The sequence below is a fragment of the Condylostylus longicornis genome, unplaced genomic scaffold (assembly GCF_029603195.1).
Source record: "Condylostylus longicornis isolate FDR11 unplaced genomic scaffold, ASM2960319v2 ptg000014l, whole genome shotgun sequence".
NCBI classification, from domain to species: Eukaryota; Metazoa; Arthropoda; class Insecta; order Diptera; family Dolichopodidae; genus Condylostylus; species Condylostylus longicornis.
Window position 1 is genome coordinate 2,186,016 of NW_026577983.1, and position 288,358 is coordinate 2,474,373.

Here is a 288,358-nt window from a genome sequence, read left to right on the forward strand (position 1 = left end):
TTTGAATTTCGGATGTTCAGAATTCCGAAAGGCAAAGAAATTCTCTCAAGGAATTGACTCAATCTCATTTTATTTTTCTTTTTCAATGAATCAAAGTTATATTTTTTTATACTATTGTTTATTTACTTATATTCTTCTTTAACTTTATGTATATATAATATAATTATATAGTAGTAAGTTTATTATATAATAAAAAATTTATACAACTAATTTATTTTTTAAATTAAATGTCTTATATTGCCTACTATTATTTTAATACTAAAATCACTTATACAATATTAATTATTATTAAATTAAATAATATATTTATATATTATAGATATATATATATATATAATAATATATAAAGGTAGATAGGTAAATAATATTTTATATATGTATGTTTAGTGTATATATATATCTTTAAATTTATTCATTACAAAAACAACCATCTTTTGAATTTTGTTCTATCCAATCTAAATAGTTTGTTACTCTTGTATAAACACCAGGATAATGAGGTCGAGCGCAACCATTGCCCCAAGAAACAATACCAATTTGTTCATAACGTTTATCAGATCTTTGAGCTACCATCGGTCCACCGGAATCACCCTATTTTTATTATGCACCAAATTTAAAAAAAAAGATATTAAAAATAATTTTGAAAATTAAATAGCTGTAAAATGAAAAAAAAAATACTCTTTAAAATAAAATTTAATGCTACCTGACAAGAATCTCTTTGACCAACACCAGGATAACCTGCACACATCATATTATCTGTAATCATTTTTTGTGTGTAATTTGTTTCTTTTGCACAAATATCATTTGCTAAAACTGGAACTTCAACTTCTTGTAGAATACATGACGGTTTGCCGTCTTCTTTAAGTGTTCCCCAACCGGTTACAACACCTTTTGTACCAACATAACGATTTTCTGGTAAGAAAATGAAAGAATTTTTTTTTTGTTTCATAATAATATTTTTAATTTTCATTTCTATGTTCAAAAATAATCTTAAAAATGATAATTGAAAAAGTATTATGTAGTTAAAAAATATAAAAAAAAATATAAATAATAAACAGTTACTTGTTTTTGCAGGTAAACAGATCGGCCGGATAAAATCAGTAATTGGAACACGATCATTTAATCTTAATAACGCAATATCATTATCAAAGTTCGTAAAGCTGAATTTTTGTGAAATTGCTCTTAATACGAAACGTGTTTCTGGCCGTACAGTATCGTTACAACGATTATGTTCACCAAATGTCACCTTTATCATAAACCACATAAATCTGTATTTGAAGAAAAATAAATATTGTTAATTGAATAAAATTGTTAAGAATTAATAATATTATTAAATTAAAAAATGTGAATTTTATGCGCCATGTGACTAATAATGCATTTGTAATGTCTTTATATTTTATTGCACATATATGAGATAATCGTCTTATTAACCATTCATTAATAAGGTCTGATAATAGCATCATTAGTGAATAATTAAATCTGAATTTGAAAGAATAAATCTGAAATCTGAATCTTAACTTGTTATAACTTTATTTGACTACTTTTTGTGGGGGTTTTTTTGAAAAGTAAAGTCAACAAAATAAGCCAACAAAAATTTGAGGGCAGAAATACAAAGTTCGGAACGAGATTATTCCACTCCATGTGCAATAATCTCGTTCCGAAAGTGTATTGCATGTGCACGTGTTCATAGTGGACATTTAAATAATGTAATTTTCCGTTTGGAATTGTAATGAGCTATATTTTCAATAAAAAGAACGAAAAATTAAAAAATCTAATTCTTTGCATATTTAATTTTAAAACAACATCTAGGGCTTAGAAAGACTCTAAGTAATAGTTAAAACAAAAATTAATCTGAAGTTAGGCATTGTTTCGCTATAACACAACAAGCCGTTTTCCAAAGACTCAAGAACGTAATCTTAAGTTTATTCGGTTTTACTCACACTTTTGTTTATATAGAATTATTAAAGGGTTATTTAATTTGTTCAACGAATCGGCGAGTAATTTTCAAAGCAAATTTGAAAAATTTTTTGTTTAATATTTGTATTCTCTTTCGATATTTTCTCAAAGTTTCATACTCCATTCGTAATTGCTCTAGATTTTTATAATTTATACTGAATATTCTTTACTATTCACCATTTCTCTAGCATGTGTGTGATTAATAATTACATTTGAATTATATGAATAAATCTATGTATACTATTTTTTTAAATGAATAAGTTGCGATAAAATTCGGAGCGCAATTCACTTCCTAATTATTGTAGAAAGTAAAAATGATGAGAGATAATAATGTTAATTTTATGCGAATATGCGCATATACATATGTATGTATATACATATGGGCAATGGGTTTTCTGTAGCATGTAATCTTTATTTTACTACTATCAATTTAAAGCAAATGTTAAATTTTAAAATTTTAAATTATCCATAAAAATGTACAATTTATATAGAAATTTTTAAAGTTTCTGGATGTTATGGATAACGTTTATGTCTATATTTTTGCATACATAAAAAATGTATAAATACCAAAGTAGTATCTACATAGACATGTATATGCAATTATTATTAAGAACAGAATGTTATCTATAAAATTTTTGGTAATAAAATCTGCAAAAAATAAACTGGAAAAAATGCGAATATCGAAATGGAAATTAAATATTTTATAAAAAACAAAATATTTAAATTACTACCGTTATGTATGTATATGTATATTATAATGTACATAAACAAATATCTTTCACTTTTTATCTTTTATGAGTTTTTCTATGACAATGATGTAACCATATGACTATTAAAGTGAAACGAAAATAAAAATGGGAATAGTAAAATTTAATGTCAAATTTGAGTACAAGTACAAATATGACACAAACACAATACAATTTTAGAAATTTTCTCCTCTATTCTCTTTTATTTCTTCTCTCTTTCATAATTAGGAAAAAGAGATACAATTAAATAAAAGCTCAGATATTATTTTGTTTTCGTCATTGGAACTGCTTACTAATATTTTTACTAATGATCACGTACCTGGATTAAAGAAACTATATGTTAACAGAGCATTGGCAAGAATCTCCAAACATTTTAAAACTGTATACAATGGTCAAAAGCATTTTCAGACTTTCCGCAAAAAAAATATCGATACTCGTACGATATATTGAATTTGTAAATATCATATTTACTCGACATATTACTTGTACCAAAAAATTATCGATTTATCGATATTTTTTATAATTACACCTCTTAAATTATATATACACTTTCCATAGCCAATGGACGTTGTGAATTATATTCTTTAATACGGTACAACGAAATGCGAAATCATAGAACATCAAATTATTAAACTTTTGTCATCATGAGGAATTTAATAGTTTTAAAAACAAAAGTTTTCAATAAAATAGCTAATTTGTGTATAAAAGAAATTGAAAATTTGATTGATAATTTTTTTTATACATAGCCATTTTTAATTTTAGCAAATAATTTTTTATTCATTCTATTTTCTTTATAAAAATTTGTGCATAGAAGGAAAAATGATTAGTAATTTGAAAAATTGTGTTATTACGAACAAATATACGTACATGGTTCTTAGAGATAAGTTAGAAAAAGTTTGAGTGTGGTTCGAAATTGAGCAATATAAGTGGTGAGAAATTGATATTGGAAATTTTGACAAATAAAGCATCGATATATCAGAATTTTATATATTAAGCAGATATTCTTAAAATCGATCGATATTTTATCGATATTTCGATATAGTTGTCCCAAATTTAGTTCTACATATTTCTAAAATTAAGCATATTGTATAAACTCTCTGTTTAAGTAGCATATATGTACATGTACATGTACCTTTGTATAAATTACCTAATACATGATATACAGAAGAGTAGAAAAACCATCATATGTTGTACATGTCATACAATCACACGTAATATGTGCTAAATTAACTGAAAATAAAAATCTCGTGACATTTTCATAATGTTTTTATATTTATGCTTTGATAACATTTTCTAGTACGTCTAGGTACTTCTGTTTCAGTTCATTTTAGACGAAATAAAAATAATTTTATACATTAGATATTTAATAAATACTTGTAATAAAAATTAGAAAATTCATAATCCACACATACATTTACATTGGTTTATCATGTTTTGGTGTAATTTTTTTGTTTTTAAACTAAGCCACTAAATCTCAAAAGAAAGTTAATAATATATTTATGGATTACAAAAATTAGAAAGAAATCGCAATTCAGTCATCTGATAAAATTATGAAGATTTAAATTTAGTAATTTTTTTTTTCTTTTTTATATGAGCATATATTTCAAGTAAACTTGTAAATATTTTATAATGTTAATAATTAGATTTGATAACTATCATTCAGAACGTAATTATATGTTGATAGTAAAAAATTATTGACTACTTTATATGCATACAGTGTGGAAAATATAGTAGAACAGGCAAAATAAAAAATATAATAGCAACCAATTTGTATATAATAACTATAATATTAAATTTGCATATATTTTACGTATATGTAGATAATTTAAAACCAAGTAAAATTTTTTTAGTAATTTTTGCAATAATGTTATTGTAGACACCCGATAATTTTACAAAAGAGTTATTAAATAGAGTAGATTAAATGGCATTTTTTTTTTATTTTCTTATTACAATTTTATGTTTTTAACAATGAACATTAACTATGAGCCTCATTTGCATACACATAAAAACTAAAATAAGTAAATTAGTTTTTGTATACATATACACATTACTGCAGATGCTTCGAAGGTTTTGATTTGAACAGCTAAATTCCCAAAATTCACGCTTTTAAAAGGAATTGTGATTTCCCCTGTCGTATTTTCATTATCTTTCCACTGCAATTGTGCTACTCTAATATTATTTCAAATAAGATTTCCACAAATAGAGTAAAATAAAAAATAATTTTGAAATTCTTTAAATTATTCGAATCATTTAATGTAGTCCTTTAATAATTATTGTTAAATTTAACAAAAATGGTTCATTTATATTTTAAAAGTGACAATAAAATTATGTTAAATACTCATTAGCTACAATATAGAGTTGAATTTGGGGAAAAAGGTAAATTTTTATATAAATGAAATAATTTTTTGGAATGTCTTAATTTTCAAACAATTTCACATTCTGTCAAATACAAAAATTTTTTTTTTTTGTTTAAGTAGGTTTTTCGTAAGAAGCTCAGATTTTTTCATATGAAGTTTTTATTTTGTAGCCATAATTTTGTTACACATAAAAGATTTATGTTATTTAAGCAAATGTTGGTCTAAACCCAAAATCTAAGGTCATAAGTAAAATATCCTTAGAATTAATTTTGTCCTTATTCAACTTTTATTACCAATATTCCTCTTATACTTTCTTAATTAAATTTCTCATATATTTTCGAAAAATCGAATCACTTTTTAAATTTTTCAATTAATCTGTGCATATTTGAATTTTAAAATCTTTTTTGTTAAAGAATCTTGTTTGCTTGAACATTTAAAATACGGCCTCCATATATTAAGGTGAAGTTTATTGCACTTTTATTGTATTATTGGTTTTTTAAAAATTTAAAAAATAAAATTTCAAAGAATGCATTTAAAAGTTAAAAGTTTTATTAGAGTTCAACATACTTATTTTAAAATAAATATTTATTTTTTTTTTGCCATTTTTAAAAATATGAGAATAACGAAAAACAATAAAAATAATGGAAAAAAAAATATTGTATTTTCCGACTTTAGCAATTCGACTTTTGTAGAAACCAAAACCAAAATTTCTTTAAAAGACAAAACGAGTGTAACATTTTATATAAAGTGCCAGTAAAGTAAAAAGCAAATTATTTCAGATTTCTTAACAAATTTTAAGAACTAATTGGGATGACAATTTTATTACTCATATATGGAATATATGTAATTCCTATCTATAATAAGACATTAACAATTTTTATTGATTTATAGGAATTAAAAGAGTAAGAAAAAAAAACACAAAATAACAATTTTTCTTGTTTTTTTCTCTTTATTTTATATGCGAAATTTTTAAAGAAAATAAATGAGTCGAGCCGATCCCTAACTGGTTCTTCTATATCGAAAAATTTAAGAATTTTTACAGTCTTTTCACATTTATTTTTAATCGTTTTTAGGTCATTGATTTTGAATTTTTAATTAAGTTTACACTTTGGTTTCCTTTTTTGTTGATTCTCGTCACCCAAAAAAAAAAGCGAAAAAAAAGAAGAAGACACTAATTTTAAAGAAATATAAATAAAAACGTGTGTATGTAAGTATGTATTTGGATAACAAGCAAATTTAAATTATGACAAATTATTTAATAAAAATACTGTATCAAAAAATAATCACATTTACTATGTATCGGTTTTATTGGTTTCCGTCCCAAATTATGAACAAACAGCCAAAATACATCCATAATTGAAATCTTCAATAATTACATTAGTAGTTTAATATTCTTTTGTTTATAGCTTACTAAAATTAATAACTTGTAACTTGATAAATGATTGAACAAAATCTGACAATCCTTCTTATGTACAGCGATCCCCTTTTTCTTTTAAAACGCTGTTTCATATTCCAAATCATTATAAATTAAAAGAAAAGAATTAAAAACTTTAAAACTTATTTAAAAAGCAAATATTAATTCTTGTCTCATTTTATAAAATATTACGACTTATTTGGCAGAAGAAATTAATCAGAGGAATTATAATACTAGTGTCAACTTTATAATTGAGCTTGCTTATAAAAATTCCACTAGGGGCAAAACTTTACATAATTCAAGATTGTAGTTCATCAAGATTGTAGTTTTACTGATCCAATTAAGAATCATGTTTTAATGTAGTATTAATATTTAACAAATATTAAATAGAATTTTATTTAAATATAGATCCATGCAGACTCTTTTTATACGAAATTCACAAGCTCAAAAACAAGATTTGATATTTCATGAGTTATGACATTACATTACGTTTACGCTTGAATCGTGAATTTTTATTTCTAAATTTATTAGAATGTTTTAGTCGAGAATCCCAAGAAAACAAAATGAAGATTACCAACACCTGATTTAGTTAAGAAGGTTATGTACATGAAAATTGCTACAAGATCCCGATCTATACATTATCAGGAATCTAGTTCATACTAGTTAGTAAAAGATTCGATTAATTTGTTTCGAAGGTCAGTACTTATAAAGTTGTTGCAGTGAGGATAGAAGCCAATATTAAAACCAAGCTTACAGTCGGTCAAAGAGCACCACAGAGAATAAAACTGAATGTAGCTAAATTGAAAGATATTTCAACAAAAAGCATAATTACTGCTGAAACAAGTCAAAAGCTGAGTAAAATCAATTTAGAAACAAACGACAGAAACGATGGGCGAAAACGAAAATAGTTTTAAATCAAGTTGCTAAAGCCGAATTCAATAACCAACAACACATTTCAAATAATAATTAGATGACTGATGAAATAATAGAACTAATAAATGAAAGACGGAGATATATAAATATATATGTATATTCGGTAAAATACAAACAGTGAAATAGAACTTCCAAAACAAAATTAGGTTCATCTAATTCAGTAAAAAAAAGTCAAGATTGTATTCAATATATGTAAATGAAAAAAAAACAAGTCTGGGAAGAAAAAATATTTTTCCAGATAGTAGTCGATCGATTTTGATTGAGTTAACAACACCTCATCTATCAGGTTATTCAATCACGAGAGGAGAAATTGAACTAACTATCAAATTAGCCAAAGAAAGCAATAAAACAGGTCCTGGTGAAGTCCCAGCAGAAATAATTAAATTGATAAATGATGAAAATTTTGCAAATATTAGTAAAATTATTCAATCAAAAATATGACACTGGAGGGATTGATTAAAATCGACCATTATTACTTTACCAAAGAAAACTAATATGGACTAATCAACTTGATGAGTCATGCATTAAAAATATTCCTGAAAATAATCCAATAAAGAATATATAAAAAGTGTGAAACTGGTTCTGATTGAAAAATGTAAAGATGTGCAAAAGGATGTTTCTATTTGTTTCATAGATTACGAAAAACCTTTCGATCGAGTCCAAAACGATAAACTAATAGACATTTTACAAATTTTGAACATTGGCCACAAAAAAAATAAACTGTATATAAAAATTATACTGGAAACAAACAGCTGAAGCAAAAATTGAAACGAAAACAACAAGAAAAATTGAGGTGTTAGGCAAGGCTGTATTCTTTCATCTTTACTTTTGAATGTCTACTCAGAGAACATATTCAATAAACCAGCCATTGGTATAGTAGAGAGTATTAAAGTTATAGTATCAATATTAATAATATCAGAAACGAAATGTTACCACTTTAATAGCAGGCAGTATCAAAGAGTTACAATTTTTGTTAAACAAAGTTAACCACCACAGTAAATAATTAACATTAATAAAACTGAATACATGGTTGTAAGCGTAATTTTGTGTTGGCTGTTATTAGTCTATTATTCCTTAATATAATTTAAATTACTCATTAAATAACGTTAATGAGTACAGAGCGCCAACTTTCGCTAACAGCAACATAACTTTACCCTACTTTCTATTGTTTCAAATTTCAATGGAATTAAATTGAAGAATTGTAAGAATTTGACATCTTACCTATGAGTATTTAATCAATAAGTATTAAATCATCCTTTTGCTTTGATTGATAGGTCAGTTTTGTTACCACAATAAATAATTTTTGTACTTTTATTATAATTTAAGACTGATAAAACAAATTTTTTCATTACTAATTGAAAATTTTAAGTTTAAGATTTAAAAAAAAAATTTTAAGTTGTCATAATTTTTGACGCATAATAATTTGAAATATGCAATATGAACTCAAATACCTATTGATTTTTACATAATAAATAATGCAAATGTTTATGATATATGGAGAAATTTTTTTGTAACGTTATTGTACATATAAAATGCGACATAAGTGCGATGAATATAAAACTATTTATTTTAACAAATGCTTACAAATTAACGTCAATAATAGATAAAATAACATTTGAAATGTATAACAGATATACTTAAAAAGATAAATATTTAAATTAATTTCAGTAAAACTGATCATATTCTAATTTATATTCGGAAATGTTATCAATTGGTATTCGATTTGCTGTTCATATGCCATAATTTCGTGTACGCAACTCATTTTGTTTTTATTATTATTATACTATACTACTGATTCATAAAACCTACGTGTATTCATGTATACATGTGCACTTATGAACTCGATTTAAAACAAAAACAAAAATTTTTTTTTCTTTTTTGTTTTTAAACTAAAATAAACTCAATTTAAAATTCTGTAAGCATGCATGTACAATGTGTCTGTACATAATAAATAAGCTACTGAGATATGGTTAAAAAAAAATGAACTTTTTGTCATAATTTCTTACCATTAATCATTGAAGGAAAAGAAAAAACTGTTAAAACAATTACATTTTTGTACAATTGAATACAATTGAAAAATATTCCAATATATTTTAGTGAAATTGAGTTATTTTAAATGCTTTATTTTGTATTTGATAATTATTGTTGCTTTCAAATTAAATGCATGAATTAAAGAAAGAAACATAATCTACAAGTTGTAATCTTAATATTTAATTAAACTTGTAATAAAAATTAATTTGAATTTTAATACGATCATGTAAAAACCATAAAACATGCACATTTGTTTTTTCTGTTATTTTACATGAACATTACATACTTAATAAATATGTGTAAATTCGTTTCATTTCGTTAATATTATTATTAATTTAAAACTTTCATTTAATTAAATCAGGATTTTTTTTCTGTAATTTCACTTTTATTTAATTTGAATTTTGTGAATTTTTTTCGTATAAAATATAACAGAAAATTTATAATTAAAATTACAAATTAAATTGTCAAAATATTATAGAAAAACACAGAAAACAAAAAATATTTTGATAGCGTAACCACAATTAGTTTAATTAATAAATCTACATATTATTCATTATTTATACATATTTATATATACATATATTTGTTAAGTCTGTTTTAATTTTCTTCTCAATCAATTTCCATTCGTATTAACACGTTTTTAATCCCGAAAAGTTGACTTTATTTATTTACCACACAAATTTCTGTTTTTTAAGCTATTCACACTTTCGCTATCAAAAGCATTATTTTTTGTGAAAATTTGCTTTTTTTTTTTGTTGTTGAATTTGCATTGCAAAAAAATAATTGTATAACATCTTCTTACTTGCTTACTGTTCAAAATTGTATGTACACTGAATCTATAGTGATAATTTCTTAATTAAAAAAATAAGAAAAAAGCAAAAGAATATGAATTTTAAACAAAAATGAAAGTAAAAAATTTAAAATTAAATTAAAAATCATATGGCAATTATAATAGCATATAGCTCACAGTTCATGTGCTCTGAATCATTTACAATGCGGATCGGATGTGAGAATTTAGTAAATTTAATTTACATTTCATTTTTTTTTTCATATATTTTGGTATTTCTTATTTTTTTTTTTTTGTTGTTTTTCAAAAGTGATCATCAGATTCAAAAAAAAAAAAAAATAATTGCATCGAATAAGCTATGGAGAGAAATTTTAAATTTCTTAAAACAAAGGGATTTTATGAAAAATTTTTTAATGAAAATTTTTTGTACATTATTAAAATAAGGGCTTTCTACTCGTATACATTCTTTAAAATTCACTTTTTAAATGCTTTTTCGTGATAAAATGTGATCTATTTTTATGCTTGCTTTTTTTCTTCTTTTAATTAATTGTTAACTGGTATATATAAGAAAAAAAAGTTTATAAAGTATAAATCATTACTGCCATTATTCCATCATTGGTATACGCGAAATGCAATATCGTGATGATAGTTGAATTAAATGTTTAAAAGTTTTTCTTTTTCAAGATAACAGTTTACATTTTTAAGTTCAAGCGATTTTTAATTTCATTATTAATGTATATGTATATATGTGCATATGTTTCTTTTGAAGTATTTTTTTTTAATATTGTTGTTGCTACTGAAATATAGAAGAGAAAATTAATTACAATCTACTTATTCTATTTAATTTCAGTACATTTATGTATGTAAATTTTAATTTTAATAAACGAAAAATATATTGAAAAACTTGTTATAATTTATAAAAAAAAAAGTAGAAAAATAAATTATAGTTTCGAACAACTATTTAACCGTTATATGCAAGATGGTCTAAGAGCATTTATTGATTTTTAGTAATAATTCAAGTTTCTCTTATTATTAATAAGTTATTTTTCAATACTTTACTAGAATCTATAACAATTCAAATTTTTAAAGTTTTAAAACAATCGGTGGCATTGAAGTCTTTTGTTTAATGGAAGCACTATATGATTTTTTATTTGAAGAACACAGCATTTTAAATAAAATAACAAGAATTTAAATAAAAATAACAAGCAATTATGCAAGTTGTATTTTTAGACATAATTTTGTATTATAGGTGTATTTAAAATAATTGTATTATGGGAGAACATTTTGCTTCTATTAAGAATAGAGGTGATTTTTGAACTAACCCCACTGCATCTCGTTGTCAATTTGGTGGCGAAGGCAACCGTTGTAAGGTTTGAGAAGAATGGGATAGGAGTGCTCGGAGGAGGAGATCGGGAACGTCTCACTGCCAGACTCCGCCCCTCGCGCTTCTCTGGGATGATATAGTTAGAAGATATAGTTTCGAGAAAAACTTCACCTCATTGCTGAGCGATAGAAGGAACTGAAAATTTTGCGGACTACCCGGTCGGGTCCCATACCATCGTGTAGTACACAGATGGATCAAAGATCTGTGAGAGGAAGGGGGCGGCGTTTTTGGGCCGAGAACTAAATTTTTCGAACCCATGGGGACGTATCCCGGCGTCTTTCAGGCGCAGGTGCATGCCATTGACATATGTGTGCAGTCCAACCTTGAGAGACTGTACCGCGGACAACAAATATTGATCATGTCGGATAGTCAGGCCGCTATCAGAGCACTGAGCTCTTTCTCAGTATTCTCTGCGGTAGCACGGGGCTGTCTTGAGAAGTTCAAGAAATTGGGTAGGTGCAACCGAGTCACACTGTGTTGGGTGCCTGGACATGTGAGCGTAGAAGGAAACGTGGCGGCGAACGCGTTGACGTAAAGGGGGCAAGCACACCTCTTCTTGTGCCAGAGCCGGAGAATTAAGGAAAGAAATGGAGATGCGGCGTTCGGAGCGCTGGGGGTGTCTTCCAGGACTTCGACAGGCTAAGGAGCTTCTGGGAAATTACGACCAGAAACGGTTTAGGAGAATAATGGGGCTCGGCGGGAATCGGGTGAGATTTCTTACGGGATCTTGACGGGCATAGTCCCTTTAGGGCTAACCTTAGAAGGCTTGGCCTTAAAACCGAAGATGTTTGCAGGTTTTGGGCAAGACAAGGAGTTCTCGGCGCACCTTTTGAGGGAATGCGGGGCCCTCGCCCGCACGAGAGGAGAGGTTTTGCGAACTACGTGCTCACACCGGCGGAGCTGCGGTCTACCGGCCCTTCAAAGTTGCTCGAATTCATCAGGAGGGTGAATCGCAAGGGGGTGCATTGTTACCTCTTCTTTACAATCTACATTAAGAATATAGCAGTTGATTATGTTGTGAATAAAAATAATAACTAAAGACGTTTTTAAAAAAAATAATTCACATCTTATGTCTGAAAATGGTTTTTGAGTTAAAGAATTTATATTCTTATATAGAAACTGTTTAAAATGAAAAATTACACAGTGCGGTTACATTTTGTACACAATTACAGATACACAGATAATTAGAAGATGGGCTAAAGAAAAAAAGAGTTAGTGAGTTTCTTTGGAATTCAATAATTCAACTGTACTTTCGAACTATTAATAAACTTTCAAAAAATTACAGTTTCGCGATTTGGCATATTTAAACCTTTTTTAATTATATAAAACATGTCAACTTTTTACCTCAACACAACAGCTATAGGTTATACAAACTGACTTAAAAACTTAAAAAAATTAACAGACGACTGGAGAAATTATTGTTAATAGGCATTTTTTTTTAAATTTTTTGACAAATTTACGAATAATAAATATACGAGTATTTACAATGTAATTTATCTAAATTTATCTTAGTTTTAATATATCATGCTATAATTTGCCAAATGTGCATTTCGTACTTTTTACTTGCTCCAACTGAAGTATATAAAGCAAATTGTATTGAATATAATGTTTATTTGATCTCATATATCATATTGATACATTTAAAAGTAATATTCAAAATATCTTTGTGAAAATATACCGACAGATAAAAAAAAGAATTACCACCAATTATATTAATTACTTATAGTAAAAATATTAATACAGTTATGCAATCTAAGAAAGAAAGTTGGAAAATAAAAATTTGCATACAAAATTAATAAATCATATCGCAAATTAAAACCACCCAGATTATGAGGTAACAAAATTCATGTATAAGATTTCATTAAAATGTCAAATCTAAATACCTACACCAAAACTCATATATATATATATATATATATATATATATATATATATACATATATATAGGATATAAGGAAATAAACAGAAATAAAAAGTGATACAAAATACAAAAGAAAGTGCTTTCATTTTTAATTTTCTGGCTAAAAATTATTTTTGAATTTTTTATCTATTACCATATACGTACACCATTTTTACATAAATACATATTTTATATACTCAAAACAATGACAAAGATTTAAAATGATAAAATACACAATAAACACAATAAGAAAAACAGTAAATAAATATAAAACATTCATTTTGTGCGCCTCTAAATAATTCCACTATTTTCCTTATTTTGAATAAATTACAATTGTTCGTATACTTTTAAAGATATTTGGTATGTTGTACTTCCATATATGTATGTAAGCATGAATATAATGCACAATTATTTCAATTAATTTATTATTTTACATATATTGAAAAAAAAACGCATTTACCCTTTAACACAATGTGCCGCTGTAAGTACATATCGATCGTTAATTAATGTACCACCGCAATAAAATCTATTGAAATAACTTAGACGTGCCATCCATGGAAATTCATTGACACCAGCATCTTGTCCACCCACGATACGTGTCTCATCATTACGTTCTCCACACCCTGTAAAATTTTTAATAATATCAATAGTAATATAAAATAATATATGTATGTATATAAACGTTTGTATGAATGTTATGTGCAAACAATATTATTCATTTACGAAGTAAAATTGAATAGTAAAAAGGAAAATTTTTTTGGACATAAAACAGTTATTAAAAAAATTTGTATGCGATTTTTTCATGTAGTGAATTTTTTGAAGCAAAAAATTTAAATATTACGTGTTTGTATTAAGCATGTTGTAAAATAATATTTTGCGTGCAATTCGCAAAGTAAAATGGCAGTCCTAAATTCGCCTGTCTAGAGCAGAGTTATCCTAATTTACAAATTTATCAGGGGAACAAATTAAAGGTAAAAATTTAATTTAGTTTTAGATGACAGTCCTGCGTCCATATAAATCAAATATATTGCACCTGACGCACGAATGAGTTTTCACTCGAACTATATAATGCATCAACGAAGTATACTGTCTCGATCAACGCGCAAATGACATACGAGTACAATATTGTTTGAAAAACTTCTTTTGAGAGAAATGTACTTAGCACATTTCTCTTTTCAGCAGACCAATCGCGCTTACAATAGCTTTCCTTTTGCAACAATATGCTGAATTCAAACATAAAAATTTCAAATATTAAATAAACTAAAAGTAAAAAAGTTCTGGAATAATTAATGATTAAAACAAAAGTAAAGCAATTGCAACTGATAGAAAAGAAATTCTTACATACAAGAAATTTTTAAAACTCCAAAATAGTTCTACATTTTATTTTACAATTTGTATTGTATTTTAATGTAGCTTTTAGAATAATTTTCATAATTCTAGAATGATTTACATAATATGCGGTTTGCTCGCTCTTCTCTTTCCTGCAATTATTTCTTTTCTGCTTTTTTCGACCCAGTTAAACTACATAATATATTTACGAAACTTCAAAGATTTTTTATATTACAAATGAGAATCAAAATTTCAGTTTAATAAACTTTTGAGTCAAACGATACAATTCAGAAGCATATTTTAATTGAAATTTTCAATTTTTGATATTTTCATGACTCAAATTCGAAAATTAAATAATTGATTTTACCTACATACTTAGAGGTATTTTACATCTACTACTAACATATATGCGAACAAATACTTTTAAATTTATTTAAAATAAGTTTTATGCACTCAATTTATCTTAAAGAATTCCGGAGCCTTTAATACTTTTATTACAAACAAGAATAGGCAGAGTTGACCGTGTCAACTTTGTGATACCCGAACGAACGAATAATTTTAAGTGCTGTGTGTGCTTGCCACAGTGTTCCATACATAATTCTGATTAATTCATTAATGCAAAGTTTCAGCATTGCGATTTCAATAGTTTCCATAATACACGATTAAATATCTTTCGAAGTTGTATGGCAGTTACCATCGACAAGTCAAGAAATTTCAAGCAGTTTTATCAAATATAAAAGCCCTAACAAGATATATTTTGCTTGTTGAAAATTTCAATACTCTAAGTTCTATAATTTCTAATATCTAGCCAAATAAGGTTAGAAGTTGTATGGCAACTATCAGAAGCACTGTTGATATCTTAACAATTTTTACCAAAAATTATGTACCGTATCTTCAAAACTTTCCCAGTTATAACCTAGTGGCCTTAGAAGTTGTATGGCAGCTCTCAAAAGGAGTCGAAGGATTTCAACGATTTTTATCACATATAATATCCCTAGTCATTTATTTCGTTTTGTGAAATTTTGACATTATAGTTTCTGCGATATAGACGATTCTGCGATTCGGGTAGGGCGGTTACTCGAATTACTGCCTCGATCACATTCAATTCAAATAGAGTTCTGAAATTTACTACTATAAATCATTTGTGAAAATTTGGTGAGCTTAGCTCAATTAGTTTTTGAGTTATAGTTGGGACGGACCGACGTACAGATGAACAGACATGTTTAAATCGACTCAGAATTCGACGCTGATCAAAATATTATTTCATAGCGTTACAAACGGTAAGGCAGATTTACTATACCCTTCGAGCACACGTTCGTACGGGTATAAGAATATATCCACGCTAAAAGTAGAAATTCCTGAACAATAATAAAACCAACATATTGCATTTTAATTAAAAATCAATTTTATTTACTCATACAATTTATTAATAAAAAAAATTAATCGATTTACAAAATCTATATTGCATGTAACTTTATTTTAATCACATACATAAATATTTATGCCTTCCACTGCATATAAAGAAGGAAAAATAAATAAGAGAGAACATTATTGAGGAAATAACAAATACACATTTTAACTGGGTAATAACTGTTTACTGTTATATTCCAATAGGAAAATAAAAGCAAAAGAAAATTACAAATTTTATGATTTTCTCTTCTAACATACGTAAGTAATTGTGCAAGAAATTTTTGTCACAATTTCCAAGTTCAAAAGGGACGAGTTTTCAATGGTACCTGCAATGAATAAAACAAGGAAAAATTTTCAACTCACGTTCATGTTAGTGTTACGAATGAAATAAAAAACGAAAATCACCGCACATAAAAATTTTTGTGTCTCTTTTTATTTTATTTTTTTTTTTTATTTTTTTTTTTTATTTATTTGTTTTTTGTTTGTTTCCGTTGTTATTTTATTTATGATTAAAAGTAATTCTTAGAGACTTCAGTTAAATATTATAAATGGGTATTATGATTTTCATTTTACTTTTATGTTATGTTTATGTACGTAGTTTGCGCCAAAATGCATTCGAAGTAATGCCATTTCAGTCCGAACATATGAAATTATTTTTGAAGCTATGTACTTACATATAAATTAAATGTACTTATATATATGTACTTACATTTAAAAAGGCTCTATTACTACGTATATAATTTTGGGCAAAATTTCATATATATATCAATAGTTTCTAATATACGTGCTATATATCTGAGATATGATCAAATAAATTTTGAAGGTATTTTTAGAACGAATTTCTCATTATAATTAGTACGAGTCCTTTTTAAAAATTTGACGAAATTAGCTCAATTAATTGCTGAGTTAGCATTAGAACGGAGCAACTGGCAGGTAGTCAAATACATCGACTTAGTTAAATCGTCTCAGTATTCAGTGCAGAGATCGAGTCTCAGACCATTATTTCCGAACGTTATAAAAAAATTAAAAAGTTAAATAATCATTGTGCATCAAAAAATTTTAATCAGTTCGCAAATCAATTCTAAAACCTTCCAAAAATACGAATATTTACAGCAATATTACACTTTAAATTTTAAAAATAATATTATTATTTTTTAGATTATTATAGTTAGGAATTTTGTGAATTGTTGTTAATAATTTTAGTTTACAATTGGATTAAGAAATGAAATAATTTTCAAAAAATTTGTTTTCATTTTAAATTCGTGTTATATACTTATAGTAATCAGGAATACTTTCGATTCTCCTTTATGACGGAATTAAACGATAGATGTTAAAATTTAAATAATTTTTATTCTCGAGTTGAATGAAACATTTATACACAATTCCAATTTATTTTTTTTTATTCTTATTCTCGTTTTGAATAAATTTATTTTGCAAAATAAAAAATTGATTTACATTTTTGCCTTTTTTTCTCTTGAAATAAAACGAAGTTTATTGAAAAGACATTTTTCAGTTTTTTTTTTTTATAATATTGTTTTACTTTAGTAGCCTTTTAAAGAATCCATAACAACATGGTCAATGAATCCATATTTGGATGATAGTGAAATGTTATCGGTCAAAATATAAGACAAAATAAATAAAAACGTTTTATAATAATGTAGTGAGGAATGTTGACTAGACCGAACCAATAGCGTATGGAAATTAAATGATTAAATATCTTGAAATGGGAAACTAGACCAATTTATTACTGGAATACCAAATGACTGTATATTATATTGGTACATTTGTACGTATGTATGTACAAAATAAAATATAAATATTTATTTAATTATTATTACTTTATAATTTTATAGTTTATATACTTAAATGCTTTACATTTTACCTGTATAAATTTTTTTTTTATTTATTTTAATGCTATAATGTTATAATTTTAGAGCAGTTCATTGATATTACGATATTTAAATATATTCACAGTTAATTGACATAATCAGAACGAAATATATCGTTATACTTATATACATACGTATACATGCGCACATACATACATATATGTATGTATATAAATATTCACTAGCATATTCTTGGAGAAAGATACTTAATTAAATATTTTGTTGGAATACAAAATATTGTTTGAAGTGATTGACTAGATGCAAATAAAATGTTGAAATTCTTAGAAAGTATTTTGAAAACTATATACATACATAGTAAATAACTATAAATAAGTATGCAAGCATACAATATTTATATATGCAAAAGGAACAATTAGGGTCCTATATTTAGGTTGAATTGCAAAATAAATTAAAATGAGCTGACATTTTTTTTTCTTTTTAGTGACTATCCCACACGAAAAATGGAGAAGAATGCCGGCAATGATTTTGTTTCATCCACTGCTGAAATTTTACTTTTTGGGCTTGTTGCTGATCTGTAATATATTTCGACATAATATAAAGAGACCCAATCAAAAAAATTTTTTTTTCAAGATGACGAATTCGAATTTGGGATCCTTTTTTATATGTACTTGATATTTACATTTTTTGTGCATTAGGTACAGGGTGTTTCAGTAATGTGTACAATATTATTTATCATTATTTAAAGAATTAAAATCTCAATAGTTTCGGAAATGCAAGGATTTAAAGAGAGTTTTTACTTGCTGTTATCATTTTGTTTAGGAAAGACATAAAATTCGAGCAAAGGTTTTTTTTGAAAGTGCTTACTAAGATCTTTAACATAAAGCATGACTTAATTTTCCACTACATCTAGTTTTGAAGTGGCAAGCATTCAAAACTTTTTCTGTTTTCTTAATACTTTTCATTCCAGAAACTAAAAGGAATATGAATTAAAGTCATGCCTGATCTTAAAGTCCTCAATGAGCACTTTCAAAAAACTTTGTTCGAAGTTCATACTCTTTGTAGACCGGATAATAATATCAAATATTGATATTGTGAAAACAATTTACAAATGGAATTGAAATTACCATAATTACAGCTTTTCATATGTAGTTATATACATATATTAAAAGTAGAAAATTCTTGAAATATGTTGTTGTATTTGTTAAATACGTTACACATTTTAAATAAATTTCAAATATTTTTAAAAAAATATGTACATTTCATAAGAGAGGCATTATATTTCGTGTTGCACTAAATAACTCGAAGAATTCAATTTATAGTACGTGAGTAAATTGTCAATGAATAATTGTTGTAATTTTCAACAAAATTCAGCACAAATATTTAAAAGTATAGCATTTTGTTTACTTTAATGTATAAATATTTTTTTTTCAATGTACATATAATTACTTATTAAAATTATTATATATAAACTTACTGCAGGTACAAGGACTTGCTGGTGTATCATGTCTTGGTGGTGTATTACTACGATTACGATTAAAGACACCAAAAATTTTTCCAGGTTTATTTATACTATTATTTTCTAATTCTTTATTTTGTGTATAGGCACGATATTTTCCCGGTACAATAGTTTTTGGATTAGCAAAACAATATTGACTAAGAAATCCAAATAGAATAAAAAAAATTATATGTAAATAAATATTCATTTTAGTGTGATAATGTTAAACACCGTTTTACAAAAAAAAATTAAATATCTTAAATCACAAATGAATCCGAAAATTGAGGATAAACCCAAATATTCATAAAATTCAAATAAAATTTCAATATTCGCAGTCTAAATATTTATTTTAAATATTAAATGTATAAATATTGTTAATTTTTTTTTTTACTTTTTTTTTTTTGTTTGTTGGATATTATTTTTTTTCTTTGAAAAATTTCTATTTATTTTCACAAATAATCAAACACTAAAATAACTCTTATTGTAAATATGAGCATAAAAATTTTTCTAAATTATTTTTACCATGTTCACATTTTTTATATGAAAAATTTAGAAAAATCGCAATTTAATTTTTTAAAATTTTAATTCAGCAATAAATTTAAAATTGGAATTTTTTATTAAATATAACAGAAAAGAAATTAAAAATCTTTTTACTTCACAAACTTTTTTCTTAAATTTTCATTTACTCTTTACTACCATTATTCAATTATATTATGGTTTTCCCGCACACGTACAAGTTCAAGGTAAAACGTTGTTATCAGTTAAAGCGCGGCTAATAACTAAAAGGAAATACGGTAATTTTTCTTTTTTTTTCTATGTAAGCCTTTCTGAATAAATTTTTTTTTTGCTTCAAGATAGAGACTTAAGAAATCGAAGATAAAATCCGTATAAATTTTCAAAACAAAATAAAAAATAATATTATTTATTTTCTGTTTTTTTTTTTAACCACAAGCCGACAACTTTACCATTAGATATCTCAAAGGAAACTGAATGGACTTGATCTTGAGCTGAAATTTTTAAAAATAAATTCAAATTATTAAAAACAAAAAACAAAAAAAAAGAAGAAAATACAAAACAGAAAATCTTAAAAACTAATTTTAAACATATTTGCTTTTATCGTTATACTGTTATACATTTCTCTATACATATGTACATAATAAATAGAAGTATACGAGTACATATATGGACGGAATAACGAATGGAATTGAAATATAATAAATTTTCATCATTTTAAAATAAAAAATTTTTGTACGAATGATTTGTGCGATACGCTTTTTAATTTTTCACCATTTTATCATTCATTTTACTGTTGAATTCACCAAATTACATAAAATTCACTATTATGCAGTCGGTATACTAAGTATAACATATATTATGGTTTCGTTATCGTTCAATATTAGATATAATACAAAGTATAACAAAATATAACAGCGTTGCTAAAAAATCTCATAATACGAGTAGGCATAACAAACATTTGGATTTTGTCAATGAATATTAGTAAAATTATTAATACATTGTTATGTTATTTAGACCAGAATCACATATGGTATAATTAAAAAAATCTAATTAAAAATATATTTGTCAAATTTCTTACATTAAAAAATATTTATTATAAACTGTCAATACATTAATTTTAATTACTTCTAGATATTTTATAAAATTGGGGTAAAAATTGGACGTACTATTTGCGAAAAAAGCTTTTATAATTGTCATTTGAAGAGAGAATTCTGTTGTTCCTTAGTCATGTTGAAAATAAGCACCCAAACTTTAAAGTTGATTCAATTTAAATGTTGGTAAATTTTAAAAACTTTTTTACAAATATGTTCGATTTATTGAATATTGATACAAGCAACAAGCGGGACCACGAAAAAAGTATGTATGAAAAATGCAACTAATGGATGTAAATTAATTTTTTTGTAAGTATTCAGTTTTCGTGTTCCTCTGTAGTTTTCTACTGTTATATAAATTATTTTACTAATCTGTATAACAATTTCTTTTATATATGATTAAGCTTTTGTATTTGTAAATTTTTATACAACACACATATTTATTATGTTATATTTGAAAATTTTGCTGAATTTATTTCGGGAAATTGTTTCGTAGAAAAATATTGATATACATACGAGTATAAAAATTAAGAAAAAGACTTAAAAGAGAAACCGTGTATAATAGTTAAAATTTAGCATTTTTCTTCGTTTTTTTTTTTTTGCATTTCGCATTCAAACAAAAGAAAGGTGTGTTGGAAAAGTAAAAAAGCAAAAATCGAAAAGAAAGAGAAATATCTTGTTTATTTTTGTTCTTATATCTAAATAAAAGAGAAAAACAAAAATAAAAAATGGTTCTATGCAAGAAAAAGGAATGCAATATTTAAATTACCACAATATATTCTTTATGAAAATAAAAATATAATTCAATTTACTTAAATTATGAATCTAATATTTAGAATATTCTTTTCTACATATAGTTTTGAACAGTTTTGTAAGCATGCAAGGTGTGGTAAAATAACACAGGAACATTTGTTTGTAGATATGTAGAGATCTAAGTATGCATACCATAATGTACATATTATGTACATGATACTCGTATAAAAATTTTATAATCGCTAGATGTATATTTGTAAATTTAAATATACAAATTTTAAAAAACACAATGTATGTAATTTCAAAATTATAAAATTAGTGCGATTGTGGAAATATGATTTATATCTAGCTATATTTTTATTAAAATTATTTACATGTAAATAAAAACTTATGGTGAATTTTTAAATTAATTTCTGCCATTAAATATTGCAAATTGAGAAATTCACGGAACCAAAATTCTTATTCTATATATAGAGACATTTCCCTATTTTCCGATTTATAGCCTTAAATGTAAAATAAATATGATATAGTTCCGATTAAGTTAACCTAAAAATATTCAACTTATTTATTTTATAGAAAAAAATGTACTTACACTAAAAGTTACAGCTCCTTAAATTAGTTGCACTTTAAAGAAGTTAAACATGTTTCACTTTCATAGAACTATGAGTTCTTAGAGAATTAAGATGGCTATGCAAAAAATTTAAATACATAATTTAGAATTTTTCTTTTACCGAGGTGCCTCTTTAACAGATTGAAATGTTAAGTTGTCTTAAATGTTAAGGAAGTTGTATTTAAATATTCTTGTAAATAAACCATTTTCCTTTCAGAGCTTTTTCTTTTGATCCTTCAATTCCATAATTGCTAAGTTTAAGATTCGCTATGCATATTTTGATTTAGTTTCATAAAATTTTTTTAAATACATATTTATGTAGTATATAATTGAAATTTCATTACAAACGTCATTTCAAATATTTAATAAATATAAAATCTCAAAGCTATCTATGACTAGGTCCATTTTGAATTTCTTATTAAAAGCAAATAAATACATTATAAAAAGAAGTATTGTTAGTTCAAAGTTAGCTTCAGAAATTTGCTTTATTTCAGAATTGTGCACAATTCTCGGGTATGTATAAAATTTAGAATAATTCAGGATTTTGCTAAAATTTATACATACCCGAGAAATGCTTAATTTGTGCGCATAACAATCAATATATTACTTAAAAAGGCCGACAGTGCTATCAAGTTTTCTTCTCTGAAAATGCTTTTAGGAATGACTTATAATTTTTTTATGGCAAAGCACTGAAAATTATTTAGCGCCGAAATTTTTCATTGCTTAAAGAAACATTCAAATTTTATTATATTGAATTTTTATAAAATAATATTTTCCATTTTCATTATTAATTTTTTATGATTTTAAATAATACTGGAAAATTATTCTTTTTCAAAATGCATTATTTAAAGTAAATAAACAGAAAGTAAGTAAGTTAAAACCTGATCAAATAAATAAAAACATGTTAATGTATAACAGTAGAATTTTTACTTAAATTACCACTTAGGTATGTACATACACATTTTCATAAGAAGCGGTAAAAACATAAAATTCCAATATAAGGAGAAAATAAATAACAAAAAAAAAAAAAACAAATTAAATAAGAAAACCAGATGTTATTCCCAACAGGTGTGATTGTCGTGATGCAAAAGAATTTTAAGAATTGCATTTCTTTTAATATAATGTCTATGTACGTATATGCATAATAATCCACTAGTATATATATATGTATATTTATGTGCATAATGAAGTTCAATATATGGGATAAGTCTTATATAAGTATTTAAGAACACATAACTGAATATACGCTTATACACAATTAGTGAAGGTAAATACTTCAAATCATATAATAATGATACTAGGAATGGATGATGATTATCATAATGAAGATGTTGAAGTAGAATAAATCGAAATAAATGCTATACATAACTCTATATACCTAGATATTTTCTACTTATAAGTGCTATATATGTATACACTATATTTCTTATAGGTTGAAGTAACTACATGTATATTTAAATGTCCTATATATGATAATCAAAATAATCATTACATTATATATATATATAAGAACTTGAAATATATAGAAAAAATAAAAGCATAAAAGGAATGAAAAATTTTATTTTGAAAATTTTCTTTATGCTACTCAACATTTATCAAAACCATAATAACTTGGTACTCACTTGATGAAATTGTATGCACTTTACGGCCCGATTTTGTATACATATTTATTTTGTAAATACTTTTTGTATATACGTTATACACTTTTTTTTCTCTCACTTTAATAATGACAAGTTGGGTTATTCTTATATGAATGACTTGTCAATTTCAGCGAATTACATATTAAAAGATGACATAACAATAAAATCTAAAAATGGGTGATTTACTTTGGAAATGTTAAATAAAATAAAAAAGAATAACACAAAGAAACTCTTTTGTAACTGAGATTGGAAAAAAAATTCTTTAGTATTTTTTTTTATAATGGGCGGTTTGCATCACAAAAATTCATTACAGTGTTTTCAATGACCATTTAAAAAGAGTGAAAGTTCATTTTAAGTGTAATTTAATTTGTTATATGTAGAAAATATTAATTTTATTAATGTACATGTTTGTGTATAGTAAGTTTTCACTTTGTCAAGTATAAAATGTTCAATAACTATTATTTTATAAATTTTCTAATATCAAGAATTATGATGACATTCTAAAATCACAGATTAGAAAAGAAGTCTCAATTAAAAATTTCAGTAATATTTGGAATAGTGTGCTTGGATATGCAAAAATTAAAAAGTTAATCAAAAGAAAGAATTGAACTTCATAAGTTCAATAACTCATATAGTTTAAATGTGTATGTTTTTATATTGTTAAAAATGTTAAGACAAATTGTATATAAAATAAATTTTTAAGGTCTCTGACATAATTTCAAAATCTCAATTTTAAAATTAGTATTATAACATAGTTTTTTTTAGTATTATAACATAGCTATATATGTACAAATTGAGAATTTCAAGATTAACCAGCATAATTTACAATTTATTAGCATATTAATTATTTTACTGTTATTGAAATATGTTTTAACTTTTATAATATAATTATAGAATTATGTGTAGCAAAAATGATAAGAAAATTAATTAGAAAAATAAAATATTGCACGCCAACACTCAATTTATTTTGCCGAAAAGCATATAGTACACATATGCACGCATAACAATTCAAATTGTCAAAATAGTAATTGTATATAACAACACTAATAGAAATTTGCTTGCCATTGATCTTCATTGGAAAAGTGTTATTTCCTGACAAAAAATGTTTGCTTACCAACAATATTCATTTGAAAATTACATATGCAATGTAAAGGAGCAAGTAAATTTATACAGACAATCGGAATATTTGTGAGAACTAAAGAGTATTGCGATTGCATAACGCAATTGTTATGACAGCACATTTCTTTAAAAAAGTTTTGTTTTATTTCTTTTCTTACATATAGAAAATAAAATAGAGAAAAACTTTTTTGCATACTATCAGTTTGCTAGTCATTAAAATTTCATACAATACTACGAGTATTTGCCACATTTTTGTGATATTGGCTATTTATTTGCAATATTACTAATTCGGCAGGAAAGCTTTAATGACTGAATATTTTATAGCTTGGAGAATAGTTTGCACTATTTGCATAGCCTAAAAATACTCCCTTTTCAATACAAAAGAATTAAATAGCCTATATCAAGTTGCAGTTAATGTCGGGAATTCAATTTTATAACCGGTAACATAAAATATATTACTGAAATCTGTGAGATTTGAATTAGATTATTAGAATTAATAGAAATTAAATTAGAACTTATTTTGCCACATTTTATTACTAAACTTTTTGAAATTCATATGAAAAGAACTTGAAATGTCGAAACAGATTCTTTTACATTTTAATTATTTTAATTGGAAAACCCCACATAATACATATTTAAAAATTTTCTTCTTTTTATTTATAATTTTTGTTTGTTTTTTTTTTTCTTTCTTTTTTTGCTTCCTCTCTTTAACTCTAATATTGAGATTAATCTCTTTAATCACCTAACTTTTTTATTATTGTTTATGTTAGATTTTTGTGCTAATTAGACTAAAAATGTTGTTTTCTAGCTGGACGCATTTAATGTTGAATTCATAACCAATTATACACATAAGTATTATAATTATTATTTCATAGATGGTGCATAAGTGGATTATAAAATATGGATGTTTAGAAGAAAATTATATTTTCTTTTTGTTTATTGCAAATTAACTAAACCACATGATAAACACACGTTCTCTATCTTTTAATATTTTTAAATTTTACAATACATATATGTACAGACATATTGTATGTTTGCAAAAATGTATAATAATAATTACATATTTACATGTTTGCTTAATACAGTCATGTTTCTCAATATGTTTGCTCAATAACTATCCCCAAAAATTCTTAGAAAGTTGCAGTAAGATATTTGTTCAGTAAAATTTTTTAAGCAATTTATTGTGAGTTTTGTATTTATTGTTGTTGGTTTTATAGCCATTTTTTCAGTTTCACTTTTTCACAATTTTTTCTAAGATTAAGAGGTTTAACAAATAAATTTCCATATTTGTACTCGTATTATGGACAATATTTTGTGTTTTCGTTATAACTACAATTTTAGTTGATTATAAATAGGTTTTACTGTATAAAATGTTTTATGAGCGTTGTTTTGGTTTAAATTAGGTGGAAAACAACAAATAAGAACACTATTTGGAGTAGTAAATATGCAAATATTTGCTGATTTATGCCCACATATACCACACACTCTCATTAAATTCATTGTAATTTTACGTATAAAACTATACAAGCACATTTGGTCTAAATTTTTTTCTGAATATCAAATGTAGTTTATGCTTTACTTATAGCAGAATTGCAGAATTTTATTTTTAATAATATGGTATATTTGTTAATTATTATATATTTACAAATTTTTTAATCTAATGTGCTATTTAGAAAAACTGCGTTAAACTGTTGGATTTGATAAAAGTGAGGCCCGTATAGCAAATTATGAACTCGTTATGTTAATTAGTATTTCGAAAATCGTTAGTTGTTAAAATAGTTTTTGTAAGGATATATGGAAATAATTACTTACAGTTAAAATTTTTATCAGCTCTCAGACGTGGGGATTTAAATGAAAAATTATTCAGAGTTTATTTTATCTCCGAAAGAACTAAAATAAACTGTATGGGATAAAATATCTTTCTAAGTTTTGGATAGAGAACTTGTTTAACGTTAACACTGTATACATATTGGTATAAAATTTTTGCAAAACATTTTCATATCGAATATTGTGAAGCAGTATAAAAATAAAGTTCCATAGAAATTTTGTTATCACCAAATGTTCCTCAATTATTCTTTTCTATTATTTCCACTAAGTTGTTTTACTTAATAAAACAATAATTAAAAAAATATAAAAATTAAAAAGAAATGCCATACAGAGAAAAATATATACGAACAAAAAAGAAACAATTAAATAATAAATTTTTTCAGTTTGTAACACTGTTCCTTATTAAAAATATTTTAGTTAAAATTGCATTACTTTTCTTTCATTTTTATTTTTCAAAAACATTGCAGTATAATGTAAAACCAATCATACAAAAAATGCAGAATTATGCTTTAATGTTCTGCTAGCAGAACGGAATCAGAATAGAAAATTTAAAGTAAAGTAGAAACAAGAATATGATGTGAAAGAATTGAATATCGCCCACACGACACGAATTCTATAATCTTAATTTAATAACAGTAAATAAAAGAAAAAAAGTTAATAAATAAATTATAAGGTTTAACAAAGTGTAACACTCACGCAAAAATAAAAAAGTTTCGCCATTTTTATATTCCAATAATTCTTATTAAATTAGAAACAAAATTAAATTAAATTTAATAATTTAAATGAACAAAGAATTTTTGAAATAAAAATAATTAAGTTATTAAGTTAACAATAAAAATTTTTAATTTTACAAATAATTCTTTTATATTTTGCTCCTTATTACTCAAATATCTAAGATTAATATCCATGCCAACAAAATTTTAACATTTAAAATAAAAATCAGTAGCAGGGATAGAAAAGAAAATATAAAGAAACCTTAAGCTGGATTTAAAAGAACATCGAGAAGTGGAAAAAATTAAAAAAAAAATTTTACAAAAAAATAAATTTTCATTACTCTTATTACACCAGCATAATTTGAACGGAAATAATCGTAGAAATAGAAAATTTATTTTCACCAACAAAAATCATTTACCTGAAAGTATGCAATTTTAATGGATAATAAAACTACTAATTTTTTTTTAATTAGTTACGTTATATCATTAGCTAGTAGCAATTTTTATATATGAGTAGAGTATCTTGATCCGAAACATATGCAATTTTAATATTCTAAAATTTTTATTTAATCAACTCAAGAAAAATATTGTTCTCCCATAAATATGCTATTGTCTTGATTATTATTGTTAATACAACATTGTTCAATATTATACGAGTAACAAAAAAAAGTAGAAATTATTATAATTATGCCAAGCGGGCGATCACGAGCACCAATCGTATTATTAATTGGCTTAATTATGGTTCCAAAAAATTAATTATTTTCAAGAATATGTTAGCAATATGCGAATATGGAAACGATAAAAAAAATAATTTGGTAGCTGCAATATAATAGAACATTATTGGTATTCTTTATATTCATAAACTACATTTTCATTTCCTAAATTTCTCACCAATATAGAAAATTATGTTATTGTTATATTATTATGAATTCGGGTAAGAAATGGAAGAAAAATATACATAGGCCCTGTACGTATTTTAATAATTTATTTAATAAAACTGTTATTGAAATAAAAAACTCTAAAACTTTACATATTACACGCTCTAGACCTTAGTCACTCAGTCATATAGCTTTATTTAAAATTGAAAATTTAAAATAACATTAAAATTCTCTTACACCCTTTAGTATTTACAAATACTAGTTTACTAATTACTAATATCTAGTGTTAGAGTCAATTTCCTTAACCCTCAAAAATGTCATGTTATAGTAGATCGAGTTATGGAAGTTCAACTTTATATACTTATATTATACAATATGTAAAATGCTGTGAAAAATGCAATTTAGAACAATCCTAAAACAAATCCATAGCAAAAAATTTTTTTTTAATTTTTAATACATAGCCCCAAATAATTTAAATTCGTTGTAAATACGTATATGCTTGTATGTGTTTTTAGTTTCAATAGCAAATCAATTTCATAAATTACTGGCTAAGTAGTGTTTTTAATACTTTTTTTAAAAAAAAATAATTTTGATTTTATTTTCCAACTTCTATTTTATTTTTTGTATATAATTGAAATTATGTACAAAGACATGTGCTATCTAAGTTTGCTTTTATCCATGGAACAAATTTACTAACGCGAGTATAAACACCTGGATATCCTTCACGCCCGCAGCCGACACCCCACGATACTATTCCAACAATATGGTATTTAAGACCACTTGATAAAAGTAAAGGACCACCACTGTCACCTTGACATGAATCCATATTTGGTTTTCCTGCACATACCATACTTGAAGTAATTCTAGTACTTTTATATTTTTGATTACGACATTCTGTAATTGTCATTATTGGCACTTTAACATGACTTACAAGACCTGGAAGCTCACCACCTTCAGATGTTCTACCCCAACCAACGACCGTTCCAATTCTTCCTAAAACAATTATTTAAAAATTCAATTTTGAAATCAAGTTATAGAGAACTTCATATATGGATTTATGAAAAATATAATATTACCAGCGGGATCATAATTATAACGTGGTAAACAAATAGGTAAAATATTTCTAGATAAATTCAGTGATTTTCTTAATCTTAAAAGTGCAATATCATTGTTATAAGTTTCCGGATCAAATTTTCTATGTTTTACAATTTTTGTAACAGCTCGTTGTATTGCTTGCGTTTCATTAGTAACATGTTGATCATGATCACCAAATATAATACGAATTTTTGATTTTCTCAATCGTTTAACACAATGTGCTGCTGTTAGAACATAATCTGCAAAATTGAAATATGCAATAGGAAATTAAATAGGTAAATGTTAAAAACTGTGTTATATAATTAAAGTAATGAGAAAATATTTTCGTGGTTACAAACGCTGATACGATTTCATCCGGTTCACTATATACTAATTCAATTAAAATTCTTATTTTAATTACCTTTTGTTAAAACTGTTCCACCGCAATGAAATTTTCCATCATAAACTAGCCGAGCCATCCATGGGTATTGATTAACACCAGTTGGTCTACCACCTATAATTCTTATTTCTTCATTTGAATGACCACATTCTATATGATATATAAATGAAATGTTTGTAATTAAATTAAAATATTTTATTTTCACTAAATTTTTTGATCAAAAATAAATTTTGAATTTCTTTATATTTCCTTACCACAATCACATGTTCTAACGTGACTATTTATATCGTAATCGACATCTTGATCTGCATCATCATAATCCAAAATGCTATTTAAATCGCTTCCAATACGAAATAGAGCATCAAATAGAAATCTTGCAGTTCGATTTGGTGGAAAATTTTTCATTTCTTTCAGAATATTTTCACTTTCACTATATACATCATTCTCCGAGCTCCAGCATAGCACAATGTTATTCGTTAAGTTTAGAATAATTAAAATTACAACAAAATTTCTAAATTTTCTTAACAAATTCTTTATATAGTAAAACATGTTTTATAATTTATCACAATTTATTAGTTTTCTCGAAATAAATTATTTTAATAAATATTTAAGTTAAATAATAATTATTTTAATAATTTTAAAAAATATTTAAGTTTAGTAATATTCGTTTTTTTTTTGTTAAATTAGAAGCTTGGTAATTTTTTGAAATAATTTAACTAAAATTAATATTGAATCGCTTTAGTTTTTTTTGGGTTACACTTTTACTACCGAATCATAAATTGAAATTTCTTTTTCAGTTTCTTCCATAAAATGCAGACTCTTGGAATTTTTATTATAATTTCTAAAATACATCCATAAGCCAACATAATCTAGTTTTGAACACAACACGATAATTTAAAATAAAGAAAGAATATAGTTGATTAAAGCAGTTTTGAAGAAGTCATATTAATTTTAAAAGTAAATCCCAAATAAATTATTGATAAATTTTAAAAATATACGATGTCGCCTTCTCCAAAATTGATTGGTGATTTTTTTCACATCTGAAAATAAAGCAAATATTTAAGTAATTATTGATAAGTGCGGTAAAAATTTTGGTAACTGGATCAGATAATGGATATGTCAATTTGTTCCGACAACCGAAATTATAAATTTCTTGTATATTACTGTTATCTATTTATACAAAATATTCTGGTAAATATCCAAGGGTACTATATGCCCAACAAACTTCAAAGGTTATACGGTAAAAATATATAGATATGTCTATTTGGTATATAATTTAAATGGAAAATGTTGATATTATAAAAATATGTTATAAAAAAAAATATAAAAAAATTCAAGTAAGTTAATAAATATGAAGAACGTTAGGAATGGCTATAATTCTGTCAGCGCTCCGTAAGAAAAAGTGGTTCGAAAAAAGTTTTCTACCATTATAGTTAGTACTAATGTCTTTATATCTAACAAGTCCCAATACTCAATTTTTTTTACGAAATGTTACGAATTTTTGGCCTCGTTGTTGGTTTTTTCTTTAAATGCCACTGATCGTGTCATATTTTTTATTATTTTTTTCTTTTTTTTTACGTAAAAAAGAGATTAATATTTTAAAAAATCTCAGGATATTATACACATTTTTTAATAAGCTTCCCATTTAAATTCTATTGCACGAAAAAGAAAGAAAGGTAGGAGGAAAGAAAAAATGAAAAAAAATTTCAAATTCATATTTCAGTATGGTTTCAAATGTTAATGAGGAAGGATGTATGATTTTTTATGCACATTTTGTATTTCCCAATAAGGTAAGTTGAGTAGTGTCGGCTAACAAAAATGTTATTAAAAGTAATATAGGTTGACACATTTCAACAATTTGAATTATCTCATTTCGATTATTCATACGTTACTTATAAAATTGTTTCAAATAATTTCAGTTAGTTTTTAAATTATTAAAAATAAATATGTATGTACCTACTTCCAATAATTTTTTTTTTAAATAATTATTTTAAAAATATTTCAAACATGTTATATTGAGTGCTTCAAAAATTTTGCTGTGCTCTTTTTTCATATTTTATTAGCAGGTAAACAAGAGCAATCTATTTATAAAATGTCCCTGCATGTGTATGTATGACCTATCTTAATTCTAAACGGAAAGAATTTTAAAATACCTGAACAAAAATTTTAAAATACCTGTTATTTTACAGTCGGAATTTTCGAGTCATTTGGTAAAATACCATTTATTTCAAAAATAGAAAAATATTCAAATCCGGTCATAAAAATATATGATTGTTTTTTCCAAACATTTTAAATATTTTTTTTTCTTAGGTAATTGATATAAATGATAGTAAGTTTTTAATATTTTTTCAAATAAAAATAGAGGTAAAATTTTGAAGTTTATATAAAATTTGTATTTAACAAATAATATTTGATTGTATTTTGGATATTATTTTCTAATTCCCTCTTCAAATTTTTTCTTTACTATGTGTTTATATCAATATTTAAGAATTATCTTTCATTAATTATATTTTCAACTTGACACCACAGGTACTTCCCATATCTTGCGTTAACTTACCCTATGAGAAAAAAAAGCTGTTCACTTAAAAATAATGAAATGCTTTCAGTAACAAATAAAACGTTGAAGGCGAAGGTTGTGTTTGTTGTTTTTCCGCTTTTTTTTAAATTTTAAAATAATTATCAATGAAAATATTAATATATTTTTTTGATTTTTCAAATATATGTTCTAAATTTTACCTGCTTTATAATAAGTGTGAATTTATTTTAATATTTCTTCTCAAAAAATAGCCACTTCGATTTAAAAAAGGCCATATAAAATAAGGTGTGCTTTCAAGTTTCTCTCTGAGCATTGGGACTTGTTAGATATAAAGACATTATTAGTACCCTTAATAAAGTCTAAAAAAGCTCTATAATTCTTGTTCTGAAATCCAGGACTTTTTTTGAAATTTAAGCTTTTAATGCCAAAATAATATGGCTAACTTAATTACGTTAATATGGCCAAATTCGCCAATTTTTTTCTGCAACAATTAGTTATTTCTTATAGGTAAATGGTGTTTCACTGTATAGCAGTACGTATACTGATATATTACTTAATTTATAAAGGAGAGTAACCGCTGGAAAGCAAAAAGTGTTTTCGTACTAACGGGTATGAAAATGAAAATCGAATCTTGCATGCGCAAGAATTTGCGGCAAAATGTTAAATGTTAAAAGATAATAATTATAATAAATTACAAAAACAAATTTTAAGTTTCTTGATTTCGGCTTGACGAACAGAGAATAAGAAGGAATACAGTCCATTAAATATCATAATTATAAATGTTATTGTTAAAAAAGAAATTATTTTTATTAATGTATATTTTTTGCAGCATTTTAAATAAACAAAAACACGCAAAACATTCACTAATTTCGCATTTATCAAAAGTAACTATAATATGTGTATGTATATATGTATTATACATATACATATTATATTGTCATTACGTTAACTTAATGATTTAGAAATTATCCAAAATTATGAAAAAAAAAAACAAATCTCTTTTGTTCAACAAAGATCACTTTCACAAAAAAATTACTGCCTGTAAATTATCGCGTTTTCAAAAATTGATTTTAAATTTTGGTGTTTTTGATCCGATTTGTCTTTTATTCTGTTTTCATTTTTGGGTATGTTTTCTTTTCAACGTTATACAGGGTATTGAATTTTCAAAATCGACATTACGTAAAATCAATTCAAATTAAATTTAAGTTTCGGTTTTTTATAATTTGTACGTATGTTTTACATTATTAACGTTAAATTTTACGATATGAAATCGTTTACCGTTTTCCGACTATTTTATTTTAATATAAAAATAAACCAAGTGTTTAGGGTGTAGCGTCAAATTCTCTCTCGGAATTGTTTCAACATACAAATTTTGGTACTAATGTACTATTGTCACAGAATTTCCATACAACTAGGTTACATAATTATAAAGGGCAGATAATTGTTATTACCGATATTCTATCAAAATAATTGTTATTACCGATAGTCTTCGGAAGCTTTTCAGTAAAATTAAAATCATTTTCGTACATGAATAAAAATTCTTTAAAAATACGCATACATACAACTGCAATTTCCATATTTTATAAAACTAATGAAATTACACACTCATACTCGTATGTCAAAATTGTTAAACATATAAGTTTTGAAATTTGCACAAATTTTATATACAAACATACATTATTATGTTACATAAAAAATGTAAAGGTACTAACGCATAATTTTTGTTTAATTTTTTGAAAGCGGACACGACATTCCAGTTTAGAACTGTATATACATAATACGTATATAAGTGCGTTATTTTATATTAAACAATTTTAAATACAAGTATAATTTATATAACTTAATTTTGGTTTTACAACTCCAAAATAGCCATTCAATTTTCACTTATTCATTTTTGTTTTACTTAATATTTTATTGATATTAACTAAGTACTTAAAATTTTATTACTGCACCCAATGAACTATGCACAAGTATATAAGTTTTAAGTTAAAATCTCGTAATTTTTCCATATATATATGTGTTTGTATGTACTGTATTATAATTTTTACAAAATTTTGTAAGTGGTCATAATTTAAATCTTCTTATTGGATTTCTTTCAACAATATTTACAAAATTTCATATGCCAATTCATTAAAATAATAAAATTTTTTTTTTAGTTATCGGATCGATCAAATTTTTTTTCCATAAAGTTACGATATTAATTAAAAATTTATATTTTAAAATTTTTCTCTTTCCCAATCAATCTTTTTTATTGTCAAACTACACATATCACTTGAATTATAAAACACTCGAAGAATTTATATAAGTTCTGTCTATCAAATTTAAAATTTAATTAAAATTTAAATTACAAACAGGTTCAATATTATTTTGTATTCGGCATACTAAATTTTTCTATTTGGCATATCAAAAATTACAATTTTTATTTTATTTATATTTTTTGTTTTTGTTTTTTATTAAATTTTGATTTTTAACTCAAACTATTTAATATTATACTGTCATTATATCCATATATACATACATTTATTTTTATATTTTTTAATTTCTCTTTCACTCTATATATTTTATTATTATGTGTGAGTATGTAAGTATATCAAAAAGCACAATAGGTTTGATGATGGTAACGCACTCTATTGACATAATTTTCACTTTCTTCTTCTTTTATATTGTTGTAATTTTGCTCTTTCTTTTTTATATTTTCAATATAACTAATTTATAAGCAAAAATAATAAAAACTTATAATTTTTTTATATATTTACTTTTGATATTATTCATTTTAAATTAATTTATTATAATTATAAAATTGAAAATTCATTTAAGAGAAAATTAAAATTCTTTTTATAATTTATGTATGTATGTATGTACATAAGTTTGTATATAATAATGATAACCATATTATCCTGTAACTATACATACAATTGCAATTTATTACAGATGAAATTTCTCAGACCTTGACCGTCGTAATGCTTCTGATCTAAGACTCTCATTTCAAATTGCAATAATTTAGGTACACATATGCTATAAATAACAAAAAAAAATCCTGTTTTCTTTTACAAAGTTCAAAATTATTTTTATATATACATTGTATATACACACAATTACACTACACCTTAAAATTATAAAAAAAAAAAAAAAAACAAAAAAAATTTCAGCTGATTATTTAAATTGACATTAACGGCCAGCTAGCTATTATAAAAGATCACCGTTACCAATGTGTGCTTATATTGATGGAATGTGGATAACTAAAACTTTAAAGTTGGAAGAAAAACTTTAAGCGGAAAATAAAATAAAACGAAAATATGGTGATATTAAAATTTTGTATACACTTGATATTATATACTTAAGTATATATGAAGCATATGTAATATTAACTTAATCATATATATATACATAAATGTGAACAAATACATATGTACATATGTGTGTAATTTCGTAACCAGGTTTTCGTAGAGAGACTGAAAGTTTTTTTTCTCAAATTTTTTCTTTAATGATTTTGGAAAAAAAAAATAATTTAAACTGGTATTTTTTAGTGATAATAAAGGTATGATTTTTAAAGATTTTTTGTTTTCATTGGATTTTGCTGGGCTATCCACATAAAAGAAAAATTTTTTAAATTTTTTAGTTGCCCTAAATTTTTTTGCTTAAACTTTTTTAAATTAGAAATTATTTGTTAGTGTTTACCTATAATTTACACGGGGTAGTAAATTAAAGAACAAGTTCGATTCAATTGATATAGAAACAAAATCGATTAATTGATGAATTCGTGGCCTTTTGGCGCTCGATTTTATCAATTATAGTGATTAAATTCTGTTACTTAAAACTCATTTTTGTGGGTCCTCAAATACAAACCGCTTAACTCGACATAAGACAAAAATGAGTTATATATGCCATTAAATTAGCGATATCGCGTTTTATATTCTCAAAAAATTTTGCTATTCTACAATTATTATAACCGAAGTTATTTCTAAATTATACATCGCATAAGTCGAAATGGTATCTAGTTATGTGTACATGAAATTCGAAAATTTAGATAATTTCAAAATTTTTCTTTAGAATTCAATTTAAAGTTTCCGATGCATTTATCCGAAAATGGTCGTAACAGAGCTAGGTCATTTGTACTTGTTGCCACAGATTTATTTATTAGAAAATAAAATTAAGGGACTCAAAAATTTATGGTGATTCAGTAATCATTGCCTTAACACACACTATCATTTAGGCAAATCAATAATACACCATCAAAACAGCAAATCAATTTTTATCACAACTAGATGTGAAAATCTTGTATTATAAATTAATAAATTTAATTAACATTAAAAGTTTCATCAACAAATTTATCAACTATATTTTTAAAGTTGATTAGCCTGAAAATACAAGACTAAGGTTTTTAATTTGAATCACCCTTTTATGCTATGTATAATATGAAGTTTTTTTTGTTTATATTTTAAAGAAGATATATTAGACGTTTTACACGTTAAGATGTTTATTTAAGTGTCACATATTTGCACAATGTAATAGGTATGTCATGTCTTTAACCTAATCAATCGTTGCATTATACTTAAATATGATAATGAATGTTTTACATTGTTTTGTTTCATTTATTTCCGCGAGTTAAGTACCAAAAGAATGGTTAAGAAATTTATAATAAAATTAAAAATATAATTGAAGAGAAGTTTCTGAATGGACATGATGGAATTTTGTTTAACAAATTAGTTGTAAATTATCTTTTAAAAGATGAAAATGAATTTAGGAACAATAAATTTTATAGCTTAATTTTTTTTGTACTCGTATAAACAAAAGCTTTTAATTTATTTTTACGACACATTTGAATTTGTAAGATACAACGTATTCGTATAATACGCACAGCGTATTAGCTACTCTTTAAGAATCAAAGCATTTGTTAAAAATTTTTTTATGTATACATAATTTCTTTTTTACAGATATAAAGAAAACATATATAAGATATGATTTTGCATGCACGGGGGCTTTCAACTCTAAGGAGCATACATATAATTATAAAAATATAACCTTGCTAATTCGATTCGGGTCGTATTTGAGGTTTATGATTATATTTTATAAGTTGACGCTTTATTGCTTATGCTTTAACCATACTTCGTCTCAAAAAATATTGGAGTTTATATTTAATCCGACATCTATTATCAAAAATTTGTTTTAATTTGTAATTTTATATGGGTATAAAATTTGTTGCTTTTCTAAAATTTTGCAAATTATGTTCCAAAAGAAGTTTATATTATTTAATTTTAAGTCCGCAATTTACATTTGTATTTGAATTGACTAAAAGTTGATCAATTTGACATTAAAAAAAAAAACAACTAAAAAAGAACAGAAAAAAAATGTTTGTCTTCGCGTTGTCCAAATCGAGAATTGCAGTACGTTGCGTAGGCGCGTAGCTCATTTAGATCTTTTAACTTAAAATGTACGGGTATATGAGAACCTTTTTGATACAATCACTACACATCACGGTTTCACTTGGGTAGATGCCTTAAATGAGTGATTCGTTTCTGTTTTTAACGTCAAATCGATCCAACAATACTTTAAATTATGAAAATTTAACGAATTCTGAAAATACGAAACACTTAAAATAAACACTTTAAGTTTTTCGAAAATTTGATGGAGAAGTCCATAAGCTCATATTGATGGGTTTAAAAATTTAAGCAAAAATAATTATTTCTGGAGATATATCTGAGGCAAAACTTTATTTTATTCAAATATTTTTAAACTTTTGTTTAATATAATAAAAAATACTTAAATATTTCCATGTAAGAACGAATAATTTTGTTCATACGTAATAACGTGAAAAATACAAAGTTATTTTTGGTTCATTGAACCCCTAAATTTGCAGAAAATGTTATGAGATTCACTTTCTTCTGTAGACTTTATTTGGTCTAGTTTTATAGGTCAATAAAAATTTATTTTTATTGCAGAATAAAAAACGTATTTCGCTTAATTTTTACAAAAAACAACTAAACTAATAAATTTCTCAAATGAACGCATACAATAATAATTACCTTAATAATTAAGAAAAATTGAAAGTGTTCAAAATTCAAAGAAAAGCAGTTTTCAATCTAAATAATATTAATTTCAGATTTTTGTTTTAAAATAAAATTTAATGATTTCAAAATATAGCAATTTTTCTTTCTTTTGTAAATATTTGATTGTCCAAAATTTAACTTTCACACCACAATATAAGTGCCTATTAATTTAAAAATAAGCTCTGGCAAATAATTTATTTCCAATAAATTATTTTAATTCCTAATTTGTATCATTAACTTGAGCTTTCAAATACTCCAAAATAATTTAACAAAGCGCAAAATATATGTACATATATATTCAGGTACATGTTAATACCTATACCTATTCTCTTTGAAATACTCAACATTTTCAGTCAACGAATATAATTATAACTGCTCTCTCCTAAACATATGCAATTTTTTCATACAATTTCTTAATTGAGCTTTAAATGAATTTATGTACTTTTATATTTTATGATAAGATTAAAGTGCACACATTATGAAAGAGCATAAAATTCGACAAAGAATGGTTTAATATCACATATATTCTACAGCAATAAAGTATATAATAAAAGGATATTGCTAAAAAGATTTATTAAAGATTTTCTTCTACTTATTGGAAAATATGGGTTATTTCAAAATCAAGAGCATGTTTCTCTGCTTCATCATTATAAAAGACGGGCTACATGTAAAATAATAGTTAACAAAGTAAAAATGTTCAAGTTAAGGACAGGTTAATTACCAATAACTAAAAATCAGTTTTAATTAAAAATAAATTTATTTATTTAAACTTATTTAGGTGCACTCATTTCTTTAACTTATACAAGTCTAAAGGACTAATTGCAAAAAAGTTAATTTATACATTATTAAAATCCATATAATTTTATCAACATATTTTTAAAACAATAATTTAAATTTTTTTTCTTAAAAATTAACCTAAAATATAAATTCTCATTTCAATATTATCTAAAATAAACTAATTTTATAATGTGACTAGATTTATAATTTATAATTTGGCATTGTGCTGAGGCAAAATTTTGTTTTTAAGGCAGTTTCGTTTTCAAAAGTTATATTAATACCGGCTCCTGACGTTTTTAATAATAATTATAACTGAAAAAACTATCGAAAAAACCAGTACGTGCTGATTGTTTTGGTTGACATAAACATTCATCGGAAATTTTGTCATTAATCCAATCCATATAATTTGAAACACGTGTATAAATTCCAGGCAAATTAGGCCTTGCACATCCACGTCCCCATGATACAACACCAATAATTTCAGCACTTCCACTTGGACCTTCTGCTATTGCTGAACCACCACTATCACCCTTTCAAAAACAAAAAAAAAAAACAAAATTAAAACTATTTTAAGTAAATTTTTAAAAATTTTATACTTGGCATGCATCTCTTCCACCATCATGATATCCAGCACACATCATATTCTCTGTTATTCTTTTTGCTCCGTAACCAGCCTCTTTACATTGTTCTTGTGACCAAATTGGAACTATAACTGAATTAAGTACTTTTGATGTTTTGTCTTTTTCACCAGTACGTCCCCAACCAGAAACTGATGTTAATACTCCAGCATAATCAGTATCAGCTTAATAATAAAATAAAAATTTTATTTTGTAGAATTTAAATATAATTTTATTATTAACTTACTTGCACTTGGTAAGCATATCGGTTGAACTTTTGGACCAAATTCCAATGGTTTTTCAAGTTCAATTAAAGCAATATCATTATTAAATGATACAACATCAAATTTTTCATGATCATAAACATTTTTAATTTTAGTGACTTCAGTATAATCTTTACGTATCTCATGACCTCCAATATATACCCGTATTTCTTTATGATTGAAACCATAAACACAATGTGCAGCCGTAATCAAAAAATTACGTGATAATACCGTAGCACCACAGTATAATTTACCTTGGCGCCACAAACCAGCTAACCATGGTTGATCATGAGGTGTAGCTTCTTTTCCGCCTACAATACGATTCGATCGTCCTCGAACTCCACAAACTATATAAATATATAAAAAATAAAATATAATAAGACAAAATTGTTTAAAAAAATTCGTTTTTTTAAATAAATAAATACGTATATGAATGGTTTTCAATTACTTTTACAACGCTATATGTAAAAATTATCAATGCAATAAATTTTTCTACAACATCAATACAGTTTACAATGTAAAGAAGGAGTCAATTTTGTTGTAACGAATATTGTAAGTATCATTATGCAATTTTTCTTTTCAATATACAATATTAATTGTACTATTCCATTATTATTTTTTTTCCCACTAACACAATAACTTTATTTCAAATAAGAAGCATTGAAAGATTATGCACCAAAGTCAAGTGCAAGGTCGACTAAATTAAATATACCATGCATATATGTATGTATATAAACCGCTAGCAAATTGTATATATTTAAATGTATATATAGCTTTATCATCTGTGATTATAAACTAATACTATGAAATAGCTTAATTTTGCTATGAAATGTTTTTTTTTATCATCGTATTCATTTTTGTTTTGTTTAATTTTATATATTTTAAGTAGGAGACTACTGACATTGCGACAGATATAAGCGGCTTTTTAATTTTAAAATGCACGCACAAGTTCATGGATGGTTACATAATTTTACTAGGCAATTCTTTCTTTTATTTTTCGTTTTTTCTTTTTGTTTCTCTGCGTTATATATCTGCGTATAGATAAAAAGCGTCGTCACTACCACGTTATTATTGTGGTTAAATAGAGGAAAAGAAAACAAAAGCAATATGTGGGTACATATGTATATTGAACAAAATAAAAATGTATGCGATAATGTCGCAAAATTTTTTAAAAATTTTTTAATTATTGAGTTCTATTTTTTATGAAAAAGGTAAATCGCAATAGACTGACTATTGACTATGAAAGTTCATTTTCATGGTTATTAAAACAAAAATTTTATTACGAGATGATTAAGAAATGTTATAGGTGTGTGTTTAACACTATATAGTATAATAAAGTGTTAACTAAGTGTATTGAACTTTCATTTATTTTGTACACCTTTTTTTCCTCAATAAAAGAAATCCTATTAAGATGGAAAGTATTTGCGTTACTCATTAAATTTTGTTATAAAAATTCATTTTGAATGCATGTATATTTCGAAAATATTTTTAAAATTCAATTTCGTTGGATCTAATCTTAAAAACAAATGTTGTAAAATGCATTTCATACTTAATATTCTCATATTTCTTAATAATTAGTGCACTTAAAGTTATCGCAATTACATGGAGTATGTATTTATTGTCTTAATTTCTTTATATGATATTGTATTAGAACATATGTTGCTCTAAATGAGTTTACAATTGTTTTAAACACATTTATTTGTTTAACTAATAAGAAAATCTTGTATTGTTAGTTCATTAAATACATTCTCAACACTAGCTTTTATTATGGATTCTAACAGTTAATTGAAAACAGTTTAAAATATACTCTCTGCAAGAGAAATCTCTGTACTGAATCAGATTATTAATAAGAAGTTTTTTCACAATTTTATCACAAATTAAAATTTCTGGAATTTATAGGAATATTAAAAAGGTAAAAATTTATATGCGATTGAGTGTGTATTAAAATATTAAAGTAAAATATACGTGTTTCAAGTGAAATAAATATGAGTCATATTATTTCGGAATTAAATTAATTTCCCTTTTTAAATTTAATTTGAAGATTTTTTTTTTTTTAATTTGAGACAAATGCAAATTACAATTATTGTATTTTAATTGTACCAATTGTACACAATATCGTAAAAACTCGGTTATTATTCTATCAATACCGTTATAATCTAAATGCACATATTTTTAAAAGAAAAAAAATCATTATAATTTTTCGTATCAAAGTGAGCCATCGTTATAAAATGAAAAACAAAAAAAAAAATGGATTCGTTTTTATATGTCAACCAGATTTTTAATAAAAAAAAAAAATAAATTCACTTATATTAAATGTACAAACTCTCCAGAAAAGGAGAAATGTGGTGTAAGCATGTATATGTATGGATATGTATGTATGTATAAATGTGAATAAAATGTGAATAAATCTTGCGTAATATTATCGGTTTGTATTTTACTCTTTTAATAATAAAACTTTTTAACATTTTTTATTTTATTTTTATTTTTTTTTTTTACATAAAATTTTGTAGATATTTATCTCAAATAAATGTATGTATGTATAACATTTATGTACACATTCATACATACATATGTACATTGTTTTTGCAATTATATTTTAATTTTTATTTTTTACCATCCGATTTGTAATTCGAAAATTGTTTTCTTATACACACCTCTTAAGAAAGGCGAAATAAATAATAATGTATAAGAAGAAAAGTTAATTATCTTTAACGATCGTCTCGCAATTTTTTGTTACCCTTGCGACAATTTTAAAATAAATGACATTTTGTATTTAAAAAATTAAAATAAACAATATTTGAATTAGAGTCGCTTCATTTTAAGCGAAAACAAAATTATTTTGAATTTTTTTTTTTCATCTCAATAATTTTTAACTATATTACTTTGTACCGTACTTCTAAAAACAAAAGGTGTACGAATATCATGAAAAATTTCTTAATACAAGTACATGCATTTACTTTCTTAATATTTCATGTTAAATTTTATTAATTTCCATAACTTTAAAATATTTACATACATGCATATTTATTTTAAATTATCTATTTATTTATTAAATTAGTTATTTAGAAATTATTTTTTTACTGTTATATTAGTTTCCTTTAAAATTTCTTTTGGAATATCCATAAACAATAATATTATTGTGTTTATATTTTCAAGGCTTTTAGAATATTAACTTTTGTTTTACAATAGCCCATAGCAAATAAGATTAGTTACTGTATATACTGTTATGTGTGCAATATGTCCACAAATAAATTCCATAAAACTATAGGTATATATGCTCATATGTATATATATATATATATAATTGAAATATCAATGATGAAAAGCAAAAAAATTTCTTCTTTACAAAAATTTACTTTTTGAATTGAATTATTTTTGAAATATGTGCATAAAATATCCGAAAATCATAATATACAAAGTATATACTCGTAAAATACTAGGTATACATATTTACTTGACCTTACTGCAATTGTTAAAATATAAAAATAATTTATTAAAATTTTCAATAATTTTTGTTGCGAATTTTAATGGATCAATTTTTTTCTTTTGTTTTTAATGCATACATAATAAAAATAAAAACGTTAATTTTGTCATAAATTCACTGCAACCTTTATAACTGATCGTTATTGTATGAAAAGAAAAAAAAAACAAAATAAAATTTTTTTTTTTTAAACAATTCTTCTACTTTTGCAGAATAGCTAAATGGATATATCAATGAAATGACCCTGCTAAAAGAAGACTTTAATAGTATAATAAAAATTAACTCAAAGTAAAACCACAAAAAAAAAAAAAAAGAAAACACCCGCAAAATAAAATTGAGAAATTTTAAAGTCGTTCAACAGGTGTCACTGTATTGAACACAGAGTAGAGTAGCATTTCGATAAGAATACAATGACAAGATTTTGTATAGTGCATTATTAAACACCCCCTTAGGGAAGGTACACAATTGTATATAAAAATATTTTTATTCCTTCAATTTTATGAAATTAAACATCAGGTTTATTATACAACACACAAAACAAAAAGGGAAATTAAATTTATTTAATTACTGTACTTATCATGAAATTTTAAAATATTTACATATACATACTTGTATATATGCATATTATAACAATTTGTTCTGCTAAATATAATTTGTATGAAGATGTAGTTAAGTAATATTAATTATAAGTACATACTTTCTTTTCAAATATATGTAGATACATGTATGTACATATGTACATGCAAAGGTGTAATTCATAATATCGTCGCTCTTATTTAATCGTATATACGCAGATTAAATAAAAAATTAAAATATCTGATCTAATTAATTTTATATTGCATTAATAAAATAGAAATAAATATATGTACATATGTAGTATAAGACATTTTTCATATCTTATCTTCATTTATCGTCAAATATAAATTTGTAATTTATATTAGTTTTGTTCTAAATTCATTAATTTATTATTTATACTATATTATATAATGACTATTAAATATTTAAATTTTCACCATAACTGAGTGAGTGTTTTGCATAATAATGCAATGAGTCACACAATAATTAATTTTTTAATTGTGTCACATAAACAATTAATTTTTTTTTTAAATAAATTCCCATATGTTTTTGTACATATTATGTTTTATAGAATATCTAGGTATCTAAGTCAATTTATTAATAATTATTAACAAATATATAATATATTTATCTAAGTACATATGAAAATATTTGGAAAAGAAATAGGCTTCAAATATATTTTAAAAAATTATAATTTGGTCTGAGGGAAAATTATATTTTCTTAATAACATTATTTAAAATCTAAAATAAAATTTCTTTAATTACACTTTTTTAATATCGCCACTAATTTTTGGAATTCACGATTTTTAAATTAAATATAAGAAATTTACATTTTAATATAACTAAGTATACATACCACAATTACAAGAATTATCCAATCTAGATGATGGCGTTGCAAAATTAATTACTAATAAATTTAAAATAATAATTGTAAAAAAATTAAATTTTCCACTCATTTTTTTAAAAATTTCACTCAAAAATTTCTTTTTACGAATCTTATGTTTTTGAGTTTAAATTTTATACGGACTCTTTTAAAATTTTTGAATTTATGAGTGTAATTTAAACACGTGTTCTCAAAACAAGTAATTTATTTAAATTAAAATTGAAAACCAAAAAAAAAAAATTAATTTTAAAATTTTATTATAATTTTTTAATTCTTATATAACAAGAAAAGAACGAATTAAAAAAATTTTTCTTTATTTATTAATGTTGTATATTAATATTGTATGTATTTGCGAAATTTGGTTCAGATCTGTTTTCTGTTGAAAGTTAAGAACTCGATTGACTTTTATACCTAATAGTTATTAGGTTTTAAAACAAAAAATTCAAACGGCAATCACAATTTTTATTTTTTATTTATTTTTTTTTTTTCTTAACTGATAGGTTAACAATTATTATAACTGAAAGTACTTGTACGTTGACAGTAGAAAAGGAAAATTATCTTTGAATGAAAAAAAAAGCTTCAAAAAATTTATCTAAATTCGAAAATTAAAACAAAAAAAGAAAAATAAAATAAAAAATAAATCATACATACACACACATTCATCAATTGCTCGCACCTACAACTTTTTTGCTTTTTGTTTTTTGTTTTTTGTTATTATAATTTTCGTTATTATTTATTGCAACTTAATGGGTAGGGGATGTCCTTGGCTATGTTAAAAAGCGATTTTCTTTTATTTTATGATATTTTTAAATACTTCTCACTGTTATCACTTTGACAGTTCAACTTGTAAATATTATAATTTATGTATGTATGTAATTAATTTTTGTATGTGTGGTTTTGTTTATGGAATTAATAACAAGCCAAGATACCAGATTCTAAGTTTATTTTCAAGTTTGTAGTAACTATAAATTTCAAACTTATGATTTGTCAAATTCATTGAAATTTATTCGAAACGTAGACATTTGATAGAATGGTTTTGAAAGATAAATTAAGGAAACTTTATTACAAAATAATATTGGAAAATATGTACGCATAAAATTCTTATTCTGCACAAAAGATATTCGATTTTTATATTTTACTTTGAAATTCTAAATAGTAAATTTCGATATTCAACAATATTATTAGGAAAAAATTGCATTTAATTTTCTGACCTTTTAAGAAACTTTTTACTAGCATTGTGTGACAATCGAGCGCAATGCTCGCCGCATGGGATCTTTGGATAGCAAGCCACCGTCTTCTCCCGCAGGCATTCTTACACAAACAAAACTTTGCATAGTTGTCTTACTTGCTTTCTCTAAGGTAAAATTTCTGTCAACTCTAGTTCAAGATCAGACTCAAGAATTTAGGTTTGAGGAAAACTATTAAGCTTCGTCCACCGAATATAACAGGTACACCGCCCGCTATCTTGTATTTTCTGCTGTAAATGATCCGCTCTGGGGTTTCGTTGGCAACCTACAACCAGTGGCCTATTCCGAGAGAAAATTTAAAGTCCTCTGAGCCAAGATATTTAAGTTATGAAAGTGTTTTCCAGAGACAGTCAACAACAAGTTATCAACATAAGTCCTTCTCTCCTAGACGTAACAAAAGTTTATGAAAAATGAAATTTTAAAAAAGAGCCAAGAGTGAACCCACTGAAGAAAATATCTTACTGCAGAACGCTCGATAAACGAACCCCTCAAAAAAAAAATCATTATAAATATATATATCTATTTTTTTTATAAAAAGAACATTTTACAAGATTTATAACTATTATATTTATATATACGCAAGTATATGCCCAAATTCATAGAATCATTTTTTAAGTAAAATTTCCTATTACCTGATTTTTACTACATTATAAATTGTACCGAATCTAAAATTGTTTAACATGGTAACATTAATAATACTATGAGAAATAAAAAGAAAACGTAAAAATAAGATCGCGTGCTTGGTTAAATTTTTATTTTCGCGCTCTTTTATCTGAGTATATTCTGTGTAAAGTAAACACATAACTTACGAAATTGTTATTTTTTTGTTCGTAAAATGAATTATCAAAGCATATACCCACGTACAAACATAATAAAATACACATTTGAATAAAGCATTTTATACATGTACTCGTATAAAGTCAAATAATTTAAGATATACATTGAATAGATGTTAGAATTGAAAAAGTATTCTAATGTTATGACACATATCTTAAGCGTTTAAAAATATCGTAAGATACATTTCTTATCATTAGATTCTATGTTTGTAATTGTAAGTACGTATGTATAAAGGTCCTTGCTTAAAATTTTACAAAAAAATTTACAAGCCGGAAATAATGTTCAATTTAAAAAGGGTTGTTTGTAATATCTATAATTTTTTATAATTTTTAATTTTTTTTTTTATTTTTGTTGTCATTATTAATACTACATATTTAATTTCGTTTGCGTAAGCATTAGAATAATAAAAACATATACCTATATTCAAGCTATGCATAAACGTTTGAGATATTCAAAAGGAATTTTCATTAAAAGTCTTCCTGGGCTTCAAAATTAATAATTATATAAAAGAACATAAGAACATAAGAAAATAATTATGAGAAGTTGTTATTTTTAAACATATTGCTCAAATCAGGCCGGTCTTGCAGCTTATAAATTATTTTAGTTTCTTTGGTTCTTTTCAGGATTTTTAGACTGATTTTAAATTTTTTGACTGATTGACTCAATATTGCCAGCCACATAAAAATAAATAGTTTATTTAGAAAATTTTAGACTTTTGATCTATTTTCGTAAATTTTCAAGAGTGACAACCCTAGTTATAAATAATGACAATGGTCGATTCTCTCGAAACGTAATGCATTTACGATAAATGCACATATTCGGATACGCATAGATTGTGTACAAAACACGTGTATATGAAAATGTCATAGTCCTGATATTCCTAAAAAATCTATGAGTTCATTGCTTTAAGACCTTGAATTCAAATATTAAATTTTAAGAAAATTGGTTGATAATTTATCTTTATATGGGTAAATATGTAAATTTGGTCCATAGTAAAAGTCCAGTTGCTGACTCTTGATTTTTTCTAAAATCTATGTGGTTTCTTGCATTGTCAAGCGAAATTGTATATGCGGACTAACAGACAGACCAACCGACAGGCAGGCAGACAGACAAACATCTCCCTAAAAATAGTTTATTTACCCTTTCCTAGCATGAAGAAATTTGGTGCCATCACTCAACCACCCTTGTTGCATGCAATGCGGTGAATAAAAATGTAGGAACTATGAAATTAAGAATTCAGGTTACCAGTTTATTAAAGAAGAGTTGTCATTTAAACATAGTGTCTTTTAATGTTATAAAACACATGCGTTTCTTATACAAGTATTTCAGTTAACATGATTTTAAAAATTCTTAAAAAAAATAATATTGAACTTGCAATTACAATTTAAATCAAGAAAATGCCAAAATATTGTCATTTATTATGCTTAGCGTATAATATTAATAATTTAATTTATTCGTAACCCTTACCCACTTCCAATTTTGTTATAAGTATGACCTTGTAAAATTCATAAAAAAAAATTATTTTTTTTTTTATTTGAGGGGCAAATAATTCATTTTTATTATTTACGATGTGCATATACTAACTTTTTAAATAAGATAAAATAAATATATTGTTAACAAATTTTAAGTGCAACATTAAAATATTTTTTTTTTTAATTATTGAAATGCAGTTTTATGACCCAGTTTTCATTACAAATAACATAACAAAAACAAAAAAGCATAACTAAAAGATAAAACTTTAGAAAAGCATGTACATATGTATATAGCCTTTGTGTTCATACATACATACATGTTTTCATACATACATGCATTGACACATAAAATTTCAATAGCTTACTCATGTAAAAAAATAATGACAGAAGGAAACTCGATAAAATTTGTTGACATTTCAAGTGCAATAATTAAATTTATAATATTTACCTTTATACTCATGTATTATAATGTACATATAAACATAAGTAAATATCAGACGAATTAATTCTCAAAGGGATTGAATTCATATAAACATTGTAGAAAAATTTCCTATACATTTTGGTTGACATTTAAACTATCTACAATTATTATACATAAGTTAAAGTTAAAATGATATTATACATATAGACTGTAGAGGGTTTTAAGATTTAAGTCACGGCTTTGATTCTTCCTGTATTTAAAGTTGTAATATTTATTTTAAAATGGTTATGTATAGATTTCCTAAATTTAGGACAAGGTTAGAACAAAAAAAAAATTAAATAATAGTATCTAGGTATTTTGTAACATTTACTTTAATTTTTCCAGTTAGACAAATTTTATTTGAAAAAAGTATAATTATGTATACAAGTATGTACAAATACATATAGATGTATGTATATGCATCTATATACAAGCGTGTCGTATAAAATTATATTCATATGACATTGTGAATATAAATTTTTCCGATAAGAACATTTTTTTTTGTTGTTCAGAAAAATTATGAATTAAAATATAAAATTTTATTTTAAGGGTTATATTAGAAACATGTGATATTTAATGCTGGTTTTATAATTGCGAGTAATTTTAATTAATTTCTAAAGCATGTTCATTGATACAGATGTGAAAAATACTCTCATACATATTCGTTTCCGGAATTTATACAATTGTTAAAATTTTATTACCATTTAATGATCATGCATCCATATTTGATCAAAATTATTTTTGTTATTTTTATTTTAAGCTCTTTGTAAAATGTCGACTGTATAGAATATTTACCTCTATATTATTTATTTTTAGTTATAAATATTAAATTAAATAAACAATAATGAGTAATAAAATTTGAAAAAATTAAAAAAATAAAGAAAAAAATTTAAATTTTTCATTTTTACTTCTGTTCAAATATGGGGAGTGTTATTTAAATCTATACTGAAATTTAAAAGTCAAGGATTTGCAAATATTTGGGGAAAAACAAACACATACTTTATTTATATATTTGATATCAAATAAACTATTAACCGCTATTAAAGCATAGAAGAAAAATAATAACATATTTGAAATGAGTATATGTATGCGGGAATTTGTAACTGTAAAGTTTAATTCAATTACTAATATAAATATATAGCAGGTTAATGACATTATCTAAGGTTGAAAATTATAGAAAAAAAAAATTTTTCGGAAATATAAATTTTAACAAAATTTGGTATCAGAGTAAATGTTTGTATAAAACTGTGACACAGACTAATAATGGAAATGTTAAAACAAAATGTATCTAATCTATAAATGAGCTTATTTACAGTGTACTTTTACAATAAAAATTCTACAAATCATCTGGGATTTCAACAAACATAAAATTTCTAGAAGGAAACTAACAATCTAAACAATTAAGATAATTTCTAGAAATCATTTAAAAAATTTTTGGAAATCATATTGTGTCCCCTAAAATTAATAATTACATTAAGCACATAACAAAAAAAAATTTATTCATGTGTAAATTATTAGGCCTGCACCTAAATGAGTGCGTATATTATAAGTCAAAAAATTTTTAAATAGGAACATGTTTTTATATTACAGAACCCGAAATATGCAATACGGGCGATATCGAAATTTTAGGACATGCATTAATTTTAAGAATTTTCGCAGAAACAATTTTACATATGGTTCAAACATGAATTTCTCTGAATGTCATATTTATACTTGCGTATAACAGATAACAAATGATACGCACGTACCTATTTAAGGACACTATACATATACATTCTATATACATACGCTGCACGTACGCATTTATTTATAGGTGTGCCCTTTAAACTTAATAAAATATACATTTAAAAAAATATATCTTTTTAGGGATCAAAGTAGAAATGGAAATCTTGTACATGTTGCTGATTTGTGTCATATTGCAAATTTGTAATTCGGTTAGTCAAATTCAATTTTTTTTTTTTCACTTTTAATTTTACTCTTTAAAAATATATTAAATAAATTTATAAATTTTACTTTAACAAATTATTTAAATTAAGAATATTCTTCCTGAGAAGTTGGTAACTAAACCAAGTCAAAGACCTTGGTTATTGCAATTGTTAAAGAAAATTAAAGACAATAAACCAAAAACTGAATGTCCGCAATGTGGTAAGTCAAAAATTGTATACTTACGCCTAATTGCTAATCAAATAATTGTTATAATTCTATTTATAATTCACTTTTTATACATTTGTTCAGTTTGTGGAATTCCAAATGTCAACAGTAGAATTGTAGGTGGAATAGAAACAAAAGAAAATGAGTATCCATGGATAGCTATGTTGTTATACGGTGGTGAATTTATTTGTGGTGGAAGTTTAATAAATGGTCAGTAATTTTATATTGTAAACTGCTCTGTGATTTAAAAAGATGATAGGAATTAGAAAAAATACATTTTATTTTATTACTTAGACCGGTATATTCTTACTGCTGCTCATTGTGTTCACAAATTTTCAAAATATGGTATTTCTGTTCGGTTATTAACACACAATCGCAATAATCCAGGCGAACATGCAATTGATATAAATGTAAGCTATAAACTTTAATTTACAAACATATTTTTTAAATAATTGTAAAATATATCAACTTTATTTAAATGAAGGCTGAAGAAATTTTTGCTCATGCAAGTTACTATTCCAATAACGATACATACATTAATGATATAGCCTTGATAAAATTGGAGTCGAAAGTAGATTTTAACAATAAGAAACTAAAACCGATTTGTTTACCTTGCGGCACTTTAAATTTGGTTAATGAAAAGGTAAAAACAAAAAATTTTCCATATTTACAAAAAAAATTTGTCTTTTTTTGTAAATAAACAACACTTTTTGCATATATGTGAAATTTGTTTGGGTGTAAATTCTAGGGTTTAGTCATTGGTTGGGGAAGAACAAGTGAAGATGGTGAAGTTGCTGAAAATCTTTTACAAGTCTCATTACCAATTCTTTCTAATACGGAATGTGAATCAAAAATAGTTCCCGTTGTATCAGATATGCTTTGCGCCGGTGAAGAAGCTGGAGGAAAAGATGCTTGCCAGGTTTTATTAAAAAACTCATTTTATAAGCGTACATAACATTCAAAGTATAATTTCGAAAATTATTTATTTTAAAGGGTGATAGTGGAGGTCCGTTACATATAAAAAGAAAAAATAAATATTATCAAGCAGGTAAGAAAAAAATTACTTTTTCAAAAATAAAAATGTGCATGTAAAAATACAAATTTTTAAATTTAAGGAGTTGTATCTTATGGAGACGGTTGTGCAAGACCAAATCTTCCAGGAATATATAGTAAAGTTACCAGCTATTACCGTTGGATACGAGATCATACAAAAGATGCATGTTATTGTAAATAACTATTAGAAAAAATTTCCAAAACAATTTATAATGTTTTATAGTTACGAGATCAGTTGAAAATAAATTTTTTTTACTTTAAAACACTTAAGCGTTTTTAACAAAAACACAGCGTGTATACCTAAAAAACTATACAATAATAATGTTCTTTTTCGATTAGTTTTCTTTGAAAATTTCCAAACACCATGTAAAAACAAATTTTAAATACTTTTCAAAAAATTAGAAAATATTAAATTTGCCTGATTTATCAATTAACACTCTATGATTTGCAAAAAAAGTAAAAGAATCGTACAAACTGTATTGAAGGTACAAACAATATGAAATAAAAGTGGAACATTAGCTCTTAAAACTGTTACCAGTATTGTACTTATATACGTATATATATATATGTGTGTGTTGTTTTCATTTTACTTTGCTAAAATAAAAAAGAAAAACAATTTTTTTTTTAATCTGGTCTTCAAAAACTGAATATATTGTAACGAAAACACCAAAAAACAAAAAAAGACAAATCTGGTTTAAGCATACCTTAAGGCATTTTTACTACAAAAAACAGTAAAATTAAAAATTCTCTTTAACCGTTTTGTCAAGTTGATGCACCTTGATCTTGATAGTTCATTTTAATTTTTTGTTCGTCTTTTTTGTTGTTTATTTCTTTTATTTTATATTTATATTTATTTCGAGAAAGCTTTTAATTTTTATTTTTGCAATCCAGTAATAAACAACAATCTTACCACTCATCATCAAGAATTGATGAATAACTAATCTGCCTAAACTAGTCGATGAAATTTTGTTTTAATTTTTTTTCTATTTATACCATGATATAAATAAGTTTAAATAAGTTTTTCGTTGTCGTAAGAAAGAAAAACCTGAATACAGTGAAATAACGGTAAAACGATTCTTTGAAACTCCTTGTTTATTTTTAGAGAAATAAAAATAGTGACATTAATTTTCTTTTTTAAATTTAAGCAAAATCATCTAATTCTTTTCTTTCATTTCTTTGGCATGATTTATAGTTTTGCAGTAGATATTAATTTTATCCAGAACATAAGCGTAAATTCTTATTGAAGTAGCTGTTTAATATTCGAAGTAAATTTACTATATATTCCATTAAAATAAAAAAAAATTTACTTGCAAAATTTCGAATGAAAATATTTCGAATGAAATTTCGAAAATTAATTATTTCCAAAAGCAAATCAATCCCAAACGTTACAAAATATGTAAGTCTTATCAATTTTTTAATAAATCCTTTTGCAAAAATGAATGTCGTTTCAAAAATTCTTAAACATTTTAGACTGGTGTTCCTCACTATTCGAGATTAAATTTAATCCTCATATAAAATACGTTCACCACAACTTTAGAAACACTTATATTACAGAAAACAAAATTTTCAGAAGCAAATCACACCTATGAAAGACTTTTTGCTATTTTTACTACAAAGCGGTAATTACAAATAATTGAATTCCATAATACAAATAAGTTAAAAAAAATTAAAAATAAAATTCTCAAAATTCACTTATTATTTTCATAAATAATTACACAATTAAATTTATTGAAACTACTAACTAAAAAATTAATATTATTTCGATGACGTTAGTATATAAATTTATATACTCGTACATTATATAAAATACTTCACACATATTTCTCACACTTGACATTATTTTGTAATTCAATGTCTGGCACCACTGCCAATTTTTAACAATATATGGACACATACTTACATTGGTTTAAAACAAAACAAAATTTACAATAGCTAAGAAATAAATTAAAAAATTTTAAATTCACCACAGCATAAGACCGAATTAAACTGTATAGAGTAACTGCATAATCTTTTATATTAAATATGTGACGAAAATTTTTAAGCGTGTAATTTTGCGCAAACTTCTTTGAAAGAAAGTTAAATAAAAGCAATAAAATGGAAAAAATTGAAAAAGAAATTTTTTTTTTATACAAATAAATTTTATAGTCAGTCGAAAGATCCCACTTTACGTATACAGAATTCACTCTTACTCTTATACTGCGTATCACGGTTTTAATTTTTATTAATCTGTTTTTCAGTTTAAAACGAATGCGTCGGTGTATAAAGTTTTTTTTTTTCTTGTGAACTTTTGGATTAAGTTTTCTTTTGAAAGATTTTAATCAGAAAGTTTTCATATACAAATTTTGTTTTTTTTTTTTTTAAATATTAATAAATTTTTAATTCGAACATATAATAACCACATACAAGAGTTGATAGATCTGTAGCAAATAAAAATAGAATAAAAACAGTGATAAAAATTTGTGAAAAAAAATTAATTTTAATTTTATTATATTAATGTGTTAGTATTCCTAAAATAAAATAAAAAAAACCAAATACAGTGAAAAATTTCATTGACGCTTCTTTTAAAAAAAAAAGAAAGAAATTTAAAGTGGACAATGAAATTATCAAATTCTTTCAAATTTTATTTATTTGGATTTGTCATACTTCAATTTGCTACAGCTGACAAAAGCGATGAAAAAGTGTTAACGGTAGAAGTGAGTAAAATTTTTTACTTTGATTTAAATAAAACTTTATAAGATATTTGACATATGAATTACATTTGACATATTGCTTGATACACGAAATTTAGACCAATATATGATAAAAGTGCTATTAGAAAAATAATGTGATAAAATCAATTCAATAATATAACAATATAATTAAATAACAAACATTTAATATTAAAATTAATTTCGAAATTTTATTACAAAAGAGTTGTATGCATAAAATTTATTTATTTTTGTATAAATTTAAAAGGTTTTTAAAAAATATTTCTTGTTTTCTGTCATTTGTATGTATTTCCCTTAAAAAATTTGTGATAGTAAAATTATCATACAAAAATTAACTGAAAATTAGACATTTAATGTCTGTATCTGCAGAAAATAATTGAAATTAGTTTTCCTATTTCAGTATGTATGGGTCAGAATCATTAAAGCATATTATGTAACATTTATATTTAAACATTTTGACATTTGACTTAAATATTTTGATTCATTGCGTTATCTAATTTTGACATAAAACTACAAAAAAAAAATTTAATTGAAATTCAAATTATGTGAAAATAAATTGACAAATTGTTTAGAATATAAAATGAGGAATTAGTTCGTTATAATGACCCAGATCATAATTTTCCAACCTCAGTCCCACATTTATTAAAAGCATTTTACATACATGCATCTGTTAGGTACTTTAATAAAAAAATTTTTTGTGTTCAATTAATTTTTATTTTAAAAATTTCTACCTATTTAACAAACAAATTTTTTTGTATACTTTGATTTATCTATCTTGCCTTTTAAAAATTTTGCATTAATCAACAATGTCAACAAGCGCACTGAAATCAACTGAAATACAACATACGTATCGAAAAAATTTTGGATACACGATTTGACAGATATTTCAGTGTTAACAACGTTGCAGACACAACATCAAATAAATTCTGAATACAAGACATATCGTAAAATTTTTTATTGATATTTCAGAAGATGATACAATGTGTTTGTTAGGTTGTGTATGCAATTCCCAAAATACCATATATAAACTTAAAATACATACATACATTTTTAAAAAAATTAAAACAAAAGAACAAAACAAAAGTAAGCTGTCTTATTAAACAATGGAATACTAATGTACATTACACACATACATACATACATATGTGTACCTATACCATCTTTAGGTTATTTTTAATAAAAGTTCTAATAAAGTTTATTTTAATAGATTTACATAGCTCTATTCATTTGTTTTGTTTGATTTATATGATAAAGTTAAAATTTTCCCAAACTTTATAACTGCAATTTGAACATACTTATGTTATAATTATATAAATATTATATCTTAATATCACAAACAGACTACAACGTTTCCTGATAATAATTTGGATATTCAAACAACGACAGTAGCGGAGAATGAACAAATTATACTTTTAAATGAAACTGATGCAACTGTTAAACAAAATCCTTTCTTGGATTGGATTGTTGCTCTATTACCAGGATTAAGGCCACCGCCTCCAGTAGCAACACCACAACCAGTTGCTGTCAACAAAACTTGTGGACCTTGTGGTATGTTGTAGTTATTGTTATAATTATAAATATATTTTAATTCAAATAAACTTTATTATAGAATGCGGTCATACAAATAAAAGAACACGTATTGTTGGTGGTAAAGAAACTCTTGAGAATCAATATCCTTGGATGGCAATGATGCTATACCATGGCAAATTTTATTGTGGTGCAACATTAATAACTGATCGTAACTTGTTAACAGCAGCACATTGTGTCAATGGATTCAATAAAGATTATATAGTTGTTCGAATGTTAGAACATAATAAAGCTATGACTAGTGCCCAAAGATTGGATAGAAAAGTATTTTATTGAAATGGCAAAAATTGCATATGTTTAGGCTAAAACAATTTATTGTTTTCAAAAAAATTTACATTTTATAGCTATTTTTTTCTTTTTCTTTGAACAATCATTTTATTTTCTTTTTTTTAATTTTAAGGTACGAAGAGTTTTGCAACACTCTTTATATACATCATCAACGTACAATAATGATATTGCAATACTTTACATAGATCATCCTGTACAAATGAACAAAGTTTTAAGACCAGCATGTTTACCTACACCTGGAAAATCATTTACCGGCGAGACCGTAAAAATTTTTAATCAATTTCACGTATTCTTATATAAAGTGTTTTGTTTTCCTTAACTTTAAGGGTATTGTAACTGGTTGGGGAGCAACTATGGAAAATGGAGTAATATCAGATGTTCTACAAGAGGTATCAGTTCCTATAATGTCAAACACTGAATGTCGTCGAACTAAATACGGTGCTTTACGTATTACTGACAATATGTTGTGCGCGGGATTCAAAGAAGGTCTTAAGGATTCTTGTCAGGTAAAATGAATATAAAACAATTTTATGATTGAACAAAAACCAATGAGTTTTTATTTATAGGGCGATAGTGGTGGCCCTTTACATGTTATAAGTGATGGATCTCATCAAATTGCAGGTTAATAAAAATAATTTATTTTAATAAATTAATAAAATAGTTTCAAAATTATATAAATAGTTTTGTATATCATTCTTAAAATGATTCTTATGTTGAAATTATATTTTATTTAAGGTATTGTTTCATGGGGAGAAGGTTGCGCTCAACCAAATCAGCCTGGAGTTTATACTAGAGTAAATAGATATGGAACTTGGATTCGAAGTAATACTCAAGATGCGTGTTACTGTTAAAACTTTTAAGATACTAGAATTATTATTGCAATAGTTATTTACTTGAATACTTGCATCTGATCTTTGATTTTACTTATTTACTTATATACGAACTGTTATTTATTTTATTAATAAAAAAATGTATTTATAAAAGATTACACGCATTCTTTAAATTCTCGAAACCACTAAACTCAGATAACATGTTATGTGGATAATCTAGAGAAAAGGCAGTTAAGGCGAATTATTTGGTATTGATAAATATTGCAATTTACAGAAATTAAGATAATGTATGAATTTAGTTCATCAAGATATCATCAAATCATCATAAAGAATGTGCAAGATAGGGAAACAATTTGAAAGGTGGTTGCAATATAAAAAATAAATGTACATTTGTAATAGAAACATTTTTTTAATTAATTTTCTAGTACCCATAAACGAGAAATATTTAATACCCATTGTTATTTATTTTAGACAAAGTACAATTAGAAACCAAAGACTCAAATACTATTTTAGAAATAATTTATGTTTAAAGAAATTAAAATTCCACAATTTTTTATATTTATACACTATTATTCGAATATAATTAATTATTTAATTCGAATATAATTTTCTAAGTTAATAAACAAATAAAAATTAATTCAAAGCAAACATTTTTTATAATATAAAATTGATGTTCTTTCAAAATATTTAGAATTCTTAATACTAATGATTTTAAAAAGTAGTATGTATAATAAATTTAAGCTCGCATGGTCAAGGTTCTTTGATCTTTTTATTTTATTCATTAAAAATTAATAAAATTGATTCTAATGAGCCAAAATTTACAGTTTCCATTAAAAAGCAAAAAATTTAAAATTTATGAACTCACATTCAATCATAAATGCAAATTATGTTTTAAGTCTCATAGAGAAATTGAATGTTTATAGAAAAAAAATTATTACAAAAAAAAACTATTTTTTTGCAAACTAAGCATTCAGTTATCCCAAGCTCCTAAAAAAAAAATGAATTGGCTCTTTCTAAATGAAACACCAAGTTTTCAAAAAGAGAAAAACTAGTTTAGTTGAAGTTTTATCAAACGCTTCTGTATTTTCGCATGTGGCTAAGGCAACACAAATTTTCTTTTTTTGTTTTCGTTGTTGACTTAAAAATATATTATGAATATTATAGTAGTTTTATAATGCCATTTGAAAAAAATATTAAGAAATTAGTTTTAAACAACTCTAAAAGACAATAAGATAATTAAAAAATTATTAATAGTCATGTTTACTTAGTAATAGTCACAAATTAATAATAGTCAAGGTGAAGCCCCTAGTTTAGATGTTTATGCCTAGAGGATTTATGAATTTGTTGCTTTCTCAACAAGAGTACGGTGTCGGAAACATCTTTTGAAAAAATTTTATGAAATGTATTAAACTTTTTATTTTTCTTAATACAACAGATACACGCAATTTAAGTTAATCTTACTTCTATATTCTTAATTGACTTGAAAAATTTAAAATATAATTTCTTTTTTGAAATTTTAAACTAGTAAATATTACGAAATTTTTAAATTATGAGTCATCTTCCAATGCCATAATACATATTTTTACATTTTATGAGAACTTTATGGTATAAAAGTATTAAATTATCAGTGAAAGTAAAATTGAAGAGAGCATTGTATTTCACTTAAAAGAGCAATAAAAATTTTTATTGTTCATATAAAGTTTTGGAATAAATTTGGTATATGTGTATACAATTTTATAAACTTATAACATATAGCTAAACTGATATTCAATTCGAATTTAAAGCTTCTTCTTTAACCAAGACAGTTGCTTTAAATTTGTAAAAGTTAAAAACTTAAATTGAAAATAACACAAAATATAGGCACCAAATGTTTAAGCAACGAAATTTTAAGTGAGAATTAAACTTAAGAGCACATTTTGAAATTAAAATTTTTAAACATAGCTAAATTAATCATGTAAAAACTTTTTAAGTAAGTAATTATGCAAAAAAAAAAGCTAGCTTCTGCTTTACTTACCGTGTTACATCATATTTGAAGAAAAGTTTTGCATATTTACAGGAGTGTCACATATTGTAAATTATGATTGTGTGTAGTTGAATACAATTAATTATTATTGCAATTTTGTTGTAATTTTCAAATTTTTAATTTTTGAATTTGCCAAAAATTAAAGAATTCTCTTATATTTTACAAAAAAAAAAAACAACACTTATTCGAAATTATTAAAAATTTTTATGAGATGTACTTAACTAGTTATCATTACCAACTATAATCATTTTCAACGAATCTTAATCAACGCAAATTTAAAAATAAAATCCTTTCCCCAAAAAAATAGAAAAAGAAAAAATTCTTATCAGTTCGTTAGTCAGTCCGTCTGTGTATCTTTTTACAAAACTTTTACATCCTTCAAGGGGGAAACTTGAAATTTACCTATGCCCCCCCCCCTCCAAAAATTATGGTCCTTCGAAGCTTAAATAGTGCCATTTTTTCTTCATTTATTTTATCGAAACCACAAAAATTTTTAAATTGGGCAAACGTAGAAATGTATAAATTACCGTCTTACAAAACTAGTAAAATGTATATTTTTGTAAACTTGTAGTTTCAGAAATATTCCTTATATTAAAGTTTTCTATAAATGAAAAAGCTAAAAATAAATGCCATCAAAAAAATAAAATTATTTATCTTATAACTTACCATCAATAAATTTTTAACACAGCTTTTATTTTTATTTAATAATAAAAGGCAGCCCATAAAACGACAACACTTTCATCTAACTGAAAATCAACACAAAAATATAAACACGACATGAAAAAAAATTACCAGAAAATTTTAAGCAAAAAATATTTGGACAGGTCATCAACCCTTTTTCGTCATCATAATTTTTTTCAATACGAATATTCGTGAGCTTAAAGAAATCAATTAAAAAAAACCAAAAATATAATAAGATTATTGGCTCTAAACACAAGATATTCGTGAAGAAGTTAAGCTGTAATTAGCAAAACGAAACTTCCAAAACCACGAATTAAAAGTAATAGTTTATAAGAACGGATGTATACAGAAACCCTGCTACTCCTCTTGTTATCCTTACTCATTATATAATATATTGAGCAGTGAACATATTCAAATTAATTATTTAATATTCATTCCAATAGTTTATGCATTATTAGACAACTGATTATGCAAATCTGATGTTAAAATCACTAATAAAATATTTGACATTATAAATTTAATTTGACCATTATCATAACATTTGAAATATACACATTAAGATAAATGTATGTATATAAATATACATATATATTCTATAACACACCAGGAATTTCTTAATGTATATTTAGAATTTTAAAATAATTTTCGAATTTATGTCGTTGTCCGATAAACAGTTTTATTGTGTATACGATTATCAAAATTTACCGTCATAAAATGCAAATGAGGCAGCAGCTAAATTAAAGGAATCTCTCGTTTTTTTTTTTATTAATTTTTTGGTTGTTCTGTTCTGAATTCAATTTCATATTAAGCCTAATTTATTTTTTTTTTCAATATTATGATTATTGAAATCTTCTTAATATGAAAAAAGAGAATTCTGCAAAATTGAATTTTCGTGAAGATTTTTCATAATTAAAGAATCGAAATTATATACTTCAGTTGCCTTTTGAATCTCGAACTACAAAAACCATAACTTCGCTAAAAATTTTAATAATATTCAATCAAAATGCGTTTGATATCACTTTTGGCTTTTATATCTTGTGCATTAGTTGTTAAAGGCGCATATGTAAATATAAAATATATACAAAAATATAGTTGATTCTTTCTTTATATTAATATTATATTTTTAAAATTTAAGGCGGTTTACTTTTACGAAAAGAACAATACCGGTAATCATAGAGATTTTATTAACGAAGAAGATTATTTTCCAAAACTAATCGCAGATAGAAAACCAAAGTATAAGCCTATCCGAATGAATCGTTGTGCAACATGCCGTTAGTATAAAAATCAAATGAAGCAAACTATTTTGAATAACATTAACTGATCTAACTATATTATAGATTGCGGATGGATTAATTCAAATAGAATTGTTGGAGGATTCGCAGTTCGGTATAACAAATATCCCTGGATAGCACAATTGACATATAATTCAAGATTCTTCTGTGGTGGATCATTGATCAATGGTAAGTTTATTTACATGAAATCAATTTTTTCATTATATATAGAATTTTTACATAGTTCTATAAATTTTTTTTATTAAAAAAATTACAGATAAATTCGTGCTAACTGCCGCTCATTGCACGACCGGTTTTAAAGCTAATAATTTGGGAGTTCGCTTATTACAATTTGATAGAAATGCTGCATCTACTGGAATACATAGAGCGGTAATTATTTTCAAAAATAAAATTGAACTTTAAAATTAAAAATTTCTTATCATGCTGAAAAAATGCCGAATGTTAAATTTCTATATTTTCCGACTTTAAAAAAGAGTATACAATCTATTTGTTTTGGCTTCTTAAATTTTATATCTTTTAAGGTTTAAACTTCTTTTTTCATTCAAAATTAATAAAAATTCTACTCTAAAATCTATATCTTTTCATGCAAACTTAATTTATAATATAAATAAATTAATAAGAATTTGTAATTTTAAATAGGTTAAACAAATAATTGCACATCCCAATTACAATACTCGTACACTTGATAATGATATTGCTCTCTTAGAATTGTCACATACAGTTCCTCTCAATGGTGCAACTAGACCAGTTTGTTTACCAGATGCACAACATACTTTTGATTATCAAGATGTAAGTAGTGATTACTCTTTATTAGCATTAAACAAATTAACCACATCCCAAAAATTAAATTTTAATTATGTATATATAAATATAAATTTAAGGCCATTGTTGCTGGTTGGGGATTAACAGTAGAACAAGGTCAAGTATCATCAATATTACGTGAAGTTACTGTACCAGTTATTTCAAATAATGACTGTAAAAAGACAAAATATGGTAATATGATAACAGAGAATATGTTATGTGCTGGTGATGTTAAAAAAGGTGGAAAAGATGCTTGCCAGGTAAACTTCATTATATAGTATTTTGTAATTGTATATAGCTGTACTTTTGAATTACAAATGAAATTTTAAATCATTTTTTTTTTTATATAGGGTGATAGCGGTGGCCCATTAATTGCTCCCTCAAAGTCAAATGGTAGAACAAATGCGTTTGCATTAGCTGGTAAATACTTTTATTATTACAATAAGCAATTGAAATATTTTTTAATTCTTTGCATTATTAAATATTAATTGCAAAATTATTTTAATAATATATTTAATTTTTTTTTTATTTTCGTTCCGTAGGTGTAGTTTCATATGGTTATGGCTGTGCTAAAGCAAATGCGCCTGGAGTATATGCTAGAGTTACCAAATATCTTCCATGGATTTTGCAGAACACACAAAATTCTTGTTATTGCAGTAACTAATTGTACTTCTACAGTTTATTTTGGGAAAATAGCAAAAAACTTAACTTTTTATTTAAAAAACAAAAATTAAATTAAAAATAAATAAATTATTTTTCGTAAAATTTTAATTTTTAAATTTATTTTACTCGGGTTTAACTCAAAAAACTGCGTTTAAAGCTGAACGAATTCTGCCAGTCTTCCTCTATTACATTCAAATCGATTACATAAAGTACTTTCTGTTCAGAAACTATCATAAACATTCTCACACATATACATATACATACTCCAAAAATTACGAGAAAAATAAGTACAATATAAAAACTAAATTTTTTAAAACAACTCTTATAATAGTAAAAAATTTGAAATATGTTGATGTGAATTTCAATTGAAGTATGAGCACACAAAAACCTTGTTGAGGAACAACAAGTAGAACAAGAAAATCTTTCCCCTATATAGGTTTTTTGCCTATTGGCGAGCATCAACTCTTTTGTTTTTTATTATGACACTATGTTTTCACAATATAATATAAAAAATATTAAAATAAATTGATGAACATAAATCACAAGTATTGTACTGGCAAAAAACACTCCAGACATCAATTTATTTTGGGAATAACAAGACTTTTACTTTAAATTTCATAAATGACAAGAATAAACCAGAATGGAAAAAACATTATTTTGACAACTATAAGGTATTGCAAATTTTTATTGTTTGAAAAATTTTCTTTAATCAAAGGTTTCAAGCTAACCAAAATGAAATTTAGAAGACCCCTGTCTTTTTTTGATCATCCATTATCTTTACTATATTTTACTTTTATTTTATTTACTATCTTACTTTCTTCATCTACCTACAAAAAGCGTATAATATTAATAATAGTTGAGTATAACATAAGAAACTATTTAGTTCATCGACCTTATTAGAATAAACTTTTTTAAGAATATTTAATAATGACCCAAATGGTAAACAACGTATTGATTAAATAATGTTCAACTGACCCGCAAGGCATTTTATTCAACCATATAGTGAAAAATATTTATATATGTAAAGATTTTTTGCTATTAATTCCAATAATTTTTCAAAAACTTTCTACAATATAGAATTATTACCAATGAATACTTTTTCATTCTCAGTTATTTATAATTTTAACTTCGCGTTGAACAGTTTTATAGAATAACGTATATTTTTTCGTAGAAAAAACAGAACAAGAAAAGTTTTGACGACGAAGATGGTTTTTTATATTCACAAGAAACTTTTAATTAGTTTATTTATTTTCATTATTGCATTTTTAATACCGGTCATAAGTAAAGTAATTAAAAAACTTTCGTCCTCAATTAAAAAAGATTAATTATTTAAAAAAATACATATATATATTTTTTTGTAAATACAGGCTACAACAAAAGTGCCAAACACAAATTTACAATTGAATCAGCGTCATAGACGACCATTAATAAATCGTACACCAATATCTGAAAACCATGAAATTAAAAATATTAGTCACCCAAGAGTAATTGAAAGAATTATTAAACCTACAATTACGATAAAAAATCAAGAAAATCTTACTAAAATGGATAATTTAGAATTATCAACAACAACGACAACAACAACAACAACAATTAAACCTTCAACAACCAAAACAGTTTCTATCACAAAACAAATAGTAACTGAAAATAGCATAATAGAGAAATTAAGGAATTCAGGAAATATTGTACAGAACATGACAGAATTTCAATCAAATGGACCAGTTTTTACATCATTAAATAATTCCGATGAATTTCGAGAGCAACAATTAAATGAAAAAAATTCGACAGAAATTACAACAACAATGGCTCCAGTACTTTCTGCTCCAGTACCAATTGCTAATAATTTAGACTTTTATTTAGATCCTATAAATCCTGAGGTAAATGATGATATAGTGAATCCAGTAAATGATGTTGCTAATCTAACTGAAGGTTACGATTCATTTTTAATCAATGAAAATATTAATGCTTTTACAACTGGAACAACCTTATGCCCGAAATGTAGTAAGTTTTAATTTTTTTTCAAAATTCTTTATATACCTAAATAAAGTTCCACTTTATTTAATCCTTATTTGAAATAACGTTTTTACTTACCAGTCTTTGATATTTATTATGTGCTACTTAAGCACATCAAAAAATATTAAATAAATAATTTCAATTTATTTCAATAGAATGTGGTGTTAGGACCTTAAAAAAGATTGTTGATGGTAACGTAACTGCCAAAAATGAATATCCATGGATCGTTCTGCTTACTTTTAATCAGCAATTTTTTTGTGCCGGAAGTTTGATTAACGATTTGTATGTTGTAACCGCAGCACATTGTACTTCAACTTTTCAAATGGATCAAATTACAGTTAATATACAAGATATAAAAAAAGACAATGAGAAAGATTTTGAAGTCATAACAAGAAAGGTTGTTAAATTTTTCAAGGAATTTTAATTTTTATTTTTAGGCACATTTTATTTTATTTAATTATACAGGTTGCTAGGGTTTACCGCCCATTACATTTTGATCAAAATACATTTTTCAATGATATCTCATTAATAAAATTATCTGAACCTGTTGATATTAGTAATGGAATGATTCGTCCAATCTGTTTGCCAGTCGACAAGACTTCATTTGTTGGAAAAATTGTAAGTTTTGTTTTATTACATAATTTTTTGTTTCGAAATTAACTGGAAAAAAAAAATTATTCTTCTTTTTAAAGGGATCTCTAACAGGTTGGAGATTAAATGTTCAAAACGAAATTTCGTTTCATTTGACGCGTATGGTTAATACTACAGTTCTGTCTAATCGACAATGTCGTAATACACTTGTTGGTAAATTGATAGCACCAACAATGATTTGTTCTAGTAGTGCTACACCAACTATCGGTACTGAATGCCGTGGGGATAGCGGTGGCCCATTGATGATAACACAAAAAGGTCGCAGTCGTTTGGCTGGTAAATCTGTTTTTATATGAAAAATGTTGGGAAATTTAAATTAATCTAGTTAATAAAATTTTAAGGTGTCGTTTCATGGGGTTTAGGGTGTACAAGAAAAAATTCTGCTGATGTTTTTACGAGAACAACAAAATTTAATGGATGGCTTCGGAAATTAAGTCAAGGGGCTTGTTGGTGTAATTAATCAAAAATTTCCTAAATAAAAACACGTATATTTTAAAATTACATATACATAGATACGTAAACGCATTATTTGAAAAGTGTTACAGTTATTGTAAATTAAGTGTTGTGAAAATCTTTGTGAAAAATATTGAAAGAAACACTTATACGGATAAACATTTGAAAATCATTTTTTTACATATACATTTAGTTAAGTGTTTTAAAAAACTGTTCTTTTTTTTTAGTTTTGCAACCAAAAGTATTCGAAATCCTAACATTCGCGGTCTATAAAAACATATAACATAATCTGAACATCAAAATAATTTAATATTTCTCTAATATATTCTAATCTTCTGGACCAGCAACTAGCCAAAATGTTTCCATTTCTCCTTTTCCCTGGAAAATAGGAAGGTGAATAATTTTTTTAATTTGTATCGAAATTGAAATGTACCTTAACTTTAACAAATCCACGACTTTCTAATTTGTAACCACGATCTTGTAATTTTGCAGCTGTAGCTGATGATATTTGAATTTTAAATGCCTCTCCGCTCGATTCCATTCTGGATGCTGTATTTACGGTATCACCGAACAAACAATATCTTGGAACTTTAAGTCCAACTACACCTATAGTTTTCAAAAAGTGTTCCCAACATTCACATTAACAATTTAGATATTTTACAATATTATTAATAATATATTTACCTGCAACAACCGGACCAGAATGAATTCCTAAATTGGAAATGAATTAAATAAGAATTACATACTTGTTCTTTTAATGATTTTCATATGCTTACCAATTTTTACTGAAACATCTTTCAGTTTTAAATTTTTAATTTTTTTTATTAATCTTAAAGCTAAATCTGCTGCATGTTCAGCATGAAGTGGATTAATATCTGGCGCTCCACTCACTGCCATATAAACCATTCCTACTGTTTCAACTTTATAAACAAACGGTGTAAAAATTTCTTCATCAATTGCGGTGAAAACTGCATTTAAAGTTGTTACAGCATTCATAGCTTCTTGAATATTCTCTCCAGAATGTAAGCCCTTAATAAAAATTTTAATTAACATAATTGAGGATCATAAATTTTTTTTTGTAATAGATTTAACGTGTAAAAGAAATTTACCATAACTTCACCAAATATAACAGATACACCCTCGAAAGTTTCACAAGTTTCCAATAGGTCAGTACCGGCTCTCATACGTTCAGCAATTGGTCTTGGTAACATAGAATATAAAAGTTCATCACCTTTTTTCTTCCAAGAATCAGCTAATTCAACAGATTTTTCTAATTCATCAGAACGTTGTTCTTCCTTTTCAAACATAATCTCTAATTTCGAATAATGTTGCCAGCCAGCTAAAACTAATTCACGACTTAATCCATGGGGATTAAGATCATTTAAATATAGTCCGATACCATGAAGTTCATCTAAATTATTAATTCTATAAAAATAAACAATTATAAAGTTTTTTTTAACTCTTACAATAGAAGGACCTGATTACTATAATAAAATTTTAATAATTCTATTTGGCACATTTTTCAATATTGAATAACATTATTCAACCTAAATTGTGTCATAAAACATAAAACCAGTATTTGTTACAATTGTGTTTAGTAAATTAAATTTATTAACCAAAACTTACAATGGACTACACAAAAACACCATTGAATCCAAATCTTTGATGAAAAACATTTGCCCTTTCAATAAAATACTTTTTAAACCTTGAGAATTCTTTCTTTCACCATCGTCAGGTTCCTCAGCTTCAATTACAACTTTTTGAATTTCTAGAACAGTTTCATCATTGTGTTCGTTATCTAGAAATTCATCTGGATTTCTAATTTTCGTTGTTCCTGTTCTAATCAATTCCAATTCAAATAGTACTGTACGCATTTGAAATATAGTATCCCAATCAAAAATTGTTCCTCGTGGCCGACGACATTTAAAGTTTTCCATTATATGTGATCCAATGAAACTAGTTGGTTTTCTGTCCGGATTATGTAAAATAAAAGTTTCTAATACTTTTTCACCGGCATCAGTTATATTCATTGTATGATCTAAGACTATTGTGAATGGAAATAATTCTAATAATATTTTTACATCCAAGTCTTTTAAAGATTTTTGCGATTCATGTGGAATATAATTGATACGTTTTTCCATCTAAATATAAAAATAATATAAAATATTTGTGATTCAAATTAAGTGATCAAAACTCTAAAAAATATCCTTACAAATTCCTTATTGTCAAAATCGAGACGATATTTGACAACAACTTGTTGATCAGCAAGTGGTTTCATTTGAATTGGTCCCGTTGTTCCTCCAGCTACATCATTTTCGCTTTCTAACGTTGTAATTTTCAAATCTAAATCATAAAAACATTTTGCGATTTCCGTTAATTGTCCCATAAAATATCTTGAAAATCCTGTGCGTCCACTTTTATAAATAAGAACAGCACCTAAGTTTTTTAACAACAAAAGCATGAAAGTTACAGTTCTATATATAATTTAAAATTTCTCTAAAGAGAATCTTAAAAATTTCAAATTAATTAATTCTTACCATTTTCGTCAGCCATTGCAAGTTGCATAGAAGGACTTTTCACTAAATTCATTGAATAAAAAATAAATTTTTGAAAATGTATTTTTATTAGTTCAATATTTTTATTAATTATCGGAATAGAAATTTTTAATATAAGAAAAAAATTTACTTTTAGGATAAGTGAATCTCATTTGATTGTGCAAATTATCCATAGATTGTAAAAAGTCAGCGAAATATCTGCCACTTGCCCGAATAATTTTATCATAACTTTTTTATATTAAATCAGCACCAAAAGAAATTAAAAAAAGATAAATTATAATTTAATTTATTATTTTGTTTTGCTATTCCGTAAAATTTATCGATTCAACATAGTATTCTTAAAATTGCATATATACATGACGTAAATACATTATAATAACTAGAGAAACGCTTAATGAACATTTTTTAATTGCTTACCCAAAATTACTGAAGAATCGAACAAAACATTTTCCAAAATAGTTCATAAAGTAATCAAATGATTTTCCAGTTATTGCTGAAAGTGATTGCGCTAAATCTGGCATTAAATTATCGGGGTAAACCTTAAGAAATGGAAATATATAAGTGCATATATAATGCAAAAGCAAAATAAAGAAAATGGTTAATTATTTGACTTAATTGTCTAAAATTGAGTATACCTGATGTGTTTTAAATGATGTGTGCTTACATTGCGAAGCTTGTAATGCTTGATTCCAGACATGTTCTCCGAATTCTGTCTACAATAACGTAAAATTAATTAAATTATGTATTTTAACAAGCTTATGCATATATGTATAACTTATACATCTATACATAATATGTAAATATATGTAAATGCAGATTATTTATTGTCTATTAGCAATTAGATATTAACAATTGTATATAAGCAATTAGATATAGTGATACATATATAATTATTTCGCAAATTATAGTAGACGACTTTAAATATTATTATTTACTAGCGCTTTAACATGCTGGAAGTATACTTAAGCAAATCCAATTTACATGTTTTAATACGTGTGACATGTGTAATTGAAAATTCCAATACATTATTATGTTATACTCAATAATTTAATTGAAAGATAGTTTCAAACATATTTGATTTAAAAATTTGAAGTACTAATTAAATAAAAAGATTATTAAAGAAATTAAATTTTTTAATATATAATTTTACTATTAAATTTTTCAAAGTGCGCAATTAACTTTAGGTATATAACTATTTCATAACATATATGTAGATAGTCCGATAAAATAAGAATAATAGCTTACCTGCACGAAATGCTGTACACTTTCCAATAACATTCCATACATTTCGATTAACAATTGGATTTTTTTCACTTATTTGTTACAACATCATGATTCAACTGTTCCAAAAATTGAAATAAATTTTTATTTTACTTATCTTTTTATAAATTAAGAAATAAAATTGTGTCGTGTCGTAATTAAAACTACTTCATAAAATTATCATTTAATTATTACAAAAAACAAACTCAAAAAAAAAAAATAAAACGATTATTGGAAATTTGCATGTCAAATTCTTTTTTTTTATTATTTTTTCTTTGAATAAATTCTTTTAATCAATATTATAATTTCGACTTTCCTGACACCTCACATTTGTTCTAATTATAATTAAGTGTGGAAGAAAAATTTGGCAAAAGAACGCCATTTCTGTTGCAAACTTTGTTTTTTCGAAAAACACTTGGCAAAGGCATAGTTGTTCTTACGCTTATTATATGTCAAATTTTTAAAGGTTAGATTGTAGCTAATCACTTTAGAAATAGAATATTTTACTCATCAAATCTGAGTAAACTATTCTATTCTGAGTAAACTATTCATTACTCTTCAATATTACTGCAAAATATTTTTGTTTCGAATATTTCGGCAGATATTTTATTAAAATTAACAGAGAAAAAAACCTAAACAAAATGCTACCGTACAAAACGATTAAAATAAAATCAATAATTCAATTAATTTATTTTATCAAAAATAACAAATTGTAATTATTTTTGAAGCAATTAACATTTGATATTTCTATTGAAATTACGACACGCAAAGAAAAGCGAAAAAAAAACGAAAGTATTTTCTTTTTGCAAAATTTTTTTTTATTAAAATTTTGGTGAATTTAATCGAGCACAAATTATTTTGAATATGGAATTTATATATTATTATTGTTATAAAAGTATGTCACTTCGTATGTATAATATCTTTACATATCTACAGATTTATACATATAAGCATTACAAAAGTGTCTTTTGTAAATCTTTGTTATATGGATAATTGAAATTGAATATTTTTTCTTATAATATAAATTCTTGGAAATATACAGACTTGTTATCTATATTCCAATGAATTAACTTCAATAAGAAAAGGAGAATGAGCTGAAATTTAAAAGAAATCAAAATAAAGGTTATTTTTGATAGATTATTTTTCTTCCCTTATACAGAATTTTTGATTAAACCACAAAAAATGAGAAAATTAAAAACAAAATTATAAAAATCTTAACACGTATTTTTCATTTTTTAAGATTTAGAGTACGAGTTGCTTTCGAACTTAATTCATAGCGCCATATTTTATTAAAACAAATCCAATAAAATAACACAATGTTAAAAGAAGATGAATATATTTTGAGAAAGAAAACTTAAATATAACGTAAGTCTATAATATGGATTAGATTATGAATAATATTTGGAAAAACTTTTTCATTGTATACAATTTGTGCTACATAAATTAAATTTGTAAATCAGCATTGTCCAACCTAAAGTTTCTACCAACTATAAAGCTTAAAAATATAGCAGTTTAATTGAATTGATCGCTTAATATTGTTTAGTAATCAACGTTTTAAAATTATATTTGAATATTCTATCTTAAAAGAATACAAAATGTAATTTTATTATCAAATATTTTTAATATTGTTAAATACAGAAAAATTTTCTTTTTATTATAGTCGAAAATTGCAATGCCATCTTCAAGTTTGTATTCTATAAACTACCTAAATCTACAACAAGTTTTGATCAATATGTTATTAAAATAGCCTGATATTCAATAGTCTGATGTGATCAGCTCATAATTCACTTTAAATATTGTATTTTCTGAAATATATAATAATGATAAGAAATCGGTCTTTATAGTGAAAGTTTGATCTGCCACAATGCTGGTAACCTCCAAAAATTTACTAATTCATTGTTTTAACAATCAATTCAAATAAATTGGTTAATTAATTCTTTATATATAAATTTAAATTCTGTTCTTAGTAAAGGTTAACTCCTTGACACCTCACATACCTCAAATATTGAACAATCTTTGACATGGTTAAGTTAAACTCAAATATAAAATTTTTATAAAAACCGGGTCAACAAAAATTGAGACACAAACGCAAAGACAAACAGATCGAAACTTCTTCAGAATCAGTTTTTTATGGTTTTCTCTGTTTCGATTACGGATAACATTTCTATAGAAAACTCAGCACATGAAATTAAGTGCCATCATATAATTTTCCCCTTAGCATGTAATGCGTTCTATAAAAACATATGATTTAAATAATATTTGTCAACCTTCTTGTTTGTATGTGTATGCGTTCAATCTATGAATCTTCATTAAAGACCTTCCACTTTCATTTATATTAAAGATCTTCTTACCGACCTTCAACACAAAATAAGATTATAATATTTAATATAGATAAATATATGTACATACATACATACATACATGAAAATATATTTGCTAATCTATAATGTCAAAATTTTCACTTCATTAGTCGTTGATAAAAATAATATTTTTACAAAAAGTATTCCTTGCCCAAACTACCATGAAATTAATTAGGCCTTTTATACCATAAAGAAAATACTTCATATTACTCATACTCGTATTTCAAAATGAATGGGTGAACAGAATAGCAAAAAAGCTAAATGTTACAAATACCCCACTATGTACATACTTATAATAAAAATAAAGTATAGCTATATGCATATAACGTATATATATCGTATTCATATACAACATATTTTTTACGGTATCAAAATGTAGATACAAATTAGAAATTGAATATGAATACCTAAATAAGCATATACATAAATCTATAACTTCATGAGAATTGTTATTTTCTATATTGGCCTGTTGTATGTACAGTTCTTTCCGGTTAATTGCACCGAGCTCAATAAATTGTTTCCTTTTGATTGAGTAAATAAGACAAATTTCTACTACTATTAAAATATGCATGCATATTATTTCATCGTTTAGTCGAAGCCCTTTAATTGAACAACCCGCTTAAATAAACAACTTTTTCGTATTAACATATTAGAATATACGACCAATTGCTTACCAACGTGTCAAAAAATACTAGAAACATTCATACATACATACAATTAAAATTGAAATACAACTTCGCGTACTTCAACAAAAAATCATTGGAAAAATTCAAAATATAGTTTTTTTGTGCATTTACTAACATATAAATAGAAGTTGTTTATACAATTGATTTTATACGTAGTCGTGGATGCAATCTTTTTGTAACGCCGGTTGTCCAACTCTGGACATTCTTTTTTATGCGTAAACAAAAATTGTGCATTTTCTCGTTGGAATAAAGTAGAGAGAACTGTATGTAAATATTATGTATATTGTTTTAATAAGAAAATATATTATACAGAAATACAGAATAATTTAAAAGGCTCTATTAAATATGTGCGTGTAATACCTACATATTATTATGTACAACAAAATTTTTGCAAAATAACAAAATGGACCCAATAGTTCCACGAAAGGTTTATAAAAAAGATTTCGTATACTTTAATAATATTGATAATGATAGATTCTAATAACACTTTTTCTATTTTTAGACTTGTGAACCAAATATGAATAATTTCCTACCATATATAAAATGTTTTTCAAAAACTTTGATTATCTTAAATTTGTATAGACTATAAATAACTTTTTCATAATATGAAAATTGATTTAAATTAATTCATCTTTATAATATGTATGTACAAATATATGTTCAAACGAAAATTTAACATTAAAGAGTAAAATTTGAAATGAATAACCATAAAGAAAAAAGTTGAAATTATTGACATTGAAGCAAGAACGTATAATTCTTAAACTTTTGTATATTAATTTTGTTAATAATAAAATAATAAAAATGTTTACATTCAAATATACATACATATACATCATCCGTATCAAACAATGATTTCCCAGCATGAATATATTGCTTAGTATAATTTCCAGTAAAAATTTCCTAATTATAAATACGGAATGTTGTGTTACTAAAAATTAACCCTTAATCAAAGAATGTATATTTATAAAGAATCGCAAAAGTCTAAAAAGAACATTTTTTTTCATCTCTACTTTGTGACAACGATTAGCTATTCACCTCAACATAATGTGGTGTGTTGAATTATTTTTATTTTAACTGAAATTCTCATTTATATATGTATGCTGGTGAATACACAATCATGTAAACTTTAATAAGTCCATAATGTGTATAAAATAATGCTTTGCTAAAAATTAGTTGTTCTTATACATCTAAAGCTATGCAATTTCTTTATGGGTGAATAATTCTATATATGTGTGCATATGTTTATTTACTTAGAATTGAAATGAAGTTCAAAAGAAATGTTCACTTTTTTGTTGAAACTCAATGTTGATCAGGTGCATTTTTTGATAAATTTTTATGAAATATATTAATCTATTTTGAATCTAAATGGCATAATAGGCTTAAGTCAAGATTTATTTGCTTGCAACTCGCCTAAAATTGAATTTTTACTTACATCCAGAATAAACCAAGATCCTCTTGAAAATATTTTTGCTCAAGTACGTTCTAAAGGTGGAAATAATAAAAATCCATCTGTATGTGAATTTAATTGGATTATCGCTAGAATTATGTCTATGCGTATAGTAACGTTTATGCACAGTAACAAAAACTGTGAAAATGATACAGATATTATGCTGGATTGGGAAACAGGAATCAGTGAAAACATAAATTTAACATTTTCTGATTCAGATGAATCACAAATTTTGTCAGAGGCAGAAGAAAACATAAATAATTTAATTCTTGATGATGACATCGGCGGATTAAATAGACCTGAAGCAGACCCAGCTAAAATGTATTTTGTTGGCTATGGTCTTTTTAAAATACTAAGTCATAAAATTAATTGTACGAAATGTTCTGAAATTATGATTCTTTATTAAATTTACCATCAGAACAACTAATAAAATACAAAAATTTCGAAAACAAATCCGATCAAATATTCTTAAAAATTCCGAGCGATAACTTTTTCGAAATATGTAACCAAAATTTTAATGTATTTAAACATATTTTTGACAATTTTTTTCACAATGTAAATTTAAAAAAACAAATAGCGGAAGCATGTGTCTCAAAAACAAACGAATTATATCCCGACTGGTTTGATCCAGAAAATGAATGTTATGATCATCGAAAAACTATATTAGATTTCCTTGTTCTCGTTTTATTGCGAAAAAATTGCTCCTGGTTAGCGAAAAATTCCACAGAGCCATTCAATAGAACATCTTCTTCACATCATCGACTACTAATTTTGCAGCAATAAAGATCATTCAATAAATACTTCGATAGTTTTATACCATAGAAAACTTTACTACTATTAAAGTCTCATCAAACATCATGAATATTAAATTTATCTGACTTAAATAACTGAAATTTCTTTTATACTAAAAATCTTCTCTTCTAAAATACTTTATATTTTGTTAATGCTTATTAAATATGTATTTATATATGTATGTACATATGTATGCATGTGCGTACCTAAAAAAAAATAAAAATTCTTGAAAAATAAATATGAACAATTATTATTACTTTAAATAATATAAAAAACTATTTAAATTAACTCATGTAACCAAAATCAATTTTTAATTTTGCAAAAAAGTACCATTATTTTTGTTATTCAAGCCATACATATTACCTACTTTTGTTTTTAAATATCATATTGGATCAAGAAAAAGAACTTAAAAAATTTTCAAATCATATGTAAATAGTTTTCTACTCGTACTAATTGGTAAATTATTATTGAATACACATATTGAATTTGAATACAAAAAAAGTGTGTGTTGATTTAATATTGAAGAATTATGATGCAGTTCGTATGTGTTTGTAAGTATATATATTAATATTTTATTTATTGTCAATTCTTAATTTTATTCTTAATTCTGAATTCATTTGAACGTATGTATGTATATGTTCACAACAGTAATAATAAAATTCATATATGGTATACATACGAGTATACATATGTACGAGTATGTATGCATATTATTAGATCATTCAACAAACACTTTGTTAAACCGAACAACACCATATTAACCATAACAAAATTTGTTATTGCTTTTTCACATTCCTTATTCCAAAACAAATTTTTTTGTTTTTTTTTCTTTTTAAGCTCAAACACACCACATTATGTTGAGGTGAATAGCTAATCGTTGTCACAAAGTAGAGATGAAAAAAAATGTTCTTTTTAGACTTTTGCGATTCTTTATAAATATACGTTCTTTGCCTTAATGTTATTTCTTATGTAATATTTGGCTTATACTCGTATAATTTTTGTACATATACTACGGTTATATAATACATTTCTTCTACTACCCAATTAAATGTAGTTATAAATACTACAACTTTAATTACGAGTACAATCCAGAAATATGTGGCAACTACTGTACGTGCATGGTTTGAAAACTTTTTAACAATTAATACAAAACAGTTGAAAAAAAACAAAAATTTAAAGTGGGCAATATATTGGATAAAATATTGAAAAGAAATTTTAATTGTTTAGACGGATATTATCACTTTTTTTACAATTTAAATTTTTGAGCATCTATTTTTAAAAAAGTTACTCGTATTTAATTTGAATGCTTTAAGGTATCATATACATATTTAATATAGACATTTATATTAGAGGCCTTCCAATAATTATAATACTGATGTAAATATTGAGTGTAATTCTAAATATATATGATTTTTAGTTGAATCAACGAATTGAAGTAGAAGTTACCGCTTTCATTAGGAACACATCAAAATCCAAATTAATACATCAATTCTTTTAAAAAACAATAATCAAATTTCTGGTAAAATTGACAACACTTATTAACTTTTTTATTTTAACACTCATTAATTTGCAATACACAGAATTTTAACAGCATAAAAAATTTGTAAAGTAATCAAAGCTCTATACTTTTAAAATTACTTAAAATTCCTTAATTTATAAATTCTCTATGTCGTTTCACTCAAATTAATCACATATTTTTTTAATATGATGTTTAATATAGTTACTATAAATTCACACACATTGTATACTTTACGTACATTTGTAATTATCCTTATAATTTTTATTCTTCTACATATAGTATATTGCACAAGAAATTAAATATTAAATCATATAAAACTAACGCTTAAACTTACCGAAATGAACGCGTCGTATACAATCCTAACCGTATGTGATACAATATTTTTATTAAAGTTCGCAAATAAACTTATTATTGCGCTGATTATTAAAGTATTATATGTGAATACATTAATATATAAGAAGAAAATTATTGTCAATAAAAGTTATAATTTATATGCTCTGTCATATACAATTTATATATATACACATGAAATGTTTGTATGGATAAATTAAATGGATTTTTTGCCATAAAACGTGAAGCATTTTAGGCAATGTTCATATTAATATAAATTTGAAATTACATTATAATGCCTTTGTAACACAAAGCAATATAAAACGTGAATAATATTAAAAAACATAAATATATAAGTGTAAATATGTATGAATTTGAAAAGTTTCTTTTCAATTTCTGGTATGAATCTAATATTTAACACTAAGGGAAGGAATATTGTAAAACGCTTTGCAAAATTAAAATAAATTATATGTGACTGATATTTATTGGAATAATTTTACTGACTGTTTCGGATAAAAGCTATTATTTAGGTATTATTACTAAATTCTTCATAATTCAATGTAATTTTTCAATTCTCAAAAGCAATCGACAATCGACTTTAAATGAATGACATTTTCGGCTTAATCGCTTGGTTGACCAGGTTAGCATTTGGTTAAAAACTTTTAAACTCCAATAATGTTTTCGTGAATTTCTAAAAAGTATCAATAATTAAACTGAATTTTAATTGTTAAGTCTCACTATTAAGAGTAGAATAAAAGTTGTTAATCAAGTCCACACATTTCAATATTCGCTTTTCCAAAAGATAGATTATAAAATATCTTGATAAAAATTACTGCAGATACCCATTCCCGATTTTTTAATAAAAAATGTCAAAAATCACATTCAGACTTCTATTCATATTTAACCAGATTAAATTCATAAAAATTATGATTCTATTAAAAGGATATACACCTGCGTTTTTCTAACACCTTTTTGTAATTTTCCCAGCAAATAACCATATTCTTATGGGAAAAAGCATTATAGTATTATAGAACTTAAAAATATTTTAATTTTTAGCATCATTTAAATTCTAATAGGTGTTCATTAATACTTTCGTTTTACCGCGTTTTAAATTCTTAAACATAAAATGTATATATGTATATGTTCATGTATACGTAAGTATATAAAAGTAAAATATCTTAATACAAAAAGTTCACCCCGGGGTTCGCATAAAATATTCAAGTTACTTATTTTTGGTTTTTGTTTTGCTCCTTGAATATAAATTATATTATTATACATATACATAGATATGTATGTGTGTATAACACATTAATATTTTTTTTTTCTTAACTATATCGAACCATGTTTTTATAATATAGATATAGGCGGTTCTTAGATTATATTAAAATCTTGTACATAATATTATGTATACATATATAAGCAAATATTGAAATTATATAGATAAAAATCTCTCATTATACCTAATATTTTGGGATCTTTTAACTTGATATAATAAAAAACTTTATACATTATATACTTACTTATACCTAATAGTATATATATACAAATATACGCAAATAGGATATTTATATGATAATGTGTATAAGAGTGATGGGAACCAAAAAGGAACTCGCGATTTAGTGCGCGAAATAATTTTGAAGAATAAGTAAAATTGAAACCAAAATAATTCAAATAAACTCGTATCAAAAGATTTGTAGTAAATTTCGCTTAAAAATTATGTTTTATTTGCTCTGCTAATATTATACAAAATGTCATCCTTTTGCATAATGTTAGGGGTAGTCAGATTTTCAATTCCCTCATATTAAAATAGTAATTATGGGGTCAATTACTAACTCATATTTTCACTTTCTGATAAGAAAATAATTTTTTAACTTCAATATCAATAAATTTCTGCTTCAGACTTGTAAAATTTACCACGTAAAAGAAAAATTATGTTAAAAATTTTAAAAAATTATGAGTTCGTGATATTGTATCCCATTCGTGATATTGTATTGATATGATTACTTTGCCTTTGAAAATACAGACCCACGTTCTACGTTTGCGGATTTCAAAAAATAATACTAGTTTCGACACAGACCCTTACTTTTAGAGTTGGAAAAATATCAAGAAATTTTCTTCTATATTAACGATATAATTTTCTTACAAAGATCGATTAATGTATTTCAACTTTCTATTATACTGGATGAAGGCATTTTGTAAACAGAAACAAATAAATGCATTTTTTGATTTTCGACCAAAAAACTTTCGGCCAAAAGCCGAAAAAATTAACTTAACGATTTAGAAAATTCTTCATCTATTTTTATTTGTTTAATGTGTTGAGTAAATTTGGAGCCAAACTTAAAGAAGAGCCCAATTAATTGCAAATAATAGAATCTTACTTTCTTTTATTTATTCTTTTCAATTTTCTTTCTTTTATTTTTTTTCATGTACGAACTTTTGTCCTTGTAAATATAAATTCATCTTGTAAAAGAATATCTTTAAAACATAAATCATAAAAATATAAATTTATATTTATTTTATCACTTCTTATTTGCTTCTTTTTAACTTAGTTTTGTTTTTTTTTTCTTTTGTATTTCCTTTGGTTGTCTTACACAAAATTTTTATCACTCTCAAGTGCTCAAAATATAAGGATAAAATGTAATCCCTAAAGATATAAATAAAGTATACCCAAAATAAATATAAATAAAATTTAGCTTTCCCACACAAATATTTTATGAATTTTCGAGGATACAAAAAAAAATCCAGCACATCTCAATAGTCTCTTGCATATCCAAGAGAATGTTTAAATTTCTTCTATCGTTCAGTTTTTTAAATCTACTTCGCACAGTTGATAAAAGAACTTAAGCAAAAGACACATTACTTACATTACTTTAAAAAAAAGCAATTATTTTTTTTATTTTAAATCAAAACATTTTATTTTTATTATACCATTCGCAATATTTAAATGAACGCATATCGAATGTGATTTTTTATGAATCCAGAGAAAAAATTAAAGGAAAACCAAATTTAAACAATTACTTTTTAAAATTTCAAAGATAATGAAAAATGTTATGTTGTAAATTATGCAAATTTTTCACTTGTGCTGTTAAGAAATAAGAATAAATCACTGAATAGCAAATGATCGAAAAGAGAAATCAAAAGTGCTATAAATATAAATTTTATGAGTAGCTTTTAGAAATGAACGAGAAAGATGAATCCTTCAATCATTGCAAATCAACACTATCCTTATATTGAAAGTTTTGAACTTTAAGACAATTTCATACTTTAAACTTTCTTCTTAATATCTACAATAGCTATTCATGAATTTAATCCAAACTAAGAAAATTGAATTTTTATACAATTCCAATTAAATTTAATATAAACAAGCAGAATTCAATTAAATTAATTACATATATCAAATTTTATTCATATTAAAAAAAAGCTATAATAGCTAGCTAATATGATTATAAATATTTTATTAAGAAAAAATTTTTATGAAATTCTACAATTTTGATTTGAAATATTTTTAGAAAGATAGAAAAAAATATAAGATCGTAAAAATATGCAATCAAATTCTAGCCTAACCATATGCAATTTAATTTTTTTTATAACTTTTACATCCACTTTTACTCTCAAAATCAAATAGCTATGAAAATTATACTTTTTAATTTCTATTCATAGCTAGAACTCTTTTCATAAACAAAATATATAAAAGCAATCACCAATTTAAATCAATTTTTTATATGAATGGACCCTATTTTATTAAATTTCTTATAAAGTCTTCATATCAGACCTTTTTTTCCTTATCTTTGTGTTGCTTCAAAATGCTTGCTTTAACATTTTAAACAAAAAAAAATTTTATTTCTACATTCATGTACAATAAATAAATATTACAAATGTTTATGTATCTATTGTCTTAAGATGAATTTATTCTTATTATAAAAATTTAATATCATTCTATATACCATTCAGGAATAAAATATTTTCTCCCTGTTTTTCTTTAGTCTTTTATTACTTATGCAGGACACACAAAATTTAATTAAAACCTTTTTTTGATTAATGCTACAAAGTATAATTGCCAAACGTTTTCGAAAAAAATATTTCACAAAATATATTTTATAAATTAACAAATAATTTGAAAAAGGTTTGCCTCCTATTCTTTTTGATAAATTTTTTTAATAAAATTTTTACTTGATATATAATTAATTTCAGGATTTTCTTTTGCTGAACCGAACTAACCGATTTTCTGAATTGAACTGGCTTTTGATAAACATTTTTTCTCCTTTTATATATATCAAAAAGGATTGTCTCAGAAAAATATACAAATGGTCATATATCAGTATACATACACAATTATACTTGTATATAAATTTTTGTTTTTCATAAATAAAATTAAGGACCAAACATAAACGTTGGAAACACATGTTTTTTATTTATTTACACATTTACAAATAATATTGTATACAAAATAATCCGGTGAGTGGCATAAAATAAAGAGCTAGAACATTAATTTAATATTTTTGGTATTGGCATAAAAATACAGCATAAAAATTCAGAAACTTTTCATTCCACTTAAACTTTATGTATAAATATATAAGTATATACACATTTATAAGCATGTGTAGCTATATGTATAGATAGATAGATTTCACTGTATATTACGATATTGTGCGTATCTACTTCATAATGACCATTTGTAAATGCGTAAAATATATTTTATGTACATATACAAGTATTAAATATACGAGTTACAAAAAGCTGTTCTGTTGAACCCAATTTTTAGCGCGAACAATAGTAATAACAACAAGTTGTTACACCGTTAACGAGAATACCGTTAAAAAATTACGATATAAAATGAAAGCTTTTCTTACGATAATAAAGAAAAAAACTTTTCTTTTATAGAGGAAATCTGCACGTTTGCGTGTAGTTGTAAAAATTTAACATTGAAATTCTATTGTAATGTAATAAATAAGTAGACCATGTAAAACATGCTCGTATAATACAAAATTACTTTAAATATAAATTTGAAAACATATCTAATAACATGGTTTGAACCCACGTGCAAATTTCAACCTAATAATTTAATAATCTGGTAAATTATAAGCCGCTAAAAACAAAAAATCTTCAAAATGATTTTATTCAATTTAGAAATAATAAATAGAGAACAGAAAGCTACTACGTTTATGTAAACGTGTAAATGCTAATCGTAATAGCCCATTGAAATTCTATGTTTAAAGTCTAATTTAATATGTTTTGAAATTTTATAAAAATGTTTGAAAATAATGAAATTTTAATAAGGTTAGATTCTTAAAGGTTAGATTTTAAATTTGTCTGAATGGACAAGAAATCTACATAAATTAACAAAATGTATATACAATTTCAATTATTTACTTTTTTCACTATCCTAAATATTGTTTACTAAAATTAATAAAAAATTATCATAAGTAAAGGTTAATAGTACACGCATTCTATACCGTGCTATATACCTCTTTAAGTACTACATGATAAGATAATTGCTCTTTTCTGGTTGACAAATTAGGTATTGCATTCCAATTAGACGAATTTAACTTTTGTTTAATTTTATATTTTTAATGGTAGGAAAATATTGCTAATCATTTTGAATACTGTACAGTACACAATACAATTACGTATTATGTACAAATTATTCGAGTAAAATATTATTAGGGTGCTCGGTACTCTTTAATCGCTATCACTAAATATATAAATATTATTAATCAATAGGTAAATATTTTCTATTCATAATAGAAAAACAAAATATGTAATCAGTAAAAAATTAATGTATTGTACACAAAAATTTATAAATCAATTCTTAATATTTTTATTATTTTAAATAAATTAATTTTTTTATTAATTTCCTTTATGAATAAAAAATTAAGAAAAAATTTAAAATTTTAAGACTTATTTTATTTATTTATAGAAATCATATTTTATAATACAAAAACACATGTATAATTAAAATTGAAAAACAAATTCGAATCTCTTAAATAAAGTATTAATCTTATTAAAAATTCTTGCTTTTATATTATTCTAAATAATAAAGCCTATCTATACATACATACTTGTAAACTATAGTATAATTATAATATAAAATTTTTACATAAGTATATCAATGTATATATACAAAGAATGTTGTAATAAAAAATACATACTTATATATACATACTTATATACTTAAATCTATTGAATCTTACATTTTTATTTATGAAAAAATATTTCTTTTTTCTAATATTTAAATGCAAAAAGCATTCATAATCAATAAATAATTCATTTTATTAAAAATCTAAATTTTTGATATTTTATCACAGTTATTTTCGGTATTATTATATTCCTTTGTCACTTCAATATAACTAATGCCTACAATGCCATCAGAATTAAATGCTTCATTAATCACTCCATCTTTTATCACATACTCGAGTGATTCAATTATTCTGCCATTACAATTTGCTAATATTTCTTTATTGTCCTTTGTTAATTTTTTTTGTTGTTCTTCAAGAGCTTTACGTTTTCTATCTTTTTTATGAATTCCATACATCCACCTAAAATTTTTTTAAATTTTTATTTTGCATTGAACATTCATTACATTAAATTTTCAATTTTGAACATCCATACAATTCTAGGAATGTTACACTGATATTATACAAATTAATTAAAATAGACATGCATTCTAAGTTTCCGGCACGCAATGAAAAGTTCCAATTTCAAAAAACAAAAAATCTCTCATAAACATTTAAAAAATTTTAATAATTTTTTAAACATGTTATTTTATCTCATTAACTATATAATCGTATAATATATATATATATATATAATTATTTTTTAATTATCATATTTGGATGAAACCGTCATAACTTTTCTGACTAAATTTTATCAGTGTCATAAAGAAGAAATTGCTTAATTATAGTTATTTGGTTTCTGTTTCTATTTATAAAATTTTTCAATTATTGTATGGATGCTAATATTTTTTCATTTTTAATTAAAACTTACAGAAATATAGCCACAGCAGGTGCAGTCAATGCTCCTAAAATAATGAAAATAAGAAAAAAATTTATTATATTTGCTTCAGAACAAAAATATGATTTGTGATAGTTTACCTCCAAGCAAATAAAATGCTCCTGGTAGTATATTCAATGTAGCTAAAGGGAAAAGAGAAGTAAAGTTTAAATTTTAAAATTTTTAATTAAAAAAGTTTCAATATTATTTTGTTTTCTAAATGTTTAAGCTTTCAATTTAAAAACTAAAGCAAATCTTGTACAAAACATCCTTAAGATAATTTTAATTGTATAACAAGAAAAAATATTATTTAAGAAGCTCTTTTGTTGTCTACTACTATTTTCATAACATATGGTTGAATTTTAAGTCAGTAATGTTTTGAATTTTTGCAAAATTAATTAAACATATTTTATTGTATAACAATATTTTTCAAAGTTCTAAACGATTATACGGTATCACTCTTTACATTTAAATGTTTTTTATTCATTTTTTGAGAAAATTATTTAATTTGAGCGTATTAAAATTTATAAAATTAATAAACGTTTTTTATTAATTCACCTGCATAAAGTGTCGTATACATTGGAGCATAAACTAATGGCATTAATGCTTCAGCAACTCCAAACAATGAATTAACTTTACCAAGTTCATCTACAATATATGTTAATAAATCAATTATCAAATTATGAAAAAAAAAAATTTCAATTTTTTTAATAAGACTCTATGTACATACATGTTTTATAGAATTTATTTTTATACATACCTTTTTCCACCAATTTTGTGGCAATTGATCTCATTGCAATAAATGATGTTCCATTTAAAATTTCTACTATTGGTGCTAAATATAATTGCCAAGTTGTTACTGCAAATGCATATACAAAACTTGATAATATTTTTGACATACTTGATAGAACACCAATTAGAGCATCATCAATTTTCAACATATGTGAAAGAACACCAACAGAAAAGAGTGTTCCTAAAAATATATAAATTATGTTGATATAATGTTATCAAATGTAAACATAGTAAAACACTGCTTTTATATTATGAAAGAAGGCTATATCCACCTTTTCTGGTTTAATTTTTATTAGGCATAAGTGTATTACGAGTATATTTTTCAAATTTTTATATTTTTAAAATTATATTTCATTTAAAAAAAAAAATCTTTTGTTCTCAGTTCAAAATTATTTCTATTAAAAATATCAAAAATTTTATTCCTAAAATATTTTTCTATAAAAAATTCGTATAAATTTTAAAAATAATTACTGTTTTTATTAATTTAATTACAAATTTTAAATACCTAATGAGAATAAGTCAAAAAATTTAAAAATTTTAAAAATTACCAAATAAAGAAGTAATCATAGCGTATGTAGAAAAGAAACTGAATTCAACCTCACTCCAATTGAATTGGTATCTTGTGAATAAGTAAATTACAGCCATTTCACCTGAAAATTAATTAAAAATAATTGGTTAGTTATATAACCTGATAATCTTTCCTTAAGCTTGAGTAGAAGCGTAGTGTTTTTGATAATTCAGTTCTAACTTAGTACTATAAATGTGTAGTATGTTCGATCAGCAATAAAGTACTGCACCCGCTGCCAAAACAAAAGTACTTGGTAGTGCGATACTATTTTTGTAGTTTGTTTTATAACTACAAACTGCAAGTTCAGATTTTTGAGATGTACTCGCAACAATTCAGTTTTAATTTTAGTGCTGCGGAAACTATTTTGTACTTAAAAATTTTATTTTTTGTTATTTTATTATTAAAAATGTCAGATGTAGTCTATTTATTAGAATTTTATTCTTTTAACTTTTGTTATTACGTTAAAAGAAAATATAAATTTTCATGTCAGTTAACTGCAAATAATACGATTTCTTTTAAAATTTCATTTGTTTTGAAAAACATACATTATGACAATCTTAGAGCTTCCACAATTAAAACAAAAATTTTTTTATGATAGCGTCAAATTTGTAGTTTTTGCAAGTGCGTCTTTCTGTTGTGTAAGTTATTTAAATTCTACGTTAGAAATGCGAGCACTTATTGCATTAATAAAAACGTTTAGGCATAGATTATTGTTTACGTTTTTTTCCAAAAATTTTAAAAATAAAATTTTTGAAATTTAATAAAAGTCTGAATAAAATAATATAAAGACATATTTTGTATATATGTATGCAAATTATGCATGTGTATTTTAACAGATTATTACATAGCTTTCAGCTTCGATATGATTGTTAAGCTTTATTTAGGTATCCAAAGTCAAAATATTTTAATGACCTCGTATAAAAAATTTGACAATTTACAGAAAATACAATATAATTATTTTTTTTTAAATTATACTACATAAATAATGTACAGAAAAATTAAGTATAATTATTTTTTTTAAATTACATCTGAGTATAATTACGGTAAATCTACGTGACATGTCATAAAACTTCCGTAAACTTTATTCTAAATATGATAAAGTTAAAATTCTTTCTTTTGAATACTAATTAAAAAATTTATTATTTTATTAGTTTAAAATCAAATAAAATCTATTAAAATAATAAAATGATTTGACAAAAAAAAATTACAAGACTGGGTAATATTGATGTATAAAAATTTCACGGTTTTATTATAAACTTTTAGAACTCCCTGTTGCTTTGATTTTCTTTAATTCCCTATTGCTTCGAATGATATTAAATTGTTAATTAAGTTGTTTTAAAAATCAAACATCTAAATAATTTGTGTCAATTGTGTCAATGCTCTCCTCTTATTTTCTTATTGTATGATAATTTTGAATGACAGTTAATATTTTACAAATGTCAATTATTTTTTCTAATTAAATTTTTACATTAATATTGCCTTTATATATGAATTTGTTATACAATTTTATATTATATTGAATTATGAATTACTTGTAATTGTTCTAAAAAAACAATAACTTAATGAAAACTATTAATACTATTAAAAGTTAATTTTCAAAATAAATTTTCCATTTTGAAGTTAAAGTTGTACTATTATATCAAACTAGTTAATATTGCTGTAATAAGAACAGTATTATACGAAAGTTTCCTTGTATGATTTTAATTTATCTGCCTTTAAACAATTAAATTATTTATTCATATTTTAGTACGAACTTCAAGAAAAAAAAATTAAATCGATTTAGTAAGCAGTTATCGAAAATAAAATTAATTCAATTAAAAAATACTGGAATAAATTCCAAATAAACGTCAGTATGACAATTTCAACATGTTTAGTATACAATATACTTAAACTTGTTAAATTAACTTTTTTAATTTTTTTATCTGCTTGATTAATCCAAGCGTCATTGAATACCACTATAGGAAGATGTGCTAAAACTACATTTTAAATGTTGTCACATATAATTTCGTTTAATTTTAAAATAATTTTGTTTTTTTTTTACTTTTCATTGTCAATGTTTTGCTTATTGTGTAATCGTCATAATAATTTCACACCTCTGCATTTTATTTTTTCATTTCATATAGTCCCAACATTAATTTTATACAATAATAATTAACAAAAATTAAACGACAAAACAAAAATAAAATTTAAAAAAGATTTTTCAATTTATTTGTGTTATCAATTAAAATATTTTAAGCTTGTTTTGAATGTAAAAAAGCTTGTAAAGTTTTCAAAATAACAGAATAAAAAAAATAGAAGAGGAAGCAAATAAATTTAATGAGAATTTTCAAAGAAAAATTATAAATCATCAATGTGAAAGTTTTGTATTTTATTTCTGATTTATTACAATTAATTAAACTTAGTAGTAGTAGTTTAATTTATAATTACAAAGTCATATTGATTAAAAAATTGCTGACCCTTAAAACCATCGTAAGTAATAATTAAAATGTATTTTAATGAGAGAAAAGTAGAAAAATAACTTTCCTAATATTTTTATTATCATACGCGCCTAATAATTAATATGGAAAATGTAAATAAACACTAAAATATATGGCATAACTTACCATGAAGTGGCCCAATAACAACCATAACAACGATCATCAGCATAATAACACGAATTCTTCTTTTATTTGCACCTTTTTTAAAAGCCACTTTAAAAGTATCAACAACATGCTTTTTATCAAAAAAGTCAGCTATAAAATTACTTTTCGTTACTTTTGCTAATTCTTCTTTACTCTTTTTTATTGGTTCTTCAACATAAAATAAACCATAAAGAAATGCTATAAGGTATAGAGCTGCAGAAATTGAAAATATTCCGTAAAAACCAATTTCCCTATATACATTAAAAAAAATTTTAACATTTATATTAAGCTATGCAAATAATTATTTTAATTTATTTTTTACTTGAGAAGAATCCCACTAAATGCCATTCCAAATGGTACACCCAAAGAAAAACATAAATTTAGGATTCCAATTCTTAATGTACGATCCTCTTCTGTTGTTACATCAGCAATATAACTAAAAACACCCATCAATTGGGTAAACCATCCACCAGTCAATCCTGGAAATAAAGCTTCTGTGAAACCGGATGCTTCCATGGGTAGACTTTCAAAATATGTACAAAAAATTAAACCAATAGCTGCTAAAAATTCTCCTAGAATTGGTATTAACATACAAGGTTTTCGACGGCCATGCCTGAATTGAAAAAGTTTTGATGTTTTAAATTTTTCTTTATTATTCAAATTTATAGAATATGAATTTCTGTATACCTGTCGCTCCAAGAACCCCAAAATAGAATTAAAAGACATGGTAAAAGACTTTGTAAAACCGTCTTCCAACCAGCCATTCGAGCTACTAACTGTTGAACGGTTGCTTCTTCACTGAATTTTCGAAATAATAAAAAAAATAAAGATTAGATTGCATCAATTAATATTTATATAAGTTAATAATGTGTATAAATAGTTATTTATTTATTTACTTATTTATAATTAATATTTAAATATGTTATTATTTCAGATCAATCAGAAAATTTATATGTACGTATACATGTACACATATGTATTGATCTTAAAATTAAATTCAATTCAATTTTCTTATTTCAATTGAGGTATATTAGCTCGAAACATGTAACTCAACGGCTCCTTTTGTAATCAGAAAAAAATTCAAATCGAATTACTTTTAAAATTCCTTAAATAAATTGGCTTTTTATAGTCCGATCTCCTTACTTAACTTCTACATTCTTGTTATAACTACAAGTTTAATTAGAAAAAAACAATTAAAATTTACAAATATTTTGATGCAATGTTATTCAGTAATAATATTTACTTTTAGTGTACTCGTATACACTTTTAATGTGATATAATAAAAAAAATACAGTATAAATTCACTGGAGTGAAAATGTATAAAATTACATATCGTATTTTATTGTTAACTTATGCAATATAAACTTTTGTATAAGTAAGTATATAAACTTTCAAATTTATAATAGACACTCTGTAATAGACACTCTTTTAATTAGGATAAATATTTTTTATGCAAAACTACTTTTAGTTTCTACATTTCATTAAAAAAATGTATTTATTTAAAATCTCTAAACAAAATTTAAATTGACGATGCAAATTGAAGACTTAAATATCTATAATCAAACATTCTTTATAAACCTACATTTCGTAAAACTTGTAAATTGTCGAATGCTGCCCTATCATCGAATATAGGTAATACCTAACTACGTTATTTTAATTTTAACAAAATACCAGTATAGATGAATTAAATAAAATAGAAAGTTCATCCAAATAATTTGTAAAATCAGCTCTGCTTGATATGAGATTGAAAATTCTTTACGCATACTTGTATTTATGTTTCTGTTCTTATTGTCATTTTAATAATTCATTTAACTATAGTTAAGTCAGTGGTGAAAAAAGAATTTTCCAAACTGATATCAGCAAATAATTTATTTATTGTAAAAAATTACTACAAACAAAATAGCGAATTAAATTAAATCTATTACTCTTAAAATGTGACGTCGAAAATTAAAATCAATTCCGAAATAAACAAACATGCATCTTTTCTCTATAAACAAATGTATGCGTGTGTATGAACACCTAATTACAAACATGCATGCATATTTATGAAAATAAACTTGACTTTGATTATAAATAAAACTCAAAATATTATAAAAAGATTTACAAAATTTTAACCGATCATTGTTATTAATTATTTGATTATTATTGTTTGTTTTTTTATTCTAGGGTACGTAACTTTTAATTACTTAATAGATAACTTTGTAACCTTTTTTATAGGCTTTAAATAATATGACGATTATGTTCATATTTAATTATGATTAAATAGCAACATTCAATCAATGAGAACTTTTTCTTATCACGCTAGATTTTGTATTGTTCTCCACGGCGGTGAAAATCTCCGATACTATAATATATGCAATAATTAATTAGCAAAAGCAATTTTTCATTTAATTTCTAAAATTTGAGCAGCGAAAAAATTAAAATATGTGCATACATATGTATGCATTTCTGTTTATATGTATAAAAAAGGTATTATTATTTAATTTTAGATGGAAGAGCTGAAAATTTGTTGAAAACATAATTATTATGAGCAAGTAAAGAACAAAATTCTGGTCGAAGTTTAAGGCTTTCACCAATTTTAAATTTCATTTCTTTTTTGGTGTTTTTAAAATATTTACATTTCTTTACAATAAGATAAAATTACATGTTTATTGAACGGAAAATTTCATCCAAAATAGTAAAATAACCAATTAAATTATAATTAGGTACCTATTTTTATTACAGAATTCCGGTTCGGTAAAGTTGAATCAATGGCAATATCGTAGATATATATATATAATTTTCAAATCCGGCAAATATTATAATTATGGAAATTTTTTCCTACAAAATATTAAGTTGGTTGCATAAAATGTATTTACTGTGTGTATGTCAAACAAATCATATGTTTAAGTAAACACAGTTTGTGCATTCTTCAACTAATATGTTATACTCGTACTACAAATTATAAAATATTATTATTTCATATTTTTATAGTTTCCAACAAAGTAAGATTACGTGATTTTTAATTTGAAATACTGACTGTCCAATAGATATAATAAACTTTTATCAAAAAAATTATTTTTGTGAGAAAAATTTTATCTTATTGTTGTAATACGATAATAATAATAATAATAATTACTGCAATTTGAAACAATTAAAATACTTTGACGTTGAATAGATGAAATTTCATTTTTAATTATAATTTTTATAATTTTTTATAGCTTGCTGCAATTTACATAACATTTTATTTGTTAGCATTATTCATTGATTTTTTTTTTCGGTATTTTGCCGGTATAAAAAACCAATAAAGTTTATTTAATTTTGTCTATACAAATTACATTTTTACATAATAAATGTAAATGAATATTGAAATTTTAAAAAATATGTTTTATCAATTTAAAATATTAGAGTAAGTATATAGGTTGGCAGTATCATTATATCTACATATATGGACATTATTGCGTTCATGAGTATACGTAAAAAATTGATTTCCTAAACATAGGGTTTTTAAACTTTTCCATCTTTTGCTAATTATCGACAATTTTTAAATTAATATCTAAAATTTCTGATTTCAGATTATACAAAAATGGAATTTTTTTTCTAATAAATCTAATATAATCTAGCTAACACTCAATCAAATTTAACAAGAATTTTAAAAAAATTAACTACATGTATGTTAATTAAGAACAAAATATTTTAATATTTAAATAATATATATGTATATATAAATAATATATATTATGTATGTACATAGTAGACAGCATATAAAGGAAATATTCAATCGATTAAGTAAAAATTATAAAGATTAAGGCACGAAGTTTTTATTGTTGTTCATTTCAAAAGTTAATTTAATTTACACTAATAATTTGTCCTTTTTTTCAAATGAATTATAAGATTTTATTATCTTTAAATTTATAAAAATTAGTGATTTAACGTTAAATTTCAATAATAAATATTTTGAAAAGTTTCTATAATTAATTGTAATTAATATTAAACACTTACGTTGTATAATTTTGGGTTTCCCTTCGTGTTAAAGCATCACAGATTTCATCACCATATGCCATATTTATTCTACAGGCCTTTTCCAAATTTAAATTTTGTGTTGCAAGACCTACATACATATGCATATATAATTTTATAAAAAAAAAATAATTTTTGAATTATATTATTTGTCTTTAATCTCATATTTTCAATATATGTGTAGAAATAAGTACGTACTTGCCAAACAACTGGGCATAATGTAACATGCTGCAAAAAATTTAAAAATAAATTGTTATTATAAATATGATATTTTATTGAAAATTGTGAGCTTTTAACGTAACACACCTAACATTGGTTCAACAGTAATATTTTGCCATACGTGAATACATTTCTCTTTTAATGTTTTATTTTTCCATTCCTTTGGCTTCATCTTGTGACTGTCCAATACTGTTTGAATCGTCATTTATATACGATTTATTTATAGATCTAAAGATTGAATTCCGTTTTGATATTAAAATAATTTAGATTTTTTTTTTAATAAAAAATTCCGCCTATAATATATAAAAATCTGTAATGAAAAACAAAGATTTTTAATATTACACAATTTCAAAATTTAATTTGAAAATGTTATTATCTTAAATTATAAATTTATATAATATTATTAATTTTCTGGTATATGAGTGTGCGGTCTAGAAATACTCTCTAAATGTAAAAACAAAACCAATGCGATGAGCGAAAACGGCGAACGATTTCCATTATTAACCCAGAATAGCAGGGACAAATTCAACTGCTCAGAATTTTATATCATATAATGTCACACACATGAAAACAGATGACGTTGTAAAAAATCATCAACAGTAAAATAGGATTTTGGACTATTTTCTTACCGACAGTAAAATCCCCGACGGAAATTTTGCTTCACTCTGGGCAGTCCCATTTAAATATATACATTTACACTCTATATAAATTTAAACAATTCGACGCGGAAAATCGCTCTTGTTCTGTTTTCAGCTTAACGTCAACGACCTACGTAGTGCAAAATTTAAATTACAAAGTAAAAAATTACAGTTGATTGCAATGTTCAATGCTTTAAATAATTTTTATTAAATTAAAATTTTAAGTTTAGAAGTTTCTTACCAGAAATGTTTACGATTATTTCTCAATAAAAAGGTCAAATGAATTGCCAAAATAATTAAAAATATATTTACGAGCTAATATTTCAATAAATGCACCAGGGTGAAAGGTCGCGTATATTTTAGACTAGCAAAAAATATCGATGCATATTTTCAATACATAAAACAACAACGACATTAGTACCAAATTTGCGAAAATGCTTCGATACTCCAACACTAGACTACGAGTACTTCGCACCATTACATTAAGGCAATTCTTATAAAAAAATCTGTATGGATACTTTTCTTTTATATCAATGTCAAAGTATATCCTTTATTAAATTTATTTTTAAATATCGCGACGCTTAATACCTTTAATAAATTTATTAATACTTAAAATTTTTGTAATTTAAAATTGATGACAAATTTTCGAATTACATGTCAATAATTTTATATTCATCGGATGTCTTCACATATACATACATACATATGTATGTATATACATGCAGATAATAATGTTTAACAATTATTTTTTTCTACGTGTTAAAATCAAAATGGTTTATTTACATGAATATTAATTGCGAGTTATTGAGATTTTAACGAACTCTTAAAAAAAAAAATTAAGGTTATTATAAATATAAGGTTTACATTTTAAATTTTATATTTCGGCATATTTTGTTATCATTTAATTCATATATAATAAAAATAAGCAAATTAATTACAGTTCGTTATACTCTGTAAATTTAAAAATGAAACTGAAAACAAAATTTATACATAGCTATACTTACATACATGTCTTAAAATAAGTGACAAATTGCTGTTTAATATTTAAGCAAATTTTTTATTTATTATTTTGAAGATTGTTAATTTGGGACTGTAAATATTTGTTAATTAATCAACATTTTATTTAACAAAATCGTTTAAGTAAATGTATACCTACTTTATTTTTGAAATACAAGTATTGTTGACAAAAATTAATTTATTTTTACAAAGATTAATTTTAAATTTTTGTGTTTTACTTTTTTTTGTTGTGTTAAAAAATATATTCTTATTTTAACAGAATATAAGTCTATCCGTATAACAATTAATTTATGATTTTAATTACATATAAGAAAAAAGCTCCAAAGATTCAAAGAACTTGCATTTTAACTATACATATATTTTTGTGTTGTATAAATAATTGCAATCCCCTAAAATATTAATGCACATTATTAGAAATAGCTGCTTTTAAAATACGAGTATATATAGTAAAATTAAAAATGTAAAATATGGTATTTAAAATCAATTCCACAATGTTATGAACATATTTAAATTTTTACTAGATTCAATAATCAATAAATAATGCACTTATCAGTTCCAATACTCTTATAGGTAAATAATGAGTGAATTCATAAAGAATAATAAAATTGGGTCAAAACAATGGTTTGTAAAGAACCACTTTTCCTTGAACAAATGATAAACAGCTTTTAAAAACATCCCAAAAAACTTGTAAATTCGGAAATATAATGCCGCAAAAATTCAAATTTTACAAATTTCGAGAAGCGACAAATTGGGAGGGAGTAGTGCTGCAAAAAAAAAAAATTTCTATTACAATGAATTATTAATTAATGTCTAAAAGTTGTTACAATATTAGACTTCCATAAGTTTCCGTCTAAAAAGCAAAACTATATCAAAAATTTGAAAAAAATAGTGTGTTAACAATAAGGGTTAATTTTAACAGTTATTTTGTTTTAATTATCGATTGTGCTGTACAAACGATGAAAAAAGCAATTTGCTACTTTACTGTGTTTCTGAAATTCAAAAAATATTTACGGCTTCTTTAAAATAAATATTCCAGAAATAGCATTTTTAGGATTTTAAGTGGCTATAACCTTTAGAAGAAGGGGTATAAATTTTCTCCTAGAGAAATAGATTTTTTACTAAAGATCTGTTTGTATGAAAAATTTCAGCTTTCTTCTCAAAGGTTTGTAAACAGATACACGGACAGACTAATTGGCGGACGAACAGAGTTAAACTAATAAGCAATTTTTTTCGGGAAAGTGCCAAAAATGAATAAAGAAATATTCATTTTTTGCGGTTAACATGAAATTTAATTGCTGAATATCTACTATATATTAATTTAGTATTTGTATAATTTATCTTACTAAAGTAATATAAAGGTAAAAATCAAAAAACAAGAATTCATTTTTTACTTCAAATTTTTATAAAAAATTAACTAAGGCAAACAATGTTGTCGCACATAGTAAAATAATAAATCATAACTGTGCAATATTTCATATTAATTTCCGTTATTAGTTTATAATAACCATTTTTCATAAATCATAATATATATATATATATATATATATAAATAATAAATCATAATAAATAAATTTGACTATATCGAATTCAAGTTCACTAATTTTTTAAATACTTTCATCTGTTTCCGGTATTTTGCTTCAATTCAGATGATTTAATTCAAAATTTTTTAATTTTTTTTATAATTTCTAATTTTCCTTGTCTTTTTTTTAATTTGATTTGAAAATTAATCAAAAAACGCAAAAAAATTATCCTGAATTAAAAGTTAATGAGGCAAACTTTAAAAATAATAAAATAAAGAAAAAAATTCCCAATTAAATCTTTTTAACATCGAAACAAATTAATTATGAAAAAAATTAAAACAATTAACGGAAATCAATTTTCATACCCAAATTATATGATTTTCGGCGAAAAATTCACATATAAAAGCGGTAAAAATAATTTTAAAACAAACTTAATAGAAATACATTTTACTTAAATAAATTTAAAATTAACATTCCATAATATTATATGTATGTATACAAAAGCATATACATACCTATATTATGTGGTATAGTACACATCTTCTTATATTTTCTATGTATGTGCTTATAATATATTTATGTTTATATAAAAATTTGTAGAAGAATTTTTGCATACATTTACGAGCATACCTACGAGTATAAACATTTTTAATAACGAACGGTATGCCATAATTATATATATATAATGCAAATATCTATATAAAAACAGGTGATTAATTGAAAAAAATTTAAGTAGTACTGTACTTGTAGTATATTTAAATATACAAATTTCAATTGAAATCTAAAATGTATGTATATAGGCTTACATCATTTTATACTTATTATGTAATTGAATATTAAATTTAATTATATCTACTTTGGTATGAGTTTATATGAGTGGTTAATTTAGATCTAACGTTTAAAATAAGGTTGACATTTTGTAGAAGATTAAAAAAGTCAAATTTTAAAACAAGCAACTTTTAAAGATTTACGACTGTTTTGCTAATAGAAATCACATATCGAATATCGTTTTAAGAAAATTTCAAAAAATAACATGTTCTATCTATACCTAAGACCATCCGCTCCAGTGTTAAAAATATACTTCAATAAAATTATAAATAAAAACTTCATGTTTTTAAGAACGTTAAATTAAGAACGTTGCTTTAAAATTTATCATATTTTTTTTTTTCGAATTTGCTGATATCATTTAGAAATTACAACGCAATGCACCTTAATAAAATCGATAATTTTTTTACTTTTATTATCTTAACTAATCAAATGACAATAAGCTTCTCTTAGCTTTTTATATTAAAAGTAGAGAAAGTATCAAAATACGGAGTACCGAAATTATTGACATAAAATAAAATTCGAATTCTATATTGCGTGATAAGAGCAAATTACTTCAGTTTCAACACGAGTTTTGAATTTTTCATAGATAACAACATATACCAAATGAAATTTCGATAAGTGTTTTAAATAACATCCACAATAATCGTAATTATACACTATATTGATTCCAGTATATTTGCTTTCATTCTTTATAACTTACTTTATTGTTCATAAACAATGAACGAAATTTTTATTCATTAATTGAAAAAGAACCTTATGATGCCGGCTCATTCTAATTTCAAATATGTATGTATAAAAAAATTTTAAGTCATTGTTTACAAACACGACAATGTTGTATTAACGTAAATGAAATGAATTAAAAATTCTCTGTATTATATTTACATTACATACATAATATGTTCATATATACATATATATACATATATTTCCATTCATTACCTATACATATTATAACAGAATTAAATTATTTTGGCATAATGTACATTAAAAGCAAAATATTTTTTGGCAAAAGCTTTATTAAATTTTAAAAATTTTTGAAGATTTTAAATTGATTTTTAATTAAAGTATTTTAAAAATCATAAAATTAAAAATCATTAATTTTAATATTTAAATAAAAACTAAAATATTAAATTAATTTTCAATTATGTAATTAACATTGTGATGTACAAGTAACGTATTATTTAAATTATTTTAATTGTATGTATAGCGAAATATTGAAGTAAATAAATTTTTAACAGAACAAACAAATAACCCGATATTTAATTTAACTCATGCTACTCGTATTATCATACATTCTTATGACAAAACAAAACTTTAAAATTATTGTCACTGAATATTGAATTTTAATCATATATTGCTATACTAAATCACGACTGACCATTCGTGATCCCTAATTTATATATTATTATAGAAGACGATATCACAAAATCTATGCGATTAATTAAAATTTAGCTTACAATTGGTTTAGAACAATAATCAAAGAAAGTATAATTTTCAATGAATATTATGAAAACGGCAAATCTTCTTTAAATAATGATCTAAAATCGTGTCACTAATAATATCGTACTTATAAATATAATATAGGATTCTAAAAAGCTATAAATACTTATTTCTATAATTATAGGTCTTTCCATAAACAAAGTATATCGTTATATATAACGAAACCTAGGCAGTATTTGTCTTCATAACAAAGAAATATATTGCAAACCTAATTTGCTCATAATCATAAACAAGCCTCATTTTTATCATTATAGTGAAATTAGAATGTCTAGCACAGCTCAATTATATGAGCTGTTTTAATTTTTATAAAATAGTTAAAAACATGTTGCGGCATTACGTTTCTGAAAATCACTTATATATTTTTAATATTGGATAAAATATCAAAAATTGAAATATAAAAACAAAATAATTTTTTTAATATTAACTCTGCGAAAATATCTTTAAAATAAATTTTACTTAAACAAAATAATATTCTCCTACATAAAAAATAAGATCAAGATTTCACTAAAAATTTCTTTATTTATGATGCTTTGCGAAATCAATTCACATTTTTAAAAATAAAAAAGTAAAATATCTACTACAAAATTTTTTTATTAAATTAATGAATATTTAAATGAAATTTCAAGTTCAAACTGTAATTTCTACTTTTTCTTCAGGTTTCATGTATACAGTTTAAGCTTTTTCATTGTATATTTTCGAGTCAGTAGAATAAAAAGAGGAAAAAAAAATTATACCAGAAAAAGTATGGTTATAGTATAATAATATTACTAAAATTTCGCGCATAAAATCAACAAAAGACTTTAATAAATATTACCTTACACAATACACACATACGTTATATGAATAACAATAGTATAAGTATAAGAAAAATATTTTATTATTAGATTTCATTTTAAGCCAACTACAAAAATTTAACAAAATAATTATTTGATTTACGAGTATTAGCATCGAGGGAAAAAAATTTCAAATTATATGTAAAATATACGACTGTAATATTTACATTAAAATTTATTATTAACGCATGTTACGCGTTAAGAGGACAATAGTAAATTCCTCTTAATATAAATATAACAAATGTGCTTTTAACATAAGTCATAACATGTAATTAATTTGTAATGGATAAATTTCAAGATTAACTATAAAATTGATATTGTAAACGAAATATGTATTCTTTAATATTTCTTCAAAAGTAAAATATTCTAAAAATACAAAAAAAAAAATAAATGAAATGTAACAAATGATTGGAATATACTGTTTTGTGAGTTTTAAATTGAAAAATTGGATCTATTTATCTGAAGAACATATACACTCCTGGTAAGTATAATTGTATATAAGATGATATGATTTTAATAGGATAATTTGATTAAGGTCTGACAACTTTGACAATTTAATGTTTTATACAGACAAAATAGGCAATACACTTAAAACCATGTACAATATACTCAATTTGTATTTTTTCATAAAGAAATTTGTATGTTTTATTATGTTCATATAATTATTTAAAACATATAAAAAATTTTATTAGTTTATAATTTTTACAAACACTTGAGAATATGTATATATATACAACAAGTGAATAATCTTATACTAATTTATTTACTAATATTGTACTACATTTATGTAAGATTTACAAACGATTTAAAATATTCTAAATTTTTATAATTCACTTATTTGGTTTATTTAAATTTGCAAGAAAAAAATATTTCCAGAAGAGAAATGCAATTTCTATTTATTTCTATTCGAACCGAATGAATGGTCAGACATTATATATTTGTATACACGTACGTAGTTAATACAAATAAAATTCATACACATGCATTACGTAATTTCAGATTGTCGATTTTAACTTATTCTTACTTTTGATTCTAACAGTTCTAATTTATGTGTTACGAGTATGTCTCAAAATAAAGCACGTTCGATAAATCCAAACTGCAAAATCGGCGAAAATAGTTTGTTCGTAAGTTACAGTTGTGCTTAAAGACAAATTTTGTAGTTTTTTTATAAATATTGCAAAAATTTTATAAATTAAAGGAAGAGCAAAATAGATAAAATTGGATTTTTGTTCATTAAAGCGGTTATTCCATACTCATTTGTTTCACTCATTTCAATTATTATTTCCAACTCTAACGATTAGAAAAATTTTTAATAACTTTGTTAAAATAAATTATAACTAGGAACACCACTTACAATAGGTAACGTAACTTTTAGGAACATTAACTAGAATATTGAAAACGTTAGCTTAGCTATTAATTTTTTGAATATTTCAATTTTAAAATATACTTAAAGTCGAAGTCAAATTTGTTATTTATTATACAATTACAACAATCTAAATTTAAGATCTGATTTTTTTTTTAAAAAAAGTAAAATTTATTAATTTATTAAACTTAAATTTATTAAGTTTAATTAGACTTACGTAATATTTTAATTCTTTAAAAAAAAAATTTTATTTATATAGCTAGAGCTAGTTTTTAAAATTAATAAAATCCTTGAACTCTTCACAATTCTTTTTTACTTTGTAATGAATTTTATAGATTTTTCAGTATATATCAAAGAAGAATACAACATAGAACGAAGAATGAATTTGAAATTAAAATTGCAGCAATGTAATTAATTTACCTTGAAAAACTTTTCTGAGCTTTTTTTCCATAAAAATTTTTTTTTTGTGTAAAATTATATAACATATTTTTTCTCTTATACAGAAACATAAATTTTCTTATCCATAAAATCATAATTAAAAATTAAAATAAATATTCATTCAATTCATTCATTGCAATATATGGATGTTGTTTTGTATGTGTTTTACACAAAAAAAATTTGTATTAATTATAAAATTTAATTGTGGGTAACTTTAAAATTTAATTGCATTTGGCGTTCAAAATAATTTAAAAAAAAATCCATTAATTTAGCAAGTTAAAGTTAATACAAGTAGTTATTATTTTTAAAACAAAAACAAATGTAAAAATTTTTCACTAAAAAAATTATTTTTTTTACAAGTTTTATAAATATATGTGAGTTGTATGGCATTATTTATCACGTTTTTCTAAAAATTATTTATAAAAACATTTTTACAATATGTAATAAAAATCACGTGCGTATTTAATTTAAATAATTTATAAATACTTATTTCGTGTAACTCTTAAGCATGAAATTCACTTTTCAAGATTACATATTATATAACAAATGTATGTACTATGTAATCTATGATAATTTCCAAAAACGTGAGTTTAAAATCAATAAACATATACAAATATTGATTATTAATTATAAATTTTGCATAATTATTAAAGGCGAAGATAAAAATCAAATGAAAAAACAATTTGATTATCGTAGAAATTGTCTAAAACCATTGTTAAAGAAATCAAGAGAAAATACGATCCCAAAATTATTGATTATAAAATTATAATCATAACCTCACAATAATTAAAAAATTAATTTTATATCCTAGTCGAAATCAGTTAATCTCTTATAAATTACTCCTTTTTTTTTTTTAAATAACTCAAAAAAAATATTCAAAAAAAATTTAATTTTCAAAAAATAATTATAAGAAATTTACCACTAACAGTTGATAACGTGAACTCTTAAATCAATATTGTCTTCTGTATGTTGATAAAAATTTATTAATTAAATAAAAATTTTTGAAGAAGCTAAATGCATAGTTAAAATATTTCATTTATTTAAATATTAAATATACACTTGTATTATTAAATTAAATGCTTCCTTCAAAAATTTGAACCCTAAAATTTTTCACTTCTCAAATTGCAAAAAAAAAATTACTTAAATTAAACGCTACAATTTTACTGATCCAATACTCTAAATAAACTATACTATTTTGATAATATGCATAATTACATATATTTATTATAAATTTAAAAAAAAATACAATAATTCGCAGTCTACTAGTATCTACGAGTATATACAATGGAATTACTGTAAGAATTTGTTGTTTTAGTTCAGTAACCTTAAAAATTATAAACATCTGCTTTTTTTATTAAAAAGGATAAACATTGGCTGTTGTGTGAAATATTTTAATTATTTAACTGACAAATATTATTAAAAATTTAAATATGTAGTACAAATTTTTTTTTTTAATATATTTTCAATTTCATTGAATAAATCAACAAATATAAATTTATTATTAATTGTTATCAAGAGTACAATGACATTTTGATCGTATTTTTTTAATATGTACATGCAGTGCACATTCAGCATGAATTGGAATGCGTTTTAAATTTTATTTAATTTTGATCTTTTTTAGGGAGACGCCTTATTCAATTAGAAAAATATGTGCATGCTTGTATAATAATTACATATTTGTTTAATATCGATTGGATCCTAAGTACATCCAATCATTCAGTGCATGATTTTTTTTATTGCTAGTTATATAAATTGAATTAAATCAATTTTTTTATAAATAATTCTATCAATTCTATAAAAATAAATATAATTATTAATTGGCTTTAGAATCTTAAAAACATTTCGATATATTATGTATTAAATGAGACAATTTATCTTAAAAATTAATTTAATTCACAATATTAATTATACTTTTTAATCAGCTAGTGAACGTAAATAGAAAATGCTTTATATATTTTTATATTAATGAATAGGAAAAAATGTATTTATAATAATTATGACGTACATACACTTATTTACATTTTATGGCATCAAAATTCAAAAATGAACTAAAAGTATATCACAACGAAAATAAATGTTACATGATCTAAAAATACGTAAACCTGTTGTTGTTCCAGTCGAAATGTAACAAAATTTTGTAAAATTGATTTCTAAAATTGAATTTGGAACTGCATCAAAAAAATAATAACGAAATTTTTGTTAGCATTCATGTAAATCGAGCTTCTTTAAAGTAAAACTTTTAAAAGTGAAATTATTCTTAAAATTGTAGTCAAAGTATAATAACTTTTGCAAAAATTGATGTCAAATAATACAACACCTATATATATATATATATAGGTTAATATAATTATACTTTCCAAACAATACATATAGCATATGAATTCGGAAGTCAATTTCAATAAATACAAACTAGTTATCGAAAACAAGCATTTTTAAAACATTCTTAAAACATCTGTAAAAATAATGTTATTATACGTATTTAAATATTTCACGTTGTGGAATTATCAGTACCTCAAATCATAATTAATATTAAGACCAACATACATATGTACATATATTTGTAATATAATATATAAAACCAAATTTTATTATAATATTAATTTAATATTTAATTGAAAAGTTAATAATGTAAGAGACCACATTATAAACTTTTATATTTGAAAAATCTTAAATTATATATAGAGCTATATACATAAGTATATGTAATACTGCTTTTATTTAATTGTTTATATTTATTTCATTTACTAAGAAAATTGTTTAAAAAAAATCTACAAATTGTTTTAAAATTCCAAAATCATGAAAAATGCAAAATCTGAATCCGTAACCAATAGAGGAAAATTCTTAATTATGGAAATTGTGGATTTTTAAAGGAACCGCCTATAATATCTCCGCTTCAAGTATAAAGCTGGAGATATCCCCAAGGGAGAAATAATTACAAGTCTAAAATAATAACGACGCCGGATAGCCAGTACCGAGCAGTCACACAGGATGTGCACGGCGGTTTTCGCACTGAAGAAATTTCTTGAAGAAATGGATAAAACATTTGTTTCAGATTGGGTGCCAAATCACAAGGGTTTCCAAATTCCAGGGATTTTACCAATTTTTACAAAATTTTTACTAATCAAGTTTTTTTTTTATTACAACTGTCGTGCTGAAAAAGATAGGAACTTACTAGGCCTTTACTAAGCCTTTTGGAACAGTTTCTAAAATGCCTAGTAAAGGGCTTAAAATAAGCATATTGCTTGATTCTGTATTTTACGTATCTTCGGAATACAAAGCATTCCGAATCGACGATAAAATATATCGTCGTTGAGAAATGAAACAGTGTATATCGTATACAAACTATACCGATCGCACACTGGGTTATTTCTCAATAGACGACATGAAGATACTATTATTCGACTACGCAAGTGATTTATTGTTGCTTCTTAATTTTTAAGAGAAGTCTTAAAAAAATTGTCTTAAAAATTAATTAATTTTTAGAGATGTTTAAAACATGCAGTTCAAAATCAAATTAATTAGGTCTGGTTTTGGTCAGAATCAAATTAATTTGTTTCTTTTTTTTTGTATTCTAATCTTATATATGTATGTTAGGCAATCCATTTAAATGAATTATTAAATTAAGATAGATGCCAGACAAACAAGCAAGTCGAATGGTACAATGATACAACTAATTTGTTTAGTGTAGTTTTATTACTCAAAGAAGTTTATCGATACATATAAAATTATATATAAAATCTCTTGATTTTTGAATTTATTTCAATGAAACTCTTATTTTGTTATAATTACATAAATGTACATATTATGTATGTCTGTACCCATACGAAAAGTTTTTTTTATTCAGATATTTATTTAAAACGTAACACAATTTCAAAATGATTTGCTTTAAACAACTTGAGAGCTTAGAATAATGCATAGAACAAAAATAACCTCAAACAACCATAAATATAATATTTATATACATAATTTATGTGCGAGTACATATATGTATGTTTGTAAAGTCATATAAGTAGGTACATTAATATAATTTGTTGCACCTTATATTTTACAATATCTGAATTTTTTTCATAGCATTTTAATTAATATTTTAGTTTTTTATTTAAATTTGTTCTAAAAATTTAATAAATGTAAAATTAAAAATTTTTCAAACCAAGTTTCTGATTCTAAGTTAACCATATTAAAATAATTTTTAAAATTCTAACTAGACTAACAACATTTCTTAATTCCAATAATAGACAAATGTAAATGAACTCTTGAAATGTAAACCACCTCATTGCGTTCTTTGCACCTTATTTACACGACACACGAACGCAATGAATTTTACTATTGATTTGAAAAATTTGTTGCTATTTTATTTTCAATTTGTTATTTTAGAAAACATAATTAATTAGAACCATAGAACTATAATATTTTTTATGTAAAGACGAAAAAAATTGAAAAATAGCATATAAGTATGCACATACGCCTTGTTTTTATATAATTTTATATCAAAGTAGAAAAAATGTATGGGTATTAAAAATTGGAGATTTTAAAAAATAATTTAATACATAATTTAAATAACATGTTTAAATTTAAACTTTCTAAAAAAAAAATTGAGTATTTATTTGGTAATTAATAATTATCATTCTATATAGTTACTTTTATATTCTTCTATGTCCTTGAATGTTATATACGTTATATATTATAAATACGATTAGTTTTTTCCAACATTTATATTGCGGTTTTACTTAAGATTTAAATTTTAAAGTATCACTGTATAATATTTTCCAACGATTTCTTATGCATAATATTATATTATTTGTATTAATCATTAGATGGTTTTTTCTTAGAATATCTCCATAATGATTTGTATACCTTATTACCAAATTGTTTTCTACGAGAAATCTGTATTAATATTAAAAATTGCTATAATACTTATAACAAAAACTATGATGATTAGTTCTCGTAAATTCTACGTCTAGGCTTAACATTATAAGCAAATTAAGCACCGATACCATTATAAGCAATACCATTAGCAGGCAAAATTTGCTGAAAAACAACTATTTATTTGGTTAGAAGTTGAGTGAAGTGAAAGTTATAAAAACATAGCAAAAGCAATAAAATTTATTAGGATCCTTATGTACATTTAAATATTAAGTTAAACAATACGTAATACGTATTAATGATATTGGTTGGAAGATATAATCAATTGCAAGGATGCACAAATCATTGCTTGTTTTTATTATATCAATTATATAAACATGATACGAATATTTGAAAATTTATAGCAAAAGTTAGAAAATTTTAAATTTCATCTTTATTGAAAATAATTTTAAAAAGGAAACAAGATATATTATACTGATATGGACACATATGATACATACAAATATGTTATAGTCATCTAAAGGCGTAATTCATCAATTAATATTAAAAATAAGATCATATGGAAGATATTAAAATAGTTTCTCATTTTAAAAATTTTCAATAGCCTTCAATAAAAAAATTAGACACATGTATAACACATAACATTTAGAAAGTGAAATCTATTGACATAGAAATATTTTTGGTACCCTTCTTAGATGTTTACTTAATATATACTAACTATAGCAATATATAATATGTAATTATATACCTAATATTTAAATTGTATACTTAATGGAAAAAATATTTTTTTTATAACATCGCCGTTTCACCTACGATTTTTATTATGTATAGGTAAATATATAATTATTTAGTAAATAGAACTGCATATAAATATAATTATAATCTATAATATTATGTAATATTGTAATCTAGGAATTGTATTGTTAAAAACGCGATTTCTAATTAAAAATTTTATAAAATTCCTTTTTTTCATCATGCTCGTAATTATGAAAACTTTAAACACAAAAGATCTGTAAAACTTAAATAATTTTACTTTACAAAAATAAAATTAATATTTTCAATGACAAGCTAATGCCATAATATATTATCAATTTTATTGCACAATTCTCTACACAATTATAGAAGTTATACAAATAGTGTAAAAATTGAAAAAAAAAAAAATAGTATCGATTTATATTTTACCTTTTTGCTGTACATTCATACATAAATATTATATAAAAATCTTTTATTTCACTTTTTTTTAAACCATTTAAACATTTCATAGCAAAAACATTGTTTTCGGTGTAAAATTTCTAATTTATTTTAAGTTGTAAACAGACGAAATTAATTTTTCATAAAATTATTCGATTTTTTATTGCAACCTTTTATTAACAAAATATAAATGCTTTAGAACAGATTTTACGAAAAAAATAAGCAACAAATTATTAAAAAAAACACTTTGAAGAACTACAGATTTTCGTTTACTGTTTGAAATTTAAAACCAAGTATGTATAAGCCTGAAAAAGGCTAAAAGATTTTTAAAGCTTAATTAAAAAGTCAATATAAGAAAATGGATTATTTTTTTTACAAATTTCACTGAAAATATAAATTATATTTTTCGTCTTTTTTTTTTTTTTGCAACAATGTTTTTATTAGATTGACGAAAATTCTTTTTTAAAATTGAAAAAAAAAGTGTATAATCGTGTCTTAGTACCGTTATGATAAGAATCACCAATTTCGACAAAATCTAAATTTAAACTGACTTAAAATTTGCCACACTAGAAACGGTAAAGTTACTTAAACTAATAATCATATTTGAATTAAATACGTGAATTTACAATTGTGAATAACTAAAAGCTCTTTTATATAAAATTTATTTTACTGTGTATGAAAATACATACTATAAAATAAGAAGATAAATTTGAAAATAATTCGACTTTTTTTTAATCAACTTAGCTTTATTATCTATATAATTCATGGTTTTATACTTACATTTTGTAGCTCACATTTCTTTAATATGATTTAATTATTTACAAAATACATCAGTAATCAATGCATCATAGGCATAATTAATGAGATTTGCATTTTAAGGGTCTTTGTTTTGATTGGAAGTCTCAATATTGATTATATTAGTTCTACATCTATAATGTTGGTAAAAATATATGAAAAACTTTACATTTATGTACATACGTACATACATTTGTAAAATAATACTAATAAACGACTTGGTTACAGCGCTACAATACATTTGGTAATTACATACTTGACTACATCGCTTAGTAAAAATACCAATTGTAGTTTGTGGGTATTTTTGCAAATGCAGTCTCAAATGTAAGACCGGTTTTTATTTAAGCAACTGCACTGCATTCATAAGGAAATAAATGTATGTATGAATTCTAAAATATAAATGTGTTTCGGGTCTGTGCAGTTCCAGATCCAAAAAAAAAATACTGATCATTCTGAAATTTAAATTACAAAAAAATATAATTACGAGAAATTAACATCAGGTACATTTACATATTTATGTGCTTTATTATTTAATAATCTCAATTTACCGTTTATCAAATAATAAACGGCTCATAAGCTAGAGTTTTTAGAATTTTGCTAAAAAATCCGGTAAAATATGAAGGGAAAAACTCAGAACCAAATTAAAACAACATCTTTTTTTAAATATATTCCCTATACATTTATTAATTTTTATTTTTACAAAGTTTTTGCTTATTTTAATTTTTTTTCAATATTCCTAACATAAATAGTTTTTTATTTACAGATTTTACAAGAATTTGCAACAAATTCGTAAAGTTTCTAAGTTAAACATCATTACCAAATTTTTTTTAAGAAAAATTTATTCAAATAATCAGAAAAGGAATTTTGGTAACTTTATTTTAAATCAAATTAACTTCTGTTGCAAAATTGCATTGCGTTTTAAAAACTCTGCTATTACTCACTATCAAATTAAAGTTTTCAAACCACAATGGAAATATTTAAAAACCAGTTTACTTACTGAAATACTTTACGCAAATTAGGATGGATTTATACTTAATTAAGTAACATAAAACTAAAATAGTTAATTTTCACATAAATAAAAATCAAAAAAAATTATGCAAAATAATTTACAATTATGTTAAATATTTATATTTCTTACATTCTTAACAAATTTTTTTAAATATAACTGAAGCATGCATTTTTGAAGTTATTTTCTTTAGATTTTCTTATAAATATTAAATACTTTTTTAATTTAAAAAAAACTCTTTTGAGTCAATACGTCTACCATTTTCTTAAATTTGGAAGATAAGGCCAAACATGTACTTTTGTAATAAATTTTCTATGATAATAATTTTATTAAAAATTTTAATTTATTTACAAAAATAATGAATGAATTCAAAAAATGTTTTTAAAAATAAAACTAATATTGATGTGCTTACATAATATGTTTTTGATTCAAAAGTAAAACTAACGTAATAATATCAATATTGAAAAAAAATATATATATTAATATTAAAAACAATTAAAAAATAACAAAATATATATCATTAAAAGGAAATATATTATCATTTACAATTTTGGATTATCGAACATAGGTCCCTTTTTCACTGCAATATCACCATATGGTTCGTCTTGAAAAATTTCAAGTGCGCAAAATTTTTTCAATACTAACAATGAATAAAATTTTTGTGCAGCCTAAAAAGTAATTTAAATTATTTTAAATCTCTTAAAAAATAAAAAATACAATATATTGAGACTTTACTTGTTTTCTGTTATTCCTAAATGTCATTTCAGACAACATCAGTGATTCTTTCTTTTCAAATTTTCTTTTTACAGCAAAGAACATCTGTGCAGCACGTTTATTAAGTACGCGTTCTTCAAACTGCTCATCTGTTTCATTTTCTTGCTGTTCATCACCGGGTTGCTAAAAAGCAAAGCAAATAAATATTGTACAAATACAAAGAAAAGAAATCAATTCTTACATGCTGGGCCACCGATTGAGGAAAATCGTAATCGTTATTCCATTCATTGTTATCTCCAACATATCTATCTCCACCACTTAAATCTAAGTTTTCATTGCTAATATTTCCACCTTCTGCGGCACTTAAAATTGATGAAACCTGATCAGCTGGTAGATTTGGTATAGATTCTATATTTTCTATTCCAGGATGATGCGGTGTAATAGCACCATCAGGTAAGTCAGCTGGAGTAAGTGCACTAGGATGTGGGAATTCATCATGAAGACCAATTCCATGACTTAGATTACCAGGAGTCATGGGTATTGCCGGTAAACCTGGTGTCATCGGTCCTAAACTACCAAGATCAGGTAAAGAGGGATAATGAGATGGACTTCTCACCGCATCAAGCCCTGGTGTCGCAGGAGGAGGCATTAACAATGATTCACCTTCTGTCGTTTGAGGTTGAGGTGGAATGCTTGTATCTACTGGAACATTATTTATATCTAACGAAATAGCCGACACTCGACTTTGCGCTTCAATATCACGAGCTTGATCGATTTCTGAGACTTGCGATACCCCGGTTATATCTAAAGTTTGTTTCAGCTGCTCTTGTTCTGCTTCCTGCCGTAACTCCTCTTGATGATGTGGTTCCGACTCTATTTGATGCTGCTTTTGCAATTCTTCCACCAACTTCCGTTTGCGGTTAGTTCTTTTGTTTGGTATAATTGTATTGGGAGATTCTGAATCGTGCTGCAGTTGATCTATCGCAAGTACGTCAGCCGGCCCTAACATTGAAAAGTCTTCAACACCACAAGCGTGAGATAATAGATGCCTTTGATACAGCTGAAAAGAATCAAAGAATCTTTAGTTCATCTCCAAACTGAAAGTAAGCCTTAATAAGTTATTGAAAAGTTTTAACTTTCTAATCCTCTTATTAGAACTAAGCTTTCTTACGTAAATATTTACAATAAAATTATGTACCAGAATATAAATACTTATATCAAAATTTTTAAGCGAAGGAAGATTTACACTGATTTGTTTGTTGATTTTTTTGTTATTGTATGTATCGCTGCATCTTGCAGTAATGATACGAATTTTAATTTACGAAGAAAATTATTTATAAAGAAAAAACAAGAAAATTAAGTAAAATATAATTACTGTAAATAAGGATCTCGCTGAAATGTCTCGCGAAGGTAAAGCAAATAATTTTTCGACACCACCAGTTTCTTTCCAAAACATAAGCCTAAAAATGCAATTAATTAGTATAAAAATATAAATATAAGTTTCTGAAGTGATCTACCACCTCTTCGTGGGAGGTGCTAAATCGAGCGTCGTTACTATGTCCGATGTGTTAGCTAATTGAGATTTCATTTCTTCACCAGAAATATTTTTTACTTCATCAACAATCAACTTTCGCTTCCGTTTCGCCTTTGTAACACCTCTATATGCAGACGCGTCTACCGGAGCTAAAGCAAAACTTTCTTCTTCGTTATGAATTAACGTCGTTTGGTCAGCCACAGCAGTTTCATTGTTATCTTCATTTTTTTCTAAAACCTCCTCACTGCCACCCGCACCACCTTCAATTTGCTCTTTTTCCGATTCTTCAACTAATTGTTGTAAATTACCAGTTGTCAATGTTTTTTCTAAATCCTTTTCGGGTGAATTTGGTCTCGATCCACCAAGACTTTGTAGAGGCGAAGGAGCGCCTCCATCAAAGTGCCCTAAATCGTCGTCAGAATCATCATTTTTAGGAAGATTCGCACTTAATTGAGGCTCCGCCGGAGCTGGTTCTCCAAATATATCACCCTCAAACAAACCAACAGCTTCTGTCAAAATAAAAATATCAAAATTTTAATTTTAAAATATATTATGTATAAAATTTGCATTTTTATATAAAATGTGTATTTAAACTAAAATGTTTATGTAAAGATTACTTCACTTACGGAATTCGTCACCAAATCCATCCGCGTCCAAATGAGGGTCTACCAAGTTATCATCATTCAATATATCTTTCGATGTTCCAGCAATGGGTTCTTTCGTCTGGTTGACATCTTTTTCCAATTCTTCAGCAAAGAGATTTTCATCGATGTTGGGATCCATTCCATCTCTCACCAAATCTGCCGTGTCGGCATCAAAACCCATATCTCCAAATCCATCGTCATGAATTGACATTGACAAACTACCATAATCTTCTCTCATAGTTATTTCATCGGCCCTAGATTGATTTATTGAAAATTGTGCTTCTATATCTACATCATTTAGTTCAGGTAAAGCAGTATCAAAATCATGAAACACTTCTGGTAAAGTAATTGCATTTACAGCAGCTTCCCTATGGCCTTCTGGCAAATCTACTATACCGGGCCGAAAAGCCATCTAAAATTATATAGTTTTCATAAAGTTTATAAGATACAATCACTATTACAAAATGTACCTTAATTTTTACAAAAGCTTCATTGCAATCCGCTAATAAATATTTGGCTTTCCTTGAATATATTCGAACTACACCCAACAAGAGGTGCCCGGATGTTCTTAAAGCTAATTTAACTTTTGGCTGCATTATACCTTCAACTGACTGTTCAATATTTGTTTCAAAAACGTGAGCTTTGGTGAGTTTTTTGTCCCAATGGGCTGCTAACCATATTCTAGCTAGCGGCCCCTTTTTGGCTAACACAATATGCGCGTAAAACATATTTCATGCAAATTTTTGTCACAATTTAAATATCTAAAAACTTATGTATATATTTATGTAGAATTTCTTTTACTAAAAGTCTGAATTTTTTATTAGCATGAAGCAGGGTTACTTTTGCCCCATTTTACATTATTATAAAAGCATGCATGTATACATACACTAAAAATCTACTTTCCATTAAAAATTACTCTTCTAACGCGAAGCTCAGCTTCATTAAAATTGTGAAATATAAAAACAAAATTTCCACATTTAAAAACAGAGAACATTTCTTCCCTGTTCCTTATTTTGAAACACAATAATTTTATACACAAACTGTTTTTATAAGGTATCTTTTTCAGATTTAATTATTTATAGCTATTCCGTTGGCGCAAAATGGCCTACCAATAAATTTTTTTTTTTATCAATTTTGTAATATTTTAAACACATTTAATAAAATTTTTATTCTTGTTATTTACTAAATTGTAAAGTTTTAAATTTATTCAATTTGGAATAAAGTTATTTATAAACAGAATATGTATATTTTTACAAAATAAAATTTTTTTTTCACAATGGCGTTCTTTTTGGCGTCAACTTGAGTGGTGAAAATAAAATGATGATGAAGCGGACATTTCTCACTGAATTAATATTTGAAATATAAAAGAGCAAGAAAATACGATGTTCAAGGGACCTTTTGTGTTAGTGTAAAAGAGAAAAGAATAATTCTTTCCTGTTTTGATTAGAAAGTTACTCCAACTTGTATGATAGCTTTTTGAAATTTGTTAGAAATGAAATGCAGAAAGCACATTGGCCATCGCAGTTATGGCGTTACGGTTACATCATTTTCTATTTCTATTTACACCGTTTTCTGTCATTTTTGTGCTTCTTTTAGATTATTTTGTATTGGTCATTTAATCAACGTTTTGTAATTTCGTAAAATTAAATTTTAAAATGTATCGATCATTAGAAAAATTATATTGAATTATTAAAATTTGCAATGCATAGGTCAAAAAATATTATACCTGCCAAATTATTCTTTAACCATAACATTAATGAAATCTTAATGTATTACAGATTGATGGTCATTTCCACAAAAATTTGATTCACTCGTTTAATTTAAATGGGCTGATTAAAATTATACCCATTTAATTCAGCCCATTAAAATTAAACGGCTGAATCATATTTTTGTGGGAAGCGACTATCAACCTATTTACTAAAGCAAAAATATTTCTTATATTTCTTATTTACTTTAAATGAAAACCTTTGACTAAAGTATGAACCATACGATGTGTATTACGGTTAATGGTAACTTCCCACAAAAATATCATAAAGCTCATTAAAATGAAACGGCTGAATCATATTTTTGTATGAATAAACCGTCAACTAGGAAATCCAACTTTAATCATGAAGGAAATCAAAATTTGACATGTTTATAATCGTAAAAAAAAAAAAGTAATACATTATTCAAAAATATATTTATCTTCAATCCCATCCACATCTGAATGATTGAATACTCAAAAATTTAAAATAATATTATTGAAATCGACTAGAGTTGGACAATAATTTAATATTAATTTCCTATTTTCAAATCTTTCACTCCGCCTACCCGATTTGAAACACAAGCTAATAATTTTATCAGACCGTTTTGACTCTGAATGTCTCTACTTTACTTCACCCAACTCAAATTGGCACTTACTTACAATACTGATTGACAATACATCGGAAATTAAGTGGATTACCCAAAACCTCATTATAAAAATATAACAATTAAAAATTTGATCTGAACATTCTAACTTCAAATACTAAATTTGTAGTTATGATGTATTAAATAATATTCTACATTTTAACATTTTATTAGATTTATATTTATCAAAAAGTTACAATTTTATTACAATTGCCGTGTTGTTGAATTTAAATTTCTTTAAATGGATAAAATACTAAAAAGTGCAATAGAATGCGTACGGAAACTTCATTCTGTATTTAATATGCTGAAAAGAGGACCAGGTAAAATTAGTGAATTGCTTGGTATTTCTCTTAAATTATCTTATTTTAGAACCAGTTTATGCACTCAGCTGTTTAGAATTGCCTTATGTACCTAGTAACCAACGATTTACAATTAAAGATTTGATAGGAGATGGTTTTTTGTTAGCAGTACCACGAAATAGAAGGACGATTGAGAGAAGGTGGCAAAGGAAATTTGGTTCACCTGAATATGTGTGGAAGTTATTTAAACCTAAAACCAATATAAGAAGCTGTGTCCAATGTGGCCACGATCACTTAATTGGTGTGCTATGCCGTAAGATCAAATTTAATAATTTATATCCCATTCTTAAACTTTGAAACCTAACTTTAAATACTTTTAAAATGTATTTGTGTATTTATATATTAAGCTAATTGCTATGAGAAAGTTAGAAAGGAGACTGAATTGATGCAACAAAAAATTGAAGAAGCTTTAGGAAATGAAAAAGTTGACCGCGATGTCATCGTGCTTTATGAAGGAGAAAAAATTAACAAAGTTTATAGATTTTACCTTATACTTTTTTGCATTAAACTTTGACTTTTGCAGATGCCAGAATTTTTAGAAAACAAACGAATAATTGAAATGAAAAAACCGAGACCAATGTGGTTTTCAAAAAATCTGTTACAAAAATCGACTCAAAAAACTGCAACAACAAAAGAAGTTAAGCCGTCTGATCTTGGTTAAATTATGAATTTTAGTATAATTCCAAAATTTTTAAATTTGGATACTTCTAATGTACAATAAGACAATTGAAAAAAATTTCTCGCTTTTTATTTTGAAGGATCCTTTTTTTTAATCCATAGCATCATTGCAATAGTACCTACATAATATAAAAACCAAACTTAAATAATTCACAATTGATATCTTAAAATTAATAATCATTAACAACATTATTAAAGATCACTGCAAAAAAAAATTCTTTTTTCTTGTCAAAATTCTCCAACTTTTTGTGAAATAATTTCAAAATGACGATCATAAACATTGCTTTCTTCTTCATCATCAACAAAATGCTCAGTAACATGCTCTCTAAAATCTTCAAATGATATATCCTGAGAAAATATTTTACCACACATTGGACATATTCTAACGCTTTCTTCAACAATATTCTTATCATTTAAAATTTCTTGATGAAAATCTCCATTTTCTTCCTGACTCTGATGACTTTGCGACGGGCTAATATCAGTGTAAAGCGATTCATCTGTTTCCAAACTTTTATCCGCAGTTTCTGGTTTTATACTCCTAATTTCGCATTCTTTACATATACGATTAGCTAAAAGACAAAAACCAAGACAATTTACTTATTTGAAGCAAAATAAATTTTAGAAACATACCTATTTTTTGTTTGAGGTCGAAAATAGTATTAGTGAGTTCATTTTGCTGGGCTAATAGTTGTTGTTTTAAAACATTTAATTCTTCAATGCATTTCGCAGCTGCCGTTGTCAGTTCTTTTGCGTCGATATCTTTATTTAAATTGCTTAAATTTTGAAATTGTAAAGTTTCGCCTTTCAGCGACTCTATTTCAATATTTTCAGCTTCTTGGCTATACAAAACTACTTCTTCCAAACTAATGCTGTCTGATTTACTAAACTCACTGTTTTCAATACGTTTCGGTCGTAAATATGGATTGGGCGCATGTTGCGTAAATGTTTTTGATCTAATAAGGTTTTGTCCGGAATTCACCCCTTTTTCACTCTCATCAGATATATGTTGTACACAATTCTTTTTAGATAATTGTGATAGTCTGAAAATTAAAATTTCCAGTGGTATATTTGAATAAAAAAAATATCCATATATTTATAGTTCAAAAATACCTTGACCAAAGCTGTCTATTTTCTGCTGCCACCATAGCTACATGCTCATTCATTTGAATTTTTTGCTGATGCAAATCCAAAATTTGCTTTCTTAAACACTCTATTTCTTCAACGTTATCAGAAAAACTTGAGGAAAAATCCAACTTTTGGTCTCTAATACGATTTCGAAGCTCAAAATTTTCTTCTTCTAAACCAGTTACTCTATGTTGAAGTGATTGACATCGTTCTTTCATTGTTTGTACTGCAACTCGCATAGCCAAATTCGATTTCAAAAGCTCTTCAGTATCAGTTAATGCCATTGCCTAGCAAAACTTCTTAGGGAAAAGTAATTTTATATATGGAAAATATAATATTGATATTCAAATGTTCAATTACACATTTTCTTAATTTAAGGCACGAAAGCAAAATAAACTTTCAATCAAACTATAATATATTTTACATACATGATTGCGTGACATATAATTAAACGTCAAAAACAGTCCCATCTGCACAATATGAGAATGATTAAAATATAATAAATAAAGCCCTGTTTACAATTTACATTTTCTGACTTATATTTTCGTATTATGATTTGTGAACCAATTTGGGTGTTATGGTTGTTTTCGTTTATTCTTTCCAAAGAAGAAATAAAAAGAATGTAATCGAAGTTCCAACTCAGTACTTAAGTAATTAAATAATAAAAAAGCTTAGGACTAATTACAAAAAAAATATAGCATTTTTGAATTAAATTAAATTGATATAGCAATAAATCAAAGGGTGAACATTACTTGGATTATAATTAATTTGTCGCAAAAAAATTAGTTTTTGCTTTTTTTTTATAAATTTGATTATAAAAAAAGATTTTGCACGATATTCCTGAAACTTTTGGAAATATTAATAAAGATTAAAAAAGTTTGTTTTTGTTTGAAAAGTACTTTGTTTAAGTTAATTTTCTAAGGTTTTGACCTCAGTTTTCGCTTGATAGACATGTTATTTCTAAAATTTTTCCCACATTATGTTATACCAAAATGAAGGTCAGGATATAGAGCTCTTCTTCCTCTAAAAAAAAAAGGTAGGTTGATAACGTGGAATTATGAGTAAATGGCGGTTAAACGAAAATTTAGAAAAAAAATTTTTAACAAATTTTGTCTTTGCACTTGAATATCTGTGAAACTACAAAATTCTTTGCAATCGCCGGTAAACCGTTAGAATTAGGATTTCATTACTTCATAAAATGAGTCTACAAGAAAAATGCCGCTAGGTGTTTCTTGTTCGTCTGCATGTTTTCTATCATCCTGCTTCGGGAACACCATTGAGTCTGTACACCCTGTATATTTTGAGCTAGAATTCCTGGCGACGGTACGATTTTATGACAAGTGGAGATATCATACTTGCCTTTGAATCATGGCTGACAGCAATACTGATATTTTTTTTATGTCAAGCTTTGGACGATGGATAAACAAATAAAAACACTGCTTTGTTTTTGTAATACATGCATTTTGAGGCTATTTTATTGACAAATAAAAGTTTATATTTAAATTTTAAAACATATTACCAAATCTTACTTCGTTTTTAAAAGGCTTATTGGAAAAAGGAAAGCTTTAGTGTTACGTAGATTATGTATAATAAAAGTCTTTAAATGTATCAAAATAAACTATTGATAAAGAGTGTATTCAACTTAGCTACTAACTGCAAGCACATTAATTTTAAGTATTTGAAAACCTCATTTAATTTATGTAGTAATGCGAGTACTAAAGCATCTGTACTGGCAAATATACCAAAACATGGAAACGAGAATATAATGTCGCGAATGAAAAGACGACAGCGTGTCAAATCCAAACAAGACACTTTGGAAGCTGATGGATATTTCAGTGTTAATGCTTTTGCGACAGCTGAAGAATACAATTTAGAAAGTTTATTTGAAGAACTAGAAAAACAGAATCTATATGTAACGAAAAAATTTTTTTCAACAGACAATTTAGGAGCAGAACGTGATGTACTTTATATCCGTGGCAAATATGAAATTGAACAAGAGCCACGAGATATTTTTTTCTTCCGAGAAGGCTGTGTAGTTTTATGGAATTGCAGCATTTTAGAAACAAATAACATTTTAAATTTTATTAAGAATCATGAACAAGATAGATATCCAAGCCAATTGATTCAAGGTGAGAGCGAAGTAATGCCCTATTCGTACGTTCAAAATAACGGGAAATCTATGAAAAGTGGAACTTTCTTTTTAACTAATGAGAGTGACAACTTTTTACAGAAATACACATTTTCAAACGCTATGTCTGCTACTGTTAAGTTGGGAATATGTGAAGCAATTTTGGACCTTTTTGTTGACGATATGGAATTTATAGCAGAGGATTTAAAAAAAGGGCGCAGTATAAGAATAAGCCGAGCTGAAGTATTGCGTAAAACAGGGGAACTTTTTGCATTAAGGCATTTAATTAACTTAAGTTCCGATTTACTGGATACACCAGACTTTTATTGGGATAGAGAGGAGCTAGAAAGTATTTATATCCAAGTCTGTGGATATTTTAATATTTCTCGAAGAACAAAAGTAATGAATGAAAAATTGAATCATCTAATAGAATTAGCACATTTGGTAAGCTCGAATTTAAATGATGCTCATCATGTTAGATTAGAGTGGATGATAATAGTCTTAATTATGGTTGAAGTTGCTTTTGAAATTTTACATTATGCTGAAAAATTTTTTTAAATAAAATGCATTTGTTTATTATTAAAAATTTAATGTAAAGCCTAATATTTTTTTTCAACCATCAATGAATGGCTCAGTCAGTTTTAATTGGTTATTTTATGTTTGGCAAAACAGTTTATAATCTTTTCAGTTATAATCTATTTTGAAGGTAAAATTCTTGCACTGCCAAGACATTCATCTTCTGAGTATATAACCGCATACTGACCCGGTGTGATAGCTCTTAAAAAACTAGCTAAAGTTATTTTCAAACCATTATTCTCTTCTTTTATTTTGCACCGGACTAATGGTTTTGTGTGTTGAAATCTAAATTCGTAAAATTTATTAGGGTTGATTTCCACATTTCTTATCCAATGAGGCTTCGATGTATAAACAATTTTTGAAAAGAGGGAAGGGTGCTCTGTTCCAGCTGCTACGTATATTATTTTTTGTTGAACATCTTTCATTGCAACAAAAAATGGCTTTACACAACCAGGTATTCGACAACGCTGTCCGATTGTCCATTGATGGATTCCATTATGCCTACCCACAGTTTTTCCAGAATCAATATCTATAAAATCCCCTGGAACTGGGTCTACATACTTAAATTTGAAATATTACCCATACTGCAAGAATTTCAATTCTATCAGTTATACCTGTGATATAAAATTTTGGAAATTTCTATCCCCAATGAAGCAAATTCCAGTGCTTTCCCTTTTCCTTGCCATTTCATGAAGTCCATTCAATTCAGCAATTTTTTTCACATCTTTTTTGTACATGTTGCCTACAGGAAACATTGTTCTTTTTAGGGAGTCTTGCCGAATACAGGATAAGAAAAATGTTTGGTCCTTGAAATCATCATTCGCTTTTAGCAGTTTAACTTCTTAAATGTTAAAACAAATTAATGGCAAGATAAAATAAAGAAATGTATAATTCTAAACCTGTGTTATCTCTACAATTTTCTAAATATGTTCCAAAAGATGATCTTGCATAATGACCAGTAGCAATGGCATTTACTTGAAATTTGCTGAAGCAATATTTATAAAAGTCATCAAATTTGATATGCTTGTTGCATAAAAGATCTGGATTTGGAGTTAAACCGTTTTGATAATCATCTAAAAAGTCACTTAAAAAGGATTGAGCTTTTTTAGTTATGTACTTATATCTAATCGGTAATTTTTAAAATTACCAAAAAACTTTATTCCAATATTCTTTGACGAAATTAACTTCGTATAAGTCAATCCCTGAAATACATTGATAAGTTTAAGTACAATGACGAGTTTCATATGTGCTACATACATACCTAATTTTTTGCATACGTTTTGCACATCAATTAAATCTTTTTCTCCTGAACAATATCCCAATTCATTAAATTGATCCCAATTTTTCATATAAACACCTACAACATCAAAACCTGAAATCATTAGAAATTAGCTGCATATGTTTCTTTTTCTCAATTAGTATAAATAACCTTTATTTTTTAAAAGTAATGCACTTACAGCGCTATCAACACCGCCTGACATGGCCACAGCAACTTTATACATTTTATTCATTTTAAATTTGAGTGCTTTATATTTATAACATTATTATTTAATATTTTCACTTATACTAAAGTTTAAAATTTCACATTATGTATTACAAAACATTTAAGCCACGATTAGGACCGTCGCCAATCGTGATTAGGGTTGCCACTCCTAAAAAAATTGATGAGCCAAATATTCAAAACAAGAAAAGAGCCAAACTGAAACAAAACCCTTATTTGTTTTCTAATATTTTTTTCCCACAAAAACAGTTTAATATTAAGCCATATAAACAGCAATAAAATAAATTTTTCAATACTGAAAAATTGTTTGGACATACATCAAAAATTCAAAATTGCTTCAATGGTAAATTTTATCAATTATCAAATATATATGGCAGTTTCAAGCGTATTCAAAGTCTTTTTTTACGTTCATATAAACGTTACTTTACTTAAAGCCGGCTATACTCAAGTGAACCAAAAAATTTTTGTTAATAATGACTTCAAATTTGATAGCCTAAAGTCATTTTTGGGATTTTAAGCTGACATAAGTAAAAACGCAACTTGAGTTTCAAGATGATTTCAAATCAAGAATTCAGGCTGCCATATAAACGAGGTCAATGATTTGTAAAATTTGGTAATGTTTTTCAAATAGTGTGCTAAAAACTGTGATAATTTTAAAAAAGGTTACTAAAAAACTTATTGTGCCAAATTCGGCATCAAAAATTACAATATCCTTACCGTAGTGTAATGCCGTGCCTTTTGATATACAAGATCGGTGACATGACATTTTTAATGTGTCATTGGTAAGAAATATTTTTATTTCATCAAAATTCACATTTGCTTATTTTACTAACTGGATTCAACTGTTTATTATATACTAAGTTTACCGTACCGTTAAAACGGATGTCGAATAATATATTAAAAAATTGTAGGAATTTGAGGTGTATACAATAAAAACAAATATTCAACAAAAACAAATTAAAATCCTGGATTGGTTTCAGTAGCCCAATTTAAAAATGAATCTTATGAAAGGAATTAATATAAATTAGATATAAGAAATAGTTATTTTAAAGGTCATAACGAAAATTGGAATACTATGATTTTGTAGTTACATACTTTACCTAAATATAGGCTATATTTAGAGTAAGAAATGCAAAGAAAAGTATTAAAATACACCAAAGTAGAAAATATACCAATAAGCTGTATAACAATCAACATTAACTTAAATAACTTATATTTTATTAACACCCATATTCTGTTAGTAGCATCACTTGGAGTGATAGAATATTATTAAAAAAATTTCGTTTTTCAATATAAAATTTTGAATTTCGAAATTGATTTTATTCAGAAAATTACAAGATTTTTAAATAACAACTCATAACATCACGTGATGCGACTAACAGAATATGGGTATAGTCTTTTCCTTGCAAAAAAGAAACCTTACAAAGTATGTGAAAACAAAGTTACATCTAGAAAACTTTAAAGTTAAAAAATTCTTTCAGATGACGTCACTTTTTCAAACTGCCTGGCAAAGCTTGTTATTATTTTTACCACAAAACTAATAAAAATGTCAGTAAATCTTATTTTTTAAATTGAAAGGTTGAAAATGTGAAGAAAAGAAATACTTAAATCTTAAAAAATGCGAATCTTAAACTATTATAAATATAAGAGAAAAGTTTCTAATTTCAAAGTTTTATCATTTTGTAGTAAGCCATTAGAACAAGTTAAAATATTATTTTTTGGTACGGACAATTTTTCTTTACCAAGTTTGAAAGAACTTCATAAAAACAAAATGTAACACTATTACACGCAATAGTCGAAGCCAATTTTAAATTCTTTTTTTAAGGCAACAGGACTCTAAAATTAAGTTATTGGAAGTGGTCACTTCATTCAAAAAACCTATTAATCCTATAAGAAAATATGCAATGGATCATAAAATACCATTACATAACTGGCCATCTTGTGTGGATGACTTGAACATTGGAAGATTCAATATTGGGATTGTAGTGTCCTTTGGTTATTTGATACCGTCAAAAATTATTTCCAAGTTTCCAATGTATGTACATATCAAAAAAGTAAAGGAAAACCTATATCTCATTTTCACACATGGGTGCATGTATATTGAAATTATTTAATTTCAGGGGAATGATTAATTTACACGCTAGCCTGTTACCACGATGGAGAGGTGCTGGTAGGTTGAGTAAAATATGTTCAGTTTAAATTAAAAGGCATGAATTATTCTGTTTTGATTTCCTCCTCTTTTTGTTCTTTAACCTGAAATATCAATTTTAGCTCCAATTGTTCACGCTATTGCAAATGGTGATGATAAAACGGGGGTTTCTATAATGAAGATAGAGCCAAAGCATTTCGATATAGGTGATGTATGTTAAAAAAGAGTAGTTAAAAATTGCGCATTAATTTTTTTATATTTTTAAAGATATTGTACCAAGAGGAAGTACTCATAGACAACCACATATTAATGCCAGAATTGTTTAAAAATTTAGCAGAAGTAGGGTCAAAATTAATTATTAAAACCGTTCAAAATTGCCCAGAATGTTTTAATAAATTCACGAAACAAAATGACCTTTTGGTGTCTTATGGTATTACTTTAATATTAGATTGGAAGCATATTACTACAAATTTATAAAATTTTTAGCTCCAAAAATTTCTCTTGAAATGACTGAAATAAAATGGCAAACTATGACGGCAAAAAAAATTTATAATTTATATCGTGCTCTTTATGGTTACAAAAGCTTATCGACCAAATTTAGAAATTTAAATATAAAAATTATAGAAATATCTTTCAAAGATTTTTTCATATTGGGTGAAGAGGACAGTTTTTCAAAACAACGTTGCGGTTCTATAAAATATTGTAAAGAAGATGATACTATGATAGTGCTGTGCAAACATTTTGAATATATTAAAGTCAAGAAACTAAAAGTCGAAGGGAAAAAAATTATGACAGCGGCAGAATTTAATAACGGATTTTTAAAAAAACTTAACGAAAGAGAACTGTTATATTTTGAATAAATTTCTTTGAAATGGAAATTTTTTATTCAATGATAATTTTTCCATTCACCTTTATTGTTATCCAAGTTTTTCTAATGTAGTAGGAAGAAACATTTAATAACAAAAAGACAAACTTAAGACTTTCAGAAATACACGTGCTTGAGATTACCCTTTCTTTTCAAACTATCAAGGAAATAATTTTTTTTAATATCTAATGTTAAATAATCTAATGTTTGTGCAAATCGTGAGATTTAATCACCTAAACATATAATGACGAGACTTGGTATATTTGAGAAAGGAACATAAAAATAATATTTTCACTCATTTTTTAAACTATATCTACAATGAAAATGTATAAAATCAAAGTTGCTCCAATACCACGTCTTTTGTTTTCTGTAGAGGTTTTTTCTACTATTTAAATAATTTTTCAAAAGTAGCTTAATACATAAAAAATGTAGTTCAAATTTGTGTGTTAAGGTTTCTCTCAAAAACTCATTATTCCCTTAATTTTGATGTTGTAATCTTTAAAATAGTCGAACATAAGAAAAAAAATATGTTCGAGACAATAGATGATGAATGGATCCAAGCATCTAACTAATTTATTATTCCTTTGAATTTGCATCGTTATTATTGCTTGATTTTGTTGTTGTTATTCTCTTCCTTGTATTTTAACATAAAAATCTGTCAGCCGTAATTTTAACATACAAAAATTCAAGTCTGTTTGTTTGAAGTAAGTAATGCGTAATTAAAACTCATTCCACGTTTCATATAAAAAAATTAATGTTCGGTTAAATTAAAAATTTCATATAAAAAAGAATGAATGTTGGGAAGGCATTCTCCTGATGTTTCATACTGCGATGCTAATAATAATAGCTTAATGTCTTGAGTTGTATTGGACTGTGGTTTATGTATTATTCAAATACATACATATTTACGTAGTGAAAACTGTTCCTAGTTTACTAGCGTTTTTTACTATGTGATATGATAATTTATCTTATAACAGTAAAATGTTCGCATTATCAATTATTGATTAGGATTGTATAACGTTTAACTCTTACTCTGTATAATAGAGTACTCGTATAATATTTATTACAATATAAGTGAAGCAAAATCAAAATTATATTTTTATTATTTATTAATGGTAAATAATATATAATATCATTTATATAATAATATGTATGATATAAATGTTTATTATTATTGTGTAGAACCTTTATATTTATTAGAATGTTAGTAAAGCATAGATCAAAACTATATTATAGGTATAACGTTCGTAGAGCAATATTTTATTTTATGTTGGAAAATAAAATTGATTGATTTGATGAATTTTAACGAGTTTTTCAAATAATTTTTGTTCAAATTCCAGGGAAAGCTTGCGCCCCTCATATGTTCATATTTATATATGTAAGTAGGTATAAAGTATTTGTCCTAAGTTGGGATGGAGAAACTCCAATGGTAATACCTACCCAATTATAGCTTCAATATTTCTGATCCTGTCGATATAACATTTAAATTAAAAAAAAAAAACAATATTTTGTCACCAGATTTTTTATTTCTCAAAAATATAACATTTTTTTTTGAACCATATAATAAATTACTAGACTTCAAAAATATGACTTTATCCTATATAAAATTTTCTTCTCTACAAATTAATTCATAAAAACAATTCATTTTTACAATGGATGTAGATTTAATAAAATTTTGAACAACAAATTAAGTTTGGCTAAAAACATGCTAATATATATACATATGTATGTATGTATTAGCACTTAAAATTTCAGTTGGTTGGTTTATATGATTTCTATGGTTTCGAATCATTACGTTTGTTTGTTGTCATTAAAATTTTTGCCTATCAAAAAATATATGGGGTTTTATTATAAAAATATGTATGTAGTATATAAATATTTCTTAAAATTCCAACGTAATAATTAATTCGATAAACGAATAGCAAACTTTCTAAAATTTGATATGTAACAAAGTTTTTAAACCTAATTAATATGCTTACCTCAATAAATTTGCATGAAATTTTTATAAAAAAGAAGATTTAAAATTTTCGAATTTAATATTTTTTGAATCTGCTGTTCGTTTACAATAATATTCTATAAAAATTTTATGTACATATGTGCTTATGTATGTAGATAATGATCTGTATCCTATACATATGTACGAGTTATATTTTATATTGTATGTTAAGGTTGATTGTTGTAAGTAAAATAACTCATAGCTAATTTTATTCTTATTTATTTATAAGTACATAAATGTAACGTTTATGTTATTCAATATAACGAATGGCTATTGAAAACATGAAAAATTGGTCACATTCACAGTAAAATTGGAGGAAGATTGGCAATAAATGGATATTTTCAAAAAGAACTTCGGCGCTTCATTTGGCAAAAAACCTCGACATAATGCAGTTGGCAAAATTATTTTGATTAGTTATTTTTAAATAATTTATGATTATTTTATAACATAGAAAATTCGCAATTTATAGTTTTATTAAAGCCGTTATAATATAAGAAGTAAAAATATAAGAAGTATCACTTCTGTAACTAAATAATTTTTAATGTTCATGAATTACAAAAATTTTTTTAAAATACAGGTGTATTGTTCAAGGTAAAACATAAAGATGTAGAATTTTCTTCCAAGAAATTCCAAAAATATTATCAAACTAACTATTTAACATTGATAACACAAAAGTTGTGCTGTAAAAACTCTTGAATGTTTTTCATTTTTTTTCGAAAGTTTTCGTTGTTCATCTTAAACATATAGTATCTGAGATAGTTACATTATAAAAATCGTTGAAAAACGAATAGAATGCTATTCCCAAGTAAGAGCTAAGCCGAATGATTCCTGTGAAAAATGAATTTGAAATATGCATGTTCTTCCAAAATCGAACTAAACTCCCTTTATAAAATTAATTGATAATGTAATATAATATAACGAAACGCGTCTAAATTAAAGAAAACATGTACTTATGTATAAGAAAATAATTTTAAAATATGTAAGTGTTAAGGTATTAATATTAACCTTTAACCACTGATAGGGAATGAATTCATCAATTTTTATGAAACTGATTGGATATAAACAATATGAAGTTTTCAAATTAAGAATTAGAATTTATCAGAAATACAATGTTTTATTTCATAAGCATATGATTTAATTCATACTTTATTTACATACATCATATATATTTGATATTTGGTTTGAGCTTAGAAAATTTTGAATAATTAGATCACATGTTTATGTTCGATAAATGTAAAAGAGGTCAAATATCTTAATTATGTGTGTTTTAGTATATATGTATGTATGAAAATTATATAACATTTAAATTGAATTTATATGCATTATGTATTTATGAAAATTATTCCTGTATGTTCCGCATTATATCGAAATAAATTACTTAAATGTTGTAGTTTTAGTTCGATTTTTGTTTTATAATTTTAGCGGGTTGAATCAAATACACAAATTAAAAAATACTATAATTTTTTCAATGAAATCATTGATTAAAGTTTTCGCAAAATAAAGCTTACCTACTAACGCAATTAAAATGTTCAAACATTAGTGCTTTTAATTTATTTTAGTTAGTTAATTTATATTAAGTTCGCATATTATTTTAATGCAAAAAAACACAATTAAATTTTTTTAAAAATATTCATTTTCTTTTTTTATCATAAACAAAATAATATGTATATAGCACAACAGGATCTCAATTTTACAAATTTATAGGTTTATTAATTTTTTTGTTAACAATCAAATTAGATAGATGTATGTATGTATATATAAATTAGACGTATAAATTTTACGTTATATATTTAAATACATACAATACGTCTATTATATTATTTAAACATAATAGACTTATTATATGTACATATTTAAATGTAAAATATTTATCCTACACATGCTAGTATAATCTCTATTAAAAATTGAACAAGTCATAATAGGAAAATTAAAATTAAAACAAAATTCATATGCACTATTTTTGTTAATCTTGTTACAATTAAATTTTTTTTTCACTTAAGTGTAATGTCAGTGCCTAAAATTTAGAAATGATTTATCCTTCATGTATTTAACTGCTCTGATACTCATTAAGAGAATGTTTTTACATGAGTAAATCACAAGAAACTGATTAAGATATGCCGCATTCACATTAAAAGTTCCAAAAATTTGAGTAACCAATGCTATTGCGGAATGTTAAAATGTAATAGTAGATTCAATATAATTTCATATACAGTCCAAGACTGTATATGAAAGTTAGAAAACTTTAAAATGCTTGTTCATAGCTCAATGATCGTCCTTTTATTAGTTTTTTACGAAAAGTCTAAACAAACTAAAAATCCCATTCTCTGTTGAAAGAGCAGTCTTCTGGAGAAAAAACCAGAATAATACTGAAAATGTGGCATTAAGTTGAAAGGATTAAGTTTTTCAGTAATAGTAAATTGTTATATAATATAACATTTATTGCTATATGTTACTGTCGCTATAAATTATTGTCTCAATTAATTAGTAGTATCTTCAAGTGTTAAATCAAATATTTCGCGATCAATATAAATATTTTAAGTTTTATTTAGTAAATCAAGATCATTAAGATTAAGAGATTAACTTGCATGTTTTGTAATGATATTTCTATTTCTATTGTTGATTGAAAAAAAAGGAATGTAATGGATTAGAGACATATTTATCTAAAATTTGTTCATATTTAATTTTTTTAGCCAATTATCAATTTAAAATGGATTATTTTTCAATATTTTGACATTTTATGTCAATATTTACAAAATATAAAAATTAACAGATTTTTACATTACAGATTTAAAACAAAAAACAAAAAATAATCAAAAACACTGTATAAATGCAAAAATAAACAATGAATGCGCCAGCATTAGGTGTTGTATGATTATGTGGTATGGTATAAAAGAAACTTTTTTAAAGTTTTGCTAATGATTCACTCCTAAAATAAATGATAAAAAGTTAAAATAATTCAAAAAACCAAAAAAATATGATAAAAATTAATGTGTAAATGTTTTTAAAAGTTTGTTGTATTACTTAATTTTCTGGAGATTAGCTACATACTTCACATCAACATATTAAAATTAACTTTTTTCTCATATGTAGTTCTGTTAATTTTAGTAACTTTTAGTACTTTTAGGAAAGGAATTAATGTTGATTATGTTTTACATTTTCTAAATTAAAATATTTGTTTTCATTTAAAACATTAATGGTAAGTGAATAGCTAATCTCCTATAAACGGATTTAAATAAAAAATAATTTTAATTACACTTATGTTCTTCTAAAATTGAAAATTTCAAAAAATTTCTTGAGTTTTTAGTAGTAAGTATTGAAATATTAATGCAAAATTTTAAAGTATTTTAACAGCAATGAGATCTGATCTATAAATAATATTAATATAAATACATATTAGGATTTTAATTTTAATCTCCAAAAATTTATTTGCAAATTCGACTTAATTTACCACTTTACACACTCGTAAGATTATAATTTTTTATTTTTTAAATTTAAAATTGAATTCATATTTTATTAATTCAATGTATTATTGAAATTTGGTAAATTATGCAGAAATCGATAAATTTTCTTTCATTAATTTGTGTTAATAATTAGTGTTTCTCTAAGTAAGCGTGCATTTCAATATTAATACAATTATTTTAATTAAAACTATTAGAAATTAAGGTTAGATTTACTAGAATTATACGTTACATAATATTTACATGGACCTTATCATATTCTCACATTTAAAAACAACTAAATTCTTTTGTTTTTGTAAAATTTTACAAATAAATTATTTTATTACAATACATTCAGTAAAACATATTTAAACATGAACTACTATTAAAAATGAATATTTTTTTTCGAACATTTCAAAATTTTTCTGAAAAAAGTTCTAAAAATACAACAGTTTCGTGAATTACAAATCTGTTTTTTCTTATTACTAATTTGCTTTACTCGTTGTAAAGCTTTGTTCAATTTATAAAAATTATTGTTTACATAATAGTGATTTTTTACAAATGATTAAGAAAACAAAGAAAATAGGGAAAATTTTGGATTTAACATAAATGAAATGTAAAATAAAATTACAAAAAAATGTTTAAAAAAAAATTTCATTAAAAATTGTTATAACAGACCTCATTTTGAAGTGATTATACATTATAATAATGAGAGGATGTTTCTACAACTTATATATTAAAGAACTTACATGTGTTCTGGATGATTACGTATACAATCGATCATATCTTTTGGTTTAAGTTCTCCAATACAAATTCTATGAATTGCAGTAAACAATGGGAATCTAAAATTATTAAAAAAATATGACGAAAAATTCTTTTTGTTAAAAAAATTTGTTAAATACTTCTCCTCCATTTTCTTATTTTTCAACATGTAGTTAACTTCTTCAGCCGCAGGAGGACCTTGTAATTTCTGTCCGTTTAACATTTCTTTTTCTAATTCTGCTATTGTTTTTCCAGAGGTAACGAAAGCGGCGGCACATTTTCTATTTCGTCCACCTGTAAAATGTGGGATCAATTTTTACTCTTGCAAAATTTTTATTATGTAAATATATATAAGTCTACCATAACAAGTTGTTATTAAGTCAGCGACACCGCAACTTTCAAAAAATGTAGATAATTTACTTCCAGGGTAGAAAATTTCCACAAATCTAATCATTTCCATCAAGCCCAATCGAATTACAGCAGCTTTTGTGTTATCACCAAGGCCAAGGCCATCTATGAAACCGGCTCCAGTCGCTACAATATTCTAAAAAAAATATATGCTTATTAATTAAAAATTAATCATATTAAAAATATAAAATTTACCTTTAAAGCTCCGCAAACTTCAACTGCATCTACGTCATCTACTACTACTACGCGAAAATTGTCATCTTGAAAAGCATCGCGAAATATTGGAGCATATTTTATTTCTTTACATCCAATTGTAGTTTCACAGAAATTTCCCTCAGCAACTTCGTTAGCAATATTAGCACCCATAAGAACTGAGCAAGGTATCTATAAAAAAAAGGTATCTGAATTTAACTGTATAATAAATAGTACTATTTACCTTTAAATGTCTGGTAATAATATGTGAAATTAAATCAATACCACCGCCTTCAGCTTTATCAAATCCTTTGATTAATGAAATAGCTACAGCTGTTGGTTTTATTTTACCTAATAAACTACCACAGAAATTTCTTATAAATTGATGAGGAACGACAAATATTAAAATATCAGCATTAGCGGCTGCTTCAACAATATCAGGTACTGCTACCTAGTTTACAAAAAAAGTATAATGCTTTTTTATTTTTTGTTATTTGATTATTTGCAGGAAAAAGTTTTTGGATGAAATTATTAATCGATAAAAGGAAATAAGGATGCGACTTCTAAAACATTTTTCATCGAAACTTGAACAAGTATATTACTAAAACCTAAGAATAGTAAAGTTTTTATTATTTCTTCTTTTTTTTACTAAACGCAACATTTAGGTATAGGGATTTATAATAAAAAAGATTATTCATTTTATACTGTTATTTTCAAATGATTTCAGAATTACATTAATATTTGAAGGCTTGCATTCAAATGAAATAACACCCCTTTTTGTACAGTTGAGGATAAAAATACACATGTTATACAAAGCTTTAAAACTTTATGAAATTTGTACGTATTTATTTTTGCACATACGTATGTACATACAATATTTTAAATTCTTATGATTTTGAAAATAATTTAATTTTGCATAACAGTATATAAATAGAAATGAAGCATTCCATATAATTTCTGTATAGTACCACAAAGAAACTAAAAAAAATTGTATAGCTATATGCAATATATCTGCGAATACAAAATGTGACAGTGTTCCACAAATTTTTGAAGTGAAAGGAAAAAATTTTTTAAGGAAGATAAATCGAAAAATATTATGAAAATTATTCTGGACTAAAAATTTTTTTGAATACAAAACCGTTTTTTTGCATATCATTAATTTTTCACTTTTTATAATTAAATGTTTACTAACAAAATTTGATGATACTTGGAGGTAATTTGGAAAATAATTGACCAAATTCGATAAAATGCAGATTAAAACATTTCTTGTAACTTTTTTGATAATTTGTGAATTTAATTTTTTGTTCATTAGAGACACAAAATTAATCGTGACATAATAATTCAAAATTAATGGTATTTCAGTTTTTGCCTTACAATTTCAAATTTGGAAAGCAAATTTTAGACACATTGTGTCTGAGCAAGAAAACAAAACACGGTTTATTCAAAATAATATTTTCATTATCTGCGGGGTCAAATTTAATAGTGTTCTTGTTATAGTAGCTACATAGAACATAATATTTTGGCAAAAAATCAAAATTTAATGAGAAAATGTATTAAGAAAAATAGTTGTATAAAACTTATTTTAAAAATAAATGTTATCTAATCAAAAGTTGATGGTTATATTTTTTATTTTGTACTTTTATAAGTTTAACATTCCATTTGTAACGGTAAAAAATAATGATCTCAGATAAAGCATTTTGTGATTCAACAACCGATTCTAAGTTAATGTATGCCTAGCGAATGTTGGCCTGTTTGCCAGAGCGTCCGTTTCAGCGATAGCTCAGGCAGAAATTTAGACAATTATTAGATTAAATTTGTGCTATTTATCTAATAATAGCTAGATGCAGAATCCTATTTACTTAACTAATTTACTTGTCAACGGTTAGGAAATATTAAGTTTTTCTGTTACCCATCATATAAATTCAATAATTATTTAAACATTTTTAAACAAATATGCTACGATAAGGTAAATAAATTTACCACGGTTCATTTGGAAAGTCGAAACGTTATAAATTCATATGGGAACTAAAAAACAACTCAGGAAATCGTTCACCCACACTGATATCATAGATACAGATTCGTAGATTTCATTTACAAAGTCTAAAAACAAACTAGGTTCATAGTTTTGCTTTTTCTAACCTCATAATTCAAAATTTATTTAACAAATATGATATATTTATCATATATTAAGTTCTTCTTATCGCGAGTATGTTTCCTTCGTTAATATACAAAAGTGATGTACCTACCTACATACATTATTATTATGTCCATTTATCCATTGTTCGGTCGGCCAAAAACAAAGAAAATTAGAAATTTGAAAAAAATTAGCCACAGATTTATTTTTAATATGAACAATTGAATTTCAGTTTTAAATTTTACTGAATTTCAGCTTTATGATAATTTACGCATGTAAATAATTTTTTGGTAGGCACCAACAAAAATGTTTATGCAAGGGATATAATTTTTCTCAGACGTGAGGATGTCAGGTAGGGGTTTGACGAGCCATTGTCTGATTCGCGAAAATACTAGAAGAATATGCCTCCCCGCGAGCGATCTGTGTAGGAGTTGCTGTGACAAAGGGGAGGCGAAACCGTGACCCTCCTTCCATGCTCGTGTCCGGCACTGGAAGAACTTCAAGCAGAGATTTTTTGGGTCTTACTTCTTCGGGCGCGCTACGGATATAGCAAATGTAAGCATTAATGATCTGACCCGGTTTTTTAGGAGCTCGGGCTGGTTCGAATGAAAAACAGAAAAGAAGAGATGCGCCGATACCACAACGGGCACAATTGGCTTATGTGTACCCTTTGGGGAGCTGCAACACCAAACCTAACCGAGCCTACCCACCTAAACGGATAAACCTAATAATTTTTTAAAAATACTTTGCTCTGAGCACAAAATGTTCGCATATCTGCCCTAATGCTTTATGTTTGTAAAATCAATTTTTATATCAATATTATTTATAAAAAAAAAATTTTTAATAAAATTTATTAGTTACGGATTATAGATAATAAAATCTATTTGATTAGGTTTCATACAAAATCTAATAAACTTATTCTGAATTTCAATGAAATTATTTTTAAAGTTAGAGTTTTAAAACAATGTTCAAATGAAATTCGGGAACTACCTAGGTAGATAAGTTCCAAAAGTTTTGGCCTGAACTTAATACCTACATTTTTGTTATAATAAAACAGCGAGAAAAATATTTCTAAATGTTTGTGTTAGTAAAAGTGAAAGTAAATATATGAAATACAAATAGAGTAAAATATGTACATAATATTAAATTAAATGTAGATATCAAGAATTACATTTTTGGTCCAGTTTATTCACCTCTTCTCTACTATGGCAGATAAAAAAGCATTTCATAAAACATTTTTTATCAAAATATTCAAGATGAAAGTAATAATGAAAACGAATACACATACATACATACTATTTTACTGTTTCCATAGTGACAATTTTAAAATGAGTTTCAGATGTTAAGCTTAATTAACATTATTTTAAAAACAGTTTATACATTCATATATATACCTATTCATGTACAAATTTTGTTATATTTATGTAAATAACCATCTTATGTGCCTTAATTTTTTATAAAGGATTCACATCGTGATTGAGTTTTATCTTTCCCACTTCCTTTGCTTCTAAACCGCTTTATCTAGTGATTCAATAATAGTTTCAATAATAGATAACATTATAGACAAATTTCAGTTTCAATAATAGACAATACTTTTATAATGGGTGCTTATCCCACATTTGAAATGAGACAACCCGAGAAGCAATTAAGTTTATCTTTAAATTGTATCGTCGTATAAAAACTTTATACTCTTCCTCGTTAATATCGCAACTATCCTTATATGTATAAAGTGTCGCTAATTAAATTGTAATAAGGCAATTAACTAGCTTAATTGTTAACTTTAAGTTTAAAAATATAGAGTTTTATTTGAGTTTAATCAATGCCACCATAAAAGATATATGTATTAAATAGAGATGTAATAACCCATGAAGTACAAAGTTTACAAATAGAAGTTCTAAGTTCTTTTTACTCTATTAATCTTATTTGTTTTTCTATATTGATACGTATAGTAGGTACCATACTAACTTAACTATCTAACTATTTATCTTTTGATAACAAATGTCATTTTACCTAGGTCAAAAAAAAAAAAAAAATATAAAAATATTTTGTTTATTATTCCGGTTGTGTATTCAATATTATTTATATAATACATGCAATGCATATTTGAAAAGCAGCCACAATTGTAATGCATGTTATATTATCTATATGTATATTATACATACATAATGTATTGACAGATAAAGTTTTATCAAAGAAATTTGGATTGCAATAGATAGGTGCCGGACCCACATAGATTAAGTTTTATTCTAAAGTAAAAACTTCTGGAATTTTATTTTGAATTCAACACTACATTCTTGTGTAAAATATATATTGATAACGACATTGTGCATTCAGTTGACGAATAATTTTTTGTGTGAAATCACAAAAAATTTTTTGTTTGGATATTTACAAATTTACTATAAGCTTTTAATATGTTGTGTTACTTGATCCTTTCAGTCTCTTTATTTTTTTTTTTTTTTTTTTGCCACGTAAAAATATTTAGTAATAAACTTTAATAGCCATGTAATAACATACGAATATATGTTACGCAATGTTATTTTTTTCGGTATTCCTTATAGATATTTGCATACTTACAACGTTAGGGGGCAACTTATGTCCTGGAAGATACTTGACATTTTCATGAGTAGTGTTAATGATTTCAGTTAATTTCTTTCCATCAATCATTTCTTCATATACATACATCGTAACACGATCTTCAAAATTTGGTAAATTTGCTGCATTTTTTCCAACTATCTTAGCAATTGCAGACCCCCTAGATATCCATAAAATATACCAGATTATATAAACACAAATATAAAATGAATTATCATATATGACATAATTTTTCTTCACATATTATATAATATTTATTTTGCAACATCCACACAAACACACATTAACATAACCTTGATTCGTAAATGCACTATTTTTTCGACCAGTTACAAAACAAAAATCAACTTTTATTATCACTATAAATAAACAAAAGTCTCATACCAATTTCCAGAACCTACAATACAAATTGATGTTTTTGATGCCATTGCTAATATACTGAAATACGATTACAAGATAACTGATAATATTTGGTTACACAAAATTTCTCTCCTGTTTTATTCCGTATTTAATACTTGTCGCTCGCACGTCCCACTCCAACTATTTTGTAAAAACGCAACAAAAACAAAATAACATTACCTTACCTTTCAATTTGATTGACGGTCATGACAATTTGGAATGGAACTAAAATTCTTGTAATGACCATAGATTACTAAATTAATAAAATGACAATAATTTCCAAATAAAGCATAGAATGGTAGTTTTAAAAATAGTTTTTGTCTAATTCTAAACAGATACAAAAAGTTGAACGATTTTATTTTAAGTCACTTTAATGTTAAATTGGCCACTGTCAATCAAAAGATGGAGTTGAATCAAATTAACAACCGGTGTTGAGTAAACTAAACCACCGTCCATCAAAATCGACGAACCAGAGAATTTTCCACCAGGTATTACACTCCTAGCTTCAGTATACAATGAAAGTGACTACACATATTCATTCCATTATTGACTTTACATTTTATGTAGAATGGAATTCTATTCGCAATATTATGCATGGAAGTCTGAAACTTAAAAATGTTATGAACTTGTAAGTAGACTTGCGTTGTAGATATTAAAACTAAATTAATCTGAACGAGCGACTTTGTTTCAATATCATAGTTTAATAAGTTTGTTTCAATAGAGATAATATGAAAATATCATGTAAGAAAATTTATTGATTGTATTTCAATAATCACAGATTTTGCGTAAATTTTTCGACTTGCTTTTGTTCCCTCAGAGTTACACCAATATTATTGTGGCTAAACTGTGTTTGATTAATTTACACTAAAAAATATTAGAAAATGCTGTGCTATTCGAGTGTAATTCTGATTCAACGAGCTTTTAGTTGAAATCAGTTTTAGTTTGAGTAAAAATATATTATAAAAAGGTTTTTTTGCTTTTTCAGAACTTTTGGTATAATTCTGAGCCAATAAAACTTACATTAAAACTGAAATAATGATGTCATATTTATTTAGGGAAAGCTTCATGTCAAAATCATAAACAAAATAATTAATGATTCAAAATGAACTTCAATATCTTAAATAGAATAAACTATTTTGTACATAAATAGTGGCAATAATGACTCTTGGAAACTAATTGTGGCCAGACCAAAAAAATTTTTGACGTTTGAAACTGACGTTACTTTGACACTGTTTTTTATTTTTAATAGAAATACATAATAATAAAGATAAAAAAATATTTAATTAAATATAATGGGTCGATCAATTACTCCAGATCCAAAATATTCAGGACGAGATAATTATGAAAAGAAAAGCAATATATACAATGATAATAGTCGAAACTGTGAAAAAAATAGGAGGAGAAGATGCTCTGTTAATAGTAATAGAAGCAGATCTCGCAGCCAAACTAGAACTCCAGAACGTGAAAAACGCTCTAGGCAAAGTAGAAGCAGTTCTAAAAGTTTAAAAGTTAAATCAACAAAGTACTATAAGAGTAATTATAGGCGAAGCACTTCAAATAATAGTTTTGACAGTAATAAACGAAATAACAATTTGCGAAGTTATAGTAGAAGCCCAACTCCCAAAAAAGAATATTATTCTAATAGAAGAAGTAGAAGCAGAAGTGATAGCTCTCGATATGCAGATGAAAATAAAAATCGTAGACAAAAGAATGCTGACCGTTGGCCACATGACAAATTTTATGAGAAACTTAAAAAAGATAATGGGCATAAAAATCGTCTTTCGCATAAAATTAATTTTATGGATTCACGAAGAATACAAAGAGAAATGATAGGAGCCGAAGGAAGCTCTGCGGCTTGGGGAAAATCACCTACTCATCCAGAAATAACAACATCTTCAGATGAAGAAAAAGATTATATAGAAAAGATTAAAGAAAAAGAAAAAGTTGTTGCAGCTAAGAAAAAAAAGGAAAAAAAATCAAAGAAAAAAAAAAGGAAAACGAAAAAGAAGAAGAAAAAATACAAACACTCTTCTACTTCAGAACAATCATCTGAAACAGAATTTGAAGAAGAGTGGATAGAAAAAACATCAGAGTTGAAAAACTTTAATCCAAATGACGAGCTTTCTAATAAAGGAGAACTAATTTCTTCTAATGATAAATCAAGTGATGATGATGTAGGACCTGTTCCAAGACAAACAACTGGATTAACTCATAAAGACTTTGGACATGCCTTATTGCCAGGAGAAGGGGCTGCTATGGCTGCTTATATAGCTGAAGGCAAACGAATACCAAGAAGAGGTGAAATTGGCTTAACTTCCGACGAAATCGCGAAATTTGAATCAGTAGGTTATGTCATGAGTGGAAGCAGACATCGGCGAATGGAAGCTGTACGTATTAGAAAAGAAAACCAGATCTATTCTGCCGACGAAAAGCGAGCTTTAGCTATGTTTAGTAAAGAAGAACGACAAAAGAGAGAAAACAAAATACTATCACAGTTCAAAGACATGGTTAACTCAAAACTAAAATCAGATAAAAAACAATATTAGCTGATCAACTAATGACTTTAATTTCGAACTTATATAATATGTTGTTTTATGATATGAAAATACACATACATAATGTAAACCGTCATAAGATTTTTTATCTTAATGTATATTTGAAATTTTATTCAAAAATAAATAAAGTATTTGTATATTTAATTAAAGAGAAAAAGTAAATACATACATAAGTACATATGAATTCAGTGGTATTTTTGTGGATTTAGTTCTAATGTTATAGATACAATTTTATATCAAGCTTAAGATTAATATAAACAGAAATTTTCAAAAATTTGGTAATTTGAATTTTGTAACAAATACATTCATATTTAACATAAAGTTTTAGTTAAACGTCTGTTAGCAAAACTAATAGGGGGATGTTTAGACATCAAAAGTGTTTATTTGATAAAAACTTTAAATCAATTAATAAATTAGCTAGATAATTAGCTAACTATTGTGCGGAATATATAAGAAAAATGAATTAGCTGTTTTAGTCAAATTTCTTAGTGTATATTAGCTATAAATGTCAAACCATTTAACTCAAGTTGTAGCTGCGGCTAAACACTTGATGTTGTACTCTATTAATCATTTCCATACTGGTCGTGTTCATCTTTCACATCAGTTTTTTTATAACGTTTCGCTCTGCTTTCTTAAAAACTAATTCACATTTTTGTAGTTATTAAATACCTGTTTTATTCTTTTTAAACAATGATTTTTTGAGGTCAACTATGAAGTGAAATTTTTTTTCGTTGTTGTTTCTTACCGTTTGCTTTGAATTTTCGTTTAATATTAAGCGAACAAAAGTGTATTTATCCACACTTATTTCGTATTATTTTCTTTTCGAAATCAAATTTCAAATAAAGCTATGTAAATATAAAAAAGAATATAGTTTTGATTCTATGGATAGGTATATTATGTGGAAATAAAATTATATTCAAAATTAAAGGAGAAATTGAAGAATGAATAGTATGGAAAAGTACATTGGAATTCGAAATTAAAATATTTGGCGACCACTCAAAATTCAAAAGCAATCAAAAAAGGATTTGAAGTATTTCTGGCAACTCTGTATTTATCATATCAACACGTGGAAAAGGAAAACAATTACATTTGCATGAAAACATATTAATTAATTAGTTAAAAAAAAATAAAGTGCGGCTAAAAGTGAAATTTCATTAACTAAAATATTATATGCACTATTTTAGTTTAGGTTTTTAGTTACATAAAGATAGATGAAACGTTGAAATATGGATTTATTGAAAATACAACATGAAATATCAGAATGTAAATTCTTTGATGCTTTGTACAAAAGATCTTTAATAAACCATCAGAGCTTTCGTTTATCGGTTTGCAAAATAATTTTTCAAATTATTTCAAATTTAATACATATATTTTAAAACTACAGCATGGAAAACAAGCGGAGGCAGTTTACCAGAATATAGCCCAGAAAATAAATAAACAACAATCTCAAGAGGAAGGGCTAATTCTGTTACATTGCTTTCTTACACAATGTAATTTGGATATTATTGAACAAAAAGGAATTATGTGGACAACAACTTGTCTGAAAATCTGCAGCCAAAATAGAGGAAACTCTTTGGTATCTCTAGCATATGAAATACTGGGTATATTCAATTATTTTATTTTTGGCTTATTACTTAAGTTATTAAAGCTTATTACTAAAGTTCATATTTTTATTTAATATATATTAATGTAGGTATTTTACTTGAAAAGTCATGTAACATTCCAGAATTGGCAAAGTCTTTTTCTGGAAATTATGTTGGAAAAATATGCGAAATGTTGCGTTTATCTGAACCTAATTCATATCTTTCAACACTAAAGTGTTTATCAATTTGTTTGAAAAATTATCCTGGTTCTTGCGGAGGTGGTTCACGTAACTTAATTGAGCAGTTTCTAATTAAGAACTTCGTTGATTCTTCTGAACAAAACTTCGTTAAACTGTCTGGAATATGCTTACATTTACTTCAGCAAGTAAGAACTATTTTTATTTTAGTTCAATAGAATGATTTTATTTATTTATATGGTATAAGGTTAAAGGAGGGTCAGCATTCGGTAATAGCCAAAAAGTTTCTTGGAAAACCTATCAGTTAAAACTTTTAGGTTCGTTGCACAATATCCTAGATTTGCTGTTCATTAACTGTGCTGAGTATTTTGATTTTGAAAAGGAAGAATATAATTTGGATTTATATCCGTTGAATTTAAGTGACGAACCTTTGTCGAGAACCGGTCAACTGACGACAAGATTTAAGAATCTTGTAAATTACTTAATGATTGCAATAAGGTAACTTTGTAAGAACTTTAAAGTTTGTGTATGATCGCTGATACAGTTTTCTATTTTCTTAAGAGATCCATTTCCTGTTTCAAAAGCCATACAACCAAGGAAAATTTTAAATTTAATTGCAAGAGGACTGCATATCACGTGTGATAATTTAAAACAAAATTTAATTTTGGATAACATAGTGTTAGGTGCAGTTTTGCCCGACATTCAACTTGAATTATATAAACTTTTGTCAACTCTAATTTTGACGTAACTATATAAATTTTAATAAATAAAATTATCAAATACAATACATATATGTATATATATAATTAATTTTGTAGATTGAAAAATCATTTAAATATTTATCAAACACAAGTCTTATCTTTGATTACTGATTCTTTGAAGTGGACCTCTACCGGAAAGTATGATGGTTTTAAAAAACCGTATAGGTTAGTGTTAGATTTTCTTTTTCCGAATATTGAAATTAATATTAAAATATAATTAAGCGACCTTCGAATTGCCATCTACAATACTTTAGTGATATGGTGTCAAACAATGAAGTTTGGCAGTTGCTGTGAACTAGTATTTGAACAAATTTTTAGAGAAATTGAAAATGACATTACGCCTTTTCAAAATGAAATGATGTTACAAGTAAATCGAAATTCGCAAAAATTTGGTATTTTATTAAAAAGTTCTTATTTCCTTTTCAAATAGGTCTTAAATGATAGCAAGAGACACATATCTAAGAAAATTAGACGCCAACTACAGAAAACTCAAAATGAAAGAACTCACTTGGCACAACTTCACATGAGTGGAATAAAGAGCGCACAATCAACTTACAATAATGAACAAAACCAAAATATTTGCTTTATAGCATTAACGGCTTTGAAATATGCTTATATTTATTGCTCTTGCTTTGTGAAACCGCTTATTATAAAAGTAAGTATTTTGAATTGGTTTTTGTAAGAATTATAATTTTTTACATTTCTATTTCTAGGAAATTCAAGAAAAAATTATTAATCTATGTTTAACATTATTTGAAACTAGAACTTCGAAAATTTCGCTATATTCAAATAGTTTATGCCGTGAAAAATTATATGAAAATTTGAGTGTATTAGTTGTTTCACCACATTGCTTATGTCCACCACCAACCTCCATGATTATTCAACTTCTAATAGAAGGACAAACAAATGATTATTGCAGCAGAGTTAGAAAATGTTGTACTGATCGTTTAATATTTTTGGAAAAAATTTTACATCCTCAGAAGCATTCTTTGTATTTCCCTCCGGAACTGAATAATATGAAAAGCGCACTTGAAATTCGAGAACAATCATATGATAGTGAAAATGACGTAGAAAATATTTCGTGTGTTTTCAGTGAGAATCTCGGGAATCAAGATGAAATTCTTGCAGAACCAAAAGCCAGTACATTTACTTCAACAAGCCCCATCAATCAAACTCTTAACGATTTTGTAAAAAATGACAAAATAATAGACGAAGAGGAAAATGTACTTTTAGAAAAAGAGAATAATGTAGAAATTTTTGTGCCTACTGATAAAGTCCAACCTAACGCATCGGTAGAAGAATGCAATAACAGTTTTTCAGAAAACATAACTATTGATTGTGGACAAAACATTACAGAAAATACAGAAAATATATTAAATTGCGATACAAAAGCAATCCCTTGCCCTAAAAAACGAATGTTGCATAAGCATATGCAAAAGTGTTCCGAAGACGACGAATTGAAACTAGACCAGTCAGATATTTCAAATTTTCCAAAGCGTGTCAGAATTGACAATGATGTTATCGAGAATGTAGCTGTTGTAAATAGTGATACGGAGTTGAATGAAACATCTAAGGATAAAAATTTGCTAGACCAGATCCTTGCGACTTTCACAGATGAACTAAATGAAGAATAAATTTAATTTAAAAAATTTAATGTTATTTTTTTTTAAGCTTAACGATTCATTATTATTAATTATTAAAAAGTTTAAATAATATTTTTAAGTCCTCTCCAAAATCTGACATACATCTCTTACGATCTTAGAATATTTAAACGATTACCTAATGCCTTATATATCTATCTATAAATATATAGATATATCTGTAGGTATTTATAGATGTATCTATCTATAAATATATAGATATATCTGGCATTACCTATAATATATTATCTGTTAATAGATAGATATATCTGGCATCACAATTACTTTTTATTTAATTTTAACAATAACTGAAAATGAATGTAAATGTTTTTATTCACCACTATTACAATTTGTCAATATTTTATGAAATTAAACTTTAAGAAGATTTTGCATTAAAAATTTGTTGTGATTGTAAGCGGGTTAAATATTAATACATCTTTATTACCTTTTACACGTATTGCATGTAGTCAATATAAAAAGGGAGAGGAGTTGAAATTATTTCAAATATTAAAATTTATTGTTTTATAGTAATGTTGACTAAATCAATTATGCATTTATCTATCAACAATATGTCTCCTCTTCAACGACCGATACTCAAAAAATTCATTTTCTGATTATAATAAAAAACTCTAGAATGAACATATTTTTTTCCGCTCTAGAATGTGAAAGCAGTTAAAGATGCCACAGATGGAACCGCAAATGCCCATTTTGGTACTTTAGCTAAAATATTTGCAAAAGTTGGTGTATGTTCTTTATAATATTCCCAATGCCAGGTAACCACAGAAATATCTACTAACGGCTTGGTGTATTTTTCATTGTTGGTCTAGAAACAATATAAAAAGATATAAAAATTTTTCAATTTTTACACATATTAGATACACATATATATACATATATATGCACAATGTGATCTTACTTCAAAATCAATTGTTATATTCATTCCATTAGCCTCCAGGCCATGGGTTATCATTACAAAATATGCTTTTTGCTTATTATATATGTTGGGGTTTGGAACCGAGTTCAAAAAACTCCAACTTTTTAATTTAACGCTTTCTTTTGGTCGGATTTGTAAGGATATCACATAACTTCCACTTAAGGAAAAATTCAAACGATGTATCTTAGGAGTTAAACTTGAACGGTTTGTCAATTTGAACTGACAAAGTTCACGTACTAATGGTGCTGGTCCTGGTACCCAGTAGCCTCTAAAATTTTGATACAAATATAATAATTAAAAATTTTGAATTTTTTATTACCCAGTATGGAGTTGTCTTGACGAATAAAATGGTAAACCGCAAAATACTTCATTCTCACAAAGAATATTTTGATCTTGCGGTATTGGCGTTTCTGGCATTGCTAAAGATTCAATTGTTTTTTTAGCATTTCTATCAGCTTCCCTAAACCAAAATCCAGAATCCGTATAACGGACATTTCCCTCACTGTCATAAAGCGTGCGAACGGTATGCTGGAAATTCGTAAAAAATGTATTTGTAACTGTTTAATATAATTTGATTTGTTTAATAAAAGATATTTATAAAAGATTTAATACTGCTATAAAATGACGCTGCACAGCAGGTGCTCCATTAGAATCATCACGATACGGAAACCCATAGTGTGTGACGCCTAGTATATAACAACGAGTAACAATATAAATAACTAATAACGTTATAAACAAATTTGAATATCGTCTTAATAATATCACTAACGGAGTAATACAACTCATTATAAAAAATGTGAGTGAACAACATATAATCCCAATCAAAATATCGGGATTTTTTAGGCCGCCAGATCTTCCAGCTATTGGAATGAAAACTTCCATTACAGCGGTATAAAAATGCGTTGTCCACAAAACTACGAACACTTGTCCAATGATATGAACATAAAGCCATTTCATAACTAAAAATTTTATTATTTTCAATTATTTATAATTTATTTAAATATACTTTTTTGTATTTACTCGTATTATGAAGATCTAATAAACCAGTTATAATATTGGTTATTAGCGTTATTAACAACGGAACCATAAACACGTAACCAATGCGGTAGTCAGCTAGGGTTATAGCGGCTGTTAAAAGACCCCAAAATAAGTTGCTTCCACAAAGTCTAGCTTGAGTTTTTAAACCTAAGCTTAATGGGGTCTAAAATTTTAAAAGAACGTTTTTTAAATATTGATGTAACAGAACATAAACGTATTTCTAACGTCTTACACTTTTATCGTTGTTAAATATGACATGAACTACACATTGTACTAACACGCTAACAACACAATAAGTAGCAATAGCTAAAGATGTATTTGAGTACCTTAAAATTTAAATGATTTCATATTACTAACGTACATAATTATTACATAATATAATCAATAAATTACCAAGCCATAGAATGACCATTAATGTCTAAATCATATGCTATAGAATATCCGACAACATTTGAACTTACAAGACAAATAGTATTTATCAAAAAACCAAAAATTATTTCATACCTCAAATGTTTCTTATTTATACCTATAATATTAATGAGATGTTAATGACATAAAAAAATATAATGAGCAATTTGAAAATTCGACAAAATACCTCTTGTCGCTTTCGACAAAAATAAATAAGGAAGAACGATGCTTAGAATGACTACAGCATTATTAAAAAATTTTGCAAAATCTTTTGAATAAGACACAAAAATCAAACCTAAAATGTCGAAATATACCTCAGTTCCTTGAGAATGCATCTAAGAAATAAAAAATATTTAATCAATTCAGGCATTTTGTATGCTTATATTACATATGTTTCTCCTAATTCCTTCGAGTTCGCTATTATTTTGGTTAATTCCAAAATGTTGTCTCCAGTATTTTGTATCACATTTTTGGAAATAAAATCTATATGATCAAATTTAGTATGATATCTATATCCATTCACAGCGTGTGCGAAATCCAACCCTTTAACATTACCAATTATTTTACAAAAAAACACAAATATTTAAAAAAATATTATTTTTTATCTATTCACCTGGAATGTTGCCAAAATCTCTAAATATTCTAAAGTCAGTATCTGAAGGAATTAAACCGGATTGAAAAATTTCTTCAGCAGCTGCTTGTGCGTTAGGGTGTGCCGCCGCCCTAGCATACATTTTAATTAGCCATGGATGATTCGGACCTGATTGGAATAGTAGCTCTTTTCCTCCTGATCCAACAGATTCCAAATTTATAAACGCTGAATGTTTAAGAATTTTTGCATTTATTTTTACAAAAAAATAAAAATAAATTGGCAAATACCTTTAACGTTTTTAGCCCATTTATGTTGAGTGATAAAGCCATGGGAAGCCTGTAATGGTGTCTCTTCAGCTCCGTTGAATAAAAATAATATATTATGCTTATTAATTTTGGGTTGTCTCGATAATACACGTAAAATTTCTAACATAACACAGCACATTGCACCATCATCGCCTGCACCTGTGCTTCCAGCAACAGTATCAAAATGACAATTTAACATTAGAGTATGATTTGTCTGCCCATTAATTTTCATAATAACATTTTGAACGTTGCGATAAACATTTGTCATACCGTGCGGTTTAAAAGGAATGTAGTAAGAACCACTAACAACCTGCATTGTACTTTTTAAATAAATTCAGTAATATTTTAAAATGTTTTGGATTTTTACCTGAACATCTATATCAAGTTTCTGATTTTTGTGAGCATTTTGTGATATGAAACCAAATTCTCTTTTTAGAAAATCAACTGTTAATATTTCATTTGCATAAGATCCAGTGGGCCTCGTTCCAAATGAAGTCAAAATTCTAAGATCTCTCCATGCTCTATCACCTAAAAAAGTAGCTGATTTGTGCATAAGATCAGTATGGCTGAGAGCTTTTGGCAAATTATCTTTATAATTCCATCTCGTTAGAATACCCAAGAGAATTACGACAATTAAAGTAATTATCCCATAGATCTCAGAAATGTTATGTACATTTTTTTTACCGTATCCTAAAAAATTTATTACGTTCACTATATTTATACGAAAAATTTATTTAATTTATATAAATTATTAATTATTATATAAACTATTAATATAATAATATTTTAATAGAAATATATTTTTCTATTTTAAAGAATAAATTTTTAAATACGTAATTTTATATGTATATATAATATAAAATAATTTTGAATGCATAAAAATTTCTTCTAAAAAAATTTTTACAATTTTTATTAAGTTTAACTGGTTTAAAATCAAATGTCTGGACTTTATTTATCGATTTTGCAAATTTATGTTCAAGTTCATGTTAAAGTTTCGAAACAATATATTATTTATTCTTACCAATATGAAACACTGATGATCTACTACCACGATCCTGAAAAAAGAAACGAAACTCTATTGGTCAAACATTTAGTCCTGTAACAGTAGAAAAGTACCTTATATACTCGGTCAGCGGTTTTCATTTTAATTTTATAAAAACATAAATCGATAGGCAAACATAAGTAAGACTTGGAGTATTTGTAACAGATAAAAATATATTTTTTTCTTACTCTTTTATTTGGATTATTTCAGCATAATTTTGATTATGTGTTTAAATGAAGTACATTGTTAAATAATATTGATAAAAATAATATTTATTATTTGCGAACTAGAATATTTTTCTTTTTTTATATGAATATGACGTTTGGCACTTGACAATTCGTATTTGATTGCTGAAATGAAATGGAAAGCCAACGCTTCCCAAATTTTCTCTACTGCGTGACAAGTTTATCATTTTATGATTTTTCTCTTAAGAAAAAAAAAGGTTTACTGGATAGTTTTAACGTCTGAAAATGTGACGTCATCGTGAAGATAATTTTTTATAATATGTACAAGCCCAGCGTTATTCAAATCGTACATCTCATAAATTAGATTAAGACATTTTCAAAGAAGTAATGGTAGTTATTTAAAAAACAATATTTAACTTTTAACATAATATAACAACAAATATTTTTTTTTCAACTTATTTTAGCAACAGACATTTTTTTTACCTTTTCTACTTCCTTTCGAAGCATCGGACCTTGTTTTTCGGACTTCTCTTATTTTTCGGCTGACCTTTCATCTTTTTTTGTTTTTTTTTTTATAACAAATACTTATGCAATACTTGATTGTTTCTTAATTTATATTTTATTGATTTATGTACATATGTGTAAAAAATATTATAATGATATTAACAAATCTAATTCATTTTTATCTATTTCATTAAAAGCTTGATTGGGCATTTTGCTATTTTACTCACCAAATGAGAAGAAAGTGAGTAACTATCATATATGTATTTATATAATGTAATTATCGAGTGAGAGGTATTGTTCTGTATTACATGTCTCGTTTTTTGTAAAGTAAAATTCAGTGTTTTAAAAGTTTCTAAAATCTTGATGCTGTCGCAGCATACAATTTTTTTGATTATGTCAGATGGTTCAAAAAAAATTTTTTCATAAACAATAATTCTTTTTCAAAACTTTTTAGTTAAAAATAAAATAAACAAAATGGATTTATAACTGATTTTTTCTAAGTTAGATTTTTTGTATAACCAAATATTTATTTATGTTTAATAAATATTTCGAAATTTGACGGTTATCACCTACTTATAAAGTTCTCAAAATTTTTTTCAACTTTTAGGGAGAAATTACATCATTAAACTACTTATTACTTATTTCAAGCTTTATACCAGACAGATCTTAAATTTTACTTTACAAAACTTGAAAAAACTTTAAACATTGAGAAAATGAAAGTGTTATCAATCAAAAAAAGTATTGTTCAAAAAGGATTATACCAGTCGCTTTGCATACAAAGTTTCATTATACTCGAAAATGGTTTCATTAATTCAAAAAATGCTATATGTATCTATATAAAAATAAAAACAATTTATATTTTAATTTTTTCAATAAAATATTTATATTAAAGTTGCATATTTTAATTTATAATGTTTTAGCTGAAATTCACAGGGTTTCCCTAAATATAATTGCTATAATTTCAAAAAATACAAATTATAAGTATGTATTTATAATGTATAAAAAGTTTTTTTATATAGTGTATGTATATATAATTAAACTATTTTAATTAGTAGTTGCAGTCTGTTTAAACTTATATTATAAATAAACCTTTAAATGTATATTTAAACTTACTTTACAAATTATGGTAAAATATATAATTCTTAACTAATAAGAAACTTTAGTCTAAAAAATATTGCTATACAATTAATTATATGTATATTGTCAATATTACATTTAGTGAAAAATAATAAAGAAATATGGGATTTGTATATAACAGTTACTAACAAAAAAAGGGTTCATATGTACAACATATAATTAAGAACGACTTCTAAGCTATTATTTGAATTACTTTTATAAATTGAATTACATACTTATGTACTAATATAATATGTATAAGAGTGTATAAGTATGGTAAATCAAGTATAACAAAATCTCTTTAATTATGTATATACTTTTGTACAAATACAAAACAAAATTAAACTTTTTTTAAATTTTTAAATAATTTTCTTAATTTAATAAAATGTAAATGTTGTGTAATTAAATTTCTTTCAACACATGTGTATACTGGAAAATTTGAATTCATTTAAATAATTAAAATTGGTTTTGATGTAATTTTTTCACAATCATAATTATAGTGATTATCCAGAAATAAAAATAAATAAAAATTGTTATTTTTTACATACATTTGTACATATGTGTGCATAAGTCTGCTTTAAAATTTATTTTGGTTTACTCAAGTTTACTTTTTATTTCCAATGTTCAATATTTTATATGTGCCTAAGTATGTATATGTATAAGTACTTGAATATCAGAATTACTAAAAGGGAATGTTAACACTTCGGAACGTGTTTGCATAAATTAATATGAAAATAAAATTTAATTTAGAACTGGATAGGTACTAACGATTTTAAATTATTTTTAGATAATCACCAACGAAAAAAGAATTTGACTTTTAATTATTTAATATAAGTTTCGTTTTTGTTAGACTTTTTCTTAATTCTAATAAAGAATATTGCATTTAAAATCAATATAATCAAACATGTATAATATATATGTATGTACGTATTTTAAGCTTTAAAAGAAGTCTCTATTATAAATTAACGTAAAATAAAGCTAATTTTTATACTAAACGAATAATACTAATCTTAAAATTAATTGTCTACATGTAATAATACATATGCATATAATATGTATGAATTTATGTATGTATATAAAAATCAAATTATTTAATCGTTGCTGTTTTTTTTTTAATTTGTTTATATTCTCTGCGTTAATTGTAAGGAAAACGTATCTGGTGGTAATGCCACGCAAGCCGGATAAGTTTTAATTTTATTTATATCCCTACAAGATATGTTATAAGATTGCATTATATTTGCTAACATTATGAATCCAAAACCTTTCACTAGATTTTGTCCAATGCATGTTCTTTTACCAATACTAAAAGGTAAAAAATGTGGTATATTCTTTTTTAATCTTCTAACTTCCATATATTTTTTTTGATATTCGTTTTCATAATTGTTTTTATCAATTTTCTTTTTATTTACTTCATTTTCTTTAATAAATTTTTCTTCAATTTGATTTGATTTTGTTGTAGGAAATGGAATTTGAACACTTTCAATAAAACGTTCAGGATTAAATTCATTTGGTTGATCCCAATACTCTTCACTTTTATTCAATAAATAATTATTGATAATAACTAAAGTACCCTTACTAACACCATATCCACCTACTGAAACATCTTCTGTAGCAACATGTGGTACTATTGGTGATGAGGAATCCCGAAGTACTTCATATATTGTTGCAACTGTAAATGGCATTTTGTCGACATCCATTAATGTTACCGGTCTTTCACCACCAGTTATTTCATAAATTTCATTTTGTATTTTTTTACCAATTGACGGATTTTTAACAACACTTGCTAAAGATAACATTACTAAATTACCAATTGCTGAATGACCACCAATAAAATCTTCCAACATATATATGATTGTGTTTCGTGAAACATCACTATCCTCAGATAAACTTCTTAATAATGCATCAGTAAAATCTTTTTCGGGCTCATCAATGTTAACAGTTTTTTCTCGATTAATTATAATGCGATTCAAAATAAAGTTTCGTATTGTTGTTGACCAATTTACTATAGTATCCATATGTTTTTTATAAAATGGTAATAGCCAAGGTAAGAAATCAATAGCATAACCTTGATTAATTTCCCAAAAAATTTCATCAAAATAACGTACAACAGTTTGGAATTCTTTGTCTTCATAATCAAATCGGATGGAGCTCATGTATTGGCAGAACATATTTGCACATGTTTGCATTATTAATGGCTTTAAATGAAATTCATTATTTTGTTGAAGACTATTTGATAGTTTTCGCATGAATTCTTGCATTTCAAAGCAGCCAACATCATTCATTTTCGCAAAATATGATGATGTATCTCTTGGTGAACAATGTTTACGAGCTAAATTCCGACGTTTCTGTTGTAGCTGAGACCAATCGCATAATGCAAGTGCTATAAGTAAATAGAAAAATAAAGAAATTTACTTTAAATAAAAATTTTCCAAATTTAATATGTAGATGCATATACATTCTATATGTATGTGTGCTTGTATTATAAAAGCCAGAATGCTTAATAAATTTCTTTTACATTTTCTTTTATTAAGTTTCCTCAATCTTCTAATTTGAACTTACATAATATAATATGTAGATACATACATACATAAACTTATTTATTTGCCAATATATACTGTGAGTATATACATATTATACTATTTTATACTATTGTATAGTATAGTATAGTATAAAATATAAAAGTAAATGTATAGTAAACATTTATTCTTTACATTTTATACTATTATATACTATTATGTAGTATAAAATGTAAAGATTAAATGTATATTATATACATATTCTTGTATGCATGCACATGCATATTCTGTTGATGTATGCTACATATAACATTAATTCAATTATACATCAAACTATGTATGTATGTATATATGTTCAGCACATAATATGTACATACATACTTTATATAATTCAAGAATTCTGCACCATATTTTTCTTTTCTTTTTATTAATTTTTTAAAGTTGTTTTTCTCTCTCAAGTTAATTCTACATTATTAAAAGTTTATAACTTAAAAAATTACACATACGAAGTGTATTACATTGTGCTAAAGCATTACAATATCTTGATTAATCGTTGAGACAGAGTAGTGTAATTTGTTTTGAATTCTTTATCCGCTAACCGCTATACTTTTGAAGTTCAATGGCAACTACTTATCATCATTCATATATTTTTAACCAAATTTGAGGGCTTTTCACTTGATTTTTGCACATGTTGTTTTTATTACATGCATAGTAATAAGATATTTATATACATAGTGGTACTTCTATACATATATACAAACATACATATATTAATACAAGTTGTTGTACACGTTTTTTATGTAATATAATATTGTATTGTGGAACACAAAGTGAATTTAAAATTTTTTTACTGATGATCGCGTGCTTAAACGATTCAAGGACATTTTTGTTTATATGTCTGGTATTAACTCGGTTATTGATTATAATTTTTGAATTTTTCTTTTTTTATTGTTTTAGTTTCCTTTTTCTTTAACATTATTAAAAGAAATTAGGATATTTAATAGAGGATTTATAAAATTCGGAATTGTTTTAGTACAACTAAGTAACACATATTTTTTTCTTTAATTGATCTTAATAAATTCAATTAGCACAAAGACAATTAACAAGATACAATATGTATAATTCGTGAATTATTTGTGAAGGTAATTATTCGATATAAAAAAGGCTGTTCAGAACATGTTTCTTTTGACCCAGTTCTCTTGTGACATTATGTATATTGTTAATATATTAGCAATATTTGGTAAAAAATGAGTTTACACGATCAATGTCTGTAATATTATTCCAAATTTTAATTTTTTTGAAGCCATAATAAATCTTAAACTTTACCATAAATTGAGCACAAAATTTAAATTTTGTACTTAGTCTATGTACTTCATATAACTTTGGTATATACATAACTTTGATTTTTAGTTTACATTTTGTAGTTTGAATCTGTTTGGGTGAACCTTTATTGACTGACTTATTCATTGCGTTTTATATAATAGGTATGTATTAATATAGTAATATAATAGTATCACAATTTTTATATTGTTTATAATTTTTGTATGCACATATTATTATTATTATGTATATGATTTACTTTAAATTATATTTGTATGTATTTATGTACTTGGACATAAAATAGTTTTTTTAGAGAAAATTATAATCAATGCAGCGAAGAATACGAAGTATATTATAATCATATAAAAATATAATGGTACTTTTGACATTTAATCAAAATTAATGAAAAAAAGAAGAAGAATAAAGCGATAAAAAATTTATTACAGACGCAGACGTCATTAAATGCAATGACGATGATAATTTTAATATCTGTATGTATGTATATAATAAACAATTACGGGAACAATATTAATAATGATGATAATTGTGTTTGTGGTAGTTGTAACCTTCAAAAATTTTGTAATTTATACAATTTTTGTAATACAAAAATTGTGAACTATGATTAAACTTAATTAATAATTAATGTATGGAATAAACGAAGGAATTTTGATTATAAATATATATGTATGTACATTTATGCAAATTTTTTACAAGGATAGGCGGTTTTTATCCGCTGTCGCAAATTATTATAACGTATAATAATTATATTGTGTTAAAAAAATATTTTCAAGCAAAATCAGTTTTAAAATAATTTATTATTTTCTTTTTGATATTTTTTAATTTTCGACACTATAGCGGAAATAATGGGGTTAATAGAAATCTATTTGGAATATTTATTTTCGGTTAATTTGGAAAAATATTTACCGAAAATATAACATTATACGAAAACATACATGCGCATATATGTTAAGTAGCTACACATGTACATACATATGTAAATATATATTGATTTTCAATCCGCTTTCAATTTTTTTAATACAAAATGTCAAAAACATAAAACAAGAGACTGTGAAAACTGCACGTTCGATACTTTCATTTTCAACATATCCAAGAAAAAATTTGTTCTTAAATGTCACCACACTCGTAAGCAATTATTAATTGCCTATATATCAACTCGTATACATATATGTATACATTTGCATATTTCTATGAGCCATATGCATATTTAAATATTTTATCCCATTTATGCAAATACATACTTGCATTATTAAACTTTATCATTTTTTTGACAATATTTTTCTGTCAATGATAGAAATGGCTAATGTGCCTTTGTATAACATATAAACAACGATGCTTTTAACATAATTTATAATAAATTTTTTGTCGTTCAAAAAATATTCGAATATATGTGTGTATGTATTATGAAAAAAAATTAAAAATTTTTGCTGTTATGCCGATAAATGTATACGTATACATATATGTATATAAAATATTTCATTTTATTTTTACATATGTATATACATATGATATACAAAAATATGCATACGTTAATAATTAACGAGTAACTATAGTACTGGAGGTGTATTAAGGAGAAAAATTTTACAAAATTAATTTTTTATCAAAAAGAAAAATGAGAAGAAAAATTATGTAGAAACTTTTCTATGAAAATATTTATATACATAAATGTATGTGTGTGTGTATTCACATAGTAACGAATGTAAAATATGTATGCCATATAGAAAAAGAAAGTGAATTTGATTTATTAACCAAAATATATTATTTTTTTCTCCTATACAGTTTTGTTGCACTTTTCCCCTAAATAGAAGAATTATCATAAATGTATGAAAGCATGTATACAGTTTTATGTGAAATTAAAATATATTTCAATAATTTTTTTTTAAATCAAGAGAAACTTGGAATTGATTTTAAAGTGTTCGCAACACTAAGAGCGTCATATAAATGTTGTATCCTTTATTAACTAACCTAAACAATTTAAAACTTTTAATTAATTGTGCAGCTATGATTTAATTTAACAAAATTTGTTATATGGGAAGATTATATTACTAAAATGGCGTATTCCTAGCACAGACATACAATTATTAATATGTAAGTATACTTCAAAAAATGTTAATATAAAAACTGTGTTTGTTTTTATAAAATTTCTACAAATTAACTACATTTTTTTAAATTAACAATTGATATGATTAAAGTTCTAATTTTGAAGCAAATTAATGTTCACTTCAAAAATTGAAATACTTACAATTACTTCTGTCACCGCCAAAAAGCTTCTGATATCTTATAAAATCGGGGCGTCCACCAAAAAATTTTCCATTTTGATTTAATACTTCTTTTATTGAATTTAAATTATTAACAATTAAACATCTTGTTGTTCCCAAAGTTAGCGAATATATGTCACCAAAACGTTTTGATAAATCCGTAAAACCTTCAAATGGTACATCGTATTGCCCCAATAGCGCCAGATTACCTAATATTGGCCATGGCAAAGGCCCTGGTGCTTGAGGTAACACTATTATTTCTGATGTAATTTCAGTATTTTTAATTAATTTATCAGATGTTTTACGTAAATTTGAAAAATCACTATTATTATTCAGAATTTTTATTCGTTTTAAGGAGTCGTATAAAACTTTCAAATAACAATATAACGATAAAATTATTAAAACAGCAAATAATAATGGTACTGTGAGCCCCATGTTTTAATTTATTTTTTTTTAAGAGAAAATCGTTATTAGTTTTAATATAAATATTATATGTATATTTTTTAATTTGCACAATGTAAACTTTTTTTTTAAGTTTTAAATTATCATAATTTTTGTTAAAAAACACTCAACTAAATTCAGTAATTTCAAATTCTCTAAAATAATAATTTCATTTCATATTTTTGCCAAAACTCTGATTATAATATCCAAAAAAAATATGCTTTATGTACATATAAATAAAAAAGAAATATTTTAAGAATAAAGAGCCGATCAAAAGTTTGTTTAAACTTTTCTCAAAGGTAACGAAACGTTAACTGAATATACAGTGAAGCTCACGATGGTTTTTATAACCAAACTCAGATTTTTATGCATTAAAGTAAAATATCCATGGGTAAAAAAAGGTGATAAGAAATGAAAAAATGAAACAAAATAAATAAAAATGAGAATATAAAAAAATTACAAACCGAAAAAAATATAAAAAAATGAACTTAAAGAAAAATATTAAAGAGATTGAAAAAAGTACAAGAAGAAAATAAAAACAGAACATGAAAATATAAAGAGTAATATGAGCGATCGAAAAAAGTTAAGTTGTACATTATTTGTGTATGTGTAAACGTGTAAATTGTATATGGATAATATACATATGTGAAGACATTTCAAACCGCGGTATATACAAAAATATGTACATAAACATTTATATAAAAAAAATATAAAATTAATATAAATTCTTAGTATAAAAAAGTAGAAAATTAATATAATTCATAATGTAAGTATTTTATTGAGATTTTTTCCCTATATAATTTTTCCTCCGTTTGAATCTTTTTGCTTATAAATAAGTATGATTTAAATACATAAAATATTTACATGTACATATGTAGACATATAAACATATAGCATTAAAATGTGTACTAACATTTATATACATATATTATTTTTCTATAAAAATAGGAAATTGTAATTTATACGCATATTGTAATACGTACATAGATGAATGTATGTACCCTATTTATATGTAAATTTAGTGTACTTATGTTTAGTACTTGCGTACATACATAATTAATGTATCTGCAGAGTTTCATGTTTATCTTCGGGATATTTTGATTTTTATTTTATTAAAACATAATATGTACATGTGTGACATGTGTATATTTTATTATTCTGTATTCAAATTTGTATATTTATTTATTTCTACACTTGGTGCACATATGTATATCTTATTAATACATATTTCGTACAAAATTGTATGTATACATTTTTATATTAAATATTTTATCAAAAATTTAGAAAAATTCTATATTATAATTTGAAATTGCAATTGATTATATGTACATAATATTCCTATATATAATTATAAGTAGGCATACAAAATTTTTCTTTATATACATACATATGTATGTATATATGTATCATTACATAAATTTATATATATATGTGTATGCACATATTGCTTGTTTACTTACATATATTTATGCCGAGAAATATTGTCAAAAATGTTAAAAAGTACTTAATTTTTGTGAAAAATCTGTAACTGCAATTTCGAAAAATAACAAAAAAGTACCTAGTTGTTTATTAATTTTCCTATATAGAATTTAATAGTGACACATAAAATAATAGACACATATATAAAGCATCTTAGATTTTTATATCTTTCCCTACGAAGAATACAAACATAATACAAACATGAGTGCTTTCGTTTTATATTATCGTTTTGCAGTAAAAATTATGTTGAAATTGTAAAATAGATTCGGTCTCAAATTTGTATATTGATTTAAGAATAACTGACCCGTTGTAAGGATAGGTTTTACAATTCAGAAATAAATATTATTGTTAAGTAAATATGCGCAGTTTGCACTAAAATAAAAATTTCAATCACTTTGTAAAAAATTACAAATTGTCTGATTGCTTAATTAAATGCGATCATACAGTTATACGTGTGCGAATATGAGCCTATGGAATACGAATAGCAATCAAACAGTTGCAAAACTAAAAATTTCCTGTCTCTCAGGGCCCTTAGACTAATTAACATAAAACAATACAGTGTTGGCACATAAGTTTCTTTTCAATCATTTTTGTGAAAATTGCGATTTAAAATTTAAAAATTTTTTTTAATGAAAAAATTAGAATAAAGGAAAGCAATTTGCAGTATTGCAATAAGAGATGTTTAATTGCAGCAAAAATATGAAATTGTTAATATCATTGCATTATTTTAAAAATAAGAATTAAAATCAATTGCAGTTTACATACATACTTGTATTTAAATAACATACTTTCCTTCTATGGCACGACGTCGGTTGCAAAAATTTTGTGTTGTAATCACAAATTTTTTAAACATTTTTATATTTTAAGATATATATATGTATGTACTTATTAAAAAATACAAGAATTATTAAATAAATGCCGATTTTATTAGTTTAGTTAATCTAAGCAAAAAATAAAAATAAAAATTACGGCCGGATATCGAATCCAAAAAAAAAAAAACAAATAAAATAAATTTTTTTTTTATAATTTCTGACGCAATTCGCATAAATATATAAATACTTTGTTATATTCAATATAAATGATATAAGAATATAAGGGAAATAAAATTAGTAACAAGATTAAATTTAAATGAGTCTAGTTAACTTTAAATTGTTTTAGAAAACCACAAAGAAGAATGTAGTTTACATTTGAATGTATAGTTTTAAATTTGCAAATATAATTATAAAACCATTTGATAGTATTTTTCAACCTTTTGGACATTACGATTTCATAGTTTTTAAAATTATTCCTTATTGTTTCACTTATATGTGTAATATACATATATTCATTTAAATATATACATATCTCAATTTATATGTTTTTTCTTCGGCTTATCCTTAAAAAGCAAATTTTTGCATTCTATAACAATATTATTAAATTATACAACATATTACCTAGATGTATTTCCAATTTAACTCAATTCAATAATTATTGTGAGATATTTTCATATTTCACAAATAAAATTTTAAAATTTTTTATGTACAGAAAATTCTTTACAGTGCATGTATTTAAAAATTATCTTTTTTATCTGATTTATATCTGATACATATACGATTTTTACTTACTGTCCAATAATCGCATTTATAAATAAATAAGCATGGAATATTAATATTGTCATCATAGGGATTTCACAATATGTACATATGTATGTATTTGTACATAGATTCTCACCATAAAAAAATAATGTATAAGTATAATTTTAGATTTCCATTAATATAGTAAAATTATGATAATTTTGGATAATCTTTCTTAAAAATGACCTAAAAGTTCATTTAGCTGCAATTTTCAAACATTTTTATTTTCCCAGCAATGGTAATTTCATATAAAATTAAAAATAGTTATAGAGAATAATAAAGATGCATACACACGCTCATAATATTCATAAATTAACCAGATTATTTGAATTATTTTAAACTAAAGATTTTAAAAATTATTTTTAATGTCTTTGTTTAAACTAAAACATTCTAGTATTTTCTTTGCAATATGAAAGTGGACTTAGTCTTAAAATTAACGATTCAACTATAATATTGAAAATAGATTTTTTTTTTGAAATAAAAAAACCAAAATATTTGATGATCACAAATTGCTAACCATTTCATAAAAAAAATCAATTTTATTTCTATTTCAATTTTGAAATTTTTGATTAATGAAGATTTTAATAAAAATAAACTTTAAAATTTGAAATAAATGCAATAAAGGCATTTTTGTTAAAGCAAACTACAAATAAAAACAAAATTACTTTGTTTCTTGAATTTAGCTATGGTAAATTCACAAATGGTAAAATGGTAAAATTTTTTACTTTATGTGTTTTGAAAAATTTTATTAATTTGATTTAACAAATTTATTTTTCCATCTATGTTTGTGTGTATGCTTATGTATACATTTAATGTCTTCTATATGCAATTATTTTTGGTTTCTTTTGAATATTTACATACATAGATTTGAGTTAAAAATATAAATTGAAAGAGTTGTATTGGAGCCATGCAAAGTTTTTGCATCTAAAATTAAAGTTAGAAAGTGGATATGCTTGTTTTTTTGATCTTTCATTTTCGCATAAATACTACTTTTTTTTTTGTTTTTCTAATATTACAGATATTATGTTTACATATTTTGTACTTGACTTTATTCGAAATTTATGTAGATTCGATTTTTTTATGATCGTTTTTGCTATTATATATTTTTTTATTTTTATTATTTTTATCAACATTTTTAATTATTTGAATAGAAACAAAACAGGTATTTCTTTGAGATAATTGCATAACATTTGAATTAAAATTATAACTAAAGTTCAGTACCAATTTAAAAACTTCCTTATAATTTAGATATATCGTAACGTGTTAATAAAATTATTTTTATCTAAATAGATTATAAGATTTATTTATTTGAATAATTCGATAAAGGTTTCGATAAACGATATTTAAATCTTTTAAATATCGCGAATCGAAAAAATTTTACATTTGGAAAGCCGAAATAAAGTACTGTAAACTGTAAAAGATTAAAATAAAGGAAATATGTTGTGTTGTTATGTAAGAACAACAATTTAAATTATATAATAAATAAACATATATTATGTATAAAAATTAATATTTGCATAATATGTGTGCGAATTTTTTTTAGCTTAATACAATTTGTCTCTTATAATATTCTAACTATAGCCATTTACTTATTTTCTTTGAAAATTACCTACATTATATTTTTTTATCTGTAGTTATTTTAAGAATGGCTAAATAAACTTCCGTAATAAAAACTAATCACTTTTCAAAGTATATACCTATAGTAAAAAAATTTTAGGAGGTAAAATATGCATTGAATTACTTTAATTTAATTTTATTTTTAGCTATGTATATAGACATTTAATATATTCTTGTTTCTTGAATTAAATTGCCAATGTTCGAGTACAGTAATTGAAATATTTGTCTAACGATTTATTAGTATGTACAGTGCATCCCTAAATTTGAACAATATTCATAAGTGTCATTTACTTAATTTATAGGTATAATATTATAATATGTGTACACTCAATACATAATTCAATTATTATAGATTTTTTTTTTATTTTCGAGAAAATTAATTTTCTTCACGCATGTAACGCGATACTTATGTACAAATGTATGTGAATATTACAAGAGGTCTGACAATAATTTTTCATTTAAAATAATATCAATGCAAAATATACCATTTTACATACATCCATACATACATAATATGTAGATATTATTTAAGTACCATTGCATGTTTAACTAAAACATAGATAACCTGATTTTTAATGTTTGTTTTTATTTTTTAATTGGGTTTGTTTTTATTTTTGATTATTCTCATAATTTTGTTTTTTTCTTATTAGTTTGTGCATAAAAATCAATCGAAAAATACAAAAAATATGCAAATTTGAAACCGGTTATATTTATTTTAATGCTAAAAATTTTATGTTTTTTTTTTGCTATCTTTTGGTTAGAAATGCCGCCAACATAAAGAGTAACATGTATGGAATCTTTTTTTTCTTTTTATTACTTTTTCAAAGCATAAAATAAGAATAATATAAGCATCTATGCTTCTGATGCAGCTGCTGCGTTAATGCTTTTGTTATCAAATTTTTTATGCTATTAATGTAGGTTTTTCATTATATACACTATAAAGCAATAACAAAAGGTAAACAAAATTAAAAAGTAAGAAAAAATTTAATTCGGTCACCCGGTTATTTTAATCGTATTTTAATCACGCTTCTGTGATCCTTATACATACATACGTTACTTTTATAATGTGCGGGGCTAATTTGGTTGAAATTATTTTTGATTTTTCTTTTCAAAAAGCATTTTAATTTAGAGCATAATTAATTTATAAGTTTTTCTTTTATATAAAATTTCGTTATGTATACATAAAATAATAAAATGTTATATAAAGTATTTACATACACACATAATATATGTTTGTATACATAATATGTTATGTACCTAAATTTATTATTTGAGTTGTCAAAATAAGCAAAATTCGTTTAATATCACACATTGTTAAAATATAGAGAAGGTTTTTTTCAGATTCCCATATTTTGTGGAAATAAATGGATTTAAAATACCTTTCACAATTATGTACATACAAAGTTTTTTATTCTTTATTAGTTAATTGATTATTTGAATGAAAGGAATTAACGGGGTGTAGTATTGTTTTTAAATAACATTAATTTAGTCAATAGTATTTGATATTTAATTGAATTTGACAGTAAATTGAAATTGAAATACAGATGAAATTTTAATGTTCGATCTATTGACAAATTAAAATAAAATTATTAATTTTTATTTTAGTGAAACTTTTGGTAAATGTGAATTTAAACGACATAATATGTTCTTTAAATGAAATTGAGCATTTCTAAAAAAGAGATTGCATGTATGTATAATATATATGTATGTGTAATTTTTGTACTTAATTTTTTAATACACGATTTGATTTTTTACTACACAATTTGCATATTTTACTACAACATTTGATTTTTGCAGGCTGAATATTTTTTCAATAAACATAGCATTGATAAAGTTGGTAACTTAAACGAAATTTCTAATATTCGATATATTGGAAAATTAATTATATATTATTTACAATAAATTGCATTTAACATTGAAAGATAATTGCAAATTTTGATTTTTAACAAAAGTATTATTTATGTGTAATATCTTAATATAATGAAATTTGCCTCTTTTTATTAAATACCGGGCAATTTGTATTATAAAAATATATGTATGTAATAATAATATATAAATTTATGAATTATCGTGCAACATCATTTCAATTGCATAAGTTACACAAAAGTTAGCGCAAAACCAATACATACATACATGTATTGTGTATTATTAAATTATACTTAAAATATATATAATATTATTTTTTACGGTTATAATGATTATATTATAATATAGTAACTTAATTTTATTATATATTTAAAAATTTTACCATATATGTATAATTTGTTGCCTAAATTCAAAATATTGTATTTAAAATTTTTATGTCTCGCGAGTTTAACCTACATTTTAAAAAAAAAAATTGTTTAAGTAAACATTTTTACTGTCTGTTCGTTATACATTGTATTGAATTATATTAAACTATGTAATATATGAATTAAAAAAAAATTTTAATGTGACACGTGCTTTTTAAGGTTTTGAAAATCACGTGTTAAATTGTCATCAATTTTGGTTTTTCGACGAATCTATATGTTTATATCAAATACATACATACAAATTTGCCTTTTTTTTGATATATAGGAATTATTTTGATATATAACTTCTTTAGGATAAAATGCACTGGAATTTATATTTAAAATCGTTTTTTTTTTTTAATATTGTTCGATCAAATTACTCTTTTTTTGACCAATCAGTCACACTTTTTAAAAATTAATTAATGTATACGTAATAATTTAAAATTGGGAAAATGACTTAAAGTTTTTAAGGTTTTAAATTTCATCCACACGAATTTGCAGCAACATTAAATTCAAATTTTCGTAGATAGGTCGGAAAAGAATATGTCAACATTAAGGTTAAAACATTTTTGAAATTGATTTAAATTTTGTAGTCACTTATCTTGGAATGAAATACGTACATATGTACATGTATTTGAATATAGCTAATTTTGCATTTATATATTTTTCTTATATGATATTGTCATTGGAGTACTTATATGAATGAGCAGGAAATCTGAAACGGAATACCAATATAATTCATATATGCAAACAAATAATTCATATATACAATATTAAATTGCAAACACAAATAGAATAGTTGATTTTTTAAACAAAGTAATTCGCAGTCTTTTTGGCATCGTATCGAGAACTTCAAAAAACTGTTTAATATCCTGTAATATATTGTAACACAATGATAGGTATATTAAATAAAATTTAATATAATTTTTAATAATATTAAAAAGTATAATTGTGATCCAACTAGTTTGTATTATAATTTATTAAAATGTGTTACTAAAGTACCAGTTACGGGCATTTTCATAAAACATTTTCTTGGTGAATGCAATAACAATGTTAATTTAAAAAAAAAACTGCGCTCAAATTTCCAATGCAAGTATACCAAATGTTCGTTAGTTTGAAAAACATCCAATTTTTCTAGTTAACGTACATTTGTATTAAAGTAAGTGCAATTAAAATTTTTTAATAATACTTACATTTTGTTTTGTTCTGTCGTTTATAAAATTCGAAGGAAATTTTTGTCTATGTACGAAAATAACCATATATCAACGAGTAACAAGAGGAACAGTAAAAGAAACTATACGAGTATAACAAATTTTTCGACCGGTACAAATAGAATACATGAACACCTAATACCTTCATGGGCCAAATAAACTAAATGTTTGTTTTTTTTTTCTTTAAATAAATCATAGCTATATATTTTACAGTAATTTTTAAAAGCAATATGAAAAGCAAAAAACAACCAAGGAATACATGAATAAGGGAGCGAATAAAATTTTGAATACACATATGCATATACATAATATGTATGTATGTGTAAACATATCTTATATATTTGTATATGATTCAAAACTGATAACATTATTAATACTTATTATAAAAAAAAATTTCAGAAATTCAAAATTTTTATCAAATATTTAAATAGTTTAAAGTGAAAGTATTATTCAATCTAGTTAAAAATTTATTACTTATCAATATTTTCATATTGAATTCGGGCCCACTCAAATCAAATAAAGTGATAACTAGATTCTTGAAATGGTATAAATAAAATAAGTTTGCACAATTTTATTTACATAAATATTATTCCACAATTTTATCTGATTAATTCATTTTGATGTATTAGTTACAAAAAATTGATAGGATAGGCTACATACACGAAGATCATACAAGGATAATTAAATATATATATATATATATGTGCTATAATAAAATTACACATACATATGTATAATCAATAATTTAAGATTGAAAAGATGTTCCTTGAATACACCTTAGAAATTTTAAACGACCGGAAGCTAAATATATTTTATATCTAATTTCATTATATTTTGAATGCGATTTATATTTAAAAAATATTTATGACCATTTCAAGAAACATCTATTAAATTTAGCTATATTCTGTTTAAACATAATTATATTAAAATTTAAGATTTTTAAGTTATATATGAATACATATGGTTAAATAATGGAAGTTTAAATGTATCTATTAGTCTATTAAATATCTCAGAAAAAAAAGCTCATAATATTGGTTTTGGTGTCTGTACGGAGTACTTCTAAGAATATTTCTTAAGTGCTTAAAAGAGTATACTTATAAGAAGTACTCTAAGAAACAAGTTTGTTTGCCTTATTTTTGGTATAGGTGAAATAAATGTTCTTGACATATAAATTTACAAACTGATTTTTTCCCTGCATACTTATAAATGACAGAATTTCCGTATAGAGAGAAAGTGTTTAATATACGAAATGCTTTATTTCTCGCGCGGAAAAAAAATAAGTATATATTTTATAAAAAACAAATATAATTAATTAATACTTAAAATTAAAGTATTATACATACACATGTACATACATATGTGTATACTGTGTAATAAGTGTGTGTAAATAATTGTTAATAGAATACAAGTAATTTTTATTTGGTTATTATTTCTTGTTATTTTATTATGGTAGGTCATGTCAGTTGCATTTAGAAAAAAATTCAAAATTTGATAAAGTTTGCTGACCGGTATTGTATGCATTCAACTTCTTCAAAAATATGTAGCTTTTTTTCTTTTTTTGTATATATACAAACTTTTAATAAGTTTAGATAAAATAGTAACCTCTTATTTATACCCTTATAGTATTTAAAGTATATTGTAAATTTACTATTCGGTTTGTACCAGCCTTAAGCAATTCTACGGTAATACTTTCTTCACAAATTTTTCGAGCTATACAATACTGAAATTTTTAAGAATCTATGTTTTATTAATTTTTATTGAGAAATCTAATTGCCTTTGAAAAATCACTGCCATTAAGCACTTAAAGCTGCTTAATTTTTTTCAATGTCTTAATGTACTTCCAAATTTTATGTCAAATGAATAAATCAAATTTTGTAAGCTATATGCTAAAAACGTGTAACTGTTTCAATAGTTTCACGTTTAAATTAATATTAGAATGTTAAAATTAGCATAAAAAAATTATTTACATTATATACATATTAATTTATTTATTAATGATTTATTCTTTAAATTAGGTAAATTTGTGAAGCATCAATAAACCTATAATGTTATAGTATTACTATTTTACTTATGTTGTTATTAAAACCTACTAATAGGTTACAAAAACCTATATTAATGCGTAAATATTTAAAATTTTCTAACCTGTTAACACATTAATTATCAGAGAACAACAGAGAGTGTATGTACGCACATACTGGATTATGTATAAACATAGCAATGTAAACCTGTATACTGAACCATGTATACAATAGCAGTTTAAATCAAATTTTTGTTTAGTTTTAAAAATTTTTCTAAAAAAAAATTGAAAAAAGTACTTATTATTTTTATTCTGTTTGTCCGTCCATCCGTCCATCTGTCCTTCTACTTGTCCGTTCTTGTTAGTCTACCCCCGCCTTATTAATTAAAATTAACCGTCAAAACCTTTTTTTTTAATTTTTTAAATCGTTTTTCTCCAACACGAAAACTTGTGGGAGTTTGAAATTTTACCAATTTTCAGAAACTAATAAATAGTTTCTTTTGTTAGAAGAAAATTTTTTTCTACTTTCAACTCCTCTCAATTTATCACTTCTCCAAATTCGTAAGATAATGTTAATACTTCTTTCAATTTTTTTTTGCTAATCCTAAATGTACGCAATGAATTAATATACTTTTGTATAAAAATTAAAGTAAGGTAAATAATGTATTAAGTATAGTGATTTTAGAAGCAGTTTGTCATTTGTTCAAAGGAAAAGTGCTTTTTGGAACAAACTATTAGTTTGATTCAACTTTATTTAGACTGCATTATTATTTTTCTATCACTATACTTCTTATATCGTTCCCTATTTATGCAGATACATACACTTCAATAGACTTTCATTACTATTGTACTATATATTTTGACTGTCACTTTCAACAAAATATGAATATTGTAATAACATATATGTATATACACATTTATATTATTCAAATATACATACTGTAAGATTATAGTATAGCACTTTTATTTTTTACTTATTTTGTGCAACAATTAATTATAACATCTACATACATTATACTTATATTTGCACTATAACATTTTTTTTTGTGAAATTTATTTTTTCTTATATTATACAATAATACACTTTACAAAATATTCGAGTTTATAAGTAATACATAAATTTCCTGCCACACTTATTAATTACTTTTGTTTTATAACTTAATCTTCGATCAAAACTAGTTCAAGATTGTTTTTGTATATAAGTGCATATAAAAATCAAAATTTATTGTAATTCATCTCTGTATGAATAATATTAGATATTTATGCGTTTTTTCCTTATACAAATTTCTAATATGAAATTAAATTACTTGTTTATTATACAATATAAAATAAATATTGTATATACATACATATGTAGGTATAGATATTAATAATTTTTGCAATAATAATATTACTTCACAAAATATAAATATTTTCTTATACAGACATGACCTAATTTCATTTTTAAAATTATTTTGTATATTTTTTTTTGTGTTAAGGTATTAAGTTTTAAAAGAACCCCCCTCCCCCCTCTGCCCTGGTTGCGGTGAAAATGAATTTAAACTACATTTTTCAAATATCACTTTATGTATAGGTATGTCTTAAAAAAAAAAAGTAAAATGAAATTGAAAATTTTCATTTGATTAAAATTCAAATACGTATTTTTAGGCCACCTGGTTATATGTGGCAAAACACGTATATTGTAAATATATATATATATATATATATATATATATATATCTATAGACTTAGATACCCAAATCAAAAGATTAATATTTGCACTTTATATTAAGTATGCACTTTATATCTGCATCTGTAAATATACTTGTTTATTTAATTTATTTAAAGTAATTGATATTCAATTAAAAATAAAACACAAAGCTAAAATTTATTATTAAAAACGTAAAGAAAATTGAGAAAAATTTTTTAACAGTTTTGGATATCTTGAATTGCTAAATTTTCTTGAATATAATAATATCAATATATATACATTAAAATGCATATATATATATATATTTATATTATGTGTATAGTCGAATTGAAATAAAAAATTAACATAACTGAATATAATCCATATCTATGGTTATTTAAGTAAATATTCAATAGATGACACTTGATCTTGTGACTATTTATTATAGCTGATTTTTAATTAAATGCATCTGCCTTCGAATACTTGTATACATACAAATAAAAACGCGGGAATAAAAAAATTTGCTGATTTGCTGATGTTAATTATTGAATTAGGCGAACCAATTTTTTTCGAAAAAATTAAAAAGTTAAATTGTTTGATTGATAGTTGACTCTAAAGTTAGAAGTAAAGCTATAAGTTAAATGTACAGTATGTCAAATGGCTACGATGTAAGATAAAATGTACAGTATGTCAAAGTATGTGTTGGGGGATGAAGAGGGACTCGAACGTCCAGAGATAATTTTGTGGATTTAAAGAAAATCAGATTGAAGCTGTTGAAGTAATAGTAATATGTTGTTCGCAATGTTTTTTTGTCAATTATTAGGCCTATACATGACGGAAGTGAATATGGTTGAAAGCTGCTTCAGCATGAAAACAGGAAAATAGACAAAAAAATACAAAAGGTTTTTCAAAAAAGTTGATTAAAAAAAATTCCATTACCTTTAGGTTTCTTTAAAAAATAAGGTAATATGTACGTACGCCATATATGAAAATTTGGCATTTATATCGTCATGCCAAAATTTTTATAAAATTCTTATAATTGTCATTGACTACGCTCTTAAGGTGTACAAAAGAGAATATCCTAAAAAAAATTTTATTGATAATGTTATGTGCAAAAAAAATTTAAAATTAAAATGTACATTAAGAAAAATTAGGTTAAAGTTACTATTTTAGCATTGAGTGTACCCTAGAATTGAAAATGAGAAATGGCATTGACTAGCTAAACATACAGGTACATATATGTTATATAATGCGCAAAAATTAAAATTTTATTTAATTTGTGTGTACATATTAATTACTATATCGTACTTATTTTTAATATTATTCTCAAGGGAAATGGATATTTTATTATTGAAAATATTGAAAAATTAAATATGATGTAAAACTATGATGGAATTTGAATTTTCATTAAAATTTATAATATATCAAAGATGAGAAGTACTTAATAATATGCATAATTGCAAGCATTGAATTTAAAATGTTTTTTTCTTTTGGTATAAAGAAAGTCATATATGGATTCATAAATATGTATATAAGTATGCATATTTTGGCCAAGTAATATTTACATATGTGTACCTATATGTAGATATTGCGTAAGGCATTTTGTGCATATGTTTATCATATGTACATCGATATCTTATCTATAGGAAAAGAATAATTGTAAATACCATATTTTATAAATTACATTTTCATATACGTATACATTATCCTTTGAATTTTGTTGATGCACAATTATATTAAAAAAAGAATTTGTCTTTATACATTCATAGATACATTACATGCCAGATGGAATGAGCATATGTACAATTGGTATTTTTAATATTTTTAATTCTCCCCCCCTCTAACATATATACCCTCCTAAAACCCTAAAAATGGCATTTTTTAACTATTTATTGCAGTGAAACCATAAGCATTTTTTTAATTTTGCAAACGCAGAAATATAGTGGCTAGCTTATTCTACTAATAATTATTTTTCTTATCACGCGAAATTAATCCTTAAAATCAAGCATTATTACGTCAACCGCTCTTTAAATTTGTTTTTGCTTCATTTCAAAGATTTTATAAAAGAAAGGTCAAAGAAAGAATATTCTGCAGTAAAATTACTGAGAAAATATAACAACCTTAGCCGATGATGTACGAAATATCCTGTTTTAACCATATATTTCTTAAACTAAAAAATTCAAAGTTTCATAAAGTCATAAGGTTGTATTAAGTAAAGGTCGTTAGCCATTAGAAGTTTTATTTTAACAGGTCGGAAATCAGAAAAATTAGAAAAGAAAACTCGCTAAATTTTTAGCCAAGGCAGACGGTATGTAGCATGGTTATATTCCTCTAAACTATTTTCCATTGAGACATTTCCTTTCTTTATGGGGACTTTTGGTATTTTGAGGAGTTTCGCATGATTTAAAAGAAGACCGATTTTCAAAATCCTTGTGAAAAATTTACACAGTTCTTCATGATTTTGGTGCCCAGATCCTAAATTAATATATGTATCTGAAAAACTTTGACTGCTAAAAAAGAGCTATAAGAAGATTTTGAAAATGTCAGTCTCAAAATTATTTCATCTAATGTTGCAAGATTCGTCAAAAAATCAAATTTAAATTTTCCAAATTAAACGATTATATGAAAGTTAAAAACAAAATTATCTTATCTGTCTGGATAACAAATGAGAATTGAATTTAAATTTAATGTTAATTCATAAATAAAAATTTTATTAAGTTCACACATTCTACATACTTATTATTTATACATAAGAAACTCATTTATATCGTGTTCAAAAATTTCAAAAGTTCAATAATGCTGTCATACAAAAACAAAATACGTTGCTTAACAATCATTATATGAGAATTCTAATTATTATCTAGAACAGACGTATTTAAAATTTTTCATTGAACTTTATTGCAATATTTTGACATTGAGTAATTTACAATTTATTTTTGAATTTGACTAATAAAACTAATTTAAATTCTACTATTGTTGAAAAACTTTATTCTCATTATTTTAGTACTTTTTGTTATAATATGTGGGACCTAAAAAAAAATTATTCAAATCAAAAAATTAGTTGGTGGTTTACCTTTTTAGTTCCTCTCATATTTAAAATTTGGTCATGTTTGATTATTTTGCCTATTTACCCACATTTTCGTTTTTGTTTTTCTTAAATAAATTTTAATTTAAGTTATAGGATTGATAAAATATTAAAAATTTACCAATGTATTTTTTAAGTAGTTTATTGAAGAAAAAAGTGGAGCACAAAATGTAGAACGATCAGAGTGTTCAGCGCTACTGCAAAAATATTATAAATTAGAAGAGGAGCATAATAGAAAAATGTTAGATATTAAAGAATTACTCAAGTACGTTCCTTTTTTGTAATTTTTGTGCTGTTTTATAATTCAGAATTTTAAGACTTTACAAATCTGCAAAAAATAGAATATTTATTTTCTGTAGTTTTGTAAGTATTTGTATAAAGACTTTTAAGATTTAATGTAGAACTTTCAATGGATGTCTATCGAAAATCTCCAACTTTAAATTCATAAACTAAATTAAAATATATAATGAATCGGAAGCTTAACTTCATACAGAAATGATCCAGTATCTACACTTTTCAATTAATTTATTTTACAATATAAAAAGCTATTCTTATATATTATTTTCACCATCTTGGAAATATGAGAATTTAATATAACAATAAAAAAGTATTAATATTCGATATAAATATATGAGTTATAAACGTTTATATTAAAGCCAATTGTTGCCTTTACTCTTTTAACCGGCGTTTTTAGGTTTTCGCTATCATTATTTTAATATTTTAATATTCATGATTTGAAATGTCAATAAAATTTGATGATGGCAAAATTAATATGAGTCACAATTTTGAAAGATCACTCACTATACGATATTGGAAATATTTTTGGTTTATATAATTTTTTGATATGTCTGTCATAAAATATACTTGTTAAACAAAACAAAAAAAGGAAATCTGATGTGCAGTCAAAAAAATATGAAGGATCGGAAAGTGTATAATCTGGTTTGCATAGAAAGTGGTGAATAAAATTATTATGACACTATTTCAAAATTTAAAGAAATTGGAAATGGTTAATGTACGAAAGGAAGCGGTTTCTCTGAAAAGCTCGTCACTAAGGTAAGTTGACAAAGGGAACTCAAAAATTAAATTTCAAAAGAAATTTTATCGATTAGTGCCATAGATGTAGTAAAGATTGTAAAATCGGCCATTTCTGTTTTAACAACCGTAGTTGAAATATTAATTTTTAAAGAAATCAGTTCACTTTTTACTTCTCTACACTTAAACAGTAATGTAAATTCGGTTCGTAATAAAAGTCAAGTTTCTGAGACCTTGTAATTTTTTAATTGTTTCGAAAATTTTGTTGCAATTTCTTCTAAATTCTATTCTGTCAAGGAAATTAAGCTTCAAAGTTTCATTATTAACTAACAAAATTTGGATTCAAATTAAATTTAATAAGAAATTTTTTTTTATTTTTTGATAACAGCATGATTTTATTATCCTTGTTAATAATTTTTATTAAGTTCAATTTGTATTTAACTTTTGTCATTTAAATTTTTGCTGTATAAACAAAAATAACAAAAAGGAATTAGAAATTTAAAATTTGTTTTCTATTCAAAACAGGAAATAAGCTCATCACACTTATTTGTGCTATCAACGGCAACTTGTTTATGATAAAAAGGATCCTTGAATTTTTGATGAATTTTAATTAGTTTAAAAAAAAATAACTTCCCATTATTCTTTAAAAATATTCGCTTATTTTTTCCATATGCGAATTTTTATTGTTAACGGCATAGTGTATATTACAGTTTTTAGGGAAATTTTATATTAGCCAAATAAAATTCCTTATGGAAAAAATTAAAATTCTTTACAAAAAATAAAAATACTATGTATTTGATTATTAATTGTATTTAGTTTAAATTTTGGTAATGTATTTTTTGATATCCAGTAAAATATTTTAATTAAACAATTTTCAATTTTTCCAATTTTCAAATTGAATTCAGATTCTAGCTACTTTAAATTTACAAAAAAATACTTTCATATAAATATTTTAGTTTTTTGTCTATTCTTTTATAATTTTTTTAATAAAGATAACACTTGCAATATGATAATGGTAGGTAGATGTAGCTGCAAATTTCTCAATCATAAAACAGCATAAAATTTGTCATTTTATTTTAAACTTTAAAATATATTTTAAACCTTTTTAACATATAATCCTATTTCACATCCCTAATAAACTAAGAGCTCTTATACTTTCCTTAATAAATTTTGATCTATTTATTTTTTAAAAGAAATTTGATATACTGACCTATTATTTTAATAAATAATTTATGAAAATTAATAATCTGGCGTCGAATATCTTGAATTATAAAATAAAATATCTATTAAAACAAAAAAAAAACAAAGCAGAAAGGAAATATTCATAGGCCTTATATAATTTTATCTAAAAAAAAAATTTGCGACTTTGGCATTAATTTCCTAAAAGAATTTTCAACAGGAAAAGTAAAAAAGAAAAATAATAAATAAGTTATAATAGTCTAATAATGTCATTAATATATTGGTATATATTAGTATATTTGAAATTCGAAACTATACCCCTCAAGGAATTGAAATATTTTAGTGCTGTATATATGATTTAAATGCATACATATGTGTAATGTTAATTTTTATATATACATACATATGTATATGTAATAAATTACTACAAATATGTAGGTAATTGATGAGTACCATAAGTTATATTTATAATAACTATGTGTACTTACTATTGTTAGCCTTGATAATGGTACGCTATTCAAAAAAAAAAAAAAAAAATATATGTAAATTTTCAAGATCAAATCAATAAAATATGCTTCAGGTAGTCATCATATATTTCCTGTTGATGAATTTAAATTATGTGCTTTTTATATAAAATATAAATTAAATTAAAAAAAAAAAATTTTTTTTCTTTTTCAAAATTCTGATTTTTGTTTTAGAAAAGAGGAAAAAGTTTTGTTCTATTTACTATTAGTGTTGTTTTCGTTTTTATTAAATTATTTGTGAATTTGAATTTTAGGATAAATTTAAATTCATTATATTATATCTATATAAAATATTATTATATACATATATATTTATACTAAATATAATATTTATTACGTTAATACAAAAACAAATTTTATATATAATATGAATAGTGTGTGGACACGTTTTAAAACCGCATGCTTAGTCTTTACTTTTATTACTTATTTATAATATTAAGTACACATGTATCTCGAGTATAATTACATATATTATTCTATTTAATATTTTATAGAATAAAGATATTTATATCAGAAACATATGATTACAATGTTAACCTATATTTACATGTATATATGTGCTTAGAAAATTTGAATGCTGTAAAAGGGCAAAAACAAGTATAAGTTACAATAAAATAAATTTTTTAAATATGTAATTTTAATTTTGACCACATTTTAAAATATTATGAATTTAATGAAACAACTGCTTTATACAAACTTTTTGTGTATTTATTTTATAAAATTGAGTGGAAATTTTTTAAAAATGTATTTTTTCCGGTTTTATTCGTTTTGTTACATACGATTGAAATTATATCTTAAAAAATTCTTTAATTTTATTAAAAATCTCGTGCCCAAATGTGAGACTTCTTCCAATACGTACGTACTGTTATAAATTTTTTCTGAATTGTCAAAAATTTATGGGTATTTTTGTACATGTGCATATTTATTTTATTTCTAATCTGAATGTTAATTTGTATAGTATTAATAAATGAATGTCAGTAAAATAAGTAGGTGCTATTGCTGTAGAATAGCCTCAAAATCTATATTTAATTATTAGTATTTTACATATTAATTATATATAAATTATTGATAATAATAGTATAAAGTATTAATATAATTAATATTTATGTTCTTATGACAGATTATTTGTAGTTTAATTATAAAATATGTGTATGTACATTACGTTTATGAATGTGATTTAAACATTAAAGCTAGTAATAGCAAAAATTAAGGATATTTTTAAGAATTTAGTATTAGTAAGATTTGTTATATACATAGATTAGTTTAAAATAAATTTTCAAAGATTATTTTTCAAAAAGAGTATTTAAAATCTGTGGTAGAAGAAAATAAGTCCGAACAATAATTTGAAAAAAAAAACTAGAAATGGAATTATATTAAAACTCAAACGGATCTTGCTCATCCCGCCTTAAAGCTATAACACTTCACAGTTCTGGGAATGTCACTTTTTGAAAATTTGTTTATTTTATTGTGTCCCAAATCAGTAATGTTTTCTACTTAAACAATACTTGGTGCGAAACAGCATTGGAAAACGTAAATTTAAAAACAATATTCTTCTTAAAATGACACGCTTAAAGTAATTTTAAAACAATAAAAAGTGTCATAAATCTACAATCAATGTACAAGAGTATAAGGAAAATTAAGATTTTTAGCAACACATATTTGTGCAGTCATATTTTTATGAAAAAATAAAATTAAATAAAAATTTTCCTTAAAAAATAAAATCCGATATATTTGTAGTATACTATTTAAACCTTCTGCAACAAAGAGGTTAATGTAATTTCCAGATATAGTTTGTATAGGAAATATATTGTATGGCCGGGAATATTGGTTATTGATAAAGGAAAATTGTATCTTTCCTCCCATCCCAAATTATAGCGTTCTAAAACTGGAAATATTTAGAAATTATTTTGGGTTTATATTATTTATTGTAAATATTTTTCTTTACAAAAACAAATAAGTAACGGTAAAATTTCTCTGATCAGAAAATATCCTAAAATTTTGAAATAACCCAATAGTTTTATAAGTCCATAATTTTGAAAAAGTTTCTTTTAATATTGTCCTTATCCTAAATATATGCAATAATTATATTTGTATTGTGTATATTAATAGAACAATGTAGAATTGATTTTTTTTTAATTGTAAGTTAAGTTATATACGAGAATATATAACAAATAGATTGCATCATTTTTACTGTACCTATGTAGATATATCAGCACTATTTTTTTATTATGCACTGGAAGTTAATTGGTCCCAAAATATTAATCTGAAAGCAAAATAATGTATATGTGAGAATATATACACCCGTTCAAATAGGAATAAAGTAACAGTGTTTCTTAACCTGTTTTTAAGTACCGCACCTGTTTCAATGTGAAAATATACTCTGGAAAATCAGTTTTTTTTTTTTACAAAGAAAACAAAAATTAATTCAAAATGCAGAATATGTGCATACATTTGTTGAGATAAATAAAACCGAAATATTAAAAAGAATATAAATAAAAAAAAAATTGTACATTTGTATATATTTTTCTTACGTTTAGATCTTACTTGAAAAGGTTAAATTTAGTTTTTACTGAAAATTTAAAGACGTTTCTCGAACCCCAGAAATTGTCCTCTTACACCCCTTGTCTTCTTGAAATTGTTGAGAATCATTGAAGTAAGAAAACAATGAGTGAATGGAAAACATTTAGCTAACTCTCTATTTAGATTATTTTTTCAATTACATATGTACATATGTATAGAGATACATACCTTATGTCTTTATTTTAATTTAAAAATTTTAACAGTTTACTTCCCACATTTACATAATGTACATGTAAAATAACAATAAAACTTAAATTTTGCTAAAATTTATAAAATAAAAAAATCGCATTAAGAGAACGGTAATTTTATTTTGTTATGCATACCTTTAAACTTTATTTTTTGATTTATTCAAGATTTTTTTTGATTTTTTTTAAGAAATTATGTGCATAAAATATATAATAATATTTGTACTAAATCAATGTATAAATAACATGAATGTATAAATAAATTTATATTTACATTGAAATCAATTTAGTACAAACATTTGTTGGTGATCAAAAAAGAAAAACAAACAAAAATCGAATTATTTTTTTTATGTATGTGTGTAATATGAACTCTAAGAGTACCAACATCATGAAAAAATTTAATATAAATACAAATTTTGTTTTTATCTTTCAACTTTGAAAAAGAACCAAAGAATTTCATGTCAATGTCAAAGCCAAATGTACATAATATTGTTGTTACCACACTAAATTACCGTTATAAGAGAAAAAGAATATCGTAAAGAGAACAAATAAAAATGAAAAATTCTTTTCTTTTTTTTCACGAAAATGAAATGAAAAGTCATTGCCTTCTTTAAAGAATTTCGATTAATTCCATTTCTTCTTTCTTTCCATTTGTTTTCAATTAAAATTTTAGTAAAATAGGTCAAAATTTACATATTTCTTCGAAATTTATATAAAAAGTCTTAAAAAAAAACAAATTATTTCCAGTTTTTTTTTTTAAATAATTTCATAATGTTGACAAATGATGACACCATTTATATTCCTCGCCGGTACGCGTTCTCCGAAAACAGAAGTGGAAACAAATAACAAAAAAAAGGAGCATATTTAGTTTGCTTAACCATCAAATAATTATTTCAATTTTAATTTATTAGCCTTTTTTTTTGTGCGCACAACCTTTTTTAAATATTTTTTTTCTATTTAAATTTTTTAAATAGAATTTCTTCTTTCTAGAGGATTATTTAACGTTTATAACACTTTGAATAAAAATCTAATTATCTTATGTATATATGTTTTACATTCACCAGTTAATTGTGTTGCGTGTAATTGATTTTCTCCTTTTATTGAATAAAAAACTGAAATAAATTGCTATCACTATTAATATATACATATAATTTAATTGCATCTCTTTTGATTGAACAGCCCGCATTAAGGAACCCCTTTTTTTGTTGTTAGCATAATATAAAAATATATGAAAAATGGCTCTTTTAACTGACCTGTAAAAAAAGTGCCAATTTACATAGATGGACACATATGTATATGTATATTGAATTAAAATTAAAATACATCTTCGTGCAATTCAATAAAAAATGAATGTTAAAATTGAAATTTTAGTGTTTTTTTTGTGCATTTAATATTTTAAATTCGAGTATGTAGGTATAACATTTTGATGGTATCAGTATAATAGAAGACGTTTATCTTTTTTGTGCCGGTTGTTCACTTGTTCTTGTTTGTCCACTTGTTCATTTGAACTTGGATGTTCGTTTTTGCATTGCGATTAAAAAAATTGGTTTTATTGCACAGACTGATTGAAATTAAACGGGATTTTTTTTGTCGGCTTAACCACTTGCATTGAACCGAGAAGACGCATATGTGTGTTTTATTCTATAGCAATCTTATGCTATTGTTTGATAGTATGTAACTACAAAAACTGTACTAATCAACTGGGACTGTATTAACCAACAATATGTTTTATTTTTATGTAAAACATAATTGAATAAGTATTCGTATAATAATGAATTGGATTTTTTTTTAATTAATTTGAATTTTTTTTTTTTAAATTTTCACCTAGCAAGATTTTTGAAATTTTAACCTAAGCCATTTATTTAGCTTGTAGAAACAAAATTTAAGTGAATATCTTATTGTTGAAAGAATTTTTTTTTGAGTTAGTTCTTCAAATAATTTTTGGTTCTTTTTACGCAAAACGAGTAGTTCATCTAAAATTCTAAGAACGAATTTATAATTTAGGTCATTATTGATTACAATTTATTTTAATCATAGTATCCCATACACGATTACAACACATGAAAAATTCATAAGCAAAAGAAGGAATTAAAGAAAAAATAAAAAAGAAAACAAAAAACAAAATAAGTTTTTCTTGGTACCGTTATGAAAATGTCAATAAACTATCCACGAGCGAAAAAAGAACTCTTTTAAAAGTAAAAGAACACAAAATGAAATAAAAATAAACAAAAGAAAAAAACACAAAATAAAGAGAGACAAAGAGTGAAAAATAAAAAGTGATGAGAAATCAAATGCTTAAAAAGAAAGAAAAAAACAAAACAAAAAATGAATAACAGAGAAAATTCCAGAAATAAAAGTAAAGCTTAAATAAAAAACCGTTTTATTTTTTTGCTTTTTGTTTTTGTTTGTAAAGAAAAAATACATAGTAAAATATAGCAATGTAAATATGTAACGTACATATGTACATGTAATTATACATCTACTGTTTAGCAGCGAACAAAAGTACCTGAACCACAACACCTTCTATTCTAAAAGATTAATTATTATTCTCATATTATTGTTGGTATAATTCAGGCACTGTTTTGAAACTAATAAAGTTAATAACAAATTCTTTAATAAGTGTTTTTTAAACTAGTAAACAATATCGTGGAGCACGTACATACATATGTAGTTCTTTGAACATGATTTACTAAATAAATAACTGTTTCAAATTAGACAACAATAAAATAGAAATTAATTACGGATTTATATACTTTCTATTGTAATTGTACAAAAGAACATACTTAAGGTTTGTTCACAATATTTGTATGTAGAGCTTCTTAAAATAAAGGGTTGTGAAAATCAAAAAAACGAATCTAGAATTTCATGAGTTGTTCATTATATTGAGTTTTCACTGTATAATGCGTATACATAGTAAAATTTTTAAGTTTTTACGGCATATTGCTGTATACGCGGTATATGAGTTCGCTTCAATAAAAGTAAAGTTGGGAGTTGAATTATTTTTTGGGAAGAATGAAAGTAACTTTTCATATAATCAAATATATTTTTACTCAGAATTTTCTTCTTCTTTACTTTCTGTTATTTATAATGATTTTCTTTTATATTACATGCATAATATCGATTACGTGATTATTTCTACCACATACCGTTACATTAGATATCGTTTTTATTTTGATGCAATACAACATGCATTTTAATTCAACTTCATTGTTTCAAAAGGTTTGTTGCTCCTTAATGTTTGAAAATATATAATGGTATTAAAATAAAAACAAACAAAATAGAATGACTAACCAAGATATTTCAAGAATATTTATGTTACGTATTAAAATTTTTTTAATACCTAATTTTATTTCTTAATATAAATTATATATGTGTATGTGCATAAATATATGTATGTATATGCATCTTATATAAATAAGCATTTATTTCATACTTAAGTGTCGTATGTGTATTTTTTTGAATAATATTATTCGTTATGTATGAAATCGATCGAGATTTTAGTGTAGTCAGTAAAAGAACGTTTGCAGTTGTGTTATTCCAGAATAAAAGTTCGAAAAGAAGAAAAAATACTTTAATAATATTTAATTCTAATTATGGTAAGCATTTTCTCTGTTTTTATATTTTATTATGTTTTAAATGCAAATTCAAAAAACAAAAATTACTTTTTTTTTCCCATATTTTAGTAATTATATAATTTTCTATGGTCAACTTAACAGATCAACAAAAGGAAAGTAAGAAAGATCTGCACTGAAATATGTTGATCATGCAAGATATCACGTTTACAATTTTAAACAAAATATTCTTGAGTAAATGCAAAGTATCTTTATAAGACGGTAAATTTATAAAAATTTTTTTCTAAAAATGTTAGTATTTTATGATAAATATGGATTGAAATCTGAATTCAATGTACATATATAAATTATATGCCTTTAAGAACTTTAGTCTAGACGTAAGACTCTCAAGTTAAAAATTTTTTTAAATGTACATACGAGTAATAAAACAAAGTCAATTAAGTGTTTAGAAATTAATTTCCCTCCTCTTTCAAAACAAGAAAGATGTTAATTAAAAGGGCTAAAATAAAAATAATTTTGATATAAATTACTATATTCTTAATAGAATTAAAAGTAAATCTGTGCACGCGAATTTCACTAACCAAGATTTAGTAAACCAATCACAGATAAATTTGAATGGTGCTAGAATATCAATCCAATATATAACTACTGGCTCCTAGGTCGAAGGTCTAAATTAAAAACATACAATAACAAGGTGTTTCTAAATGTAGTGGGTGTTTCCTAGTATGTGTGCAATAGAGATTCGAACTAAATGATGAATTAAGGAACTAATATAGGCACAAAAAACACGATAGAGTAAAATTAATTGCTAGTCAGTTGCAATGGTTTTAGGAAATTGTGATCACTTAAAAAAAGATGTTTAGATATTTTTCTTGATATTTAGACTTCTGTTTTAAATAGTTAATTGTTATAGAAAGTATTGGTACTAATTTTATTTCTGCACTCGTTTCTCACTACATTTTTTTTTCTATCAGTGGGAATAAGAATATTTAAGATACCCATATAAATATTTCGGAATTGAAAATTGGAAACAAAAAAATCTTTTTGATAAACTAAAAATGAAAATTAGAACGAAAACGAGAAAAGAATTTCCACTTATTAAACATATATACACAAACAGTTCTTCATGAATAATTCAAGAAAGCTTATAAATAGTGTAACATATTTATGTAATACCGATTAAATTTTCATAATTCTTTTTACAAAAACAAATTTAAATGAAAAAAAAATTTACGAAATCTATTGTTTTTTTAACTTTAATAAAAAATAACTATATTCGTTTTTTTTATAAAAATCTATAAGTTAAATAATATCTTACTTAAAGAAAATTCTACTTAGAAAAAAAATTGTTCCTAACCAAAATAAGAATATGGGAGCTTATTTGAATTTCATTTATACGGACACTATACGGACATTGTACATACATTATATACGTGTATAACTTTAATTTATTCCGGGTGAAATGAACTTTATTCGTTCATAATATGTGTTATATCACAATAAATAGCGTGGAGAGAAGACGAGAATTCAAGCATTATCAAATAATATTAAATAATAAAGAAGAAAAATAAATATGCACATAAAAAACCAAATACATATATATATATATACATATATTATTAACAATATAGAATTTAGGACAAACCAAAGTTTTTATTCATGCACATTCATACATAATTAAGATTCTAGAATAAGATTGTAATAAAATCCTTTATTTAATATACATATATGTAATTTGTTGCGATAAGAATATTTTCGTAAAAAAGTAGCATTTCAAAATAAATCAGGTCACATCAAATAAATTTTTTTTTCCAACTAAATTTGTTTATACAAAAATTATAATATATTTGTTTTTGTTTATTTGTTTTTAATTTACGAATTTTTACAATCTAAATTACTATGAGAACTTTTTAGATTTTTAGAGAGATTCATTTAAAAAAGAATTTGCAAATTTATACTAGATTTTTATATTGATTTTTCTTTAAAAAAAATTCATTTTCATAGAATTTACTTATAGAAGAACTATAAGAAATTTTACAGTTTACATAAATACAGGTATTGCCCATATACGTTAACATTATGGTATTGCATATATAAAATTATCAAGTTTCTTAAATTAAGCATTGAAGTCTTTCATATTTGGATTAATAATTCAAGTCTTTCATGCCTGTGACGAAATAAAAAAGGTAAATAAGGAGTATGTATATTTTTTTTGTAAAAATAATTATTTAAATTATAATTAATTAATGCTCAAGTTTTGCACCTGTTATCAAGTTCAAATCTTGGATAACACATAAGTTTTAAATCTCTTACTTTAATTTGAATCTGAATAAGAAAAGTCGTAATTCTAAGAGACATTACGAGTAGTAGATAACAAAGTACTTGTTACTCAATTTTCTTAAAGAAAATTTTTGGTAAATATTCAAATTTAACTTTTTGAGTATGCCCTAGTTTGTCTAATTAAAGTTAAGCACATACATAGTTATTTTAACTATAATATATAAGTTATTGTAAAGCAATTGTTGTAAATGAGATTAAAATATGTTTGGGATGCTATGATTTTATGAATTGAATTTAAGGTGACAATGTTTTCATAATTCATAAAATGGTGCTATAGCAAATAGGTTCCTAGTTCAGAGTTCTTTCTTTCTTGGAATTTTTCAATTACATGCTGTTGTCGAAGTGGGATACTCAAAGTGGTGGGATGGTAAAAAAAAAAATAAAAAAAAAAAAGTATTATTTTAGTTATTTTTTAAAAAAATAACTAAACAAAATTTACCAAACTTTGGAAGTAAACTAACGAGAATATTTATATTCAAAATTAAATCAACTAAAAATTGAATCAACTAAAAATTGAATCAAAAACTGTGCAAATTGTTACCAAAGAAATGCATAGACTATGTAGTAACGAAAATTTCATTAATAGAAAAAAATTATACGTTACTATTTGAAATTGGTCTTATTTAAAATTACATATATTTAATTTTTTGTTAAAAAAACTTTAAAATTCATTAGAAAATTTTCCGGAACGCATTTTTCTCTCCTATTAAGTAGTGGGATGGATTTCCAATTATTTAAAAGTACTGGGATGGCATCCCACTCCATCCCGCCTCACTTCGAGCACTGATTACAAGTAAAAACTAAATTTTATTATTAAATATAGATGAAATGAAACTATTTTTACTTCATCCAAATTCGAAATATCTTTCAAATAAAAAATTTTACTTAGTGAGTCAGTAAAAGTTACATTTTGAGGAAAATTCGAAGATATTCTTGTAAGTTAAATAGTCAACCAGAACCTAACTTAAATGTTAAATGTATAAATTGTGAAAATTTTTCAAAATAAAAGAAAAATGCTATTTAATTTTAAGTAATCTTTATTTAAAAACATATATATATGTATAATGTTTTTCATAATATATACCATTAAATACTGATTAATTGTAAAATTATGTAATTTTTTTGCTTTATAATGTAAAAAAAATAATTATAATTTATTCTTAAAGTGAAAATGCTGATATATTTAAAAAAAAAATAAAACGATGAAACTTAAAAATCTTAATAATAAAAAAAAGATTAAAGTAAAATGGAATACGTTTAATATAATTTATTATTGCTATGCGTATTTTATTATATATTCAAATATCAATATCTAAAATATATATATAATTAATAAAAAAAAGATAATTTTGAGTGAATGTACTAAGATGAAATTGTTTTTCAAGTTTTTTAATGTGCAAATATTTCAATTTTATAAATCCATTTTTGGTTTAGTAATAATTAATAAAAAAAATGGAAGATTACATTAATTAGGCTCAAAGTTTGAAATAGAAATTTTGTCAAAGCAATTTCTAATATTATTTTATTCTTCGTTTTCAAAATTCGATTCATTAATTTACATTTTTTTCATATTTAGTTGAAATATGTATTTATTAATCAACTTATATTTTTATATTGACTCTATTCATTGTGTAGTTCACTTTTTGAGATTTCCTCTTTTGAAAACGTGTTTTGAATTCTCACCTTTTTTTTAATTCTAGATATTTAACTTTTGATAAATATTAATTTTAGATAGCGAAACGATACTTAATTTCTATTAGTTATATTTTTTTAAGAAATTACTTTTTTAATTTTCAATTTTAATTATAATGTATTAAATTATTTTTTGTTTCATAACAATGTCATTTTATACTGCATCTGTTGGGCTTTGGAATTCGGAAAGAGCATGAATTGGATTCTGAACCTTTTTCTGTGAGCCCTTACGTACTTTAGCTCGCACTTCTTCGGGTTTTTCTGGTCTTACTAATGGTTTTTTTTCTGGTGCTTTCATTTTCCAGACAACGATAGGTGACTGAAAGTAATTATTTTTTATTATAAAATTAGATTTTTGAATATAACATTAAGTTTACATAAATAAAGAATAGGAGCCAACATTACAAATTAACAGTATTAATAATAACCAAATATAACTTTTTCTTAAATAAAAAAATATAGTAATAACTTATAATAAACTTATTTTTCAAATATTTCACTAAAAATAGTACAAGTTATAACATTTAATATATATAATATAAGTACAAAATTAAATTAAAAAAATATTCCACAAAAAATTTAAATTATGAGTTTTTAAAATTTGATAAACGTAATTATTTACAAAAAAAAAAATTTTTGGAAATTTTTGAAGTATTTTACTTTACAGTTTCAAACATTTAATTTTCAATGCGATTTTTCAATGATTTAGTTATTGGCAAATGATTACATATTATGTGCACAAAAATTTTTATCTTATTGCCGTGTTGTATAGAATATTCTTTTGGATTTCTTAAAAAAAAATATATAATACACTTTGCAGAAATATTAATTGAAATTCAATAAAATGAAAAAGAAAAAATGTTTATTTCTTTTGTTTAATTTATAAACCCAATTTGTGTTTTGCTATATTTGAAGATATAAAAGATGTTCAATATAAAACCTTGTATAAAATGTTCGTTTTTAATGTATCATATTTTGTTCAAAACTGAAAAACATCGTATTCTTACTGTGCATGCAAATAAATTAAATTTATCTTAGGAAGTGCTAGTTAATGTTATAGTAATAGAACTTCTATAAAAATACACTTAACAAATTTTTTACATGTTTTTGTTCTATTATACTCACATGGTTCTTAATAATTTTAAATTTTCAATTATTATTCCAATTTAAATATTTTTGATCCCCATTGATGGGATAAAATTGCGAAATAATATTTATTTATATAAGGTGGAATAAATTATTAAAGTTTTATAAATTTTGAATAATATACTTACGGCAACAGTTCCTTGGCGTGTATATTTTGTGGACGCAACATATGAATATTTTACTGTTAAAACAACTGCATTCATTAAATTTTTGGCCGCCTGAATCAAGGATGTTGCGCTATCCAGCTTAAAGTATTTATATTATTTATAGTAATTAAAAATAAATAAATACAATTTCCAAAATTTTAAAATTAGAAAATAAAGGAAATTTATTTACCCCAGATACAATTAGTTCTCCACTTATGTTTTGAACATCAGCTTTAACTTTGGATGTTATCTGAATCTGATGGCAATATAAAGCAATCCGTTGTAAATAAGCTAATAAATCTTTTTTGGTACTGCTCTCAGGACATTGTTCTGCTATTTCACGAGTTAGCTTATCTAATTTTGTACCAGCTTCAGAAATTTTTTTGGCAGCGTTGATAACATCCATTGTAGTTTTTAAAGGACCTCGTCCACTGCAATTATTGTTAATATTAAAACTTAGTTTTATAAAGCAGTAATTCTACAAAAAAAAGAAATGTGTACCGGGTAAAATCTGTCATTTCCATCATAATCATACACATATGTTTGGCAAGGAAGATGATATCGTTTCCAGTATCATCCCATTTGGCAACTTCGGAATCAAATGTTAATTTCTCCCGACGGAATAGTTCAACTTGCTGAGCAATTTTTTGTTTGTCTTCTTCAGTCATTTTACGCATAGCTTCTCTAGCAGTGCAAATTCCACTAATATCTGGGTATTCATCGACGGTTTGATCACCAGTATGAGCACTCGCTATAAAAATTTTTATTTTAGTGCGCAAATAACATTTTAACAAAAAAAAAATTGAAAATGAAAAAGCAAAATGATTGATTGAAAAAAAAAACACTTATAAAAAAACAAAAACAAGCTAAATTCATACATCGACTTCGAGTTTCCAAGGTCATGTCTTCAACCGGTTCAAATTCAGTATCAGTGTCTAAATCTTCCGAACTCTGTAAGTAACACAAATATCATGCAAACAAAACATAATGAAAATAAAAACAACACAAAGAGAAAATACAATAGCAAAATATGTGAAAACTATAATCAAAACTAAAAAGAATGACGTTTCAATACTCAAATCAAATGAACACCAAAATTATTAAAAAAAGTTCTTTTTTTCTTTTTCTTACATTTACTACGAGTTTCGGTAGTATAGTGTTCATCAAATTCAACATCTTCCGGATCTAGTTCCTCTTCATTCTTTTTAATAATTACATTTGAAAAATTTATGTTTTAAAACAATTTTAGTTTTATTCAATCCTTTTTTTCTTACCCTATTCATAAGTACAGCACGTCGGATTTCCCGCACCCCATCATAAACAAGGCGAGATGCGTCAATAAAATCATTTTCGTCTACATCCTTTTGTGAATTTGAAGCTAAAGCATCGACAGCAGCGTCAACTCGTTGAGCAAATTTTGACATAACTAAAAAAATATATTAGGAATTTATATAATGAAAAAAGCAAAAGGGGAAAAATATGCTTTTATTTATATACCTTGATCCCGTAAAACTTTAACAGCTTCTAAAACTCTTTTGGTGTAAATACATGGCTCATAGTTATCCATTTCAGCTTCCACTACATTGCAAACTCTAGCCGAACGACCTTGAATAGCTCCCGCGGTATTACGTAAATCAGCAGCGTCGCCTTCTTGTAAAGCCATTACACACTTGTTAACATCTTCAAGAATGTGGTTTTCAGAAACAGCCAAGAAATCGTCAATTGTAGTAATATCGTCGACAGCTTCTGTTAAAATTCGAACTTGATTTTCCCAAGCTAAGCGGTAAGCTTCCATATTTTCTTGAGCAACTTTTGAATTAGGCCGAGCAACAAGAATCATGGCAGCATTAATAACCTGCGGGCACAAATTTTCAATTTGAGCAGCTGCATAACGCACCATTTTGACCCCATCTTCATTATTTGACATGCTACACACTAAATTGGCCACTTCCACTAATTTTTCAGCGTGTTTTGTAAAAATGTCAGCTTTTTCACGAACTTTTTTTTCGTTACCACTTTTCGCAGTTTCAATTAGATCTATTAAAGGTGTAGTTGTTTCCAAAAATGAATCGGATACATGATCTACCACTGCTTTACGTAGTTGACGACGTAAGTCTCGAGTTTTTCTACACATTTGATCTATAGCACGCTCTAGACCAGGAGTCTGTTCTTTTTGCCCCATCTACAAAAATTTAATACGTATTAAATTTTAAATAATAAAAGAGCTAGATGTATAAATAAAGGATACTAAAAGAAAAAACCAATTTTGAAATTTCTTTCAATTCAACTAAATACTTGTACTTTGTTAATTATTTACTTTCTCATTTAAATTTATTACTTTTTCTTACTAGTGTTTATTCAAAAAGAATGTGTTACACTATTTAATTCCTAAAAATTTACTCATTATATGTTTTTATGTAGATAGATTCATTTATTTACTTTGCATACAAGAGCATGTGTGTCTACATATAACAATATTTTGTATGAATACTTAAGTATCCAAGTGAAGTTGTATTTTGTAGGCCATTTTGATATTATAAGGTTCCTATTAAATATTAGTTATTTTGTATAATTTTAGGAGAGAAAGATAAATTACATATACATATGTATTTGTATCAGATCGCCGTAACTTTCGAAAAATGGATTTCATCAAAAAAAAAAAAACATTTGCAGATTAAAAAGTCTCACTATAATACAAATTTTGAATTCCTCTGATTGTAACCTAAATTTTGAAGTGACATAATTGTAACCTTTAACATTTATTAATTATATTATGTTTTTAATAGCCAATGTAACGTATTGTTGAGTAAAGGATCTAATTTATAATTGTTTTTATCATTTGTTTTTTAAAAATCTATATAGGTTTTGCTTTTAAATTTTGATTCACGCGCACATGTTAATTGTATGAATCAGTTTCAATTATTACTTCTTTGATATGATATCAATTTTCTAAATACATCAGCGCCCGACCCAAGTCTACATATAGTATTAAGAAAACAATGCTTTTTAAAAGGACGAAACAAAGTTTGGAGTGATTTAAATGAAAACTTGTTAGAATGTAAAACTTCGTATTAAAATTAACATTCAGTGGTTTAAATTAAAAAAAAACTAGGATATTTAACAGCAGAGTAGTTACTCACAACAGATAAGCATTTTTTGGTTTTACTGTCAGAGCTGTTAAAAATAAATGAGTATAGTAGTTTCAAAAACGACTTTTCCATTTTTTAAACTGGTATTTATTATTAGATTTGTTCATTGGCAATAATTCTAAAAATTGGGAGCCTTTTAAAGAATTGTGATCGGATATTAACGGTTTTAAATACATTGGATATTACTGACTTTGATGGTTTACTAGATTAGATCAATTTGTAATCAATTAAATGAGTATGCAACGCCGAATGTGAGGCGAGTATAATTTATGAAATTAATTCAAGAAATTTACTCTAACATTACAAAATACAGTGGAGTTTTTTTCTTTGCAAAAATAAATGGAAAACCCGCTTATTGAAACTTCCATGCTCACAAATGACATATGAATCGTAAAAGCTTTGGAAAAGATTACTAACTACAAGTGGATTTTTTTAGCGAATTTCAACTAGCAATACTTCTACGTTATGGTAATTTACACACAAAATAAATTTTCTATTTCATATTTACCCATTTTCTAGAACGCACGATAATTAACTTAAGTGTTAAAAAACAAAAAAATATTAAAATTTTTATTGTCGAACAATGTATGTAGTAAGAAATTTTAAAATATTTACGTTTGCCATGTATTCCGAAAGTAAATCTTGCAGAGCTTGGCGAACGGCGTTACATTCAGCGACTATACGTTCCCTTCTTTCATCACGAGTACAATCAGCATCAGCCATTAAAGCAGCGGCGCTAATAATGCTTTCCAATCTTTCTTCAAGTAATTGTCTTGATCTTTTCTCGCTGTAAGTCATGGGGTCCATGATAATACCCTCCTAAAAACATATGAAATTGTAAAAAATTTGTAAACTTTCGGAATTCATTTTTAAATACATCAAAATCATCTAAAGCTGCAGCTAGCTCCCCAGCGCCGCTATAAATGTCGGTAGGTTGCGAAGATTTCCCTTGAGCCACATCACTTATTGTATTTACAGCTTCACATACTTGTTTCAAAACATAATCGCGATTAACTTTGGCCAAATCTAGCTCAGGATGACGCACATATACTTTGGATGCTGTCAACAACATTGTTGAGTGTTTTTTCAAAATAGCACGGGCTGCCGCTAAGTCGTCTCGTAGTTGTGGATCTTTTAATTCTTGTTGCCGTTTTGCAGCTTGTTTTATTAATTCATTTGCATTTCTTCCAAATTGCTAAAATTGATTAAAATATTAAAATGTTTCAAGAATATAAAGTCATATTACTCTCATGTTGTTTAATAATTCGTCCTGACTTGAAGCATTTTTTAACTTATTTAAATCGTCTTCCACTACATGTAGCGATTTCAATAGTAAATGAACATCTACCATATCAGCCAGTATAAGCAAACGTGTTACAGCAGATAAAAGATTACGAGCTGCTCGCACCATGTTACTGCGTTTTATAGAACTACATGGATCTTCAGAAAACTCTCTAGCAGCAATGCTCATTCCTTCACCAGTTTTGCGTACTTCATCTACTGCTGTCAACATTTCTTGTGTTATGTCGGGGTTTTCATAAGCGATTTGCTCACCTTTTTCAATAAAGTTTTCGGTGGCTTTTTCGACAGCAGCGACTAGTGCACTTGCTCTCTTAGATTTTCCTGAAATCGCATATAAAAAGTCGAATAGAAAATTATTGTTTCAAACAGATACATACAAATATAATATTTAAAGTGACAATAACAATAAAAAATCGAAATGTTTTTTTTTATATTTTATTTGTATAAAGCTAAAATCAATGACCGTAACCAATTCTATTCATATCATGTTTAACTTTTTATTTCTTTTTAAATATGGCAATTAACAATACATTCACATAATTTTTCTAATTTAAATCGTACATTTGAATAAATTCTTTTTAATTGGTGACTAATCCAACAAAAACATTACTTTTATTCAGACATTTTAATAATACAACGGGGTGGGGTAATTTTTTTCTTAATATTGAACTTACCTTTTTTCTTTTTACTAGGACCTTTCGTATTATTTACGAGAGTAGTTACTTGTAAAACAAGTGGTTCTAGAGTTTTCTCAACTGACATAGTTCGAATTTCCAAATTTTTTGGATCCCATTTTAAAGCAATTTGGCCAAATTCAGATATAGTACCCATTTTTACTAAAATTTTGTAGCTCAAATTTACCAAATTGTTTGTTTTCAATTTTAACGAAAATGTTTTATTAATACGATGCAATATTTCACTTTAAAAGCGCTAATTGAGCTAATTATCCACAATTTAATAATTAAATGTAATAAGATAAAAATATTATAATTTTTAAATTCAATACCAAAGATACAACTTTTCCATTCTTTTTAGTTTAATGTGTAACAATCGGTGTTACCAGAAGAACATAAAAAGCTGTTACCAAAAAATGTATTTAAACCAAGATACAACGACACAAGCCAGCTTTGAATTTTTAACTTTCAATTATGTAACTTTTGACAAAAGACTTCAAAAATTAGTGAACTTTTGATTAATTTAATAGAAATTAAATATAAAATTTAATAAAGTTTTATAAGTTCTATTAAAATTTAGTTCTCAAAATATATCTATAATAGGGGTTACAGTCCATTAAAAAAAATGAAAAAAAAAAGAAATCTGGTAACTATTATGAAAATTTAAATGTCAAATTGAAATTGACAATTTTAAAGAAAATACTACTTACGCGTTGTAGCATGTAGTCGTGTTTTATGCGGTTTGTGTACTTGCTTATTTTGTTGTAATGCTACATTATTAGATGATTTTGTCTATGTTAGATATGTTGTATCGTAAATTTTTATCTTAAATGTTAATATGAGATTAAATTTGCAATAAAACAAACAGTTTAATAGTTAACCGTTAGTTTTAAAAAAGTTTCGGCAAATGTATGCATTTATGTAATTGTAAATATCGATTTTATTTTGTAGAATTACGATGTAAATTAAATTTGAGTAAACTGATAATTCGTGTAAAATATTGCAACATTACTTTATTAATGGAATATGCAAATGGAATTTTGTGTTCATTTTAAGCAAAAAGAATGGCGATTTATAGTAATTTCATTAAGTTTACAAACACAAAATTGTATTAAAAAAATTAGGTACATATATTGCAGACTACACATTTGATAGGTTTGTTATTCTTACTTTGTTACAAACAAATTTATGCGGAGAAAATTCTATTATAAAACTTGTACCTATTTTCAATTAATTATAATTTTGTATTTTACAATATTAAAACTCTTTTGTTGAAATCTCTTACGCCGTTGAAATTTGCCTGGCAAAGCCTGTTTTTTGAAGAACAAATTGTTATATGTCATTTAACCTGCAACATTTTTCGATGAATTAAAAAATAAAACATAGACATTTATTATGTAAGTTATAAAAAATAATAAATTTTATTATTTTGTTCAGTCTTATAATTATACAATAATTTTTTTTTTTACTTATTTTTTTTTCTCAAATAAAATGTATATAAGCCATAAATTTTTACATAAAAAAACATTTTGTAATGTCTATAATTATGCTTGTGTTTAAATCTTAATTGTAGGCATATTTATTACGTTAATTTATATTATAATAATTAAAATGAGATGTGAAATAATTCGTTTTTCAAAACAATGCGTTTACATTTTGTTAGAAATTATTTTGCATTATATATTTTATAATATTTTGTATAATAAATATTTTGAAAACGAATTTTATATTTATTTTAGGTATAGTTTAATTACTTTTTTTTCATTTTTAAATTTTTTGTTAATATAAAAAATTAAGAATCACAAGAAAAAAAAAAGAAATATTTAAATAATAAGTATTTGCAAAAAACCTGTAGAAAAATATTTATTCTATATTAAATTGATGAGATTATTTTCATTATTTTCTTATATAGACTGAATTTATATTTATAATTTTTAATTTCAAAATGATTAATCATTTTAAGGTCATTTGTAAATTTAACATTTTTATTTTATTTTCTTTTTTCTTTTTGTAAGGCATAAAGGATTCGTGTGTAATGAATTCATTTTTAATCTCCAATAGGCCTCGTTCACTTTTTTATATTAATGTTTCGATGCGTTGCAAATAATATAAATATTATTGAATGTACGATACATTTTTAAGACGCAAAATAACTAAATTTTAATTTTATAAATTTTCAAAATCAAAGTTTCGTAACATCGGAAAAAGATATTTTTTTTAAATTAACAATGTATAATTACGTTTTCTATATAAAGAGCATTCGATTCGAATTTTTTTAAGTTATTTTCAAAAATCTAAAATTGCAGCCACATTTGACTTTGTTTTTCATTTAATTTTTTAAAAATGATTTAATATTATTACATAATTATATTAATTATTAATATTATATATAAGCCTTTTTCTATATTATTCACTAAATAACTACATATACATATAATACGCGCTCGTGAAATTAATTATATGATAAAATCTACAAAACATAAAGTGTATAATATATATATTTATATATTGTATATAATTATTTTCTTAACTACATGTTTACTTAAAATTCTGAATATTTATATTCTTGCAAAAAAAAAAATAATATTGCATTTTAGATGTAAAATTTAAGCTAGCAATTTTGTTAGCCGGAAATTTTTTATGTGTGTTAATATCAATTTTTACAAAAACATTTAACAAAAACCAATTACTGCATATATATATATATATATATATATATATATATATATACATGTTTTAGATTAGAACGCAGTTTTGATATTCAAAATATTCAGAAATTTAAATTTAAATTTAAAAAAAAGAAATTATTGTAACATTTACACAAAAAATTTTAATTCTTCTCTCCTTCCCTATGCAGTTTTTAAATTTTTTGTTTGAAAAACCTTTTCCAATAAGATTTTTAAATTTTATAAATTTCAAAAACTGTTAAAGATTTTTGAAGATTTTACATAATTTTAATTATAAATTAATTAAAAATAAACAAAAAAAAAATAATAAAGATGAAAAATGAAAGTATAAATTTAGATCACAAACGTTTGTAACGAATCAGTTAAGTTAAAAAAACAAACAATAATTTGTTGAATTACAATCTCATGCGAATATAATTCGAATAAAATTCTCAATGTAAGTTTTTTTCTTTTATAATTTAAAAAAAATATAAAAACACAATTCATTTTATTAAAACGAAATGTATGCAAGTGTGTATATCTGTTCAATACACCCTTATATAATATATTATATATAAATATATATAAATGCATATATTTATATATAAATATATATGTAATAGGGTAAATTATAGGAAATTTAAAAATTTCTTGGTGTCAGGTTTAGTGAAAATGTATCTGGCGGAAGTGCAACGCAAGCTGGAAATGTTTGTATTTGATGAAAATTATTACTTGAAATATTATAAGATTGCATAATATTTGCAAGCATTATAAATCCAAATCCTTTAACCAAATTTTGTCCAATACATGTACGTTTTCCAATACTAAATGGTAAAAAATGTGGTATATTTTTTTTTAAACGTTTTATTTCAACTGTTTCTGTTGGTAATAATAAAGTTGAATTGATTTTTTTATTATATTTATCTGATACTGTTGTAAAATTTTGTGTATCATCCAATGTTAAATTTGTTTCTGATTCCATTCCAGAATCAATGTCTGATTCTGAATCTAAAGAACATAATGATGCCGTTGATGATGAAGCTGATGATATAAAATTCGTTTCTGTTATTTTTGTTGAAATGGATGATTTTTTCACATAAACTTTTTCAATAAATCGTTCAGGATTAAATTCATTTGGTTTATCCCAATATTGTTCACTTTTATTCAAAATAAAATTATTAATAAATACCAATGTGCCTTTTGTTACACCATAACCATTAATTGCAACATCTTCTGTAGCTACATGTGGTACAATTGGTGAAGATGAATCACGTAGTACTTCATATACAGTTGCAACTGTATAAGGCATATTTTCAGCATCTAATAATGTAACACAACGTTGTCCTTTTGTTACTTCATCAATTTCATTTTGAATATTTTTAGCAATATTTGGATTTTTTGCAATACTTGCTAATGCCATCATTACTAAATTTCCAATTGCCGAATGACCACCAATAAAATCCTCTAACATAAATATAATTGTATCACGTGAAACATCATTATTATCTTCAGATAAACTTTTTAATAAAGCATCAGTAAAATCTCTTTCAGGCTCATCACTATTTATATATTTTTCACGTTCATTTATAATGCGTTTTAAAATGAATTGACGAATTGTTGTTGACCAATTAATCATTTTGTTCATATGATTTGAATAGAATGGTAATAACCATGGTAAAAAATCTATTGCATAACCTTGATTTATTTCCCAAAATATTTCATCAAAGTATCTTACAATTGTTTGAAATTCTTTATCTTCATAGTTAAAACGAGTCGAGCACATATATTGTGTAAACATATTTGCACATGTTTGCATTATTAGTGGTTTTAAATGAAATTCTTTACCAGGTTCAATTTGATTTGATAATTTTTCCATAAATTCTTGCATTTCAAAACAGCCAACATCATTCATTTTATTAAAATATGATGACGTATTGCGCGGAGAACAATGTTTACGCGCTAAATTTCGACGTTTTTGTTGCAATTGTGACCAATCACATAAGGCTAAAGCTGTAATTCAAAAACAAAAATAAAAGTTTAAAATATAGATTAGAAAATGGTTATAATTACTTTCAACATTATTGGTAATTTCAAAATACTTTATAATAATTCACAAATTTCTTCTGATTTATATTGCTCTTTCTTTCTTTTTTTTTTTGAATTAAAAAGCTGTTTTGTAAAATTGCATTTTTTTGAATGAATTTTTTTTTATTGTTTATTATATTGAATTTCAACGGCAAGATATTATTGCCAAATAAAATCTCGAATATACAAAAAAAAAGTGAATACATATAGCTCGTGCTGGTAAGTGCTTTCCATGATAAAATTGCAAACTCTCAATGAAATTTGATAATGTTTTGTAAAAATTTTAAAATTTGCTTTAAATAAAGCACTTATTTTATTGTGTTTAATTGAAGTACGAATATTGATTAAAGTAAAAATTGCATTATCAGACATTTACTCAACAAAATCAATTTATTTTAAGTTAAATAAAAAAAATTGTGTATACTTGTATGTAAGAATATTGAACGTTCTTAAAAATATTTTAAAAATAACAAAAACGTGAACATTATGTAAAAATTATCTGAGGCACTCAAAAATTTTTTTAAAATTGAATTCTTATATTGAAATTATGTTTTAGAAACTTGCACAAATTTAAAAATAATTTTTATTTTTTTTTATGCCCAACTTTCTTACTGAATAAAATTAAATTTTACTTACAATTATTTCGATCTCCACCAAATAATTTGTGATAACGTATAAAATCGGGACGTCCACCAAAGAATTTTCCATTTTGATTCAATACTTCACGTATAGATTCTAAACTATTTACAACTAGACAACGTGTTGTACCCAACGTTAATGTATAAACATCACCAAATTTTTTTGCCAATTCAGTAAATCCTTCAAATGGTACTTTATATTTTCCCAATAATGCTAAATTACCTAAAATCGGCCATGGTAATGGTCCTGGAGCTTGTTTTAATTCAGCAATGTATAAATCATCTTCATTCATACTACCATTATTATTTTTATTATTATTATTTTTATTACTATTTTTATCATTATTATAAATGTTACTGTTAATTAAATCACTGTTATCATTATCATTATTTTTAAATTTTTTTAAATTGTTATTTTTTAATAATTTTTCTCGTAAATCATTTTTAATTTTTGATAATGGAATTATCACTTTAGCTTTACGAATACTTTCATAAACGATTTGTAAATAAGAATATATTGATAAAAGGATAATAGATCCTAGTAATATTTCACTGATTGTAATTGCCATTTTAATTTTTTTATTTTATATTATATTTAATTTATTTATTTTAAATAACTTAGAACAAGATTTTTTTTTTAATTTTAAAAATATGAATTATTTTTTTTTTTAACTAAATACGGTTTGAATTCAATAAGAAGCAATATTGAAATAATAATAAATATTTAATTTTATCCAGTTTTATTAATTTATTATGTTTCAGTTTTGAGACGTTGGAGTTGACTTTATTTATAATATTGAATGGGTTCTTATGATGGTTACCCAAAAATCTCAACTGAATCAAAAAGGTATTGGATCAGTTGCTTTTATACCAAAGTATATTCGAAGTTTGATTTTTATTTTTCATTTTTTTTTTTATTATTATTTTTATTTACTCTTTTATATATACATATAATGAAATACATAATAACGCCTAAATATATACTAGTGGTATAGTACGTTGTAGTACACACTGATGTTTTTTTTATTGTTATTTTTGTTATTTTTCCTTTTACCTTTCTTCCTTACGTTCTTATTCTTGTTCTTATTGTTGTTATTATTATTGTTTCTTTTTTTAACTATGGATATGTATGTGTCATATTAAATATTGAATTAATTTTCATTTTATGTATTTATACATATTTTCTTTTGCTTTTTTAATAAAAAAATTTTTATTGAAAAATTACCAAATTACGGTGGCAATATTGTAGAAAAGCGCCTTTCTATATATGTAATGAAAGTATATTGTGTTATATATGTGTATGTTTTTATATGATATAAATGAATTGTAATAATTGTTGGTACCTATAGGTAATATTCTACAATTCATTCTATGGTGTATGTATAGAAAAAATAGATAATTTTTTTTTAATATATGTACCTAATGTATGTGTAGAAGTGAGCGCACATTTATGGAGATCATGTGATTAAGAAAATATAAACTTGATTTAATTCAGTTTAATTTTTTTTAGATGAGTCTTAGAAGAATATAAAAAGAGAAGGGAGAATTTTCAGAACATATACTTACATATATATTCATATATAGTTATATTTATGTATTTATATGTGAAATTATATTTTTTTAAATAAACGTATACATATGAATGAACATTTGTTTAATGTATGTTCATATTAGATATTTTTTATTTTATATACATACCTATGCACATTTTGAGATATAATGTGTTTGTTTAATTCATTTGAAAGAAAAAACGGCAATTTCTTCTTTTTGCTTACTTTCTTTATAGACGAAATAGATTAAAGAAAATAGCCTAATAAATAAATCTATTAATAATAATTAAAAAAAATATAATTTATTTGAACTAATAATAAATTTGTTTAAGATTTATAAATTTTTGTTTTTCGTGTTCATATAACCTTGGATTTAAATACGTAATATATAATTGTAAATTTCTCTAACCATGTAAAATTCCCTACGGTTCCTTTTGATTATTTATAATTTTGTAATTAAAAAAAAATGAAAATTTAGAATTTTAAAAATATTTTGTTAGCAAAAGTATTTAATTTTCGAGTTCTGCTAGTAAATATAAACGCCTAGTATAAAAGCTTCTGAAATTTTTTAAAATTTATAGAAGTTTCATTGATCAATATAAAAATATATTATAAATTATCTACTATAGCTAATAACAATTAAAAACCTATAATAAATACAAATAAGTGCAAATATTAACATCTGCTTTTTTTCGGCAATAATTAGTGAAATATTATGAAACACTTAATAATATTATTAGAGATTAATTTCGAGAATTGCCGCTCAAGATTTCTTAGGAATTCCCAAATCCCAAGAAAAAAACACATAGATTTTACGGGAATTTGTATATGATTTTCTTTTTTAAATAAAACAATTTGTACGCCCTTTTTACATGTCACTTAAATAGGAACAGAATACAACTTCTGGCTTTGAGTCTGATATTACAGCTGTTAAAGATAAATAACAAAAAAATAAACAGATTGAAAAATTTTCCATAATTAACTGCTCATGCTGTTGAAAGCACTATTTCATGATAAAAAAAATTAAAAAAAAATTTTCGTGTATTTTTTTATTATATTATTAAATTTATTTAAAACAGCTCTATATTGGAAAATAAGAATAAATATTAATATTATAATATGTATTTAATAAGTATTAAATAAATACAATTATTTTAATGTTCACGAGAATTCTCGCGATCTGTGAAAAAAATTTCCCAAATTCCGGAAACGAAAAGATGACGGAAAAAATATATCTCTAAATATTATCTATGTATAATCTCGTTTTGGGTAAATTTTTAATTTTATTTTACTACCCTTGTACGAGTATTAATATCTACTTACATTAATTGTTTGCACTTCTTTAAGCTATTTACTTTTGTTTAGCAATTATCTTTCTTTTAATAAATAATTCAATAATGAGAAAAACAAATTGAAATTACATAATGTATATAGGTAGTATCAAATGAAGAATTAAATTATTTGATTTATATTATTTAATTAAATTAATATTTAACAATTTAGTAAATTCAAATTAATCTAAGAACAAGATTTTTTGTTGTACATATTATATAAAGAGATAATTATTTCACTGCAAAATTTCATTCCAATATTTGCGTATAGTTTATATAATTTATTTTATTTAATCGTCTAATAATTATCTAGTATCTTTTATTTTTTACATAAAAGCGCCATACGACATTAGATAACATTTTTTTAAAGAAAATTTTTAAAAATTTTCAAAATTGAAATTAACAGTTTTTAAAGTTTTTGGGATAAGTCATCAGTATCATCACTTGGAAACATGAAAAGAACAACAATAAAAAAAATCCCGTATATAAAATTTTATAGCTTTTCGAATGAAAATTAGATTTTTTTTTTTAAATTATGCAAAATATAAAAGACTGAATAGATAAATGAATGTAACGTGACAATATTTAAAATAAAAATTTCCAGTATTTAATCATATATGTATATATAAATGTATTAAAATATGAAAATGAAATATGAAGCTACAACCAAAATATAGAAAATTCAAATAAAATGCTTTCTTTTAGTATGCTATAAATCTATATGTATATATTTGAAATATATCAGCCAAGTTTCCGGTAATTTAGGAAGAAAGTCATATTCAATTTATTTGATTGGAATAGAATTAAACATAGATGTACGTATGGTAAATTAAGAAATGTTATATAGAATAAGTATAATGTTATATAGGCTAGTTTCGGATTTATATATTTAGCATATTTAGAAAATTTGGGATATTTAGAAAACAAACCTATTTCACACAAATTTTAAAAAATGAAAATTTACCAAAAATGTTACTAAAATTCCTTATTCCTATCATGATAAATAAATATTAATACATATATGATTCATAGCACAAGTTACAGAAATGCCTTTAACACAAAATGATCTAATTTCGGCCGTAGTCATAGCGTCTCAAATAATTTATTATAAATTTTATTAAATACGATAAATAATTTATAATTTAATATCGTTAATTACATTAGATTAGCGCATTTATTATATTATAGTAGTACTTTATTTATTTAATATAACGGTAGTAAATTATAGTAGTACTTCATTTATTAATTATGGAAAAAAAACCCACTTTTTTCAACACAAATTTTCTATTTCACATATAACTAAAACATTGAATATATTAATTTTAAATTTTAAAAATCATTTATGGAAATCAAACAATTTCAATTAAAAACCGCATTAATCGGAATTTATGTTGTCGGATAGAAAAATTAATATTCTATAAAGCAAATAACCTGTTAACCGAAGTTTTGGTTACTTTAAATCCAATCTGAGCAATATTTCATTTTTAATAGAAGTGAGCTTAGGTCACATTCAAAATAAATCATCCAAATATAGTTTTTTCATAGTAATAGTAATTTAAATATTACTATTATACTATAATTGTCATATAATACTAATTACTATTGTATTACATATATTAAAGTAGGCACTAGTTATTACTTCTGCATTCTAAATTGCAATGGGGCTGATCAAATTCATATATATATTTATAAAAATTATATATTTATTTTTTAATTTTTCTATATACTTTTAATTTATCTTTATTAAAAGTAAAATAATCTCTATAATCTTACGTAAATAGGATAAGAGAAAGATTTCATCATGCATTCTAATAAAATTTAAAATTAGAATTTAATTTAACACCAATTTAAATACATTTATACATATACATAAATTATTTTTACATATACTTAAGTGTACCTATATAATATACTTATACATATGTATAAGTATAATATTAGTTTTTGTCATCCTTTGCTAAATAGCTAAACGTATAACCCAAAATAAATAAGGAAATATATTATATACGTATATATTTATTTTCAGTAAAGATCGAGAACTGCTTATAAACCGCAATTATTTTAATTTTGCAGATATTCAAATACATATATGTATATATATATATATTCACCGATATATGTACATAATATGTGTACTCACGTGGATTTCCTTTATTTTGAATTATAAAATCTGTGCGGTAGCTAGAAACTTCTAAAAAAAATTATTTGAAAATGTACCGAAAACAAAATATTGAGTAATATATTGTACATATGTATGTATGTATGTATGTATGTATGGCCCATATATAAAAATATGTTTTAATGTATTTGTAATATATTTGTGATATTTAGAAAATAAAACCACTAATGCACATTTTTACTTTTCGAAGTGAATCTGTTGTTTGTGCAACAAATATAACAGTAAGTATAAGGTAGAAATACAAATAAAAAAAAAATTTAAACAGAACAAAAAAAAAATGAGAAAGAAAAAAAAGAAGAAAAAAAAAAGGCTGGCCTTTTAATTTAATTGAGAGAGTGCAGTTCCTTTTTTTAGTCTTGAATTTGATGTGGAAGTTGACAGTGGTGTGTATAAATGAAATAAACGAAATTAATTTTTCAATTCAGTTAATTTTATAGTGCTCGTATATGCATATTTTTATTTGAAAAAAAGATATTCAAGTAAAGTTTGTATGGTGCAAAATTTTCTTTCAAAACTTTTAGATATTTCGATTTTTGTTAATTTTTTTTTTCATATTTTCGAATTACGAAAATCCTTAACGGTAAGCTTAATGTATATATATATATATTTTATATATAATAGTATATAGAATCGGTGTAGTAGTAGTGGTATGTTCACATTTATGTAGTAGAATAATTTTTCATGAAAATTATAAGAGAACTGTTTTTTTTTTACATAATATTTTTTCATTAAAATGTTATTATAGGAATTTTTATTATAGATATGCATGTATGTGTTTATATAATGTATAAATATGTGAGTGTAAGGAAGCAACTGTAAAATTAACATTTCGCAATAATATTCTTTTGTGAACATATTCAAAATGTTTTAAATTTAAATATTTTATATAAGTGATTTAATTTGAATTTTTTCAAAGTGATTTTCATTATGAAATTTATTTGAAATTATTAAAATTTCATTTAACAAATTTAAATCTTGTTCTTTTAACAAAATTTTTATTTGAGTTTAAATATTTTTTAATTATGTATATGCATGGATGTATATAGATGTTATACTCGATAATGTAAAATGCGCTTTGAATTCTTATCCGATATTACATTTAACAAAGGGATTGCACTAAAAACTTTTAATGTTACCAATAGATTCTATGTTTTTAGCGCAACAGATAATAACAAAAAACAAATGTTACCCAATAAATAATGTCATTTTGGAATAAAAATATTTTATATTCGTTTTTTGTGAAAAATAGAACATTTCGAAGAAGATAAAAAATCTTATTTAATATAATTTAGTTCTAGAAATATTCAACTTAAAAATAATTTATTGCTAAAGGAGGTTTCTCAACTAGTTGCATGCAAAAGTTGTATACAAAAGTTGATATGCAAGAGTTTTGTTTTTGCATAAATTTTTGATTGTCGGCTGGTGACCGACTGATGCAAGTAAAATGCGTCGACCGGCATTTGACATTATCGAATATACAGCATTCATACAATTAAGATTTTTAATTTAAACGTATGTACATAAATATTAATGAAAATATTCATTATGTCATTATATAAATTATTATTTGAAGTTTCCTAATAAATTTTCAATATACTATGAATAGTATGTAAGAATTTAATGAAAATTAATCATGATCTTAAATAAAAAAAATATGCTGTCGTCGACCATTTTATGTACATGATATATAAAAATTTTATTTACTTTAATTGTTTTGTTTTATAACAAAAAAAATTTCTAGCACAGCATAATATTGATATATGGGTCAATTAGTGAATTTTTAATTGATTTTTGACCGAAAAAAAAGAGATTATCGCAGTTTATAAGTTGCGCAACCGATTTGTTTGTAAATTTTATTTTTGTTTTCAATTACGTATGTGTACATGTATTTCATATGTAACTATACTTATCTAATTTAAATCAATAATATATCTGTTAAGTATAACAATTCTTATTCGAGTGACGAGAAAACGCCCTTTTGAAATTTTTTACGTTGTTTACAAAATTTTAAATTTTAATAATTTTTAATTTCAATACGCAAAATCTTTTTATTTATATTTATATTTACGTATACATAAATAAATGTATGTTTTTTTTTTATTTTGCTAAAAATTAAGCATTTATTAAACTCTTCGAAAGTTCATTTTAGCGAAAATAAAGCGAAAAAATAAAGAAAATTACTAATACATTTTGTTTGAACCTACTAATTAATTGCTTAGGTTTGCACCTTTGAAAATTTAAATAAAAATATCCATATACATATGTAATTATATTTTATGTATGCACGTACATATATAAATTATGTATTCGCAGACAATCAAAAAATCTTGACCATGGTTTAAAAAATAATGAACAAGAAAATTTTATTCAGTAAATTTTTGTCTTGTTTGCAATATATTTTAAAATATATAAATAGAAGTTATTGGTTCTTAGCGCGATATTATCAATATAATGGCGCGATTTTGGTTCTTGTATACATAAACATATTATTATAAATAAATAATTTTTGTTTCTTATAATTTATAATTAAGAACTTTCGTATTTCTAAGTTTCTTACATAATATATTTAAATTAATGCATCTTTTAAGAAAAATCATGTGAATTAATTTTTTCATATGAAATTACCTCTGGCAAATTGAGTACACTAGTCCTTTACTCCAAAAATACCCATACTCTGGTAGAGAATTATACATAACTTCCTTTTTTTTTTTGCAAAAAATAGAAATTTTAATTTTAAACTATTACGTGAAACAATTTTTAAACACAAATTGTTCGATGATAGTATTGAATTTATTTGATTTCATCAAATAGCTATGTAGTTCTAAAGCAAATTGTTATAGTGTCCAAATGAACTGCGGTCAAAAGCACGTACCTACTTGTTATTTTAACATTTAAATTTTAAAATTAATGTGATATGCATTTGCAATAAAATGGAATATAAAAAATGTAATCAGTCAAAGCGTGATGTAAAATGTGCTATTTTACAAATCTACTTCTATTTTACAATAGTTATTCCTTTATATATAAATTTAGATCTGAAGTTATCAATTATACAGTTTTTCTAAAAAAAAAATTGTTCAGGAGGGGAAAGGGTAAATTTGAATATCCAGGGGTCGTTTTGAAGGGTTAAAAATATCAAATATTGAGAAAAAATTGAGAAATGTTAATTATCTTAAAAAAAATTTGTTTATTTTTTTTTTATAATTTTTTCAATGCGAAATATCCTTCCTTTCAATTTGGTCTTACGTATATTTTATGTAACATGTACATTTAACCATATAAAAGTAAAATTTAGACAGATCTGAGTCGCCATTAACAATTTCAAAAATTAGTGAAAGTTATGAATTGTTTTTATAGTTTTTTGTGACGGAAAAGTAAGTAAATGCTCACTTTTCAGAGTTTGCAGAATTTACAATTTGTTTTTGGTTCGAACACAGTAGTTAGTCAAAAGATACGAATTTTCAAGAAGGGCCATATTTTGGAAAGAGAGGATATAAAAAATATATTCTATAGAAAAATAATATTTTCATAAAATCTATTTGTGTACAAAATATAGTCATTCGATATTGAACTGAAAAAACTTTATCAACCATGTTGATGAAGAGTCTTTATCAACAAACAAACAAGCAGACAGAGTGAAACAAATTAGAGGTTAGGTTTTTATGTTCAAGCCACAAAACTGAAAGGCTGACTATTTTCTCGTTAGGATAAAATTATTAACTTATACTGCTATTATTATTACTGATTAATTATGCAATAATACATATATATGACATTTATACATACAATGTATTTATAATATTTATAAATGTAATAAATGTATGTATAATATATATGTTACAATGCGCTATGTATTATTATTATTTACAAAATAAACGAAAAAACATGCAATCTTGCAAATAAGATTTTGTTACATTTAGAATAAATTATGAAACTATTCCAAATTGTTAATGATTAATAGGCCATCTTTTAAGCGTTAAGTGTTTAAATATCATAAATAAAAGTACATAAAAATCACAAATTTGGATGTAATTTTTATTTGTTGATCGATTATTACATGTTGTTTAAAATATTGCTTAACGTTTTAAATATCGTTTTATGGAGGATTCTTTTGTTATTTATAAATTATTGACACTGTTCAATATTATGTTTCAATAATAGATTTAATTCTCAATTTATTCATTCATTCTGAAGTTATTATATGACCTTAAAACGTTGTTTTAATTAAATGTAATTATGTACAATTTTTAATTAAAAAAAAATTAATATGATTAACAAACTTTAATAAAAATTTACTAAAATAAAAATATTTAGAAAAATATTTTAATTAGTAAACAATTTTTTTCATTTTATTTTTCATTTTACGGTAGGCTCATCACCTACCTCGTATATTCAATGAAGCAAGAAACTGATTCATAATTATCTACGATATCATGCACTAGCCCTGTGGTGCTCTCAGGAGCGAAGTAGGATAAAAAAACAAAATTTTTTCATGCACTTCATATTTTACTGAATTAAGTTAATTGTTAAACTATAAAAAAATAAATATTATGCTTATGCGCACTTCCAGACCACATATTTTCTGTTATCCTGCTCTTCATCCCTTAAGATTAATAATAGATGATAAGAGAAGGTCTTTTTTTCCAAATAAATCTTTTAACCAGCTAAAATTAATACAAATTTAACACGTGCCTTAATTTAATTTTTTATGTATGAATTTCATTTGTTGGGTGAATAAAAACAAAAAAATTGAGCATTATCTCTAAGTATAATATATTTTTATTTATATTAATATATCAAGTGAATTTTTTTGAAGTTTTTTACATTTTTTACATATTTATTTACCTTATACCTTACAATCTATATACACCATATCTATGCTGTTCTGTTTTTTTCTTATTTGTAATAAAAGTGTTCTGTAGAAATATACATATCACTATTTGTTTTTATTCTTAAATCATAGGAACGATAAAAATCTTTATTTAAAATAATTTTAAGACACAAAAAAAAAAAGATATAAAATTTTTTTTAGTTAAAATTTTTTTTTTGTTTTTTATATTTTATTTATTTATTTATTTACTTTTTTTTTCTTAACAAAATTAAAAATTCAGACTAAATAATTCATGAAGTACAAGATGTTTTTAGTATTCATTGAAAACGAATTCCGGAAATATGTATGTATGTATACTATATACACGATACACGTAGATATTGTTGCTTTCCTTAAGGATTTTAATAATTTTTTTTTAAGAAAAAAAAATAAGAAAATCATTTACAAAAAAAATAACTTATTTTTATTGCGTAATTAAATTGAATAGATAACAAATTTTGAAAATAAAAGTGAAGAAAATTATAATTTATAATTATTATAAAAAATAATTTCGAAATATAATAATAAAAACATTGTTATATTCAAATTATAATAATTTTAATAAATGCATAAATTTTAAATTAATTGCAAAATATAAAATAACTGTATTTAAAATTAAAGTAAAATAAATAATTTTTTTTAGCATGTTTAAAATAACTACGGTTTAAAATTCGTTTCTTCAACTGTAAAACTAAAAACTTATCTTAATGTTATTATGTTTGACTAAAGGTACGTTAAACCTTAAAAATTTAACTGATGTGTTGTTTCGGCCTGACAACGTCTTTTGTTTTACATATTTTATTTACTGTTTACTAGAAATAATTTATTTATAATTCTAAATAAAACTAAAGAATTAATAATTATATTTGATATGGGAGTTTCATTATAAATAATTATATAATTTTTTCAAAGATAACAACGTTCATTGGCTGTATAAAAAATGGCATTTGAGATCTTTGTATAGAAATAAATATAAAATATTTAAATCAACAATATTAGATTCTTTAAGATATAATGATCATCATTATATATAACTTTAGTGCAAGAGCCACTTTTCAGATGAAAATTTCAATAATCGTCCAAACAGGGCAAAATTGTATATTTTACTGCAAATGCATATAGCGGTTATTATTATAACTAAAATAATATCGTAATATCAGATTCTCGTATTATCCCTACTAATACCGCTACCTGTGCTTAATTCTACTTACATATAAAAGCAATATGCTTCCTTTTTCTCCTTCTCATTAATTAGTACAACGTGTAGTGTAATGTGCAGTGTATAGTAATTCTAATATAATAAAAAATGACCCTTATTATGAAAAAAATATATCGTACGATACACGATATTTCTAATAGAATTGAAATAAGAAATATCGTGTATCGTACGATATATTTTTTTCATAATAAGGGCCAATATAATTAATCTTATAACAACAAATTTTAATATAAACAAATTTGTAATATAAAAATTATAATTAAATTATTAATTTAAATAAAATGATTTAACATTAATAAAAGTGTTATTTATAAATCACATGGTGGTATAATCATCTACTTATAACCACCATATGTATTGTACTTCGTAAACTTTTCTCTTCAAACTCCCATTTGAATTGATCTTACTCCACACCACGAAATTTAGCGCAATAAATAAATTGTGGCCATTCTATAACGTTATTTTGCTATAAAATAACCACTATTAACATAAATGCGCGAATCAGCAAATAATTTTCAAAATACCCGTGAACAATTTTTTTGCGTTACAAAACCATTTTCCTATTTATGATAATTTGTCAAAGAGTACCTTACAATTATATAAAAAAGCGAAGCACAGGTTATTAACTCTTTCATAAGTTCTAAATTAATTCATCTAAACTAGTTTTTTTCAGCATTAAAATTGAATGCGAAATTGCTTGACAATATTGTTTCTAATAAGTAATAAATTTACAGGAACCTTCTTCGAAAATCATTTTATTTAAAGATTCTTATTTTTGGTGACTATTTCCTAATTAAAATTATATGTAACACCAAAAACTTAATTATGTATTCAAAATTTTCAATGTCATTTAATTTTTTTTTTTTAGAAGAATGAAGAATGATAACAGTAAAAAAAAACTCGTGTTTCAAATTTCTTAAAACTCGTGTTTTTAATATTTGTAAATAAAGTGTTTTAAAAATATTTATTATTAAATAAAGCCATATGGTGAAATAAGAAGCTTCCAACGTGCTGTTTTACAAACTCTACATACCCATGTAATTTTTATTTACTTTGTTTTCTTTGTTTTTTTTTTGTGTTTTTAAATTTGTTATTGTAAATAATATTCGAAATCAAATAATTCAGGTCGAATATCATTGTTTATATTATGCGATTTGAAAATCAGTCACCGATAGCATTTCCTTTAAAATTTTTTGTATATCTTTTTATTTTTTTAAATATAAATATACACTTTTTTTAATTATTCAAAAGTAAATTTGCATAATGTTGTCATTAAAACAATTTTAACTAATGCATCCTTATATAACTATGCAATTGATAAGCATGTAGCACGAGATTCTTTCCAATGGAACATTTTATTAAAAATTTGTGGTTTTTTTATTTTTTTTTCTTATAATAAAAACCGGTTTCAAATTAAATTCTTGAATGAAATTAAAAAAAATTGAAGTATAGATTTAGCTCTAGGATACTCGTGCGAAAATTTGTTGCTTTAATCATAAAAATATAAAGATAGCATGGTAAAATATAGTTACACGATTGTAGATATAACTGGAAAATTTGCAGCAAAAAGTCTTCACTGCATTGAACCATTTATTTATGTAAAATCATAAATGATTTTAATTTAATTTGGAGTACTTTAGTCTAAATAAACATAACTCATGTTTATACTTAAAATTTACATATTCCTCTACATCATAAATGAAGAACTTAATTTAATATAATTTTGAGAGTCACAATATTTAAAAGTAACATAAAAGAAAAAGAAATGTTGAATTGAACCACAAATCATTTAAATTTTTTTTATGATTGTCATGGAACCATCCACAGAATTGTATCATAATTACAAAATGCAATATTACCATTATTTAACATACTGAGTTGACTTTTTATGAAAATAAACCTTAATATATGGATTGTTTTGAAGTATACAACGCATAAAAATGTAATTTGAGTAAATTGCACCTGAAAATATTTACGAAATCTTGAAATCTTCATGCCATCTAACAAGAATTTTATTTTTATTCAGAATTTTTATTGTGATTGAATATTTTCTCAGTGGCGTTATATACCTATCATAATCTGTAAACACAATCTGTAATTTAAATTTTATTTTTGGTTAAAAATATTAAATTTAGCAAATCATAATATACTCGTATGTATGATTTTTTTTTTAGTTTTTTAAGAACATCAGTCAACAATTCATAAGAACATCAGTCGACAATTCATTATCATGAATCTGCGAAGGTAGCGCAAATTTATTATTTTATTTTTCTTAAATTGTACACCCCATTTTGAAAAATTTACCTCGACACTGATTTAGAAAAGAAAAGATTGAACAAAAAAGAAACTAATAAATATTATGTACGTTGTACCTACACAATTTTTTGACATTAATTTGAATTGATTTCCCAAAATTACGTTTCCAGTAATTACAATGCGTAACACGGTTAACTAAAAAATTTTTGTTAAACAACATCATGTTATGTTGGAAGCCTGTTCTGGAACTATTATTACATTTTGGTAAAAAAATTTTTTTGTTATTATATTTTTGGTAATTTTTCTTGTTTTTCATTGCAAGAACATTAAGTTATGTTAAATAAATTAAGATTTACAAAGCATTGGAGCAGAACATTTTTCATAAAAAGGAAAAGGAAAATTGACTCAAATACATATATGCATACATAGTTAGGTAGTATATATGTATATATATACTATTATAATAAAAGTATATAATTACTTTGGTTGAGTAAAAAGAGAAATGCTTGTTAAATTGACTGGTTTTGATTTATTTAAATGTCAAATTTTCAGTTTTATTTAGCGGTGTATGCTAAAAGTGAATACAAATTTTATTTTCGTATAAAAAAAGGGAAAACTTGTAAGAACTAAAAATTAAAACCATCAATTATTTTAAATGATGAGAATTTTATATTAAAATTACTTAGTATATTTTGTATAAACGTATTATATATATATATATATATATATATATATATATATATATACATGTGTACCTTTAGTCGTTGTATTGTAATTTTGTAACTTCATACACCAGCCTGGAATTTAAAACAATTTTGAAATAGAAAGTAATTATAACAATATTGGGAGTTCTACTCTAATTGTTCTAGCAAATTCTTGTGAGTATTTTGTATTCTGCTGTTATAATTGCATTTTGTATTTAATTTGTAATTTAATACATTTGTATATACATATGTATATACGCAAATGGTTTTTAAAACAAAATCACGATAACTGAAAACATTAGAACAAAAATAGAATAAATTCTTTCTATATTGTCTTTCTTGCGAATTTTTATATAAGCTTTATAAATTCCTTTTTATTATTAAAATATTTTATTCTTCATATTTACTAATATTTCGCATAATTTTCGTGTTATAGACTTAAACATTTATTTTGAACAAAATGAAATCTTTTATAAATACACCAATTTATACGCTTCTACTGTCAGTTATTATAAAACCTCAAATAATTTCATATAAATTGAATTTCAAATTAAGTGAAAATAATAGTTCTGGCCTAGTAAAAATGGTATGAAATCGTAAAAGTGATTCGAAATTCGTGTAAAATATGATGTAATCGATAACGTCAAATGCCGGTCGTTAACAATTGCATCTGACGTTCGCAAACCGGCAAACAACAATTTATGCCAAAAAAAAAACTTTTGCATTTTAACTTTTCTACATAGCAACAAATTATTTTTGATTTGAATATTTCTAGAACAAAATTTTATTAAATAAAATTAGTTATTTTCTTCAAAATTTTTCATTTTGCACAAAAAACAATATCAGCAGTTGAATTTTTTTTATACGAAAATACTAAAAAATTTTAACAATTTGATAGAAAAATTTACATTCTTAGCTAAGTGACTTTTGTTTTTTGCATTTTGGTTACAATACAAATGTGGATGTTTTGGTTACAAAATAAAATGTAGACATCTGTTGACAGCTTTAAAAGTTACATTGCTTTTGTTGAATTCAATATCGATTAAGAATCTAATGCGTATTTTACATTATCGATTAAACCTATCATGTTACATGAAATTACTAAAGAAAATATTATAATTTATATATGTATTCTAAAGAGGCTGTGATTTTCTACATGATACATTAATGAAACTTTATAGTTTTAATAGAAAAATTGGAAAGTTTTTGGAATTAATTTTTATTGAAATGAAGATAGCTTGAAGGTGTTTTTGAAAATTCAGTACTGAGCAGAGTACAGTTCTAAGAAAAAACAAAAAAAAAATCTTACGTCAAGTAGTGAGAAATAATCTGAAGTGACAATACTGTTTTATCGGGAAGGTTACTAAGAAGGGAAGGGAACAAAGAAAATGCAACTTCCAATTTTTTTTTATATTTCTTCCATAACTAATTTGAAGCACTCGATTTTCAAAAATACTTTCTCGACATTTCTTATTAAACTAACACACTGCATGTAAGAACTTACTGTTAAAAAAATAAGAACCGAATGTTGAAAATCAAAAACACTGTGACTTTATTGAAATTTTGCATATTTGTTTGGTAAAGATATTTAATTTTTTTCTTCCTTCATTTTTTTCTGTATTTAAGAATTTGTATTGATATTAATTGCCAGGAAGGATTTGTATTTTTGCTTCATTAACTACAACTACAAATGTTAATCTAAACCTAGGAAAAAAAGCATTCGTTACAGCCACAACAAAAAATTGGGTGAAAAAAAAGTAGTAAAGCAATTAAATTTGATAATAAACAAAACAATCTTACATAAACATGCACTTAATATATATATGTATATATAAAGAACACGTGAACGTATTTTTCATTGATTAATAAAATATCCCACTCGAAAATTGTATTTCTTCTCATTCTAGGAAAAAATAATCGATTCGTTTTAAAGAATCTTCATAAAACTCAATTGTATTGTTTTTATATACAACATCCTGCTCCTTTTTTTTTTAACTAAAAATTTAATGTTCATTCAAGCAGAACACTCAATAGTCATAAAACTATATGCCATTTTTATATATATATATATATTATAGGGAATGTGTAAAAAGGCTTTTTGATTTTTAAATCTACCGCTTTATAGTAAAAAAATACTAGTAATCTATCCGTAAATCCTTTTTTTCCCAGTTTTTCTTTTTCTTCTTTTTTTGCTTTTCTAGTTAAACAAGTTTCTTGTGTGTAGTACAAATTATATTATCAAATTGAAGAATCAGTAACATAAGCAATTTAGTGATTATATTATATACCCTTTAAAGCCGAAGTGTTACCTAATTAATGTTTACATATACAACACTTAATTTATTATATTATCACTTATATAGCTGTTGTTTTGAACCATAATTATTAATCTTTCGAAAAACTATAATATTTGTATATGTATATGCCTATGTACTAATGTAATTCATATGTACATATATACATATATAGTAGCATTTTTCTAAAGTAAAATTATATAACTGAAAAACATGTAAAGTTACCAAAAGGTCATTTTTAAAAAAGTGATTTTTTTTAAACAAATAAAAATAATAATGACGTTCACTCATTGACGTATTATTGCAAAAAAAAAAGGCACAAATAAAATAATCTTTGATCCAATTAGTGAACGACCGAAGGAAATTTTCGATTTAAAATTGTAAAAAATTGACAATATTCTAAGTTTTTTATTTTGTATTTCGAAAATATTTAAGAAAAATTTTTTTTTTTTAAATCAAAATAAAAATTTTTTTTAAATGTCACTTGTTAAATTTTGCTCGGGGAAGAAATAATTTATGAACAATTAGCACTACGAAGGAAATTTTTTTTACATATAAATTATTGTTGCAAAATCTCGATGCACGAGATTTTGCACTAATCAGTGAAGACGCACAATATTTTATTATCGTAATTTGAATAAATTGTGGAAGAAAATTGTTCATATTCTTTTATATAGTTTTAAGTTTTTATAAATTAAATACATGCATATGCAATCTTTAATGTCAATATACTTATAAGTCAATTAGTTATGTTTCAAGTGCAATTTAAATCCAACACGAACCATTTTTACAGTATATTTTACACGATACATCTGGTTACTTTATATTTCAATTGTTATTCATTGATATTATAATAGTAATAATAATAATAACACATTGCAGTACATTGGAGGTAGTAAACTGTTAACATTGTTAAATATTCTTGTTGTATTCTCTGTTATTACAATAAAGGAGTAAATAAAAAATAAATCAAAAGCAAAAAAAAAAACTTCTGGTTAACTATCACAGCTAATAAATCTATAAAACGAGTCCATTCACCACAGTGTAAGGTAATAAAAAAAAACACGAAACAAAACAAAAATACAAAACTTTTCTAGCAATAACATCAACTTTACTTACTTATTTCACTCTAAGAAGTAACCAGTTCACCTGAAAACAGGAATCTCACTTTCTTTTAGAGTATACATATGTACATATAAATAACATATCTTTTGCATAATCAGATGTTGTTTTCTTTTCATAATATATATACCTACATATTATATACAATGAACGTATGTGCATATTATTATCTTAAACTATGCATGAAAGAACAAAATTTTCATTCAATTTATGGACAAACAAAAGTATTGTATATTAAGATGATGAAAAGAGAGAAAGAGAGAGATGAAGAGCGAGAAAAAAAAATTGAATCAAAACAAAGTAAGTATTATATAAGATTATCATTTTAGTGATTATAATTCACTTCAGGTTAAAATGCGATCTTCATGCGATAGTAAGTTTACTTAAAAGAAAATTAACAACAAACGGCAATAATAATATAATGATAACAACAACAACAAATAATAATAAGAACATTAAATGTCAAAGTTTTGTTGTTTTTATGTTTTTTTTTCTTTTTATATTGCAGGCAAGTGTGATGCGCATTAAGTTTTATGTTTATGCAATTTCAAGTTCAACGAGTTGAAAGAGAATGTTGAAAGTTGATGAGGAATAAAAGAAAAAGAAAAAAGAAAACAAAAAATTATTTAAAATAAAAATGAGGAAAAGAAATGTCATGATAGAATTTTCTTTTTTCTTTTAATCGGAAATTAGTTGATTTTCTTTTTGTTTTAATATGAAATGATGATTAATTTTGTTGTACTCGTAATCATGTAAATCTGGATATGTAGAAAGGAATGTGTAGTTTTTTTTTCATTTTCTTAACAATAATATGCGACAAATTATTTTAAAGTTAATAATAGTTATATAATAAGTATATGCTTACATACATACATCAAGGACCGGAAAACAGTTATAACTTATTTTCTATTATATTTCATGAATTATTATAGGCTGTAGTTGCAATAAAAATTCTGATAATAATTCCTTGTACCTTTTATAGAAGTTATTTTTTTCCCAAAGTTTCTTCAATTGTGGAAAATAATGAATAAAGAATATAGTAATTTATTGATATATTTTTACAATACCTTTAGTTCTGATATATTTATATATACATGTACGTATATATGTATTAGTATATATGCACAAATGTTTATAATTAGGGAACTAGGGCAGTATAATATATGTTTATATGATTGCAATTATGTTCATATACGTATGTATGTTATATATGCATACATAAAATATGAATATTTATTTTGAAATTATTGTATATAGGGAATAGGTAAATGTTATTTTGATAATATTCTAGGGAATAGGTATGTATTTGTTACATAGCAAAAGAAAATTGATAATTTACGCAATGCTAATAAATTCCTAGAATTCTTCTTTAATATTCAATATATGTATTTAGTAATTACATCTTTGTGCAGACATTTCTGTTGAATTTATTCGTCTGAGCTAACAAATATAGATAATTTGGAATTCCATTTCAAAATAGTATTTAAGCTTATGCAAAAATGGTTTCTTATTTTGCATTTATTTATAGTTTTTTATAAAGTATTTGCTTTATATACATGTATATATGTATATATATTGTATGTATTTTATTTTGACATTTCCTCTTCTCCATGGTGTATGAAAAACTCTTTTTTTTTCAAGCAATTTTTTAAAATTCTATTTTTTTTATTAGATGTTATAATTATTATTTGTGTACAGGGAAAAAAAAAGAAAAGGAATAACTAATCTATTTCTAACAAAGTAATTGATATGGAAAAATATAAACAAATAATAAAAATATTAATGCACATAATTAAAATAATTTTTTTTTAGATCAGTGTCTAGGCTTTGAGTTTTCGAGATTTGTGCAATGTATTAAGGATTTTAAATGAAAGTCAATTATAAAGTCTTGATTACTTTATATTCATTTAAATTAGGAAAACTATTTCAATCTGCCAAAACTAAATGAGATTAAGATTAAATGACAGAGGGATTTCTACGCATTTATGTATCAGAGCAAAAAAAAGGAAAATAAAATTATTTTCCTCCAACTGACCGAATCAAATTCTCGATATAAAATTGTAAAATAATTGCTCGAGGAAAAATTATTTGTGCACTATGTTTTTGTTAAGAAAATATGCATTAAGGAAGAAAATTTTTGTAGATATGAACAGTTGTTGTAACGGTGCAAAGTTTGCTTTGATACATCAATTGTAAAATACACAACCTTTTGCTTTAACTAATGAAGACCCACAATTGATTTTTGAATTCTCAATTGATAAATTAAGTACAAAAAACTCACCAAACTCCTACTTGAGTGAAATTTATAAATGTACTTAAATTTTAATAATTTTCGGGAATTCTTCAAAATTCAAATACTTGTTTTTTGTTTTGTACATAAAAATATAATCCTTGTTATAATAGATAGATATTGTAAATTTTTTAGGAAATTGTCGGAACAAAAATAAGATAAAAAAATAAAAAATTAGAATAATTGAAATTTTTTGTCTTCCAAATAATAGGCTATTATTTTTCAAGTCCCTCTTATTAGCCCTTCAAAAACTGTTTGTTTGAATTAATTCTTTGTAAACAAAACATAGAAAACAACGTTTCTTTTTTTATTAATTGGTAATAATAATTCTAATTAATAATTACAAATATGCCCGACACTGATTCAATGCTTTATGATTTCACGTATAACTTTATAGGTAAACAGCAAACAATTTATAAACGTATACATATGTCAAATACGTATATATACATATGTACATTATGCGTACATATATGTATGTATATTTAAAGTTTCAAAATTAGATTTGAAGTTAAAATTCTCGTTTTATTTGTTAGTGGTACATATGTCGGTATATAATGCATATATTAATAACATTTCTTTACAGAACATATTATAGCGATTACATAAATCCGGCAGAGAAAAAATTTTTTACTTTCTAAGATATCTTTCATTTTCGAAAAGAATAAAATTAAAATAATTTATAAGTATAAATATGTATATATATATACACATATATAAGATTTATATAAATATATTTCACATTAATTACGTCAATCTGAATTATGTTTTGATTCTATAATTATTATGTAGCATAAAATACATAAACAACATTATATATGTAAGTATACATATATGGATATAAATTTGAATGAATGTTATGATGAACTCGATTATTTGGGAAAATTGAAGAAAAATAAAATATCATATAAAACCAGACTTTAAAATATCAAAATAAATAATAATAACAATAACAACAGCAACAATATCAGAACCAAACAGCAAAAATTATACAACTTTCTTTAATTAATAAAGCTGGTTTTTACTGGACTTTTTTAAATTCATTTCCTGGTTCTGGCAGAATGCACAAAGAACAAGATTTAGATAAAAAGAAATTGAAAGAAGAAAAAAAAAAAGAAATAAATAGAACAAAAAACAAAAATTTATTATAAAATATGAAAAATTTAATTACTTTTAACTACGTCAAAGTCATTTTCACATAAGACGCTTATAAAGGCAGAAAAGAATTACATAATCACGTAAAAATCAGTTTAAATAATTTGAAAAATTTTTGTGTTCATTTAAATTTTCTTTTTAAAAATAAATATAGAGCTATAAATTTGGACTTTTTTTTTCATGTGTAAGAAATAATGAAAATTTTATGAATTTATAATTTATACGCTAAAACAAACAAATGAAATAATTTTCTTGATGTATATACGTTTTGTATTACATAACAATCAATAATATAGAATATTTTATGATAATAATAAAGAAAAAAATAATTTTTGAAACGATTTAAATTGCTCAATTTCATTTGATTTCTGCAATTTTAACAGAGTAAAAAATAATTGGAAAAATTTGAAATTATCTAAACATAATTAATCTGAGTATTACGTTTATTTTGGAAACAGTTGAAATATTACGAATATGAGAGCAAATATTAAAAATATTTAAAATTATTACGAATTCAAATACAAAATTCTTCTGCAAACTTCTTCTGACTACAGGAATTAAATAAAAAGACATTGATATAATATTTTTGCTTATTTATTTTATATAAAACTATTACCAACACACTTACAAATTTAGCTTCATGTTTGTCAATCATCTTTATTAAAAAAAATGCAATACTAAAAAAAAATGTGCATTTACTCTAGAAATAATACAAAAGACTTAGGAGGGAAACTTCGTCTTTTCTTTTAATACTGAAAGGGTACTGAAGTTTGTGAATCGTCCCCACAGAATCTTGCAAGTGCTCCCAATTTCCAGGCCCAGGCTACTGTGATGCCTCCCAAGGCAGCAGTGCTCCGGCAAGACTCTGCTAAGAGTTCTTATCTAATTGTTGTTCAAGCCTATCATCTTCTTAGATCGCTTCTGGCCATAATCTCTCAGAAGCTACTTGGCCTGCCGCAACCCCTGAAAACTTTTCCACGGACGGTAAGAGGTTCGATTCCGCAAATGTGCTAAAATTTTAGCTGTTTTCCTCGCCAGTGCGTCAGCTATTTCATTTCCTTCTACGCCTACATGGCCTGGCATCCAGCGCAGACAGATTGCGGTTGTGCCTACTTAAATACTGAACCTCTCAAGACAAATCCACATTACCCCTGAATCGAGAACCAATTCAGCGGTCCGTTGTAAGTTATCATAGTGCGGAAAATACTTTTTTACTTATGTATTCCGAGAGGTGTTTTATAAGGGATGATGAAATATTTCTCAAACTTTCGCATGTTCTCTTAACCAAAAAGTAGTGCAAATATCGCAGATTTCAGTGCAATTTCTTACTATATAAACATTAATTTCAATAAATTTTAATACAAAAATTGCATTGAAAATGAAAACACGTGTGTTTATTGCTCTATATATAAAAAAAGACTTGTAAATAATTTGTTTTCTTCCTCTTCGATTAACACTTTCTTTATGATAAAGTTTCGAATTAGGAATAAAATTTAGAATAAAATATCTTAATCAAATAAATTACCTATATTACCTGTGCCAATAAAATATATTATTTTTAAATTTGTAATTCAATAAATAAAAATATAATCTCAAAAAATATAGTTAAAAATAATAACGATTATTATCACAATATAATACTTATTGTGTCTTTCTCTAAGATTGAATATTAAAACTTTTATTATAATATTTGACGCCATATAAAATAATATAAAAATTAACAGCTATAAAGCTGATAATCCCATCGAATTAAAATTAATTTATTATAAGAGTGCTAAAAAGCTATAATTTTAAAATTTATGTTATGTTTTCATTATCTTTCATTTAAATATGTATTAAAATTAATTTATTCATATACGAAATTTTTTTTTATATATTTTCTTTTACATTTTGGTAAAAACCAAAACCCAAACAAAATTTAATTTTGGTCTATAAGCGAAAGAAGAGAAATTAATATAATCTATGGGTAGAATATACTTGATTCATGTTTTTTTTTTCATTTTTAATATTATTTGTTGTTATAGTTATTATGCGCCTCATCTTCATTCTAATTCTATTTCTATTATTCAAATTTAAATATTTCATTATGTTGATTTTATAGGATTCAATGACTGATCAACATTGTAGAAGCGTGACTTGATTTATTGATACGAGTATATACAAAAGCAAAACTCTAAAATACTTTTAAATAGAGAAAACAACTAAAATAATACTGAAAAAAAAAAATATTAATACGGCGATTTTTCTATTTATGAATTAAAAAACAAAAATAAAATATGATTAGAGTTGAATTTTCTTATATTTTGAAGTTCATTTCACTTTTTTATGCAAAATTTCTATATAAATGTTATGACCAATTTCGATTGTAAGTACCTTAATTCTTTTTGTGAATATAAATCTTATATATATGTATATATATATACTAAAAAGCCTAATAATAAAAACTTTCATATATAGTTAAGATTTGAGGAGTGTGCGACTTTTTTTTCATTCATTTATGTTTCTTTTTCATTTTAATGGATACGTGAAGATTTTTGAGAATGTTTTTTTTTTTCCTTTTTTTTTTTTGTAATAGCACCAAAAACTTTTAAAACAATTAAGTTTTCGAATAACAAATTGTAATAAAATCACTGAGTGCCTTACATCAACCATAAAGCCATGTTAAATATAGACTTTTAGAATATAAAATAGGCTTATAAAATTTAAGCTATTGTAAAACAAATTAGAATAAAAGTCTTTTTTTATCACTTCTTATGTCTAAAACATCAGCTGATTAATTTCATTTATTCCAATTTTTCTATGTTAAAATTTTATTAAATTTATTTTGAACGAATTTTTTTCTCTATTTCTTTTTTCTGTTCTCATGAAATATTTTTCAGCTGTTTTCAAGTGAATATAATTTTTCTTTTGTTATTCTGTTAAGCTTAAATAAATTATGAGAAAATAAAAAATTTTAGCATTTAATTTATGTGTTTCTATAAATATTTAAATAAGATTTCATTTAAGGGATAAATTATTCGAATAATTTAAAAAAAAAAAAAGTTTAGAATTATAATGGGTGAGATGAGTATATGATTTTTAGAAAAATACAATTTTTGTTTATTTTAATTTTTAATCGAACATGTTGCGAATTAATAAAATTTTAATTTTATATAATATTGTATGTATGTATAAAGTGGATTAATTTATGTACATTTTGAGTATTGTTAATACATAGTAGCTGTAAAATTTTAAAATATTAAAGAATAATTCTTTTATTTGAATACATATAGAAGAAGAAGCATAATAAAACTCCTTCTGTCTCGTATTAAAACAAGGATATTTTTCAAAAACAAAACGTGAAAAATTTAGTTGTAATATAGTGCGGAATTATCTATGATAATAGTGCTCAATTTTTACGAATTTTGTTCAAATAGAATTATTTCTCATATGCATATTTTTAGTGAATTACGGAAAATTATTGAATGACTATTGACTTCAAGAAAATCCAACAAAATTGTAAACGAAAATAAGAGTAGCAAAATAAACAATAGTATAACTTTGAGTTTATAATAAAATTTTTCCCGACCCTATTATATATATACAAAATTAAAACTGTATTAGCTACAAAATATTGAGTATAAATATTTTAACAATTTAAAGAAAAAACTTCATATTAAATTAATTTTGATTTGAAACTTAATAAATTTTTGTTCACTTATTTTTATGATTTTCAATACATTTACATTTGGTACATCTTGTTCTTAGTGCTAGCATGTAGGAAAAACCAAACATTGAATATTACAGGCATTGAATTCGGGACTGGTTACATTGATATTCTTAAAAATTTCAATTATTTAGGATTAGTAACAGAAATATATACTTAGTTGATATGATCTTACTTCATACATACCGATTTACTACTCTATAAAATTTGCGAAATCCCAATATCTAGAACCGTCGAATTATTAGAAAAGTAAGAATGTTATATTTCCTAACTACATATATTCTGAAGCAACTAAATTAAGTAACGATCTAACTCAATACTTATTCTATCATAAAATTATTTCTTTATTATTTCTCCTAAATTTATGCAAAATTAAGAGAATTATTTTAATAGAAAGTTGTTATTATTTAGTGACACAAATCTTATGTACATATATACATAAAATTTTAATTCTAGTCTTAAATTATTAACGACACATTATGCTATTTTACAAGCCGTGGATTCATCGATAATTTTTTATTCAAATTTTATTTAAAACAAAAATGTAAGTACAACATTACTGTTCACGAGTAACACAAAAATGTAACAGACCAGCACAAAATTGAGAGAAATAATATGTCATGGGAGCGTTCTTTCTCAATTTATTCAATATTTTTTGACAGTAAGTTCTATATATTATGACAGTTTTAAGAAATTAAATATAAAGAAGGTTATCATGTAATTAAAGAAAGTTTATATGTATCAAAAAGTTATTGTCATGTTGTTTAAAAAGATATAAATTTTGCATACTCCCTTATATATATGCTTATTGGTGCGACATTTCTTTTGTTTCTTAATTTTATTACACAATCCTACGAGTATTAAAGATAAATTCGTTTAAATGAATATTTTCGCATGATTTATTCTCAATTTTTTTAAATTAACAAAAAATCGAGAGTATAATTTTTTACACGGAGAATTTTATCTTTAACAGACCTATTATATCCGTACATAACATGAAACTGTTTCTATATTAGATCCTGTTAGGAAATTTATTTTTTTCCCCCATCTAATAAGAATTATTTATATAAATATAATCAATACATCTAAAGCTTAGATTTTATTTTATTAAAAAAAAAATAATGATGTAAAATTCTAAAAATAATTATATAATAACTTTTTCTTAATTAGTTTGATGTTTTAAAGTTGAAAAAAAAAAAGTAAGACAAATAAATTTAAAAAAATGTCAACTTTGTATATTTTAATTTATGATTAATACTATTACGTTTCTGTTTAATAAAAAGAAGAAATAAAAGACGTTTTTAAAATTAATATAATTAGGTCGCTTGAAGTTTGATGATCCCTTTTATAAGTTCGTATCTTTCATAGTTGTCGAAGACAGTGTTAAGCGCCAAAAAAAAAAACATTTCAAATTTATATAGAAAATTTTATCTATGTATAATTTATTCAAAACGCAATATAATCGAACCACTTTTACTCGATTTTAAAGTTGGTAAGTAATTTTTAAATAAAATATAAGTACCTATATATTAGAAACGATTAATCTTTTCAAAAATAAAATAAAATTAAAAGCGGTTTCCATAAACGCTATACTGCAAAGACATAACGTGGTGAATATGCAGTATGTTTTTAACTATTTTATAAAAGTAAAGGAGCTTAAATGATTTAATAGCGCTATACTTATACTAATTTCGCTATATTGCTAAAATTGGCCATGTTTATGAACAAATTAGGTTAATGACATTTGTTTATTGGCACAAATATATCGCAGTTTTCGCTATATATCGCGATATACTGCGTTTATGAGAAGACACTGCATTTTTTATAGATGAAACTATGTATTTAAATGTTAATTATAAAATTATGATGTTGCAAGTTACAAGCAAAGCTATGAAAATCATTTAATTCTTTATTTAAAAACAAAATCTTTTAAAGTTTCCACAAAAATATTTAAAATCAAATGCGTCCAATTGACGCTAGTCATGAATTACAATGCGACATGACGTACGACTCATAAATATCAATATACGTTGTCGACGCAACTAATTATTATTTTAGTTATTTTTTGCACTTATCTAAAGGCTCGAATGATGCATAACTTTTTTTTATATTTGATAAAATGGACTACGAAGAAAACATTTTAGTTTGGAAATCTTAAATCTTCAGTTTAATGGCAGATAATTGTCAATTTCAAAATCAAGCGAATGACGTGATTAATACGATCATCAAATTTTTGACATACTGGGAAACGGTCTATCATCTCTCTTTAAATTTTAAAAAATTTTCTTACCGCATTCAGAATCGATTAGGTTTAGATTGGATAGAGCTGATCTCATGCCATTTGAGTCATCCTAGTTCTATTTTTTGCTTTGATTTTGATTGACATCATGGGTAGAAAATGCTTTTTCACATATACTCAGTTCATGAAATACTCAATCTTTCGAATTAAAACATTTATACAGTAATATTTAACTATCAATTTTAAATAAAATGTATATACGCTAAAATATATATTTATATATCAAATAAATGAAAGATCAATTTTATAATGCGTTACTAAGTTTACAAAATAACGAGTGTCAACGACTTCCTAAATTATATAAAACGCATATTCTGATTTTTCTTTTTTTTTTGTCGTAAATTTAAAAGATTAAATTCTTTTTGCATAATTTATTCAAAAAAAAATACTTACCACATTTTTTGTTAAACGTCTGTCTTAAATTTTTTTTGTTCATAATAAATCAAATATTAAAAAAATTAACTTTTTTTTGTGTTTTTTTTTTATTTATATTTTTTAACTTTTATTCAAACAAGATTTTCAAGTTCAAGAACAGTTCTTATAGTTTATAAGATTGTAAATTTAAACATGCCATAGGTGAAATTAATGCTTTCTCTTAGTTAATTTTCTTTTCGAAAGTAAAAAATTAAAATCAAATAATATATATATATGTTTATATATAATATATATAAAAGTAATATATGCATACGTATACACGGTATATGTAAAGGAGAGTAAAAACTAATAAAGGCGAAAGGTGTTTGGGTTATTTGAAAATTATTGGAAAATAAAATGAAAAATTAATATTCTCAAACGAAAATATTATTATAGAATATTTTGATTAAATAAATTTGATTTATTTAATTACATTATTAATAAATGTTATATGTATTCAAAAAGTACTTGAAAAATTTAATAATATTTAAAGTACTATTTAATAGTACTTGAAATATTTTAATAACTTTCGATTTAATAATTGGACGTTTATTTTATATCAGTGATTCTCAAATAGACCACATTTGAATTTAATAACTAAATTAATTAAATTTAAGAAGAAAATATGAATTTAATTAAATAATTTTTTTATTTATTGCTTGGTACTGCGTTAAAAATTTAACTCTATCGAAAAGTGTAGTGATGGAGTCTATCAAAAATTTAAAAACACGACAACGTGGCTACGAGAAAAAAAAAAGGTTGAGAGCCTCTATTTTATATGAGTTTAAAAATTTCAAAAAGTACATATGTAGATATTTTAATTAATTATTAATTTTAGAAAAGATTTTAAAAAAAATAATGTAGCAAATATTTCCGGTAGAAATTAACTTATAAAAACATTAAATGTTTGGATACTAAAAAAATAGGTATACCTAGAAGTCAAAATACATATATGAAAAGTTAATAAATGCCGAGAATTTTTCACCAATGCCGGTCATTCTTCTTGTAATGAGTAAAAAATGAAACGGAAAATAAGTTAAAAAAGAGTAAATTTTATTTGAAATCCATTTTTCCTTAAGTTTACATAAACGCTTTGAGCTTTATATTGTAATTTTATTTATGTAAAACCATAGGTATTAAATCTATCAATATCTTACTAAAGACGTTAAAAATTTTTAAAATCTTTGATTATATATAGCAATAGCTTAAAGCTGATTGAAACAAGAAAATAAATTATTAAAATTATACATTTTTACTTCTACTTGGCATCCACTTTGTTCTATATTTTGCATATTTGCTTGATTTAATTAAGTCAAGCTTGATTAAAGAATTTATAAATGTACGCCAAATATTTGAGGGATGTCTCGGTCTTCTTAACAACTGCATATTTTCTTAGAGTGTGTTCTTACCCATTCATACCCATCCTCTCCTTCGGATCTGCTTGTTGTCCGTACGTTTCTCGCCTGTTATTACCTACCAATTTATTGGTGATTAATATTATATAAGTATTCTTACTTTTTGTCTTGTTCATTTTATTTTAAATCTAGATATATGTACATATATTTGATGTCAAACACTCATAACTATTATATTTTCAAAAGAATTTTTTGTTACTTAGGAAGATTAAATCTAGGAAAAAAATAGAAACTTAGGAAAAGTAAATCCGTTCTTTTCAACGTTTATGAAATTTAAAAAATGTTTTCTTGTTTTGCTACAGTAAATTGACAAAAAATACCACTTTTTCGACTTTGAGGCTTAGAATGTTTCGCCGGCATTTCAGGTATGAAAATATTTTCTTACTAAAAAGTAGCGATTAAATTTAAGCTGAACTTTTTTTGGTATGTCAAACTTTTTTTGTTAAGTTTCCCAAAAATGAATGGTAGCCAAAAAAAATCACTGCGAAACGCAAAATATTTTTAACTATTTTATAAAATTAAACCTAATTGCGCTATATTTGTATTAACAGAAAATGATTACGTTACTATTAATTACATTACTTATTAATTAAACAACTAATACAACGTGTAGTAATTCAGTAATTATATAATATTAATAAATTTAAATTTCATATAATTCTTAAAAAATTAATATTTTAAAGGAGATTTTTTTAATAAAAAATTGAATTTTAAGCATGTTGCAATGCAATTTTTTCTTGTATGAATGAATATTTTTTTTATTTATTTTTTCCTTCTATAATTATACATTCTTATAATTATAGGCACAACATAAATTTTCAAGGGTTTTATTATATTAAGAAAAGCGCTCATGTTAAATTTTTTTCGAAATGTTACCAAAAATTTAAATTACAGATTAATATGTAATATATTTTAGTATGTCATATTGTAATTAACATAAATGAAATAGAATTAAATGTATATAAGTCTATGTATTTGTATATTAATTGAATATCTACTTGCAGGGTATCGGTACACATCTTATATATTATGTAAGAAATTGTTCTTTTGTTTTATTATCGGCATTATATACATATATTTTTTTCTTATATATGTTATAAATATTGTATAATATATTTTATTCCAGCAATCTTCCCCTTTTATTTCTATCATATTATATTATATACGTTATAGTCTTCATATATTTATTTAAAACGTAAATATATATGTACACATATACATATTTTTTATTTGTCAAATCTTTTTCTTTTGATTCGTTAACAATTTTAATTCTTTTTTCTTTATATTATGTACATATTATACTTTCTGTTTAACACGAACTTAAATAAGCAATAACAAATTTGTTTCTTTGCAGTTGCTATTACGGTAACCTAGGATAAGGTACATAAGGAATAAAGCAATTTATTAAAAATCATAGTTTTAATTTTTAAAATTCATTTCTTTTAATTCAATTTTATATTTTGTGTATACATTTAAACATATACGATTTTAACCATATCCGTTTTAATAATTTTAACATAAAATTTGAATAATTTACAAAGTCTATACATATACCTACAAATTATAGTACTATATATTTAAAAATATTCATAATATACGGACATACATATATATGTACATAAGTGAGATAAATTTAACTATAAAATGAAAAAATTAAGGAATTGATTATCATCGCAATTATATTAAAATTAAAATAAAGAACTTTTAGAAGCACAAAACTTTTGTAATAAACTCGTAAGAAAAATTCATTAATAAATATTGTTTTATTAATACGGAGGCAATAAATATCGTTATAATGATGATGATTCTATTGGATCAAATAACTACTATAATATTTTCAAATTTATTGAACATCTCATATTTATTCATCACAATTTCCATTATTATTTGGATATTTTTTGTACCAGTTAATTGGACTAGAGTAAGTAAATTTTTTGAATAGTTTAAATAAAATTACTTTATATTAAATTTTTTATAATTTTTTTGATAAATTTTATCAACAAAATATATTATGCAATAAGAATTAGTTTAGTTGAATGTTTTCTTTTTGATTTGAATTTTGGGACAAATAAATTAACGTCATAGAATTTACAATTACAATAATTACTATTCAATAAGTATTGAATATAAACCAGCTTAGAAAGAAATTTTTGAGCTTGATTTTTAAATAAATGTATACATATATGCTATTCTTTCTTGTTTTTGTAAAGAAAATTAGTCCAAAACTGTAATATAAAGTTTTAAGGATTCGTGAGGATAATTTATGCTTTCATATACGTGCCCCTATAAATCTTCATAAAATATTTTTCCCAATTGAGTTCAATAATTGCGTTACTATTTCCAAAAGAAGCAAAAAATCGAGTCTATTTAAGTCCTTATGTTAGCAGTCTTACAATTTTAGAAATGTTTAAATCACATCTAAAAAAAAACACTCTCCAAATTATGCAATATTAAATTTATAGTTGTTTTACATTAACAACTTTAAAATTGTTTAATTATCACTAATCTCCATCAACCATTTTCATTGCAAGACCATTTATTAACAGTCTAATCATGTATTTCACTTTTTCATCTCACCTCTTGTTCACACTCAATTGGGAATTCTCCTTTTTTTCTGCTATATATTTCGTTTTTCCAAAATACCGCTACTCAATTTTTCAATTAAACTTTTGCATTATTTCTCAGATTATCGACTGCACCTGATATTAATTAAATTTTGTATATATATTTGCAAAAAAACGAAATACACAATACAGAAAAATTGTTCTCATTCACCTTATTTTCACTTAGCGAGTAAAATAGTGAGATTCGCAATTATGCCCTAAGAAAACAATCATTTTCAATTATTCGTAAAAGTAACAAAGAGTTGACATACAATCACTGCACTCTACGTTAATCTCACTTTAATATATGGGCTGACATATCAAGATTTTCAATTTTCCAATCTAAGTAACCACATGTTAATAAAATGTTTTAAGTGAGTCTTCAAAGAAATTAAATGGTCTCGTTTCAAAGAAACAAAAATATAAGTGCATAATAACTATTATTATGCATACGATTGAATTTTAATTTTTCAGGTTCCTGCTACTGAATATTCAATTAAAATTTTATGATAAATTTTTCATACGAAAACAATAATTGAAATAAAACTTTGAGAACCGTTAAAATACCTGTAAAAAAGCGATGTGACAGTTTGATAAAAAACAAAATTAATATTAGGTAAACAATGATCACAAATTTTATATTTAAATTTATTTTTCATTGGATATTATGAATAAACTTGTTTTTTTATTAAATATTAATATTTAATTTCCCATTTTCATATATTCAAATAATTTGTTCTTTTTTTTTTTGTTTTTTAGGATTATTTCGAAATTTCATATAACTTCGCCGTAAAGAACATCAAAAATAAAAATAATGTAAAAAAACGTGATATAATAAACAGAATTCGGCGTTTACGCAAAATTTCAATGGATAAATCAATTCCACCACCATTTCCCAATGGGTGGTATGCAATTGAAGAATCAAAAAACGTTGCAGTTGGTCAAGCAATTAGTGTATCCTGTTTAGGTATTTATGCACTTAATACATACATTTACAGCTATTAGAAATGCATAAATGAATAAATAAATCAGTTTTATTTTTGTAATTTAAATAATGTAATAGAAATTTTATTATTCCAAAAAAATCCAAATATAATGCAGGTGAACAGTTTGTTGTTTTTCGTTCAACAACAAATATGCAAATTTTTGTCTTAGATGCATATTGTCCTCATATGGGTGCAAATTTAGGTATTGGTGGAGTTGTTATTGGAGAAAAAATTCAATGTCCCTTTCATCACTGGAGTTTTAATGGTACTAATGGCGAATGTTCAAATATTCCTTACAGCTCTTGTAGTAAGTGTTAATTGAAATAATTTTTCTATAATATATAAAAATATATATTTTTAAAATTTTAATTTTATTCAAGAGCCCAAATCTATAAAAATTAAAAAATGGGTTGCGAAAGAATGCAACGACTACATATTTGTATGGTATAGTAAAGAAGATTGTGAGAATTTACAATGGGATCTACCTATAATTGACGAAATCGAATCCAAACGTTTTGTTTATCATGGAAGAAATGAATTTTTGGTTAATTGTCATGTATTTCATTGTAGTTCAACATTGTATAATAGCATATTAAATTTTATTTTATAACTCCTAGATTCAAGATATACCCGAAAATGGAGCAGATTTAGCACATTTTTCTGCAATTCATGGGGATAGTTTGATAGCTGGAAACCAGCCCCAATTCAAATGGAGTGCATGCTTAGGTCATCATAATTGGAATGCAATGTAAAGGAAATTACTTGAAATTAGTATTGAGCAACAAACTAAAAATAAATACACAGTTGAGAATTTATTTAAAAATAAATTAATTTTTTTTATAAATTTAGTTGGTTACCGGAAACAGAAACAAAACATCTTTCCAAAATATTTTTACAGCATTCAATGAGACTTTTTGGCAAAATAGACATTTGCTCAATGGATGTATCTGGAAATCAGGTTCGTTTTTTTATTATAAATATCATACATTTTTACTTAATATCTATATATATATATATTTGTATATGTAGGTTTATTATCTAATAGACATACATATGTACAAATTTTTTGTAGAAGAAAAGCTATAAGAATTTAATTCTCAAATAGATGAGATCAATGACCATCAATAATGAATTAAAATACAATCAATATTTAAAGAAACTATTTCGATAAATTATGGTATTTCTCAGCACGTAAAATGCAAAATTTCCAAAGTATTTTCTTAATAATTTCATAACATTATTCTAACAATGTGAGCCTAAAATCAACTAGGAAATATCAATTATATTTACCATAACTTTAACTACGATTTAAAAGAAAACTTCTAAATGGTCTGGTCTATAAAAAAAAAATACCTAAATACATAGGAGTGAATAATCTAGCTGTAATAAGTTTGCACTATAATAAAACTAATTGCTTTCAGATTGGGCCAGCATTTGTTGTACTGCATATCAATACTGCCTTTGGATCAATCATTATAACACAAGTTGTGACACCGATAGAACCTCTAACACAAAAAGTTGTTCACAGATTTTATGGATCAAGATTATCGGCACCATTTATGAAATTTTTAATATTTGCTGAAAGTGTAATGGTACATTTACCTTTTATAATATAATTCTTTTACCACTTTTAACATTTTATAAACTTACACCTTTTTCATGAGTTATTGGAAAGTAAAAATTTTGTATGATTTTTATTCTGGTAGCTTAATAAAATTTTTGTGTTCTGATTAACAAAATCGAATTCCGAATTCGATTCTTAAAAAATTGATAAGTTTATTTAGCAAAATATTTATAATTGAGTTAGAAAATCCAATATAGAATATCAAAAACTTAAATTTGTCTTCTTTCAATTTTTGAAAATCAAATTTATTTCAAAAAATATAAGCAACATACATATGTACTTTTGCATTTATTACACATTTGGATAAGCATAAAGAATCTATTATTGGTGTTCACAAGATGCTTTAACTGTAATTCGCTTACCAGAATAAAAAAATCAAGAATGAGGTGTTCATTTCAGCTAACGTCTCCACATCAGTAAAATCTTGTGTAGAGGAAAACATTTATGCAACAAATTTATTTTTAGTTTGAAAGAGACATGAATATTTGGAATCATAAGACGTTTGTCAATTCCCCGTGTTTAGTTAAAGAAGACCGATTAATTAAATCATATAGGAATTGGTTTGGACAGTTTTACTCCTCCAATAGTAAGACTTTTAAAGAGGCTTATGAAAGTTCAGAATGGTGAAAAGGTTAGGTTTTTAAGGTTAGGCACTCAACAACATAACACAGTTCATTATAAAAATTTTTGAAATGAATAATGGTGCGTTCATTAGCTCATGTAAAATTTAAGAAATTAGATAAGATTTCTTTTAATTATATATGTATAAAATATATTTTAATAATGTACGTTATTGCTATAATTATAAATAAGTGTGAAACAATACTATTAATGCAAAATATTTTCACAAAAATAATTTTATTTATATTTTGTTATTTGATTATAAAACTTAGATAATAAAAAAGTTATTTTTAAATTTGAAAATTAAGCCTTTTTATATTTAAAGAGTTCTACTATTTTGCCATGTTGATCACCATTTTCTTGGAAAATTTTGTCCAAATCGTCTTCTTCGGAATCAGAACTACTACTTCCTTTCTTTTCATTTGGCAAAACAAATATGACTCTGGAATCCGAGTCACATATTCGTTTGTAAGTCTTTTTATCTTTTAAAAATTTTTTCATTAATTCTACACCTAGTTTCTGTTTTAATAAAGACTCATCTATAACAATCTTTCCAGTATCAAACTGCTTTATTGTGTCATCTTTTGGGTCATACAGCACAATATGCTGTTCTGTAACCGTGTCTGAAGATAGTTTCCCTAATGTAGGGGTCCTGTTTGAGTAACTATTTATTGAATCGCTACATTTATTTAACCGATTTATTGAATTTTTTCTCAAGTTCTTTGGAGTTTGAATTGAATTATTTACATTTTTCTCAGCTAGTAGAGTTATTTTTGAAAATGCAGTTTTACTCCCTTCATTTTTGTTACATACAATCACATCCAATTCATTTTTTAAAGCTTTCCCATGGAAGCTAGCATTTTTGGGTTTTTGCTTAGCTTCTTCTATAACTCTAGAATTTTCTGAATAGCTTTCAATATCTGCTTTATCTTGTTTTAGCTCTTTTGACCCTTTTGTTTCTTTAGAGCAATTAATCAATTTATTGGTTTCTTGTACCTTGTGAACTGCTGCTTGGTTCGAATTTTCAAGATTTAGTAGCTTTTCTTTTTCTAATATATTACTTTTATGTTTTTGTAAAGTTTGTAGTGATGGAAGTACTCTCGGCTCGGAAAATTTTGAAAGATTTTCAAAATTTGATGTCTCTGATATTTCTTTTGGATCATGAATTTTCCATTTTAGTTTTTTAACTTTTCTCACATTTTCATTGTTTTTTGGATTCGAAAAGACTGAAGTCATATTTGTAGATGATGACTCACTGCTGTATAGTGTGTTTTCATTTTTCAGAGTTTTTAAAGGTCCACTTCTATTGTTTTCCATTGAGCCAGCACATTTTCGTAAATTTATAATTGAGTTTTTCCTAGAATGAGAAAAACTGTTTTCGCTACTTTCGGTACTCGATATTAGTATCAGTCGACGTGATTTTTTTGTTCGATATTCTTTTAAAGTTTTCGTATTTTTACCAAAAACTTCATCATTTACTTCACGATTTCCTGCTTGATTATTACCATTATGTATAATTTCTTCGCCCTGCTTTTTATTTTTGTCCTTTTTTCTCGAAGCAGTTTCTTTTTTGGTTCTTACTATTTGTGCGTCTGAAATTAACAAATAAACTTAAGAATTTTTTATAATTTAATAGAAGGAAAAACAACATCTAATGAGCTTCTGTAAGTTTTATATAACTTAAACGCTACTTACAATCTTTTACCTCAGTTGCCACACTTCTGTCAAAGATAGTAACTTGTTCTGATCTTTGCTTTTGAAAATATGTTTTACGTCTTTTAGAAATGAAAGATTCTATTCTACTTTGGGATTTATCTGTGAAAATATTTAATATAATTTTAAAAATTTAAGAAATAAAAAGTAACAAATAAAACCTGAATCAAAACTTGAAATATTGCTACTATTAAGCGTACAGCTTCTATTGTCACCAAAACTTTCGTTTGAGTCCTTAAAGCTTCTATGTTGATTGTTACTTCTCCGTTTTAAATTTTTGGAAATTTTATCGCTCTTATTCCTCTTGTTGTATATATTTCCTGGATTTACTCTTTCAGCATACTGAGTTTTATTTTCTGTTTTATTTCTACAAGTGCTACATGGAATGTTACTGTTATCATTTGTGTAAAAATTTCTCGATCGGAGCTCCTCTGTTTCTTGATAAAACTTGTTGTTTTTATTCTTTATTATTTCGGTAGAATTAATAATACTATTAATATCAAAATCAATTTCTGATTGAAATGAAGTGGTCTGGTTTCTTATTTTATTATTTGAACTTTTATTTTTATTGGTACTAAGGTGTTTTTGTCCTACTTCAAAGTCTTTATTAAATTTTTTATAACTTTTGTACGAAGGTCTTTTATAACACGACTTTTTGCCGTGTATAATACTTGAGATAGACTGATCGGTACTATCGTTTGAACTTTCAAAATAACTGTAGTGCAGGGTTCTTTTTTTAAGTTTAACTTTTTGTCTATACTTAAGAGGTGTTTCTTCGTTTATTACATTCAAATTATTTTCTTTAATATTGCTATTTAGTTTTAAAGATTTAAAGCGTTGAAAAGTGTCCTTTGCTCTTTTATTATAGAATTCATTTGAAACACTCTGTTGTCTATTAAAACAAAATTGTTTTATTGTGGTTGAACTGCAATGGATTGAACGAATTTTCTTTCTATTAGATAATATATACTTGGCTGTGTTGACTGATTGCAAAGATTCGTCGTCGGAACATTGATTCCGGTTTAATTCCTAAAATGTTTTTATGTAAATGTCATATTATATTCATTTAAGAATGTATATTTGCACAATAATTCATGTATGCAGCTAAATATTTAAAATAAAAAATAATGTCCAATTAAAGCTAAGCTCTTTCGTAGATAATATTCGAGAAATTCAAATAAAAGCGTTAGAGTTATATGTTAAGAAAACAGAAACAATGTTATTCCTCGAATTTTATATTCGAAGTTTTCCACTTTTCGCTTCAAAATAAAACAGCTCATCTTCAAACGGATCTACTATACTTGATCCAAACTACCTATCTATGAATCTATCTGGTGTTTACTTAACATTCTAAGGCGCATAATTAATACCTTACCTCATCTTATTCAAATAAGTATATACTTTTTCTGCTCTAATAATATACCAAAAATAAGATTTTACGTCAAACATTTTTGAGTTTTTTATTTGCAATTTTTTTCTTTAACTCTGTTTTATTCAAATGGTATGTTTTTCAGAGTCAACTCCGCTTATAAATAATAAATTAGAACCAATTGCAACAACAATTCCGTTTTGTAATTTTAATGAGAAGAAAGAACAAAAGATGAGAGAATGGGAAAGTGATCAAGGCAAAACAACTTTTGATAATTTTTTTGTATGAAAATGATGGCTTTATGTTAGAAAAAGGTCGTGAGCTTTGTAATGTTGAATGTTATGTTTCTAAATTAAATGAGTACTCAATGAATGAACTCTGTTAGTGTTGTTTTGCCACATCTGTTAGGACTAAGTATAGTAGATCCATATCACTAACATTACTCACAAACATATAAATTTGACAGATGTGCAAAAGACATGGAGAAAGTGTTGTGTGAAATTTTAATGGCAGACAAAATAGTACTCGTATTAGACAAGTAGTTTTTTTATGTAATTTTCTAAATGTAAGAAAGGAGAGGAAGCAATTAAATTTTAATAAATAATGAAACTAAAAAATAACTGAATTATTTTTTGATAACGTCAAGGAATATGTTAAAATTAATAACACTTGCCAGAAAGATTAATGAACGGTTTTTAGAAAAAAAAAAGTTTACAAGACAAGGCTTACTTTCTTTTGTCAACTGAATTAAAATTTAATACGCTTATTTAATTTTAAGCCTAATGAACGAACCTATTATTTTCTCCTAGCGAGCTTTTATGGAATCAAAATTTAACGAAGTTATTTTTTAATTTTTTTCTCCTGAAAAAGCACATTTCATATTGTCGAAGCACATCACACTTTTCATATAGGAAGACTGGTAACTCTTATCAATGCCAAAATAGACATATGACATTTCAAGTTATCTAAATTCTAAAGAACGAAAAAAAAAAGTTTTTCAATTTCAGATAAGATTTAAAAATATTAAAAAAAGGTACAAATATAACTTTGTAAGAACGTTATACTTTCAATAAATTTTAAAGAAGGAATTCTGATATAACAATGGTAGTATTAACATATGCAAGTTTAAGAAAAATACTGTGACTGTAAGTTTTACAGAGTTATCAAGATGAAGAAGAGCAAATTGGGTATCATGTAGATTCATTCCCAAAAGATTTTGGGTATGGTGCTTTTGAACATGACAGTGACAGTCAAGGTGGAGGAGAATCAAAACCAAGAATACTTTTAATGGGTTTACGACGTTCAGGAAAAAGTTCTATTCAAAAAGTTGTATTCCACAAAATGTCACCAAATGAAACTTTATTTTTGGAATCGACAAGCAAAATTGTTAAAGATGATATAAACAATAGCAGTTTTGTTCAATTTCAAATATGGGATTTCCCGGGTCAAATAGATTTCATTGATCCAACTTTTGATTCGGATATGATATTTGGTGGTTGTGGGGCTTTAGTATTTGTAATTGATGCAAAAGATGATTATAATGAGGCATTGACAAAATTTAAAAATACAGTCATAAAAGCATATAAGGTTAATCCTCGAATTAAGTTTGAAGTATTCATTCATAAGGTAATATAAGTCAAGTGATTCAAAAGAAAATTTTATTATTACAGGAACCATTAATTATGGATAAAAATTAAATTTTAGGTTGATGGCATAAGCGATGATTCTAAAATGGAATCTCAACGCGATATACATCAAAGAGCAACTGATGATTTAGTAGATGCAGGTCTGAATCAAATTCATTTAAGTTTTCATTTAACTTCCATATATGATCATTCAATTTTTGAAGCGTTCTCTAAGGTAGTTCAGAAACTAATACCACAGCTTCCGACATTAGAAAATCTTTTAAATATTTTTATTTCTGTAAGTTTCTTCGAATTCTTGTTTTTACAAACAAACTATAATTAATTACTCAATTACAGAATTCAGGAATCGAAAAGGCTTTTCTATTTGACGTTGTTTCTAAAATATACATTGCTACTGATTGCTCACCAGTCGATATGCAAAGTTATGAGCTCTGTTGTGATATGATTGACGTTGTTATTGATTTGTCAAGTATTTATAGTTCAGAAGAAAATGCTTTTGATAATCAAAGTTCTAGTCTAATTAAGCTAAATAACAGTACAATTCTTTACTTACGAGAAGTAAATAAGTTTCTAGCTCTTGTATGTATACTACGAGAAGATAATTTTAATAGACAAGGTGTAATTGATTATAATTTTCTATGTTTTCGACAAGCTATTAGTGAAGTCTTTGAACTTAGGTTGAAAAGTCAAAAATTAGAGACCTTAAATGAAAATGATGAAGATTGCTTAGAATATGAAAATCAACGATTAACAAACGGGGATTCAATTGATTCAGCGAACAATTCAATCAATGCTTAACTGTACAATTTATATGTAATCATCATTAATAATAAAAAATCTTTATACTTATAAACTACATACATACTTATGTATGCATGTATGTAAACATAAATTCCATACATACTTATGTATGTATGTAATTTTCATTTGATAAATCTAAATGAAATTTCCTTTTTTAAATATTGCAAAATAAATATTTTGATATATTTTTTTAATAAATGAAGTTTGTAACCAATAAATAATAGATTTGTCTTAATAATAATTAAGTTGGTTGAAATTAGAATTTTTAGAATGTTTTTAAGAATTTCCAAAACAAAATTTCATAGTATTGCTTAACGTTTAACAGATATTAATGTTGAAATCAAATAAAAGTTTTACACTGGAATTTTCTTACTGAAAAAGTAGAAAATGTAATACAAAGGAAATAATATTAAATGAGCAGGTTCGATGGAGAAAATATAAATTTATTGTAGTTATTTGAACTTAGCAAAATACAATCATACATACTTAGATTATGTATGGCATGTTTAATGACCCAATTCACGTATTTTAAACAACTTCATATGTTTTGGGAAAGATATAAGATTTCCAAAAATATTTTGATATGTTTTCCTTAATTTCAAAAGTATTTTATCATTCTACATAAATGCAACTCTATTCTTTTAAAATTAAAACTTACCTCTTCCATCAGAATTTTTTTATCAACAGGTTCTTTAGATTTTGGAAAATCATTGCAATTTTTGTACTTGTTATTTTCTTTTAACCAATTTTGAACTTTCTCAGAAGTGCTTATGTCAAAAGAATTCATGGCCTGGCTGATGCCATTTCTCCGCCAATTATCCTCTCGCGTGTGCATTATTTGTAAAGTACTATTTAACACTTTTTGAATATCAAATTCAGGATCTTGCTTTTCGTCAGGTATAGAATTATCTTCAAATTCTTCAGAATTACTAGAAGATTCAACTGAATCCTCTTCAGAAATAGCGTCAACCAGATCTTTAAAATTTATCTCACATTCTAGAGGATCTGTTTTATATTTCTGCAAAATTATTTAAAATAAGTAAAATTTACAAACAAGCTATTCAATTTTACCTCACAAAACTCACTCCATAGCTTAACACGGTCAAAAATTCTACCATCGTCTGGAAGAATATCGTCATAGCTAAAATATTTTGTTGGTTAAGATTTATTTTATTCGATAACATACTTTATTAATAATTACCACTTTGTAGACATAATATTTAAAAAAAAACATTTATTTCTTAAACAAAACGTACGAATAAACTATAGACAGATTTTGACAGCACTATTTTAAAGTTTAAATCTTATTCAACGGAACGATTCTATTATGCGAGTTTACACGATCATCCAAGTCAAAGTTCTCCTGCAAAATTTATGCTTTAGCATTTTTGATAGTTTAAAAAAAATTAAAAATAAAACATGCGAAATTATTTTGATTCATAATTTTTTTAACCCCGAATTGTGAATCAAATGAAACGTCAATAAGTAAAAAAATAAATATTAAAAATTAATTTGTTTCAGCCGCGATTAATTGTTTGACATATTCTTTTTGTTAGTTTTGAACCAATAATTTTTTCATTTAATATTATATTCTCCTAAAAAATATCTTTGAATAGATTGAGAAAGAATTGATCCGTGACATATTTTTCTAAATTTTGTGCTGTTAAATTTCTATTTGTCACATTATTATAAAGCATTATATTATGATGACTTACTTATTTTAAGACAGAAGCAAACTTATTATGTTAATGTTGCAATGTCACATTTTTTGAAAATTACAAAGAAGTATAATGTATAATTTAAATAAAATATGTAATATACATTATAAAATAAAATTTAGGAATTAATAAGACATAAAGAACGATTTATCTAAGTACATATTTCAAAAATGAAGAATATGAAGAATACTTTCAATAATATGAAGAATACACAAATTTAATAATTATTTTTGGCGTTTATCGAACTTTTCCCACAATACTAGAAAAACACCAGAAAATTCTGTTTATAACACTTTGTCTTACAACTAAAAATAGTTGAAATTGGGTACATGAATTTGACTTGGCCGTCATTAAAAACGTCAGAATCAGAAACGTCATTCTGCGATTCGTGAAAACAAAAAATAGGAAAAATTATTATTAAATACTCATTTTATATAATTTGAATATAAAAATTTCATGTATTCACAATTAAAAGTTTCAATTTTTCGCCTATCTTCTATGAGTAATGGAAAATAACACTTTAAATGACTTGTCTGAGGATATAATGTCCCGTTTTGAGAACGAACCAGAATTAGGTTAGTAATACACAAAACACAAAAAAAAAACATTTAGCAAAAATATAATCTCTTGCTGCTAGGAATAATGGCTCACAATGAAATATTTCCACATGATGAAAATATTTTTGGTGATACGGAGGAAGACAGTGAACCAGATGATATCATTGTATTGCATATGGATATTAGAGAGCCTCTGAGTAGCTTACGGTAATAACAGCGATCAGGTCTTTAGGAGAATTTTTCGTTTTATTAAATTTTAACACTTTACAGAGTTATTTTAGAAAGAAAAGTAGGAATGGAGTTAAAAAACTACTCATTTTGGTTACAGGATGCGCAAATGGTAAACCTTTAGTTAAAAATTGTGTTCAAAAGTCAACATTTTCTTTATAGCTGGAGCCACATAAAAATTTGGTTGATCAATGTGTGAAAGGTGAAGGTTTAGTCCAAGTCAACGTTCAAATACAAACTATTAATCAAAGAATAAATATTGTGGATGTTCTAAAACCTACTGAAGATGCACTTGGTATATTATAGATTTCTTTAAGGTTTTCGGTGTTTTCACGTTAATTTTGTAATTAATCACGTTCTAATCTTGTAGCTGAAATAGATTCGTGCTCTGAAATTCAAAGAAAAACTTTTGAAGAAAAAAATGAAGAGCTAAAATCATGTGAGAAAGAATGTGTTAAAACGGAAATGAATAAAACTGTTAAGAACATAAAGGAAGATGGAAAACTAGATGTACAGCCACCAAATAAAAAGGCGAAAAAAGAGGGGCCTGTAGTTAATTGGATTTTAGATACTAAGTACAAAAAAGAGCAAAATCGTTTGAAAATACCAGAAGATCCCAATGAATGGACACCTCGCCAAGTACAGCATTGGTTGTATTGGGCAATACAGCAATTTAACTTGGTAATATTTCGAAAAACTACAATTACAACATATTAAATATTTCTTATTTTTTAGACAGAAATTAATTTATCTGATTGGGATATGGATGGAAAAGAGTTGTGTGCACTAACATTAGAAAGTAAAAAAAAAATTAATCTAATTTTTAAGTTACCTTATGTTTTATTTGTGTTTTTAAGAATTTAATAAAATTGCGCCACGAGATCCGGGGAATGTTTTTTGGACACATTTAGAACTTTTAAGGCAATGCAAATTTGTTGCTGTTATTCAAAAAGGTCCACTTGCTAATCCATCCCAGAATCAAAAAAAAGATTTAACGGAAAGTACTGGAGATCAATCGATTATGAGAAAAACTCATAAAATATTAAAAAAGCCTGTAACGTTAGTTAAAACTCTAGATGATCAAACTTTAGCTCTAGAACCTTATTCGAATCGATCGGGCAACAATGGGCAAATCCAACTATGGCAATTCTTATTAGATATTCTGACTGACAAAGAACATGTTTCTATTATACAATGGTTAGGGACGGACGGCGAGTTCAAACTGATAGATCCAGAGAAAGTTGCTCAATTATGGGGAGAAAGAAAAAACAAACCAGCAATGAATTACGAGAAATTATCTAGAGCATTGCGTTATTATTACGATGGAGATATGATTTCGAAAGTTCACGGGAAAAGGTCATTATAATTATTTTAATATAGAAGTTTAACCAAACATTAATTATTTTTAGATTTGTTTACAAATTTGTTTGCGATCTAAAATTTTTAATTGGATATAATGCAGAAGAGCTGTCACATTTAGTAGGAAATGCTGCTCATAAATCTCCCTCCAAATCTTTTGATTATAATTTTATTTTGTAAATTTAATAATATATGTATACATGTACATAATATCAGTTTCATTTTAAGCAATTTAGTGTAAAAATAAATTTTAATTTTTGATTTAAAATAGTTATGTAAAATAAACTATTTTAAAATTTAAAATATTTAAAAAATATAAGATTTTTTTCTTAGGCGAATTCAACATATGCATAGTTAATTATCATGTAAGTATGTATATGTAGACCCATACATAATAATATAAAAAAACAATAATTAAGAACAATTAAAAAATTTTTGCAACTATATTTTTTGTTATTAATTTGTGACATTTGTAATAATTATTGCTTATATAGCTATAGTTTCTTTCTTAAGCCAGGATAAGGTCAACGTATCATTATTTGACTCCAAAATAGGGGATAAAGTGTCCCACACTTCTTTATGGTAATCATTTAATTGCTTTATTTCGTTTTCTGTTAGTAATTCTTTTTTAACCATTTTTGTTTGCTTTGGACACATTGTGATAGTTTTAAAACCGAGTGCGCCACGTCCTGAAAAGTCAAATTTTGGTTTCACTTCAACAATTTGTACTATATCTTCAATCCTTAATCCAAACTCTCCGTCCTTATAATATCCTGGTTCGTTTGAAATGAACATATTTTCCTGTAAACCAGGATCATCCGGCATTAAACGTATTCCACAACCCATGGGTCCTTCGTGCACATTTAGAAAGTGTCCCACTCCGTGACCTGTGCCATGGCCATAATCTAAACCTATATCCCAAAGAGCTTTGCGAGCTAAAGTGTCTAATACTTGACCTTTAACCTTTTTCGGGAAAATTGTTGCTGCAAAATTTAATTGACCCTTTAAAACGCGAGTATAAGCTTCTTTTTGGAAATCAGTTGGTTCCCCAAAATGCATTGTTCTAGTGACATCAGTCGTCCCATCCCTGAAGATTAATAATTTTATATTATACTTTAAAAATAAAAAAAATCTTATCTATAAAATTTTTAAAGATTATTTTGATTAATATGTATGTCCATATATTAAAATACATATGGCTGCGAAAGTGGCTATGTACATTATACATTTGCGATTTAATATATGTACATATGTAGCAGTTGTACTTATAGTTATGCTAAGTTATATAACATACGTAGTATGTTTTGAACCACTTACAAGTATTGGGCGCCTGAATCACATAAATAAATTTCTTCACTGATTATTTGTCGATTTGATTCAGGTGTAGGACGGTAATGAATAATAGATCCGTTTGGTCCCGAGGAGCTTATTGTAGAAAAACTAATGCCTTTAAAATGATCTTTCGTTCTACAATTTAATTAAGAAAAATAATATAAAGTATAAGAGAAAGCTTGGGGTATTTTGTATTTACGATCTAAATTCCTCTAATTTAGCTGCCCCAGATATTTCATCGACGTATTCATTATTTTTTAAAGCTTCTTCCAACCAAGCGAAATATTGACATAAAGCAATACCATCTCTAATATGGCTTTGAATGAATCCTTCACATTCTATAGGATTTTTAATAGCTTTCATCAGACATATAGATGTTATCTATAAAAAAATTTTTCTTTTATGAACTAGGAATAAACTAAGCAACTTACTTCTTGATGCAATTTTTTTCTTGGAACTAAAGTATTCAAAAAGTAACTGGATGTTGGAGATATCCATATTTTCCTTTCAGTTGAAGATTCAATACTCTGTATAGTATTTTTAATATACTCGTATTCAAGAATATTAATTTTTACTTGATTTTTTTGTTGATGATCTTCAAAATCGTTTGGAAGTTTTGAAGAATCAACGTAAAGCATAATTTCGTTATGTGTAATAACCAAATATGCAAAGAAAACAGGATTATAACCAATGTCATCACCTCGCATGTTCAAAAACCATGCCACCTCATCTAAAGCACTGACTACTAAGCATTCTACATTTTTATCATCCATATCTTTGCGAACTTGGTTCCATTTTTCCTTTATTGTGAGACCTGTGAATGATAGATCTAAAGTAATAATCGGTTTTTTTTGGGCGACATGGTTGATTATGCCAAATTATGTCAATAAGATTTTCTTCAATTCCGATAAGTTCACATTCATTTGCTTCCAAATCAGTTTTGATTGGTTGCCAAGCTCTATAGGAGATCAATTTAGGGTCAAATCCAATTTTACTTCCCTTTTGCAAATTTTTTGCTAACCATGCACCAATTCTAGGAGTAGTTGGCAACCCATCTTTCATAAGTGTCCAATTAGAATCTAACTGTTTTTCAGCTTGCTGATAATATCTCCCGTCCGTCCACAACAATGCTTTATCATTTGTAACAACGGCGGTTCCAGCTGAACCGTTAAAACCACTTATAAACGCTCTTCGCTCATCGTGCGGGCAAATATATTCTTAAACATCATTAATTAATATTAAATTTTTAAAATTCATTGCACTGGATTTACCAGAATTATGTGCGTCATCTGATGGTATGATATACGCCACAATATTTTTTTCTGTTTTCTGGAAGACTTTTCTTAAGTCTGCTAACAGTTGCGTTGTTTCTATCATACTTGCTATTCTCTGCATTAATAAACCAGTACTATTGAAATATTAAAGCTATGGTTGATTTATATATGTATGCAAATGCCACCTGTTTGAGATATATTTAAGATAATTGAGTTAATCTTCTTTAGATTAGATTGCCATATGATATATTATTACTATTATAAGTTGTGTACTGAAGTTTTATTAAAAGCTTGTCTATATTAGAGTCATTGAAAGCAATATAAGCGTAGTCGTTTCTACAAACAGCAAATCATAAATGAAATTCTTTTTCTAGTGTTTGACAGCACCAATTAATGTGAAAATAATAATAGAGGGAGTTTAAATTTCTTTATTATTTTCTCTAGGTTAACTTTACAATTTAATAAATGGCAATGTACACATATTACTCGTAATTGATAAGCTTTTAAATTAATGATTATAAAATTAATAAATAAGGCACCAGTACTCGATTATAAAAATACGTCAATTAAAGCGAAATTATATATAATAAATAATATGTAAAATATGTCAATTTTAAAATAAATTGAAAAATTTTACTTGAAATGAAATTTATTAGAAAAAAAAAGTCTCAAATTAACTTATGCTATTTTGTTGTTAATTCATTAATATTACTTTTTATGAAGTCAAGGGTATTTTGATAACGAGGTTAGAATTTTTATAGGAAGACGAACACTTAATACTGCATTCAAAAATTTGGAAATAAAAAAAAACGAAAAATTTTTGAAATTGAAGGTTTTACGAAAATGAAGTTTTCCTACCGGTATTGATTTATTCATAATTTAATGAGTTTGAAATGACAAACATTTTACTGCCACATGTAAACGTTCTTTTTAACACTACAATTGAGTTATGGATTGTTATGACATGCCGACTTGCATTATTAGCTGTGTTTACACGACAATTTTTGCACCAATGGTTTGACATACTTCTCATTTCTTTGGCGACAGAGTTTGTAAACAAGCGAAATGAAACGTTGATCAAGCATTGATGATAAAGCGCTCGTTTTAACACAACTAATGATATCAATGAAAGAGAGAACGAAAAGAGGGTCGATTTTGTACGTAAAACCCAATGTTTTCAACAACGTGAGGATGTTCACAAAAAATGTTACTTCTCTTAAGACGTTAAACTATTTTTTTCGTCTTTTATTATTTAATAAATGACATTCAATCTTTTACTACATTTGTATAAAAGTGTAGCAAATTTTTTATATAGGAGTGTTGCTTTTGTAATCTCCGACTATTGTAATTCTACATAGCTTTATGAAACAACAGGATGAAAATCCAGCTGTTGTCAAACATTAAAATTTAACTCAGCTATTATGTTTTTTTCTTATAAAGCGAAGAAAGTATATCGCCTTCTGAATTTTCAAAAAATTATGTTGACTTATTTTTAATTTCATAATAAATTAGCGATATTTTTTTTCTGAAAAACACTATAATAATTTTTACCATTCATCTACAATCTACATACATAAACCATTATAGCATTCAATACAAGTAAAAGTAAAAAAATGCAAAAAGTTTAATGTATCTTTAATGTATTATTATGTTGTGAAAAACTAAACTTTATAAATATGCACATTCATTATTTTTCACAATTATGACAAGTTACCCAGCATTTACACATACAAGTTACTTGCATGCAAGTTTGTATAATATTAATTGTCAATTAGTTGTTCGAAATGTCAAATTACTTGCTATTATGACGTAGGCGTTTAGCAAGTTAATTTTTGTAAATGTCTTTGAGAAGAAAACAACTAGCAATATATATAATTGTTTATAAATTTTAGAAACCATAAGTTTGCTAAGTTTAATTTTTTCAAAACAAAATTCAAAAATTTTAAATTAAAAAAAAAAAAAAAATCAAAACAACAAATTTTTTTTTGTGAATTTCTCAATATGTCAAATTACTTGCTCAAATTACTGGCAGCAAAATTTTCTTGCAAGTTGAACTGCAAGTAAACAAGCAAGTAGAAATATTTCAATGGGTTAGTAAAATTTTTGTATGTATTGCAACTTTCTTGCAAGTAACTTGTACGTGTAAATGCTGGGTTATCCAATTGTTATTTTGATTTTGTTAATGCTGTCAGAATCGTTGCTGGTAAGAATTTTAAATGTCAACGAGTTTTGTCATTTGATATTTAATTTCCTTTAATTAAATCAATGGTGAATGGAGTTGTTGTGTTGTAAAGGTTTAAATTAAAATAAAAAAAAGTGAAATTTGTTTTTTTTTTATCAAAGTTTGATTAAAATTACACACTTTTTCAATATTGTTTATATCTACGACCATGTAATAAAAATTTAAAAATTGCCAATAAGTAAACGTAAAAACAAAATTAAGTTTGTGATTCATGCTATGTATAAAAAATAGAAGGCCACATATTGTACTACAAAAAATTTTTTTTTATCTCTAAAGTTTTATTTGTTACCTCAGACGAAAAAAATGTTTTATATTAAAATTCGCTTAAGTGGTTAAATTATTATCTTATCAAGTAAGAAAAAAAAACGATAAATATCTGTACGAAATATTTTAAAATAGTTCAAAGTACCTATTCATTGCGATTTAATTGGTTATATTACATAGTAATATTACTCCATATAATAGCTTCCTCATGAATGAAAAGATGAAGCAGCCGACAACAAAAAGTAAGGAAAAGTCGAATAATTCTAGTTTACTTTTAACTAAAGATGAGAATGAACAAGTTTTTAGCCTTTTAGGAACAAAATGCCAGGTGAGATTTCATGTAAATAGTACGTATGTGCATTTATACATAATTTTTTTCAAAGATTTGTTTTTGCATTCCTTTTGTAATGGTTTTCTATTTTATTTAGAAATTCTGTCATTGATATTTGTTTTAAATCGATAAAAAAACACCTATTGTATATATATATGTAGATATAAAAAGAAAACCCTTAAACATGCGAGTTTTATTTTCGGATATCTGCAATAACTGGCCTTGACTTATTGCATACATATATAAATCACATTGCAGTGATATCCTTGAAATTTACTTTTGAAAACAAACCTTTAATGAATGGTGCATTGTGAAGTCTTATTTTTATTATTTTACTATAATTGTTTTTGTGTTGAAAACTTACATATTTTATTTTTAAATTGATATTTTTGCAACGTACATACATGGTGGGGTAATATAACTTATAATAATTTTGCGTCATTATATTTTTTTTTTTTGAGAAGGCTTTATCACATTATTTTAGATAATTGAGAATATTATTTAATTGTCTAGGTTAATGTACCTACCTAATGTATCTGTGTCTACCTTCAAGTTTTTTTTTTAATTTTACAAAAGTAGTAATGTTCTTAGACAGATATCTATGTATGTAGGTAGGTGCTTATACTTTTAATTTTTTAAATAAGATTCAAATGCAGAATGTAAAAACTTTTGAACTTAAGGTTCACGTCTTAATATTTTAAAACAGAAAATTAGTAAGGAGACTAGGTTAAGTGATCTGCCTATGCTAAAAGCTAATAATATTAGGTCCCCAAAAAGAAAAAATTAAAATATTATTTTTTCAGTTCCTTTCGAATCCAAATATTTAATATAGCATTCTACTTGTTACTTAATTAAAATATAATTAGACATGTAGGTAGGTCCCTACTTATTTTCTGTGAATATACATTACATTTTCTGATCTTTAAATATTTTTATATGAAGAGAAAATTACATTGCAAAAAAAAATTACAAATATGCCATTCGAATCGTAATGAATTCTTGTTACCTCTCTCTTATTTAACTAGAAAGCCAAAAGCTGTTTTCATTAACTGAAACTTCCACAAATTTACGTTTTATTGGTTATGTAAATTAAACATTTTTTCCAAAAACTTTCTTTACTATTTCGAAATGAAAATTAAAATTAATTTTTTTAATTTAACTTAATACATAATAATATGTATTAATAATTATTTCATACACCAACGCAATATCGAAGACGTGAAATGAATACAAACTAAAACTTGTAATAGTAAAAAAAACTTAACTTTTTTAAATGCAATTTTACCATTTAGGTGCTAAATGGAAAAAGCATAATTCAAAAAAATTCCAATAAGGAATTTTTTAATAGCAAATTGGGTTTGTTATATTAAACTTAAAATAAATAATTAAGTAATAGGAACATAATTTTAAAATTAAATCGTTATGAGGGCTTTAGCATTCATTTGAATTCAAAAAATACTTATTATTAGACCTGATTCATCTTCTGGATTATTTTTTTTTTTATAAAATGTTACTGTTTCCTTACTAATATGAATATGAATTCATAAATATTTTTATTCGATTTTTTCATTAGGTGTTTCAATCAAAAATTAAAATTATTTCATTGAATTCATTCTGAAATTTTAGAGGGGTATGTCATTAATTATATCATGTCCTTGTTTAGGATTATCATATTTCATGTGGTATCTATTTTTCAAATGACGAAATTGTTTTTAATAGGTCTCAATTAAGTTTTCATTTTTTTTTCTTGAACTAGATGTACTAAGCTATTTTGATGTATGTACATTTTTCATATTTTAAATTTTTAATATGATAGTGTATTTACATATATGTATGTCTTTTTTAATGTGGCTGGTATTTCTGAATCCACATTTTCATAAAAATCTAATAAAAATTAATTGTGTTAAAATTTCTGTTTTGTAAACATACACCGCATATTTTCCTGGATATAATAAATTAAAAATGAATTTATTATCAAAGAAACTATTACTAAAATTAAATAATTTTTAGAATTTTTTTTTCAAAGGATTCGACATTTGTAAATTCTTTACAATTAAAAAATTATAAATCATTGCTAAATGAAATCTTTTAATAAATCCTTTAACCGCGATTTTTTTTCTCTTACTGCAATTAGTTCTTGTTAGTTGCAATAATTTCGATAGAAAAACAATTTAGTGTTGGCAGAAGCATAAATTTATTTTAAATTATTAGTTGATTTTATATTCCAGAATTTTTTTTATTTAATTTTAGTCCTTGGCGACATCTGTAGTTCAGATATATGTAACTGAAGGTCCAGCACATTCCCAATGGCGTAAAAAACATACGGCCGTATTATGTTTAATTAAAGATAGCATCAAAAGGTCATATTTCATGAGGGGTTACTGTTTAATTAGAAACGAGCTTTGCTTTGAACATGAATTATACGATGCTATTAAAATCCATAAAACTAGACCATATCTTCTTACATTTGAAGGACAGGTAACATTTTTGTAAAAGCTTTCTTGCTGTGTTTTCAATTGATATTTATAGAATGGTCATGTGGCATTTAATTTCGCTTCTGAAGAAGAATGTTTTCAATTTTACCGTATGGCTGAAATTATAATAGACAATCGTGCAAGAAAACGTTTGGAACGCCGAAGTAGACCCAAACCTCCTTTGACGCCGCAATCAGATATTGGACTGAATGAATTCAAAAATAAAACTTTCGATAATGTTGACGATGGCCGAGGGAAAATTCGTAACAATTCCAATGCGCCTAGTTCAACAACAACAACTACAAGTTCAACTTCCAAAGCAACAAAAATTCTTAATAATTTCAGAGATAGAGACAAGAAAAAACCTAAAAAATACAGCAAAAGTGATATAGGCACACCAACTAATTTTGTACATGTTTCTCATGTAGGTTTTGATCCCACGAATAAGGGACCGGATATACTTGCCCCAGAAAACGAAGAATTACTTAAAAATTTTTTGATGAAGGCTGGGGTTTCTCAACAGGAGGTACGTATATAATAGTTTATTAGAAATTCATTTTTTCATTGATGAATTAAACATTTTAGTTAAATGATAAAGATACGCGTGATTTTATTTTGGATTTTGTTCATAATCATAAAGTAATTGAATCTTGCAAAACTGAGAGCAATGAAAATAAAATTGAGCCTGCTAAAGCGAAAGCACCAGCCCCAGCTCCTCCTCCAGTAAAAAAACGAGAATATGTAAGTTTTGCTTATTTCAAAAAAATATTTTGTTTTTTTAATGTTTTTGTTTTTTGATAGAATGGATCTACTCAAAGAACTGCGCCTCCTCCTCCTCCTCCTGTTCCAACACGGCAACCACCGCCGCCAGTGCCGACAGCGCCACCTCAACCTGCAAGAGGAGCACCGCCAACTAGGCCCCCTCCTATAAATGTACAAGCTCCAGTTGCATCTCCAGCGCTTGCTTTGGCAGTAAGTTTTTATATAAATTTGTTACAAATATATTTTAACAAGATTATGGTGCATTATTTTCAATTTTAAAAATTTAATTTTCAACAGCCACCCCCTCCTCCACCTCCACCATCCTCAGTTGCTCCTCCTCCACCTCCTCCAATGCCAACACAAGTGCCGGTAATTGAATCGGTTGTGACTAAATCAAGTTTACCAGTAGTAGAAGACTCAAGAAGTGCTCTTATGGATAGCATTAGAAAGGGAATTTCCTTAAGGGTCGGTTTTTTTCTGAACATATTTATATATGTATATATATCAATTTGTATGACAACCAAATATTTTTTTATAGAAAGTTGATCCTGCAACATTAAGTACAGGAAGTGGCGGAGATCCACGTAGTGATTTGTTATCAGAAATTAGACAAGGAACTGTTTTGAGACCAGTTCAAGACCGTGAATTACCTGCAGTTGCCAATCGGGATAGCAATAATAGCGGTGGAGGAACAGATGCCTTAGCAGACGCTTTAAGACGAGCGTTATTAGATCGCAGTCGTGTTATTCAATCTTCAGAAGAAGATACAGACAATTCAGATAATGAAGATGAGTGGGAAGATTAAAGAAATTAATAAAATAAAGAAAAAAATGTTGGTTTCATGTATTGTAACAAATCTGCTTTAACCATCTACATATTTAGTCTTCTCTCTACTTTCAATAAATTAAAAAGAAAATTTAATTTATATTTTCTAGAAAATTTGAAAATGAAATTTAACAAATAATCAAGATTTTCAAAATTAATTATATGTACATATATTAATATGTATGTATTTAATTCCGAAAATCATACTTAAGATTATAAAATAACATGCAAAATATGTGGAACGTGAAATTACATAATACGTGTACTTTTTACGTCCAAAATTTAAATATTTATATATAAAATAACGGTATTATGCAAGATCAATTTACTAAAGTATGGCATAAGTATTTAAATATATGCAAATGCAATTGGACCAAGATGTAAAGAACGTTACCTATAGGTTTTGGTTTTGTTATTTATCTTGTAATAACAGTTATATTATTTTAAATTCGTTTCATTTTCAGATAATAAAACTAATGTGCCAAAATTAGATAAAAGTTTAAACATAACATAAAGCATATCTTACAGATTTGCTTAGATATATTAGAATGAATATCCGCTTCCAAAGTATTTAAAACTGTAATTAGTTAGCAAATTAGTAAATTTCAATACACTGTTCTAATTATCGAACTGAAATCTGTTGTTTGAACTTAGAATTAATTAAAGATTTAATATTAAATTTAAGCTCCTTTTTGAATTTGTTGTATTTTTTTTAATAAATGCAGCTCAAAAAAATGGTATTTTAAAAAATATACACCAAGTATATGTACCAGAAAATTGCAAATCAAAAAAAATTTTTTTTTTATTTATATTGTACTTGTTTTAAAATTTTGTTGAAATATTTTCATAAAGAATAAGAAATTTATCAATATCATGCAAATATCTGATTTTCTAGTCCTTATTTTGACACATTATGCATAAATTTTTATTTCTGCATTTGTAAATCTTTTTTTATGTTTAACAAGTAAAGTAATAAAAAAAAAGATATTTTAATAATGTAAATTAGTGTATATAAATTAACATTTATGAAACAAATTGGGAATTTAACATAATATTAATATTAAAACATTTCAAATAGTTCAATAAATTAATTAAACAAATTTTGAGTTTATTATTTTTAAAATTTTATAGGTTACAAGAATTTATTTAAAACCTTATGAATTAGATGTTTAATTCATTTTGGATGTAAGTTCATAACAATTAAAAATTTTGGCAAATTATATTGGTAATATATGACACCCCAGCAAGCCACGGCCATTCCATGTTCTCGGAGTTAAAGTTGTTTCAATTATCTGCTCTTTTCGATTAATTTTAATTGGTATACGTTCATTAACTTTGTTTTTAACAATTTCAGCGATGATTGCAATATTTTTTTTAAAGTTTCTTGAATTGGCCGAACCGAATTCAATTATTTGATCACCAACACAAATTCCCTAAAGTAATATTTTTATTAAAATTTCTATAAATAAACGAAAATGTAATATTGTAATTACCGCGTCTTCTGCCGGTGACCCCTCAAATACTAAATCTACTTTACATATTGCAACCAATGGAAGTTCATCTTCGGGTTCTTTCGAATTTAAACCGATTGTTTTAGTGGACCCAGATGTACTTGAACTTGCAGCGGCAGCTTCAGCATGAACTTCATGTATACCTTTTAAATCATTTAAATTAATGAGGTATTTATTTTAAAGTAATGATTTTACCTTTTTCAATTTCTTTCATTAGGGCTTTAAGATCATTTTGGAGACATATTATTTGATTTCGGGCTGTACGAACTTGATAAACATCAATATCATTTCTAGGAAAACCTTCATTATCTATAAGCGAACCAGTCATTCCAATATTTCCATTCTGAAAAGTGAAAATCAAAAGGAAACTGATGAATAGCTTTCCACAAATATATAGCGTTGGCGTTATATTGCTTATTAAATAGGCGATCAATAATCGGTTAGAAAAAGTGTAAAATGTAAAAAATTTATGCGTAATTGACAAATTAAAGTTTTCACAAAAAAATTAACATTTATATAAATAAATCTACATACATACATATTGATATCTTGAAAATCGAAGTAAGGAAATAATTTAAAAATAAAACCCGTTTTGTATACAATCTATAACTTTATTCATACCGCTTCAAGAACTGCTCCAAATTCTTTAATTTTTTGTTCTATTTTATCTTTTTCTGCAATCAATTTCAAAGTTTGTTCTTTTTTGGAAGAACCCGGGACAACCATTTTTTTTAATAAAAATTTCTTCTAATCTTTTAAAGTGGTTTATTTAGGAATATTTATTTGTTTACTATTTATTTTTGCCAATTCACCATAAATTTCACATCAAAATGAAACGTCACCTAGACTAAATATAAGATAAGTGAAATAAAAACTCTGGCGGAATATTTTCAAACCTCAAATATCAAGAAAACATAGGCTAAAGTTTATCCTTTTCTAAATTAGTTTTTTTACTCACAGACACCTACTAGATACCATCTAGATTTTTACACCAGACACCTACTAGATAAATACGTAGGAAGGTTCAAGGCCAGTTTTAAAATAATTTGATTAACAACTAAGCAATTGTTTCAGAACGTCAAAGTATATATTAAAATCGAACGACTTGTCAAAAAATTAAACATTTAATTACGTTTCGGTGAAAGATATTATTAATCACGAGATAAATCTTATTATTTTTTGCCAAGATAAATACGATAAAACTCAATACGATCTCAACGGCACAACTTGTTTTTGAACCAGGAATTTTTTTAAAAAATGAGAGACACTTAAAAATTAAATTTCTAGAAAAAGTACATTTGTATTTTATGAGAACTAAATCATTAGTATATACAAAAACCATTTTTATGCAGATGCTTAGCTGAAAAATAGATGTCAGTATACTTGTTATGCTAAAAGCCAAAAAAAACATAGTGATATAAGTATGTACTGTACATGAATTCTCATATTATATGAATGTTTGTATGTTAAGTGTATAAAAATTAATTTTGTTATGATTGATTAATTAAAAAATAATTTGATTCATTTATTTTTTATAATATTGTATAGAATGATAAATTTTGTATGAAAATAGCAAAGTAACATAGCTAGGAGTAAATAATTTTTGAAATAATGTATGTATGTCATAATGTCTACGTAATATGTATTTGATATGAAAATTAATATTTTGATTTATACTTTATTCGAAACCGTTTAAAATTCATTCAAATATTGTGTATCATAAATTAATATAACGTTAGAACAAGAGTAATTCTAGTAACATAGTTTTTAATACAATGTTATAAACATTTTAGTATAATTACTAGACGAGGAAGCAAGCAATGAGTTTAATTGCTTAGTAGAAAAAAAGTGCCCGTATATAATACAATATGTATTATGTAGGTATGTACACAATTTATATTAATCTAATTTGCACAACAAAACCTGTAAACCTTAATTATAATATGTAAATAGCGTTTGTCAAGAATGGGAAGACTACATGCTGTTTAGAATTTGTTTAGAAATTTGTGTTCTTCGTAAATTTTTGTTTTTTTTTGTTTTTTTATATATATTTATTAAGGTGATATTAAAAATATATGAGCGTTTTAATTTTGTAATCGATTAGAATTTTATCATCCCGTTGTAAATAATTTTTTTTTTATTCAAGTGGATTAAGTTTTATGAAGGAAAATGATTTTGATTTTATCGTTTGCTTTCTTAAGTGCTATTGGCATAAATATACATATGTACATATTATATACCAACATGAATATATATATATATATATGTAAGAATTTTGATTTATGATAGATTTTTATAATTTTTTATATTCTTTTTAATGAATATTTAAAAATGCCTTATCAAATAACGATGAAATAAAACATAAGTATTTATTTAGAGTCATTCACGTTTTTGAATTTAGTGCAAAATTAGATTTGTTGGTGAATAAAAGAAATTCGCGGCTTTTTTTTTCTTTCTTTTTGAAAATGAAAAAATTTTTTATTAAAAATTTTTTATACAATATTGTATTTTTGGAAATAATTATATGGTAAATCAAAGAATGAAAAAAATAAAGAATTACTATTGTAGTGTAAAATAAAATTTTTGGAAGATGATTGTAAATTTTTTAGTTTTGATTAATAACGCTCTGTGTTTGGTGCGTACATGTGTAAAATGTATGTACATATGTGTTAGTTAAAATTGCTTATCAAATACCGTTACAATTGCAAATATATAAAGAGATGACAGTAATTGTCCATTTAAAAATATTTTGTTTTGTGTTTAGAATATTGAAATTAAAATTTCATTTAAATAAAACTTAAATTGAAATAATAAATATTTAGAAATTCATTACAAATATTTTTTTTCTGTACCACCGATCATTTATTTTTAAATTAATAAAATATAATTTACAAATTTAACTAAAAATTTTGTTTGTTCAAAAGTCGAGAATAAAATAACTAAATCTCTCGCACCTTTTTCAAATTATCAATAAAAATTTACTTTCAAGGATTAAATTACCAATAAATAAATATTCTAATCAAAAATTAATTTTTTTTAGTGTATTAAAAATAATAATTAAACAAAGTTCTTAAATATAATGTTCTGTTTTAAATATTTTTAAGTCTAGAATATTTAATTCATAAAATATAAAATTGTAAAACTATATATAATTTAAATTTTAACAAAGCACCTTAAACCCAAAACTACCTTTCCATTTCAATGAATTAAAAGTTGTGATTTATTTTGAATTTCAAAATTATTTTGCATAACAAGTGCACACGTTCTCACATAATTTTTCAAAAAGAAATTTGTGTACACAGTTTTAAAAAAAATTGTCAAAGTCAAAATAAATTGTTAAAAAAACAAAGCCAAAATTTTAAGCAAATTAATTAAATAATGACGAATGTATTGTGAACACATAATATAAGCTATATAAGTGCATGTTAAAAAAAATTGACTTGAAAAAAAGGGTTAATGATAATTGCATTTAACATTCCAGAGGCATTAAGATATTTATTAAGAATAAAGATTTTCGAAAAAGTAGTTCTTAAATTTGGAACTGAAAAAGTTTAAAAATTTTATGTTCAAATCAAAAGTAGCACTTCTAAAGATTTATAGTTTTAATTTCAAGAACTGAGTTTTCGAAAACCATTAATAAAAATGTCTATACTTGGATTGAAATCTAATACCAACTTATTAACTACATTAAACAATATTTTAATTGATGAATTAAGGTGTTTGTAGCACCCTATACAAAATTTTGACATCACAGCCTATGCAGAATTTCGATTCCAACCATATGCAAATTGTTATAGTTTAATAACTTTTTAAAGTTTCTGCCGTGTTTTTTTTCTTTAACAATATCTTGTAAATTTATTATTTTTTGGCAGATTAAAGAAATATTACAGAGTTGATTACCTAAATCAATTTTATCTATAAGTATTTTTTCTATAATTTATTGGCAAAATAATTTATTATGTTTTCTATTCTTAATGAATTTATTTTGATTAATGAGAAATTTTAATCTTTTCTTAACTATTTACTTGTCGATAAATATGAACACTTATGTTAAATTCCAATTTAATTTGACATTGATTAAGTAAATTTTAATAGATTCTTAATATATTTGAATAATTTTAAATGGAACACTATTTTGTTTTATCATTAAAGTACATACTTATAAGTGATGTATTTAGATTTTTTTAATGATTTATTAACCATAATTCATAATTTATTGTGTAGGGCCTTGCGCGTGTCAAACTGATTTTATAATCAGTTATAATTTTTACTTTTCTACCTTTGCACTTCAATAATAAAGAGTGCTTTTAATACACACTATTCTTGTAGGCATAATATGTATAATTTGTACAATTGTTTTAAATTTTAAGTTAAAAATTATCTTTATTGTTATTTTATTAAATTTAATGTTTTAAGTTTATTTAATTGAAGTCGATCCAAGTTAAGATTTTGGTTTTATTTTTAGTTGCTCTTATGTTGTTGGTGAATGTTACAAAACGGAAGCTGGCCAAATTTTGGAACGGCTTCGATACTTTATGAAAAATGAAAGCATTGAAGCTTATATCGTGACTATGAGTGATGCACATCAGGTTTGTTATTGCATCGTAATTTCATATTTAAATTGAATTTAAATTACAAATTTTCGTGGTATAATACTCGTATTATATAATATGTTGTATATATATGATTCATGCACACACAATACAAAAATTAATTATTTATTTTTAATTTATCTACATTTTTAACATCAAAATTACTTTTATTTTATGTACTATATTAAAATTAGAGTGAATATGTTAGTGAAGCAGATAAAAGAATAAAATTTCTTACTAATTTTACTGGAAGTGGCGGAGAGGCAGTTATAACAGAGAACGAAGCTTTATTGTGGACAGATAGTCGTTATTTTCAACAGATTGATAATCAACTTGAACTTAGTTGTTGGAAACCTATGAAAACAGGTGAAATTCAGTGTTATCGTATTTTTTTTTTTACTTTTGATTTTATATTTTAATTTTTTTCATATCTTTTTTAATTTATACATATATGTAGGTCTTCCTGATGTCCCGAAAATACAAGATTGGTTAAATATGAATTTATTAAAAAATAATTCTCGAATTGGTTTTGATTCTAAATGTATGGAATGGAATAAGTTTCAAACATATTCAAATTCATTAAGGGAAAAAGGTCATCATTTGGTTGCTATAGAAAATAATTTAGTTGATAAAGTGTGGGAAAAGAAACCATCAGTTAAGAAAAATGAAATTTTCTCATTACCTTTAAAATTTTCAGGTAATTTACATAATACGTGATATGTATATACACAGAGTATATAAATATAACCATATAATATAAATATTATGCTTCATTAATTACATTGTACATTATTTAATTATTTACTGTCGTTACTAAATTCATAAAGATTGGTTTGAATATCTTCACATGGGTTGTAGTAAATTGTTTTGGTAGTGAAATTTAGTTGGCATATATAAGCTTGGAACGTTATCACACAACCGCACGATTTTAAATAAAATTGTATTTTTCAACTTTTTTGATTGCGTTCGAATATTTAATTAAATGCAATCTAAGCGAATTTTTGAATAAAATACTGACCTTTCTCACAATCACCATTCACTATTTGTGAACTTTTAATTATTCAACGCAAAATTTTTTTTTGTTTATAAATATTTTTTTTTTTTGTTTAATTATTTTTTATTGTGTTCTTCATTGAGAAATTTTTCAGATCAGGTTTAATTACACAATTATTGTTGTATCAAATAAAAATTATATCATCTTTACCGGATGTGTGTATGTATGTAATTCGTCGTATGTTTGAATGTAAGAAGTAGATATTGTAAAACTGATTGCAAGAAAGTTATAATAAAATTTTCGTAAAATACTTTTTTAACAAATCAAATTTAAAAAAAAGTGAAGAAGAATGACCGCATTTCTGAACTCCTTTTCATATTTCAGTGTATACATTTTTAGTTTGCCTTAAAAAACACGAAAAATGTTATATTGACGTAAGAATCACACGCTTAGAAAACTGTAAAAAATTTTAAAAGGCCGAGTTTAAGTTAATTTTATAAGCCGATTTTAAAAGTTAACTGGAATAATTATTTTTACAAATCCATCTTAGTGAACTTACAATTGAATATTTTTAAGTAACAAAATATATATAATGTTCTTAGTCAATTATCTAAAATGTTAATATTTAAATTTTCTGTGAGAATTAACACAAAAATATAATATTTTAAAATGTTGAATATTAAAAATTTTAAAACGATGAAATTACATGTAAAATTAAGTACCTGTTTTTTTTAATTGCAGGAAGGAATATCAGTGAAAAAGTGGACCAAGTTCGGGCTAAACTTATCGAAAAGGATGCTGATTTTATTGTAATACCAACGTTGGATAATATCGCATGTAAGAAGAAAGATCTTTTTAGTTTTTATTTCCAATTTGATACATAGTGCGTCAGTTTTTTGAAATGATTCTAGGAAAAATTTTAATATTAAAATATGCCTGTGATACTTTTATTTTATATGCTGCATTAAAAATTCTTACAGCACTCAAAATAGAAAGGACAGGAACGTGAATTTTTAAATTCAATTCAATAACAAGTTTACATTTTTTTTACATTTTAAACATTTATAAAAAATCCAAACATCAAAAAATTTTCTCGAATAAATTCCAACTAAACAAATTCGAGTGACTAAATTCACTTCTATTCTAGAAAAATTTATTATTTTTTCTTGAAATTTGAATTAGAAATCTAGTGCTTTGCATCTTATTTTACCAGAAATTTATTTTTTGCCAATTCTATAGTAAACAACAAATTATTAGAAAAATATAAAAATAAAGAGATTCCATTAATTCACTTGAAGTATATGAGACGTCTAACAAAATTAAATGGAATAAAGAGTCTAGAATCTATCAAATTCAATAAAGTATAGCACTCGTATAAGAATCTTAAGTATAATTTTTGCAAAGAATTGGAGGATATATTTACCTCGAAATTTTATAAACTTTTTTATTTTAATATCAAGAAAATGTTATAAAAATATGGGCATATTTTTGAGAACAATTCAAAAAAAAAAATTTAAACATTATATATGAGTGCATTTAAAGTGAATTTTTTTTTTTGCATAAAATACTATTAACTATATTATATTTTATACATTAACCAATATTTATATACTTTCAATATAAAATTTTCAAAAATTTTTCGGCTTAATTTAACAAGGACATGAAGGAAAATTGACCGTAAAAAAAGTTATTTAACATATACAGATTTACTTCAGGCAAAAAAAAAAAACAAAGAAAAATAAAATTATGATGAAATATAAATTTAAAAATTTTTTTTTTCGATTCATTAAATGTAAAGGAAGTTAAAATTTTGTTTCTTCTTTTTAAATATGATAAAAATTTTATAAAAAAAATTATATTGTCTCGGACAGTACAAAAAAAATAATCTATAAAATATTGATTTTATTCTTTTGGAAAAATCCGATGTTCCCCGAAAGAATCAATCTTTTTAAAATTTTTATTTAAATTTCTAAAATTCCGTTTATCTTTGGCACCAGAATAGCATTTTAAATTGTCCGTTCTTATAGTTCGATAAATTTTATATAAATAGCTGTGTAATTTTAATTACGAATTTTGAATGACTCTTTCAGAATAAAACTTTATAATTTTGGATAGAAAATTCTTAAATTTCTTTATTATAGCTACTTAGTATTTAAAAATTATGATAAAAATTAGATCTTTGATCGGAAAATGCAATTGTTCTATGAAATTTAATGTTATATGAAGTAATTTTAGGCATATTTATGTAGGTATGTGAGGGAAGTAATCGTTATTTGAGTAATGGCTGATTTTTGCAATAAATATCAGCTCAATTAAAAATCAGGATAAATATAAATATTTAAATGAACTTGAGAAAAATGGATGGATAAAGGATTAACTACCATAAATGATAGCATTTCTAGCTTTGATTAATGTCTAACATAAGATTAATATAACAGCTTTAAGTATCAATAAATAGAAGAATTGTGCATTTTGTTACGTACGGTACTGCAAACTTACTTTACAACCCATTTTTTCTTTTCAAATTTTGAATTTGTTGTGTTTTTTTTTTAAATTCCAAAAAATCAATATTATCCATTCCGTTTGCAAAATATATTTATATAAATATTTACATTGTGATATCAGTGCCCTATAAGGATACACATAAATTTTACAAATATTTTTTTCTTGTGTACATTTATGTAAAAATTGATTATTTTAAATATGATATTATTATTGTAAATATGGCCTTAAGAGTTTTTCGTTTATTATAAAGTATTGTAGTATACTTTAGTTTTTTTTTTTTTACGAAATTTTCTTTATTTATAATATTTTTTATATAAAGTGAAAACAATTTCTTTTATTATTATTAATATTATACATGTATACATTGCATACTTTCAGGGTTATTAAATTTAAGAGGTTCCGACATTCAATATAATCCTGTATTCTTTTCATATATTGTATTGTCAAGGAATGAATTATATTTATTCATTGATGAGGAAAGAATTACGCCTTCCATATATGAACATTTTGATTCTCATGGAATAACTATTGAGTTAAGAAAATATGAAAGTGTATTTGATGAAATTTCTAGGATGGTGAGTATTACATATTTTTATCATATATATATTATTAAAATATGAGAAATTCTGAAATCACATAAGTTTAAATATTTTGAATATTAGCTATATACGTATACGTATAAATGTCTATTTTGAACTAAATCTCATAATTTCAAAAAAAAAAAAATAAATATAATAAAGGAAATATAAATTTTTATGTCTCTTATTACAAGTATTAAATGGTGTACCTATATATAAGTTTGAAAAAATTTTTGAAATTACCTTACATCCTTCCACTTTTTTTTTTTATAAAATTTTAAGGTAAATGAAACAAATGATAAAATTTATGTAGAATCACCAGCTAGTCATGCAATTGTTGAATTAATACCAGAAGGAAGACTTCATATAAGTGATTTAGTAGCAAGTATTAAATGTATTAAAAATGATATAGAAGCTAATGGTATGAATGAAGCTCATATACGAGATGCTTATGCATTAGTTCGTTATATGCATTGGTTAAATGAAACAATTGATAAAGAGAATATAACAGAATTTGTAGGTGCTGAAAAATTAACGAAATTTAGAAGGTACATACTCGTATTATATACTTAAACAAATTAAATTTTTAATATCGTAAATTTTTTTTTTAAATTTTTAATGTATTATTTTTGAAAATAAGTAAAAATTATATACATAAAATTAATTTATTTCTTCAATAGTGAACTAGACAATTATATTGGTTTAAGTTTTTCGGTTATAAGTTCTGTTGGATCAAATGCAGCTATGCCACATTATAGTCCAGAAGAAGATACTGCAAAACAAATAACTCGTAATGAAATTTATTTATTGGATTCAGGTGGTCAATATTGGTAAATATAAATTCATATGTATATGTAAGTGTTTACATGAAATATTTAATATTCTCGTTTATGTAGGTGAGTACCTTATTTACATAATAATTTAAAAAATTTATATATATATATATTGAAAAAAATAAATAAATAAATAAATAAATAAAAACGATATCGTAATTCAATATATATTTCAAGAAGAAAAACATAAAAAATAAAAAATAAAATGTATTTTCTGAATGATACTATCAGGATGCAAAATGATTCATGAAGCATTGAATTTATTTTCATAAAAAAAAATATTTTTTAAATTGAATGAAAAGAATAGAGAAATAACATTAGCCAGACAAAAAAAGTGATTTTAAATATTTATGGATATGTCGAAATGTAACAACGATATTCCGATATTTTTATGTGATTCCTCTTCATTTCTGTTTTTGTCTTCTTTCTTTTATTTTAACAATATTTTTCAAAGTAAAAAGAAAAAAATATTGAAAATTGTTAAATGAAAAATTATTCGAAATGTTTCAATATATTTGATTTTACGTTTCACATCTTACTCAACCATATTTATTTAATTCGAAATATTAAGCATTTAGAATAATTTTTTAGTCTTAATATTTCTTTTTCATTTTATTATAAAATTGTAAATACAAGATGATATTTTCAAAATTTTGTGGTATTCTTTTAGGAAAATCAAAAATTTTTCTTCTTTTTTTCAATTTTGATTCATTTTTTAATTTTGTCTGTTACCGTAGGTTACTTTAAATACTAATTGATAATATAAAATAAAATTCACAATTATATAATAAAATTCAGTTATAATAAAGTTTATAAAGTTGAACTTTCCCTCGAACATGTGAAAATACTACATGTGACTACATTATTGAAATTACTTTTCTTTATATACCAAAATATAAAACATTGGTGCATACATTTTGTGTCAAAAAAATTGAAAGAAGCGTTAAAATAATGGTGTAGTTTGACGGTTAACTATTTTTTGATGGCACAGATTTTGCTATTAGCTATCGACTTTTACGTATTTCGAGAGGCAATAACATGGAAAGGGCTGGTCTTTTTAGTTGCAAAAAAAAATTTCTGCTAACAAAACAAATACTCTTTATTATATAAAGTCTGGGAGGCGGGGGAAGGTCAAATTTTTCTTTTAAAAATTTTGTTTTCTACATTAAAGGGTGTAAAAGTATTCTAAACAGACATACGAACATTTATAACAACATTTTTTAAAATTTTTGTTGAAAAAGTATTAATAAAATTACTATTGAAGAAATTGGAAATTTTATAAAATAGAAGATAGCTATGTGATATACTTTTGCATTTAAACAATCCAATTGCTAACATGGTCAGGCATTTTTAGAAAATCGGTAAAATAAAAAATTATTTTACTTATTTAGTATAATAAGATTTTTTGGAGGCCTTTTATTTTAATAGAATTAATATTTCTATTTTTTAATATTAATTATAATATTGAATTTGTTAATAAAAAATATTAACCCTATTGTTGGCATGTTATATACTCTGACTACATTGTTTTTTATATATATGTATGTATATTTATACATTTATGTTTTTATTGGTATTCTTACTCAATTTGTATATTTATTTTGAAAATTTCTACCGTTATTATTATTTTTTGTATTTCTTTTTTATTTTGTTTATTTTTTAATGGAAAACATTTTTCTCGTTACGGTTTTATAAATTCAAATTGATTTAGATTCAATGTATATTATCTCAATATTTTGTATTTGCATATATAATGTACGTAGGTATGTGAATTTAATATGTAAATGTGTGTAATAATTGATGCTATATATATATATAGATACTTATGTATATTTAATTTCTACATACACACAAAATTTTATATTATTATTTATTGTTTTTATTACGTTGTTTTATTCTAGGTTGATAACGAAATACAAGACCAATACAAAAACAAAAAAATGAAAAAAAAAAAATAGAATAATAAATATTTTTCCAACTTTTCCTCTGGTCGTGATGCCAACGCTTATATATTATGTTGGTGTTTTTCTTCTTTTTTTCTATATTTTTTTTCTACATTATTGTTATCCAATGCCTTGCTGTTTTAAGCGCCTTCTATTATGGTATAAATAACAAACAAATTTCTAATAGACTACTTACATACCTATTACATATTATCTTTCTACCTTTCTATGTATTCATATAAAGGATCTGATCTAATCGAATATATTTTTTTACAACGTTTAGTTACTTATACACACACGTACATATATTGTAACTAAAGTGCATAAAATGTAAATTCATTTTTTTTTTTCGCTTATATTTTGTATTATTTTTATAAAATTGTTTTTCTTTTACTTTGTACTTTTAAAAAATTTAAATAAACTTGATAGCTGTTTGGAAATTGGAACCAACTGAACTATATATAGTTATATTATTTATTAAATTGAACCTGAAGTATAAAACTGAAATGAAAATTTATTTAGGGATGGTACAACGGATGTGACAAGAACCATGCATTTTGGCACACCAACTGATTTTGAAATGGAATGTTTTACGAGAGTTCTTAAAGGATTTATTGCTTTGGCAACATCAGTTTTCCCATCAACAACATCGGTAAGTTGAGAATATATATAAAAATTAAAAAATGTGTATAATCATATGTACGTATATGTGTATGAAGTTATTGTTATAGACGTATACGTACTTAATTCCATTACGTTATATTTTTTTATGCGTATATGCAATTGTATTGTAATAAAATTGTAAGATATTGTGAACTTCTGTGTGGGTAGTTGAAATTATATTGAAAAATCATAAAAGTAAAGTAGGTAAATGTGCATACTGTACACATACTTGTAATCTTTAAATTTTATAAAGATATTACGAAATAATTGGAGTATTTACGAATTATAGAATTCCAAAGTTTGTTAAAAAATTTTTCTAGTAGTAAACAATTGTATTAAACGGTATATGTAAAAAAAAAAAATAAAATATATAAAATTTGTTTAATGAGGTACAAAGCAATATAATTTAAGGCTCTCCTATATTAAGGAGTTCACATTGAATCCTATGGTATACGAGATGAACTAAATAAGTAATAAATAAATAGCTGAACAAAATTGAAAAATACGCTCGGAAAATTAGAGAAATTTTCTATGGTTTCGAAAAGTCAAATGCCTTCCTGGAGATTATTAATAGAAAACTTTCAGAAAGTTATTGCCATTGGCAAGAATTATATAATAATTTTGGTGCATCAACGTCCAGAAATTTTCGTGCATTTCGTTTACCAAAGTGAACTATTATATAATAACAAATTTTGACTTAAATAAAAGTTCAATTTCTTATTAAATTACAATTACATACATACATATATTATCATATATTATTAAGCTCAAATTGTCAGAATCATTTCAACAGCTCGACCTATAATTTTCTTTCCTTCAACGTATTCTATTTTAAATTTTGCTCTTGAATTTCTTTTTTTTTTTAAATTTTATAGTTCGAACATTAAGTAAAACATGTCAATATTCGTACAATCTTAAATGTAATTTTAAGAATGTGCAATCGATTATAGTTTTACCTCCACTCAAAAATCATTAATGTCAATACATCAAATTTCAAAAACTCAAATTCGAATTTAAAAAAATTTTCTACGAAACTGAACTTATTGATCATAATGTACAACAATAGGAATTGAACTCTTTTGGAAAAATCAACATTTTTATATTTTAATAAAAAAAAAAACTGAGAAAATATAAGGACATAAGATTCACATATGACTCGTTAGTGGACTGAATAAAATTTGTGATTTTTTTTTTGTTACTGAGGATAAATGCGTATTTATTTTTATTTTGCATATAGTATTTATGTCAATTTATTTATATGTTTTGTGAATGTATTATATATGCATATACATTTTATACACACCTACACAAATTAAGTAGGACACCAGAGATTCTTATAACCAGGTTAAACACAAACTAAAACTCTTGAAAAAAAAATGAACAAACACTATATTTTTTTATGCGTTTTAATTTACATGCTGGATTTTGCCAAAATATTTTTTAAAGTGTTTTTTTTTTTTACATCAATACATACATACATACATAAAAATAGAGGAAAACCAAAAGATATTTAGCGAGGAAACTCTAACATTTAAAATATTTATGTATATGTAAAAAATTTTTTAGAGAAATGAATATAATACAAATTTGTGTGTATATGATTTAAATTAATGCAAATAAGTTTAATTTCGTTTTGACCTTAAATTTATAATATTATAAATTCTTTTATATGTATGTAGGTATATGGCTAATAAATTTATATTCTTATAAGAAGCCATTTAGTGTGAATGCCTTGATTATGTAGAAATTCCATAATTCAGGATGATCAAAGAATCGTTCCTGAAATTATTTGCCACCTTATGCGAAACACCCGGTATATGTAGTTTATCGTAAATTTACTAAAAATTATTATAATTTAATGATTCTTCATATATTTCATTGACATTCATCTCACATTAAACAAAAAAAAAAAAGAATTATTTTAAATAATAATTAATACAAGCAATTGTTAGTTATACACGTTCTATAATGAAATTTATTTAAATTCTCATCAATCAATATTCCAAAAATTGAAAAGACTTCTGTCCTTTTGTGTTTAAATGTTTATTTTATTGAAATTAATATTATTATTCAGAATGTGATTAATGTAATTTTAGTTTAACGATATTATAGTTGATTAATTTGTAAAAATTCTGTTTGCATTTTAATTTGGATTTACCAAACAGATGAAAAAAAACATACCGGCAAGCGTAATTTTTTATAATATTTAACATGGAAAATTTTTAATTACCTTAAATTTTATATTGTGCTTAAAAAAATATGGTTCAATTTCTAAAGGACACATTATTTTCATAAATTCGTCCATATATATACTTACATATACATATGCTTTCATTATTATATTTTTCAGCATTTTGTATTAAATTTGAATACACTTTTAAAAGTTAAAAGTAATAGCTCTGAAATATTGCCTTTAATTTCCATATAAACAAATTTTCATTAAAATTAGAAAGTCAGAGTCAAAAAATTGTAAAAAAAATATATTTCTTATAAAGGTAGAAAGAATGTTTCTTCTAAAAAAGCCTACTTTATTTTGTAAATTATAATTAGTTTTAAAAAGCCTACTTAATTGAAAATAGTAGCATTTCTTTGAAATTTACTCAAATACAGCTGCATCAGATGCTTACTCAAAACACGGTTTTAAGAAATTGAAATAAAATTAGCATTAATGGTAAATGTAACACATCGTTCTTTGGAGCTGCCGTAGACTAGAACCCTAATAAGAAGAGTATTTTAGTTTTATATTTAGTATTTGTTATTTCTTAACCTTTCATTATGTCAATATCTGAACAATAGAGGGTTATTATGAGAAATAATTATATTAGAAAAGCAATCGAAAGTCTATGAGAAATTTTACATACCTATACATATATAAATATTTATTATATTTTCATATGAAAACAATCTAATACGTGAAAGTTATTCAACATAAAATGAATTTACAAATTATTTATGTATTTTTTTTATATAAGTAAATATGTTTACTTTTATAAAAAAAAGAATGCATTTTATAATTTACCAAGCATACCTCGACAAATACATACATTCGTACACCTATAAATGAAAACATAAACAATGTATTTTTTTTTTAATTTCCAGCTCAATTATTTCGATTATGTTGCTAGAAGACCTCTATGGCAAGCTGGCTTGGATTATGGTCACGGTACTGGTAAGTTATTACAAAATTTTAAACAGATGTTGTTAAACTCTATTCATGCACGAAAAAGACAATTCTTTCTTATGTACATATACGCGCTATACATATTTTCAGTTTTACACATGTGCATGTACATATTATATAAATACAGGTATCCGGTGATACTTGGCAATAATATTCAGAGCATGATAATTCTTATATTTCAAATTATATTTTTATTTTATTTTTATATAAGAAAAAATTTAAAGTCATATTACATATCATAATGCACAATTCATACATGTATGAATTTTGATATCCGTATATTCGAAATTCAACAAAATTAACTTTATTTTTTCATTTCCATGCAACTTGTACAATGAAAAAACAAAAAATAAACAAAAAAAAAAAAGGACATGGAGTTGGAGCATTTCTTTATGTGCATGAATATCCGCCATCCATCCATAAATATAGCAATTCACTGGCAGAAGTGAATATGTTCACATCTAATGGTGAGTAAAAAAGTTTGTATTAAAAAAAAATATCGGTTTATTGGACTTACATAGAATATTTGTTATATTTTTTTTTTAATTTATTGAATTTTAAAATTTAAATGAAGTATAAATTTATAGCTGATTGTTTTTTTAAAAGTAATTTTATAAAATGTGATGGTTTTATTTGATTCAAATTTGCCTAGATCTATTTTGTGTTCAACATCTAATTATTTCGATTGCGTTAGTGCTATATGAAAATTAAGAAAATTAATATTGAAAGGATGATTTTTAAGGAAAAATTATAAATGAAAATGTGAAATGTGTTTTTCTTCTCTAATACGTAAATTAGGAAATTGCGTTGATCTTAACTCTCCAATTCTTTTTTGTATGCTTTATAAATATTTTACAAATTTAATTCTATTAATAAGAAACATAACAATGAAGTACAGTATTTTCCACAGCAATTTGATTAAAAATTATCTTAAAAAAAAAAAAAAAATTATAACTTAAGCACAATTGTTTAATTAAAATTACATAATTTCAACGTGTTACGAGTAATTAAAATAAAATATTAAGACGAAATTTATGAATAGATTTACAAATTTTTACAACTTTCGACGGTTTACAATTTTGTGTCAAAATTTTTTTAAGTACTTTTTTAAAAATAGAAAAAATTGATAGATAGCTATCACAAGAAAAATTTATTATTCTTTTTCACTTTGAACACTAACTTTTCTCTTTTCGAAATTCATGAATAAGAAATATTCGAAGAAATTTAGTGATTTTATTTGCTTCAATTTTAAACTTATTCAATTATTATAGCCAAAGTCACATTTTAAGATTTTTAAAAATGAAAAAAATTAACCTTCATACTAAGTCAATAGTATATGTACCTTCGTTTGCATATATCAAATAATATGATTGTAGAAAAAACTTATCGCATTTTATACATACATCCATATATATATTTATATATATCAACAAAAAATAGAATATTTTATTTAAACTCAAAAAATTCAAAAAGTTTAAAAAGTATACAAAATTTATATTTGCAAATGACATTTTGATATTAGATTTTATGAAGTTTAAAGTATGACAGATTTCATTGCAACTCATTTTAATATATGACTTAAACTGACAACAATGAACTTCTAGAAATTAGTCTTGTATATTCTTACAAAGGTAATAAAAATAAATATCCTGTCAAAATGCCTAGAATCATAGAATTAAACAATGAATAAAGTCATTGTATTGTTAACAAGAATAAGATGCTTTTTGATTTTCAAAATTTCTTTTTATATTTTAAAAGCATACGAATATAGTCTGGACAGAAATCAGCTTTATATTATAAAATATTATCGTTTTAGTTCTTTAAGAAAATTACGGTTATATAAATTTATATATATTATGTATATATATGTATGTATGTACAATAATCACATTGTTTGTTGCACTCCTTATTATTTTTTTTATTATAAAATAAAACCTTTATTATTTTATTTTTACACAAATTGTAGAAAGAAAGAATATAAAAATAAATTTTCATTTCTTTTTCTATTTTTACTATAATGTTGTATTATGTTTATACATATGTATATTATGTATGTACATATTGTGCACTTACTATTTGGGAAATTGTATAAAACAACAACAAAAAGAACCTGGACTTTATCTAGATGGCCAATTTGGAATAAGAATTGAAGATGTTATTCAAGTTGTTAAATCCGATATGGATAATGCTTTCTCTGGTAAAGGTGCTTTAACATTTAAGTCAATTACTTATGCACCACTTCAGACAAAAATGATTAAAACATCCTTATTGAATAAGGAGGAGGTAAGATACATACATATATTTAAATAAATTTTTTAAAATAAAAAAAAAAACAAGTGTATTTTATATATAATCAGGGCTAAAATTTTTAGGTTTTATGAAAAATATTTAAAAGAAAAGATTTCAATTCAAAATTTTTGTAACTTTTAAATTTATTTTTGACATTTCTAATTATTTCTTATAAATATAGTGTTGGTACATATTGTCAATACTAGTCTATTATCAACACTAGTCTTGTACCAACAATGGTCTAATTGATAAGAAGTAAAAATTTAAAAATATTTCAAAGTTTTAATGTTACAAGCTCAGAAATACTTAATGTATTTTATATATTAAATGGTTTGTAAATCTCATCCATCTTACACATGAATTTAATTCAGCTTAATGATTGCTTTATTTCTGAATTAAATATTGAATATTGTTTCATTGTAAAATGGAACTTGAGGGTACTTTGGTTGAAAATTTGCAAAATAAACGGTGCCAGTTATACATCATTCTTAGGTATGCCGTTACATATTACACTTAACTTACCAGGATAAAATCTGATGAGCATTTATACATCAGATTCCATTTATACGCTTATGTCAAATTTTTGATAGTAATATTTAAAATAAATTGATAAATTTTGCAGATTGTCGGCAAGTTTAGTTGATGTTTTTTTTTTTGAAAATTAGCAAAAAATCTGATGGTAATCGGTAATTTGCTACTTTTTTCGTTAGCTTTAATTTGATGTACTGCTACGATTACATATTAGATCTTCATCAAATTCAGATTTAATTTAAAATTTAATCTGATGTGTATAAAATGCATTTAAAACTTTGACCACCCCTTTGTATTTTACCGCATAAGAGGTTTCATTCTTCTTTATTCATTAATATATTAAAGATGCATAGAAAATAAAAAAAAAGGAAAGTAATTCAACAAAGTAAAATTATTATTATGCAGGTTTTTTCATATACATATATACATTTACATGTACTTATATATATGTATACTTATATGATATACCTTTATTGTGATTTACACAGTTAAGCATCATTGAATTAAAAAAAATTCTTTATACCTGATTACAAATATACTTGAGGTGAAATTTTACTTTAATTTTATATTTCTTTATAGGCAAAATTTGTAAATGACTTCAATCGTAGAGTCATTGATACTATTGGACCTATGTTACTTAAAGCAAATTTAACTGCAACTTATAAATGGTTATTGCAAGATACAATTCCAATTATTGCCACCGGATAAAAGGACTAAAAAGAAAATAAAGAAAAATTTATTAATTTTATTATGTCTTGTGTATTAATTTGTATTTGTTAGCAAAGAAAATATTGAAAAGAAATTAAAGATGTTTTTGACATGTTTTTGATATGTAATTAATTTAATTTTCTTCAGCTAGATCAATGCGATATAATGAGTCTTGCCCAAATGTTAAAATTGTTATATTATTATTTTTCGGATAATTTTGAAAATTTGAATTAAAAATTTGTTTAGATTAAAATTGCAAGGCTTTGATGCGTTAAAGTGTTTGATAAATTAGTCATCTTACCGTTATATATGTATGTCCATCAATTGAGTAAGAAATTTCACACTAATTACAGACCACGCAAAATAAATTAGTGGAAATTTTAAGCAAATAATTTAGATGTGAATTTAAATTTATAATACTTATAGCTAGTTATATTAAAAAAGGTTACTATTTTTTCTATTGTTATACTTTAATTACAATAAATAAATAAACAAAAATTGAGTTAGAAATAAAATTGGTGACACTTTCTTTTTCCCATATGCTTTGTGGAGAAAATTTGAATTTATTTTGAAAATTAAATTTAAAAAATAAATATTAGGAAAATGGGTATGATTTGTTTTCGTTCTTTTATTGTGGTATAGAGACGCATACATATAGATATATTTAAATGCAGAATTGAATTAAAAAAAAAATTAACTTTTCTAATTATACAAGTGTACCTATGTTTATTATAAATATTAATTGAAAAAATATCAAATAAGCACTTATTTCTAGAACAATATCTTTAAAACGTTTATGAAATAAAATTTCTTTAAACAGAATTCCACTATATTACATTACTAAACACATGATCTTTTAAAATATGCTTTGTGTTAGATTTGGAGAGCATATAACCGTAATTAAATAAATTTAATAGTAATATGACTAGACATTATCATTTATGAAAAAAATATTTGATTTTAATTAAAATTTTATCGTTGGTTTCATTTAAGTTTAACTAATTATAATTTGGTAAAAAGTCCTAATTGTACGAAAATTGAATTTTTGTTTTTCTTTGTATCTTTATTTTATATATTGTATTGTATATGTACGTATACTTAAAAATCAACAAAGATTTCTAAAAAAATTGAAACGCTTTGTGAAATTCTAAATAAACAAATAATTTCGGTAAACAATACAATTGTATACATACTTATGTACACAAATGTAAATAATCTTATATATTTTATATATAAAATAATTAATGCGTATCCTTTTTCTTAAAGAATCATTTATACTATTAAAACTTTTAATAGTTGTATATATATTTATATATGTGACATATACAGTACGCAAATATTTATATTTAAAAGAAAGTAAAATTAAAAAACATATTTTGTTTTCTTTTATAAAAATGTATGAAGGTATACGAGATATACATATATGAATATAAACACATATACGTAAATTGGTGCGAATGTAAATTGTTTCAGTTAAGTGGAAAAAAAAAGAGAGAAAACCAAAATATGAAAATTGTACGGGTATTTAAAAACAACCGCCGTAATATTTAAATATCTAAAGCGGTTAAATTAAAATATTTTCCTTTTTTTTTCTAAATTTCCTTTAAATTGTTAACGTACAAATTATATTCTTATACACAATATAATATACGAATAGAATTTACATATGAATCTAAAGCATAATGGTCGCTTTAAATGTGTATAGACATTGTATGTACAAATATTTTAATTAAATTACCAAAAAACAATACCTTCCAGACAAACAAAATTCTGTAGGTTGTAATAAAAGCTAGAGAAGTAAAAAAAAATCATGAGTGTTTGTATGCATGTGGTACGTGTTGTATGTCAAAATATATTTATGTAGATTTCATAGACATAATGTGGAAGAAATATATACTATTGTATTACACTATTTGTAAATTCACCTGTACATACTTTCTAATATATTTATGTTTTAACTATATTTTATAATTAAAATATCGTATTCTTTATCTCTAATAACACAAAAGTTGTAGTTAAACTCAAAAACTTTATACATATATTTAAAAAGAAAGTATAAGAAAAGATTTTAACGCTAATTTTTAGAAATTTAAAAAACAAATTATTCGAAATCGACCTTTGCACACAGCAATAACTTGGATAGGCATGGAACCTTGTTTAATTTGTATGTGCTTATATTTTAAAAACAAGAAATTATAATATACGAGTATTTTAAGAATCAAAGATTTGGGACCTATACGCTTAATATAAGTATAACTTCCAAAGTATTAAGTAATATGATTACTGTATTGTAGTTTAAAAAAATCATACATAAAATGTAGTTTAAATCCATTCATAGAAATTATTGAATTTGAAATTTCTGCATGTTGGCCTTACAATATTTCATCTCGTATTATTAGAAATTTGTCGTACTTTGACATATATGGGTTATATATGTATAATATTGGAATGATATGAATTGAACTTGGCTATACGAGGAGTCTAAAATGCAGCAATGGATATTTTCAATAATTTTGAAAAAATGTTAATTAAGACTTACAACATATCTTCTTTCATAAAACATTTAAAAGTTTTATCATATAAAATATTTATATAACATATAGCATTTAATATATAAACATTATATGTATGTAATGTTCATATGTACATAATGTTTATTGTGCGTATCATTTACAAAAGAAAAAAAAATCTTTTATAAAACTTAAACAATAATGTCATCAAAAATTACTTTGTTTCTTTCTTGTTTTCAAACTCATCAACTAATATGTGTATTATAAATAAATAATATACATAATACACATAAATATATATGTATGTATACATGATTGAAATAAATAAATATATATACAAGGTACTTACATACACGCATTTTTATATATAGGTTAATTCAAGAGATTACTTAAAACATCATATTTTAAAGTATAACCATATGTGTATATCTTATATTTATTTACAATTCTAAATATGTGTATATAATATAAGGGAACATAAATATACTAGTATATTTTACAACCAAAAATAAATATAGGTAACATAAGGTAACCAAGTTTAATATACTATGTAAATATTACAATATAATCTTAAATAATATGAATTTCAATCAAATTTTCTTAAAAGCATATTACAACATACATTATTATTATACATGTACATATATATAAATATATAAATATATGTATAAATGTATGTATGTCAATCATATGTACTAAACTCTTATAACAAAATACTTGCGTAATATAAAGATTTTCCTTCTCTTTTATGTATAACATTACAATATAATATTTTTATTTTACATTAAAAGAAAAATAAGGATTAAATGAATAACAAAAAGTAAAAAGAAATAAGTGAAAAAAAAGGAAAAAAATAATGAACAGAAAAATCAAAGTAAATGCAAAGAATTGTGTTTGATGAACATTTTATACGAACGAAACAAAAAAAGTGGATTCCATAGTCCTGACTCCTGTTTCTCTTTTTTTTTGCATTTTATGCGGGATATGTTGTAAGTATGTATACATAGGTATCACAAAAAATATTAAGAATAAGCGCAACACATATATAAAAATAAAATATCATAAAAATAGCATCATATGTTAATGTTATTATGTCATTAATTTTACACCGTCATATGAAAATTTTATACCGCACTCATTATACTATACACACAATTATTATATGGAGTATGTATGAATCTATATGTATGTTTATGTATCATACATACTTACTCCAATAATTCATTTACTTACAATATTACCTATATTTGCCAATGTTACTATATACATTGTAATTAATATATATATTATTATTATATTATATATGTACATATATTACATATATATATATATGATTGTATATTGTAATACTCGTATAAATAAATTATTTTTGTTTTTATGTAAAACTATTGTTATATTGTTATTCTTTGTTGTGATTTTATCATATATCGTTATTTTGTAAACTGTTATATTGTTATCAAAGATGAGTCTTTATAGATATATATATAATTATTTGTGGATAATATATAAAATAAATAAAAAATACTATATATAAAATGGATAGAAACTGGAAATACTGTTATAAAAGGATTATTATATAAATTATTTGTGTATATATGATGGAGTTAGAAACAGTTAGAACGTTTAGAATTTAATCATGCAGTTATGCTATTTTGTATATCCATAACATTATAACATTAAAATATGTAAATAAGTGTGTATATATTTGTAACTATTTTTTGATTATAATTTTTCACTATTTTACTATAAAATATAAATATTTATACGTGTATGTTATTCATAGCAAGTAAAAGCAAAAAAAAAATGTTTTTTTTTTTTATAAAAAATAGAAAAAAAAGAGAAAAAATTTATTTTATTCATTTTGTTTTTGATTTTTTGTTTTTTATTATTTCCCTAAACGCCAATTTTCTTTGATGCAAAGTAAACATAAAACCAATTACACACTTTACTATTTACATACTATTCTTGTATGATATCGAATAATGGAGAAGAAAAATAAAAATAAAAAACTGAAAAATATTTATGAAAAAAAAAATATTCGATTTTCAGATATACATATGGGTAAAGTGTTGCCTACAACTTTGAGGTACATAAATTGTAAAAGTCTTGTTAATATTGTAAATTTTTTTTTATTACATTGTTGACCAATTTCTGGTGCAAGAAGAAAGGGTAAGGCTACATATAATAAAGTGTTTTTCATTTGCTCCGCAGTCTGCAAATAAATCGGGAATTATGGTCCTGTAGTATGACCTGTTAGATACGTATATCTTTTTCAGTTTCTTAAATACACTGAAGCGGTAAATACTAAACGTCTTTCATTCGGTAATGAAATTAAAATAAGCCTTTATTTGATTTGTTATTTTTTGCTTAACACTATTTTTGAATTTTAATTATTAACATCCTATAAATTAATGTAAACCTTTTTATTAAACTAATATTGGATATTGCTTTTTATATGTTAGTGAGAGTTTTAACAATATAATGTTAACCCTCAGAATATTCATAATTTATATGTAAATCGGTGTGTATTATTAATTGAAATACTATTTTCATGATAAGAATTTTTTACCAATTCTCATTGAGTTCGTAACTGAGGAACGTAAGTGTAACATTCCTCAGTTTTATTGCTGTTTTTTATTATTTACTAGCTTTTAGAGGCTTTTTGTTATTAAAAAATAATTAAAATTTTTATTCGAAGCAATTTATTGAAAACATTTCACTGACCAGTTTTTAATGTTTATGATTGCTAATTGTATACAAGTTTATTATTGCTTCTTAACATCCAATTGCAAAACATATTGAAATTGAGAAAGCTATTTAAATTTGTTGACAAAAAAATTTGAATATATTGTAAACTTAAAAGGGATATTATAACATGGGTTCTTATTATTGAGTATAAAAAATGTGTGCTCTTATTACAAGTAGCCCCAAAATAACGTAAAAAAATATCGAATTCAATTTTTAGATATCGCATATAAGTACATATGTGTGTATTAATATGGTTGTATATATGAGTGCAAACAATGTACGTACATATATAAATTATACATTACATAATACGTATAAAAGCAATTTGGCGTTATCCTGCAATAAAGATAAATACTTTGGAAAAAGGATATCTTCTATTTGGAATGTATAGTTATTTTTTTTTCCTGTTTGGTTAATGTTTTTTTTTTCTTTATAAATGTTTATTTATTTTATTATTTTTTTTTCTTTTTATATAATAATTGGTTACCTAAATAACTATAGCTTTGGGATTTGTATAGAAACGGTTTATCTTTTTTAAACGATGTCAAAAATCCTGAGTATTAAAGAAATGTATGTATGTGTGGTGGGTATATATATAAGGAGTTTTCTTGTTTTTAAATCGAATTTCTATGTTTGTTGTTGTTTTTTTTTATTTTTGCCTGCCAGTTTTCTTCAGACAAAAAATCATAGTTAAATGATAGTTTTAAGAGATGAAAAAGAAGGACGAGACTATAACAGAAATTACACTTTGACTATAAAAGATTATTATGGTGTGCAATATACATTTAGTTGTGTGTACTTACTGTATTTCGAATATGTGCAAATATATTTTGTTTATTTGCGCTTATTTGCATTTATGTGTATACGGGATTTTAATTTTTTTAGGTATTTTAATTTTATTTCGCACATATCTTAAATAGTATAATAACAGATTTTAAAGTAATAAAGAAATCACATACGAAATATATACCTAAATTTTTCATATATTTTAATGATACCTTTGTTACAAGATTAAGAGAAGTTATTTATTTAGTTTATTATTGTATATAGTTATATGCACTATTAAGGGAATAACGCAAATTTTAGATATGTACGTATTTTAAAATTTTATAATCTAATTTATTGTAATTTATGAAGTAGAATAAAAACACAAAGACAACTCCTTACTTCTAATTTAGCGAGAGGAGATTTATAATTTCTCACATTTGGAGATTTCTTAAATGCTTTTACATTGACTTCGAGCTAATTTCAGAAAATTTCTTATTTTAAGAATCATTTAACATAATTTGATTAACTTTAATTTTTATAATTTAGGATCAAGTATACCTTTATGAACCGCAAGCACATATTGAATAATTTATTATTTTTTAATTAGACATAAAATTTCAAATATAAACTTAATAAATAATGCGATTTTTGTATTGTCGCCATTTTTATATAAATCTAAATAAATATATGCACGTTTAAATTTAGTTTAACGTAAGATAAGTTTAATAACTTACGTCACATGAAATCTCAAGTTTATTATGCTCTCAAGGAAATGTTACTCTAATATCGTAATTATTTTACGAGTAGTAATGGTAATTATTTGATTGAAATTTTAATAATTTTTTATTTTTTGCACTAAAAAAGTTTTTATGACTTTAGTTACACGTTTTAAGAATATTTAATCTGCGATTCGTCTAGAAAAATTCCCCTATACCATTATAATGTGTGGTAGGTATGTAATGTAATATATCTAAATGCCAAAAGTTTGGAAATAAATTTACATGAGCTATAGGAAATTTAGAACTGTTATACTTCGTTTCGGTAACTAAGTTGTATATGCTGTTAGAGCATGTAACTCTTTGAAAAAAAATTGCTACCTATAAAGAATTTTATCTCATAAAAATGTGTTAGAACCTTGTGTAGTTGTGTCTATGTATACATGATATATGGAATATCTAACAATTCGTATATAATTTTAAAATTTAGACTGTATAATATTGCATTATTTCATTATTCTTTGTAAATATAACTACATAGTGATCATAGTTTTTATTTTCCTCCTTTTTTTTGTTCGTATTGTTAAAAAATTATGTTAGAGAAAATGGCAATTTAATACTTGAATTGTGAACAAATTTTAATCAATAATAGTTATATAGAGTAAAGAAAAAGAAAGAAAAAAGATTTCAATTTAGATAGGATTTATAACTGTTATTACATGTTTTTAGCGTTATTAACAATAATGTTAAAAATATCTGCAGGAAGAGTATCGAGATTTTTATTTTATTTTACGTATACAATGTGTATATTGTATTGTCAGAAATTTTAAATCAAATGACATCTTTTAGTAGTTTATCTATGAGTTCATTATGTTTTATGTACATACATAGATATGTATACATCTATATAATACTCGTATAATATTTGTGTTTAGTATCTGATTTTGACATTCCTAGTTTAGTTTCAATTTGAAGTATTGAAGTTTTTTGTTTTCGTTTTTTTACTATTTTTATAAGGAATCGTGTAAAGGAATTTTTGTCGATAAATTAGTTTTACGTTTGAATGAATTTATTTAAAGTATAAAAAAGAATTTTGGGTCGATTTCATTATATATTGGCAGATAATTATTATACTCGTAGGTTATAACAGAAAATAATTTTTTTTTTGAAAATTGTACTTTAAAATATGAATGCACATATGTATATGTGGATACATTATAAATTTCCTAAAATAAAAATATAAAATTCCAATTCAAAATGTATAATATCTAAAATAATAAATATTTGACAAAAAGTTATATATGGATGAAAATATTTTGTTGTATGTAGGACAATATTATTTTTTTGAAAATATTTTAGAATATCAAATTGTAATTGTGTTATATAATATTACTACATATTTAGTGTCCAAACTAAATGACGACGTATGACGTAGAATTTCTGTATTTCAAAAAATATTTAAATATGAGCTATCGAAATAAGCTACGTATTGCGTAATGTACGTCCAACTTATAAAATTTAAAAGCTGACAAGACATACAAAAATTTGTTTAACAAATGACAGTAATTTCGGCATGTCCAAGGTACGGGCGCATAAAACTAGTACGTCGTCATTTATGTTGGGTACTTAAAATAAAAATTTTATAAAATTATTTTTAATATTCATTGAATTTTGTCAATTAAAGAGTTAAAAGATGATTAAATTGTGTTGAATTTCTTGAAAAAATACGTTTAAATATTAAGTTGTTCAAATAATATTTTATTTTACTCTATTCCTTACAAAACACAAGATCTTTCAAATATATTATGTACAAATATATTCAAATATAAAAATTCAAATATCAATTCATAAACAAAATAAATAGTTTCTTGGTAACTTTCAATTTTCAGAAGACATTTTTCTTTATTTTACTTTTTGTTTATTTTAACATCTTTATTTCACTTTTTATTTTAGTAGTTAGTAAAAAATCTGTGTAGCTACAAGTTGTTTTTAATTGTATTGAATAAATATTAAGAAAATATTTTAAATTTTTACATTTTGAATGTAAGGTAATTAATATAATTAAGACGATTTTGTAGTATTCCTCTAACGTATAGCAATTTTGAACATCATATTTCCATACAAAACAACAGCAGTCCCCTAAAAGTATGCAATTTTTAGCTATTATAATTATCAAATTTTCTAAACTGCTATTGCGAGTACAGGATGTTATTGGAAAATCTTAATTACTATGATAGCTATGTATATCTTTGATACATACTCACTTGCAAGTTGCAAGCATTATTTTATTATATCTTTAATGAAATTTTAAATTTTGGAGCTTTTTATGAACTTTAAACAGTAACTTCTTAAAATTATTGTTATGTTGAAAGGTTATCGTTATGTGATAACATTTTTTTCTAAATAAATATTAAAATGCGCTTATTCGCGCACTAGGCTATGAGGCAATGAGTTTTAAATTAATCTCAGTACCAATTTGAATTGACGCATTACTCATTTTCTCTTCATATTTATCTATACATATAAAATATTTAAAAACGATTCTTTAGTTTTCTTAATACAAGGACAAGCGTATTACAAAATGCTATTTCATTTCCTGAAGGCTATAACAATATATATACATACATATATATATTTTTAAAAAATTTTTTATACCAACTTTTATATAAGATAAGAATCATCATGTTTTACGCTTTTCGAAGTTTGATATTTTTACTAAAATTTCTTAAAAGCAAGAAACTAAATATTAGAAGAAATAAATATTCTTATATGAAAATTTAAGTTAATTACAAAAAATAATTCGTCCTTCATATATGAGAATCAATATTAATTACAGAGATATTGTATATTTTCTATTTTATAAGAATTAAATGCATATATATATATTTTTTTTATCAACTATTTTATTGTATTATATAACTTTTAAATTTTTAACAAAAACTTAATTCATTTTGAACTGAAAGAATATCTAAGTAGAGAATCTAAGGTCCATATAAATTATTTTATTCTACTTTATTTAATAAAAAAACTAAATTAAATTTAAACAAAAAAAAACACAATTATCTAAATGAAAAAAATAACAAAAATCTATTACTTAAATATTACATATATGCTCGTATATGTAGCAACAATGTGTATGTAGTAAAGTGTTTGTATGCACAATATTGAACATTATAAAATGGAAATTTTTTTTTGAACAAATTGAAAATGAAGTTAACAATAATTTAATTTAAAAAAAATATATTAAAATATACAAATATATAAGAGTATATATACATATTTCATTCGTATATTGCCCTGTATAACTTTTAACATTTCCTTTATAACCTTTGTATATAATTCAAATTGCTATATATTTTGCATTCTGTACTCACATAATAATATGAACAAACATACACAACTTATAAAGGTTGTGTATGAATAAAAATTATATTCGAAAATTTACCCTTTATCCTATTTTATCATCATTATAAGTTACTTATCGATGTAAATTGATTTTCAGTCTTTTTCTTATTTCAAATCGAGATACAAAATACAAAACTATGTTTTACTTTTACTTATTTTTCAAATATTTTTGTGTTTTATTTCATATTTACTATATAAGATAATGGAAATATAAGTAAATATTAGAACAACATATATATATATATATATATATATATATATATATATATATATATACGTACAAAGACTGCTAAGTAAATCTATTTGTCGTAGAAATTCCTTAGAGAAATACCTTAACAACTTATTGCACTTCAATAGAAAATATAAATAATAAAATATAATATATTAGAAAAGAAAATAAGTTAGAAGTTAGAATTTGTAACTGTGATTTTTGGAAAAGTTAACTTGTTTTGAAAAAAAAAAATATATTTTTATTTTAAAAATTTTCAAGAGTATAAAAAAAATTTAAATCGCTTAAACTTTTTCCGTAGTTTCATGTTACTTCTTGCTTATAGATGTACATAGCTACATAGAATATGCATTATAATACTCTATAAGTCTGGTATAAACTTGATCTTTGATTTTTCTCCAGGATATGCTATTGAAAATAAGGATGCAAAACAAAATAAAAGCATAAATTGAAAAAAATCAACACTATACGCATTCGAATGTAATTACGTATAGAGAATTCGGAAAAAGTAAAATGCAAAACAAAATTTAATAAATTAATTCAGGAAACTATGATTTATACATATGTATATAAAATTTAAACAAATTTATGTAGCATTTTTTTAAAACATACGAGTAAATATTATTAAGATTGTTAATAACACTAATATAACGAAAAAATCGACAAACAAATAGCATGAAATAAGAAAGTATATTTTTTTCAAATTTATTTTAAATATGCTCAAACCGAAACAAAGAAATTAAGATAACAAACAAAATACAAGAAGAAAAAGAAAAATAAACGATATAGAAAAGTAAACAGTCCTGTTGAAAGAAACAAACACAAAAAAAAATAGAAATCATATAGAAAATATTTTCGCTGTCCTTCTTAGATAAAAGTTCATAGATGCTTCCCAACAAGAAATTTGTCTCGCAAATAACTTAAAATTATTTTTGTTTGACTTAAATTGAAAAAAAAACCATAATTATAACGAGAAAAATGAGTATTTCCAAAAGTATGGGAACTTTTTAGACATCCTGTACTTGAATTTTGTTCGTTTTTATAAATTATTAAAAGATATTTAATTTCGACAATAATATTGAGTACTGGTTGTTACCGAAACTAACTGGCGAACTTTTCAGGGAATTTGGATTGCACAAAGCGAAACTCCACTAAGATCCAAATTTATATTTTTCTAAATATGTTAACTAAAAGCTTACTAGCTTACTTAAAATTGTAAAGAAATCTTTAAAAAACATTAAGATAATATTCTATAACACTTTCAGTAAACCACACAATAAAAATTGCGGTCGGTTACTTGCTGATCATATTAGATTTTTGTTTTCATATGTAATTAATTTTACTTATAAATACTTGTTTCTCATACGTAATTATAACTAAAATAAACTGTGTACTTAAATTTTTTATTCTTCACTTGCTCCAACTAAATACTGGGAAAAATAAGATGAATATGAAATCAATCATTACTGATAAGCTTTAATGCCTAAAAGTGACTTAAATATTAAAAACAAAAAATTGAAAACACAAAATTGCCGAAGTTTTACTTTTGTCAAACGCTTGTAAGAAACTGGCAAGAATGAAAATTGCTAATTTGTTCATTGGGTTATTACATTTACCTTACCACAAATGTGTGCTATCAGAACAAGCGAAACAAATATTTTTACATGAACATTTAAAAAATAATATAAAATCATTTTTCTTTATTCCTTTGGAATTTAAAAAAGTCTAAAGAGTAAGAATTGAATAGATAATAGAAAAAGCAAAACAAAAAAAAAATCCTTTTTTAATACTCAACAAAAAAAACGTACATTTTTAATGTTCAATAGCCTTATTGTTGAGATATTTTATACTTACAATAACTTTAGGTTCTTTCATAAAAATAATATTGAACTTATTGCATTTTTTTTGTTTTGTAAAATACATTTCTTAACACAATATTAAGTGATTGTGTTATGAAAACTTTTTGAATAAAATAAAAGTATTATAAATTGAAATTTTCCCAAATAATTTTTTATTAAATTTTTGCAAGACTTAAATTTCTTATATTGCCTTGTTCTCAAAATAATGACCAATAAATTGACTATGTTTTCAACGAGGCTCCTCAATTAAATTGTCAAAAATGTATCTTAAATTAAAAAAATACCTCACAATTAATAATCAAATTGAATTCAGTCTATATGAGATTCTTGATTATAAACTTAGTGCAATGTTCTTGCAGAAGATTGCATATTATTTTATATAGTTGAAAGGTTCCTATGCTGTTCAAAGTTGAAATGTTTAAGTTACTTACGCTCTTAGTTTCAACAAATATGATGAATTTTCACAAATATTCAATTTTACTCTTACTTTCTGATAAGTGCTCTTTAGAAAGTGTTAAGCAATATTAAAATTGTGTTTATTAAAATATTCAATTTGTTAACATTAAAGTTTATTCTTTCAAATATTTGCCAACAAAAAAATCTAGAATAATTTTCTAGGATTTTAATCAATTTAAATTAATTTACTAAATAATAATTTTTTTTTTTGAATATACAATATCTAAATTTTCATAGAATTTATAAAAGCAATTTTTTTAAGACTAAGTATATTTACAAAACAAAAATTAAAAAATTCCTCTAGCTATAGTTGTTGAAAATTCTTTGTAGGATATTCTATTTTTCAATTCTTTTTTAAGATTTTTATTTTATTTTCAATATGTACTTATATTCACAATTAAAGTAATCCTTTAAAAAATAAAACGCATGCATATAAGTGCATGTAATATTTGTACTAAATAAAATGTTAAGAGTACACACATACATATATTTGTATACAATAAAGTATATTTGGTATAGAAAATGGAAAAATTCATTATTCTTGGTATACTTTGTGATCTGATGACTATTCATATATTATTTATTTTTTTTTTATTTCTAAAACTTATGAAAATGATGAAGGGAAAGAAATTATTTTTCAAGAAGGGCTTTTAGCAAAATAACGTATAAAAATGTAAGAAGAAAAAAACCTTATATTACAAAAGTACATTCTTATTAATTTATATTTCAAGTGTGTCTGTATAATTTATTTCAACTGCATAAATGTATAGTTTATATTCTTAATAAATATATATTTTTCATATTGAATTTTTTTATATACTAATGTAATGTATAACATTATAGTACAATGATACAAATATAATCATATATGTACATACTTATGCACATATAATGTGTACAATAAATTTAGATAAGTATTATACAATTTTTTTTTTGTAAAATAAATTTTAAAAATTTTCCAATATAGGGGTGATATATATTTTTCTCATGTGGAATGCTTGTTGAGTTTAAATGTGGTTATTGAAAATTTAAAGAAGGTTAAATAATATTGAAAATTACTTTAGTATTTTATATTTAATTACATTTAGAAAATCATGTAAATATGTAAGTATATGTATGAATAATTTTAAAAATGAAAGTTGACAAGAATAATATTAATGTTAAATTAGTGTAATATAGCAAGGTATTTGGAGCATCGCAAGTTTTAAATATTCTAATTTGACAATAATTTTGGAAGTTTTCAACAAAATTTCTTCCAAACTTCCAAAAGCCCTTCTTGAAAAATTGTCCAATAATGTCTGACATAACATTTTGACTAATAGATATTTTATGTATAAGAATGACCTTAAATGTTAGACTTTACTATTCAAAAAATATTGAATTTTGTTATTATTGTGTTATTGTTAATAATTTTCATAATTTTATGAAATTTATGTCTAACCCTTTTGGGTTTTTCTGCGCTCTATTCCAGCGTTTGTCAAAATTCATTATAACGTAACCACGAAAATTATTGGGCAATGATTTCATGACCCCGCTTGTTTGATTTTCAACTTTTTATATTAATATTTAGTAAAACGCTTTTTATATATATACATAGTATTAAAAAGAAAAAATTATGCAAGTACTGTACACATTAATATTTGGCATTAAAACTAAAATAGTTATGTCAAATTTATTTTATTAAATTACATAATATAGTAATAATACATTCATGTTTTATATTTAATTTTCAAGTTTTAATGACTTTTATGTTGTTCATGCCCCTTAACCAACTTGCTTTCTCTTTCATCTATCGGATTAATCAAGTTGAAAACTTTTAATTTTTATACTGTTCTTGATCATAGTAGTGTCCGCGACCCCCCGTTTGAATATCGCTGTTCTATACGTTCTTAATTGCAATCTAAGGACTGTAATATGGTATAATATTTACTTAAAGTATTCTTGCTATATTTTTAGAAATTATTTATTAAACAAAAATTAATTAGTAATTTCGGAAATTACTAATTTAATTGATTTAATTGAATTTAATTTAATATAATCATAAGCTTTAGCTATATTAAATATATTATATATGTATGTATATTTTTTTTATTTTATAAGTTATTTAAAAAAATAATTAAAATCTGTACTATTAATTTTTTTCTGTTATATATTGTTTATTGTAATACTGGAATACAATATTTTATAATAACAATAATAAATAATTTAAAAAATGTTATTTTAATTGATAAAATAATTATTTTTTTTTTATATTCATTTGGTTGGTAGATTTTAAATTACTATATATGTATTTATATATATAAATGTGTTATACAATCATTAAATTGAAATCTTATAATTATTTATTAATAAATTACAATTCTATTATATTGTGTGAACTATTTTGTATTTCTATATCATTTACATTATTATTTAAATTGTTTTTTTTTTTTGTAAATTTTTATATAAAAAATTCAAATTATTAGAATAGAAATTTTATTCTATTTTCAATAATAAAATTAATAAATAATTTCATTTTTTTTTATTAAATTTTGGATTCTTTCCAAAAATTCATTCACTGTATAAATTTGAAATATTAAAAAAAATTGAAAAATATTTTTATTTTCGAAAAAAATAAAAAAAAAATATTATTTTAAAATTTTTACTTTTAAATTATAAAAATGAAACGTAAATGAGAACTCCGCCTTAATAACAGGATTTAAAAGTGTGCCTCAATAACATCTGACAAATGGGGCAATGTTTATGGAACCGATTTAAGCCTTGGTTAGGTGCTTATAAAAATTATACTTAATGTTACATATAGCTTATAAAATTATATTAAAACGTGATTACCTACATATCCATGACATTTGACATTGAGTACCAACCAAAATCAAAAATAAATGTCCGTAACTTTGAATGTTTTTAGTATAAAAAAAAAACTACGACAGGCTAGTTAATGTTTAATTAACTTAATGACGCTTTGCCATAAAAGGCCCAGGCTGACATACTATTGCTCTCGATAAAGAAAAGGTAAAAATTACATGTGCCTATAACATTAAATTTAAATAATGGGATGAATTCCAAAAATAAAAATAAATGCTACAAAGTTTTTTTAAAGGGAAGTTTATTATATCTATGAAAAATATTTCGTAAACCGTACGTATAAGCATAACAGAGCTACTAATTTAGTAGCTACTAATTAATTAAGCAGTAAAAAATTATTTTAGCATAGACTAGTATTAATTACAAGTGATTCACTTGAACTTTATAATTATTTACGCTATTATAAATTTGAATTCTCTATAGTAAAATATGATTCCTTTCATTTTTTAAAAATTTTAAGTTTGAAAATTAATTATTCTTTTAAATTGGGGTATGAAAACCATTGCCATCAAAACCATTGAGGTATGAAATAATGCAAGCAAGGAATAATTTTTTAACTTATACGGTAATTCATGAACTAATTATTGTACATATGTCAATTGACATCTGTTTCGCATCATTTATCGTTATACCCTCCTTTATCATTGAAGTAAATTTTAGGCAACCCGTACACAGATTTCATATTTTTCTTGAATATCTTTGTTGACATGACAATAATTGTCAAAAATATCAATTTTGCATTATTACATACATAATAGTAAATATTACGTAACATTCGAAGAATAATAATATGCGAAAATTCATACAATATGAATTGAAAAATATTTTTAAAATTTAACTTGATATTAAAGCAATATGTTTTCATCGTAAATTTGGTAACAAAATTAATTACATATGTGGTATCATATGGCTATTTATATTGACGTAATTTAAATTTCATTTATTTCTGGCTTGTTTAAATTATATACATACATACATCAAATTTAAAAACCAAAAAATTAGTCTAATAAAATATTGTAGAAAATTTAGGAAATCTGTATGTATTTAGAACATATGAAAAATTTTTAAACTTACATTCATACATATATGTTAATATGTATGTATTATAATACAATATTATTAAAATCTATATATTTACGTGCAAATGCTTTAAATTAGAAGAAATTGAGTTCTTCAACAGTACAAAAAATTTTGGGTGGCTAATAAATGTTGTGCTAATAAAAAATATAAAAGTTGAGTTTCTTGAGTTGAGACCAAAACCAGAAGGGAATGTACTTATACATACAAATTATTAAACGCAAATATTTAATAAAATTATGAATTATGATTCTGCGGGCGGGAATGGACTGTGTTAGTATTGATTAAACTCCAGATTTTCTTGGGTCTTTTAATGAAACTCAAAATATATGTCTTCAAAACTCGTCTTTTTATTTTACTCACATCTAGATAACAGTTTGCTTGAAATTAAAAGTACTTGTGCTTTTTCTTTGCAAGAACAATTAATATCCCAAAAATTTCATAAAAAATGTCATTAGAAAATTAAAATTATTTGTTTATTCAAATTTTTTGTTTCTTATTATTTAAAATTAGTTTGCATACAAAATTTTATGTATGTAATTACTATAATTACTCTTGTTGTAATTATTGTAATTACATACATATACTCTACATACTGTAGATGTGTTATAATATACATATATATATACATGTTTGTTCAAAACTGTAAAATGAAATTTAAAATTACTTTATTTAGCATTTTGTATGTGTATTTATGCATAAATGCTTGGAGTGTATGCAGTTGATAACTGAAACGGATTGATATTGATATAAATTTTAAATGTATGTATGTCAAAATGAACATATTTTAATCTATCATAATATGCAGTATATAAATGTCAAAATTAATTTTTATGACATAATAACATACATATTGTTCATATATACGTACATTTGAATAAAAATTTTACTATTCCCTGAAAATGGGTTGTAATTTTGATAATTTAACAATACAAATATTTTTCCTTTTTTATTAAGTATAATTAAATACTAAGTATAACTATAACATTGTATACTAAATAACTTTTTGTCCAATTATTGAAAATTGTTAATTATTATCATATTACAAAGTCATACAAATACAAAATGATTACATAAAAGCAGACCGGATTTCTACTTGTTCCGCCCTCACGCTTTCCGAAATACGCAAAATTCTTGTTTACATAAACTTTTATAATTAATATGTATCAACGTTATTATCAAAACTTCATTTGTATTATTAAATATAAATACAAACTCAATTTAAATAATTTAACAGATTGCTGTTGCATCTCGTTTTTTTTTTTAAATATTTTTACAGATTTTAAATTTTTTTACACAGAAAATTTCTTTCTGATGTATAAAAAATTTATTGAGTTTAAAATTGCATTTCCCGAAATCATCCCGAAACTACGATTTCTCCACTTGGTTTCGCAAGTTAGCCTGATTTCTCCAAAAACGGGAAATTTCTTGTACATTGGCATCACAGCATATATTTTAAATGTTTGGAAAGTATGCTGTTTGCTGGGTGTGGTTAAGCGTTATTTTATTGAATTTCGTTGAAAATAGAAAGGAATTTTTTTTGGAGAACAACATGAAAAATTGGAAAGAAAATACTCTTTTTTTCAAATTTCACTTTCTTTCAAGTTTTCAATATAAAATTAAGATTAACAAAAATTATTCGATTTTGATTGTTTCATTATGTGCTACTCAAAATGTGATTGAAATTTGAAAAATGCTACAGTTAAAAAATGATTATTTTTCATATCAAATTTTTAAAAAAACCAAAATTTGATTTTTAAAATCAGAAGTTTTTAAAAATTTTTTCATAGATTTCTAACATGTTTTATAATTCGAAAAATTAGAATTTTCTTCAATAAAAAATAAAGTTGGGTCAAACCAATGGTTTGTATTGTAGCACTTTTCGCTTCAACAAGTGAAAATTCTGTAAGAGTCTACGAGTATGTATACCTATCACGCTATTAAAATTATTTTCATTCATATACAAAACTATTTCTAGGATTGCATATATTTAGGATGATGCATACATGCAGTCTTTGAAATAAAGCAAAAATTAATATAAAGTGGGGTTAACATAATGCTCGATTTTAAGGATTAATTGTGTGAGTTAAGAAAAATAATTATATTTTTTAATGTTATGGAATTTACCGTTAGCTTTTCGTGTTTATAGAAATTTGAAAACGTTTGCGGTTTTGGAAATATAAGGCGCCAAAAATTCAAATTTTACAAATTTCAAGAGGCGATAACTTGAGAGGGGGTAAAGATGGAAAAAAATTTTCTTCTAACGAAATAAACTATTTGTTAATGTCTATAAGCCACTAAAATTTCAAGCTTCTACAGGCTGGGGTCTAGAAGAAAAATGACATCAAAAATTTGGAAAAAAAGGACTTTAGATAACGGTAAATTTGAACGGCCATTTTGTTTTTCTAAATTTTGACTATAGCATACCGCGCTAGGAGAAGTAAGCCACTGCCTTTCTGCTTTTGCAAAATTTCACAAATGCTTATGGTTTCATTGCAACAAATAGTTAAAATAGGCCATTTTTAGTGTTTTGGGGGGGTATAACTTCTAGAGGGGGGGAGATAGGTAAAAATTTTGTTCTACAAAAATAAGTTTCTAGTAAAAATCTATGTACGCAAAAAATTCCTGCTTTCTATCTTCAAGGGTGTAGAAGTTTTGTAAACAGACACACGGACGGACGGACGGACAGAGTGAAACTAATAAGCACTTTTTTTCAAAATTTTTTTGGAAAAGTGCTAAAAATAAATAAATCTAGTACTCAAAATATTTTTTTCGAAACTTTTGTTGGTAACAAAAATGAACAATTTTTAATACAAATCTTAAAATAATACCTATATGGTTTGATGTTTTAAAAAGCCTTTTTCTCGGACCGGGAATAATTTAAAAGTTAAAAAAAAAAATTTTCAAGAAGTGGACATCATTTGGCAATTAAAATTGTTGAAGATTTTAAAAATAATAAATTTGGCTCTGTATAAAAGTACTAACTTACAGCATAATTTTTTGTGAATTTGGTTTATAATTTATAATAAAATAAATTTGGATGACACGTAGATACATATATATATATATACATATACAGTTATACAACGTTTGTAAGTGAAATATACATAAATATACCACATACATACTTATATCTCGTTATATTTGGTTAAGTATGTAATACAAGCACAAACATATATAGATAACGTATATTCCATATAAAAACCGAAATGTTTTTAATAGTCTTAAATGTAAGCTATAAGTTATCACAATTATAGTATTGGGTAAGACAC

General features: G+C 24.3%; 27 protein-coding genes across 40 annotated transcripts; 13 read left to right on the plus strand and 14 right to left on the minus strand.

Moving 5' to 3' along the window:
* Positions 1-313: 313 nt before the first annotated feature.
* LOC129605766 (transmembrane protease serine 9-like) lies at positions 314-46,700 on the minus strand. Its single transcript, XM_055515694.1, has 15 exons — positions 46,621-46,700; positions 45,364-45,449; positions 40,435-40,797; positions 40,167-40,372; positions 39,884-40,100; positions 30,968-31,079; positions 30,465-30,661; positions 30,232-30,360; positions 29,813-30,070; positions 29,382-29,729; positions 19,569-19,772; positions 13,966-14,128; positions 1,060-1,265; positions 701-909; positions 314-588 (listed from the first exon to the last, which is right to left on the minus strand). The coding sequence occupies exons 1-15, from the start codon at positions 46,698-46,700 to the stop codon at positions 409-411; spliced, it is 2,958 nt and encodes a 985-aa protein (XP_055371669.1). The 3' UTR covers positions 314-408.
* Positions 46,701-51,447: 4,747 nt separating this feature from the next.
* On the plus strand, positions 51,448-58,044 carry LOC129605768 (transmembrane protease serine 9-like). The gene is made up of 14 exons (XM_055515695.1): positions 51,448-51,551; positions 51,642-51,767; positions 51,852-51,967; positions 52,042-52,200; positions 52,306-52,504; positions 52,673-52,783; positions 53,629-53,675; positions 55,214-55,303; positions 56,659-56,866; positions 56,928-57,169; positions 57,306-57,455; positions 57,520-57,699; positions 57,760-57,814; positions 57,929-58,044. The coding sequence occupies exons 2-14, from the start codon at positions 51,719-51,721 to the stop codon at positions 58,042-58,044; spliced, it is 1,722 nt and encodes a 573-aa protein (XP_055371670.1). The 5' UTR covers positions 51,448-51,551; positions 51,642-51,718.
* A 3,686-nt stretch (positions 58,045-61,730) lies between these two features.
* LOC129605769 (trypsin-7-like) lies at positions 61,731-63,484 on the plus strand. Its single transcript, XM_055515696.1, has 8 exons — positions 61,731-61,790; positions 61,863-61,998; positions 62,065-62,187; positions 62,276-62,388; positions 62,659-62,808; positions 62,901-63,080; positions 63,171-63,240; positions 63,363-63,484. Exons 1-8 carry the CDS (start codon positions 61,731-61,733, stop codon positions 63,482-63,484), a joined length of 954 nt encoding a protein of 317 aa, XP_055371671.1.
* Positions 63,485-64,410: 926 nt separating this feature from the next.
* LOC129605770 (transmembrane protease serine 3-like) lies at positions 64,411-66,607 on the plus strand. The gene is made up of 6 exons (XM_055515697.1): positions 64,411-64,422; positions 64,851-65,484; positions 65,652-65,893; positions 65,962-66,114; positions 66,189-66,423; positions 66,489-66,607. Exons 1-6 carry the CDS (start codon positions 64,411-64,413, stop codon positions 66,605-66,607), a joined length of 1,395 nt encoding a protein of 464 aa, XP_055371672.1.
* Positions 66,608-66,823: 216 nt separating this feature from the next.
* Positions 66,824-81,547, minus strand: LOC129605776 (soluble guanylate cyclase 89Db-like). 2 transcript variants are annotated; one of them, XM_055515704.1, is made up of 13 exons: positions 81,494-81,547; positions 70,401-70,495; positions 69,791-69,868; positions 69,573-69,694; positions 69,286-69,383; positions 69,138-69,179; positions 68,813-69,036; positions 68,227-68,741; positions 67,710-68,025; positions 67,377-67,629; positions 67,285-67,311; positions 67,034-67,206; positions 66,824-66,978 (listed from the first exon to the last, which is right to left on the minus strand). In XM_055515704.1, exons 2-13 carry the CDS (start codon positions 70,440-70,442, stop codon positions 66,928-66,930), a joined length of 1,941 nt encoding a protein of 646 aa, XP_055371679.1. In that variant the 5' UTR covers positions 70,443-70,495; positions 81,494-81,547; the 3' UTR covers positions 66,824-66,927. The 2 variants fall into 2 exon arrangements, with proteins under 2 accessions (XP_055371679.1, XP_055371680.1); XM_055515705.1 differs by lacking the exon at positions 81,494-81,547 and adding an exon at positions 77,458-77,569.
* Positions 81,548-83,613: 2,066 nt separating this feature from the next.
* Positions 83,614-107,031, minus strand: LOC129605786 (solute carrier family 46 member 3). Of its 3 annotated transcripts, none has more exons than XM_055515722.1 (13): positions 106,921-107,031; positions 92,826-93,048; positions 92,718-92,747; positions 92,502-92,610; positions 89,208-89,318; positions 88,843-89,133; positions 88,503-88,771; positions 85,880-85,981; positions 85,300-85,512; positions 85,098-85,187; positions 84,641-84,682; positions 84,534-84,567; positions 83,614-84,085 (listed from the first exon to the last, which is right to left on the minus strand). In XM_055515722.1, exons 2-13 carry the CDS (start codon positions 92,941-92,943, stop codon positions 83,830-83,832), a joined length of 1,665 nt encoding a protein of 554 aa, XP_055371697.1. In that variant the 5' UTR covers positions 92,944-93,048; positions 106,921-107,031; the 3' UTR covers positions 83,614-83,829. The 3 variants fall into 3 exon arrangements, with proteins under 3 accessions (XP_055371697.1, XP_055371699.1, XP_055371700.1); XM_055515724.1 differs by lacking the exon at positions 106,921-107,031 and adding an exon at positions 93,368-93,446; XM_055515725.1 differs by lacking the exons at positions 92,502-92,610; positions 92,718-92,747; positions 92,826-93,048; positions 106,921-107,031 and adding an exon at positions 89,417-89,555.
* Positions 107,032-108,412: 1,381 nt separating this feature from the next.
* LOC129605735 (double-strand-break repair protein rad21 homolog) lies at positions 108,413-112,940 on the minus strand. Of its 2 annotated transcripts, none has more exons than XM_055515644.1 (7): positions 112,093-112,940; positions 111,605-112,034; positions 110,962-111,487; positions 110,820-110,904; positions 109,686-110,504; positions 109,466-109,627; positions 108,413-109,398 (listed from the first exon to the last, which is right to left on the minus strand). In XM_055515644.1, the coding sequence occupies exons 1-7, from the start codon at positions 112,348-112,350 to the stop codon at positions 109,273-109,275; spliced, it is 2,406 nt and encodes an 801-aa protein (XP_055371619.1). In that variant the 5' UTR covers positions 112,351-112,940; the 3' UTR covers positions 108,413-109,272. The 2 variants fall into 2 exon arrangements, with proteins under 2 accessions (XP_055371619.1, XP_055371620.1); XM_055515645.1 differs by having other exon boundaries at positions 108,414-109,398; positions 110,965-111,487.
* Positions 112,941-114,091: 1,151 nt separating this feature from the next.
* Positions 114,092-115,141, plus strand: LOC129605785 (39S ribosomal protein L32, mitochondrial). Its single transcript, XM_055515721.1, has 4 exons — positions 114,092-114,330; positions 114,380-114,622; positions 114,717-114,841; positions 114,893-115,141. Exons 1-4 carry the CDS (start codon positions 114,252-114,254, stop codon positions 115,028-115,030), a joined length of 585 nt encoding a protein of 194 aa, XP_055371696.1. The 5' UTR covers positions 114,092-114,251; the 3' UTR covers positions 115,031-115,141.
* LOC129605784 (protein spindle-F) lies at positions 115,128-116,569 on the minus strand. Its single transcript, XM_055515720.1, has 3 exons — positions 116,158-116,569; positions 115,678-116,087; positions 115,128-115,616 (listed from the first exon to the last, which is right to left on the minus strand). Exons 1-3 carry the CDS (start codon positions 116,454-116,456, stop codon positions 115,276-115,278), a joined length of 1,050 nt encoding a protein of 349 aa, XP_055371695.1. The 5' UTR covers positions 116,457-116,569; the 3' UTR covers positions 115,128-115,275.
* Positions 116,570-117,597: 1,028 nt separating this feature from the next.
* Positions 117,598-118,891, plus strand: LOC129605756 (required for meiotic nuclear division protein 1 homolog). Its single transcript, XM_055515681.1, has one exon. It carries the CDS (start codon positions 117,776-117,778, stop codon positions 118,856-118,858), a length of 1,083 nt encoding a protein of 360 aa, XP_055371656.1. The 5' UTR covers positions 117,598-117,775; the 3' UTR covers positions 118,859-118,891.
* LOC129605755 (mitochondrial tRNA-specific 2-thiouridylase 1) lies at positions 118,879-120,496 on the minus strand. 3 transcript variants are annotated; one of them, XM_055515679.1, is made up of 6 exons: positions 120,306-120,496; positions 120,138-120,248; positions 120,024-120,078; positions 119,776-119,960; positions 119,491-119,714; positions 118,879-119,436 (listed from the first exon to the last, which is right to left on the minus strand). In XM_055515679.1, the coding sequence occupies exons 1-6, from the start codon at positions 120,385-120,387 to the stop codon at positions 118,996-118,998; spliced, it is 1,098 nt and encodes a 365-aa protein (XP_055371654.1). In that variant the 5' UTR covers positions 120,388-120,496; the 3' UTR covers positions 118,879-118,995. The 3 variants fall into 3 exon arrangements, with proteins under 3 accessions (XP_055371654.1, XP_055371653.1, XP_055371655.1); XM_055515678.1 differs by having other exon boundaries at positions 119,491-119,717; XM_055515680.1 differs by having other exon boundaries at positions 119,491-119,717; positions 120,334-120,467.
* A 1,447-nt stretch (positions 120,497-121,943) lies between these two features.
* Positions 121,944-123,404, plus strand: LOC129605795 (methionyl-tRNA formyltransferase, mitochondrial). Of its 3 annotated transcripts, none has more exons than XM_055515743.1 (6): positions 121,944-122,150; positions 122,203-122,412; positions 122,498-122,547; positions 122,649-122,737; positions 122,794-122,956; positions 123,013-123,404. In XM_055515743.1, the coding sequence occupies exons 1-6, from the start codon at positions 121,996-121,998 to the stop codon at positions 123,384-123,386; spliced, it is 1,041 nt and encodes a 346-aa protein (XP_055371718.1). In that variant the 5' UTR covers positions 121,944-121,995; the 3' UTR covers positions 123,387-123,404. The 3 variants fall into 3 exon arrangements, with proteins under 3 accessions (XP_055371718.1, XP_055371719.1, XP_055371720.1); XM_055515744.1 differs by having other exon boundaries at positions 121,969-122,098; XM_055515745.1 differs by having other exon boundaries at positions 122,029-122,150; positions 122,210-122,412.
* Positions 123,405-124,895: 1,491 nt separating this feature from the next.
* On the minus strand, positions 124,896-135,459 carry LOC129605723 (glycerol-3-phosphate dehydrogenase [NAD(+)], cytoplasmic). Of its 2 annotated transcripts, none has more exons than XM_055515628.1 (8): positions 135,294-135,459; positions 134,895-135,072; positions 130,431-130,637; positions 130,190-130,378; positions 129,947-130,130; positions 129,727-129,880; positions 129,574-129,666; positions 124,896-125,214 (listed from the first exon to the last, which is right to left on the minus strand). In XM_055515628.1, the coding sequence occupies exons 1-8, from the start codon at positions 135,335-135,337 to the stop codon at positions 125,202-125,204; spliced, it is 1,062 nt and encodes a 353-aa protein (XP_055371603.1). In that variant the 5' UTR covers positions 135,338-135,459; the 3' UTR covers positions 124,896-125,201. The 2 variants fall into 2 exon arrangements, with proteins under 2 accessions (XP_055371603.1, XP_055371602.1); XM_055515627.1 differs by lacking the exon at positions 124,896-125,214 and adding an exon at positions 127,141-128,313.
* Positions 135,460-136,542: 1,083 nt separating this feature from the next.
* Positions 136,543-137,934, plus strand: LOC129605794 (NKAP family protein CG6066-like). The gene has a single exon (XM_055515742.1). It carries the CDS (start codon positions 136,601-136,603, stop codon positions 137,852-137,854), a length of 1,254 nt encoding a protein of 417 aa, XP_055371717.1. The 5' UTR covers positions 136,543-136,600; the 3' UTR covers positions 137,855-137,934.
* Positions 137,935-138,957: 1,023 nt separating this feature from the next.
* Positions 138,958-142,045, plus strand: LOC129605781 (proline-, glutamic acid- and leucine-rich protein 1). Its single transcript, XM_055515718.1, has 9 exons — positions 138,958-139,188; positions 139,248-139,464; positions 139,557-139,831; positions 139,891-140,141; positions 140,205-140,387; positions 140,462-140,569; positions 140,627-140,771; positions 140,835-141,059; positions 141,118-142,045. Exons 1-9 carry the CDS (start codon positions 139,090-139,092, stop codon positions 142,036-142,038), a joined length of 2,424 nt encoding a protein of 807 aa, XP_055371693.1. The 5' UTR covers positions 138,958-139,089; the 3' UTR covers positions 142,039-142,045.
* A 76-nt stretch (positions 142,046-142,121) lies between these two features.
* LOC129605780 (endoplasmic reticulum metallopeptidase 1-like) lies at positions 142,122-146,692 on the minus strand. The gene is made up of 14 exons (XM_055515717.1): positions 146,438-146,692; positions 146,343-146,376; positions 145,689-146,011; positions 145,304-145,631; positions 145,038-145,241; positions 144,813-144,967; positions 144,612-144,759; positions 144,410-144,542; positions 144,249-144,342; positions 143,999-144,179; positions 143,591-143,937; positions 143,298-143,506; positions 142,961-143,246; positions 142,122-142,867 (listed from the first exon to the last, which is right to left on the minus strand). Exons 1-14 carry the CDS (start codon positions 146,462-146,464, stop codon positions 142,700-142,702), a joined length of 2,637 nt encoding a protein of 878 aa, XP_055371692.1. The 5' UTR covers positions 146,465-146,692; the 3' UTR covers positions 142,122-142,699.
* Positions 146,693-149,289: 2,597 nt separating this feature from the next.
* Positions 149,290-154,715, minus strand: LOC129605771 (cytochrome P450 307a1-like). Its single transcript, XM_055515699.1, has 2 exons — positions 154,265-154,715; positions 149,290-150,548 (listed from the first exon to the last, which is right to left on the minus strand). The coding sequence occupies exons 1-2, from the start codon at positions 154,713-154,715 to the stop codon at positions 149,290-149,292; spliced, it is 1,710 nt and encodes a 569-aa protein (XP_055371674.1).
* A 27,580-nt stretch (positions 154,716-182,295) lies between these two features.
* LOC129605803 (catenin alpha) lies at positions 182,296-189,562 on the minus strand. 4 transcript variants are annotated; one of them, XM_055515759.1, is made up of 12 exons: positions 189,204-189,562; positions 188,474-188,850; positions 188,105-188,422; positions 187,843-188,046; positions 187,736-187,762; positions 185,576-186,260; positions 185,353-185,504; positions 184,957-185,029; positions 184,580-184,829; positions 184,269-184,509; positions 184,061-184,177; positions 182,296-183,105 (listed from the first exon to the last, which is right to left on the minus strand). In XM_055515759.1, the coding sequence occupies exons 1-12, from the start codon at positions 189,358-189,360 to the stop codon at positions 182,941-182,943; spliced, it is 2,766 nt and encodes a 921-aa protein (XP_055371734.1). In that variant the 5' UTR covers positions 189,361-189,562; the 3' UTR covers positions 182,296-182,940. The 4 variants fall into 4 exon arrangements, with proteins under 4 accessions (XP_055371734.1, XP_055371735.1, XP_055371736.1 ...); XM_055515760.1 differs by lacking the exon at positions 184,957-185,029 and adding an exon at positions 185,210-185,279 and having other exon boundaries at positions 182,297-183,105; XM_055515761.1 differs by lacking the exon at positions 187,736-187,762 and having other exon boundaries at positions 182,298-183,105.
* A 2,947-nt stretch (positions 189,563-192,509) lies between these two features.
* LOC129605772 (cytochrome P450 307a1-like) lies at positions 192,510-195,161 on the minus strand. Its single transcript, XM_055515700.1, has 4 exons — positions 195,063-195,161; positions 194,591-194,897; positions 192,847-193,879; positions 192,510-192,750 (listed from the first exon to the last, which is right to left on the minus strand). Exons 1-4 carry the CDS (start codon positions 195,159-195,161, stop codon positions 192,510-192,512), a joined length of 1,680 nt encoding a protein of 559 aa, XP_055371675.1.
* A 7,421-nt stretch (positions 195,162-202,582) lies between these two features.
* On the plus strand, positions 202,583-229,236 carry LOC129605773 (cholesterol 7-desaturase nvd). The gene is made up of 8 exons (XM_055515701.1): positions 202,583-202,618; positions 226,759-226,966; positions 227,101-227,292; positions 227,366-227,541; positions 227,603-227,733; positions 227,835-227,943; positions 228,407-228,577; positions 229,075-229,236. Exons 1-8 carry the CDS (start codon positions 202,583-202,585, stop codon positions 229,234-229,236), a joined length of 1,185 nt encoding a protein of 394 aa, XP_055371676.1.
* Positions 229,237-229,443: 207 nt separating this feature from the next.
* Positions 229,444-236,061, minus strand: LOC129605745 (putative uncharacterized protein DDB_G0282133). Its single transcript, XM_055515663.1, has 6 exons — positions 235,961-236,061; positions 235,831-235,900; positions 235,418-235,777; positions 231,105-231,972; positions 230,926-231,045; positions 229,444-230,822 (listed from the first exon to the last, which is right to left on the minus strand). The coding sequence occupies exons 1-6, from the start codon at positions 235,972-235,974 to the stop codon at positions 229,534-229,536; spliced, it is 2,721 nt and encodes a 906-aa protein (XP_055371638.1). The 5' UTR covers positions 235,975-236,061; the 3' UTR covers positions 229,444-229,533.
* Positions 233,277-234,944, plus strand: LOC129605746 (ras-related GTP-binding protein C). The gene is made up of 4 exons (XM_055515664.1): positions 233,277-233,416; positions 233,471-233,938; positions 234,017-234,235; positions 234,295-234,944. The coding sequence occupies exons 1-4, from the start codon at positions 233,414-233,416 to the stop codon at positions 234,754-234,756; spliced, it is 1,152 nt and encodes a 383-aa protein (XP_055371639.1). The 5' UTR covers positions 233,277-233,413; the 3' UTR covers positions 234,757-234,944.
* An 801-nt stretch (positions 236,062-236,862) lies between the features above and the next one.
* Positions 236,863-238,923, plus strand: LOC129605732 (DNA-binding protein Ets97D). Its single transcript, XM_055515641.1, has 8 exons — positions 236,863-237,052; positions 237,115-237,241; positions 237,305-237,374; positions 237,425-237,557; positions 237,633-237,943; positions 237,998-238,061; positions 238,120-238,618; positions 238,672-238,923. Exons 1-8 carry the CDS (start codon positions 236,983-236,985, stop codon positions 238,799-238,801), a joined length of 1,404 nt encoding a protein of 467 aa, XP_055371616.1. The 5' UTR covers positions 236,863-236,982; the 3' UTR covers positions 238,802-238,923.
* Positions 238,924-239,035: 112 nt separating this feature from the next.
* LOC129605731 (xaa-Pro aminopeptidase ApepP-like) lies at positions 239,036-242,102 on the minus strand. The gene is given in 7 exon segments (XM_055515640.1): positions 239,036-239,708; positions 239,939-240,088; positions 240,153-240,334; positions 240,385-240,807; positions 240,809-241,170; positions 241,225-241,412; positions 242,086-242,102. Coding segments are annotated over 6 exon segments (1,842 nt in total). The 5' UTR covers positions 241,349-241,412; positions 242,086-242,102; the 3' UTR covers positions 239,036-239,107.
* A 1,398-nt stretch (positions 242,103-243,500) lies between these two features.
* On the plus strand, positions 243,501-249,077 carry LOC129605736 (actin nucleation-promoting factor WASL). 2 transcript variants are annotated; one of them, XM_055515649.1, is made up of 8 exons: positions 243,501-243,821; positions 243,935-244,061; positions 246,315-246,542; positions 246,594-247,064; positions 247,124-247,279; positions 247,340-247,510; positions 247,598-247,765; positions 247,839-249,077. In XM_055515649.1, exons 2-8 carry the CDS (start codon positions 243,942-243,944, stop codon positions 248,103-248,105), a joined length of 1,581 nt encoding a protein of 526 aa, XP_055371624.1. In that variant the 5' UTR covers positions 243,501-243,821; positions 243,935-243,941; the 3' UTR covers positions 248,106-249,077. The 2 variants fall into 2 exon arrangements, with proteins under 2 accessions (XP_055371624.1, XP_055371621.1); XM_055515646.1 differs by having other exon boundaries at positions 243,501-244,061.
* A 116-nt stretch (positions 249,078-249,193) lies between these two features.
* On the minus strand, positions 249,194-250,448 carry LOC129605737 (26S proteasome non-ATPase regulatory subunit 9). Its single transcript, XM_055515650.1, has 4 exons — positions 250,258-250,448; positions 249,832-249,979; positions 249,619-249,779; positions 249,194-249,558 (listed from the first exon to the last, which is right to left on the minus strand). Exons 1-4 carry the CDS (start codon positions 250,360-250,362, stop codon positions 249,343-249,345), a joined length of 630 nt encoding a protein of 209 aa, XP_055371625.1. The 5' UTR covers positions 250,363-250,448; the 3' UTR covers positions 249,194-249,342.
* A 1,595-nt stretch (positions 250,449-252,043) lies between these two features.
* On the plus strand, positions 252,044-268,575 carry LOC129605796 (xaa-Pro aminopeptidase ApepP-like). Its single transcript, XM_055515746.1, has 13 exons — positions 252,044-252,163; positions 254,102-254,225; positions 254,423-254,594; positions 254,686-254,925; positions 255,964-256,059; positions 258,106-258,302; positions 258,588-258,853; positions 258,986-259,135; positions 261,604-261,733; positions 264,844-264,913; positions 265,294-265,392; positions 267,033-267,208; positions 268,325-268,575. The coding sequence occupies exons 1-13, from the start codon at positions 252,102-252,104 to the stop codon at positions 268,451-268,453; spliced, it is 1,911 nt and encodes a 636-aa protein (XP_055371721.1). The 5' UTR covers positions 252,044-252,101; the 3' UTR covers positions 268,454-268,575.
* Positions 268,576-288,358: the final 19,783 nt, after the last annotated feature.

Coding starts and splice junctions, on each gene's coding strand:
- LOC129605766 (XM_055515694.1), bottom strand. CDS start 46,700: ATGCCTGCGGGAGAAGACGGTGGCTTGCTATCCAAAGATCCCATGCGG. Junction 30,071..30,231: donor TGGAACAGTTTTAACAAAAG/GTAATTAAAATA, acceptor TCAATTTTGCAG/ATTATGTTCTAACAGCAGCA. Junction 1,266..13,965: donor GCGGCACATTGTGTTAAAGG/GTAAATGCGTTT, acceptor CTTCAAATACAG/ATTTATGTGGTTTATGATAA.
- LOC129605768 (XM_055515695.1), top strand. CDS start 51,719: ATGTTGTTATACGGTGGTGAATTTATTTGTGGTGGAAGTTTAATAAAT. Junction 51,768..51,851: donor TGGTGGAAGTTTAATAAATG/GTCAGTAATTTT, acceptor TTTATTACTTAG/ACCGGTATATTCTTACTGCT. Junction 56,867..56,927: donor CAAAACTTGTGGACCTTGTG/GTATGTTGTAGT, acceptor ACTTTATTATAG/AATGCGGTCATACAAATAAA.
- LOC129605769 (XM_055515696.1), top strand. CDS start 61,731: ATGCGTTTGATATCACTTTTGGCTTTTATATCTTGTGCATTAGTTGTT. Junction 62,809..62,900: donor ATACTTTTGATTATCAAGAT/GTAAGTAGTGAT, acceptor TATAAATTTAAG/GCCATTGTTGCTGGTTGGGG. Junction 63,241..63,362: donor AAATGCGTTTGCATTAGCTG/GTAAATACTTTT, acceptor TTCGTTCCGTAG/GTGTAGTTTCATATGGTTAT.
- LOC129605770 (XM_055515697.1), top strand. Junction 65,894..65,961: donor TTGAAGTCATAACAAGAAAG/GTTGTTAAATTT, acceptor TTAATTATACAG/GTTGCTAGGGTTTACCGCCC. Junction 66,115..66,188: donor CTTCATTTGTTGGAAAAATT/GTAAGTTTTGTT, acceptor TTCTTTTTAAAG/GGATCTCTAACAGGTTGGAG.
- LOC129605776 (XM_055515704.1), bottom strand. CDS start 70,442: ATGTATGGAATGTTATTGGAAAGTGTACAGCATTTCGTGCAG. Junction 69,695..69,790: donor CATCATTTAAAACACATCAG/GTATACTCAATT, acceptor CCATTTCTTAAG/GTTTACCCCGATAATTTAAT. Junction 66,979..67,033: donor GTGGATTTGTTAAAGTTAAG/GTACATTTCAAT, acceptor CCTATTTTCCAG/GGAAAAGGAGAAATGGAAAC.
- LOC129605786 (XM_055515722.1), bottom strand. CDS start 92,943: ATGACGATTCAAACAGTATTGGACAGTCACAAGATGAAGCCAAAGGAA. Junction 92,748..92,825: donor TACTGTTGAACCAATGTTAG/GTGTGTTACGTT, acceptor AATTTTTTGCAG/CATGTTACATTATGCCCAGT. Junction 89,134..89,207: donor TGGGGTTCTTGGAGCGACAG/GTATACAGAAAT, acceptor TTTTCAATTCAG/GCATGGCCGTCGAAAACCTT.
- LOC129605735 (XM_055515644.1), bottom strand. CDS start 112,350: ATGTTTTACGCGCATATTGTGTTAGCCAAAAAGGGGCCGCTAGCTAGA. Junction 112,035..112,092: donor AAGCTTTTGTAAAAATTAAG/GTACATTTTGTA, acceptor ATATAATTTTAG/ATGGCTTTTCGGCCCGGTAT. Junction 109,399..109,465: donor TTAGGAATAACAGAAAACAA/GTAAAGTCTCAA, acceptor ATTACTTTTTAG/GCTGCACAAAAATTTTATTC.
- LOC129605785 (XM_055515721.1), top strand. CDS start 114,252: ATGGATAAAATACTAAAAAGTGCAATAGAATGCGTACGGAAACTTCAT. Junction 114,331..114,379: donor TATGCTGAAAAGAGGACCAG/GTAAAATTAGTG, acceptor ATCTTATTTTAG/AACCAGTTTATGCACTCAGC. Junction 114,623..114,716: donor CTTAATTGGTGTGCTATGCC/GTAAGATCAAAT, acceptor TTATATATTAAG/CTAATTGCTATGAGAAAGTT.
- LOC129605784 (XM_055515720.1), bottom strand. CDS start 116,456: ATGGCATTAACTGATACTGAAGAGCTTTTGAAATCGAATTTGGCTATG. Junction 116,088..116,157: donor AATAGACAGCTTTGGTCAAG/GTATTTTTGAAC, acceptor TTTAATTTTCAG/ACTATCACAATTATCTAAAA. Junction 115,617..115,677: donor CGACCTCAAACAAAAAATAG/GTATGTTTCTAA, acceptor TTTGTCTTTTAG/CTAATCGTATATGTAAAGAA.
- LOC129605756 (XM_055515681.1), top strand. CDS start 117,776: ATGTATCAAAATAAACTATTGATAAAGAGTGTATTCAACTTAGCTACT.
- LOC129605755 (XM_055515678.1), bottom strand. CDS start 120,387: ATGAATAAAATGTATAAAGTTGCTGTGGCCATGTCAGGCGGTGTTGAT. Junction 120,079..120,137: donor AAACGTATGCAAAAAATTAG/GTATGTATGTAG, acceptor AATGTATTTCAG/GGATTGACTTATACGAAGTT. Junction 119,961..120,023: donor TATTGGAATAAAGTTTTTTG/GTAATTTTAAAA, acceptor ATCCTTTTTAAG/TGACTTTTTAGATGATTATC.
- LOC129605795 (XM_055515743.1), top strand. CDS start 121,996: ATGCGAATCTTAAACTATTATAAATATAAGAGAAAAGTTTCTAATTTC. Junction 122,151..122,202: donor GAACTTCATAAAAACAAAAT/GTAACACTATTA, acceptor TCTTTTTTTAAG/GCAACAGGACTCTAAAATTA. Junction 122,957..123,012: donor TGACCTTTTGGTGTCTTATG/GTATTACTTTAA, acceptor TAAAATTTTTAG/CTCCAAAAATTTCTCTTGAA.
- LOC129605723 (XM_055515627.1), bottom strand. CDS start 135,337: ATGGCATCAAAAACATCAATTTGTATTGTAGGTTCTGGAAATTG. Junction 135,073..135,293: donor ATTGTAGGTTCTGGAAATTG/GTATGAGACTTT, acceptor ATGGATATCTAG/GGGGTCTGCAATTGCTAAGA. Junction 129,667..129,726: donor AATAAGAAAATGGAGGAGAA/GTATTTAACAAA, acceptor TAATAATTTTAG/ATTCCCATTGTTTACTGCAA.
- LOC129605794 (XM_055515742.1), top strand. CDS start 136,601: ATGGGTCGATCAATTACTCCAGATCCAAAATATTCAGGACGAGATAAT.
- LOC129605781 (XM_055515718.1), top strand. CDS start 139,090: ATGGATTTATTGAAAATACAACATGAAATATCAGAATGTAAATTCTTT. Junction 139,832..139,890: donor GCTTACATTTACTTCAGCAA/GTAAGAACTATT, acceptor ATATGGTATAAG/GTTAAAGGAGGGTCAGCATT. Junction 140,570..140,626: donor GGTTTTAAAAAACCGTATAG/GTTAGTGTTAGA, acceptor AATATAATTAAG/CGACCTTCGAATTGCCATCT.
- LOC129605780 (XM_055515717.1), bottom strand. CDS start 146,464: ATGAAAACCGCTGACCGAGTATATAAG. Junction 146,377..146,437: donor CCGCTGACCGAGTATATAAG/GTACTTTTCTAC, acceptor TTCTTTTTTCAG/GATCGTGGTAGTAGATCATC. Junction 145,632..145,688: donor AACTTGATATAGATGTTCAG/GTAAAAATCCAA, acceptor AGTACAATGCAG/GTTGTTAGTGGTTCTTACTA.
- LOC129605771 (XM_055515699.1), bottom strand. CDS start 154,715: ATGGGGCTCACAGTACCATTATTATTTGCTGTTTTAATAATTTTATCG. Junction 150,549..154,264: donor TGGCGGTGACAGAAGTAATT/GTAAGTATTTCA, acceptor ATTTACTTATAG/CACTTGCATTATGCGATTGG.
- LOC129605803 (XM_055515759.1), bottom strand. CDS start 189,360: ATGGGTACTATATCTGAATTTGGCCAAATTGCTTTAAAATGGGATCCA. Junction 188,423..188,473: donor AATTATTAAACAACATGAGA/GTAATATGACTT, acceptor AATCAATTTTAG/CAATTTGGAAGAAATGCAAA. Junction 187,763..187,842: donor TTTCGGAATACATGGCAAAC/GTAAATATTTTA, acceptor TTAACACTTAAG/TTAATTATCGTGCGTTCTAG.
- LOC129605772 (XM_055515700.1), bottom strand. CDS start 195,161: ATGGCAATTACAATCAGTGAAATATTACTAGGATCTATTATCCTTTTA. Junction 194,898..195,062: donor AAAGTATTCGTAAAGCTAAA/GTGATAATTCCA, acceptor AATAATAAAAAT/AATAATGGTAGTATGAATGA. Junction 192,751..192,846: donor GACATTGATTCTGGAATGGA/ATCAGAAACAAA, acceptor ATTATTACCAAC/AGAAACAGTTGAAATAAAAC.
- LOC129605773 (XM_055515701.1), top strand. CDS start 202,583: ATGGAATATAAAAAATGTAATCAGTCAAAGCGTGAT. Junction 226,967..227,100: donor AATTAGTGTATCCTGTTTAG/GTATTTATGCAC, acceptor AATATAATGCAG/GTGAACAGTTTGTTGTTTTT. Junction 227,944..228,406: donor TGGATGTATCTGGAAATCAG/GTTCGTTTTTTT, acceptor AATTGCTTTCAG/ATTGGGCCAGCATTTGTTGT.
- LOC129605746 (XM_055515664.1), top strand. Junction 233,939..234,016: donor TTGAAGTATTCATTCATAAG/GTAATATAAGTC, acceptor ATTAAATTTTAG/GTTGATGGCATAAGCGATGA. Junction 234,236..234,294: donor TTTTAAATATTTTTATTTCT/GTAAGTTTCTTC, acceptor ACTCAATTACAG/AATTCAGGAATCGAAAAGGC.
- LOC129605745 (XM_055515663.1), bottom strand. Junction 231,973..235,417: donor AAAAAATTCTGATGGAAGAG/GTAAGTTTTAAT, acceptor AAAACATTTTAG/GAATTAAACCGGAATCAATG. Junction 230,823..230,925: donor GGCAACTGAGGTAAAAGATT/GTAAGTAGCGTT, acceptor TGTTAATTTCAG/ACGCACAAATAGTAAGAACC.
- LOC129605732 (XM_055515641.1), top strand. CDS start 236,983: ATGGAAAATAACACTTTAAATGACTTGTCTGAGGATATAATGTCCCGT. Junction 237,053..237,114: donor TGAGAACGAACCAGAATTAG/GTTAGTAATACA, acceptor TCTTGCTGCTAG/GAATAATGGCTCACAATGAA. Junction 237,242..237,304: donor GAGCCTCTGAGTAGCTTACG/GTAATAACAGCG, acceptor AACACTTTACAG/AGTTATTTTAGAAAGAAAAG.
- LOC129605736 (XM_055515646.1), top strand. CDS start 243,942: ATGAATGAAAAGATGAAGCAGCCGACAACAAAAAGTAAGGAAAAGTCG. Junction 244,062..246,314: donor TTTTAGGAACAAAATGCCAG/GTGAGATTTCAT, acceptor ATTTAATTTTAG/TCCTTGGCGACATCTGTAGT. Junction 247,280..247,339: donor CAGTAAAAAAACGAGAATAT/GTAAGTTTTGCT, acceptor GTTTTTTGATAG/AATGGATCTACTCAAAGAAC.
- LOC129605737 (XM_055515650.1), bottom strand. CDS start 250,362: ATGGTTGTCCCGGGTTCTTCCAAAAAAGAACAAACTTTGAAATTGATT. Junction 249,780..249,831: donor AATGAAAGAAATTGAAAAAG/GTAAAATCATTA, acceptor ATGATTTAAAAG/GTATACATGAAGTTCATGCT. Junction 249,559..249,618: donor GGTCACCGGCAGAAGACGCG/GTAATTACAATA, acceptor ATATTACTTTAG/GGAATTTGTGTTGGTGATCA.
- LOC129605796 (XM_055515746.1), top strand. CDS start 252,102: ATGAAAAAATTTTTTATTAAAAATTTTTTATACAATATTGTATTTTTG. Junction 256,060..258,105: donor AACGTTGGATAATATCGCAT/GTAAGAAGAAAG, acceptor GCATACTTTCAG/GGTTATTAAATTTAAGAGGT. Junction 265,393..267,032: donor GAATATGTTCACATCTAATG/GTGAGTAAAAAA, acceptor AACAACAAAAAG/AACCTGGACTTTATCTAGAT.